Below are 288,358 nucleotides of genomic sequence, written 5' to 3'. Positions count from 1 at the left end.
GTGTATCAAGCCCCGCCCCTCATTATGATGTCACAATGGTTGCCATGGCGACGCTGATGTCATCATAGCTTGCAAGCCCCGCCGCTCATTATGATGTCATAATGGTTGACTATGGGATGGAGGATGTGTGATGGGTATATGGGCACGGGACTATGGGATCGAGGATATGTATGATGGGTATATGGGCACGGGCCTAGGGGATCGTGGATAAGTATGATGGGTATATGGGCATAGGACTATGGGATGGAGGATGTATGATGGGTATATGGGCACGGGACTATGGGATGGAGGATAATTATAATTTGCTATAACTAACCACAGTTAGTTACTATGCCTGAGCAGCGCCGGGCTCTTCAGCTAGTAACTAATAAATATCTACAGCCCAGAATACTTATGTGAAGACATCAGCTGCACTTACTGTGACATGTGATGAGCTTTACAGTAATCTGTATGATCTCCAAATTTAAAGGGATCCTGACCGGATGATTTTCGTACACATTCTAGTTGTATGACTATATAGTTTACAGCACAACAATAACGACGATACCGGTCTTGAAATAATCTGATGTGCCAGTGCTGAGAAATTAGGCTTTGGAGACACATGCAAATTAGCCTCGAAGTGTATTGGGGGGGTGTTAGTGTCATCACAGTGCAATACACGCCCCCAATGCACATCCACATTCATTTGCATGCAGCTTCAAACCTTAATTTCTCAGTGTTCGTACATCGGATCACTACAAGGCACAGGTATCTTTTTTATTGTCACATTGTGTTCTATGAAAACAGACCACTGGTTTCAGTAACGATATTATCCGGATATGTCCCACCTTTAAGAAAAAAATTATGGCTGCATTTATTTTTTATTAAGAACAATAGAGAAATATCCTGTATTTTTATGGACTCTCCAGCATTTTAGGGACAGTTGGCAACTTTGTGCTCCTTTCTACATTAATGTACTAGTTCTGTATCTTTATATATCGCCCCAGACCCCAATGTTCCGGCCACTCGGGCCTCGTTCCCTTTTCTTTCTCCGTTCCTCGCTCTTACGTTTTGGTTTCTCAGTTAATAGGAAACAGTCTCCATGATTGTGACTCCTTTATTGAAGAATGATGCTATTATTTAATTTCCCTCCTACAAATGAAAACTAATGAAGTGTGGAGATGTCAGAGAAGAAGGAGATCCTCCAGGAAAGTCCCCAGATCCTCCGCCGGCTCCTATACCCGAGCAGAAATGCTGTTTGTCATCAAGTCCATTTAGTCTCGGGGAGAATGAGTTTTACCAAAGAGAATTCCAGTTTTCTGTGCAGGATCTGTGCATCTTCCGAGCTGCTGCTATTATTGTTGCCCCTAGAGCACTGATATAATGTACTTACCCCTGTAACCCAGCCGGGGAGGGGGAGGAAAGCAGGGGCAAAAAATTAGAAAAAGGTGTCAAATAATAAACTTGAGTGGAAGAAAGATGATGATTGTCATTTATACCTGAGCATTGTATGGCCTATAAGTCTCCTTACACTGACATGTCACTTTCCATAACAAGAGACGTTATCTTAGATCCTTATTGGAGACCTCTCATACAACCATATTAAGTTTTTTGTTTAGGAGGGGCAACACCGTGAAACGCGTGTCTGCAAACCGAGTTTCGGAATTGCCTATTTTTTCTAATGGAAATGGAACGTTCATAATAGTATGCACCTGTTCACACCAGTTTTCTAATTAGAAGTGACGGTCAGTCTTTTGATATTTATATTGGCTTTTTACCTAAGTCAGAGGCAAGATTCTTTAAAGGGTCAACTGTTGTGAGTTCATTCTGTGGTTCACCAGTTGTGAGTTCTCCTTCCAGACTCCCTCTGGTGGTAACAGGAGGTAGTGAGGCTGATTTGATCGGTGGAGATCTGCCACCTGAGAATGAGGATGACGATTGGATCTCAGGAGTCTCAGATTGGATTTAAGACTGCCAATGCCCTATTCAGTTGCTGGTGATTCCTTCTGGCTTGTCAGCTCTTGGTTTTCAGCTCTGTTCGTCATCTAAAGCTAAGTTTTTCTGCTAATGTTCACACTTGATTTTGTTGGTCTATTTAGTTTTTTTGTGTGGTCAGCCAGCCCCGGCTGGGGCTGTGCTGAATTTCCCCTCTTATTTATCTGTATTTGCCAATTTGCTTTTTGTCCCTTATTAGATTGGCCTCTTTTTGCTCTGTCTCAGAATATTTCAGAGTGCTGATATAGTGGGAGAAGTCTAATGACTTCAGGGTTAATTTTGTTATCAGAAGTGTTGGACATTATTTTGTAGGGTTTGGGGCAGATTACAGACAGTGTATTTCCTTTCCTCTCCTTTCTAGTTAGTCTGGGCCCCATCGTTTGCTCAGCCTATTTTCCTACCTGTGTTTGTGTTTTCATCTTGTTTCACCGTCAATACATGTGTGGGGTCTGTCTATTCCTTTGGGGTCTGCTCTGGGGCAGTTAGTTTTCCCTTTTCTTGCTTTAGGCTTATTTAGTCCTCCGGCCGTGAAGAGGCATCTAGGTTCATCGTAGGCACGCTCCACGGCTGCTGCTAGTTGTGTGGTAGGATCAGGGATCTGCAACCTCTCTGGTTTTTCTGGGCTTAGCATGTTTAGGTTTTTTCCTCCTCGGTGACCCATTCATAACAGTCAACATTGACTTTTAGGATTGCTACTTCCAATAGGGGGCACTAGAGTTCAAGTCCGCTTACTCTCTGAAAAGGCAATTTGCATATTACATTTCCCAGAGGAGCATTGCATGGCCTATAAGTCTCCTTACACTGGCATATCACTCATCATTACCACTTGCATAACTGATCATACAAACAAACCTCATACATAGGGAAATACACCATCATAAAATGCAAACTAGAAAAATGGCACTTAAAGGGGCTAAAAAATAAAATCCAGAAACACCAAGGTATCTTCCCTCTGACCCTATCCAGGTCTGTTCCTCTCAATTCCAAAGAGAGAAAAGCGAATACAAAACGAAAAATAAAGTCTTCTGTGTTCAAACTGTGTCCAAGAAGGCATTTATTTTGTCTACTGCTTTGAGTGACGATGCATGAGAAACTGGTGCGGGGCTTTGGCTGAGAGGCAGCTTTCTGTACACTAAACTTCCATCTAAGATGAAGAATTTTCCAGCCGGTTTTCATATTAAAAATATCCGTAATCTTTATTTCAAAGGTAATAAAAATTATAATCCCGGTACATCCAGAGAATGTGTCATTTTTGCCTACGGGTTTCAGACTAAATCTATAAGGCCTTAGATTTAGTCTGAAAAGCGTAGGAAAAAAAAATTACACGTTCTTTGGATGTACCGGGATTATAATTTTTATTACCTTTGAAATAAAGTTTTCGGATATTTTTAATCTGAAAACCGGCTGGAAAATCCTTCATCTTTGATTACCGTTTTACCACATACTCTGCATACCTTCACTTTTCGGAGAAGTGTTTTAGGAGTAAATGTATCTATGACATGATACAAGCAGTGTGAATTGTATCCATTTTGGCATTTTTTAAATGGTTCAGCATGTGCCAACCTCCTGACCCTCATAGCTGGGTGCTAAGGTTAAAAAATGATCCCTTTTATTGTGGCAACCTATGATATGGAATTAGGGTCCCAAATATAGATCCCCAACCTGTCGAACTGAGGAAATGGTGGGAGGCGCATAATTCATTGGCTACAGCCGTGCTTTTCTTTATAAGGCGCCATCCACTTTTTGCAGATTTTTTTTATCTTTTAAATGCAACAAGAATGTTGAGGTTCTAACACGATTACAGCAGAAAAAAAAACCCAAGGTGGCTGCAACGTGCAAACATAAGTCAAACTAAAAATCCCAATGTGGCAGATTGGCGGCTTACCTTCTTGAAATCCGGCCAAAATTTGGAAGTCAATTAACATTTGCGGATTTTATTGCAGATTTAAAGTCAATGGGAAATTTCTTGTGACGATCGGCCAAAAATTCAAGAAAAAATTGGATATGATGCAGTTTAAAAAATCTGCCCAAATCTACAGGAAAAAAAAATCTGCCGCATGGATGAAGAAAACGCTATTCGTACGGTGCAAAGGAGTTGAAGGCGTCTGTACCGTAAATCCGCCACGTCTGGACCGGACCTGTCAGGCATCAGATGACATTTTCTTTTCTTTTTCAATTTTTTTTTAATTACCTGTAATTTACGGAAATGACAAAAAAAAATGATTGATTGTATGATATTTTTGGGTTGGATCCATGTGACTCCCGATAACATAAAGTATTGAGAAAAAAAGGAAGAAAATAAATTGAGTTCAGCGAAATGTTAAACTCTGCAAGCATTCAGCGTCTGTCATTAGTGCTGCCGCGCTGCCATAACTCACCGCCGACTCCAGGCTCTGCTGTTTGTCTTCCGCACGCTTTCTCCTTGGACCAGATTCAGTGTAATGCCTCATCGGATGTTAATTCGTGGCACTGAAACATCATTCCCTCTGAGAGAGTCCGGCGGATTCAGATTGTGCCGTGTACAGAGATGGAACAAGACCCCGGGGGACCCCATAGAAAAAAACGGAACCGAACCCTGACATGTTCTCCTCTGGCAGCTTCCACCATATTTATTGCAGCCGCTGTCCAATGCCCTCACCTCCAGTGGTCCTTATAGCGGTTGTCTGGGGAAAAGAAGTTATCACATATCATTTGGCTAGGTCATGACTTATTGATTGGTGGGGGTCTCATCGTTGGAACCCGCACCGATTGGCAGACTAGGGCATGCTCGATCACCGCTCCATTAATTCCCTATTGGGCTGCTCAAAGCTCAAAAAATAATAACGTTACACAGAGTGCCACCCCCAATTATAATGCTGCTAATAATAGTGCCATCACAAAATAAGCGTGCTATAATCAGTGCATCACAAAATAAGCGTGCTATAATCAGTGCATCACAAAATAAGCGTGCTATAATCAGTGCATCACAAAATAAGCGTGCTATAATCAGTGCATCACAAAATAAGCGTGCTATAATCAGTGCATCACAAAATAAGCGTGCTATAATCAGTGCCATCACAAAATAAGCGTGCTATAATCAGTGCATCACAAAATAAGCGTGCTATAATCAGTGCATCACAAAATAAGCGTGCTATAATCAGTGCATCACAAAATAAGCGTGCTATAATCAGTGCATCACAAAATAAGTGTGCTATAATCAGTGCCATCACAAAATAAGCATGCTATAATCAGTCCACTACAAAATAAGCGTGCTATAATCAGTCCACTACAAAATAAGTGTGCTATAATCAGTGCCATCACAAAATAAGCGTGCTATAATCAGTGCCATCACAAAATAAGCGTGCTATAATCAGTGCATCACAAAATAAGCGTGCTATAATCAGTGCATCACAAAATAAGCGTGCTATAATCAGTCCACTACAAAATAAGCGTGCTATAATCAGTCCACTACAAAATTAGTGTGCTATAATCAGTGCCATCACAAAATAAGTGTGCTATAATCAGTGTCATCACAAAATAAGCATGCTATAATCAGTGCATCACAAAATAAGCGTGCTATAATCAGTGCCATCACAAAATAAGCATGCTATAATCAGTCCACTACAAAATAAGCGTGCTATAATCAGTGCACCACAAAATAAGTGTGCTATAATCAGTGCATCACAAAATAAGCGTACTATAATCAGTGCATCACAAAATAAGTGTGCTATAATCAGTGTCATCACAAAATAAGCATGCTATAATCAGTGCATCACAAAATAAGCGTGCTATAATCAGTGCCATCACAAAATAAGCATGCTATAATCAGTCCACTACAAAATAAGCGTGCTATAATCAGTCCACTACAAAATAAGTGTGCTATAATCAGTGCCATCACAAAATAAGCGTGCTATAATCAGTGCCATCACAAAATAAGCGTGCTATAATCAGTGCATCACAAAATAAGCGTGCTATAATCAGTGCATCACAAAATAAGCGTGCTATAATCAGTCCACTACAAAATAAGCGTGCTATAATCAGTCCACTACAAAATTAGTGTGCTATAATCAGTGCCATCACAAAATAAGTGTGCTATAATCAGTGCACCACAAAATAAGCGTGCTATAATCAGTGCCATCACAAAATAAGCATGCTATAATCAGTCCACTACAAAATAAGCGTGCTACAATCAGTGCACCACAAAGTAAGCGTGCTATAATCAGTGCACCACAAAATAAGTGTGCTATAATCAGTGCACCACAAAATAAGCGTGCTATAATCAGTACCATCACAAAATACGCGTGCTATAATCAGTGCATCACAAAATAAGCATGCTACAATCAGTGCATCACAAAATAAGCGTGCTATAATCAGTGCACCACAAAATAAGCGTGCTATAATCAGTGCACCACAAAATAAGCGTGCTACAATCAGTGCATCACAAAATAAGTGTGCTATAATCAGTGCCATCACAAAATAAGCGTGCTATAATCAGTGCATCACAAAATAAGCGTGCTATAATCAGTGCATCACAAAATAAGTGTGCTATAATCAGTCCACTACAAAATAAGCGTGCTACAATCAGTGCACCACAAAGTAAGCGTGCTATAATCAGTGCACCACAAAATAAGTGTGCTATAATCAGTGCACCACAAAATAAGCGTGCTATAATCAGTGCATCACAAAATAAGCGTGCTATAATCAGTGCCATCACAAAATAAGCGTGCTATAATCAGTGCATCACAAAATAAGCGTGCTATAATCAGTGCATCACAAAATAAGTGTGCTATAATCAGTCCACTACAAAATAAGCGTGCTACAATCAGTGCACCACAAAGTAAGCGTGCTATAATCAGTGCACCACAAAATAAGTGTGCTATAATCAGTGCACCACAAAATAAGCGTGCTATAATCAGTACCATCACAAAATACGCGTGCTATAATCAGTGCATCACAAAATAAGCATGCTACAATCAGTGCATCACAAAATAAGCGTGCTATAATCAGTGCACCACAAAATAAGCGTGCTATAATCAGTGCACCACAAAATAAGCGTGCTACAATCAGTGCATCACAAAATAAGTGTGCTATAATCAGTGCCATCACAAAATAAGTGTGCTATAATCAGTGCCATCACAAAATTAGTGTGCTATAATCAGTGCATCACAAAATAAGCATGCTACAATCAGTGCATCACAAAATAAGCGTGCTATAATCAGTGCATCACAAAATAAGCGTGCTATAATCAGTGCACCACAAAATAAGCGTGCTATAATCAGTGCCATCACAAAATAAGCGTGCTATAATCAGTGCATCACAAAATAAGCGTGCTATAATCAGTGCACCACAAAATATTGTGCTATCATCAGTACCATCACAAAATAAGCGTGCTATAATCAGTGCACTACAAAATAAGCATGCTATAATCAGTGCACCACAAAATAAGCGTGCTATAATCAGTGCCATCACAAAATAAGCAGAATGGTTTTTAACAGGGAGAAATGCAAAGTACTACATCTGGGCAATAAAAATGAAAAAAGCATATACAGAATGGGAGGAATAGGGCTAAGCAACAGCACATGTGAAAAAGACTTGGGTATACTAATAGATCACAAACTGAATATGAGTCAACAGTGTGATGCAGCAGCAAAAAAGGCAAATGCAATTCTAGGATATATTAACAGAAGCATACAGTCTAGATCACGTGAAGTCATTATTTCCCTCTACTCCTCTTTGGTCAGACCTCATCTGGAATATTGTGTCCAGTTTTGGGCGCCACATTTTAAAAAAGACATCAACAAACTGGAGCAAGTTCAGAAAAGAGCGACCAGAATGGTGACCGGTCTGCAAACCCTGTCTTATGAGGAAAGGTTGCAGGATTTGGGAATGTTTAGTTTGCAAAAGAGAAGACTGAGAGGAGACTTAATAGCTGTCTACAAATATCTCAAGGGCTGTCACATTGTAGAAGGATCAACTTTATTCTCATTTGCACAAGGAAAGACTAGAAGCAACGGAATGAAACTGAATGGGAGGAGACACAGATTAGACATTAGAAAAAACTTTTTGACAGTTAGAGTGATCAATGAGTGGAACAGGCTGCCACGAGAAGTGGTGAGTTCTCCTTCAATAGAAGTCTTCAAGCAGAGGCTGGACAGACATCTGACTGGGATGATTTAACGAATCCTGCTTTGAGCAGGGGGTTGGACCAGATGGCCCAGGAGGTCCCTTCCAACTCTATGATTCTATGATTCTATGATTCTATAAGCGTGCTATAAGCAGTGCATCACAAAATAAGCGTGCTATAATCAGTGCACCACAAAATATTGTGCTATCATCAGTGCATCACAAAAGTGCAAAAAAAGTTGCATCCTGCACAGTTCTTCCCAATTTTGCATCCTTTAAGAATTCATGAAGTAGGAGGCGATTCCTGCACCCGTCTGCGTTGTGGGAGAGCACACTGAGCCAATAATGTCTGTAAATTGCTGGCCCATATTCTAATACAAGCATCTGAACCCAGCATTACTCTTGTCCACCATAAAATAAAAGTGCCAAAATCTGTTCCCCTAAAAAATAACAGCGCCGCGCTTAATAATTATACCGATATACTAAGCCTCCGACTCTGACACCAAGTACAGAGGTGGTCTGCTGCCGGCGGCGGACCTCTTATGGTCCATATGCCTGATTTTCTGTAGCCTGACGGATACTGGTGCAATAGTGTAATTACAGGGTGCCAGCTCGCACCAGTGCATTTTAGGTGAGGGTGGCCGGAGGGAGAGGTGGTAAGAACATTGGTCAATACTGTTACAGATGATCTCGCCATCTTATCAGAAGTGGACCTGTCCTCCGCTTCACAGCCCAACCCTCCCTCCTGTTACACCATTAGTTACTCCGATGGCCGTGTCTACATTCCATGCAGTATATTGCCAAAATTTATGCCAAATCCTTTGTGGGTTCAGTCAACAACAGGTGCCATCTACCCAGAATATCTGGTGTAATAGAGGGGACATCCAATTCAAGACCCAGATAGGAGGGTGGCTACAAAAAACATCCGGAGGACCCAACAGCCCATTAATGTCATTGGGAACAGTGTAATACTTCATTATTCCTGTGGTGGCGTTGCAGGATAATCGCACACTTTCTATCGATTCTGCAGATGATCACAGAGGGTCCAAAAATGTTTTTTCTAAAGTGAATAACCCCTTTAAATCACGGGTAATTTGTGAAAACTTTCATACACCGCACCTGCGCACTTTTACACCCCTGGCCGCTATTTTGTGTCTCAGATTTGACCGACCACTAAACTGTACACAGTTTATGTACGGACGCGTTAGTCATGTATGATCGATGTCTTGTTTATGAGTGTGTAAATAGCCGTTCAACAATTACCGAAGGCCAAAAACTGGTTACGGTTGATGTCGCAGGCTCATAAATCATAACATAATAGATGATATTTCAATAGAGAACCCTTTGTCAGGCCGCCAGGGCTTCTTGGCCCTCTTGTCTTCCAGAGATCCCCAGAGTAGATGCCAAGGATCCCCACAGTAGCAGAAGTCTATGAGCAGTGCCAAAGGGGCATCACCTATCAGGTTCAGCCTGTTCTGCTACAATGAAGATCCCGAGAAAGGCAGCCTTGAAGTTGAAGCCAATTTCTGTACCTTAAAGGGATTTTCCCACAAACAAAAGTTGATTTTAATCAATAGATCTTGGAATAATAATAACTTCCACAATTGGATGTGTTTAAATAAAATGTTCCTGTGCTGAGATAATCTTATAAATGTGCCCCTGCTGTGTACTGTGTAATGGCCGTGTCTGAACGTACAGGGACAGGGTCTGATCATACTACAGCTCCTGGGCAGGGGGGAGAAAAAGAGTATGCACATAGCACAGCATGGGATCGCAAACGATTATTTTTGCGAGGTAAAAAATGTCACTGCCTGTTTTTAAACAACGTTTTACTTCAGAGAAATAATCATTTATGGCCCCCTGCTGTAATGTCTGTATACTTTCTTTTGCTTCCTCCCCTGCCCAAGAGCTGTGGTATCATCAGACCATGTTCCTACACGGTCAGACACAGTCTAGCCCGTCTCCAGATCTAAACCCAATAGAAAATATTTGGAGGAAGCTGAAACTGAATGTTGCCCAACCACAGCCCCGAAACCGGAAAGATCTGGAGAAGATCTGTATGGAGGAGGGGGCCAAAATCCCTGCTGCAGTGTGTGCAGGGGGGGGCAGAGGGGGCGATGGCCCCGGGCCCCGCGCTCTGAGGGGGCCCACCGAGCTACGCTACTGTAACTGTATTGGCGTGCACAGCGCGCCCATACAGTTACATTCTGCAGCAGAGCAGGGAGAATCGATCTCCCTACTCTGCCGCCCAGCCGCTATGGGCCCCTGAGAAGGCAGTGGTGGGCCCCGGTGCCAGCAATGTCATCTTGGGCTATATTCTTTCTGTGCGCACAGGACCTGTGATGAGGTCACAGGAGGGGCGGAGTCAGGGGGTCACATGATCAGGGGCTTCAGTGGCTGCATGACTCTGCTGTGCTGGTTGTCATGGTGCAGGATGAGGTGAAGCAAGTTTCTGTGTGGGGTCAGGAAGGGTTTACAGGGTGGATGTAGCAGAGCTGTGTTTGTATGAGGTGTGCAGAGCGGAGCCGTGTGTGTATGAGGTGAGCAGAGCCGTTTGTACGGAGCGGAGCCGTGTGTGTACGGGGTGTATGGAGCAGAGCTGTGTGTGTACAGGCTGTACGGAGCAGAACCATGTGTGTGCGGCGTGTACGGAGCAGAGCTGTGTGTGCGGGGTGTACGGAGCGGAGCTGTGTGTGCAAGGTGTACGGAGCGGAGCCATATGTGTACGAGGTGTATGGAGCGGAGCCGCATGTGTACGGGGTGTGCGGAGCAGAGCTGTGTGTGTACAAGGTATACAGAGCGAAGCTGTGTGTGTACAAGGTGTACAGAGCGGAGCCAGGTGGGTACATCGTGTGCGGACAGAGCCGCATGTGTACGGGGTGTACGAAGCAGAGCGGCGTGTGTACAAGGTGTACGGAGCAGAAATGCATGTGTACAAGTGCACAGAGCGGAGCCAGGTGTGTACAAGGTGTACGGAGCGGAGCCGCGTGTGTACAGCGTATACGTAGCAGAGGTGCATGTGTACAAGGTGTACGGAGCAGAGCTGTGTGTGTATAGGGGTATCAGGTGCAGTAATAGGGACACATACAGCAGCAGCGGCTCAGTATTGGGGTATCAGGTTCAGTAATAGGGACACATACAGCAGCAGCAGCTCAGCATTGGGGTATCAGGTTCAGTAATAGGGACACATACGGCAGCAGCGGCTCCGCATTGGGGTATCAGGTGCAGTAATAGGGACACATACGGCAGCAGCAGCTCTGTATTGGGGTATCAGGTTCAGTAATAGGGACACATACAGCAGCAGCGGCTCCGCATTGGGGTATCAGGTGCAGTAATAGGGACACATACGGCAGCAGCGGCTCAGTATTGGGGTATCAAGTGCAGTAATAGGGACACATGCGGCAGCGGCTCAGTATTGGGGTATCAGGTGCAGTAATACGGACACATATGGCAGCAGCGGCTCCGCATTGGGGTATCGGGTGCAGTAATAGGGACACATACGGCAGCAGCGGTTCAGTATTGTGGTATCAGGTGCAGTAATAGGGACACATACAGCAGCAGCGGCTCAGCATTGGGGTATCAGGTGCAGTAATAGGGACACATATGGCAGCAGCGGCTCAGCATTGGGGTACCAGGTGCAGTAATAGGGACACATACGGCAGTAGCAGCTCAGCATTGGGGTATCAGGTGCAGTAATAGGGACACATACGGCAGCAGCGGCTCAGCATTGGGGTATCAGGTGCAGTAATAGGGACAGATACAGCAGTAGCGGCTCAGCATGGGGGTATCAGGTGCAGTAATAGGGACACATACGGCAGTAGCAGCTCAGCATTGGGGTATCAGGTGCAGTAATAGGGACACATACAGCAGCAGCGGCTCAGCATTGGGGTATCAGGTGCAGTAATAGGGACACATGCGACAGCAGCGGCTCAGCATTGGGGTATCAGGTGCAGTAATAGGGACACATGCGGCAGCAGCGGCTCAGCATTGGGGTATCAGGTGCAGTAATAGGGACACATACAGCAGCAGCGGCTCAGCATTGGGGTATCAGGTGCAGTAATAGGGACACATACAGCAGCAGCGGCTCAGCATTGGGGTATCAGGTGCAGTAATAGGGACACATATGGCAGCAGCGGCTCAGCATTGGGGTATCAGGTGCAGTAATAGGGACACATACAGCAGCAGCGGCTCAGCATTGGGGTATCAGGTGCAGTAATAGGGACACATACGGCAGCAGCGGCTCAGCATTGAGGTATCAGGTGCAGTAATAGGGACACATACAGCAGCAGCGGCTCAGCATTGGGGTATCAGGTGCAGTAATAGGGACACATATGGCAGCAGCGGCTCAGCATTGGGGTATCAGCAGGATGAGGGGTTTGTGCAGGTTGGGGATACATGGTGATGGGGCTGGAATATGAGACGTGAAACATGTCGTTGTTGTATTCTCTGTAGCAGAGTCCTGGCTGGAGGAGTTGTCATGTCGGTCTGGGCCAGATGGAAAAGACGTGAAAAGTGAATGATTCCATCAGAAAGAACGTCAGCGGTAAGTCACCAACTATAACTGTGCAGTAATCACTTATATGTTCTGTAGGACTGGTATTTACCACTGACCATATTGCGGTAATATTCATGTTGGTCTTTATATAGGGATTATTTTCAGTAACAGCGCAGTCATCTCCTACATCCACTATTAGCGTGCGTCACCGAGTTGTAATCACAGTTACCTAGTTAGGGGCCCACTCAGAGGTTTCGCCCCCCCTGAACCAAAACCCTAGCTACGCCTCTGGTCTGAGGTCTCTGTAACAAATATTAAGTTCTGCTTTTCTATTACTTATTTCATGCAATAAAATGCAAATTATTTATGTAAAAATCATACAATGTGATTTTCTGGATTTTTTTTAAGATCCTGTCTTTCGCAGTTGAAGTGTACCGATGATAAAAATTACAGATCTCTCCATTCTTTGTAGGAAAACCTGCAAAATTGGCAATGTATCATATACTGTATGGACAGAAGTAGTGTGCGCTCTCTTCCGCCTACAGGAGCCTTTCTGACCTCACATCCTATATCCAAAGACATTAACATAGAGCGCACGCTCTTCTGGGAAGACTTGCTATAAGATTTTTGAGACGTCTGTAGGAATTTTTGCCCCTTCATCCAGAAGAACATTTATGATGTCCAACACTGATGTTGGAGAGAGGTCAGGCTCACAATCTACAGTCTAGTTGTCGGATGGGGCCGAGGTCCATTCTCTGTGCGGTTGGTCATATTCTTCCGCCAAACTCCCCCTCCATGTCTTTATGGATCTTGTGCACTGATGATTTCCCTTTATGGGAACTAAGGGATCAAGGCTGACCCCTGAAAATAAGCCCTCCTCTACCAAACTGTAAATCTGGCACAATGCAGCCAGGGGGTAACGTTCTCCTGGAATTCATCAAACCCAGACTCCTCCATCAGACACCAGATAGAGAAGTGTGATCCGTCACTGCACAGAACACGTTTTCTCCAGAGTCCACTGGTGGCAGCTTTACACCACTCCATCCGACACTCGGCATGGTGCTTGGTGATGTACGGCTGCATGCGGCTGCTCAGTCATGACTCTCCCAGTGGGGGCGCAGTGTTTGTGCTGATGTTATACTAGAGGAGGTCTGGACCCTGCAGTAAGGGTCAGCAGAGCGTTAGTGACTTTTCTCTGTAACATTACGGGGTCTCCACTTCGTGGCCGAGTAGCTGCGGTTCCTTCCACTTCCCAATAATATCACTCACAGGTGATGGGGAAGATTCAGGAGGAAGAAATGTCATGAACGGACTTGTTACCCCGGTGGCTCCTGTTACAGGACCGCATTGGTATCAGGCTGCTCTGTCAATTTACTAAAGATAGATGCCATGTTATACACCAGGGGGTGAGGGTCCAGATGTTATATATGGGGGGACAACTCGGCAGGATGTCGTACCCCTGGATCAGTGAGGTTGGATGCAATACACCTGGGGAAATGGGGCCAGATGTTATACTCGGGAGCATTGGGGAGAGAGGGTCGGAGTTTATACATTGGGGGCAATGGGTTCGAATGTTATATTCCGGGGGCAATGTGGCTGAATTTTATACACTCAGGGGACAATATGGCCAGATGTTATACACACCTGGGCAATGGTGCAAATTGTTATATAGCGCAGAGGCAATGAGGTTGCATGTTATATACCAGGGGGGCAATAAGGTGAAATGTTATACGCCGGGGGGAGGCAATGAGATTGATGGGAAACACCTGAAATCATTGATTAAGATGTATGTCCCAACACTTTTCTCCACATATTGTAGTTACCGTCCCGGGTATAAAACTACTGTGAGAGTGATATCTGTGGTGATCTTATTGTAACAGATATTTAATCAGCTCTCATCCATCTTTTTTCTAGACTAAATAACACCAGTATGGAAAATGTTTCTGGGTTCTGTAGTTCACCCAAAACTGCACACACCATATTCCATGTGCAAAATGTCCATCAATGAGATCTTCTCACAGGCATCTTTAAGTTTATTTTGCTTAGATTTCCCCTTTAATCCTATAAGCACCAGGCAGGACAGCCATCTGGCCATCTGAGCCTTACTGCCGTTACTGGTGTATGGGGCCCGATGAGCAGAAGCAAAGAGGGGTCCTGACTGGGTGGTACACGCTGCACAGCCTGTGCTGAGGCATCACAGCCGAGTCACTATACAAATGGCCTGGCAGACTCTGTGGCATGCTGGGGCCTGGGGTAATTTCTTTAATTTGCTTTATTAAGCCCTGGCGCCCCAGTCACTCACAGCTGAAGCTACTTTCATTGTATGGCCGAAGCAGAAGGGGTGGCCGTGTTTGACATTAGTGACGTTAGACACTGCCATATCGCCATCTGTTCCTAAGCTGCCAGAGAGCCTCAGGGTCTTGCGGCACATTATATGCAGGAGTTGAGGGCCCAAAAGTGATGAGGTGCATGCACTCACTCGCCCGTCCAACCTCCCATTCCCCCTTCCAACCTCCCACTCCCCTTTACAACTTCCCATTCCCCCATCCCACCACCCATTCCCTCTTCCAACCTCCCATTCCTCCTTCCAACCTCCTATTCGCCCTTCCGACCTCCCTTTTGCCCTTCCAACCTCCCATTCGCTCTTTCGATGTCACTGTCCATTTTTGGATTTGTGGCAGCTCTGGTTTCGCTATAATTTAAATGTAGCTTTTTTCCTTTCAGGCCAGCAGGGGTTAATGTCAGTTTTCCTTGCTGGCAGCATGCTGCAGCTACTGAGTTTCTAGGTCAGCTGATGTGGGTGGTGACCAATCCCACCATCCTTTAAATAGTCACCTGATGCATCAGCTGCCTGTAGATGATAGATTTATTCTATGCAGACCAGCCCTGGAGTGTGCAGCTCTCTGGTGTCAGCGCCATATCAGCTACTTCTGGAGTTCGGGGTCCTGTTTCTGTGTCCTCTGCGGTGTGGAGCTTGGCAGCGGTGCCTGGAGCTAAGTTTTGTGCTTTTACCTTGTCTGTCTTGTACTTGTCACTACCCCCTGTGTTTGTACCATCTGCAGTGGTGATGCTAACACCCTTGCCGGCCAGTGCACTAGCCAGGGCAGTGTGAGGTGACAGTGAGGGACAAGGTTTGTGATGGCAGCGGGGGAAGGGCCCACTTAGTGTGTTAGGGAAGTGCAGGGACAGGCAGAGGGTGTCCCATCCCTCATTCCCTATTGTTAGGGCCTTCCTCTCCCCTTCACCATCCCATTCAGTGTATGTTGTGCCGCCCACTGACCGTCCCCCTGTGGGGTCGTGACATCCGACCTCCCATTCCCCCATCCCACCTTCCATTCCCCCATTTAACCTCTGATTTGCCCACCTGCTGGCCCACCCACCTGCCACTCTACTTGTGCCTCCCTCCCTGCTCATGTAGTGTCACGTTGGAGGCCGTCTCTGACTGCTTCCTGCAAACTATTAAGTAATACTAAGTCCAACCCTACTGCCTGCCTGTCTGCAATAAGCTACAGTTGCCTGGCGTACAGGGGATATTCTAGGAACCTAATACTTATCTCCTATAGACAACATATGGGGTAATTATTAGGGCTGGATCACATGGTTGATTTATGGAAATACGTATTTATTATTATTATTATTATTATTATTAGATCATGTGCCGTGCTGTTTGTTGTTTTTATATTATGTTTTTATGACCTCACTAACTGACCTTATTTTCTTTTAATTAATTGGTTACACCTGTTGCCTTTTCTTTTGGTTTGTTTTCTGTTTTGCTACTGACACAATAATTTAACACTTTACATGATTGACAAAAGGATTTAACTAAATGACTCATGAAAATGTTAGAGAAATGTTTAATGGGAATGTGCTCAAACATATTTTTCGAAGACACTCGATTATCACCCGAGCATGGCAGATAACATCTTATCCCAGCACGTTCACTCATCGCTAGTTACGAAGCTTTTATGTTTTGGGCATTGACCACTCTCTGGTTATTGTTAACCAATGTGTTTGTGAGATGTTTAAAAGGCGTTTAGTGCAGAAATTCAATACAGAAATACGGCTATTTCCCATATTTCATATTTAGTGCCGAAATTCAAGAAAGGCCGTATTAGTAAGTGCCTGATTGTCAATCTCAAACACATTGGTCAACTATGACCAGAAAATGGCCAATCCTTTTAATCATAGTTTTGGAAGAATTTACTTTAACCCCTTAAGAACCAAGCCACTTTGTAGGTTAAGGACCAGGCCTTAATTTTGAAATCAGACCACTGTCCCTTTATGAGGTTATAACTCTGGAACGCTTCAACGGATCCCGCTGGTTCTGACACTGTTTTCTCGTGACATATTGTGCTTCATGTTAGTGGTAAAGTTTCTTCCATATAACTTGCGTTTATTTATGAAAAAAAACGGAAATATGGCGAAAATTTTTTAAAATTTTGCAATTTTCAAACATTTAATTTTTATGCCCTTAAATCAGAGAGATCTGTCACAAAAGGTAGTTAATAATTAACATTTCCCACATGTCTACTTTACATCAGCACAATTTTGGAACCAAATTTTTTTTTGTTAGGAAGTTATAAGGGTTAAAAGTTGACCAGCGATTTCTCATTTTTCCAACAAAATTTACAAAAGCATTTTTTTTAGGGACCACCTCACGTTTGAAGTCACTTTGAGGGGTCAATATAACAGAAAATACCCATTCTAAAAACTGAACCCCTCAAGGTGTTCAAAACCACATTCAAGAAGTTTATTAACCCTTTAGGTGCTTCACAAGAATTGAAGCAATGTGGAAGGAAAAAATGAACATTTAACTTTTTTCTCCAAAATTTTACTTCGGACACAATTTTTTTTTTTTGTCAAGGCTTTCAGGAGAAAATGAACCACAATTTTAGTTGTGCAATTTCTCCTGAGTACACTGATACCCCATGTGTGGAGGAAGACCAATCCTTAGGCGCACGGCTGTGCTCAGAAGGGAAGGAGCGCCGTTTGAGATTTTGAATGTCAATTGGCTGGAATCGAGAGCTGATGCCATGTCACGTTTAGGGAGACCCTGATGTACCTAAACAGTGGAAACCCCCCACAAGTAACCCCATTTTGGAAACTATACCCCCCAAGGAACTTATCTAAATGTGTGGTGAGCTTGGGGGAAGTGCTTCACAGAAGTTTATAACATAGAGCCGTGAAAATAAAAAAAAATCATACTTTTTTTCACAAAAATGATCTTTAATGAGCTATAATTTTTCCATAATTCGGCTGACAGTCATGTGCAGACTTGTTTTTTGCAGGACGAGCTGATGTTTTTATTGGCACCATTTTTGTGCACATAACTTTTTTGATCGCCTTTTATTCCAATTTTTGTGGATGCAGAATGATCAAAAACCTCAATTCAGGAATTATTTTTTTTTCCCCTCCGTTCCGCGTGTGGTAAAATTAGTATGGCAGCTTTATTCTTGGGGTCACTATGATTACAACAATAACTCATTTATATTTTTTTTTTATGTTTTGGTGTTTTTTACACAATAAAAACTTTTATAGAAAAAATAATTATTTTTGCATCACTTTATTCTGAGAGCTATATGGCTCCTTTTTTGCGGGACAAGATGGCGTTTTCAGTGATACTATATGTACCACAGTTTGTTTTTTTATCACGTTTTATTACACTTTTTCCAAGCGGTATGATGATACCGCTTGGAAAAAGTATAATTTGCTACTTTTTTGTGTGTTTTTTTTTTATGGCGTTCACTGAAGGGGTTAACTAGGGTGACACTTTTACAGATGGGATTTTTACAGATGTGGTGATGCCAAACGTGTATTTTTTTGCTTATTTTATTTTTTTTTTTTACATAAAAATGTGCATTTTTTAGGGGAATTTTTAAAATTATTCTTATTATTTTTTAATATTTTTTTTTTTTTTTTTTACCTAGTCCCTTTATGAGACTTTCACTTTCACTTTTGTTGCAGGTATAATACATTGCAATGCTCCAGCATTGCAATGTATTATTCCCTAAGCAGAAAAATTCTTAGACCATGCTGTCAGCATGGTCTCAGCAGCTTTCCGTAGCTGGATGACCCGGGGGTTGTCATGACAATCCCCGGGTCATCATGGCTGAGATCGGGCCCCGCGATTATATCACGGGGATGCCGATCTGAGGCAGAGGGAGCCCCTGACCCTCTGCCTCCCACCGAACACTGCTCAATTGCAGCACTCAGGGGGATAACATCCAGGGGCGGCATGGACATCGCTCCTGGCTGTCAGTGCAGGAAGCTAAACCACTGGCAGCGCTGAGCTCCTGTACTTACAGGGCAGGAGATGCTGAAATTTCAGCATCTCCTGCCCGATCACGCTGTGTTTGGTCAGTCAGATTGACTGATCGATCGCAGCGTTCTGGGTGAAGGGACCGACTGCAAGGGTTCCTGCACCCCTTATCGCGCCTGTCAGTTGTCATAGACAGCTGTCGGCACTGAACTGTCACTGCGTGTTTACACACAGTGGTAGTTCAAAGGCAGGACGGGCATAACCCATCATGGTGCGGGAAGTTACATCCTGCCATGCCAGGCTATCCCTGTCAATGGACGTTAAGGGGTTAAAGCTTATGTCACCCCTTTTATCAAAAAATAATAAACAGAAGCTGTTTTTCTAGTAAACTGCCACATCCAGAAGAGATCAGTTTACAACAGCCTGTCATTATCATAACAAGCAGAATTAAAGATGAGAGATAACAGAATCCACCATTCACAGTAGATAGTGTCACAGCTCACCTCTTCCCCCTTCCTGCACAATGACATCGGCATGTCACTATACATGACACAACGAATTAGAACCCCGTATATTGTCTTGTGATTTATATACATGCATATGTCCATATCTCCAAACAGGCAAGAGTATGTGACACATTCCCTTAAAGAAAAATATACCTAAAAAGAATATTGAATATTTTAAGAAATGTTTAATAGATTACAGTAGAATCATAGAATCGTAGAGTTGGAAGGGACCTCCTGGGCCATCTGGTCCAACCCCCTGCTCAAAGCAGGATTCGCCAAATCATCCCAGTCAGATGTCTGTCCAGCCTCTGTTTGAAGACTTCCATTGAAGGAGAACTCACCACTTCTCGTGGCCGCCTGTTCCACTCATTGGAACTCAAAAAGTTTTTTCTAATATCTAATCTGTGTCTCCTCCCATTCAGTTTCATCCCATTGCTTCTAGTCTTTCCTTGTGCAAATGAGAATAAAGTTGATCCTTCTATAATGTGACAGCCCTTTAGATATTTGTAGACAGCTATTAAGTCTCCTCTAAGTCTTCTCTTTTGCAAACTAAACATTCCCAAATCCTGCAACCTTTCCTCATAAGACAGGGTTTGCAGACCGGTCACCATTCTGGTCGCTCTTTTCTGAACTTGCTCCAGTTTGTTGATGTCTTTTTTAAAATGCGGTGCCCAAAACTGGACACAATTTTCCAGATGAGGTCTGACCAAAGAGGAGTAGAGGGAAATAATGACTTCACGTGATCTAGACTGTATGCTTCTGTTAATACATCCTAGAATTGCATTTGCCTTTTTTGCTGCTGCATCACACTGTTGACTCATATTCAGTCTGTGATCTATTAGTATACCCAAGTCTTTTTCACATGTGCTGTTGCTTAGCCCTATTCCTCCCATTCTGTATATACTTTTTTTCATTTTTATTGCCCAGATGTAGTACTTTGCATTTTTCCCTGTTAAAAACCATTCTGTTATTTGCTGCCCACTTCTCCAGTTTATTTATTTCTTTTTGAATCCTCTCTCTTCTCTAGTATTAGCTATCCCTCCTAGCTTTGTGTCATCAGCAAATTTAATCAGTTTACCCTCAATTCCTTCATCTAAATCATTGATAAAGATGTTGAACAATACAGGGCCCAGGACAGAGCCCTGTGGTACCCCACTTGAGACATTCTTCCAACTGGATGTGCAGCCATTTACGACCACTCTTTGCGTCCGATCCCTAAGCCAGTTATGAATCCACCTAACAGTTGCCTTGTCCATTCCATACTTAGTCATTTTTTCAATAAGGATTGTATGAGATACTTTGTCAAATGCTTTGCTGAAGTCAAGATAAACTATATCTACAGCATTTCCCTGATCCACCCAATCAGTGATTCCGTCATAGAAGGAAATTAAGTTAGTCTGACATGACTTATTAGTTACAAACCCATGCTGACTCTGTTTAATCACTTCATTCTTATCCAGGTACTGACATACATGTTGTTTAATAATTTGTTCAAAGATCTTTCCTGGTATAGAAGTCAGACTCACCGGCCTATAGTTGCCTGGGTCCACCTTCTTCCCCTTTTTGAAGATAGGAACAACATTTGCTCTTCTCCAGTCTTCTGTGACTTCTCCTGTTCTCCAAGAATTTTCAAAGATTATGGAGAGGGGTTCAAAAATTTCTTCTGCTATCTCCTTCAGTACTCTGGGGTGTAATTCATCTGGACCTGGAGACTTGAATTCATTTAGGTTAGCTAAGTGTTTCCTCACTATCTTTCTGTTTATAGATATCCTGGATTCTTCTATTCCCTTAATAGGACAGTGAAGAACAGTTGATGTTACATTTCCTTTCTGAGAGAAAACAGATGCAAAATAGGAATTTAAAAGTTCGGCCTTCTCAACATCCTGTCTTACCATTTCATCATTTTCATCCTGTAAAAATCCTATAGCATCTTTGACTTTTCTTTTACTTTTGACATATCCCCAAAATCCTTTATTATTGCTTTTGACATCTCTTGCAAGCCTCAATTCATTGTCAGCTTTAGATAATCTGATTTGTGCCCTGCAGGTTCTGCAGACAGCATTATATTCTTCTTTTGATATGCCTCCCTCTTTCCATTTTATCAACATTTTTTTCTTCCTTTTTAGCATGTGCTTAAGTTCTGTGTTCATCCATCCTGGTTTCCTTAAGCGCTTCCTATTCTTCCCTTTTTTCGGAATTGTTAACGATTGTGCTTTGAGAATTTCATTTTTCAAGATTTCCCATCCTTCCTGGACATTTTTGTCTTTAAGGATATCCAGCCATTGGATCCCTCCAATTCTCTTTCTGAATCCCTTAAAATCTGCCTTTCTGAAATCTAACCTTGACGTCTGAGTCTTCACAGGTCTTCCTCCTCTAATTATCCAAAATTCTAAGATAGCATGGCCGCTACCTCCTAGGGTCCCAGCCACTTTTACCTCCTCAACCATTTCCTCCCTGTTTATAAGGATTAGATCCAAGGTAGCAGTTCCCCTTGTTTTCTCCCCTACCTTTTGGAAGATAAAGTTGTCAGCAAGAGAGGATTAGGCTACTTTCACACATCAGGTTTTCGGCGTCAGGCGCGATCCGGCGTCGTGCCGGAATGCCGGATCCGGCAAATGTTTTGTAAAACCTGATGTGCCGGATCCGGTTTTCTGCCGGATCCGTCTTGTTCTTGACAGACAAAACCGGATCCGTCTCATCCGGTTCATCCGTTTTTCTATCCGTTTTTCGACGGATTACGCCGGATCCGGTTTTTAAAATTGACCCTTGTGGCCTTCCGAACGGGATTGGCTACTGGAAAACTATATATAGCATGTTCCTACAGCCCTTCTTTGACAGGTTGTAGAGAAGAAAGTGCAGGTTGGAGAGAAGAGCAAGTTACTGGCGAAGATGGATGTTGTCATTGGAAATATTACCACTAGAAGTTCTGTGACGGTTTCAGTAATGAGGGACAATTTTGCACTATACTTTATGTCACCTCAAGGCAGAGTACACTGGGATGACAGAATGTGAAAGATTTGTGCCCTAAACTTGTGTACCTTCTGGACCAACAGTATATACCTTTGCCAACCAAAGTTGGCTATCTTGTCATGGTCTTACTATTTTTACCTTTAGGCCACAGGTGTGTACCTGTTGTGTTTTATGCAAAGTATTTCACCTTTTAACAAAAGTTGTGTACATTGGTAGGAAATCACCAACAATAAACACAACTTTTTAGGTGAAATACTTTGCTTCAAACACAACCAGGAACACAACTGTGGCAAAAAGCTAAAATTTACCCACAGTTATATACCTGGTTTTGAATACCTTTTTACCTTTGAAATACCCTGTATTTAACCTTTTTTTTAAACATAGTTCGCCGCAGAAAGAAATGACAGACAACCATTGTGAAACGATAATTTAACTTTTATTTAAAATTTTTTTTTTTTTTGTAAAATGTTTTTAAAGTGCAAAAAACTTTTTTAATAAAGGTTTTAAACCCAATGGGCATTTTTATTAAAAAACACACATTACAAATCTGTGTAGTGTGGGGTGGAAATACTGCTGGAGGGGCTGCGGGACACTTCGACACTGGGAGTGTGGAGAGAGGACTGGGATCGTGGTGGGGAAGGAACAGTTAGAGGTGAAGGTGTGGAAAAAGCTACAGAATGGGTGGACATGTGGGAGGCAGAAGAGGTGGTGGGTGGTGGAGTGGAGGGTTGGGCAGGGACTGTAGGAGCAGATGATGTTGATGGAAAGTTGTATGGGGAAGGAGTTTGGTACGGGGAAGGAGTTTGGTACGGGGAAGGAGTTTGGTACGGGGAAGGAGTTTGGTACGGGGCAGGTTGCTGGAAGTGGGGAGATGTCTGGTACTGGGGAGGTTGCTGGTACTGGTGAGGTTGCTGGTATGTAATAGGAGGGGGAGGATGGAAAGTGGCTGGAGGGGGTGCAGATGTAATAGGAGGGGGAGGATGGAAAGTGGCTGGAGGGGGTGCAGATGTAATAGGAGGGGGAGGATGGAAAGTGGCTGGAGGGGGTGCAGATGTAATAGGAGGGGGAGGATGGAAAGTGGCTGGAGGGGGTGCAGGTGGAGGAACTACAGTGGTGGGAGGTGGAGGTTGGGAGGTAACCTGCTGGAGAGCACCGTGGCATGAATGCATTACATGCATCTGCTGGGTAGGAGATAGCGTTTCCATGCGCTCCACAACAGACCTGAAAAAGGTGTGGTTTGGCGAAGATCTTGCTTCTCAATGCATGGTTTGCAGAAGTGTCTTCACCTCCAGAATGCTGGAGTTGATCTGCTGAAAGCCTGCGGAGATTTGCTCTGACAAGACTTTTAGACAGTTCTGGAAAGATGCATTCAGATGCAAGAACTCTGGCGCATAAGTCTTTTCCTGACCCCTCTGCCGCTGCCGACCAGTACCCGCAGGTGTACTAGAGGTGGCAGGGGCAGAAGGGTGGGGTAAAGGGAAAGCGATCTCCTCACCAGCAGCTTCATGTAATGTAGGCGGCCACGATGCTCTTGTGCTGGTGGATGGGACAGATGGGTCGAATGTGTGGGAAGGTGCAGATGTACCGGGACGGTCGAAGTGTCCCTCGGTGCCGGTCTCCTCAGGGATCGCCTCAGAAGGGTCCAATCGTGCAGGCTCCCGAGTGCTGCTCACCGTGCTGTGGAATAAAGAGAAAAAAAAACAATTAAAATACTGACATGGTATGGCCCTGGCTGAAAAAAAAAAGTTACATCTAACATTTTTTTTCACATGTGGTGTGTAATATTTACCTTCTGGTGAGCATTGTCTCCCGGAGGAACGACAGGGCTCGTGCGTACTTGTACTTGCTCCTGCGTCCTCCAGATCCACTCGGGGCCCGCATCTCTTTATTGAACTCCTTCTTGAAACGATCCCTCACAGACCGCCACCGATTCACAATTCTGTTCCCTGAAACGAGAAAGGACAAAGTGGTTAGTATACAACATCAGTGTTTCACAAACTCCAGTCCTCATGGTCCCCAGGGGTCATGTTTTCAGGATTTCCATAGTAAATAGAAATCCTGAACACATGATCCGTGGGGACCACGAGGACTGGAGTTCGGGAAACACTGGTTTACATCAAGCAACCGGTACTGTATATACTTACGCTCTTTAATCTGGGCCCGAGCTTCGAGGTCCTCCCAGCGGCCCACAAGGAGAGAACAGATTTCCTCCCAGAGTCGTCGGGTAACGATCAGGTCAGCGTGGCGGCGGTCAGCCATATTCCAGAGCGGCTCCCTTTCTCTGACGAGATCGATGAGGCGGTCCACATCAATCCCTCCATCCTCACCGTCAGAGTCGGGAGCACGCTGTGAAGGCTGTTAAAGAAAAAGACAAAAATAACATAATTAGCCTCCACAAAAGAAATGAAATAAAAAGTGCAAAAAAAACAAAGCAAAAATATTTATACTTACACGCTGGTGACCGCCGCGTTGCTGTCGCCGACGACCCTGGGAGGCACTGCGAGGACCTCTTGGCCGAGCACCAGATTGGGAAGACTAGAGAAGAAAACAAAAAATGTTATGTCTTTGGATGTAGGCATTTGTTTGCTGTGTGTGGTCTGCAGAACATTGTTTTCTATGTGTTGTGTGTAGTGTGATGTTGTGTTTCTGCGTTTGATGCCAAAAACTTACCAATTGTGAGCCCACTCCAAGTGTCTGTCCACCCCTTCCTTCTTCTTCTGGGAGCTCCTCTTCATCTTGTGATTCCTGTTTTGAAATAAAAGGCAATGAATAGACATATATTACAGAGATGATGGATTTTGGAAATAAAAACTTACCGTCAAACGCTGACGATGCGAGGGAGGGCTCCCAGAAGATGATGTGCTGTCCTGTTGATGGCCAGACTCCATGGCTGTGGGTATTGCTGCTGCTGTTGCTGCTGCCAGTGATGCCATTTCTGCTGCTGCTGCTGCTGCATCTCTTGGGCGGCTGTTGAATAAAGAGAAACAAAGGGCCAATGAATATCTTGATATTCCATAGCCCTAGTTTGGAGGAATGGGGGATTTGATAATTACCGTCTCTCATCTGCTGCTGGCCTCCCCTCCTCAGCATGTTCCATTTGCTGCTCCATTTGGGGTGGTGGTGGTGCTGATGGTGCTGCAGTGGTCTCCTGCCTTCTCCTGCTGCGCTTGGTTGCTTTCTTGGGTGGCATGTTGGGTGTGGCTGTGGGTCCCACTGTCTTGCTTTTATATATGTCTTGTGGGCAGAGCTACTGAGCATGCTCAGACCAAAAAAACCGGATCCGGCCACCGGATCCGGCTTTCGCCGGATCAGGCGCATTGCGGCGCTCATAGGCTTTCATTGTGTGAAAAAGCCGGACGCGCCGGATCCGGCGGGTCCGGCTTTTTCGCCGGAGACAAAAAACGTTACAGTAGCCGTTTTTCCCAGACGCCGGATCGCAACACATTGCCGGATCAGGCGAAAACCGGATGAAACGCATGGCCATCCGGCGCGATCCGGCGCAAATGCAAGTCAATGGGGGGGAAACCGGATCCGGCATTGCATTTCACCGGATCCGGTTTCTGTCAAAAGCGCCGGATCACGCCTGACGGCGAAAACCTGATGTGTGAAAGAGGCCTAAGAATTTCCTTGACCTGTTAATTTTGCCTGAGAGAGATTCCCAACAAATGTCTGGATAGTTGAAATCTCCCATGACAACTATGTCATATTTTTTGGAGAACTTGGCCATTTGATGGATAAAGAGTTCATCCATATCTTCAGCTTGCACAGGCGGCCTGTAGTAAATGCCTACAATGGTGTCCTTTCCATTGTTCTGTCCTTGTATTCTTACCCAAACAGTTTCCACAGAACTCCCAGTCTCTGAAGCTTCAATCTCTGTGCAGATATACGCGTTTCTAACATACAATGCGACACCTCCTCCTCGTTTATCAAGTCTGTTTCTTGCAAATAAGTTGTATCCTTCTAGTCTTGTATTCCAATCATGTGTATTGTCCCACCAAGTTTCAGTGATTCCAATGACATCATATTTCTTTTCCTGTGTTAGTAGTTCCAATTCTCCTTGTTTGTTGCCCATGCTTTGTGCATTAGTATAGAAACATTTTAGTTTGTGATTGGTTTCTCTTTCTCCAATATTTTTATTAATTAGATTCTTTGTCTTTGTTCTTCCTTTCCACTTCTAATAGCAGAGTTCTCAATAGCATTTGTCAGGTGTACGGCTTTTTCTGGCCTTTTGCTTCCCTTCCCATGTTGTTCTAGTTTAAAGCTCTCCTTACAAGTGTAGCAAGGAGACTTCCAAATACATATTTTCCAGTCTTCGTAAGGTGCACCTCATCTCTAGCAAGTAGTCCATCGTAAAGGTAATTCACTCCGTGATCTATAAATCCAAATCGTTGCTGACGGCACCATCGACGTAGCCAGTTGTTCACCTGCAGAATCTTATTCCACCTCCTTGTTCCATGGCCATCCACTGGGAGGATGGAAGAGAAGACCACCTGCGCTCCCAGTTCTTTCACTTTCTTACCTAAGTCTTCAAAGTCTCTGCAGATGGTTTCCAGGTCGTTTCTTGCGGTGTCATTTGTCCCCACATGTAGTAGCAGGAATGGGTAGTCATCTGTAGGTCAGTAGAGTAGGGCCCGGCCAGAAGAGTCTACCTTGTCGTGGTGGCGGCTTAAAAAAGTCTTTTGGCCAAAACAAAAGCTGCTGGCTATGTGTGTGATCTGGGAACTGTTCCTGTGTGATTGGTGAGGACGGGGTGCAGAAGTGGAGATTTTCCAAGAGTGGGCAGTGGGACTGTGGAAGGTTTGAGGGGTGGAAGTGGAGCTGTGGTGCAGCCTGGATGAAGTCTCAATGGGGCCTGAAAATTTGCCAGAAGTTGGGCCCTGAAATTCCTGGTGGACACCCTGACACCAGGATATCAATGGGTACAGTTTTCTTTTTCATCACAACAATTTGTTTTATACCTTTTTGTGCTTGCTCACACTGGCGAGTAGCCAGCGTATAACTCGGACGAGTGCTATCCGATGTTTCATCATGTATCACTAACTCCAAAGTTATACGTAGGAGCACTGCCACAAATCGGACGGTGAGCACCCATACAAGCAAAACATAGGACTGCAGTCGGATGTCATCCGAGTGCAGTCCGATAAGAGCCGACTCTTGCATGCGAGAATCGGATCACATGGATGGAGAAGATGGAGAAATTAAGTTCTCCATCTCTGCACCTGTGATCCGAATCTCGCATGCGAGAGAATCAGATCACAGTAAAATGACACTCGTCTAACGCTGGCAGCAGGATTTGAGCCGAGGGTCATTTGCATACAGCATCCAATGCTCTCACAAGAGACAATCATCGTATGCTATACGCTCATGGAAAATCGGCATTAAATAACACTTTTACCCCTAGGATAAATCTGGACTTAACGAAGGGGGTGCTTTGTTCAGGATCTTCAGCCATATACAAGCAGATTGGTGGCCATTTATTGCCTTCAGTATATTGGCCGAACAGAATTCAATGAGCTGAAATCGATCATTATTACTTGTCGTTATCGGCAGCACATCACCTGTTTACACGGGACGACATGCTGCCCTATGGGTGATTTTACAGAAGATGAATTTTGAAGACACGATAATTATTAATGAGCGAACAATCACCAAATGCTCCTTCTTTGGATCATTCGTGTCGGCTTTAAAGTCATTGTTCTCAGCAGCACATCGTCCCGTGTAAACAGGTGATCTGCTGATGACTGCAATGTCTCATGTGCACAGAATCGCAGAGACTGGCAGTAGCAGTGATGCACACTGTCATATGATGTAACCGCTGCTGCCAAAACACTTGCGCCTGCAGCAGGGATGGTGGGTATCTGCCCCATTTATTATTTTAGGTGTTAAAATACCATTTAGGGCTCCTTTACCTCAAAGTGGAAAACCCCTTTAAAGATGACCTGTCACTAGGTCAAAAAGGGGCCAGTTTTTGCTCTTATTAATTGAATGTTCTTTGTTCTTTTTTAAATCCACCATGTGGTTCCAGTATTATTGGACTTTGTATTGGGGCAAATGTTATTGGTCTTTATCAAGGGGCGTGGTTCACAGGATCCTCGGGGGCGTGTTCTTAATACCCTGTGAACCACACCCTTTTGGAAAAGACCATTAAAATTGGCACTAAATTGAACGGTCCATACATCTGGAACCATATGGCGTATTTAAAAAAAAAAAAAGAAAAAGCAAAAAATTCAGGGGAACAACGTGAACGTAATAAGAGCGAAAACGAAACACTTTTGACATAGTGATGGGTCCTCTTTAAATTGTGCATTTTTTTGTCTTTGTTCTGACTCTTTTACAAATGTGGATCAAATACGATCGATAATCGGAGCAAATATGGAAGTCGTTATTACAGATGTGAAGGTGGTCGATGACCATAAACTACATAACCGGTCAGAAAAGCCTGCGATGAAAGGATTAATCCGCACCTCTAGGTTATAGTCACGGTGTGACAGAGAGCTATGTGTGTATTTGTTAGTGTTGGCACATGCTCATTAACATGCGTGTATTTCAATGGCCGCTAATCGCTAATGAGACAACATTAGTAAATAACATTAATTACTTCGGACTGAAAAAAAAAAATATTGGATTTTGCAAGCGCAGTAATCTGCCAATGTGTGGCTTTTTTTTTACGTCTCTGCTTTTTACTATTTGGATAAGAGCGGTAAAAATATTTGACACCAAATGATGGACATGTCCTTAACTGACTTCACTCCTGCGGCGAGAGCGACACATGGCGGGCGTGGCCTGGCTGTTTATTCAGGGTGCATTGTGGGTATTCTGTCAGTATACATAGGGAGTTGATTACCCTTTTGTTAATAACACGGGTCCCTCACTGATTGGAATGGAGCGAAAGCCAAAATTCTGCCTCGTAGATTGGGATGAATCATGTTCCGCAAAGCAACATTCCTCCGCTGCAGGTTTACGGAAGATCTCAGGAAATTTGATGTTTCCCATATACAATACTGTGCAAAAGTTTTGGGCAGGTGGGGAAAAAAATACTGCAATGTAAGAATGCTTTAAAAATAGAGGCGTTAATAGTTTATGTAGAACTTGACAAAATGCAAAGTGACGGAAAAAAAAATAAAATCTATAGCAAATCAATATTTTGTGTGCCCTCCTTTTGCCTTCAGAACAGCATCAATTCTTTTAGTTATACTTGCAAAAAAGTCAGTTATAATTGGATTTAGGAGTAACCATTTATGCCAAACAGGTAATAATGATGATCATTTTCATATGTAGGTTGAAACACAGTCATTAACTGAAACAGAAAGAGCTGTGTAGGAGGCTTGACACTAGGTGAGGGAACAGCCAAATTATGCTACAAAAGTGAGGTTGCTCAAGACAGTTTCATGTCACAGGTCATATCAAAACTGAGCCCAGCACTAAGACACAAGGCACTTACACTGCATCAGCCAGGTTTCTCCCAGGCAAAGATTTCAAAGCAGATTACGTTTCAAGATGTGCTGTTTAAGCTCTTTTGAAAAATCACCAAGGGATGGCAACACAGAGGACAATAGATGAAGTGGTTGGCCAAAGAAACGTAGGGCAGAAGATGAAAGACACATCATGCTTATTTCCCCTGAAAATTGGAAGATGTCCATTAGTGCCATCAACTCAGAAGTGGCAGCAGCCAGTGGGCCCAGCTACACCCATTTACTGTTTGGAGAAGTCTGGCTAGAAGTGGTCTTTATGGAAGAACTGGAGGCAAAAACATACTAGATGAAATCATGGGCAAGGGACTCAACTATGCATGAAGATATAGGTACTGGAGTGCAGAAAGAATGGCAGCTGGTGCTCTGGACAGATGAGTCAAAGTGTGAACATTTGGCTATAACAGAAGTTAATAATAATTTGTTTGCCGAAGGGATGGAGAGCAGAACAGTAATTAGTGCCTGCAGGCAACAGTGAAGCCTGTTATGAATGGGTCACCGAGGAGGATGGCAAGAACAGGCTAAGCCACCAGGAAACCAGAGAGGTTGGTAACTGAGCGGATTGCAGACCCCTGATCCTATCAACACAACTAGCAGTAGCCGTGGAGCATTCCTACGAAGCCCCAGACGCCTAGGCACAGCCGGAGAACTAACTAAAGCCAGAAAGATGAAATCTAAACTGCCCCGGAGCAGATCCCCAAAGGAATAGATAGCCCCCAAACATATATTGTTGGTAAGTCAAGATGAAGCACAAACACAGGCAGAAAAATAGACTGAGCAAATGGTGGGGCCCAAGCTGTCTAGATAGGACAGGACAGAAAAGATACTGTCTGCAATCACGCAAAAACCCTGAAAAATCCAACACATCTGATATACAAAAAACCTGAGGCCACACGACCTCATCCCCACTATATCAGCATTCTGGTGTAAACTGGGAGCAAAGCAAAGAGATACAAATATAACAGGGGACTGAACAAACTGACTCAAGCTGCAACATATTGAGTGGCGCCCAGCGCAGGCCCCAGCAAGGAGCACGCTGAACCCTAGCAGCAAAGCAGAAAGCAAACAAAGGTACAACCAAATTAGATGCAAAGGATTAGCAAAAGAATCACTTAACTGAACATGCAGATCAGGCAGGAGACAGAAGAACTCCAAAAGCACAAGGAGAAAAAAAATCACCAGCAACCACCAAGGGCAGTCTGCTCAGTTATATGCTCCCAGCCATTAATCCCAGGTTCCCAAATATCATCGTCAGGTGGGGAACTTCCATCAACCTGGCCAGCTCCACAACTCCCAGTAACCACCAGAGGGAGCAGAGGAAACTCTGGCTCAGAATTCCGAGCCAGGGAATTCACAACAGAAGCCCAATGGAGGTTCAAGTTTTGGGCTGTATTTTAGCAAGTGGAGTTGAGGATTTGGTCAAAAATAATGGTTTCCTCAATACTGAGAAATCCAGGCAGATTCTTATCCACGGTGAAACGCATGAGGGAAACATAGTGGATCTTGGGAGTGCTGTGGGGTCGGACGGGAAATCTCTGGGGCTGACAGGAGGAGCAAGCATAGAGACTGTCCGAGGTGAACGTATAAGCCGAGGCTTGAAATGTGCTGTGTTGATGGAACTGGAGAGTGCTGTGATCGAAACTGCGTGATAAAGACTGTTGTACCTGAACTGTCCAGTTAAGTTGAATTTTTTTTAAACGAATCTTGTGTCCCCTGATGTGTGTGCAGCTGATCCTGGACCAAAAGACGTGGAGGCAGCAAAGGGAGTACTCTGCATTGTACACAGCACAACATTTATAGACTGGGACACTGTTTATTTGTGGGGTGCCAGGGCGTGGAGAAGCAGCAGCTCGCGCACACATATTGCCCAGAGCACGTTATAAGTTCTCCCTATGGTGTTAGAATCAGGAAAATGGAAGTTCTGATAGTCATTGACAATGGCAAAAAATTATGATGGCTAAATGATTGGGTCAGAACATCTCCAAACCTTCATGTCTTGTCAGGTAGGACTATAATTTAATAGTTAATACCTACCAAAAATAGTACAAGGAGTGACATGCAGTGAACAGGGACCTTGGCAGCCAAGGTCTCATTGATGACTTTGAGGGTCAAATTCTAGCCAATCTGGTCCAATGCAGCAGAAGAGCTAGTGTAGCATACATTTCTGAAAGGTTTCACCCAGCTGTGATACAGAGCATCGCAGCTTGTCATGTGTTGGAGCCTCAGACTGGTCATAGGGACCAGGTCCACTGCTGAATGCATCAACAATGGGCACATGAGAATTAGAAATGGGGCATCGAGGAACAGAAGAAGAAGGCGTCCTGGTTTGATTAATCTTGTCTTCCATCATGTGGTTGGGTGATTGTCCATCACTTACTTGTAGAAGAAGTGGCACCAGGATAAATATTGGGAAGAAGACAAGCAATGGTGGTGGGAGCAGAGTGATGCTTGGGGCAATGTTCTACTGGGAAAACCTTGAGTCTTGGCATCATGTGGATGTGACGCATATCAGCTGCCTAAACATTGTACAGACCAAGTACCCCTTTCCTGGAAGTGATGTCCCCTAATGGCAGTGCCTCTTTCAGTAGGATAATGCCCCCTGCCACACTGCAAAAACTGTTCAGGGATGATCCGAGGAACATCACGACGATCATTGTGATGACTTGTCTCCCTATTTACAAGATCTCAATCCGTTGGAGAATCTGTGATATGTGCTAGAATGCAAGGCCAATCAATGGAGGACGCACTAAGGAACTCACAGGACATAAAGAATCTGCTGCCAATGTCTTGGTGCCAGATACCACAGGACACCTTCAGATGTTTTGCGAGAGTCCATGCCTCAACGGCTCAGAGCTGTTTTTGGTCACACAAGAGAAACCTACACAGTATTAAACAGGAAGTTTTATTATTATGACTGATTAGTGTAAGTAAATGCTCAGTTTGGTGGGATAATTATTAACGGTGCCCAGAGGCTGTACTTTTCCTTTCCAAAGGTCAATAGAAGAGTTGGTCAAATCCCAAAACCTCCTGATAACCATAAGAACTGCACGCCATCATGTAGAGACCGTCTCTATAGAGGACTAGTAATATATATGTTCCACGTGCATTCACAAGATCTAGAAACAACGACAAAAGTCAATAGCACAATAGCCATGGGCAAATCAACAATGAAGTCACTGGACATGCTCTTCATATCAAGGAACGTTTCACTGGCGACGAAGACACCGTTAGTGTATAGTTTGGTCTTTTCTATTGTAACATACAGATGCCAAACCTAAAAGATCTCGAAACATGACAGAAGAAGAATTGACGCCTTTGAAATGCGGTGCTGGAGAAGGATGTTATCAATACCATAGATGGCAAGAAGAACAAACAAACCAATCTTGCCTACCTTGGACATATCATAAAAAGAGAGCAATCACTGGAGAAGGACATCATGGTCTCAAGAATAGAAAGAACAAAGTGAAGAGGAAGACCAGCAACCCAATGGTTTGATATAATCAAAATAATGTCAGAGAAGACCATGGTGGACCTATCAAGTTTTGCATAAGATCGAACTTCCTACAGATCATTCATCAATCAAGGTGCTATGGCTCCGGATCGAGCCGAAGGCTGTGAAATTGTAATAAATTATACATGCAGCCCGCTCTTCAGTATAATTATGCTAGACCAATAGTGGCAACGTTTGCCAAGCACAGGGCATGCCGATTGATGCCTATCTGTGCACCACTGAACAACTAAATGCTCACTGAAAAATAATTCTTTGGTGACATGTCCTGGCAAAGTCATCAGCTTCCCTTGTGTGTCAGGAGCCAGCATTATTTCCTACAAAGCGCAGTCTTTCTGTATGCCAAGGCACAGTCAAGCGCATAACCATGAGTAAGTCCAAGACTTCAACCATTAAATGTTTTGTAGGCAACTAAACTTGGTCCTTGATCTCACAAAAGATTCACCCACCTTTGAATTTAACATGAATCATCCATTTTTAGAGAGTTAACGTTGCTTGAGGATTCTCTGAATATATTCAATCACCTTTCCATAGTTTTAGAAAATGGAACACAGATCAGAAGATGCATGTTGGACATTTTTTCATTTCATTTGAAAAAAAAATAATATCTAATTTAGAAATTGATGGCAGCAGCACATCTTAAAAAAGTTGGTATACCATAAAGCTGGAAAAGTAAGTGGTACCAATGAAAAACAGCCGAAGGGTTCAATTTCAACTCAAAGTCAAAAAACTGAGTGTAAAAAGAGCATGTTAGAGAGGCAGAGTCTCTCAGAAACATAGATGGTCAGATATCACAGAACTGTGAACAATTGCATCTAAAAATTGTGAAATAATTTGAGGAAATTGTTCCTCAATGTAAAATTACAAACACAATGAATGTTCCATGACCTAAAGATATCATCATCAAAAGACTCAGAGATTCTGGAGAAATACATGTGCACAAAAGACAAGGACAATGGTCAATACTGGATGTTTGTGATCTATGGGCCCTCGGGCAGCACTGCATTAGAAATAGGCATGATCAGCCATGCAAATTGCTGTATGGACTCGAGAATACTTCCAGAAATCATTATTGCACTCAAGAGGAGAGGGACCATCCAGCTTATCAGCACAAAGTTCCTGCATCTCTGATGGTGTGGGGATACATTAAAGGGAATCTGTCACCGGAAGTTGCAGGCCTATGTAAATGGCCTGGGTCCGGTCCGATGGGCAGTGTTTCTTCTTTTTTCTCCACCTCATCCGTGGCCCCCGTCCGCGCTCTTCTCCTGTATTCTTCTCCATTGTTCGCGCATGCGCAAAGCAATCTTGCTTCGCGCACGCACAGTATGCTTTGCCCAACTGCAAAGTCGAAAATCATTACTGCGCATGCGCCGGTACACTATGTCCCAGAAGTATTTTGCTGTGTTTTGGGACATAGTGTACCTGCGCATACGCAGTAATGATTTTCGGCTTTGCCCGCAATTGGGCAAAGCATACTGCGTGTGCGCGAAGCAAGACTGCTTTGCCACGCATGAACGATGGAGAAGAATACTGGAGAAGAGCGCGGACGGGGGCCACGGATGGGGTGGAGAAAAAAGAAGAAACACCACCCATCGGACCGGACCCAGGCCATTTACATAGGCCTGTAACTTCCGGTGACCGATTCCCTTTAAGGTATTTGGCAGAGTCAGCGCACATAACTTGAACCAGAAACACACTAACAATGCTTAGCATTATATAAAACATTATTTAGAATAACATACTGTATGCTCCATCCAGAAAACATCTATTTCAGGGAAGGCCTTGCATATTTCAGCAAGATAAGGGTAAACCACATACTGCCTCCTTCATAACTGCACAGCTCTGCAGAACAAGAGTTTGAGTGATCCGAACCTTTCACCAATAGAAAAATTTGGACCATTTTGAAATGAAAAATTCGGCAAAGACCCCGAATTGTGGAGCAGAGAGAATTCTCCATCAGACAAGAATGGGACAATATTTATTACCTAAAACTCCAGCAATTGTCTCCTCACTTCCCAGATGTTTGCAGATGGTTGTAAAACGAAGAGGGGATGCTATACAATGATGGACACGACCCGGGAACAATACGCCAGTTTCTACATGGATTAATTTTTTCAATCAAAATGGAAAAATGTCCAATTTTCAACTTCTGATCTGTGATCTATTTTCTGCAGTGAATAAAATATGGTGATAAGCAATTTGAAGATTGTTGCATTTTAATTTTCTTCACATTTTCCACAGCGCCTCAACTTTTTTGGAATTGGGATTATAGAAGGGGGCAATTAAGGTGTTTTAGGAGAAGTCACCACAAAGCTGTTAGACCCAAAGCGTATGCCATTCTTTACAGAGAAAGAAGGCTCCTGTACACTTCTATCATTGTTATGAATGATCTGGTGTTATATCTATTGCATCTCAATATTTATTGCATATTAGGAGCAGAAGTCACTCCGGTTCAGATTTTGTTGAGCTAATGTACATGTACAGTATGTGGATACCCAAGATCACTGCCGTCATCAGAGCATTACTGCCCTTACTTATGTATTGGTCCCGGTGAGCCCAGTGATGCTGCTCATCGGGCCCCAGGGGCAGGATTCAGCTGATTCAGTAACTGAACGTGCGTCCTATGGTGCTTGGGGGCAGAATGGAGACACATGGGGCCAGGATGGAAGAACATATGGAGGCAGGATGGAGACACATAGGGCCAGGATGGGAGCCTGGGCGCAGGATGGAGACACATGGAACCAGGATGGGAGAACATATGGAGCCTTGGGGCAGGATGGAAACACATGGGTCCTGGGACACACAATGAGTTAAAATATATTGCTGTCCAGGCTGGAGACACATGGGGCCGGGATGCGAGATCATATGAGGCGTGGAGGCAGGATGCAGACACATAGGGCAAGCATGGGAGAAATTTTTGGGGCAGGATGGAGGCACATTGGGCCAGGATTGGAGGATATATGGCCCCATGTGTCTCCATCCTGCCTTCATATGTGCTCTCTTCCTGGCCCCATGTGTCTTGGGTCTGGGAGCAGGATGGAGACACATGGGCCAAGATCAGAGATCATATGGGGCCTTGAGGCAGAATGTAGACACATTGGGCTAGGATTAGAGAACATATGGGTCCTGGGGGCATGATGGAGACTCATGGGAACAGGATGCGAGAAGATATGGGGGCAGGATGGAGACACATTGGGCCAGGATTGGAGGATATACAGCCCCATGTGTCTCCATCCTGCCTCCATATGTTCTCCCATCCTGGCCCCATGTGTCTCAGGCCTGGGGCAGGATGGAGACACATGGGGCCAATACGAGAGATCATACGGAGCCTTGAGGCAGGATGGAGACACATGGGGCTAGTATTAGAGAACATAAGGGTCCTGGGGGCATGATGGAGACACATGGGAACAGGATGTGAGAACATATGGGGGCAGGATGGAGACACATGGGACCAGGATTGGAGGACATATGGAGCCTGTGGGCAGGATGGTGTCACATGTGGCCAAAATGGGAGAACATATGGGCCTTGGGGGCAGAATGGAGACACATAGTGCCAGGATGGGAGAATATATCGGGCCTGGTGGCAGAATGGAAACACATGGGGCCAGAATGGGAGATCACATGGGGCATGGGGGCAGGATGGAGACACATGGAGCCAGGAAGGGAGAACATATGGAGGCAGGATGGAGAGACATGCGTAAAGGATGGGAGGACATATGGGGCCTGGAGGCAGGATGGGGACACATGGCCAGGATGGGAGAACATGTGGGGGTAGGATGGAGACATATGGGACCACAATGGGACATTTGGCGATTGGGGGCAGAATGGAAGAACGTATGTGGCCTTGGGGCAGGATGGAGACACATGTTGCCAGTATGGGAACACATGGGGCCAGGATGAGTGAACATATAGGGCAGGATGGAGACACATGGGACCAGGATGGGAGATCATATGGTGTCTGGGGGCAGGATGGAGACACATGGAGCCAGGAGGGGAGGACACATGAGGCCTGGGGGCAGGATAGAGACACATGGGGCCAGGATGGGAGGACATATGGGGCCTGGGGGGAAAATGGTGACACATGGTGCCAGGATGGTAGAATAAATAGGTCCAGGATGGGCGAACATATGGCTGGAAAAAGTTATGTTGGTCTGCGCTGGATGAAGAAGAAAAGTAAAGATGAAGGACTTCAACTAGAGACGCCACCAATGAGTCAATGAGTTACCTGTACACTGACCCTATACACTGTATACTATGCACAGAGCGCTTGTGAATAATGTCACTGGTGATCCTTGTATTACCTGTACACTGACACTATATACAGAGTTCCTGTGTATAATATCACCGGTGATCCCTGTATTACCTGTACACTGACACTATATACAGAGCTCTTGTGTATAATATCTGGTGATCTTGTATTGCCTGTAAACTATAAACTATATACAGAGCTCCTGTGTATAATGCCAATGCTGATCCCTGTATTACCTGTACTCTGACACTATATACTGGGCTCCTGTGTATAATGTCACGTGTTACAAATGTTGGCAATTGATGCCAAATAACTGTCCTTGTAAACCTAGTTTAGATACTTTATACCGGCATAAAAATCACACTTATCGGAAGTACATCACCCGGTGAAAAAAAGACTGCCTATACAAGGATATTCTAGGGGGACAGAACAATCCTATCAGTGATCGTTCTGTCTCCATCATTGATTTTTGGCCTATGTAAACAGGACAGTAAATAAGTGTTGAAGGACTTGTATACAGTCGTTCTGCACTTGTATAACGGCCTGAATTCGGCCAGTGCCAATGCACCCGAGATACAGTTGTGGCCAAAAGTATTGACACCCCTGCAATTCTGTCAGATAATACTCAGTTTCTTCCTGAAAATGATTGCAAACACAAATTCTTTGGTATTATTATCTTCATTTAATTTGTCTTAAATGAAAAAACACAAAAGAGAATGAAGCAAAACGCAAAACATTGATCATTTCACACAAAACTCCAAAAATGGGCCAGACAAAAGTATTGGCACCCTCAGCCTAATACTTGGTTGCACAACCTTTAGCCAAAATAACTGCGACCAACCGCTTCCGGTAACCATCAATGAGTTTCTTACAATGCTCTGCTGGAATTTTAGACCATTCTTCTTTGGCAAACTGCTCCAGGTCCCTGATATTTGAAGGGTGCCTTCTCCAAACTGCCATTTTTAGATCTCTCCACAGGTGTTCTATGGGATTCATGTCTGGACTCATTGCTGGCCACCTTAGAAGTCTCCAGTGCTTTCTCTCAAACCATTTTCTAGTGCTTTTTGAAGTGTGTTTTGGGTCATTGTCCTGCTGGAAGACCCATGACCTCTGAGGGAGACCCATCTTTCTCACACTGGGCCCTACATTATGCTGCAAAATTTGTTGGTAGCCTTCTGACTTCATATTGCCATGCACACGGTCAAGCAGTCCAGTGCCAGAGGCAGCAAAGCAACCCAAAAACATCAGGGAACCTCCGTCATGTTTGACTGTAGGGACCGTGTTCTTTTCTTTGAATGCCTCTTTTTTTCTCCTGTAAACTCTATGTTGATGCCTTTGCCCAGAAAGCTCTACTTTTATCTCATCTGACCAGAGAACATTCTTCCAAAACGTTTTAGGCTTTTTCAGGTAAGTTTTGGCAAACTCTAGCCTGGCTTTTTTATGTCTCGGGGTAAGAAGTGGGATCTTCCTGGGTCTCCTACCATACAGTCCCTTTTCATTCAGACGCCGATGGATAGTACGGGTTGACACTGTTGTACCCTCGGACTGCAGGGCAGCTTGAACTTGTTTGGATGTTAGTCGATGTTCTTTATCCAACATCCGCACAATCTTGCGTTGAAATCTGTCAATTTTTCCTTTCCGACCACATCTAGGGAGGTTAGCCACAGTTCCATGGGCTTTAAACTTCTTGATGACACTGCGCACGGTAGACACAGGAACATTCAGGTCTTTGGAGATGGACTTGTAGCCTTGAGATTGCTCATGCTTCCTCACAATTTGGTTTCTCAAGTCCTCAGACAGTTCTTTGGTCTTCTTTCTTTTCTCCATGCTCAATGTGGTACACACAAGGACACAGGACAGAGGTTGAGTCAACTTTAATCCATGTCAACTGGCTGCAAGTGTGATTTAGTTATTGCCAACACCTGTTAGGTGCCACAGGTAAGTTACAGGTGCTGTTAATTACACAAATTACAGAAGCATCACATGATTTTTCGAACAGTGCCAATACTTTTGTCCACCCTCTTTTTTATGTTTGGTGTGGAATTATATCCAATTTGGCTTTAGGACAATTCTTTTTGTGTTTTTTCATTTAAGACAAATTAAATGAAGATAATAATACCAAAGAATTTATGTTTGCAATCATTTTCAGGAAGAAACTGAGTATTATCTGACAGAATTGCAGGGGTGTCAATACTTTTGGCCATGACTGTACATCTGTGTGATGGTGCAATATCTTAGCACATGGGGCTCAGCTTTTATAGTCCATTGGTAAATTTGGTAAATCTGCTAGAAACCTAAATGGCCTGGACCCAGGGTAAGAGGCACACATACTATTCTGGCACTTGGGATAGCCATAATTGGATTTCATGAAAAAATGTTGCACCGTTTGCCGTCTATAGCCGATTATCTACTGCTGTCTGCAGAATGAGCAAGCAGAAAATCCGCCAGTGAATTCCTTCTGACAGGAGAGTTTGTAACTCTTTTATTTGTATTTTCCTGAGCTCCTCTCTGCTGATTTATGACCACATCAAAGTTAAATGTGCTGAGAAACAAAGAACCTGTGAAAGCCAAATGGTGCAAAATATTTAATGAAATCCTATTTTCAAAATGATTTTAACCTGACAAACATTCATTTAAATAAATTTAAAAAAATGTCCCCCAAAGGTCGACAACCCCTTTAAGAGATGAGTTAAAATGTGTAGTAAATTCTAATTTTGGGACGTAATTATTAATTGAAGATTTCCACTTACCTGTAGAGAGGTGCGACCATGTCCTGATTGTGCACAAACACTAGATTAGGTTATAATGTTTGTACAGAGCATGAAGCCTTGAAATATATTCACTGGAGTGTGTGCTGAGGATGGGGCCCGGTGTGAAAACATCCTTAGGTTGTAATTCTTGGCCTTTTATGGTGCATGTAGCAATCATCCGTCATATGTCAGGTGTGATGGGCTGTAAGAAATCTGCAGTAGAACGCCGGTCCCATAAAACGTTCAGGGCGGTGGAATCTGTCTGCCCGCATACATGGGCATACATGTCAGGTACAGATAAACTGCTTGGTTCCTTTCTATCCTATATATTTTGCATGAAACTAGAGAAATCCATAATGTTAGCAATATTCATACAGCGTTAAGTGCTTTATCACACCCAGAGCACTTAAAGCGTTGTCTTCAGAGTTTATTACCATCCTTTCTATGTGACTGTGACGTCTGACGCCGACCATGAAATCTCGCGCCTGCACAGGTCACCGCTCTCCTCTCTTCTGCACAGTAAGGTGCCTACTGTCTTCAGAAGAGCACAAACAGTGCTCCAAAACCACCCGCCTAGTGTGGCCATTTACCTCATCTTCACTCAGCTAAAACGCAGGGGGGAAGAGAGCGATGACCTGCGCAAGTGCGAGATTTCATGGCAGGTGCCAAACTCATTGAGCTCTCACTCAACATACACAGGGATGTGCTAAGGATTAAAATATCCTCAGGAGGCTGAGTGTTGTTAAGTGCTTTATCATGCCCAGAGCACTTAATGCCTGATTTGCATAATGCTAAAATGCTGAATTTCTCCAGATTCGGGCACAGAATAATGGATATAGAGGTAGCAATATCTTTCACTGACCTGCAGATCCATATAAGCGGTTTACAAGAGTTGATATTACTGATAGATTCTCTTTAAGTTATCCATACACATTAGATGTTTTCCAGAATATGTTTTTCAATGATAAAAAGGACCCAGATGTGTCAGATTCAATGACACATTGGGTGGATCCATTGGGTCTGATGGCTCTGGAGAACCACCAGATATTCTATAGGTGCCAGCAACAATATCGATCATGGCTGTGCAATATACAAATGAAGCCAGACGATTCCATCCACTATATATAAAGACACATCTGCAGGTGTTTCTCAATATCTGACATGAAATCAGAATAAATCTTTCCCGTTTTAGGTCAATTAGGATTACCATAATTATTAAATATTTGCCAAATGCCGGAATAATGAGAGAGAGTGTTTTAAGTCATTTTTATTGCTTTATACTTATCACACCGTGCAATTTTTGGAATTCCAAATTCTTTTATGAACAGTTTATTTTGTATTTATGTAGCTGCAGAATTTGTTCCTTGCCGCTGATCTGAATTTTTTTTTATTTCATCTTGTTGATGATCCTCTGTTAGGACACATTCAGATGCAAAAAAAAATGGGCCAATTTTCGTTAAGGCTTTGAACAGAATTTCATCAGGGATGTCATCCGTGTGCTGTAGGTGACTTTCATGGACCCATAGATATTAATTTGTTATTTTAATCCATGAATTGGCTCAAAGAAAGAAAGACCTATCTCCATGTGAACAGCCCCATAAACTATAGTGGGTACATGGTCTATCCAAAGAAAATACTGATAAAAAACATCTGTGGAAAACAGACATCTGAATGAGGCCTTAGGCTGAGGTTCTCTATTGTTTTTATTTTTTTGGTAAGTCTGGAGAGAGAAAGCCCTAGTCCCCTGAAAAAAAGTTAAAGTCCTAAATAAGTTTAAAAAAAAGTTAAGTAACACGCCCAGCTCTGCTACATCTGCATATGAAGTCGGGTTGTGCCAGTCATTGTACCTGCTACGTGAAATTCAACTGTTAATACATGACTTGTTAATTAGCAAAATACTTAAGTAGTTTCCATTCGGGTCCAGCTAATTTACATGAGTAAAGGTCACATTCCTATGTAAGGAAAAATGAAAGAGACGGTATAAATTATAGTTTAGTCACAAGTTACTGACGTGGGTATGTGTTTGTCTCATCTGTCATTTAGGACTCTCTTTCTTTAAATGGCCACAGTCGTGCTCCCATAGACCATTTTATTAGGGAAATTCCTACATATCAATTCCCTAATATACTAATAAGAGAGCACTGATACTCTCAATATACAGACATTTTTAAATTTTGTTGTGGCAGCTGTTTTTGCATAAATGAGATGAAGAAGATCAGATCTATTGAATATCCCGAGGGACTGTTTTTTGCCTTAAATCCATATATTTTTTGACAAAAAAGCATTTTTTGCAAAAGGGTTTCATTATACAAACTGGATAGTTTAGTTTCTACAGCCTTTATGCATCACAGTACATAGCAGATTGCAGAATAAGCTACCAATTAATCCATCAGTGAGACTGTAACTCTTATCTTTCTTCTCCTGAACTCTGAACTTGGATGTGGTCATCAATAAGCTTAGAAGAGTTCAGTAGAAGAGACAAATTCACTATTAACTTATTCTGCAGTTTACTATGTACTGTGAAACAAAGAGGCTGCAGAAGCCAAACAGACCAAAACAGTCCCATAGGGTGTCCATATCCTTTAATATAATAGTACTAACAAATATGGCATTCAACATCTTAGGAAAACGGGGTGACAACTCGTTGAGAAGTTGTTTTGGCTTCTATACAGGTAGTTTCTTAACTTTTGCTAATGATAAAACCAAATCACTGAACATAATATATAATAATCTGACAATTAACCAGTAGTTTCATTAACCAATTATGCAAATTGTCTCTTCAGCGAGGAAGAGGACTAGAACTCTAGTGCCACCTATTGGAAGTAGCAATCCTAAAAGTCAATGTCGACCCTTTAACGAGCCTTGTTACATGACTTAGGATAAAAGCCAAGTAAGAATCTCAATTTGCAGACACTGTGTTTCGGAGTACTGCCCCTCATCAGTGCAAAGTGTGAGATCTGGTTTGGCTGTCAGACGCCTTTCATTAACCAATAACATTCCTTTAATTTGTCATCTCATAATATAAAAAAGACTGAAAACCCAGTTTATCTTTCAGATTTTAATTTTGAGACCAGAAGCCGAAAATGAAGCAGGGAATGTGTTGTGAGCATACTCTTTAATTACTGTGCAGGGAGGGGGAAGAGGGAGGTGAAGCTGCAACTATCACTTATCCTCAGTTGTGCCATTTAGTGTTTTCTGCTTCAGCTTTCTAATAGATGTGATAACTTTCATCATAATCCTGCTTTAATGATAATGAGATTACCTCTGCACCCAACACCCGAGTATACAGAAAAGCTGTAAAACTACAGTATCTCTACTTAGTGTTAAGACCCTCATTCATATCTGATAGCTTTTAGCAGAATCATTTGTTTGACAGCTATCAAGTCTAGCCTCCCTGTACTCAAGAATCAGACTCAGGGAGCACGCCTCTGTTCTCTATGAGCGAGCCACTGTCAGACTCCTCTGGCATTGGCCTATCTTCCGGAGAACAAAGTATAGGCTATTGGAAATCCAACAACAGCAGGATGGTGAGCGGACTGCAAACTATGTCCTACGCGGAACAGTTAAAGGATCTGGGAATGTTTAGCTTGCAAAAAAGAAGGCTAAGAGGAGACTTCATAACTCTCTACAAATATCTGAAGGTATGTCACAGTGTAGAGGGATCATCCTTATTCTCATTTACACATGGAAACACAAGAAGCAATGGGATGAAAGGGAGAATATTCAGATTAGATATTAGAAACAACTTTTTGGCAGTGAGGGTGATCAATGAGTGGAACAGGCTGCCACGAGAGGTGGCGAGTTCTCCTTCAATGGAAGTCTTCAAACAGATGTAAGGGGTGTACTGGGGCTAGCTTATGCCCTGTATTCCTTTGCATGCTTCCCTAATAAAGCGGGTACATTTTACGTGTAATGTAATGTGTCTTGTGATACTGTTTTACTGTGTATTAACCTGATAGACAATACTTATATTTATGTATTTATTGTTTATATATATATTTATGGGTTAGGGATAGAGATAGGGAGATATAATGATAGAGTAAGGTTAGTTTCACACTAGTGTTTGGCAGAGCTGCGGAGGGCTGCGTAGTTCCTGCGTGAAGCCCCGCCCACTGCCGCACCTCTTCCTTCAGCTCCGCCTACGTCTGCATGCGTCCTGTGTACCCTATCTTTAACAAAGGGTACGCAGGCCATACGGATGTATGCGGATGCCTCTGCATGCGTTGTTTTGACACGACGCCGACCGCAACAAAATGCAACATGTTACGTACAATGCAGCTTGGCGCAGCATCAAAACGATGCATGCGGAGGCATCCACATACATTCGCATGGCCTGTGTACCCAATGTTAAAGATAGGGCATGCAGACGTAGGCGGAGCTGAAGGAAGAGGTGCTGCAGTAGGCGGGGCTTCACGGAGGAACTACGCAGCCGTCCGCAGCTCTGCCGAATGCTAGTGTAAAACTAGCCTAAGGTTTAGTATTAATCATGGACCATTTAGGAGTTAGAACAGTGGGGGGCACTGTAGAGTAACAGATTAGATTGAGTTAAGATAGGAACTGGTTTCAGCCAGAATAGTGTCAGTTGAGAAAGAGGGTGAAGCCAGTGAAGTTGCGTGAAGAGTTTGTCCTGAGGTAAAGTTAGTTGTGTTTAGGAAGAGGAACAGTGAGGTGATTGACCGGAGCTGTGTTATGACAGAGGCTCATGAATCCAGGCACTACGGGAGGTCACACGGGCACGAGCAGATTTGGGCAGTATGAGAGAAACAGCGGCTAGGCTTATGGGAAACTTTCATGATGTCCAAGACCTACAGTCTGACAAGGATTGGCAGCGGCATCCTTTACTTTTGCGCAGGATGGGAAAACTGGACGGGGAGCACCAGGAACTAGCTAGTCCGGCTACTCAGGGAGCTGCGGTACCGAAGGATATGGTACAGAAACAAATGGTGACAGGAAGAACCAGGGACAGTTCAGGGAAAGGAATATTTGTCCTGTATGAAGATTGCTGTGCGGTGTCTGTATCTAAACTGGATAAGCTAAGTAAAGTTGTTATGTCTGAATTGAACTTGGACTCTGATGGTTATTGTGTGTTGCTGCAGAAGACCAGGAACCTGCAAGCTGAGGAGGACTCTGATTCCCAAGTGAGTGAAATACCTCACACACACACCACACCAGAGAAGTGACACTTTGTTAATGCAGCAGGATTCTGGGATGTGCCGCAACAGCAGCCCCTCGCCATGACTTTCACCTTGGCCCCCGTTACGCAGAGGCTGGACAACATCTGCCTGAGATGGTTTACTGAATCCTGCATTGAGCAGGGGGTTGGACTGTGGACACGACGACCATGGAGTTTCCTTCCAACTCTAGCATCCTAAGATTCAATACCTGGGGAAGAAGAGTTCGAAGGTCCCATAAATATTTGACTACCTGCTGATCCATCCCATGAATATGTAGCCTAATGTGCATGGGGAGCCTTTAGTCAACTCATAAAGTTTGAAAAAATAGTTCAAGTTTGTAGGACAATTCTGGAATTTGTGATCGGAAGCTGAAAACTAAGCGGATCATTGATGGGAGAGCGGTGTGGGCATGCTCAGTAATTAGAGTACAGAGAGGGGGTGCAGAAACTGCAAGTTTTCATCTGCTATCAGTGGAGTTAATTAGTGCTACCTGATTCCAGCTTTCTAATACTGTAGATGTGATAATCCTGCTTTAATGGTAATTAGATTACCTCTGCACCCGACCCCGGTGTACACAGAAAAGCTGAAAAGTGATCAATGGTTTGGCTGACAGCTACCTCCTCCTGTGTTCTCTATGAGACTCCTCTGGCATTTACCTATCTTCCAGAGAACAAAGAATAGATCGTTAAAAATCCAACAATATCTGTTGAGGGAGAATTGAAAGGCCCCCATAAACATCAGGCTACATGTCATGCCCGATCTCACTGATATTTAGTCTAATGTGTAATCAACTCATAAAGTCTGAAAAACGGGCTCAAGTTTCTGAAATTTGTGATCAGAAGCTGATCTGGAAAATTAAGCAGATCGTAGATGAAAGAGTATTGTGGGCATGCTCTGTAATTGCTGTGCAGGGAGAGGCAGGAGGGAGAAGGAGCTGCAACTATCTCCTATTGTCAATGGTGTAATTTAGTGTTACCTACCTCCAGCTTACTAATAATGTAGATATGATAACTTTCATTAAAATCCTGCATATTATAATGATAGCGAGATTACCTCTGCAACCGACCCCGGAGTACACAGCCAAACTGAAAAGTGATCTATAGCTCGATTGACAACTATCTCTTCCTGTGTTCTCTATTCTGGCATCGGTCTATCTTCCAGAAAACAAAAGATCAGTCTTTGGAAATCCAACAATATCTATATGGGGAAATTCAGGAGGCCCCTATAAACATTAGACTACCAGCCAATCCCACCGATTATTTAGTTTAATGTGTATGGAGGTCTTTAATCAATTGTGAGATGTTGCCAATGCAAAAAAAAATAAATAATTAAATAGCTTCCTTTTCGCATATTGATAGTCATGATGATAATTATATAAGAAAAAACTATAAAAAAAATTCTAAAAAAAAAATATTAAAAAAATATATGTATTATCCTGTGGTTACAGCTACAGTGGAAAAATATGCTGTAAATTTTCATGTTTTTCTTTCTTCCTGAAGGTCCCCTTCTTGTAAAATGGAGTATAAAATCCTCTTTCTATGACTTTCTAATAATCCAGGATATCTAATACTCAAGCTACTCCCTGGTCCCATTTATACTGCATCTAAAAAAAAAAAAAAGTACTCCGCCATATTGATTCATAAAACATAGAAAAAACTAGAACACAGCCGTCTTTCTTTGACTTTGGTTTATTATTAATATACACAAAGACTATTATTATTTTATTATTAAAAGGTTGCACATTAATAGCTGCATAGTCAGCCCTTCATAGCCCCAATACATCATCGCACCGGTTTAGGTCATGTCTACCCTGTTCAAATTTCTAAATATTCTGTAAGCAGATGGGGTTTAATGCCACAGAGGAGACCTGTCCCTAGAAATAATGTCTTTGGTACTTGTATTTTATTTCCTGCCAAGAAAAATTGTTATTATAAAGAGAACAGACAAATTCCCCTCCATCTGGCTTAAAAAAGAAGAAGAAAAAAAACAAATTACAAAATTTTGCCCTGCATTATTTACGGTAAGTTTGCACATCCCTACTTTTCCCTATATTTTGGGAATAGCTTAAAAAACTCAGACATTTCGTGCCAGCCTAATTTGGATTATTGCCTAATTTGTCTTTGAAAATAACTTTTATAACTTTGTGTCTCCCGAATTCCGCAGCTGTACAAAAATTTAAAGGTAAAAAAAAAATTGTCAAAACGCCCCAAATTCATTACAATGTGTCTGTCACGTCATGCACTCACATTCACTTTTTGGTATAGGGGATTAAAGAGGCTAGGTTGTTTGAGGGGAGGAAAAGAGAAAAAAAAAGTTTCCTTCATATAATTAAATTTGAAACTGTGCGTCTCGGCCGCTGCCCTTTTTTTTATTCATGGAGCGGTGGAGAAGAGGAAAATATGATCTGGCACATTACTTCTCAAATGGCGCAGTCTACACCAGAGATTAATCTGTAACAATGCTGCTCTAAAGCTGGTTGTATAATTCTGACCTTTTAGGATCTGTTACATACGGCTTGCCAAGAGAACATGAGGTGGTCTGTCCTTTCACGACCTTGAGCTCCTCTTGGTAAGTACTGGTCACCAGGGCTTTCTTATGCTTCTGTGCAAATAATTCCAATTTCGATCATAGAGCCCAAAACCCCATTGTCCATTGTCACCTTCCGTTGGTTATTATGACCGAAGTCCCAATATAATGGGGAAGTGCAGGTTCGCGGTGGCTTTCCGGAGAAGAAAGCGATGAGGGACTTTGGTTTTTGTAGATGTACGAGTTCGCTTCCTCTGAGGAATAGCCATAGTTTTCCATCCCATGTTCTCGTTCTGTGCATGATGATGGTTGACAAGGTCCGTGTTTGGATAGCACATGGTGGTAATTTAGAGGAACGTAGGGAACTTGGCCGCGGGGCTTGAAGTGCTCGTGTTCGGGGTTATGGTGAGGAAATTTTGCAGACATTCGATCAGAGTTCTCCAGTTCATGATAACCTGTTGGACGCAAATTGACTTGCCCGTATCTGGGCTCCTTCATACAGATCCTTCGTGTCTGCTCGTAGACCATTGGCCTTGGGAGCAGATGATTTAATTGTCCTACAGTCTTGGCATGAAGACATTCCGACTTTGGCAAAAAAGAACTGTTTAAGGAGTCAGAAAAGTGCTTCTCGTTTACAGTCATCTTCTCCTGCTGGTACCTGCCGAAGTCCATCTTGTTCTCTTCTTTCACTGTGTGATACGTTGGGGTTCCTCTGTTTTCCAGTTTACTACTTTTCATTGTTGAACCATAGTGCTCATCTTTATATCGGATGTTGGATCTTGATGATGTTGAGGAGCATCCTGTGTAGCCATCAGAAGAGTTGTCCCCTGTCATATACCTTTTGGATGCTGTTGGAGTTTTTGACAAGAGAAAAAAAAAGTTAGTTGAAGAGTATGAGCGTAACGTCAGATAAAATATGAATATGGACACTAAACGGGTTGTCAACCCCCTAAAAGCTTGTACTTAAACCGGTGCATTACTTCTTTCACCTCCAGGTAGAGCACTGTAATCGCTAGCGTAAACCATGTCTACATTACGTTCTAACCATTGAAATTAATGGCCAATCCATGCAGTTTCTGGCCCTTCAAAATGTTTTCTAACCACAGAGGGGCACTATGCAGGTGACCACCTTATATGTAAGTCCAGTTGTCAAAGACATACCTATTGTCTATATAATTTCTTTTAAAGGTGCCTACACACCTTAGAGAGTTATTGGCCAAAAGTTCTTCTGCCAAGGAGTATTTCTCTCAACTCCCCCATTCATGTGAATACACAGTTCAGCATTCATGTTTTTCAATGGGGAGAGGGGATTAAGCCACTTCCAGCCAGGCATATCCGGCAGTGGTTTATCTCCCAAGGTAAAAGAAAACCTCATCTGTGTTGAAATTGAAGCCTTTTTTTCTCCCACCATCAACTTTTAATAGGTACATTTTTTTAACTAATTAAATGTTTGTATTTGGGGCTAAAAAAAATATATTTTTCCATCATACAGTGTTACTAAGGGGACATCCATACAGAGTGAGGGCTACTAAGGGGGCCATCGTACAAAGTTGGGGCTATAGTTGAGGCCACATTACAATGTGGAGGCTACTGTGGGGTGCATCATACAGTTTGGGGGTATTATACTGTGAATAGGGGAGCTGTTGAAACAATACTGTGTATAGGGGAGCTGTGGGGGCTTCATACTTTGTATAGAGGAGCTGTGGGGGCTTCATACTTTGTAAAGAGGAGTTGTGGGGCCCGTCATACGGTGTAAAGAGGAGTTGTGGGGCCCGTCATATGGTGTAAAGAGGAGTTGTGGGCCCATCATAAGGTGTAAAGAGGAGTTGTGGGCCCATCATACTGTCAAAGGGGCACACAGGGCATTGTTACTTTCTAGCGGCATAGTGTGGACACTGTTTTCTAAAGCACCTGTACAGGTTCCTCTATTGAGAAATTGTGGGTATGTCTAACCTTGTGTAGTCTGATCCTACACTCCTACTTCCTGCCAAATAGAAAGATGTTGGGGCGTTATGACTGCAGGATCCGACCACACAGTGCCTTTTTGTAGTCTGTAACCATGGAAACACATAGGTTTACATTGGAGCTGTATACACAAAATGTTGGATATTGGTAATGTTTGAAAGTGTGAACAAGACTAAAGCAATTAATTAAGGGTGCGTGCAAGTTAATAATACACATTCTTGTGAAGCTTGTGAGCCCTTTCTGGAATATAAGCTCTACATGTTTACACCCAAGGAATCTGTCAAGGAAATGAACATTTAACATAAATATTAATCAGAACAAACTTGTCTGTTTGCTAAATCCATTTAATCTGCTTCTCGGAGTTTACTGATCCATCAAGCAGCAGAAACCACAACATCAGCTGCGGCGGCGGCTTCGTGTGACAGAACGCCGGCCCACATTTACATTTCACACATCAGTAATTACATCAGGAGAAGTTTGTGGAAGTCATAATATCAATTCAGGAGTTTGATGGATACTGAGTATTTTTTTCAACTAGGAAGAAAAAAAAAAAGCAGCTTTTGTCTCCAGGATCATTTGATGGACACTGAAGTAGTTGTAGTCAAATATTAACTTTTATCGGTCAATGTTTTCGTCACACGTCCATGAGTGAAGAACCTTAGGATACAGAACACTGCACCTCAGGAGAAGCCTACTCTAACTACCTTCCCTAATTATCCTTAACCCTGGCATTAGGGTTGAGCAAGAAAGGTTTGCGCTTAGTTGGTCCAACATCCAATCCAAGGCAGCTAGGTCAGGGCAGTCTCCACTCCTTCAGCTGCCATTATTGGCATGGCCTCCTGGCTGTGTCTTGCGCTTAGAAGGCCACGTGACGTCATGGCAACATGACACACATCACGACAACGAGGGTCCTAGTAGGCTCAAGAGGCGCCAAGCATGCCGAGAAGAGGAGTCCAGCCATAAAAGTAAAGACTGCCCTGATCCAGCTGCCAATGAGGGCCAGACTAGACCCTGGACTAGGGCACCGCGGATCATATTGATTAACTCTACCTGGCACCATACCAAGAAGAAAGACTAGTAATCCTACTTTTACTTAGATATGTCACCTTGGCTCAATGCATGGTCTTAAAAAGGCTTCCATGGACAGACTAGTGGCCAGAGGGGAGCAGGCTGGAAGAGGACAGTCAGAAAACCACCTCAATACCATGAGGTCAGGAGCAGAAACATCTCAAAGGGTTGACAAAATACAAGACGAGGTCAAAGGACAAGAATTAACTAAGCCGGGTAGAGGCCATAGATCTTGTAAAACCAGGTCTAGCAGAGCTGATAACTGGTAACTAGTGGTAGAAAGTCAGGGGATTAAATAGTGGGAGTCCCACACATGGCTAATAGAAGGGAGTAAATTAGAAAACACAGGAGTTAACTCCCAAGCTCCCTGTCTGGACAGCACCACTAGTCTCCAAATTACGATCCAAACCACTGCACTTTCACCTAGTAACACCTGCAACAAAGACGCTGCGAGGCCCTGCGGCAGTAGCAGAAGCAGAGGGACCAAACATAGAAGTGGATGTAACAATACCCTTCTCTAATAACGAAGTAAGAATAAGTTACTGATTGACTTCCTAAAGTTGGCCATATACATTAGACTTATGTAGACCGAATCCGCCGATGCTGAAGGGTTTCGCCAATGGTCCAATGTGTATAGGGGCACCTGCCAAATGAAGGTCTAGAGTGATATCGATCAGACATGTCCAATTTTGGGCTGCCGATTACATTGTTCTTCCGGAGATAAGTTGCCGGCCAATATGTCAGTCAGCGGCCTTCTCATAGAGAATACAAGAGTGCTCGGGCTAACGAGCGATCCTTTGTATGGGAGAGTCGGATCAGATGGCTGTTAGCCAAACAATCTATCGTCTGACAGCCATCTAATGTGTATATCCGGCCTAAGAGAGTTCGAGCACTACTGTATAACGAGTATAGGACAATCCTACATGGATTGAGAGAAGGGTTAACAATACCATGCAAAAGAAGAGGTAAGTTGGAACTCTAGGCACTGCAACCAGTCTGGTACTGTTGAGTTTACAGTGGGGTCAACATCATGCATCTTGCACTATGGAGCCAACATGAGGTGGCATAGTAGGCAGTAAAACAAGACTGGCACTAAGGGCAATAGAGCATGGTTTCCACTGTCCAGTCTACTGAGAAACCGACACTATGAGAATTATTATGGGACTGGCTCCATTGGAACTACAACAAATCTGGCACTCTGAAGACCCCTGTCAGAAAGTTACATGACAGCTACTGCTGGGCATTACTATAGGCTGGACAGTCACTATCAGTTTGGCACTACAATGTGTCCTGTGTGAGGATGACATTCTGGGCTTTACTACGTGGAGCAAAAAAATGAGTCTGGCATTGCGATCCTCCTCACTGTGAAGTAGACTACACCGGTATTACTGTGACGTGGCACTATGGGCACTACAATGTGTCTGGTACTGTCGACTCCACTGTGAGGAGGAGTAGATTGGTATTACAATGAGGTTGGTATTATGGGCACAACAATGTGTCTGGTACTGTTGAGTCCACTGTGACGTGGATTAGATCGGTGAAACTTTGAGGGCTCTATGACAAGAATTGACTAAGAAAAGTTTAGAATCTGTAACCATAGATTTTGCTGCAAAATTCACTTGTATCCTAATCCAAGTGGGTCCTCGAAACATGAGAAACGCCTTGACTCATGTGATTATTGTTTATTTTTTTTAAATCTGGGACCTAGTTAGGAGAACGAGGGGCCATTCATTTTTTTACAGGAATCTGTAACTTCAACTGCAGGTACAGTTGAAAGCAATGATGGGAGAAGAAGCCGTCACCTGATGCTCCCTCCTCTATCATTCTCCCAGTGTGTATGACATCTCAGTGCAGCGGCCGCGATGACGTCAGCCCATTGTGACAGCTGTGCCGAGCTGTGCAGACCACACTCTGCAGAGACTGGAGCGACGGGGGAACATGGAGAGGTGAGCATGTAGTTTTTAATCGAGTACCTTGGGGGAACATCACGCTATTTGGAGGACTATTTGTGGAGCCATCATATTAACCGAGTACTATGTGGGGCCATTATATTACTGGGGGGGGGCATCTTACTATTTGGGGACCGTCATACTATTTGGGGAGCTATTTCAGGGCCCACATGCTACTTGAGGGCGATCATGATATTTGAAGGGCTATATGGGAGGCCATCATACTATATAGTGCTATGTAAGGGCCATCATACTATTTGGGGAGGCATTATACTGTTTGGAGGACTATGTGGAGGCCAGTTATACTGTTTAGAGGGCTATGAAGGGCCAATTATACTGTGTGCAAGGTTGTATGAGGGCCATTATACTGTGTGGAGGGTTGTGTGGGGGTCATTATACTGTCTGGAGGGCTAGTGGGGACCATTATAATGTGTCCAGGCCACTATACAGTGTGGAGGGTTATGTGGGGGTCACTATACTGTATAGAGGGCCACTATACTGTATGGATGGTGACTATACTATATGGAGGTCTGTAGGGGGCATTATAATGTGTGCAAGCCATTATACACTGTGGAGAATTGTGTGGGGGCCACTATACTGTATAGAGGGCCAGTATAGCGTATGGAGGGCTATCATACTGTATGGGGCCATAATATGTGTAGACGCTGTGTCAGGGCCATCATGAGAAGGAATTCACTGTGGTGGTATCTTACTGTGTTTGAGGGGCACAGTTGTTGGCACTATATTTTAAGGAGGCCATAAAACAGGTATCTTAGTGTCTGGGAACATTAAGAGACTTCAATAGGGGCAAAATTACTTTGTAATGGCTACAACGTTGTGGGTTATGTTCTTATTTGACTCCCGCACATACTAATTAATTTTTTTTTTGGGGGGGGGACTCAATTAGGACTTCTGCTATGGGGCCCCATGATTTCTATGTACACCCTTGCACTGACTGGTATATACAGCTGACTCCCCTCTCTAACAGTCAAGATCAGAGAAAATTCCGATCCCGCCCCGCAGTGTGAATAAATCATAAGCTACTGTGGGGCGGGATCTCAGGCCGCGTGATATGAAGGCCGGGATGTGATCTGAGAGCATGGGCACGTCAGGCAGCGCAAACTGCGCATGCCCAATAAACTACAGTACAGCGCAGGCTCCAGGAATTCAAAAGAAAACTGAGGAGGCGGCGCCAATTGTGAGATGAGTGATGGATGCGAGGCGTCTGACAGAGGGGAAAAGACCTGCCCCCTGTCAAATATCAGGTATTTTTGAACAGTTTTATAATCGATTATTTCAGCGGTGGAACAGAGGCTAAGTAAAAGAGCCACCTTGACAGAATGCAGCATTAGTGCTGCACAAGGTGGCTCTTTTACTTAAAAACGCCTGGAGGGGGTGACAGGATCCCTTTAAGACAGACCTCAAAAGGGTCCAAAACCCTTATTAAATTTGATGCATACCATGTAATCCGATTTTCTGCACAATTTTCTTAGTAAAGCTTTCTCTTTTTAGGCTTTTAACAACTTACCATCGTAGCTCTGAGAAAGGTTATGACGCATCTGGTTTGGTTGATCGTGAGCTGTTTTTGGCGGTGAGTTTGGCACGACTGAGTTCGAGTAACGCCAGTGACATTCTCCGCCTGTCTGTAAAGTGCCAAAGAAAAATCTTGCGACTTCACAAGGCGAACCTTGAGACTGACCAAATCTCGTAGGCATGACTTGTTTCTTGGTACTTAACACATGAGAGTCCACCGAAAAGTGTCCGTAGTGGTAAGGGAACGGCAGGCTATAGGTCGGGGTATATAAGAGTTCACTAGTTTCTGTATGGCTGTTCGTTTCCTGGTTAACTGTGGAGTTTATTGCTGAGTTTCCTTTCCAACTTCCAAATTGGGCACAGTCCGACTTTTCACCATGGAAAGGACCATATTGCTGGAAGAAAAAAAAAAAATCATGAAAATTATGTCAAGAACTGGAACTTTCAAAACTATATAATTTTGGAACTAATGGGAGGAAGGGCCAGATCAGCCAATCACTGACTGCACTGTGGACCCAACTCCAGTACTATCATTTTTGGTGAATCATGATGGGACCAGAGATTAGAGACCAGTAGGGACCGAGTAGACATGGGAATAAGAGCTGCTTTAGTGGAGGGTAGGTGAGAGTGGGATTTGCTTTTTGTTTTCACTTTTTTTAAATCAGTCCTAATCCTTTTATAATTTTTTTTTGAACTTTACAACACCTTTAGATCCCCATATATTGCCTAAGTAATATACAACATCCATATGCCCATACTGAATGTCTAAATCTGAGACATAATACCCGGACCATCTACGACTCTACTTGGCTAAACTTAGACCCCTATAGATGATTATTCCATGACTTCTAAGGTCATGCAAGATGGGATTTACCTGTGGGTACGGGTTGGATCGTGCCTGCTTTGTCTTGACCTTTGCAGCTTTTAGCTTGGTGGGCTTCCGTGCCTCCTGTGAGGTAGTCATGGAACTCCGACAGGGAAATGTGGCTTTTGACACAGTCACCTGCTCCAAGGACAACTGCAGCTCTTTATATTCTATATCTCTGCACAAAAAAAGGACGAAAGACAGACATTTTGTAGAACATCATCACCAACACACACAATCGTAATATTAGAATCATAGAATCATAGAATCGTAGAGTTGGAAGGGACCTCCTGGGCCATCTGGTCCAACCCCCTGCTCAAAGCAGGATTCGCTAAATCATCCCAGTCAGATGTCTGTCCAGCCTCTGTTTGAAGACTTCCATTGAAGGAGAACTCACCACTTCTCGTGGCAGCCTGTTCCACTCATTGATCACTCTAACTGTCAAAAAGTTTTTTCTAATATCTAATCTGTGTCTCTTCCCATTCAGTTTCATCCCATTGCTTCTAGTCTTTCCTTGTGCAAATGAGAATAAAGTTGATCCTTCTACAATGTGACAGCCCTTTAGATATTTGTAGACAGCTATTAAGTCTCCTCTCAGTCTTCTCTTTTGCAAACTAAACATTCCCAAATCCTGCAACCTTTCCTCATAAGACAGGGTTTGCAGACCGGTCACCATTCTGGTCGCTCTTTTCTGAACTTGCTCCAGTTTGTTGATGTCTTTTTTAAAATGTGGTGCCCAAAACTGGACACAATATTCCAGATGAGGTCTGACCAAAGAGGAGTAGAGGGAAATAATAACTTCACGTGATCTAGACTGTATGCTTCTGTTAATACATCCTAGAATTGCATTTGCCTTTTTTGCTGCTGCATCACACTGTTGACTCATATTCAGTCTGTGATCTATTAGTATACCCAAGTCTTTTTCACATGTGCTGTCACTTAGCCCTATTCCTCCCATTCTATATATGCTTTTTTCATTTTTATTGCCCAGATGTAGTACTTTGCATTTCTCCCTGTTAAAAACCATTCTGTTAGTTGCTGCCCACTTCTCCAGTTTATTTAAATCTTTTTGAATCCTCTCTCTCTCTTCTCTAGTATTAGCTATCCCTCCTAGCTTTGTGTCATCAGCAAATTTAATCAGTTTACCCTCAATTCCTTCATCTAAATCGTTGATAAAGATGTTGAACAATACAGGGCCCAGGACAGAGCCCTGTGGTACCCCACTTGAGACATTCTTCCAACTGGATGTGCAGCCATTTACGACCACTCTTTGGGTCCGATCACTAAGCCAGTTATGAATCCACCTAACAGTTGCCTTGTCCATTCCATACTTAGTCATTTTTTCAATAAGGATTGTATGAGAGACTTTGTCAAATGCTTTGCTGAAGTCAAGATATACTATATCTACAGCATTTCCTTGATCCACCCAATCAGTGATACCGTCATAGAAGGAAATTAAGTTAGTCTGACATGACTTATTAGTTAGAAACCCATGCTGACTCTGTTTAATCACTTCATTCTTATCCAGGTATTGACATACATGTTGTTTAATAATTTGTTCAAAGATCTTTCCTGGTATAGAAGTCAGACTCACCGGCCTATAGTTGCCTGGGTCCACCTTCTTCCCCTTTTTGAAGATAGGAACAACATTTGCTCTTCTCCAGTCTTCTGGCACTTCTCCTGTTCTCCAAGAATTTTCAAAGATTATGGAGAGGGGTTCAAAAATTTCTTCTGCTATCTCCTTCAGTACTCTGGGGTGTAATTCATCTGGACCTGGAGACTTGAATTCATTTAGGTTAGCTAAGTGTTTCCTCACTATCTTTCTGTTTATAGATATCCTGGATTCTTCTATTCCCTTAATAGGACAGTGCATAACAGTTGATGTTGCATTTCCTTTCTGAGAGAAAACAGATGCAAAATAGGAATTTAAAAGTTCAGCCTTCTCAACATCCTGTCTTACCATTTCATCATTTTCATCCTGTAAAAATCCTATAGCATCTTTGACTTTTCTTTTACTTTTGACATATCCCCAAAATCCTTTATTATTGCTTTTGACATCTCTTGCAAGCCTCAGTTCATTTTCAGCTTTAGCTAATCTGATTTGTGCCCTGCAGGTTCTGCAGACAGCATTATATTCTTCTTTAGATATGCCTCCCTCTTTCCATTTTATAAACATTTTTTTCTTCCTTTTTAGCATGTGCTTAAGTTCTGTGTTCATCCATCCTGGTTTCCTTAAATGCTTCCTATTCTTCCCTCTTTTCGGAATTGTTAACAACTGTGCTTTGAGAATTTCATTTTTCAAGATTTCCCATCCTTCCTGGACATTTTTGTCTTTAAGGATATCCAGCCATTGGATCCCTCCAATTCTCTTTCTGAATCCCTTAAAATCTGCCTTTCTGAAATCTAACCTTGACGTCTGAGTCTTCACAGGTCTTCCACCTCTAGTTATCCAAAATTCTAAAATAGCATGGTCGCTACCTCCTAGGGTCCCAGCCACTTTTACCTCCTCAACCATTTCCTCCCTGTTTATAAGGATTAGATCCAAGGTAGCAGTTCCCCTTGTTTTCTCCCTTACCTTTTGGAAGATAAAGTTGTCAGCAAGAGAGGATAAGAATTTCCTTGACCTGTTAGTTTTGCCTGAGAGAGATTCCCAACAAATGTCTGGATAGTTGAAATCTCCCATGACAACTATGTCATATTTTTTGGAGAACTTGGCCATCTGATGCATAAAGAGTTCATCTATATCTTCGGCTTGCACAGGCGGCCTGTAGTAAATGCCTACAATGGTGTCCTTTCCATTGTTCTGTCCTTGTATTCTTACCCAAACAGTTTCCACAGAACTCCCAGTCTCTGAAGCTTCAATCTCTGTGCAGATATACGCGTTTCGAACATACAATGCGACACCCCCTCCTCGTTTATCAAGTCTGTTTCTTGCAAATAAGTTGTATCCTTCTAGTCTTGTATTCCAATCATGTGTATTGTCCCACCAAGTTTCAGTGATTCCAATTACATCATATTTCTTTTCCTGTGTTAGTAGTTCCAATTCTCCTTGTTTGTTGCCCATGCTTTGTGCATTAGTATAGAAACATTTTAGTTTGTGATTGGTTTCTCTTTCTCCAATATTTTTATTAATTAGATTCTTTTGTCTTTGTTCTTCCTTTCCACTTCTAATAGCAGAGTTCTCAGTAGCATTTGTCAGGTGTATGGCTTTTTCTGGTCTTTTGCTTCCCTTCCCAAGTTGTTCTAGTTTAAAGCTCTCCTTACAAGTGTAGCAAGGCGACTTCCAAATACATGCTTTCCAGTCTTCGTAAGGTGCACCCCATCTCTAGCAAGTAGTCCATCGTATAAGTAATTCACTCCGTGATCCAGAAATCCAAATCGTTGCAGACGGCACCATCGACGTAGCCAGTTGTTCACCTGCAGAATCTTATTCCACCTCCTTGTTCCATGGCCATCCACTGGGAGGATGGAAGAGAAGACCACCTGCGCTCCCAGTTCTTTCACTTTCTTGCCTAAGTCTTCAAAGTCTCTGCAGATGATTTCCAGGTCGTTTCTTGCGGTGTCATTTGTCCCCACATGTAGTAGCAGGAATGGGTAGTCATCTGTAGGTCTGAAGAGTCCTGATATCCTGTCAGACACATCTTTAATTTTTGCACCTGGAAGACAGCACATTTCTCTTGTAGTTATATCCGGTCTGCAGATAGCGGCCTCTGTTCCTCTCAGCAGGGAATCCCCCATGACCACCACTCTCCGTTTCTTCTTCACAACATTTTTCTTTCTCCATCCAGGAGGACTCTGAGGGCGTACAAGGTTGCTGTTTGTTGGCAAAGTCTTATCCTGATGTATTTCTTCATCGTTTTCCTGCGTGAGAGCCTGGTACTGGTTTCTGAGCAGTATGGGTGCTGACTGCCTCCTGATCCTCCTGCTTCTCTGGGTCACATGTCTCCATTCCTCTGTTTCTTCAGGTGCACTTCGAATTTCTTCTCTTTCTGTAACATGAAGAGATAATTCTGCTCTGTCCAAGAACTCTTCACCTTCCTTAATGATCTTCTACGTAGCTAACCTCTCTTCGAGATTTTGCAACTTTTCCTCCAACAGGGACACAAGCTTGCATTTGTGGCATGTGAAGTTTGGCTTTTCCACTGGTAAATCTGTGAACATGTAGCAAGAAATGCAGCTCACCAAATGGCTCCTGGCCTCTTCCATCTTGAGATTTCTTAAAAACGATGAAAGATGAGCCAAAATTCGGCGCGCGGTTTTTCCGATTTCCTCTTTTCAGCTGCAACGGCCAAAACCCAGTGATCGTTGAGCTCGCGTAGACTCTTCACTTATCCCAGAAGGCACTGGGAATATGCAAATGATCTCCTCAAGACTCTTCCCCTGGTTTTCCGATTTCCTCTTTTCAGCTGCAACGGCCAAAACCCAGTGATCGTTGAGCTCGCGGAGACTCTTCACTTATCCCAGAAGGCACTGGGAATATACAAATGATCTCCTCAAGACTCTTCCCCTGGTTTTCCGATTTCCTCTTTTCAGCTGCAACGGCCAAAACCCAGTGATCGTTGAGCTCGCGGAGACTCTTCACTTATCCCAGAAGGCACTGGGAATATGCAAATGATCTCCTCAAGACTCTTCCCCTGGTTTTCTGATTTCCTCTTTTCAGCTGCAACGGCCAAAACCCAGTGATCGTTGAGCTCGCGGAGACTCTTCACTTATCCCAGAAGGCACTGGGAATATACAAATGATCTCCTCAAGACTCTTCCCCTGGAAGAGTGCTGTTTTATTGTTCTTTTATTTATATTTATTTGCATTGTATCTGTCATTTCAGGTGACATTTCATACTACTTTTGGCAATTATACGACTTGAATTTGTAAGGATGGTTGAAAATGGCTGTCGCGTTCCTACCCATGAACACACAAATGACGCCATGTGTATTAGGCCCCCTTCACACGTCCATTTTTCAAGTCCGTATGCAGTCTGTTTTTTAAGGACCGCAAATATGGACACATGCACACACACTTTATTCTCTGATGGTGTGCACATGTCAGGTGTTTTACACGGACCGTGATTATTGCCGCCTGGTCACCCTGAGCTCAGTGCCACCAGGCGACAATTATGGGAGTGTATTCAGCACCCACTGTGTACATTGTGTATAAAATTATGAATTAAATAGAAAAAATTGGAGTGGGCTCACAACTAATTTTGAGAACCAGCAGAAGGAAAGCCCACAGCTGGGGGCTGATGTTATTAATCTGGGAAAGGGGACAATATCCCAAAAAGTTCCAACGCTATTAATAACAGCTAACAGATGTTTGCTTAACCTTTACTGGTTAGTTGACAGAGGACCCCAGAAAAAAAATGATGTAGGGGCACCCTATAAATTTTAACCAGCAAAGGCTTAACAGAAAGCTGTGAGCTGATATTAACCACTTTCCGACGTCGGACGTATTAATACCCCAATGTAGGAATCCCTCCTTTTGATGTGGGCTCCGGCGCTGAGCCCACATCTTTCCCGGCACATAGCTGTTTTAAAAACAGCTGACATGTGTCTCTAACAGCCGCGGGTAGAATCGCGATCCACCCGAGGCTGTTAACCTTTTAAATGCTGATGTCAATCTCTGACAGCGGCATTTAACTCGCACCTACCGGAAGCGCATCATAAATCCCGCCCATTGGTGACCAGTCTCGTGATCGCGGGTCACCAATGGGTCGGCATGACAACCAGAGGTCTTCAGCAGACCTCTATTGTTGTCATTGCTGGATTGCTATGAGCGCCACTTGGGAATCAATGCTCATAGCAAGTGAGAATTTCTGCTACTCACAGGCAATCTGATAATCAGCTGTCTGTAGCAGAGGCGATCAGACAACTTCAGCTTCTTGTCTCCCACGGAGACTATTGAAGCATGCAAAAGGTAAAAAAAAGTTTTAAAAATATAAAAGTTCAAATCACCCTCCTTCGCCCCATTCAAAATAAAACAATAAAAAAGGCACGTATTTGGTATTGACACATTCAGAACCGCCCGATCTATCAATATAAAAAAAGAATTATACTGATCGCTAAACGGTGTAATAAGAAAAAAATTTAAAACACCAGAATTAAATTTTTTTTGGTTGCTGATACATTGCAATGAAATGCAATGACGGACGATCAAAAGATCGTATCTACATCAAAATGGTATCAATAAAACCGTCAGTTCGGCGCGTAAAAGATAAGCCCTCATCCAGCCCAAGATCACAAAAAACGAAGATGCTACAAGGTCTCGGAAAATGGCGCCATTTTTTTTTTCTTTACCAAAGTTTGGATTGTTTTCACCACTAAAATAAAAAAGAACCTAGATATGTTTGGTGTCTATGAACTCGTAATGACCTGGAGAATCATAATGGCAGGTCAGTTTTAGCATTTAGTGAACATGGTAAAAAAAAAAAAATTGGAGAATTGCACTTTTTTGCACTGCACTTGGATTTTTTTTCCTGCTTTCCAGTACAAGATTTATCTTTATCAACGATTTAGATGAAGGAATTGAGGGTAAACTGATTAAATTTGCTGATGACACAAAGCTAGGAGGGATAGCTAATACTAGAGAAGAGAGAGAGAGGATTCAAAAAGATTTAAATAAACTGGAGAAGTGGGCAGCAACTAACAGAATGGTTTTTAACAGGGAGAAATGCAAAGTACTACATCTGGGCAATAAAAATGAAAAAAGCATATATAGAATGGGAGGAATAGGGCTAAGTGACAGCACATGTGAAAAAGACTTGGGTATACTAATAGATCACAGACTGAATATGAGTCAACAGTGTGATGCAGCAGCAAAAAAGGCAAATGCAATTCTAGGATGTATTAACAGAAGCATACAGTCTAGATCACGTGAAGTCATTATTTCCCTCTACTCCTCTTTGGTCAGACCTCATCTGGAATATTGTGTCCAGTTTTGGGCACCACATTTTAAAAAAGACATCAACAAACTGGAGCAAGTTCAGAAAAGAGCGACCAGAATGGTGACCGGTCTGCAAACCCTGTCTTATGAGGAAAGGTTGCAGGAATTGGGAATGTTTAGTTTGCAAAAGAGAAGACTGAGAGGAGACTGAATAGCTGTCTACAAATATCTAAAGGGCTGTCACATTGTAGAAGGATCAACTTTATTCTCATTTGCACAAGGAAAGACTAGAAGCAATGGGATGAAACTGAATGGGAGGAGACACAGATTAGATATTAGAAAAAACTTTTTGACAGTTAGAGTGATCAATGAGTGGAACAGGCTGCCACGAGAAGTGGTGAGTTCTCCTTCAATGGAAGCCTTCAAACAGAGGCTGGACAGACATCTGACTGGGATGATTTAGCGAATCCTGCTTTGAGCAGGGGGTTGGACCAGATGACCCAGGAGGTCCCTTCCAACTCTACGATTCTATGATTCTAAGATATGTTAAAACCACTGGTGTCGTTCAAAAGTACAACTTGTCCGGCAAAGAACCAGCCCTCACATGGCTATTTTGACAGAAAAGTAAAAAAGTTATGGCTCTGGGAAGAAGGGGAGCGAAAAATCAAAACGCTAAAACGAAAGGGGTTAATAGCCAGGGAAGGGGCCATGGATATTGGTCCCCCTTCCAGGCTAACAACATCAGCCCCAGAAATGGTGTATCCATAAGATGCGCCAAACCTGGAGCTTAGCTTCGCTTTTATTACTTGCCCTGGTACAATGGAAAGTGGGGTAATATTCTCTACAACTTTGTCCCTGACTGGTTTGGAGATCTCCTCGTTCAAGTTTCTCGCATCACACTCGCAAGTGTAACCCCGGCCTAAGCATGTGACTTATGAAAGGAACTGCTTGCACCAGAAATGTTTAGGGGCTTCATAGAAAAAGGGGTGAATACATATACACATGCCAATTTTTAGTTATTTCATCCAATAAATTTAATTTATGCCTATATTTTTCTCACTGCAATTCACCATCTCAGACTATTTAGCGCTGATGCATCACACACAAATCGGATTACAAAAATATTTTTGGTTGTATTGTAACAAAATAGGTAAAAAGCTAAGGAGGTGAATACTTTTGAAAGCCACTGTAGGTAGTATAAGATAGCTGACCTTAGTTTAGGTAGTGACGTTAAAGTAAGGTAAAAGCTAATGTTTGGGACTAATCCATAGTGGGAGGGGCTTAGTGTTAGGGCAAGTGACTGTTTCCTGTAGTTAAGGAATTGAAGTTTAGAGTGTAAAGTGAACAGTGCTGCCAAGGAGTGATCCCTAGCAAGAGGAGACTGAGGCGAGGGATAGTGAGATCCTGACTGAGTTACTGATAAGATAGAGTGGACTTCCGGAACAGGGTACTTGGATAGGAGGATGAGTCATGAGAAACCCTGAGCTTGAAAAATGCTGAAAAACAGGACTAAGTTTGTGGGACTAGTGGGGGTCCTGAGCGATAGATCCAAGGCGCCAGTTGTGGAAGAAATAGGAGGCGGAACCACTGAGTGAGCAGAGAGACTTACTGATCAGGAATGTGGCAACAAGCTGGCTTGGGACGAAGTAGGGCAAAACAGTGTGCGTCACCGGCCCTGGAGTTCACTACAGTGGAAGGAAACAGTGTGTGTAAAAATGTTTCACACTATGAAAGAAACAACCAAAAGACCAGCCTGTACATAACCCTTACCAAGATACTGTTCATTAAAGACTGTGTTTTGGAACGGGAGTCTCCTTTAATGAACTGTGGAACATCTGGTCTTGATCAGTCAACATCACTGGCTACAGGTCGCCTGCACAGGCGCAAAGCCCTCACAGCACCAACTCACACACCCAGCCAGGATCCATACTGTCGCCAAGCCGTAAAAGGAGAAGGTGGCTGCCACCCTGCGCCGCGCTACATATTCTGCAATTTCCCCCTCTATAGGCGCTCTCCCTCTTTTCAGTTGTCTCTGAGCTGGTGGGTAGAGACTGGCTGCTATGATGTCTCCCACACACAGCACACACAGACAAGAGGGACAGTGAGCTAGTGATCCGGATTGTCTTGAGCAAAACTGAATTGGGTTATTTTAAGAATGAATTATGAGTTTATGGGGCGGGGGGGGGGGGAGAAGAAGTGCCTCGTATGTAAAGAAAGAAGTGGGTTTCTCTGATAAGATATGTTACCAAGGATTCCTATATTCGCAACCAGGGTAAGAATGGCCAAGATCAGAGTTATCTCCGATCACAGGATTAACAAAGCTGGAAAAGTTGTACCATAACATATCATAATCTTCCAAAATCAGCAGGTAGATCAAGTGTAATGTCTCTAGATTCATCGTTCCACTAGAAATTGGGGATGTGGACTTGGCTTAAAATAAATTAATTTTGTAATTTTAACATTTTGTTACCCTTGTGCTTCTTCTGTTGCTCAAATCCATTTCTTCTCATTCTTATGTAGTTACTGTATTTAGCAGAGTTTCCAGCACTTGCACCAGGGTTTGGTTGGTTGGTCGGATGTTTTTGATTAATACTTGGTATAAACGCATTGAATACTTATTGCGTCATCTGTTTGCACATCATGAAAATTACATGGAAAGTGTCTGATTCAGCAATTACAGATTGATTGCACTGTTTATACGATAAATCCATCTCTGCTGAGGACACATTCTCTAAACGCTTACAGAACAGAACTGCGAGGGATTATTCATCTACCTTGATTATTATCATAATAAGTTACTACATCATATATAATAATATCCACCAACATATTCTACAGAACTGACACTCTACAGGGGAGAGGACCCTGCACATAAGAGCTGACACTCTACAGGAGAAAGGAACCTGCACATAAGAGCTGACACTCTACAGGAGAGAGGACCCTGCACATAAGAGCTGACACTCTACAGGAGAAAGGAACCTGCACATAAGAGCTGACACTCTACAGGAGAGAGGACCCTGCTCATAAGAGCTGACACTCTACAGGAGAAAGGAACCTGCACATAAGAGCTGACACTCTACAGGAGAGAGGACCCTGCACATAAGAGCTGACACTCTACAGGAGAAAGGAACCTGCACATAAGAGCTGACACTCTACAGGAGAGAGGACCCTGCACATAAGAGCTGACACTCTACAGGAGAAAGGAACCTGCACATAAGAGCTGACACTCTACAGGAGAAAGGACCCTGCACATAAGAGCTGACACTCTACAGGAGAAAGGAACCTGCACATAAGAGCTGACACTCTACAGGAGAGAGGACCCTGCACATAAGAGCTGACACTCTACAGGAGAAAGGAACCTGCACATAAGAGCTGACACTCTACAGGAGAGAGGACCCTGCACATAAGAGCTGACACTCTACAGGAGAAAGGAACCTGCACATAAGAACTGACACTCTACAGGGGAGAGGACCCTGCACATAAGAGCTGACACTCTACAGGAGAGATGTCCCTGCCCATAAGAGCTGACACTCTTCCGGAAAGAAGACCCTGCCCATAAGAGCTGACACTCTACATGAGAGAGGACTCTGCGCATAAGAGTTGACACTCTACCGGAAAGAAGACCCTGCCCATAAGAGCTGACACTCTACAGGAGAAAGGAACCTGCACATAAGAGCTGACACTCTACAGGAGAGAGGACCCTGCACATAAGAGCTGACACTCTACAGGAGAAAGGAACCTGCACATAAGAGCTGACACTCTACAGGAGAGAGGACCCTGCACATAAGAGCTGACACTCTACAGGAGAAAGGAACCTGCACATAAGAACTGACACTCTACAGGGGAGAGGAGCCTGCACATAAGAACTGACACTATACAGGAGAAAGGAACCTGCACATAAGAGCTGACACTCTACAGGAGAGAGGACCCTGCACATAAGAGCTGACACTCTACAGGAGAAAGGAACCTGCACATAAGAGCTGACACTCTACAGGAGAGAGGACCCTGCACATAAGAGCTGACACTCTACAGGAGAAAGGAACCTGCACATAAGAACTGACACTCTACAGGGGAGAGGACCCTGCACATAAGAGCTGACACTCTACAGGAGAGATGTCCCTGCCCATAAGAGCTGACACTCTTCCGGAAAGAAGACCCTGCCCATAAGAGCTGACACTCTACATGAGAGAGGACTCTGCGCATAAGAGTTGACACTCTACCGGAAAGAAGACCCTGCCCATAAGAGCTGACACTCTACAGGAGAGAGGATCCTGCACATAAGAGCTAGTGTGGCGCCCCTGAGGCTCGGTCGCCACAGAGGTACTGCACCTTCTCCTAATGGTGTAGTGCCCCACCATCCAGGTAAGGTGGGAACTCCCTGCCACACTCCAACACCTGCATCCCACACACAGGATAGTTCAGCAGGGACACCTAGCAGCTTCAGGCTGGGGGTAGCAGAGCACCCCTCGTGGAACCCTGCTTCGTAACACGAGATGTGCTGGGAGGTGGGTGGAGTTAATATAAAAAGAATGGGAAAGATAGAATTAGAATTCAGTCCCTTAGGGGGCCGTCAGAGAGAGTTAGTTCAGTCTCCCAGAGGGGGAGTCGAGGTCAGTCCCTGAGGAGGACAGGCTGACAGAAGGTCGGTCGGGACGGAAGCCACTCAGACAGGAGTGAGGGTCCCTGGAAGAGAAAGAGAGAGACGTAGAACTGTAACCTGCATTTCCATAAGAGAGAGAGAGACAAGTACGGAACGAAGTGGAAGGAGAACAGAGAGGAGGAGTGGGTTGGATAGGAACCCTGCCTATAGGTTCTCAGCGCACGGCCGGGGCCCGGTCCCCGAGGATGTATGGACACTTATGGTTCTGCAGCAGACACCGGTGGAGTAGTTGGCTGTAAATGCACTACTCCCATCCAAGACTTGGGACACAACAGCAAAACGGATAGAGAGCCGGGATTCAGGAGAAGGGAGTCCCCGAAGAAGGCTACAGCTGTCTGTCATACAAGTGAGAGAGTTGTTAGGAACATCTGACAGGAGGAACTTCAGAGAACCACGGTGCTTGAGCTCTTCACACCAATGGGCGCTATAGAGGAGTCGTTCAGCAAAGGCACATGTTGGAGGGGTGCTGGCGGGGAGAGCGCTATCTTGCCTGGAGGTTGGCTGGGCCTCTGTCCCGGAGGACACGGTACCGAAGCGGGCACCTGTGTGCACTACGAACAGTGAGTAAAGCTTTGAAACTGCAAGCCCTGGTGTCCTCCATTCATTCCCGCATCAGCACCGCCACATTGGGGGTATCAACATCTACACCATTCTGTGCCCCTACTCCTCCGTCGCACCTATACACTGCCCTGGGACTACAGCTCCACCTGTGGGGAGCTACACCATCTTAGCTGCATCAAACCATCAGTCCCAGTGGATCTGCAAGCAGCGTTGGCTTACCATCTTACTTGCCAAATATCACAGGTGGCGTCACGAACTTTACATTACAACCAAACACCACCGCCATTGATATTGGGGCCCAGGGCCACGGACCGGGTCACCGCTGCTGTGACACATCATCCCCCTGACACCGGCCCGTTACCGAGTACCCCACAGCCCTGGGTGAAGCCAGCAGAGGCGACCCACTGACACTCTACAGGAGAGCGGATCCTGCACATAAGAGCTGACACTCTACAGTAGAGAGGACTCTGCGCATAAGAGCTGGCACCACAGGAGAGAGGACCCTGCACATAAGAGCTGACACTCTACAGGAGAGAGGACCCTGCACATAAGAGCTGACACTCTACATAAGAGAGGATCCTGCACATAAGAGCTGACACTCTTCAGGACAGAGGATCCTGCACATAAGAGCTGACACTACAGGAGAGAGGACCCTGCACATAAGAGCTGACACTCTACATGAGAGATGACCCTGCCCATAAGAGCTGACACTCTACATGCAGCATTGCCTGATCCTGGATACTCACGTAAGGACATAGTTCACACTAACAATGCAGTGCGGTCTAGAAGAGCGACTGTTGTGGACGATTGTAGCGTAACTCTGTACCCAGACCCAGCCTCCGTGTTTGGAAAGCAGACGATAATATTTGGTGGTGACTTGGCCTTTTACCAGTACTGGAAGAAAAGTAGAAATTTATACATTAATTCAATTATATATTGCATCATTTTTGGATAAATAAGACACGATTACATAGAAAGTCAATGAAAACGTAAAGAAACATCCAAAATAATAAATAAATGATTTATAGAAATATTACATTTTGAGTTTTCTTGATATTTGTGTCTGTCATGGTAGTGAATGTGGTTGGAGTTAATCTGCAGGAGCACACATAGTCCATAGACAAAAAAAGGGGCCATTTCTAAAAAAAAAAAAAAAAAATCCCCTTAGGCTGCCGTGTTTTCCACTCTTGGCAACTTTTAGGCGTTAGGCGTTCCACCTAAAATAAGATTACGAGGTGTGCTGCTACAGGAAACATCAGTGATCTATGGGGGAACCTGGCAGGAAGTGTAACATTTCTCTGCAGTGCCTCCGCAGGGCAAATGAAGAATTACAGGGTTCCTATTGAAATTACTAGCCTGTGCGGTAGCAAAACTACAACTCCCAGCATGCCCTGAAACTATAAAGATATATTGAAAAATTAACGCACACAATATTTTACAACTAAGAAAGACAAAAATAATCCAAAACCAATAACACTTACAGAGGTGGTGAGCGTATCTCAGGTGGAACACATCACAGCCATGGACGTGGTGGTAAAGAGTTTTCTCTATGAGATCTTGAGGTTCATAACCGGTTAATTCAGCTACTCTGCACAGAAAAGAGGGGAATTGAGGGATTGGGATTTTTTTTTCACAACCTATTAATATATTTAAGAAAACTATGCAGCATCTGCAGACTCTGGAAGAAAAGAGTAAATTCTTGGATGTTCTGTGTTCTGTTGTTCCAAAGTCTCCAAACCTTGATATTAGTTTGAGAAGTTTGTGGCCAAGAGTTGATTATATTTATTGGCTGCGCTTTATTTGTGTTATTAGGGGGATTTTCCTGTCGACATTGCCCTATGAGGGCTCTTTTTTCCTGTCGACATTGCCCTATAGGGGCTCTTTTTTCTTGTCGACATTGCCCTATGAGGGCTCTTTTTTCCTGTCGACATTGCCCTATGAGGGCTCTTTTTTCCTGTCGACTTTGCCCTATGGGGGCTCTTTTTTCCTGTCGACATTGCCCTATGAGGGCTCTTTTTTCCTGACGACATTGCCCTATGAGGTCTCTTTTTTCCTGTCGACATTGCCCTATGAGGGCTCTTTTTTCCTGTCGACATTGCCCTATGGGGGTTCTTTTTTCCTGTCGACATTGCCCTATGAGGGCTTTTTTTTCCTGTCGACATTGCCCTATGGGGGTTCTTTTTTCCTGTCGACATTGCCCTACGAGGGCTTTTTTTTCCTGTCGACATTGCCCTATGGGGGCTCTTTTTTCCTGTCGACATTGCCCTATGAGGGCTCTTTTTTCCTGTCGACATTGCCCTATGAGGTCTCTTTTTTCCTGTCGACATTGCCCTATGAGGGCTCTTTTTTCCTGTCGACATTGCCCTATGAGGGCTCTTTTTTCCTGTCAACATTGCCCTATGGGGGCTCTTTTTTCCTGTCGACATTGCCCTATGGGGGCTCTTTTTTCCTGTCGACATTGCCCTATGGGGGCTCTTTTTTCCTGTCGACATTGCCCTATGAGGGCTCTTTTTTCCTGTCGACATTGCCCTATGGGGGCTCTTTTTTCCTGTCGACATTGCCCTATGAGGGCTTTTTTCCTGTCGACATTGCCCTATGGGGGCTCTTTTTTCCTGTCGACATTGCCCTATGAGGGCTCTTTTTTCCTGTCGACATTGCCCTATGGGGGCTCTTTTTTCCTGTCGACATTGCCCTATGAGGGCTCTTTTTTCCTGTCGACATTGCCCTATGAGGGCTCTTTTTTCCTGTCGACATTGCCCTATGAGGGCTCTTTTTTCCTGTCGACATTGCTCTATGGGGGCTCTTTTTTCCTGTCGACATTGCCCTATGGGGGCTCTTTTTTCCTGACGACATTGCCCTATGAGGTCTCTTTTTTCCTGTCGACATTGCCCTATGAGGGCTCTTTTTTCCTGTCGACATTGCCCTATGGGGGCTCTTTTTTCCTGTCGACATTGCCCTATGGGGGCTCTTTTTTCCTGTCGACATTGCCCTATGGGGGCTCTTTTTTCCTGTCGACATTGCCCTATGAGGGCTCTTTTTTTCTGTCGACATTGCACTATGAGGGCTCTTTTTTCCTGTCGACATTGCCCTATGGGGGCTCTTTTTTCCTGTCGACATTGCCCTATGGGGGCTCTTTTTTCCTGTCGACATTGCCCTATGAGGGCTCTTTTTTCCTGTCGACATTGCCCTATGAGGGCTCTTTTTTCCTGTCAACATTGCCCTATGGGGGCTCTTTTTTCCTGTCGACATTGCCCTATGGGGGCTTTTTTTTCCTGTCGACATTGCCCTATGAGGGCTCTTTTTTCCTGTCGACATTGCCCTATGAGGGCTCTTTTTTCCTGTCGACATTGCCCTATGAGGGCTCTTTTTTCCTGTCGACATTGCCCTATGAGGGCTCTTTTTTCCTGTCGACATTGCCCTATGAGGGCTCTTTTTTCCTGTCGACATTTCCCTATGGGGGCTCTTTTTTCCTGTTGACATTGCCCTATGAGGGCTTTTTTTTCCTGTCGACATTGCCCTATGGGGCTCTTTTTTCCTGTCGACATTGCCCTATGAGGGCTCTTTTTTCCTGTCGACATTGCCCTATGGGGGCTCTTTTTTCTTGTCGACATTGCCCTATGAGGGCTCTTTTTTCCTGTCGACATTACCCTATGAGGGCTCTTTTTTCCTGTCGACATTGCCCTATGGGGGCTCTTTTTTCCTGTCGACATTGCCCTAAGAGGACTCTTTTTTCCTGTCGACATTGCCCTATGAGGGCTCTTTTTTCCTGTTGACACTGCCCTATGAGGGCTCTTTTTTCCTGTCGACTTTGCCCTATGAGGGCTCTTTTTTCCTGTCGACATTGCCCTATGAGGGCTCTTTTTTCCTGACGACATTGCCCTATGAGGTCTCTTTTTTCCTGTCGACATTGCCCTATGAGGGCTCTTTTTTCCTGTCGACATTGCCCTATGGGGGCTCTTTTTTCCTGTCGACATTGCCCTATGAGGGCTCTTTTTTCCTGTCGACATTGCCCTATGAGGGCTCTTTTTTCCTGTCGACAATGCCCTATGAGGGCTCTTTTTTCCTTTCGACATTGCCCTATGAGGGCTCTTTTTTCCTGTCGACATTGCCCTATGAGGGCTCTTTTTTCCTGTCGACATTGCCCTATGAGGTCTCTTTTTTCCTGTCGACATTGCCCTATGAGGGCTCTCTTTTCCTGTCGACATTGCACTATGGGGGCTCTTTTTTCCTGTCGACATTGCCCTATGAGGGCTCTTTTTTCCTGTCGACATTGCCCTATGGGGGCTCTTTTTTCCTGTCGACATTGCCCTATGGGGGCTTTTTTTTCCTGTCGACATTGCCCTATGAGGGCTCTTTTTTCCTGTCGACATTGCCCTATGAGGGCTCTTTTTTCCTGTCGACATTGCCCTATGAGGGCTCTTTTTTCCTGTCGACATTGCCCTATGAGGTCTCTTTTTTCCTGTCGACATTGCCCTATGAGGGCTCTTTTTTCCTGTCGACATTGCCCTATGAGGGCTCTTTTTTCCTGTCGACATTGCCCTATGAGGGCTCTTTTTTCCTGTCGACATTTCCCTATGGGGGCTCTTTTTCCTGTTGACATTGCCCTATGAGGGCTTTTTTTACCTGTCGACATTGCCCTATGAGGGCTCTTTTTTCCTGTCGACATTGCCCTATGAGGGCTCTTTTTTCCTGTCAACATTGCCCTATGGGGGCTCTTTTTTCTTGTCGACATTGCCCTATGAGGGCTCTTTTTTCCTGTCGACATTACCCTATGAGGGCTCTTTTTTCCTGTCGACATTGCCCTATGGGGGCTCTTTTTTCCTGTCGACATTGCCCTATGAGGGCTCTTTTTTCCTGTCGACATTGCCCTAAGAGGACTCTTTTTTCCTGTCGACATTGCCCTATGAGGGCTTTTTCCTGTCGACATTGCCCTATGAGGGCTCTTTTTTCCTGTCGACATTGCCCTATGGGGGCTCTTTTTTCCTGTCGACATTGCCCTATGAGGGCTCTTTTTTCCTGTCGACATTGCCCTATGAGGGCTCTTTTTTCCTGTCGACATTGCCCTATGAGGGCTCTTTTTTCCTGTCGACATTGCCCTATGGGGGCTCTTTTTTCCTGTCGACATTGCCCTATGAGGGCTTTTTCCTGTCGACATTGCCCTATGAGGGCTCTTTTTTCCTGTCGACATTGCCCTATGGGGGCTCTTTTTTCCTGTCGACATTGCCCTATGAGGGCTCTTTTTTCCTGTCGACATTGCCCTATGAGGGCTCTTTTTTCCTGTCGACATTGCCCTATGAGGGCTCTTTTTTCCTGTCGACATTGCCCTATGAGGTCTCTTTTTTCCTGTCGACATTTCCCTATGAGGGCTCTTTTTTCCTGTCGACATTGCCCTATGAGGGCTCTTTTTTCCTGTCGACATTGCCCTATGAGGGCTCTTTTTTCCTGTCGACATTGCCCTATGAGGGCTCTTTTTTCCTGTCGACATTGCCCTATGGGGGCTCTTTTTTCCTGTCGACATTGCCCTATGAGGGCTCTTTTTTCCTGTCGACATTGCCCTATGGGGGCTCTTTTTTCCTGTCGACATTGCCCTATGGGGGCTTTTTTTTCCTGTCGACATTGCCCTATGAGGGCTCTTTTTTCCTGTCGACATTGCCCTATGGGGGCTCTTTTTTCCTGTCGACATTGCCCTATGAGGGCTCTTTTTTCCTGTCGACATTGCCCTATGAGGGCTCTTTTTTCCTGTCGACATTGCCCTATGAGGTCTCTTTTTTCCTGTCGACATTGCCCTATGAGGGCTCTTTTTTCCTGTCGACATTGCCCTATGAGGGCTCTTTTTTCCTGTCGACATTGCCCTATGAGGGCTCTTTTTTACTGTCGGCATTGCCCTATGAGGGCTCTTTTTTCCTGTCGACATTGCCCTATGAGGGCTCTTTTTTCCTGTCGACATTGCCCTATGAGGGCTCTTTTTTCCTGTCGACATTGCCCTATGGGGGCTCTTTTTTCCTGTCGACATTGCCCTATGAGGGTTTTTTTTCCTGCCGACATTGCCCTATGAGGGCTCTTTTTTCCTGTTGACATTGCCCTATGAGGGCTCTTTTTTCCTGTCGACATTGCCCTATGAGGGCTCTTTTTTCCTGTCGACATTGCCCTATGGGGGCTCTTTTTTCCTGTTGACATTGCCCTATGAGGGCTCTTTTTTCCTGTCGACATTGCCCTATGAGGGCTCTTTTTTCCTGTCGACATTGCCCTATGAGGGCTCTTTTTTCCTGTCGACATTGCCCTATGGGGGCTCTTTTTTCCTGTCGACATTGCCCTATGAGGGCTTTTTCCTGTCGACATTGCCCTATGAGGGCTTTTTCCTGTCGACATTGCCCTATGAGGGCTCTTTTTTCCTGTCGACATTGCCCTATGGGGGCTCTTTTTTCCTGTCGACATTGCCCTATGAGGGCTCTTTTTTCCTGTCGACATTGCCCTATGAGGGCTCTTTTTTCCTGTCGACATTGCCCTATGAGGGCTCTTTTTTCCTGTCGACATTGCCCTATGGGGGCTCTTTTTTCCTGTCGACATTGCCCTATGAGGGCTTTTTTTTCCTGTCGACATTGCCCTATGAGGGCTCTTTTTTCCTGTCGACATTGCCCTATGGGGGCTCTTTTTTCCTGTCGACATTTCCCTATGAGGGCTCTTTTTTCCTGTCGACATTGCCCTATGAGGGCTCTTTTTTCCTGTCGACATTGCCCTATGAGGGCTCTTTTTTCCTGTCGACATTGCCCTATGAGGGCTCTTTTTTACTGTCGACATTGCCCTATGAGGGCTCTTTTTTCCTGTTGACATTGCCCTATGAGGGCTCTTTTTTACTGTCGACATTGCCCTATGAGGGCTCTTTTTTACTGTCGACATTGCCCTATGAGGGCTCTTTTTTCCTGTCGACATTGCCCTATGAGGGCTCTTTTTTCCTGTCGACATTGCCCTATGGGGGCTCTTTTTTCCTGTCGACATTGCCCTATGAGGGCTCTTTTTTCCTGTCGACATTGCCCTATGAGGGCTCTTTTTTCCTGTCGACATTGCCCTATGAGGGCTCTTTTTTCCTGTCGACATTGCCCTAAGAGGACTCTTTTTTCCTGTCGACATTGCCCTACGAGGGCTCTTTTTTCCTGTCGACATTGCCCTATGGGGGCTCTTTTTTCCTGTCGACATTGCCCTATGGGGGCTCTTTTTTCCTGTCGACATTGCCATACGAGGGCTCTTTTTTCCTGTCGACATTGCCCTATGGGGGCTCTTTTTTCCTGTCGACATTGCCCTACGAGGGCTCTTTTTTCCTGTCGACATTGCCCTATGAGGGCTCTTTTTTCCTGTCGACATTGCCCTATGAGGGCTTTTTCATTTTTGCGGGATGACTTGTAGTTTTGAGTAACACCATTTAATTCATCATTAATGTACAGAAAAAGAGAGAGAAAAAAACAAAGTGGGGTGAAATGGTAAAAAAAAAGGAATTCTAGCTTTGTTTTTTGGGTTTTGTTTTTTACGCTTTTCAGTGTGGTTTAAAAATATCGTGGCAACATGATTTTTTAGGTCAGTGTAATTTTTTAACTTGAATATAATTTGTTTTATTTTTTTTTTAAATTCAGACATTTGTAGTAAACCTAGTTTGTGCCATTATTTTCTGAGACCTGTTACCCTTTTTTATTTTCCTATTGCTGGAGATGTTCTTATGCACAAAGCTGTAGTTTTTGTTAGCATCATTCTTAATTTTTATTACATTTTTGGGGGAAAGTGAAAAATAGCAACTTTGATGTTTCGATTTATTTTATCTTTACGGGATTTACTGTATAGGTTAAATAATATTAGACTTTCAGAGACTGAACATTTAAAAATGCAACAACGCTAAATATTTTTTTTGATGTATGTATATTATTAGAATCCGGTAAGAGGTGTTACTTAAAATTAATTTTTTAAAAAAAATAAATAAATGCACATACAGTCATGGCCAAAAGAGTTGTCACCCATGAAATTGTTCCAGAAATTGAAGTTTTTTCCCAAGAAATTCAAGCTGTCTTGCAGGCTCAGGGCGCATCAGTGTCGGCTCAAATTATCTGTCGACATTTGAATGAAATGAAACGCTATTGCAGGAAATCCAGGAAGACCCCACTGATGACACCGACATAAAAATCTAGACTGCAGTTTGCCAAAATGTACGTTAGCTTTTATCCTAAGTCATATTACAAGACTCGTTAAAAGGTTGATTGTGACTTGTAGGATTGCTACTACCAACAGGTGGCGCTATAGAGTTCAAGTCCTCTTTCTCGCTGAAGAAGCAATTTGCACGTTAGTAAACCAAAATTTTTTTGGGGGAAAGTGTCTTGTGGACAGATGAGACCAAGGTAGAGGCTTTTAGTAAAGCACATCATTCTACTGTTTACCAAAAATGGAATGAGGCCTACAAAGAAAAGAACATAGTGCCTACAGTCAAATATGATGGAGGTTCAAGATGTTTTGGGGTTGTTTTGCTGCCTCTGGCACTGGGTCCCTTAGCTGTGTGTAAGGCATCATGAAATCTGAATATTATTAAAGAATTTGAGGTCACAATGTAGTGCCCAGTGTCAGAAAGCTGAGTTTGCATCCTAGGTCATGGGTCTTCCAGCAGGACAATGACCCCAAACATACTTCAAGAAGCACCCAGAAATGGATAGAGAGTTATGATGTGGCAGCAATGAGTTCGGATCTAAATCCCATTGAACACCTGTGGAGAGAACTTAAAATTGCTGTTGGGAGAAGGCGCCTTCACATATGAGAGACCTGGAGCAGTTTACAAAAAAGAGTGATCCAAAATTCCAGCTGAGAGGTGTAAGAAGCTTGTTGATAGTTATAAGAAGCCATTGACTGCAGATATTTATTCCAAAGGGAGTGCAACCAAATAGAAGATGTTAAGGTATATGCTCAGCTTTAGATTGTCATGTGTCCGATGCAGACAGAGCTATGGAGGAAGATGTTAGCAACCAATAGGCTCATTCACGTGGTCGTATTCCAGACCCATGTTGTTTGGGAACATAACATAGTGACAGGTCCAGTCTTTGGGTTCATGAGTAAGAGTGGTCCTGCACGGGGCCCATTACATGCAGCATTGCCATGAACAAGTGTAAATTGACTGATATGACTGCAGTGATGATAGCAGATAAGTACATTTTGGTTTTATTGGACACACTGGTTTTACGTAGCCGCTTACCTGGAGTCCAGAAAAATGAGTTTGAGGTCCAGACTTGCTCTGAACATAAACATGTTACTGTGGAGTTTGATCTCCGTGATGGCGCTCGGGGGTAAGGATTGACCCACTGCCACTAGCCCTACAATTTGATAGCAGGAGTCATATAAAGAAATGTCCAGCATATACTGCCTTATTTTCAGATACCCACTGCAGTGAATCACCTGTCATGTAAAGATAAAACATATCACATATGTACTAAACAGACCGGCTATGCAGTATTACATATGCACTAGACCCCACGTTACTGTAATACACAGGCAAAGGTCAGTCAGGTCAAAGGTGTTCACTTTTCCTCTTATTTCATTCTTGATGCTCCCCTGAGTATTTCACTTTTTCTTTTTTTAAAATCTGACATACCGTTCCAGAGATTTGGGCCTTTTTATTTAGTGCTAATTTTTTATGGTTATTACCAAGGAGGTGTGGTTCTCAGGACTCCTTGGGGGTGTGTCCTTAGTGGGTGTGGCAGAGCAGGCTAAGGACACCCCCCCAAAGAATCCTGATAACCACACCTCCTTGGTAATAACCATAAAAACTAGCACTAAATAAAAAGGCCTAAATCTCTGGAACCGTATGGCGTATTTTGAAAAAAGAAAAAGCGGAATACTCAGGGGAGCAGCAGGGAAAAAAATAAGAGCAAAACCTGACTTGGTGACAGATCCTTTTTAAGCCCCAATGTATGAGCCAGACAGCCAGAGGTATTAAATTCTAGTAAATTTAAAGTGCAGGAGAAGTTAGCTACCGTACTTCCTACACATCCCTGATGTCCAAGAAAACTGTGAGTCAATAACACCAGATGATGTGGGGCTCGAATTCAGCTCTCACTGTGATTAACTACTAGGGGAACTGAGATTGGTTAAATTAGGACTGACTGATATTAGACCCCTAAAGGGTAATATGGCCAACTACAAGTAGTGAACAGCCAGCTAATTCCTATCCTAGAAACTGATGGCAAGAAAAGTCTGGAGCACAGCAACTGAGCTTAGGAGATGAAGCATAACAGCAACATTCATAGTCCAAGTACTGATTGTGATGTCTGACCGGCCTCTAGTCTCCTGACCAGAACTTGACAGCCTCACAAATGCCCATGAAGCTTTTGAGTTTGGGTCAGAAGACCCATTGCCAATCTGGACCTCAGTACTTGGACAACGAGTGTTGGACATGTGAAACAAGCCTAGAGTCAGTAGTTGCTTTCCTCCTATCTATGCAACTAATTCAGGTCTACTTAGGCTCAAAAAAAAAGACTTATATCTGGTTAAAGAATCAGGAATGGTGACTGGACTTTTCTAAAGTCACAATAACCTTGGAATAAAAAAAATGATCATTTCATTTATGCAAAAAATCTCTGCTGTAGATTAAATGTCTCGTGGAACTTCTGCTGTGTGACCATCCGTCACAGAAAACAGAGATCCGTACCTCAATCAATATGTATGTGTGTGTGCACACACATCTACAAGTTTTCTCATGAGCGGTTACACTTACCTTGTATCCACTACATGTGAGTCCTGCATTTCTTTTGGCCAAAACACATTTCATCCGTAGAAAAAAAGAGCGTTCAATTTCATATTCTGCAAGAAGAAGGAAGCTGTCATGAAATAATGTCACATCATAACAAGGCTCACATAAAACTGTGGATGTTAAGAGCTAGATTGATGCAGTCATGATCTTAGGTAAGTCATTCCAGTGAACAAGTGCAGCGCATGAGAAGTCTTAATTAAAAATAGAGTGAATGATAACCATGGGGTATTGTTGAACACTGAAGATTGGGTGTAGATAATAAAGGTACAGAATGATAAAATAGTAGCTGAGTCTTAAGCCTTATTATTGAAGAAACTGGCAGCCTGGTAAAGGAAGAGGTGGTAGTACAACCATCATACAAAAAGAATCAGCAGCTTGCAGTTTTCATTCCAGTCCACTTAATGAAATATAAATGAATAATTACTTTAATCAAAAAAAATTATAATTAGAGCCAGACTTTAAATTTTAAGTGTCTATGGGCAAAGTTCGATGGGTTGGAACCAATATAACGCCAAGAAAGTTGTCTTAGGATGCACAATGGATGGTAGAATTACATACAAACTTTCAGGATGGTAGAGGATGGAAGAAAATGAAGAACCTCACTTTTAAAGGTCTGGAGTTTTGATAATGTACCCCCGAATGTCCAGCAGACTCTGCAGTCAATTCTTGTGGAATGAGATATTACTGCAAACCAAATCATTGGTTAGTGATCCCAAAGAGGAACCAGAAGTGTGGCTCCTAGTGAACCAGTGTAAACCAGAAAATTCATTTTTACAGAGACTTGAGTTAGATGACTGAGGACGAGCAGCTTATTGCCAAAATCCCATGGAAACTGCCAATTTTGGGGGGTAGGTTGATATGGAAATGTAGTATTACATGGTGGCCCTTTAGATGATTGATTGTCCATGTAATTCATAGATAACTCAAGTCCATAGGAGCGAGAGTTAAGACATGGTCTTGATCATACAGTAGAGTAGGGTCATGAGTGGGAACCCAGTAATACATCCAAGTGATCTACTAGGATACACAAACAAGGTTTGTCCTGATGGTTTCTATTAGTCATTGAGTATCTTTGGCTACAAGATATTCTTCTCCAGGTTTCTTGGTCTATAAGATGTTCTTCTCTACGTCTTTCGGACTATAAGATATTCTTCTCCAGGTCTCTAGGGCTATAAGAAATTCTTCTCCAGGTCTCTTGGTCTATAAGATATTTTTCTCTACGTCTTTTGGGCTGTAAGATATTCTTCTTCAGGTCCCTTGGGCTATAAGATATTATGCTACAAAATATTACACTCTACAATGATGTCCTCAATGATAAGCATGGACCAAAAGTCAAGAAAACATGGCCAACATCTTCCACATTTCATCATTTTTAAGATTATTATATCCTATTTGTCCGGTTCAGAGCAGGTTCATGAGCATCACCCCACCATGATGTCCAGGTGACCTATAAGGTTATAGAAAGGGGTTGTCCCGATGGGAACAATCCTACTAGTCTTTGAGTAACTTTGGGAATAAGATATTCTTCTCTTGGTTTCTTAAGAAATATGATATTCTTCGTCCAGTCTTGTGGGCTATAAAATATTCTTCTCCAGGTCTCTTGGGCTATAACATATTCTTCTACAAAGTGATACACTCCACAATTATACCCTCACTAACAAGCGTGGACCCAAAAGTTAAGAAAACATAGACAATATCTTCCATTTTTCCATCATATTTGGGAACATAATGTGCCACGACGGTAAGCTGTGAGGTTACTACTTTATTCTCGTATGTGCAGACACCGATTTGTAGTTAGGTGTACCAGCTCTACAAAGCTTCAGAGGGTTTTAGGCTTTGAGATTAGGAATAATTTAGGAAATTACAGCCTCTTAGTAAATAACGGGGTATCCATTTACCCTGTCACGTCCAATATCCCTCAGTACGGAGGTTAATGTAGTAATAATAGTCGTATTGTACATAATTTCTCCCAAGCTTTACCGGCTTCTCTCTCATTAAAAAAAAATCTATCTTGGGAATTCGGAGAACCTCACACTGAGGGTCATGTACTAAATGCCTTTTCCAGGTTTCTCCAATGTTTTCTACATAACTTCTTTCTTTCAGTGAATTTATTTCTTCAATTTTTTTTTGTGTGTTTTGGACTAAGATGATAAAAATGTAGAAATTTGAAATTTGGTGCAAGTTCTTGTGTTTAACTAATAGAAACACATCTGGCCGATTTTATCTACCTGGTTTCCTTATTTTCCTTAAAGGGAACATGTCAGGATTATTTTACTACTGAAATTAGTGAATGCATCCACTTCCAGGCTAATTTACATTTAGCTTCTAAGTTTGATTTCTCACATTGTTCTAGGACCACAACATTTTCTGTAGGTAAAATATTTTTACCTGTTATAAATGCCGCTATTTTCCTGAATCCGACGATGGTTTTCTTTTATTTCTGCGCCTCTCCGTTCTTGAGATATGGCCCCATATTCCTTGTACGTAAATCTAGCCTTTTAGCCAAGTGGGAGTGGTCCTTGACTCTTTTTTTATGGGAGTCTACTTGAAGACCACACCCACCTGAATAACAGGAGTAGATCATATGCAGGGAATAAGGGGCCATATCTCAGGAACGGAGAGGCGCAGGAACAAAAGAAAAACAGCGCCGGATTCAGGAGAACAGCGGCATTTACACCGGATAAAAAAAAAATATATCTATGGCAAGTGACAGGTCGCCTTTAATTGCTCAGATAGGCACAACCCTTATAATTAAACAAATTAAACCGGTTACAATTAATCACAGATAGACAAGCACCTTCTCATTGCTCAGAAAGAGATAATAAATATTCTCTTTGGTCCATAGGTTCTAGTGTGAGAATTTTGCTGACTGTATGAATCTTGTTACACTTTACAGATCGGTTCTTTAAATATTAACAGAATTTGCTCCTTCGACATCTATGTTCTACCTCGTGCTCTGATCATATGGGAATTAAGCCGAGATTTCGACATAAAACCTCACTGCTGTATACCCAATACTACATTGTTTCCAGGAGTCGCCAATGTCTGTCTAAATATTCATCATCCAGAAGGAATATGGCCGGGGGTGGATGGAGGAGAACAGACTGCGGTGTGGAATATCACCTCCGCCAGACTTCTGCTATATTATGATGTTACATAGCAGGAAACATGAACTGCATTAAGTGCATTATGCCACTTATGGAAATTTCTACCAATCCTTTTATAAAACATTCTGCGGTGAGTTAATGGTACATGCACGATGAGCGTCAAAGATCCCCCTCCCATATAATAATAATAATAATAATCTTTATTTATATAGCGCCAACATATTCCGCAGCGCTTTACAGTTGAACAGTTTCAAACACAACAGTCATAAGTAACAACGTTAACAATACAATAATTAAAGCGAAATAAGACGACCCTGCTCGTGGAGCTTACAATCTACAATGAGGTGGGGGGGATACAAAGCACAGGTTTGTATTTACAATGATGTATTTACAATGACGGTCCAGCCATCTTCAGGGGGTGGGGGTTAGATGGAGATAGTGAATGGGCTACACACACACAAACATGACTTTGATTACTGAATGTGATAGGCCGCTCTGAACAAATGTGTTTTGAGCGAGCGCCTAAAACTATGCAAATTGTGGATGGTCCTAATATTTTGGGGTAGAGCATTCCAGAGGATTGGCGCAGCACGGGAGAAGTCTTGGAGTCGGGAGTGGGAGGTACGGATTAGGGCAGAGGTTAGTCGAAAGTCATTTGCAGAGCGCAGCGGTCGGTTAGGCCGATAGACAGAAATGAGGGAGGAGATGTAAGGGGGTGCCGCACTGTGGAGAGCTTTGTGGGTGAGAACAAGTACTTTGAATTGTACCCTGTAATGAATTGGCAGCCAGTGTAACGACTGGCGAAGAGCGGACGCGTCTGAGAAACGATTAGCCAGATGGACAACCCTGGCTGCTGCATTAAGGATAGACTGGAGAGGGGAGAGTCGAGTGAGAGGGAGGCCAATTAATAGAGCATTACAGTAGTCTAGGCGGGAGTGGATCAGGGCGACAGTGAGAGTTTTTGTTGTTTCCATGGTGAGAAAAGGGCGGATTCTAGAGATGTTCTTTAGGTGTAAGCGGCATGAGCGGGCAAGAGATTGTATATGGGAGGTGAAGGAGAGATCGGAGTCGAACATAACACCCAGACAGCGCACCTGCTGTCGGGGTGTTATTATGGTGCCACCCACAGAGAGGGAAATGTCAGATTTAGGGAGGTTAGTAGATGGTGGGAGCAGAAGAAGTTCAGTTTTGGAGAGGTTGAGTTTCAGATAGAGAGCAGACATGATGTTGGAGACTGCAGACAGACAGTCAGTGGCGTTCTGTAGTACAGCGGAGGTAAGGTCAGGGGATGATGTGTACAGTTGTGTGTCATCAGCATAAAGATGGTACTGAAAGCCAAATCTGCTGATGGTCTGTCCAATTGGGGCTGTATAGAGAGAGAAGAGAAGGGGGCCAAGGACTGAGCCCTGAGGTACCCCAACAGTGAGAGGAAGAGGAGATGAAGTGGAGCCAGAAAACAGAACACTGAAGGAGCGGTCGGAAAGATAGGAGGAGAACCAGGAAAGAGCAGTGTCCTTAATGCCTAGTGACTGGAGCCTAGAGAGTAGGAGAGGATGGTCAACAGTGTCGAAAGCTGCAGAAAGGTCGAGAAGAATGAGCAGAGAATGGTCACCATTACGTTTTGCTGTCAGAAGGTCATTGGTCACTTTGATGAGTGCAGCTTCTGTCGAATGTAGGGGGCGGAAACCGGACTGTGAAGGGTCTAGGAGGGAGTGAGTGGAGAGGTAACGGGTAAGGCGTGAGTATATCAGGCGCTCCAAGAGTTTAGAGATGAAGGGGAGATTGGAGACTGGTCTGTAGTTGTTTGTGCAGGATGGGTCAAGGGTGGGTTTCTTTAGTAATGGAGTAATGATAGAGTGTTTGAAGGAGGAGGGGAAAATGCCAGAGGAGAGGGAGAGATTAAAGATTGTAGTTAGGTGAGTTGTGACGACTGGGGAGAGAGACTGGAGGAGATGTGAGGGAATGGGGTCGGTTGTGCATGTAGTTGGACGAGAAGAGGAGAGGAGCCTGGAGACTTCTTCTTCTGTGATGGGAGCAAATGTGGAGAGTGAGTCAGGGGAAATGCAGGGAGGGATGGGAGTCACTGAACTTGGTGATTGGGAGCGGATTTCCTGACGGATATTGTCTATTTTCTCTATAAAGTGGGAGGCCAGGTCATCAGCGCAAATGTCTGTGATAGGGGCTTGTGCTTTTGGCCTGAGGAGGGAGTGAAAGGTGTCAAAAAGTTTCTTGGGGTTGTTGGATAGTGAGGAGATCAGGGTGGTGAAGTAGGTCTGTTTGGCGAGGTGAAGGGCAGAGTTATATGTCCTTAACATAAATTTGAAGTGTATGAAGTCTTCTGGTGTGTGTGTTTTCCTCCATAAGCGTTCAGCACACCTAGAGCATCGCTGGAGAAATCGGGTTTGCGATGTGAGCCAGGGCTGTTTCACTCTGTGTTTGGAGGTTCTGAGGGTGAGGGGAGCTACTTGGTCAAGGGTGCTTCTAAGAGTGTCATTGAAGTGATGTACAGCCAGATCAGGACAGGACAAAGAAGAGATTGGGGACAATGATGAGTGTAGGGAGTCTGAAAGTGTATGAGGGTTAATGGCTTGTAGATTTCTGACTGAATGGTAGGTAGGAGGGTGCTGGGGTGAGCGAGGATTTGTGAGTGTAAAGGAGAGAATGTTGTGGTCAGAGAGGGGAAGCGGTGAGTTATCTAGGTAGGAGATTGAGCAGAGCCGGGCGAAAACCAGGTCCAGGGTGTTACCGTCTTTGTGTGTTTCAGAGGTTGAGAGCTGAGAGAAGCCTAGAGAAGTGGTTAGTGATAGAAGCTGGGATGCAGATGTGGAAGTGGGGCTGTTAATGGGGATGTTGAAGTCTCCCAGGATAAGGGTTGGTAGTTCTGAGGACATGAAGTGCGGCAGCCAGGCAGAGAAATGGTCCAGGAAGTGGGTGGGTGAGCCTGGGGGCCGGTATATGACCGCTACTCTGAGGGAGAGGGGACGAAAGAGCCTGATGGTGTGGACTTCAAAAGAAGGGAATGAGAGTGATGGAACTGAGGGGATGACCTGGAAAGTGCATTGTGGGGACAGGAGTATGCCGACTCCACCACCAGGTCTATTTGTCGGTCTCGGGGAATGGGAGAATTGTAAGCCACCATGGGAAATGGCAGCAGGAGAGACAGTGTCAGAATCCTGAATCCAGGTTTCCGTGAGGGCCAACAGATTCAGAGAGTTTTTCAGAAAGTAATTGTGTAGGAAAGGAAGCTTGTTGCATACAGACCGTGGATTCCAAAGGGCACAATTTCTTAGTGTTAGAAAAAGCATCAGGGAGGAAAGGAGGTTGAACACGGATTTTTATTTTTTTACCGTGGAAAATATCTATAGTCTCAGGGAGGGCAGAAAAAACAGTCTGTAGAAAAGGAAGAAAGCACATGAACAGGAAGTGCAGGATAGAAGCTGTGCTGATGTATAAACTGCGTGCAGAATTATTAGGCAAGTTGTATTTGAGAGGATTCTTTTTATTATTGAACAACAACTATGTTCTCAATCAACCCAAAAGACTCATAGATATCAAAGCTTAATATTTTTGGAAGTTGGAGTGTTTTTTTTTTAGATTTGGCTATCTTAGGAGGATATCTGTTTTTTTTCCAGGTAACTATTAATGTGCAGAATTATTAGGCAACTTAATAAAAACCAAATATACACCCATCTCACTTGTTTATTTTTACCAGGTAAACCAATAGAGCAACACAAAATTTAGAAATAAACATTTCTGACATTCAAAAACAAAAACAAAAATCAGTGACCAATATAGCCGCCCTTCTTTACGATGACACTCAAAAGCCTTCCATCCATGGATTCTGTCAGTTGCTTGATCTGTTTACGATCCACATTGCGTGCAGCAGCCACCACAGCCTCCCTGACACTGTTCCGAGAGGTGTACTGTTTTCCCTCCCTGCAGATCTCACATTTTATGAGGGACCACAGGTTCTCTATGGGGTTCAGATCAGGTGAACAAGGGGGCCATGTCATTATTTTTTCTTCTTTTAGACCTTTACTGGCCAGCCACGTTGTGGAGTATTTGGATGCATGTGATGGAGCATTGTCCTGCATGAAAATCATGCTTTTCTTGAACGATACCGACATCTTCCTGTACCACTGCTTGAAGAAGGTGTCTTCCAGAAACTGGCAGTAGGTCTGGGAGTTGAGCTTCACTCCATCCTCAACCCGAAAAGGTCCCACAAGTTCATCTTTGATGATACCAGTGTCATGATCCAGGTTGGATCTGACAAGTTAAATGGACAATTGAACTTTTTTTCCTTTGGCTGTGTGCCAAAGTGTGGTGTGATTGCTCCCAGTGGCCATTAGAATTATTGCACTGTGGTGTCGCTTGTTCTAAGTTGCCCCGGTGGTGGTGAGTGATAGTGCACTTTAGTTTCTTTGGTTAAGTGCACATAATTATAAATCAGGTGTGATGCTCTATAAAAGAGTGTCAGGTGTATCAATCACAGTTGGTGATAGGTCTTCAGTCACAAGTAAGCCTGGGTGAAAGATGGAGTCTGCAGGGAGTGCTGGCATGGATTGGTGGAGTCCAACGATGGGGTCTGCAAGAAGGGCTGGCATGGCGTGGTGGAGTCGCAGTTTATGGTGTCAGCAGGAAGTGCTTGCATGGCTTGGTGGAGTGGCGACTATGGTGAGAGTTGCACTCAGCATGCTGGACTTGGTTGCTGAAAGCTGGACGCAAGCATGCTGGACTTATTGGCAAAAAAGTTGGACTCAAGCATGCTTGACTTTTTGGCACTCCAAATGAGCTGCACTCATCTTTGGGACTCTGTTTACTGGGCAGCTGCAACTGGTGGGGGACTCTGCTCCAAGGCTGCACTATGGTGATGGATCCAGTTATGGTGATGGATCCGGTTGAAGGAGAAGATGCACGCAGGTGGTGGGCTCTGTTGCGGGGCGCATAAGCAACAGAGCAAAGCTAAGCAGTATCTCCCTGTATTGTCATTTTTCCTTATGTGTGTTTAGTGCAGTGGTGGGATTAGTTTCCGCACCGACCAATTCCCTAGTGAGGGTTTAGGTGCAGGGTGAGTCAGGGTTTTGAGGTTCCTGTGCGTCGCCCGGTGCGGAACCGGCATAGGGAACGATAGGAGTGTAGAGACACTGACTCAGGGGAGTGCAGGAGGTCTCCACTTCCCCGTTTCCCTATCACAGGGCCCTCCATGGTTAATGTTACCCAGGTTTTCCCTTTATTATTTAAATTAGCCTTACTGGACGCTTGATTTTCCTCAATTCATGGGCAGTTATTTTGCGCCTTTTTTTATCAAGACGCTTCTTGCGATCCTGTTGGCTATTTGCCATGAAATGCTTGATTGTTCGGTGATCACGCTTCAAAAGTTTGGCAATTTCAAGACTGCTACATCCATCTGCAAGACATCTCACAATTTTTGACTTTTCAGAGTCCGTCAAATCTCTCTTCTGACCCATTTTGCCAAAGGAAAGGAAGTTGCCTAATAATTAAGCACACCTTATATAGGGTGTTGATGTCATTATACCACACCCCTCCTCATTACAGAGATGCAAATCACCTGATTTAGATAATTGGCAGTTGGCTTTCAAGCCTATACAGCTTGGAGTAGGACAACATGTATAAAAAGGATGATGTGATCAAAATACTCATTTGCCTAATAATTCTGCACACAGTGCAAGCTAAAAATAGCAGTATGCTGAATATAAACAGAGCTCACATTTAGCCTGTATTACTGGGAGAGAGACATGGTACTCACACCCAACATATAATACTGGGAAAAACACACAGACCTGGATGAGATATGGATCACACATCCAGCCTATATTACTGTGAGACACGCAGACCTGGATGAGACATTAATCACACATCTAGCTTATATTACTGGGAGAGATACCCAGACCTGGAAGAGATATGGCGCACACATCCAGCTTGTATTACTGTGAGAGACACACTGACTTGGTAGAGACATGAAGCACGCATCCAGCCTGTATTACCGGGAGAGACACAGATCTGGAAGAGGCATGCAGTTGACAACCAGCCTATATTACTGAGAGGGGCACACAGACCTGGAAGAGACATGGAGCTAAAAACCAGCCTATATTACTGGGAAAGACACATAGACCTATAAGAGACAAGGAGCACATATCCAGCCTATATTACTGTAAGAGACACACAGACCTGAAAGAAACATGAAGCTGACAACCAGCCTATATTAAAGGGAGTGACACACAAACCTGTAAGAGACATGGAGCATTCATCCAACCTATATTTCTGGGAGAGACACAAGGATCTGGAAGAGACATAGAGTTAACAACCTGCCTATATTACAGGGAGAGACACACAGATCTGGGAGAGACATGGAGCTTTCAGCTTATATTACTTGGACAAAGGACAGCACATGACTTATTCCTTCCAAAGACCGTACTCATACTAGGGACTAGGGGACACTCATTACGGGTGGAAGAAAGACGATTCCAGCAGGTAAGCAGGAAAGGGTTCTTTACAGTTAGAGCAGTGAAACTGTGGAATGCCGACCACAAGAGGTAGTAATGGCCAACACTATAACAGCTTTTATACAAGGGCCGGATGATTTCCTCAGTACACATAACATTGTGGGTTATAGATAATTTATTGACAAAATGTATAATTGGTGGAGAAAGGTTGAACTTGATGGATCGGGGGTTTTTCATCCTATGTAACTATATAAAATAAAATTAAAGACTGAAACAAAATATGTAAAAATAATTTCTTTGATGTCAAAGTGGCCCATAACCATGGAATGAAATAATCCTTGTATTGTTATCGTCAGTGAAGTTGATAAAATTGTTTTTTTTCCCCATTAATACTGAGCAGGGTGACTGATGCAGGTGAGCTGTATAAGGTCCATAGTGATGTCATCTAAGTCATGCCGCTTCCCCCTACAAATCACGCCAAGATCCCTTATCAGTCGTGTTCAAGAACATGCCAAAAACACATATTAAATATGACGCACCGAATGTAAAACAATTTTTGTTGCAAATTAAGCCAGAATTCTGCCCTTTAAAATATGTACCGTAACTTTCTGCAATTTTTTAAGGCATGAAATGCTACGACTGTGACCAGCCAACGTCCAAATTTTACTTTTATCGCAAAGTTTATTTCATGCTTTTGGTGCCCATACTGTATTTTTCATTTCAATTGCGGCATGATTTAGGTAAGGCTTTATTTTGTTAAAAAAAAATTTTAAACTTAAAAATAATGGAACTTATATAAAAACTTTTAAAAATAATGAAACTTATAAAAATGCTAAGCACAAATCTGCATGTGAATAGAAGCCTTCTACTGAGTTTTAGCTCCTATGGCGGAACAGGACAGGAACCCCGATATCTCTGAGCGCTCAGACAGCATTACATGAACTGGAACCACCAAGGACTTCTTGCTTCTTTCATGTGGTTGGAGTAAATTATGGGTAAAGGACGTCTGTCTGCTGGAAAATGAAGAGTGTGATACGAGGATGGAGAGATCAGAAGTAATTTCTATCTCCTTGTCCGCAAACACCAGCAGCTGGTTTTAATACTTCATCTGGGGAGCCAGAGCTTGTTGCGGCCCCTGATGCACAGAAAGCCTCACAGCGTCTGGCCCGATGTTTTATGTCCCCTCTGGTTTACACTATTCATAATGTTCATTTCTGCCACATAAAATACCTAAAGATGATGGATTGGGAATGCTGGATTTCTAGGATGATGTGGCCTGAAGTAACTGTGTAAGGAATAAATGGAGGCAGCCGCCTTGTAATACTCACAACTAACAACACTAAAGAACAGATTTTTTTTTTCCGACACAGATTTCCCAAAAACCCTCCCCCCAAAAAAATCAACATGTAGGTTTTATTGTAAATTTTACCTTATTTATAATTCTGGAATATGATGAGTATTAAGAAAACCTTCTGCTTACGTTCAGTAGTGCACGGGTTGTTTCTGTTTCATGTAATCAACTGTGGATTTCCCAGACGGAATCGGAATTAATAATCCACAAAAATTCTGCAAGGTATGAATGAAGCAGCTCTCTCCTCCTCTCTCATATCATAAACTTCCAGCAATCTTTCAAGAACTAACTAGTAGAGCTTAGAGATGAGTGAACCGGAACTGTAAAGTTCAGGGTTTCTACCGGAAACCTAGTTTCTGTTGCAGAACTCCGAGCATGGATGTCTCCCGAAAATCTGTTTGTGTTCGGAGTTCCGGGGGAAGAGAGTGAGACTCTGCTTCCTTTGGCAGCCCATACTACCACCATTTTACAGCACCAAAGATTAGATCCCTATTTACTTCTTTGGCGTTCTGGCTCAAGTTCAGGTACAGTTCTGAACTTGAACCAGAATCCCAAACCAGAACCCCGGTGATACAGTTCTGAATGTGAACCAGAACCCAGGTGGTAAAATTTTGACTAAAGTTCAGTCGAACCCGACAAACCCGAACATCCATGGTTTTGCTCATCCCTAGTAGAGATGAGCACATTTCTTTTTATTCAAAATTTTCCCAAAAATTTGTTTCCCAGTAATTTGATTCACCGTGAATTACAAGTACTGCAAAGCCACCAATTACCCTGAAAATGTCTGTAAAACTCTGAGGTCTCCTAGGACTGTATCTAACTTGTGAGGATCTGAGGTTGTGGGTTGTAATAATCACTTAAGAAAGTTAACGATGCAACTACTTTTATTCCTTATGTCCATGGTTTTACAGCAAATCCAGGTAGATGGCCAAAAATACATTGACTCCAGTCCATAAGATCCCCTCCCCGGGGTCGGTAGTCCCACTGCCCCTGTACCAAGCGATACTCACTGTCTCCCTACTTTTGGTTGGCCCAAGTATTTTGTATCTCCCGCCAGTATAGTCTGTAGTCAAAGTCCACGCTCCTTCAGATGACAGATAACACATCCGACGCCTATGTATCCAGGAGCAACAGTACTTAAGAAAGTTCATGAAATCCAGATGATAGATCCCTCAACCGTAGCAGGGAGATCCAGCCCATCTGACAACTGATCTCCAAAACTTCATAGGCCATCCATTCATGGATCCAGGACCTCAGTCTAGATCCTCTCCCTTCAATGTCACTCTCTTAGGCAAGGTTCACATTTGCGGCTGGGCGAGCTGCGGACGTCCTCCGTGAAGCTCCGCCCACGGCTACGCCTCCTCCGGTCAGCGCCGCCTTCGGCCGCATACTTCTGCATGCGCCCTGCGTACCCTATCTTTAGCATTGGGTACGCAGATCGTGCCGCAGTATGCGGATGCCTCCGCATACGTCGTTTTGACGATGTGACGAAAAAAGCAAATTCCAACATGGTGCATTTGACGCGGTTCGCCACATCGTCAAAATGACACATGCGGAGGCATCCGCATACTGTGGCACGACCTTTGCACCAGATGCTAAAGATAGGCTACACAGGAATGATGTAATAGATACTTTGGAGAGGATAATTGGAATACCGACTGAGTGTCGCCCGTAGTTGTGTGTTCTGGGTGTAGTAGATGAGGAAATGTGGACTCATTATGATAGAATATTTCTCCAGGAAGCTCTATTTATGGCCAGGAAGGCAATAGCATTGAGATGGATGGGGGGGAAATCTCCTTCAATTCGGCAGTGGAAGAAGTTAGTGAATGATGTGATTCCATATGAAAATATATTATACAGGCATAGAGGGTGCCCCCAGAAATTTTATAGGATTTGGGAAAGATGGTGTGACTCACCCTTGACACATCTAGCCCCTAATGCTATAACCTCATTAATTTCACGGTATAACCCCTGAAGTATATCTTCTTTAATGTATGAAAGTGATGACACGAGGGATTTTGGGAAAAAAAGTATTTATTATAATTTGAATAAATACAGACTCAAACTCTGACAAAGAACCTGTTGGTTTGATGGTGCAATGCTGAATAGAACTGTTACACTTTATTTGTTTTTGTCTGTTTACTCTATTATTGAAAGTAAGCTTTCCTATCTACGATGGATGGTGATTACACGGCTGATCCGCATTCTATACTGCAATGTTATATGTTTTGTTGTATTAATTTGTGGAATCTTTCAATAAAAAGAGTTTAAAAAAAAAAAGATAGGGTACGCAGGTTGCATGCAGAAGTATGCGGCCGTAGGCGGAGCTGACCGGAGGAGGCACGGCCATGGGCGGAGCTTCATGGAGGACATCCGCAGCTCGCCCAGCAACAAATGTGAACCTAGCCTTAACTCCTTGACTAAGCATGTGGCTTCTTTTCCTCCCTCCCCCTTAAACATTTGCTTTTAGTTTAAAGAATGAAGAATATTACAGAAGCCCATCACCTGGGACTGTATGTGAGACCCCCTGTAGTGACAGCTTCATTGGGTTTCCACACAATGGGACCAGTGGCTGGAAGAACAATGGAATGTTTGAGTTCCTTAATTACTAATCTTGGGTCTGGCCTTATGTATGCAGAAGATCTAGCCTGTACGTCTTCCTCTGCTTGCTGTCATTGAATGATAACATTGATTCCTGAGGCTGAACTGTTGAGCAAGCAAATCTAATATATAAAGCTCAAAGTGTGTATGTATGTGTGTGTGTATGTCCGGGATTGGCATCCGCACCGTCGCAGCTACAGCCACAAAATTTGGCACAGTCACACGTCTGGACCCCGAGAGCGTCCTAAGCTATGTTGTGAGGCGAAATTTTAACCCCGCGCGTTCCAATTCACCAAACAATTTTGCCCCTATCTACATACTGGGGAAAAAGCGTGTGTGTGTCAAGCCCCGCCCCTCATTATGATGTCACAATGGTTGACTATGGGATGGAGGATGTGTGATGGGTATATGGGCACTGGACTATGGGATGGCGGATATGTATGATGGGTATATGGGCACAGGACTATGGGATGGAGGATGTGTGATGGGTATATGGGCACGGGACTATGGGATGGCGGGTCTGTATATGGGCACGGGACTATGGGATGGAGGATGTGTGATGGGTATATGGGCACTGGACTATGGGATGGAGGATATGTATGATGGGTATATGGGCATGGGACTATGGGATGGAGGATGTGTGATGGGTATATGGGCACGGGACTATGGGATGGCGGATATGTATATGGGCACGGGACTATGGGATGGAGGATATGTATGACGAGTATATGGGCACGGGACTATGGGAGGGAGGATATGTATGATGGGTATATGGGCATGGGACTATGAGATGAAGGATGTGTGATGGGTATATGGGCACTCGACTATGGAATGGCGAATATGTATGATGGGTATATGGGCATGGGACTATGGGATGGCGGATATGTATGATGGGTATATGGGCACGGGACTATGGGAGGGAGGATATGTATGATGGGTATATGGGCATGGGACTATGAGATGAAGGATGTGTGATGGGTATATGGGCACTCGACTATGGGATGGCGAATATGTATGATGGGTATATGGGCATGGGACTATGGGATGGCGGATATGTATGATGGGTATATGGGCACGGGACTATAGGATAGAGGATATGTGTGATGAGTATATGGGCACGGGACTATGGGAGGGAGGATATGTATGATGGGTATATGGGCATGGGACTATGAGATGAAGGATGTGTGATGGGTATATGGGCACTCGACTATGGGATGGCGGATATGTATGATGGGTATATGGGCATGGGACTATGGGATGGAGAATATGTATGATGGGTATATGGGCACGGGACTATGAGATGAAGGATGTGTGATGGGTATATGGGCACTCGACTATGGGATGGCGGATATGTATGATGGGTATATGGGCATGGGACTATGGGATGGAGAATATGTATGATGGGTATATGGGTACGGGACTATGGGATGGAGAATATGTATGATGGGTATATGGGCATGGGACTATGGGATGGAGAATATGTATGATGGGTATATGGGCACGGGACTATGGGATGGAGGATAATTATAATTTGCTATAACTAACCACAGTTAGTTACTATGCCTGAGCAGCGCCGGGCTCTTCAGCTAGTCACTAATAAAACACAACAGGAAAATCTCTAATAAAACACAATAATAATACTGACGCTACCGATGCTCCGTGCTGGAAAAAGTCTACATCCCTTAGAGCCATGGACTCCGCTTTATGTCCATTCCTCCAATAGTCTTTAGTAAATGGCCAGCTCCCCCAAAACTCAACACGTATGGCTATGTGATAAAATGGAAGAAAAGCCATAAAATAACAAGAGAGTACTAATTTATTTTGTTATTTTATGGTATTAAGTCCATTTGGTCACAATTTTATTGATCTCGGTAAATCCCTTTGAAGCTTTATTCAGGACACAGCCTTTTTTATATGTCACTCATACATGAACAGTATACGTGAAAAAAAAACTCCAAAAAGACATTGTTAACCCTTCACCAGTAACATACTTTTTGTGGGCGTCAGTAGTAATTACAATAGAGACGACTCCTTCGACAATACAATTAAACTCAGGAGAAAAATTGGAGTCCAAAGCTATTTAAATAAAGTCAAATTTTTATTATATCCAAAATAGGCACATAGAAGAGAACACGACAGATTTTAAAATGTATTTAGATGAGGCATCTTGTAGCTAGGTAACCCCAAAGCCAATAGAAGAACAGGTCAGCACTTATTGGTAATGAAAAACATCCAAATAGACAGTCCTACTAAGAAATAAATAGATCAAAGACTATATTTTTATTTCTATACATAAGGGCAAACAATGCATATATAAATCCCAAATTGAATTCTTTATTAGAAAATATTGCACGTTGCCCAATATATTTTAGAGCAGCAATACCGTGCCGCAGCAATGTGAATAATATGGCACAAAAAAGGGGGCGAGAGCCACCGACAACGCACATGTGCTAAAAATACCTATATCGGTTCCATCATATAGCTGCAGTAGGATATTGCCGTAAGACTAAAGCTGCCACAAGAAGTGGTGAGTTCTCCTTCAATGGAAGTCTTCAAACAGAGGCTGGACAGACATCTGACTGGGATGATTTAGCGAATTCTGCTTTGAGCAGGGGGTTGGACCAGATGGCACAGGACGTCCCTTCCAACTCTACGATTCTATGATTCTATGATTAAAAGGACAGCCAATTCAGGGATGTATGAAACAGAACATATATATGTCTGTATATCAGAGCTTGTCATGCATCCATAGCTGGCAAGATTAGTCCTCCATTAATAATATTGTTTATTGTGCATTGCCCAAACTAAAAATGTCTCTTAATGCAGGAGAAAGTGTGGCTGATATCGGCATGATAGAATCCCGGCACAATGCATATGCAAAGTAACCTATATGGAAATCATCATGCCAAAAACAGCCACACAAAAAATATGACCGTTAGAGGGCAATGCACATAAAGAATAGAAGGTGACTATGCCTAAAGAGTAATAGATGTAAAACAGTCCTGGGTATGCATGAAAAACAGCTCAAGTAATCTGAAACAACGTACCCATCATGGCAGAGTATGACAAATGTGCCTATTTTGGATATAATAAAAAGTTGACTTTATTTAAATGAACAGTATACAGTATAGCAAATAGATGACTGGTTCTATATCTAACTACCCCCGATGAAACAATGCTCTCATCTATCAAGTGTCATTTATAGGGACATGACAGCCATCCGCCATGTCACCTAGACACGTGATCCTAAATTAATGTCTTTAGACCTGTCTATGGTCCTGCACTCACTTGTTTCTCAATTCCCTCTTCCTCCTCTTATAATTTCTGTAGGAAAGCATAAAAAGGCTATGAAAAGACATGGAAAAATCAGACTACACAGTGTTCGTTTGGTAGTCTGTTACCATGGATACGCACAGTTCTAAATGTTAAAAATATTATTTTAATCAAGACTATTTGAAAAGTTACTTTTTTTCACTGGTCTGTGTTTCCTAAGATTATATATTCTTAAATCTATGTAATTAACCGAGGTGGTTGGAATTACTTGTGCTAAATTTATTAAAAGTTCCACATCCTGTATATAAATCTGTTGCATTTAAGAAAAAATCTCTGTCATTTAGAAAAACAAATCTAGGAGTTCTATCAGCTCTCTTATAATTATGACAAAATCTGCATCATTTCCACCTAATTTTCTTAATAAATGTGGCCTAAACTTCATCTTAATGACCACAAAGGCTTTTCTCAATACTTTTTCACTTTGGCAAGTGACAAAAAAGTTTCAAATTTTACAGCAATTGCTTCACTTATCACCATTGGAAATTAAAAAGAAAAAAGAACTGAGGTGAACTGCTTTGGTTGCTTTGATGAACTGCTTTGATGGAAAATTGTGTTTTCTAAAACACCAACTTATGGATGTGATTAAAAAAAAATATTGTGATACTATAGGCTGCGTTCACATGTCGCGGTTTTTTCGCATTTCCGCGGCGGTTTTTAACGCGCGTTTTTGCCGCAAAAAACACAAAAAAACAGCATCCCATGCATTCCTATGGGATTCAGCAATGCTGTGCTAATGCTGCGGATTTTCCCGCGGCAGTATCGCATCGCGGAAAAATCCGCAGCATGCTCATTAATTTTGCGGAATCACGGGGATTCCACACACATAGGAATGCATTGTTCCGCTTACTTCCCGCATGTGGCTGTGCCCACCATGCGAAAACTAAGCAGAACATTTGCGGATGGTACCCAGGGGGTGGAGGAGAGAAGACTCTCTTCCAGGCTGTGGGTACCATATCCCTGTAAAAAATAGAATCAAAAATAAAAAATCGGGTTATATTCACCTTCCGGCGTCCCGCGCAGCCTTCCCGGGCCTCAGCGATGCTCCCGTTCCAACCCTTTGATGACGTTGCGGTATCGCGATACTGTAGCGGTCCCTATTCCTCGCAAGACCGCTACAGTATCGCAAGACCGCGACGTCATCAAAGGTCTCGCAAGGCATTACTGGGAACGGGAGCATCGCTGAGGCCCGGGAAGGCTGCACGGGACGCCGGAAGGTGAATATAACCCAATTTTTATTTTTTTTAATTATTTCTAACATTAGATCTTTTTACTACTCAGCCTCAATAGTAAAAAGTTGGTCACACTTGTCAAACACTATGTTTGACGAGTGTGACCAACCTGTCAATCAGTTCTCCAAGCGATGCTACAGATCGCTTGGAAAATGCTAGTGTTCAGCAAGCTAATTACGATTGCAAATCGCTAGTTTTTCCGCTGGAAAATCGCGGGAATTTAAAATGCGATTATCCCGCGGAATGGAATTCCGGAATTCCCGTGGAAGTTACCGCGGGTATTGCGCAACGTGTGCACATAGCGAAAGGTCATTACATATCTGTGCTGCTGCTCTATGCTAGAAAAAAAAAAAAGAGGCGATGATTAACACTGGTCATCAGCGGGCACCATAGCCCTGGCATTAATGATATAGTCTTATCTTGGATTTTTAAAGCTAGTAAATCTTACTAAAATGGGCTGCTAGTAGAGGTTGAGGGACAATAGTCTGTTTATAAAGTAGAAGGGCTTCCGTACAGATGTATATCACATTTGGCATGTTTTCTGCATCCCGTGCAGCTGCTTGCTACATACAATCTGTTTTTCTTGGTTATGGCTGGGCTTTCCAAAGATTGTCTTTAAACCATATCCTGAGCTGGAAAATCTCAGCCAAAATGTTGTCATATTGCGCTTGGAATTACAATGAGCTGTTTGACTAAGAATACAGTATCTCCATCGAAATAAAAACGATGGCCGATGATAAACATTCCAGTCTGACAATTACAAACACAATGCGGTTTATATTTCTAATCCCTGCGGACATCAAATGGTTAATGATCTAATATGTCTTTTATGAAAAAAAAACAAAACAATATTACACAGATGCAGAATTTTAAAAAAAAATCCATGAGGGATAATGGAGATGAGTACTATGATCCTGGAATAAAGAATATAGCCTTGAACCATGACATAACTGCTAGTGCGAGGATTTACAGTCTGAGAATACCGCCTTAAATTAAAGGCAAAGTATATTTGCAATTCCTTTTTATCCATGGTTTACCTCCAATTTTTGATGAAGTGTCCATGAGATCCACCATGACTGCATGTCTACTCTTTACAACCAGCAATCTGCATCTTCTGTCCCTAACCTAAAACTCATCCACCCAACAGCTATAGTATGACTTAAATATGATCCATCACATACTAAAAAAATTTGAGCTAAATACCTTGCAAAAATCTTTGACCTTCCACGATTCTGTCACTTTTTTCCATTTTGCTCTACGTCGCTCCACCACAGAAACATTCACATTTGTTTCTACCGGATTGCACTATGTGAAATCTCTACTTGCAGACCAACTGGATATTTATTCACAGTCTTCTCTTGGGAAGTGCTCTTTAACCCCTCTAACCAAATGTTATATCAGTGGCTGAGATGTGATTGGCAGCATCTGAAATGGAGGCATGGAAGTTCACACCCAAGAGAAGACTCTGAAGAAACATCCAGCTGGACTACAAGCAGAGATTTCACATACTGTGCTCCAAAAGCAGCAAATGTGAACATCTCTGCAATGGATTGAAGCAGTGCAAAAAAGGGAAAAAAAAAGCAGCAAACGCAGGGGAGTGCAGGAATTTTTACAAATTGAACTGATTTTCCAGTAAGTGAAAGGTCCTCTTTAAAGTAGTTCTCTAAAATGTGATAAAACTGTCTTAGTCATGTAATTAAAATGACAGCTCGCCTTAGTCACCTGTCAGGATGGATTGGAGTCTGAAGAAACACAACACCTAGGACTTGTGTCTCAATGACAGAGGAGCTGTATGGTAGGTTTATATATCAGAAGACAAAAATCTTCCCATCAGCTGACTTATTACAAAGGATTATTTTCTCCAGCCTCTGTTTGCGGTGTTCAGTCAGCCAAGGAGAAGATATATTTCTTCTGGTATGACAACTCTTCTCCTTGGCTGAAGGAGGTTCGAGTGCTCAAGATACAGCTCCTCTGACAGTTGAGACACAAGTCTCAGAAGTTGTGTTTCTTGAGACCGCAGTCTGATATGAGACTAGGAGAAGCTGTCATTTGAATGAATTAATGGGAGCAAATTTATTACATTCTTGGCAGACCCCTTTAAGGGGTGAAGCTGTAGAGTGCCAGTCAAACCCAAACCCTAATTCCTTCAGCCACATAAGAAAACACAAGTGTTAAAAATGGCACATGGTAGTAGAGGTGGAGGCCCTTTTATAGATTTTGCATTGGGCCCAAGATTTCAATCCAGAAATGAACATACTGTAGCAGCTAGGGGGCTTTATAGCAAAGAGAAGCCTAGTTTTGGTCTTGCCTAAAGTGGTAAAACCTGGCAGTAAGTTCTTAATTGCCCTGCAGTATATTTTCATAGAGTCACCTAAAGTCATTCTTGGCTCTGAATAACACAAAAATTTATGAATGAGTTGCCCCTTCCTCTGTAATACCTAAACGCCCAATAAACATTAGATGAAATTCAACCAAACTCCTCAATTTTGGTGGATCCGGAATGAATATTTGATGTGTATGGAGGCCTTCCTACTCTCCCCCAACAGATAATGGGACGGATGCAACTTCAACAGCTGATTTTTTATATTCAGGTTTCTGGCAGTGACTTCTCTTTCCAGGTTGAAAACACATGAATGGTCATCCAAGACGAGTGTTCAGATGTATGTGTTCGCATGAATTGGGAGAGATAGCTGTCGGCCAAATGTTCGGCTGACACGTGACATGCATGTGTATGGTCATCGTAACACTCCCAACAAATGGCTGTCCAAAATAAACAATTCCTGTGATGCAGACCTTCTAACTTGTTGAAGTTGATAAATGTCTTTCTCTATGGCTATATTCTACCATAATTTTGCTGGAGAATAAAGGTTCCTCTTTATTTAGCAGGTTTGATTATGGCTCGCTGAACTTGGACATGACCCAGAGTGTCCATTGACCTCGTTTTCTGACCCATATTTGTGGTCCTCAGCAGAAGTTCCCACTGGAGAATACTCCTGAAATATGACCTGTTCGTTGCCTGTGCTAAAGTCCGTACCTTAAAAAAATGTAGGATCTTTATCCTAACATCAGCTCTGGCCAGTTGTAGACTTGTCACCCTATAGTTTTCCACTAGAGGTGGCATGATTCTATTCTTACACCTCATACAATATTCCAGAGCAAGCTGTCTGGTTCCAGTTCTGAACGCTTGTACAACACCAAGATATAACACAAGTGTAAAACTGACGGTAATATGAGAGTTTCATTCCAGCACGTAATATAAATCTACCTTGTAATAAGTGCGGGTGAAGAGGCTGATGAGCTGTCAGTACGGCCGTCATCTCATCGTGATCTGATGGATGGATATATTCATAAATACTATTGCCGGTCAGTTCCACCTGACAAAAGAACAGAAACAGAGTAAGCAGACAATACCTGATCTGAATGTAATGTCTCAATTATTGTCTCGGAAGAACAATGTAATTTCATTACGGATGAGAGCTCGACAGGCAACGGCACTAAACCTTCCGCTACTCCGCAGAGTGAAGTAAATCCCGAGACATTAGAGAAAATCCCCTCTTCACACTTGTAATGAATTCATTAACTTAGAAGCCAATGTTTGCTTATCCTGGAGATTAGAGGATGCTGTTTGAGAATATAGGACATACATGGTTCCTGCCACCAGTTGTGTCTGACGATGGCTTCATACAGTCTTCTGAGGAAAAGGCAACACATGCTGTAAAGAAGGCAAAGTATACGAAAGGGTTGAAGTTGCCCACTTTAGTACTACAAAATACTTTGTTGGCTTCAAGCTCTGTTGTGTCCACATGTTCCAGCAGAAGACAACCCCATTTGAAGGGGAATTTGAAGCCAATCATTTAGTACTAAGGTCTATTTCTTAAGGGATGAGTCAAAAATAGCCTATTCGACTAGAATAGAGCTGCCTTGGTTAACCATCCAATCTGTTCCTCCATGGCAGTCTTCATTTCTGCAGCCAGCATCCTCAACTTGGCATCCTAAGCACCTGTGAAATTTACTAGGCCTCATGGGATATCATGATGTGTGTCACACTGCAGAATTTAGTACATGTCAGAGGAGCCCAAGATGCAGAGCTGAGGATAACCACTGGCAAAGTGTAGACTCGTCTACTCTGGCTGCCACAGACAATTGGACTGTACGCTGGACCAGGGCAATGCAAATCTCTATATTGGACCTTTCACAATACAAGATGAATATATTATTAAATAGATTTTTTTTTAGACCTGAGGAGGCTGTATTGTAATTTGAAAGCCCAAGTAATAATGGCTGTAGAATACTGATTTTAAAAAGAACTAGGTCAAATATGGCAAGTTTTTGCTCTTATTTTATTCCTTGTGTTTAATGATGGGCGAACCCAAATGGAAAAGTTTGTGTTCTGTACCAGACACCTAGTGTCCACGCACAACTCTGAACACAGAGTTCTCATGGAAGCACGTGTTACTATTTGGGTTCGGCAGCCCGAACAAAGCTTGTTGAAAGACTGCAGCGCAGCCAATCAACATGTTTTTCTGATGTGGGCACTTCCAGCCCCATCACAGCCATGCCAATTATTGGCATGGCTGTGATTAACCGGGACAGCATGTTAAAAAAATATAATATATTAAAAAGACGTAGGGTCGCTCTTATTTCTGATAACAAGCACAGGCAAAGCAGACAGCTGCTGACTGTAGCCCTAAGCTGTCTGCTGTATCTTGGTTGGTTATCAAAAATAGAGGGGCCGCCATGCCATTTTTTTAATTATTTAAATAAGTAATTTTAAAAAATGGTGTGTAGTCCTCCCATTAGATGAGCCAATTTTGGCGCTTTGCCCGGCTCTTCCCATTTGCCCTGGTGCGGTGGCAAGCAGGGTAATATTTTGGGGGTGATGTGACTGTGCATTGTCCGCTGAGATCAAGCACAGAGGTTAGTAATGAGGTGGCATCTATCAGACACCCCCATTACTACCCCAGTAAGTGAATAGTTAAAAAAAAAACACAGACCGAATGAAAAAAATACTTTCTTTGAATAAAAATTCCCTCACAGTCCCGCATTTACCCATTTATTAATTAAAAATAAATCCAGGAAATTCCAACGGTAATCCACTAGTGAAATGTTCCATGACGCCCATCGAAATCCTATGGAGTCTTGTTCTGAGAAAGTTCTCAGAACAAAACTTCATAGTTCACTCCCATTCAGTGGTAGGCACACAAATTCTCGCGCTTCTGCCTGCCGCTGACCGCGAGTTACCCTATGGAGTCACGTCCTCAGAATGAGGCTCAATAAGGTTACTCACGCTAAGTGGTTGATCAGGTGTTCGGGCCCCCATTCACTAGAATGGGGTTCAGGATCACGTTCGGGTACCATTCTGGTACCCAAACCGAACTTTTTTATAAAGGTTGGCTGAACCCAACGGACCCAACCATCTATGAGTCAGTGCATCATTACTCTTGCTTCCATGATTATTACATTTTATTATTATTATTATTTTCTTTTTCTTTTTTAAGTCACCAACATTTCATTATGTGCGTTCACACATTGCAGATGCGACAGAAACATTAAACAGTAGAAATGTAAGGCTGACAGATAGATTTCTCCTGCTCATGAGCAATATGAAGACACATATGAACAAAGATTAATCCCATTCAATGGGGATATTTTGTGCAGGGCTCATTCAGATAAATATGCCCCAGAAGATCAGCCATGTCCCCTCCTCTTTTCTCCTTGCCTTGCGCCTGGCTGTAAGACAACTGGCTGCAGCAGGTGCTTTCCTTTCTGCACTGTCTACAGATGGAGATGCTTAGCCTGGCCTCTTGTCTATGTTCTGGCCTCTTATCTATTCATCAGCAAAAAATAGACAACAGACCTGCAGGAAATTATCTTGTGTCCTCTGTAGAATTTTTACATGATGAACTGCAAAGAATTCTGAGAAACAATGAATCAGCTCTGTCCCCACCTCCTTCTCGCTGCCCTGCATCTGGCGGTATGACAACTGGCTGCAGCAGGAGCATGAGCCTCCTCTACTGCACTGTCTACAATAGGAGACCACAAAACCCGACCTCATCCTTGTATAAGTGCCAGCTTATGGTTTGACTTTTGTCCTAAGCCATGTGACAAGGCACATTAAAGGGCTGACATTGACTTTTAGGATTGATACTTTCAATACATGGCACTACTTTAGAGTTCAAGTCCTCTTCCTCTCTGAAGAGGCAATTTTATTATTTAATTTCCAAGAGGAGCATTGCAAGGCTTAAAAGTCTCCTCATCTTGGCATGGCAGGTTTGACATGTCACTCTCCGCAGCGAGAAACGATGCCCCTTGGATCCAACGCCTGTCACACAGCCAAATCAGATCTCACACTTTGCACTGATGAGAGGCAGTACCCCGAAACACAGGGTCTGCAAATTGAGATTATGGTTTGGCTTTTATCCTAAGTCATGCTGAAGGCTCGTTAAAGGGTTGACATTAACTGTTAGGATTGCTACTTCCAAAAGATGGCGCTAGAGTTCTAGTCCTCTTCTCTAAAGAGGCAATTTGTATAGCTTCTTATTTATTCACAAGCAAAAAAACAGACAACGCACCAGCAGGAAATTATCCCGTGTTTTCTGCAGGAAATTTACAAGATGAACTACAAAGAATCCTGAGAAAAAAATTAATCAGCCATGTCCCCTCCTCTTTCTCAAAGTCCTGCACCTGGCTGTAAGACAACTATTCTGCTACAGATGGATCTGGATAAGTTGGAAACTTGGGCTGAAAGGTGGCAGATGCAGTTTAACAATGATAAATGTAAGGTTATACACATGGGAAGAAGGAATCAATATCACGATTACACACTGAACAGAGAACCACTGGGTAAATCTGACATGGAGAAGGACTTGGGGATCCTAGTTAATGATAAACTTACCTGGAGCAGCCAGTGCCAGGCAGCGGCTGCCAAGGCAAACAGGATCATGGGGTGCATTAAAAGAGGTCTGGATACTCATGATGAGAGCATTATACTGCCTCTGTCCAAATCTCTGGTTAGACCGCACATGGAGTACTGTGTACAGTTTTGGGCATCGGTGCTCAGGAAGGATATAATGGAACTAGAGCGGGTACAAAGGAGGGCAACAAAATTAATAAAGGGGATGGGGGAACTACAATACCCAGAGAGATTAGCAAAATTAGGATTAGTTAATCTAGAAAAAAGACGACTGAGGGGCGATCTAATAACCATGTATAAGTATATAAGGGGACAATACAAATATCTCTCCGAGGATCTGTTTATACCATGGAAGGTGACGGTCACAAGGGGGCATTCTCTGCGTCTGGAGGAGAAGAGGTTTTTCCACCAACATAGAAGAGGATTCTTTACTGTTAGGGCAGTGAGAATCTGGAATTCCTTGCCTGAGGAGATGGTGATGGCGAACTCAGTCGAGGAGTTCAAGAGAGGCCTGGATGTCTTCCTGGAGCGTAACAATATTGTATCTTACAGATTAGGTTCTTTAGAAGGACGTAGATCTGGATATTTATTCTGACGGAACATATGCTGAACTGGATGGACAAATGTCTTTTTTCAGCCTTGCTAACTAGGTTACTATGTAACTAGCTGCAGCAGAAGTCTTCCTGTTCTGCACTGTCTACAGTAGGAGACTGCTAAGCCCTGCCCCCTTGTCTAAACTCCAGCCTCTTATCAACAGCCAAAAATAGACAACAGGCCAGCAGGAAATTATCCCATGTATTCTGCAGGGTTTTTATAATATGAGCTGCAAAGAATCCTGAGAAACAATGAATCATTCCTGTCCCTACCTCATTTTCACTGTCCTGCATCTGGCTGTATGACAACTGGCTGCAGCAGGAGCCTCCCCATTCTGCACTAGGACACTGCTAAGCCTGGCCTCTTTGTCTAAGCTCCAGCTTTTATCCATTCACCAGCCAAAAAAGACAACAGACCGCAAATAAATTATCCCATTTTCTCTGCAGGATTCTTATAATATGAGCTGCAAAGAATCCTGAGAAACAATGAATCAGCTATGTCCTTCCTTCTTCTCACTGCCCTGCATCTGGCTGTAAGACAACTGGCTGCAGCAGGAGACTCCCTGTTCTTTACACTGTACAATATGAGACTGCTAAGCCCTGCCTACTTGTCTAAGCTCCGGCTTCTCATCCATTTGTAAAGGGAAGAGATTCGTTGGATGCAGTGAAGAGCTGGAGGCAGAGGAGGGGTTAACAGGATTTACTGAACAGGTTATTATACAGGAAATACTCCTTGCAGGGAGACAAGATCAGTAACGGCAATGATGGGAATAGCACACAAACACAATGCTTGAGAAAAAGGTATACAAAAAAAGGTAACTTATCGCTTGCAGTTCTTGTAGGGGAAATGTTGGAGTATCTCATGACGGCACAACAAATTGTGGACAATGTCTCTGGCTCTGTTACTGAGGAACGAAAAGCACCATCTCCTGACGGTGCCAATGTATCCGGTCTCGCTTGGCTTGAGTGCGCTGGAACGTAGAAACAGTCCTTTGTGTGGATTCCTCTGGAGTGGCCCGAAAACAAGAACAGTGGGCATGCTCACAGACCGCAGCAGTGGGCGGTCCTCTGGAGTAGTATCTAAGAACGGAGCAAGTCAGCTTATCTGCAACTGCGGGCGGGAAGGAGCGGTCTAGTAAGGGTCAGAAGACAGCTCGGTTGTGACACAGTCAGAACACTGGGGGATGAATGACGTGGAGTTAGTAGTCGGAGCACAGGGGAGGGAGTCAACCTTCTCCTTGTTCTCCTGTGGCTTTCCCGCCAAGTCTGCCGGTTCCCACGCTTAGTCCTTTTTATCTCCCCTGCGCCCCCTGATGTCCAGCATAAAGGTCCTCCCCTCCCAGAAGAACCTTCCCCTGGCAACAGTGGTGACAGTCCCGATAATTCCGACCCCAGAGGGCTCCAGAAACCGCTTACTCTGTCTCGGCTCATCTTCTTACACATTCACCAGCCAAAAACAGAAAACAGATCAGCACGAAATTGATCTCATGTTCTCTGCAGGATTTTTACAAAATGAACTGCAAATAATCTTCATGGAAGATAATCATCTCCTGTATTTGTAATATTTATTTCTACTTTTACTGTTACTTTAAGGAAAGTGTGTACACTATTGCAATATATATGTAAGTTGCCCCCTTCCCACATAACACTGTAACCAGCACTTCTGCATTAATAATGTCCCATACTACTGCATGGCGGTTCCAGTTGAAAAAATTAGGGTAAATTCTGTAAATGTGGCGTCTAGTAATATCCTTCTCCAACCTCCCCAGTAATTCGGTGTATATCTCTGCCTCATTACAGCATGAAATACTTCTGGCTTTATTGGCAGAGATGATAGTAAAGTCCTGCACAGGTTCATACTATAAATTTATATGAGATTCCCTCAATCCCCCTGAGCTCGAAAAAAAAGTCAAATTCCTGCAATCGACTCTTGCTTTTCCTTATCTGGTTTTCAACCACACAAATGTAATTTTTCTCTGATGACAGGAGAAATGATTTACTATATCACAAAATAATTTTTGTAAAGACAGGAGGTTTTACCGAACATGACAAATCGCCAGACATATTAAATTCAGAGCAGTAAAGTCTGAATAGAAAGGAATATTCCAATCTCTGGTATTATCGGTGCTCCGGTGGGGTGCGCGGATTACCGTATACACGCACAATGTCTTCCAGATGTGTCAGCGCTGGACGTGATGCCGAGATCCATGCTTCACGTCACTTTACAACCTCTCTGTAATGTCTACCTCCAGTTCACAGAGGCCTCCTGCAGTCATTTATGTAGGATACCAACCACCAGACGGCTGATACCTAGCATCGATGTCTAATCCATCCTTAGAAGGGTTGTAGAGTTTATACAAATCCCTCCAAACACAGGCCGGACTTGTAAGAAATACTAAACAAATGTGTAATATAATCACAGTCAAAATACCGCCAAATACTCGGCGTCACAGCTTAGAAACTGTAAAGAGAGCGCCGCTATCCTTAAGGCTTCTACGCCACCTTGGAGATCTGCCAACTGGGTCTGGGAGGTCTCTTCTCTTTTGTTTGGAGCCTCTTGGATGTTCTGGGAGAGTTGGTGAACGTACAAAATACTTGGTGCCATTCTGGTCACTTTTGGGTCTGTGCGCAAAGGATTGAAAATCATTGCGCTATCCCACTTACATGTGTTTGTGATTTGTGTTAGTGCCATGGGTTTGCGCCATGTGTTAGTACCTTGTGCTTGTGTCTTGCGTTTGTTCTGTGCATTCATGCCTTGTGCTTTTGACTTACGTTAGTGCCATACGTTATTGCCATGTGTTAGCTTTTTTTGGCAGTGCCGTATGTTAGTGCTATGTGTTCATGCCTTGTGTTAATGCCATGTGTTTTTGCCTTATGTTAGTGACTTGTATTTGTGCCTTGTGTTTGTGCCGTGCATTCATGCCTTGTGTTTTTACCTTATGTTATTGCTATGCGTCAGTGTCTTTTGTTAGTGCTTTATGTTAGTACTATGTGTTCATGCCTTGTGTTAGTGCCGTGTGTGCATGCCTTGTGCTTGTGCCATGCATTTGCGCCTTGTTTTTGTGTCTTGTGTTTGTGCTGTGCATTTGTGCCTTGTGTTAGTGACATGCGTTAGTGTTTTTTGTTAGTGCCTTATGTTAGTGCTATGTGTCCATGCCTTGTGTAGCTTGTGTTAGTGCCGTGTGTTAGTGGTGAGGGCTCATTCCATATGTTAGTGCTATGGGTTCGTGCCTTGTGTTCATTTTAGTGTCATGTTAGCGACATCTTTTTCTAATTTGTGTTAGTGCTATGTGTTGGCCCAGGTCACCCCTTGCTATTCTTGTGCGCCATGTTGACTACACTTTTATTTGCACTTAAAGTTATTGATGTCTTGCAAAAAATTGATCAGGTGTCTACTTTGGGAAAAACATGCGGTGGGACTTGATGTGCAGGGAAGTTGCTCTTCATCAATATTGAAGTACAAAACATCAGACTTGATGAATCGGCTTCCAAAGTGTTACATTTTTAAATTTTTCATAATTGCTATTATATCTCTAGGAAAAAACAATCAGTCCTGGTCATGTGATGGACACACAGCTGCACTGCTCGATACCGTTCAGTTGTCAGCATTTTTATTAGTAATGAGCAGTACAGCTGTGAATCCATCACATGACCATGACAGATTGTTATCACCCTGGATGTAAGAAATAACCTTTAGTTGCAAAGACTATAACTAAAAGGCCTAGGTACAGTCAACCCAAAAATACAGAAAAAAAATTAGAGGAAAAAAATGATTGATATGAGTTTTTAGACCCATGAAAAACAAAATAAAAAATATCATATAAAATGAAAAAAACATTTCACAGAAATCAGTGCTCTAGCTGGAGGATTTACTAATCATGTTCCTTTCTGTGGCCGCACCAGCACTTCACCACGAGAGCGTGGAGATGTGCTATTGTCCTGCAGTGACCTGCATTCTCTGTTGCCAAGAAACGGCCTGAATATATTTGTGCCGCCATTTAGCAAACAGTACGGCGAAAAATGTTTAATTAGGGAGTCGAAAAGAGTATCTATAGAATAATTACAAGAAGGTTTAAAGAGGACATATTCTCAGCCTGCAAAATAATAGAGACAAGGAGATGGACATATATTGCAGCTCTTACGCACCAATTTTGCCCCTATTGAAGCCTTTAGTGTTCTCACCCACTACAATACCTTTTTCTTGGGTCCTACAGAGTATGATGCCCACAAAAATGCCCCCCCCCCACAGTATGTTACCCCAACTGTGAAATCCCCCAAATCCATAGTGTGATGTACCAACACCCCTGCACACAGTATGATGGCCTCTCGCAGACCCCCTACACAGCATCACACTCCCACAGCCTCTCATACAAAGTATGATGCACCCTCAAAAAGTATGATGCCTCCCAAACAGTATGATGTCCTCCACACAGTATGTTTCCCCCAAACTTTCTCCCAAACAGTATGATGCCCCCATAGCTATGCCACACAATATAGTGCCCCCATATTCCTCCCCCATAAAATGTGATGCCCCCATAGTCCCAACCACACTATTATGAGACCCTCACAGCCCACAAAAGGTTTGATGGCCCTAATAGCCCACATACATTATGATGCCACCACAGTCCCCTCACATATGACGGTCCTCACAACCCTCACAAAGTATGATGATCTGTACACCTCCCCGGCAATATGATGACGCCAACAGCCTCCCACACAGTATTATGCCGCCACAGTACTCCCATAGAGTATGATGGTTCTCACAGCCCCTCACACAGTATGATGACCCCCACAGCCTCTCACACAGTATGATGCCCTCACAGTCCCCCCACACAGTATGACGCCCTCACAGTCCCCCCACACAGTATGATGCCCTCACAGTCCCTCCACACAGTATGGTGCCCTCACAGTCCCCCCACACAGTATGGTGCCCTCACAGTCCCCCCACACAGTATGATGCCCTCACAGTCCCCCCACACAGTATGGTGCCCTCACAGTCCCCCCACACAGTATGGTGCCCTCACAGTCCTCCCACACAGTATGATGCCCTCACAGTCCCCCCATACAGTATGATGCCCTCACAATCCCCCCACACAGTATGGTGCCCTCACAGTCCCCCCACACAGTATGGTGCCCTCACAGTCCCCCCACACAGTATGATGCCCTCACAGTCCCCCCACACAGTATGGTGCCCTCACAGTCCCCCCACACAGTATGGTGCCCTCACAGTCCCCCCACACAGTATGGTTCCCTCACAGTCCCCCCACACAGTATGGTGCCCTCACAGTCCCCCCACACAGTATGGTGCCCTCACAGTCCCCCCACACAGTATGGTGCCCTCACAGTCCCCCCACACAGTATGATGCCCTCACAGTCCCCCCCCACACAGTATGGTGCCCTCACAGTCCCCCCACACAGTATGGTGCCCTCACAGTCCCCCCACACAGTATGGTGCCCTCACAGTCCCCCCCCACACAGTATGATGCCCTCACAGTCCCCCCACACAGTATGATAGCTGCCACAGTTAATCCACACAGTATGATACAGCCCATCTCCAATTCACAGTATGATGACCCCGCAGCCCACTAACATTAAAAAATAAAACCTATTCACCTAATCCCGTTCCCCCAAGTTGCTGCACATCTGGGATGCCATTGATCGGTGATTACACGGGAGCTGCCAGCAGAGGATCTTCATTATTTTCCCAAGTGCATTTAGTGGCAGAACCTTTCTCAGACGACCATTAATAACCTCATTGATAACAACCGATTCTGGAAGTGCCGGGATTTCTGTACGTGGCTCTCATGCTCAAGACTGAATAAATCGAGAAGTTTTCAACATTTTGTTTCCATCTTTCTCACCATTTGCAGATCAGTAACGCGTCTATCCTTCCTGTGATTGTAGTCATTACACAGTAGTTTCCCATCAGGGTGTTGCAATTTCAATGTAGCAATATTAATGAGACATCTTTTGTTTTAATTGACAGGATTATGAGTCACATCACCGACATAACAAAATGAAGATTCAAGAAATAAATAAAATAATACCTTAAAATCGGTAACCGCAGCTGATAAATTAACTCTCATCCATAAAATACTCTTCACACTAACTTCATTTTTAACTACCGGTATATAAAAATGCACTAAAGTATAAACTATTCATAAGAAATATGTAAACTCAACTATAAGCTAAAAAAAAGACAAGCAAGATAAAATCCTCTTACTACCAGAAATTGGGGGGAAAATTCCCGTCAAAACTTACCAAGGAAGCAGTCAGATTATGGCCACCTACCCTATTACCCAACCCTGATTGATCATAAGCCCTGGCTTAAAAAAAAACAATTATGAAATTCAATAAAATCATGAGCATTGTATAAATCAGATATATTTACCTGCGACAGTCCCAGATGCACGGAAGCAGTTTCAGAAATATACATTATTTTTCCATCCGATGCAACAACAAAAACAAATCCGTCCAACGTCTGAAAAACAGAAAAAAAATGTTCATGTCATTGATGTCATTACAGGAAAGGATAGAGCTGGAGGATCTACAATCGTGGGGGTAAAGGAATCGCCATAACGACGCTCAGTTTCCTTTAAAGGTTCCTTAAAATACATGGTGCTATCTGGGAAAATTTATTTTCTTATATGTATGTATTTTGGGCAAAAAATTGCAATTGGGTTTTATTAAATTTTTTTGCCTGGTTCAGCTTTTACAGGCTATTTTGCTGCAGAAAGAGTTGAGTATCCATCACTGATATTATATTAATGGAAAGTTTGTCACTCTTCACTCTTTGTTTTTCTGAGCTCCTCTCTGCTGATTTATGACCAAGGACCACATTAACCCCTTCACCCCCAAGGGTGGTTTGCACGTTCATGACCGGGCCAATTTTTACAATTCTGACCACTGTACCTTTATGAGGTCATAACTCTGGAACGCTTCCATGGATCCCGGTGATTCTGACATTGTTTTCTCGTGACATATTGTACTTCATGTTAGTGGTAAAATTTCATTCAAATAACTTGTGTTTATTTGTGAAAAAAATGGAAATTTGGCAAAAATTTTGAAAATTTTGCAATTTTCCAACTTTGAAGTTTTATGCCCTTAAATCACAGAGATACGGCACACAAAAAACTTGATAAGTAACATTTCCCACATGTTTACTTTACATCAGCACAATTTTGGAACCAACATTTTTTTTTGTTAGGAAGTTATAAGGGTTAAAAGTTGACCAGCGATTTCTCATTTTTACAACACCATTTTATTTTTAGGACCACATCACATTTGAAGCCACTTTGAGGGGTCTATATGATAGAAAATACCCAAAAGTGACACCATTCTAAAAACTGCACCCCTTAAGGTGCTCAAAACCACATTCAAGAAGTTTATTAACCCTTTAGGTGCGTCACAGGAATTTTTTTGAATATTTAAAAAAAATGAACATCTAACTTTTTTTCATAAAAAAAATAATTCAGGTTCAATTTTTTTTATTTTACCAAGGGTAACAGGAGAAATTGGACTGCAAAAGTTATTGTGCAATTTGTCCTGAGTACGCAGATACCTGATATGTGGGGGGGAACGACTGTTTCGGCGCATGGCAGAGCTCAGAATGGAAGGAGCGCCGTTTGACTTTTTCAATGCAAAATTGGCTGGAATTCAGATTGGACGCCATGTCACGTTTGGAGAGTCCCTGATGTACCTAAACAGTGGAAACCCCCTACAAGTGACCCCATTTTGGAAACTAGACCCCCTAAGGAACTTATCTAGATGTGTGGTGAGAACTTTGAACCCCCATGGGCTTCACAGAAGTTTATAACATAAAGCCATACAATTAAAAAATCATATTTTTTCCACAAAAATGATCTTTTCACCCTCAATTCTTATTTTTCCAAGGGTAACAGGACCCTAAAAGTTATTGTGCAATTTGTCCTGAGTACGATGATACCCCACATGTGGGGGTAAACCACTATTTGGGCGCATGGCAGAGCTCGGAAGGGAAGCAGCGCCATTTGACGTTTTGGGCTGGAATTGAGATCGGACTCCATGTCGCGTTTGGAAAACCCCTGATGTACCAAAACAGTGGAAACCCCCCACAAATGACACCATTTTGGAAACTAGACCCCCTAAGGAACTTATCTAGATGTGTGGTGAGAACTTTGAACCCCCATGGGCTTCACAGAAGTTTATAACATAAAGCCATACAATTAAAAAATCATATTTTTTCCACAAAAATGATCTTTTCACCCTCAATTCTTATTTTTCCAAGGGTAACAGGACCCTAAAAGTTATTGTGCAATTTGTCCTGAGTACGCTGATACCCCACATGTGGGGGTAAACCACTATTTGGGAGCATGGCAGAGCTCGGAAGGGAAGCAGCGCCATTTGACGTTTTGGGCTGGAATTGAGATCGGACACCATGTCGCGTTTGGAAAACCCCTGATGTACCAAAACAGTGGAAACCCCCCACAAATGACACCATTTTGGAAACTAGACCCCCTAAGGAACTTATCTAGATGTGTGGTGAGAAGTTTGAACCCCCATGGGCTTCACAGAAGTTTATAACATAAAGCCATACAATTAAAAAATCATATTTTTTCCACAAAAATGATCTTTTCACCCTCAATTCTTATTTTTCCAAGGGTAACAGGACCCTAAAAGTTATTGTGCAATTTGTCCTGAGTACGCTGATACCCCACATGTGGGGGTAAACCACTATTTGGGTGAATGGCAGAGCTCGGAAGGGAAGCAGCGCCATTTGACGTTTTTTGGGCTGGAATTGAGATCGGACACCATGTCGCGTTTGGAAAACCCCTAATGTACCAAAACAGTGGAAACCCCCCACAAATGACACCATTTTGGAAACTAGACCCCCCAAGGAACTTATCTAGATGTGTGGTGAGCACTTTGAACCCCCCAGTGCTTCACAGAAGTTTATAACGCCCGGGCGTGAAAATAAAAAATTCGTATTTTTTCCACAAACATGATCTTTTAGTCACCATTTTTTTATTTTCTCAAGGGTACCAGGAGAAATTGGACCTTAAAAGTTGTTGTCCAATTTGTCCTGAGTATGCTGATACCCCATATGTGGGAGAAAACTACTGTATGGGCACACGTCGGGGCTCGGAAGGGAAGTAGTGACGTTTTGGAATGCAGACTTTGATGGAATGGTCTGCGGGTGTCATGTTGCCTTTGGAGAGCCCCTAATGTACCTAAACAGTGGAAACCCCCCACAAATGACCCCATTTTGAAAACTAGACCCACTAAGGAACTTATCTAGATGTGAGGTGAGCACTTTGAACCCCCAAGGGCTTCACTGAAGTTTATAATGCCAGGGCATGAAAATAAAAAAATCGTATTTTTTCCAGAAACATGATCAATTAGTCCCCAATTTTTTCATTTTCCCAAGGGTAACAGGAGAAATTGGACCCCAAAAGTTGTTGTCCAATTTGGCCTGAGTACGCTGACACCCCATATGTGGGAGAAAACTACTGTATGGACACACGTCGGGGCTCGGAAGGGAAGCAGTGACATTTTGGAATGCAGACTTTGATGGAATGGTCTGCGGGTGTCATGTGCGTTTGGAGAGCCCCTGATGTACCTAAACTATTGAAACTCCCCACAAGTGACCCCATTTTGGACACTAGACCCCCCACGGAACTTATCTAGATGTGTGGTGAGCACTTTGAACCCCCAAGTGTTTCACAGAAGTTTATAATACTCGGACGTGAAAATAAAAAAATCATTTTTTTCCACAAAAATGATATTTTTGCCCCCAATTTTTTATTTTCCTAAGGGTAACAGGAGAAATTGGACCCCAAAAATTGTTTTGCAATTTGTCCTGAGTAGGCTGATACCCTACATGTGGGGGTAAAACACTGTTTGGGCGCATGGCAGAGCTTGGAAGGGAAGGCGCACCATTTGACTTTTTCAACTCAGAATTGGCTGGAATTGAGATCAGATGCCATGTTGCATTTGGAGAGCCCCTGATGTGCCCAAACAGTGGAAACCCCCAATTATAACTCCAACCCTAACCCCAACACACCCCTAACCCTAATCTGAGCCCTAACCCTAGCCCTAACCCTAGCCCTAACCCTAGCCCTAACCCTAGCCCTAACCCTAACCCTAGCCCTAACCCTAGCCCTTACCCTAGCCCTAACCCTAAGGCTGTGTGCACACGCTGCGGATTTTGCTGCGGTTCCGCAGCAGTTTTGGCCGCTGCGGACCAGCAGCAGTTTTTGCTGCGGTGTACAGTACCATGATTCCCTATGGGAATCAAAAACCGCAGTGCAGACGGTGCGGAATTTTCCGCGCGGATTATCTGCGGTTTTCAATCCGCAGAAAGAATTGACATGTCAATTCTTTCTGCGGATTCTCCTGCGGTTTGCCATCTCCTCTATTGAGGAGATGAAAAACCGCAGGACAAAACCGCAGAGCAATCCGCAGGTAAAACCGCAGGTCTTTTGACCTGCGGTTTCACCTGCGGATTTTACAAAATCCGCACCTAATCCGCAGCGTGTGCACACAGCCTTACCCTAACGGGAAAATGGAGATAAATACTTTTTTTTAGTTTTATTATTTTTCCCTAACTAAGGGGGTGATAACGGGGGGTTTGATTTACTATTTATGGCGGTTTTTATGTTTGGCGGCTGTCAGACGCTAAAAGACGCTTTTTATTGTAAAATAGTTTTTGCATCACCACATATTGAGAGCTATAATTTTTCCGTATTTTGACCCACTGAGTCATGTGAGGTCTTATTTTTTGCGGGATGAGTTGACGTTTTTTATTGGTACCATTTTCGGGCACGTGACATTTTTTGATCGCTTTTTATTCCTATTTTTGGGACGCAGAATGAACAAAAACCAGCGTTTCATGAATTTCTTTTGGGGGGGTGCGTTTACACCGTTCCGCGTGCGGTAAAATTGATAAAGCGGTTTTATTCTTTGGGTCAGTACGGTTACAGCGATACCTCATTTAGGTCATTTTTTTATGTTTTTGACGGTTTTATGCAATGAAAACTATTTTATATAAAAAATAATTATTTTTGCATCGCTTTATTCTGTGAGCTATAACTTTTTTATTTTTTCGCTGATGATGCTGTATCGTGGCTCGTTTTTTGCGGGACAGGATGACGTTTTCAGCGGTACCATGGATATTTATATGCGTCTTTTTGATCGCGCGTTATTACACTTTTTGTTTGGCGGTATGATAATAAATCATTATTTTTTGCTTCGTTTTTTATTTTTATTTTTTAAGGGGTTCGCTAAAAGGGTTAACTAATGGGACAGTTTTATAGGGCTGGTCATTACGGACGCGGCGATACCTAATATGTGTACTTTTATTGTTTTTTTTTTTTTATTATTTCCAAAAAATGGATTTATTGGGGGAATATTTTTTTTTTTTTTCTAATTTATTTGGCGATTTTTTTAAATTTATTTTTACATTTTTTTTTAATTTTTTTTTTACTTTATTACATAGTCCCAGGTGGGACATCACTGTCCTGTGACAGATCGCTGATCTGTCACATCACAGATCACTGTGACAGATCAGCAATCTGTCACAGGCATTGAAGAAGACTTCCTCTTGCCTGCGCTTTGCAGGCACTGAGGAAGCCTGCTTCCTCAGGTCCCCGAAGGCCCCCGTCGCCATCTTGGATTCGGGGGCCTGGAGGATAGGAGCCCCCCGCAGCAGCGCTGCACATTGCGCTGCCGTGGGGGGCTCAGGGAAGCACGGAGGGAGCCCCCTCCCTCCCGATGCTTCCCTTTAACTCCCGGTACACCGCGATCATGTTTGATCGCGGTGTGCAAGGGGTTAACGTGTCGGGGGCGGTCCGTGACCGCCCCTGACACATTGTGCCGGGTGTCAGCTGTGATAATCAGCTGACACCCGGCCGCGATCAGCGGCGCTCACCACGTGGGCGCCGCTGATCGCGGTAGACGTACTATCCCGTCCACGGTCATACGGGCCCGGGTACCGTGGACGGGATAGTACGTCGGATGTCAGGAAGGGGTTAAAGCTCAGCTGAACTTTGATGTGGTCACAAATCAGCACAGAGGAGCTCCAAAAAAACCAAAAGAGTTACAAACTCTTTGTCAGAATAAGTTCACTGGCAGATTTTCAGTGAACTCATCCAGTAGCCAGCAATGTGCAGGGAAAAAGTCTGTAAAAGCTAAACCTGGCATAATATTCGTTAAAACCCAATTCCAAAAATTATTTAAGCTGTTTTGTGCTAGAAATGTCATGATCCCAGTGCAGGTTTTGACCTGCACGTCAGGGGTTAATGTCTGGAGCCCAGTGCAGGCTTTGACCTGGGGTTAATTATTGTGGCCTCTCTTTGGTTCAGGGAGAGCTTCTTATACCCCTGAGAAACTCCCATCCCCATCAGTTATACTTTTGCCGTTGGCCGAGTGTGTTGACCCCTGTGTGCCTGTGCCTGTTCGTTGTCTTATAGCTTGCTTATAAGGTTCTGACCCGGTTCTGTTCCCCGTTGTGAGTTTGCCTGTTGATTCTGTACTGCGCTACCCTCTCTGTGTATGACTCATTGCCTGTGATCTGACTACTCTCTGCTCGCCCCTCTTGTACTTTGCAGCTATCTCTGTGTATGACTCATTGGCTTCGTCCTGACTATCCTTCCCTGTCTATGCCCCTTGGTAACTTTGTCTCGCAGTTACTCTGCTAGGAGTTTTCCTGCAGCTTCTAGCTCTCTGAGGTTTAGGCCACGCCCCCAGCAGTCACGTGCTTCAGGTCCTGCGGCTCTGAAGTACGCACCTACTCGGCTGCTGCCCGCTCCACAGGAATCTCTGAGCACAGTTTGTTTTACTCAGGACATGCGCACTGGCTCAGTGAGCAAGTTCAGTGCGGTGTTCCTGACAAGGAACACATGCATTTAAGAAAAAAAAATCATCAAAAAATGTCCATATGCTCTGAATATGACACATCTCAGCCTATGTCACCCCTAATGAGAAAATATAAAGGTGTGTCGTTGCTGTCAATAATGGGGGGAATGATCTGTTCCATTTACATGAGTTATTTCAGCCGGCCAATGCTTATTGTTTACAATTTCAGGAGTTTTACGAAGATAAATCTTGACTTTACTGAATATATTCCAATTTTTTAGCTAATCCACTATGTTGTAGGGGAAAAAGTTGTGTCTCATGTTCTTTAGAAGCAAATTCCACTTTAAAGGGTTGTTTTCCAGGATGAGGAAAAATTTATGCAGAATGGAGGGTGTATCATAAAATACAAAAGTTCCTATACTGATCTGATAATTATTTCCCCTGATGATGTTCCATGTACCATTGTGTCCAATCATTGCCTACAGAGGACTGGTGGGCAGACCTGTGGCCAGTTTGTGAGCATTTTCCCTTAAAGGCTTAAAGGAAATCTGTCGCCTCATTTTTGGCCTATGAGATGTGGCCACCGCCATCAGGGGCTTAGCTACAGCATTCTGTAATGCTGTAGATAAGCTCCCGTTATAACCTGAAAGATAAGAAAAACGAGTTAGGCTACTTTCACACATCCGTTTTCTGGAATCCGGCACGATGCGGCGAAAATGTAAAAAACCTGATCCGGCACCGGATGGCACCGGATCCGTTTTTTTCCTCATTGACTGTCATTATCGCCGCATCGTGCCGGATGGGCATGCGGCGTGTCAGGTTTCTGCCGGAGACGGCAAAAATGCGCCGTCCGGCGTCTGCAAAAAACGTTCCCTGTAACGTTTTTTGACAGCGCTGGAACGGTTTTCAGAACAGCGCATGCCCGGACACTTTGTGTTTTAACCCCATAAGTGACTGCCATCTATAGCTAAAATCTCTCTCTCTCGTCTCTCTCTCTCGTCTCTCTCTCGTCTCTCTCTCGTCTCTCTCTCTCGTCTCTCTCTCGTCCCCCTGATCATCATACCTGTCTGCTCGCCCTCTTTGCGCTCTGGCTCCTTTAAGTGTTCACGACACCATATCCAGCCGTACACATACATCCGGTGTCTGCGCTCCACGCCGCATCCGGCAGTACGGCTTTTCACCGCAAGGCGCCGGAACACTAAAGACGGATGTCTGAAAGAAGCCTTAGATAATATGTAGGAGGGGCCGTCCCCGCTGTGTGCCCGGGCAGGAACCAAGGGGGCTGTCACCAAGGTTCCTAGGAAAACTGTTTCCGGAGGACAGAGTTCAGGGACGGACCGTTGAGACTGACAGGTGGGCTGGGGGAGGAGCTGATATAAAAGGGGTGGAGGACGCTAGTCACAGTGAGTCAGCAGAATGGGCGAGAAGGAGCAGGATACCGTGGGAGCGCCTGAAAGCCAGAGCGACGCGCAGGAGCCAGAGAGGAGGACAGAGGCAGGAGGGGCACTCACGCTGGACAGCAGAGGGACGGCGCCGAGTCGACCATCAGAGAACCGCTGCTCTGCTCCAACCCGCGGCCGTTGCCGCCTCACTCCAGCCCACGGCTGCGGCCTGTCCGCGGTCATCTGCGGCCATCGCCGCCTCACTGCAGCCCGCGGCTGCGGCCTGTCTGCTGCTACCTGCGGCCGCTGCCGCTCCTCTTCAATCCGGGGTTGCAGCCTGCCCACTGCCACCCGTGGGAACCGCTATTTCACTCCAGTCCGTGGCTGTGGCCTGTCTGCTGCCGCCCGCGGGCCCCATTGCTCCACTCCAGCCCGTGGCCCATCCCCAGCCTGTGGCTGGGGTCTACACCACCCAGTCCCCGGGCTACACCATATCGCCTCCGACGGGAGGTGCTACGCAGAGGAACTCTGCAGGGGCCTGTTGTGCCCCCACCTCGCCTGGTTGTAGGAACGCCCGAAGACTTCATCAGATCCTCGCCGGTTGGGCGATTCTCGCCGGCTGGGCCCAGCGGCTGCAACACCGGAGCATCGCCGAACAGCACTCCGCCAGACAGATAAGTGACAAATGGGAACTAAGGACCCGTAGTCGGCCATACCGCGGCCCTATAGTGACCGGCCTTTGCCGGGTTAGTCGTGTTCGCATTATTAGTGTATTCTTGTGATTGGTCCCTGTGAGGACAATTATTGTTAACCTATTTCTTGATTGCTCAAGATAGCCCCAAAGGCATCTATAGATATAAAAGTTACACCTTAAAGTTCAAACCGTCTCACGCCTCGTCACTGCATCCCCCGTACCTGCGAGTACTACAAATACTCACCCGGGGATCCGGTCCGGTCCGATGGGTGTCGCTGTCCGGTCCGATGCCTCCCATCTTCGAGAGATGACGTCCTCCTTCTTACTTCTGCCGCGCTCCTGCACAGGCGCACTTTCTCTGCCCTGTTGAGGGCAGAGTAAAGTACTGCAGTGCACAGGCGCTGGACCTCTCTGACCTTTCCCGGCGCCTGCGCACTGCAGTACTTTACTCTGCCCTCAACAGGGCAGATAAAATACATCTGGGCAGGAGCCGTGGTAGAAGTAAGGAGGAGGACATCATCTCTAGAAGATGGGAGGCGCCGGACCGGACTGCGACACCCACCGCCCCCCGGTGAGTATAATCTAACTTGTTTTTGTTCTCTTTCAGGTTACATCGAGGGCTTATCTATAGCATTAAAGAATGCTGTAAATAAGCCCCTGATGGCGGTGGCCGCAGATAATAGGCCGAAAATGGGGTGACAGACTCCCTTTAATGTACCACTGTATGTGTGATTCCATACGGAGCATTTTTAAGGCAGCAAATTGCTCTACAGACTCTACAGGTTACAAAGGCAACAATTATAGTCAGGCCCCGTCCTAGAAGAGCCCTTAGGCCACCCTGAAAAATAAATAAACAAGATGAATCCTGAGTAAATTCACTGGGGAAATGCCTACTCAATGGATGTCGCTGCAAACAAGACACTACACCCAAAACTTAAACATACTTTATTGGGATATTATGTGATACACCAACACAAAGTAGCAAGTATTTGTGACAAGTAAAGGAAATTATGCAGTTTTCTAATTGTTTTAAAATATAAATCTGAAAATGTTGACGTGCCTTTGTATTCAGCCCTCTGTAGTCTAATGCCCCTAAATAAAAGTTTGAGTGACCAATTGTCTCCTGAAGTTACATAATTAGTAAATTGCGTCCACCAATGGATAATTTATTCTCAGTATAGCTACAGCTGTTCTGTGAAGGCCTCAGAGGTTTGAGAACATTAGAGATCAAACAGCATCATGAAACCAAGGAACTCACCAGACAGGCCAGGGATAAAGTTGTGGAGAAAAGTAAAGCAGGGTTAAGTTCTAAAAAAAATATAGCTCAAGCTCTGAACAACTCATGGAGCAAATGTTCAATCCATCATCCAAAAATGAGTATGGCACAACTGCAAACCTACCAAGACACGGCTGTCCACCTAAGCAAGAAGAGCACTAATTAGAGAAGTAGCTAAGAGGCCCATGATCACTTTGGGGGAACTGCAGAGATCCATCGGTTGTATATGTATAATCCACAAAGCTAGTCTTCATGGAAGAACATCTGAAAGAAGAAAGCCATTTTTTAAAGCAAGCCATAACAAGTCCTGCTTGCAGTTTACAAAAATCTATGCAAGGTACAGAGGCATACATAGAAATCATGGGGCCCCATAGCAAAAGTTCTGTTAGAGACACCCCCCAAAAAAAATATTCAGCAGGGTAACAGAAGAGCATACTTTACAACTTTGCAACCATTACAAAGTCACTATCCTCCTATATAGTCCTCCACAGTGGCGGATTAAGTGGACTATGGGCCCGGGGCTGTTCATAAAACCTGGGCCCCTGTACCCCCCTTCCCAGGAAAACATTTTCTGTCCAAATTTTGTGGCTCTTCTCACAAAAACACTGCATATGCTGATTTTTAGGTATACAAATTGTAACATTTATTAGACCATAAAAACAAAGAAAAATTACTTTTTTCTCACAAGAAATTGTATTGTATGGTCAAACAATATAAATAATATTAAATATTCCTCAAAATCAACAGTCAAAATATAATGATGGGCTATAAAACCGGGACACAAAGTGTAGGGAAGAACCCAGATGCGCACCCTGAGGAACAACCCCGTTATCCCATGCTAAAGTGCTTACCCATCATGTGCTCCAGGACAAGTGCAGCGCCGCCACCAGCGCAAGTGCAGCGTGGTTGGTGGCGCTGCACTTGTCCTGGAGCACATGATGGGTAAGCACTTTAGCACGGGATAACGGGGTTGTTCCTCAAATAAATTTCTTACGTTTCTAAAATATTTTGGACTTTCACTCCATTTTTTTGTGTTAACATATAAGTTACACTTAGGCTGTGTGCACACGCTACGGATTAGGTGCGGATTCATCCGCGCGGATTTTGTAAAATCCGCAGGTGAAACCGCAGGTCAAAATACCTGCGGTTTTACCTGCGGATGTCAAAAACCACTGCGGAACCGCAGCAAAATCCGCAGTGTGTGCACACAGCCTTACACAGGCTGCCTGCCTGCGGCTGCCTGGCTGCTGTGTGTGTGAGTGTGACTTAAGTTGTGAGTGACACTGAGTGGAAGGAAGCTGCCCGCAGGGAGAGCTCAGCAGCTGACTGAGCATGGAGGCAGCCGCATAATGCATTGGAGGGAGCAGCCAGGGAGGCTGGGGAGAGGCAGAGCATGGAGGCAGCCGCATAATGCATTGGAGCCGGGAGCAGCCAGGGAGGCTGGGGAGAGGCAGAGCATGGAGGCAGCCGCATAAATTGCATAATGCATTGGATTGGAGGGAGCAGCCAGGGAGGCTGGGGAGAGGCAGAGCATCCTCCTCCCAAATGGTGACGGTGAGTGACCCACCTGCGCTAGCCGCTGCCAAAATCTCCTGGGCTGAGCCTGATATACTCTCTCTTCTCTCCTCACTGTGCCTCGGCCGGCCGCCTCCACGCTTCTCTCCCGAGTCCCGGCCACAGCACAGAGAGAGGAGGAATTTCTGCTCCTGCCATGCTGCGCCGCCCCCACACACGTGCCGCCTGGGACTGCCCGCCCCCCTTCCAAGTTCCTACGCCACTGGGCGGCGGCGGGCGGCTCACACAGATGCCGACCGACCGGATTGTCCCCTGCCCTGGGCCCCCAAAAAACCTTGGGCCCGGGGCGACCGCCCCATCCGCCCCTATTAAGATCCGCCATTGGTCCTCCATACAGTAGTATTGGCACTATATAGTCAGTATTAAGGGCAACACATAGTCCTCAAGACTGTATTATAAGTACAACATAAGCCTCATATAGTATTTATTATGAGCAGCACATAGTCCTACAAACAGTATAATGGGCACCACATAGTCCTACATACAGTATTATGGGCACCACACAGTCCTTCATACAGTATTATAGGCATCACCAAGACCTCTAAACAGTATTATGGGCACCACATAGTCATCCATGCATTATTATTGGCACCACATAGTCCTACATACAGTATTATGGGAATCATACAATCATACAATATTGTGGGCATTACCGAGACCTCCATACAGTACTATGGGCACCACTTAGTCCTCCATACAGTATTATGGGCACCACATAGTCCTCCATACAGTAAAATAGGTCCCATATATTGCTCCATACAGTGTAATGGGCCCCATATAAGGCTCCATGCTGTTGTAACTTCATCATATCAGCCCTCTGTGCTGAGAAGTCACAGAGCTCGGACGCAGAGGAAAATGATAAAAGAGGGAGCGTCAGCTCATGTTCCCTTTTCCATCATTGTTTTCAACTGCGGTGTCACAGAAGAAAAAATCTCACAACTTTGCAGACCTTACAAAGTCATATTCCTCCTATATAGTCCTCCATACAGTATTATGGGCACCATATAGTTCTCCATACAGCATTATAAGTACCACATAGTCCTCCATATAGTATTATGAGCATCACATAGTGCTCCATGCAGTATAATGGGCACCACATAGTGCTCCATAAAGTATATAGGGCCCCATTGCTCCATTCAGAATAATGGGACCCACATAGTCCTCCATACAGTATTATGGGCACCACATAATCCTCCATACAATATTATGGCCACCACATAATCCTCCATACAGTATTATGGGCACCACATACGTAGTTCTCCATACAGTATTATGTGCACTGCCTAGTCCTACATAAAGTATTATGGGCATCACACAGTTCTCCATACAGTATTATGGACACCACATAGTCTTCCATACAATATAATGGGCACCACATAGTGCTACATACAGTATAATGGGCTCCATATAGTGCTCCATGCTGTAGTGATGTCATTGTGCCCTATGTGCTGAGACATCGCAGAGGTCAGACGTGGAATGATAGGAAAGGGAGAGTCAGCTCATGCTCTCTCTCCCATCATTGTTTTCAACTGCATCGACATACAGGATGCTTAAACAGTTGACAGTACGATGCAGGAGAGGGGCCCAATGCCGGAACCAGTAGCGCCCCCCCCGACTTATGGGTCCAATAGTGGCCATGTAGTAGTAAACCATTGGTAGGGGATACAGCGAGCATGTGGAAGAAGGGGCTCTGGTCAGATGAGACCAAAGTAGAACTTTTTGGGCTACATGCAAAACGCTATGTGTGGTAGAAAACTAACACTGCACATCACCCCGAAAACACCATCCCCACAGTCAAACATGGTGGTGACAGCATCATGCTGTGGGGAGACTTTTCTCAAGCAGGGACACGGAAGCTAGTCAGAGTTGATGGGAAGATGGATGGAGCTAACTACAGGGCAATCCTGAAGGAAAACCTGTTAGAGGCTGTAATAGATTTGATAATGGGGTGTAGGTTCACCTTCCAGCAGGACAACGACCCTAAACCTTCTTTGAGTGCTACAATGGATGGTTTAGATCAAAGCATATTCCCTTGTGTGAACGGCCCAGTCTCTGTCCAGACTAAAATCCCACTGAAGAAAAACAAAAAAACTGAACTGGAGTAGACTTGAATGACATGCAGTGTGAACTTGCTTTTACATCATGCATGTCATTCAAGTGAAATCCCACTGAGAATCGGTGACAAATAAGATTATATTTTAAGAATATTTATATTTCTAAAAGAATATTTTAGGTTTGTGTACGGTCTGCATGCAAAATAGAAGCCATACGGACAGTAACCAGACCAATAGTATTAACATGCGTTTTTTTCTCTTATCGAGTTTTCAATAAAAAAATGTGGCATGCACTGGTCTTAGGTTAGGTGCTGGCACCTGCATTTTTTAGGGTTCACTAGCTTTCATAGATTTGATATTTTGCCTTTGCTTTATATACAAGTATTAAGCAGTAAGAGCAATTCTGATGAAAAAAAAAAAAAGCTTTGAAATCCAGTATACAGTGCGTCTTTATGAAAAACATATTGCACTGGGTGAGATTGTGCAGAGTTTTGGAGAGATTATTGCCGCCTGTTCTGCATTTTCCTCAGATGAGAGTAACATTCTATATAAACCTGCAAGGCTTAAAGCCTCAAATGAAAAATTGCAGCAAATTAAATGATTTTGCACAGAGCACAACCACACATATACAGAAATGCTACCAAAATCCCTCTAAATACTCAGCCCGGGGGGAATATACTACACGGTGTGGAATACGGTCACTGCTGTCTGTGCTAACACCAGTGCAGGGCTACAAGAAGTGTGAACACAGACCAAATATTACTTCTAAGACGATCATATACGGAACTGAAAGAATTGATGAATTGATGTGCTGCAGATTTGGAAAAAGGCTTTGACGGTTTAAATCTACAAGGAAAAAATAAGAAGCGTGTGCATGAGATTTCAGAAATCTCATTCGCTTTGCTAGTACTGTAAAGCAAAAAGAATTTTTTATGATCAATAAAAGGAATAAGGAACTGTTTAGATCAGGTTTTTGTGTAAAATATACACAGTGGGTGAAGTAAATATTGAACACGTCACCAATTTTCTGAGTAAATATACTGGTGAAGGTGTTATTGACATGAAATTCTCACCAGATGTCGGTAATATCCCATCCAAGCCACACTGTAAAGGAATCAAACCATCAATGTCCATAAATTCTGTGTAATAATGAGCAATTACACAGGGAAAAAGTATTGAACACGTGAAGAAAGAGAGGTGCAAATAGCCATGGAAAGTCCCGACACCAGCAGAAATCTATCAGTAACTATAAAGCAACCCTACTACTTAGTGAAAAATAATATCAGCTGGTTCAACTGATGGCCTATAAAGAGGTGTCCCATTAATGAGGTGCCACGCAAGAAACATCTCATGATGGGTAAAACCAGCGAGCTGTCTCAAGACCTTCACAACCTTATTGTTGCAAAATATACTGATGGCATTGGGTAAAGAATTTCTAAACTACTGTAGGATCCAGGGAGCATTGTTGGGGCAATAATCCGTAAGGGGAAATAACATAATTTCACCATAAATCAGTCATGACCAGGTGCTCACCACAAGATTTCGGAACATCATGGTGTGGGGCTGTTTTTCAGCATACAGCACTGGCAAACTTCATGCAATTGAAGTTTGAATGGACAAATGTAGTGAGACATTCTTCATAAAAATCTGCTGCCATCTGCTAGGGTGATGAAGATGAAACAAGGGTGGACATTTCAGCAAGGCAATGATACCAAACACACAGCCAAGGAAACTCTCAATTGGTTTCAGAGAAAGAAAATAAAGCTGCTACATTGGCCCAGTCAATTACCGGACCTGAATCCAAGAGAAAATGTATGGAAGGAGCTAAAGCTCAGAGTTCAAAGAAGGTGCACACATAGCCTTCAGGATTTGAATAGTGTTTGTGTGGAAGAATGGGCCAAAATCACAGCTGAGCAATGCCTGCGACAAGTTTCCCCATACAGGAGGCTTCTTGAAGCTGTCATCAGTAACAAAGACTTTTGTATGAAGAGATAAATAAATTTAAATAAGCGTGTTCAATACTTTTTCCCTGTGTCAATTCTCATTATTATACATGACTTAATTTATGGACATCTATAGTTTGATTTATTTGCCTGTGTGCATTGGATGAGTCATTGCTGACATCTGGTGAGAATTTTAATAGCACCTTTAGAAATACATTTACTTAGAAAATTGGTGATGGTTTCAATATTTATTTCATCCTCTCTATATATATTTTTTAACATTTTTTGGCAATGTATTTTATTGCCATTTCTCCCATGAGGTTTCCATTTTTTGTATTTTTTAAATCCGCCATACGATTCTACAGATATTGGCCTTTTTATTTACTACCTAGTTCTCGTAAGGTTTTTCTAAGAGGGCGTGGCTCACATGGCAATAATGCAGAGTAGTCTAAATACACGCCCCCAGAGAATCATGTGAGCCCCGCCCATAAAATTAGCACTGAATAAAAAGTCCTGTATCTCTGGAACTGTATGGCAGATTTAAAAAAAATAAAAATCGGAATACTCAGTGGAACAATGGGATTAAAATAAGAGCAGAAACTAAACACTTTTTACCTAGTGATGTGTTCTCTTTAAAACATTTACTTATCTGACATTATCTTTATTAGGCTGCAGCTAGTTGATAAAAATGATCTATACAGAAGGAAACTCTACGGGACTTGGTGAAACTTGTGCTAACAAAAGAGAAAAGAGGCATACATTTCCAGTGCTGCCGTAGCCACAATCTGTCGACATTGCTTAGATATGTGGCTTACCGGTTGGCAAAAACTACCAATTTTTAAACTATTGGATTTGGAATCTGGTCTGGCCCTCTCGTGGGACATTTTGGCCTTACTACACAAACAGTATTCGATAATATCATCCAAATTAAGACAATTATTGCCTTTAAAAGATACAATTCCTTTGTGAAAGGAGATAAGACGCAAGTACAAACTCAGTTCAAATGTCTAAATATTTACTTTTATGGAACAATCATCTGTTATCTTCAGAACCACAAGAAAAAAAAGGGGGATACCTTATGTGTGAGGTCTACAACGTGAGGAAGACCGTAGATGGCAACTTTTCCAGGAGCTTTCGGCTAGTTTACCATTGCAATCAACCAAGGTTTTGCAATAGGCACAATTGAAATCTATTCTAAAAGACTTAGAGACATGAGACGGGAAGATGACACTTAATTCCTTTTGATAATTAAGTTAACTGGATACAGTCCGGAGGTTCAGGTCTTGACTTTATTTGAGATATACGCAATTGATATCTGAATAGAGGGCAAAGGCGCCGTTTCACATCTGGAGGAATATCAGATACTGAGATCTCTTCGAAGGATCTGGAAGGTACGCAGATGTCAAAAAAGCAGAAGTCTGTGAGCAATGGTGCAAAATTCTCTTTACTGTTATAACTGTATATATGCCTTTAATGCACCATCACTAAAAATTTGGACACTGTAGCCGCAGCAGGTGAGTTTTCCATTACATTATATATTGTGTAGAAAGGGAAAGAGTAGTTATAGGGTTAGCCCCTAGAAGAGGGCAGTGTAAGATAGGAATAGGAGCTTAGAATAGAATAGGAATTAGTTAATATAGGAAGGGCCAACTGTTAATAAGTCAGGAAGATTTCCTGTAGTTTAGGAAGTAGGGCCTGAGAGCACATACAGGGCAGGTGACCCTGTAACTTTAAGCTTTTAACTCAGTCATCTAAGGCCTGTGGGCCAGAAGTTACAGAGTGCGGGAATGCAGGGCAGCTCCAGGATGTGTCAGCTAACTACATGGGCAGATGCCCTTATGTCTGGGGCGAAATGGACTGGGGAACTCCTAATGGTAATTACGCTGGACAGAAGGAACGCTGCAGTACCGAAAGAGTCGGTACAGCCCGGGGACATTGCAGAAGAAGTAGGGACGAGCACAGGGAAAGAGAAGGATGCATTCTGTGCGAAACCCTATGTTGATGCTGTAACTGAATAGGACATGCTGAGAATAGATTCAAGTAAACTTGTTCATGTTAAGTTGGAATTGGACTCTGTCTCTTTGTGTGTGAATTCGTCTGGAGCGCATCCTCAGCAAACCAGAGAGGACCCTGAGGGATCGGAAAGCGAAGAGACAGGTACGCTGCAGAGAGGACATTATATGTCCGTCCCTTCCTCAGTCCTCAATCTACTAAAACTCTTGTACATGCCCTCATCATCTCCCGCCTTGACTACTGCAACACTCTCCTCTGTGGCCTCCCTGCTAACTCTCGCACCACTCCAGTCTGTCCTCAATTCTGCTGCCCGACTAATTCACCTCTCTCCTCGCTACTCCCCTGTCTCTGCCCTCTGCAAATCCCTCCACTGGCTCCCAATTCCCCAACGAATCCAGTTCAAAATACTAACACTGACCTACAAAGACATCCACAACCTTTCCCCTCCCTATATCTCTGAACTAATCTCCCAATATCTTCCCTCACGTAATCTTCGGTCCTCCCAAGACCTCCTACTCTCCTCCATACTTATTCGTTCCTCACACAACCGCCTCCAAGATTTCTCCCGAATATCCCCTATCCTCTGGAATGCCATGCCTCAACACGTCCGATTATCCACCACCCTCGGATCCTTCAAACGGAACCTGAAAACCCATCTTTTCAGGAAAGCTTACAGACTGCAATAACCATTCTGCCGCCTCACCACCACCTGAGCTGCCACCTCATTACCACCAGAGCTGCTGCACCCCTGACCTTCTGTCTATTCCCCACTATCCCGTAGAATGTAAGACCACAAGGACAGGGTCTTCTCCCCTCTGTACCAGTCTGTCATTGTAAATTTGTTTACTGCTAACGATATCTATAACTTTGTATGTAACCCCTTCTCATGTACAGCACCATGGAATTAATGGCGCTATATAAAGAAATAATAATATGTATGTGGCGGGAGACCAGGGCGCGTTTGAGCAAACACTCTCAGCCACAACTACGGCCCTGGCTCCCCTTACACGTGGATCGAATGAAAGCAATGAAGGATCATGGAAACACCATAAGGAGGCAGCCTGCGGTGTGTGTCAGGATACCAAGATCCTAGAAATTGTACTTGATCCCATGGAGGCAGAAGGTAAGAATACAGGGAGAAAATATATCCGATTAAAAAAAAATGTGCCAAAGGAACGACACATAGCCATAGTGAATGACCAGGGCTTCAATGGAATGGGCGTTAGGTGAGTATTATTGTTGTTTGTTATTTTCTTTTTTTTACAGGGGACAAGGGCTTCAATGAAATGGGTAAGTATAACTTTGTTTTTTACTTTTAAACAAAAAAGTAGAACGATGTGTATTTTTACTTTAAATAAAGGACTTTATTCTGGCTGTGTCTTTATTTACCATATAACTACAGGATTAGTAATGGAGAGGTGTCTTATAGACATCTCTATCCATTACTAAACCGTGGGCTTGATGTCAACTGACAATACAAAGGTTCTTTTCCTCTCTGATTAGGCAATTTGCACAGCTGAGATGAGGTGCTCAGAGCTTGAAGGAATTAACGCAATAAAATGTAATAACACCAAAACGAATCGTTTTATCAAAAAAGAGGAAGAGGAGATCTTGAAATGATTTTCTGATTTCTGATGTAGCTGCAGAGGGAAAAGTATAATATACAGGGCTCGGATTAACCACTTACACCCACAATATCAATTTAGAGAAACATGTTTATATCAGGTTTCTTTAACATTAGTGATATTTACCTGAGTCAAGAGAGAGGGGAAAGGTTTTGTAGAGGAGCATTATTGCTATAAATAACATGTACGGATATACTGCGCTTATATTTTATTCATGATAACAATGTCTCATCTGAGATCTGATCTTGATTTGTCTATAATGTATAAATATCACTGTTTTCTGGGGAGAAAAAAGACGCTCATGATAATAGCGCAGTGCAAGATCACCTGTGGAATTGCACTCCAACAAACTCATTTTCACTGCCCTTATTTTACTGAACCTAAACTTCCTGAGGATAAGCCCTAGATCCCCCATAACAGTGAGTGGTACATAAATCCCTTATAGCAGAGAGTCATCCAGAGTTCCCCATAAAAGAGCGTCATCCAGAGATCCCCATAACAGTGCATCACCCACAGGTCCCCATAACAGTGTATCACCCACAGATCCCAATAACAGAGCGTCTTCCAGAGATCCCCATAACAGTGTGTCATCCAGAGATCCCCATAACAGTGCGTCATTTAAAGATCCCCGGTAACATTGTCATCCAGAGATCCCTCATAATAGTGCGTCATCCACAGATCCCCATAACAGTGCGTCATCCACAGATCCCAACAACAGTGCATCACCCACAGATCCCAATAACAGTGCGTCATCCAGAGATCCCCCATAACAGTGTGTCATTTACAGATCCCCCATAACAATGTGTCATCTACAGATCCCTCATAACAGCGCATCACCCACAGGTCCCAATAACAGTGTGTCTTCCAGAGATCCCCCATAACAGCATGTCATCCAGAGATCCCTCATAACAGTGCGTCATCCACAGATCTCCATAATAGTGCATCATCTACAGATCCCCATAACAGCGTGTCATTCACAGATCCCCATAACAGCGTGTCATTCACAGATCCCCATAACAGAGTGTCATCCACAGAGCCCCCATAACATGTGCGATATCCACAGGCCCTCCATAATAGTGTCATCCATAGAACCCTGATAATAATGCATCATCCACAGATACCAATAAAAGTAAGTCATCCACAGATCCCCATAACAGTGCAACATCCACAGATCCCCATAATAGTGTGTCATCCACAGAGTTCCCATAACAGTGAGACATCCACAGGTCTCCCATAGCAGTATGTGATCCACGGAGCCCCATAAATGTGTCATCCACAGATCCTACACAGTAATTTGTCATGTAAAGATCCCACATAACAGTGTGTCATCCACTCCACAGATACTCTGAACTGATTTGCAGCAATCGACCCCCTAATGATGACCCTCAGGGCTTTCTTTTTCCTCTATTGCCACTGGATTCGTCCTGAAGTAGTTCTAATGCTGTCGGTCGTGTATGCTCAGAGGCACTTAATGACCCTGTACAATAAAACATCTGACAGCCGGCCTGCAGCACGCTATGCTGAAGGACCCATTGATACCAACAGCATGTGCACCTAATGACCCCGTCACATTCATGATAAACAGATGCACCCATAGCCCTATCCAATAAAACATCCCCCAGACCTTCTCATGGCATCCTCATTGCTCTCACAGCCGGGTTGTATCACAGCTCAGCTATGCTATCTCTGCCCCACTATTCATGCAGGTGAGAGTACGATCGTACTCTGAAGATACACATGAATTACAAATCGTAATGATTATCGGTCAAATAGCGGGTCACTGTTGCTACATTCACAAGTATCAATAATTCCCTCATCAATATAATTGAATATTGCTCATGATGAGAATTATCTATCTCTATAAGCAAAAAGACAGGCGAGTAGAGAGAGGGAGCCCGCAGCACTGAGAAGAAGCAGGGTGCTGCTGGGAAATGTAGTTTTAGCAGATAAGAATAGGATTCGGCTCTGTGAAGCTGAATGTGAAGAAGGAGATGGAAGAAGACATAGGGGAACAAGAAAGAACTTTATGTTTAGCTTGTGCTGAATATTAACAATAGTCATGGAGATCCTGTGCTTTGAAAAACTAATACCATTGTGGGGAAAAAAACCTCTAAAAACTCTATTATTTTCTAATTTTTTTAGAGAAATCCATTTTTTGTTTCTTATTTGCTGTGCATTGAAAGTGCAATACCTGTAGTAAATGAGATCCTAGTTCCTTTGCCACATTATCAAGCGGTCCTATTCTTGTTGGATGTCCCCAAGCATCTCCCAATCCTAAAAAAAAAAAGAAAATAATGAAAAGGTTACAGTCCGGCATCAATACAACTGTCAAAGGCCTTTTTATTTAGTGCTTTTATTATGGTCTGTATAAGAGGGTATGTTATATAGGATCCTCAGGGGCGTGTCTTTAGGCTGATTTGCATTATTACCATGTGAGCCACGCCCCCTCATAAAGATCATAGAACAAAAAAGGCCCTTATTTCTGGAACCATATGGCAGATTTTATAGTAACGAAAACTCAGAGAAGCAGTGGGAGAGACACTGCCCACGTCTGACCCGCTGACGGGTCCTCTTATACATGTAAAGGTATTTTATCCAGCTGAACAGCCCCTTTAATAAAATCTAAAAAGAAACCAGTAAAAACTGCAGCCACATAGAATGACGGATATACTGTATAGTTGTAAAGAATCTTTGGGAAGAGGAATTGAGGACTTTCACACTGGGATGATTTTTTTTTACTTTAGTAAGAAATCCCTCTCCATGTATGGGAATAGTAAGAATGTATTTTATGATAGAGTTACTAAAGTAGAAGTATTGAACCCTCCCGTAACCACGCTGTGCAGTAAAGCACTCTGAATGGAAGCCATTATATGCAGCATCTCTATAAAATATGGGCTCTAACTACTTGCACTAAAAAGTCAGCAGGGTTGTGCAAAAAGTTTACTTTGCAAAGTTTATTGGCAGCTGCACAGATGTTCACAGAGCCGGACCCTGAGCCTGACTCCTCACATCCATCACCGGAGAGGAAAGCCAGAATATCGAGAGGAGCAAATCCTGAACAGGAGGAACAGTGAACGGATAAATGGTGCAATAATATCCCTGCCTATCTATTTATCTATCTATTATCTATAATCTATTATCTATCTATTATTATCTATATATCTATCTATCTATCTATTATCTATCTATCTATCTATCTAACTAACTATCTATCTATTATCTATCTACAGTATTATCTATCTATCTATCTATTATCTATCATATATTATCTATCTATCTATCTATCTATTATCTATCTATCTATCTATCTATCTATCTATCTATCTAATATTTGTCTCCTATGTGTTGCAGGCTGGTGCAGGGATAATCCTATTCTCAGTGCAGTTTCCTACATGAACAGTAATGTGGCTCCCGGGGTTATGGCCTCTTTAACCCCTTTCCTACATTGGACGTAATATTCTGTCCATGTGACCTGGGACCTAAGTCCCAAGGATGGAATATTACGTCACAGGCGATCAGCGGCGCTCACGGGGGAGCGCCGCTGATTGCGGCCGGGTGTCAGCTGATTATAACAGCTGACACCCAGCACTATGTGTCAGGGGTGGTCACGGACCGCCCCCGGCACATTAACCCCTGGCACACTGCAATCAAACATGATCGCAGTGTACCGGGGGCATAGGAGAGAAGCACGCAGGGAGGGGGCTTCCCTGCGACCCCTGGAGCGACTCGATCTGCTGCGTCGCTCCAAGAGTCCTCCTCCCTGCAGGCCCCCGAATCCAATATGGCCGCGGGAGCCTTCGGGGTCCTGCAGGGAGGCGTCTTCCTCACTGCCTGCTGACAGCAGGCAGGAGGAAGCCTGCAGAGCGCCTGTCAGATCGCACAGACACAGCGCTGTTCTAAGTGTAAGATCGGCGACAGTGATGTCCTCCCTGGGACAATATTATAAAGTAAAAAAAAAAACACCTGTAAAAATAATTTTTTAAAAATCCCAAAATAAATAAAAAAATATATATATTCCCTAATAAATTCTGTTTTTTCTAAATAAAAAAAAATAAAAGTACACATATTTGGTATCGCCGCGTCCGTAACGACCCGCCCTATAAAACTGTCCCACTAGTTATCCCCTTTAGTGAACCCCTTAAAAAAAAAAAACAAAGCAAAAAACAATACTTTATTATCATACCACCGAACAAAAAGTGCAATAACGCGCGAACAAAAAGACGGATATAAATAACCATGGTACCGATGAAAACGTCACCTTGTCCCGCAAAAAACGAGCCGCCACACAGCATCATCAGCGAAAAAATAAAAGGTTATAGCTCGCAGAATAAAGCGATTCAAAAATAATTATTTTTTATATAAAATTGTTTTCATAGCATAAAAGCGACAAAACGTAAAAAAACGACATAAATGAGGCATCGCTGTAACTGTACTGACCCGAAGAATAAAAGCGCTTTATCAATTTTACTGCACGCAGAACGGTGTAAACGCACCCCCCAAAAGAAATTCATGAAACGCTGGTTTTTGTTCATTCTGCGTCCCAAAAATCGGTATAAAAAGCGATCAAAACATGTCACGTGCCCGAAAATGATACCAATAAAAACGCCAACTCGTCCCGCAAAAAATAAGACCTCACATGACTCGGTGGTTCAAAATACGGAAAAATTATAGCTCTCAATATGTGGTGATGCAAAAACTATTTTTACAATAAAAAGCGTCTTTTAGCGTGTGACAGCCGCCAAACATAAAAACCGCCATAAATAGTAAATCAAACCCCCCGTTATCACCCCCTTAGGTAGGGAAAAATAATAAAATTAATAGAAAATGTATTTATTTCCATTTTCCCATTAGGGTTAGGGCTAGGGGATAGGGCTGAGTTTAGGGTTAGGGTTAGAGTTATAATTGGGGGTTTCCACTGTTTAGGTACATCAGGGGTTTTCCAAGCGCAACATGGCGTCTGATCTCAATTCCAGCCAAAAAAGTAAAATGGCGCTGCTTCCCTTCCAAGCTCTGCCATGCGCCCAAATAGTGGTTTACCCCACATGTGGGGTATCAGCGTACTCAGGACAAATTGCACAATAACTTTTGCAGTCCTGTTTCCCTTGGAAAAATAAAAATTGAGGGTAAAAAGATCATTTTTGTGGAAAAAATATGATTTTTTAATTGTACGGCTGTACGTTATAAACTTCTGTGAAGCCCCTGGGGGTTCAAAGTTCTCACCATACATCTAGATAAGTTCTTTGGGGGGGTCTAGTTTCCAAAATGGGGTCACTTGTGGGGGGTTTCCACTGTTTAGGTACATCAGGGGCTCTCCAAACGTGACATGGCATCCGATCTGAATTCCAGCCAATTTTGCATTGAAAAAGTCAAACGGCGCTCCTTCCCTTCTGAGCTCTGCCATGCGCCAAAACAGTGGTTCCCCCCACATATCAGGTATCAACGTACTCAGGACAAATTGCACAATAACTTTTGCAGTCCAATTTCTCCTGTTACCCTTGGTAAAATAAAAAAAATTGGACCTTAAGTATTTTTTTTTGTGAAAAAAAGTTAAATGTTCATTTTGTTTAAACATTCAAAAAATTCCTGTGAAGCACCTGAAGGGTTAATAAACTTCTTGAATGTGGTTTTGAGCACCTTGAGGGGTGCAGTTTTTAGAATGGTGTCACTTGTGGGTATTTTCTATCATATAGACCCCTCAAATTGACTTCAAATATGATGTGGTCCTAAAAATAAAATGGTGTTGTAAAAATGAGAAATCGCTGGTCAACTTTTAACCCTTATAACTTCCTAATAAAAAAAAAATTTGGTTCCAAAATTGTGCTGATGTAAAGTAAACATGTGGGAAATATTATTTATTAAGTTTTTTGTGCGCTATATCTCTGTGATTTAAGGGCATAAAAATTCAAAGTTGGAAAATTGTGAAATTTTCAAAATTTTCGCCAAATTTCCATTTTTTTCAAAATTAAACGCAAGTTATATCAATGAAATGTTACCACTGACATGACAAAAAGGTAACAGTATCGATGAACATATTGAACAAATACGTGATTATAACAACGATGTGCAGAGTGTGGTAAAGTTTTCCTTATAAGTATACTAGGAAGTACTATTAAATAATCCAAAAAGGAAAGACACCAACACACCATAAGAATTATAAAGAGAAGTATTAAATGAGTCCTGCATGAATCATGATTACCTGAGAGTTGCGGTGCCACAGCCCCAACGCGCGTTTCGGCAATAGTGCCTTCTACTGGGGTAGTCAATTAGAGGCTTTTTCAGTATTGTAATTTGCTGCTAATTCATTTAACGCAGATCAAATTTTTGGGGAAAATTCAACCAAGACACTGAATTTGGATTTCAAAAGCTCCACTCATCTCTACAGTGGCCACTTTTTAACATTCTGGATAGCTTTCCTAGCATACGTTTGTCTCTTCGGCGGGAGGGCACAGCTCAGTGCGTGCACTGTATACGATTCAATACTGTCTTGTGCAATTCGTGTCATCTTGCTGGCTGCCTATGCAGAGTGCAGTAGCAAATGACAACTCATATTGACTGCTGCATGGGAACTTGCTGAAGTGACCAAGATGACAAAACACTCAGCATCTGCTTAACTTATTTAGCTTGCTGGCTATTGGGCGGGCGTAGATCTGCATGAAGAAGTAGTGCAGACAGTGGTTCGTCAATCCCCAATGATTACATCAATAAAACATATATTATTACTCCAGTCATAAATATGGCGTAGCAACTATAGCAATATATATGGGGTTGGTAATGGGTTGCAGGCAATTTTGGCCCTATTTGCGTTTCAGGTCCTTCCATCTCTTACATGCTGATTCCATTGATCTATATAACACAATGTTATAACTGCATTTATTTCTGGAAGTCTTTTCTTTTTCTTTTACAGGAGTCATAAATTCAAGTATTTTTCTGCATTGGACAATTCCTATTTGTTAAAGCGTCCCCTGACAATTGACAGGTCACAAAGCGTCAAAATGCCAGGACCTAAAGTAATCTGTGGGAAAAAAATCCAGCAGCAAGTGTTCAATTCCCTTGCAGCGCCACCACAGGTGAAATAAAGCATTGCACATAAATTAATAAAATCATTGGGTTTGCTGTTAGTAATGCAGTATATAGGTCCACCGGAGCGAGGAACACTCTATGCAGCTGCTCTTCACCTTGGCCAAAAAATCAGTTTCCTGAAAGATGGACTTCACTATTTTAACTCAGAACTCCATAATAGTATATGTGTGTTTTTTTCAACCAGACATCACTTATATTTGTAATATTGGGTGGAAGCTAATATTTCAAGGTCCTTTGGAAACTCCATCTGTTCCCCTAACACTATGACTGTCTTGATTTCACTTACATCGAAATTTAAAGGTGTTATTAACATTGAGGTTCTCCCATAACAGTTGGAGCGCCTGTCAGGGCCGTGGGGTACTCGGTACCGGGCTGCTTCCCAAATGGGCAGCGTCACAGCGGCGGTGACCCGGTGCGTGGCCCTGGGCGTCCAATAAAAGGGGAATATTTACAAGGGATGAAAAATAAAGAGTTTTCGTAATGAGTGTTCGTGACACCACCTGTGGTTTCTGGTCAGAAGCAGGGCCGGCCCGAACGTATAGGCGAACTAGGCGGCCGCCTAGGGCGCCGACCCAAAGGGGGCGCCAGAGAAAAAAATAGAAAAAATTTTAAAAAATCTTTTCAAAAGGCAAAAAGTTTTAGGTATGGAAAGAAAAGTGTACATTTTTAAGGGCAAATATGACGCAAGAGAGGTTGGTTGGGTTGGCAACAATTTCGATAGAATCTGAAGTTGCTAAACAAATTAATCTTGGTGACTTAGTGTCATCCTTTTAAAAAAAAAAGGCAAGGAAACAAACATTTTAATTACCTATGGTCATTTTTGTTTTGTGTTATTGATTACTTTGTATATATTTGTCCTATACAACTTCTCAGAAGATTAAAGAGTTTGGAGAGAGTTAATTAATCATTGTTGTTGTGGTTTATTTTGCTCCTAAATTTATATCCCAAGTTTTCATCTACTGCCAAGAATAGTAGGGGCGCAACAAAATAGTTTCGCCTAGGGCGCCGTAATCTCTCGGGCCGGCCCTGGTCAGAAGTAACCAGCGCCGCTGGGACTGATGATGATGCAGCAGAGTTGGAATAGCTATCCACAGGCAGAGCTGTTGTCCCAGGGCAGCAGTTGGTATCAAAGATGTTACGTTTGCTGATGGTAGATGTAGCAGTGCTGAGTGAGTGTTGAGGCAAGAATTCAGAGGACACTGTCGGGTGCAGTTCCAAAGCTTTACTCATTGTTCTAGTGCGCACAGATGCCCGCTTGGTGCCATGTTCTTCAGGTGAGGGGCTCAGTCAACTCTCAGGCAGATGAAGCACACGTTCCCAGCACTCCCTTCAGTATATGCCTTCCCTTGCCGTCTCACTGTGCTGCTTTCCTGCCTCTTCCTACACAACACCTCACAGCCAGTGTCCCAGGCAAGCAGCCACGGACCTTGCCGGATAACATGCTCAGTTCGTTTCCATGATCCTATCTGGCTGCCTTTCCGGCGAAGATAACTGTGGTTAGTGGCTGTGACCCCTAAAGTTGCAACAGCTGTCGGCTTTCTAGCTGAGTCCTGTTGTCCACTCCACTAGACTAGGGGCCGAGACCCTACTGCGACCTGATCCCTCACCTGACGGCCGTCAGCGTGGAACGAGCCTCACGGGTGGCCTACGCTCTGCCCGTGCCTCTGGAATCCCTTTCCTCTACAGGAAGCTTCCTTCAATATCTACTCCATGCAGCAGCTCCTCCCAACTAGGAGCTGCTCTTTCTACGTCCTTCCACTTCTCCCCCGAAGGGAGAACTGATCTTGACTTCCTACTGTTCTCCCGCTCTGAATCCTCAATCTCCACCCACCTCCCAACACCCTTTCCTAACCAGCAGGGATGAGATCATCCTCCCTTAGGATCCATCCAGGGTGCCCTGCTTCTATAAGTGAGTGTTGGATGCAGGTGTCAGAGCGCGGTCAGGTACCTCCACCTTACCTGGGAAGTGGGATACCACACCTCTGGTTGAGGAACAGTACCTCTGTGGCGACTGAACTCTCAGGGGCGCCACACTATTATGCTACCCTCATGTCCAAACAACATGTCACCAATCCTCCCTTCTGTAGGCAACACATGATGAAAAGTAGTAGAAGGGGCAAATTAACTTTTCCTTTCTAACAATAGAGTCAAAGGAAAGGGATAAACAAACACTGGTTCCTCCTGCAAAAAGAAAGTCTTATTGAGCAGGGGTGTGGCTATGGAACTAATCAGGGGTGTAAATTTGGAACTAAGCAGGGGCTGAGCAATAGGTGGTGCACAAGAAACATCTTCACCGGGTACTTGTGCCTGAGGGGGTCAAAAGCTCTGTACATGTTAGGTGGGTTGGACTGGTACCAAAATTTGCATTGGGGCACAGAAGCTTCACATTCTGCATTTGGCATTGAACAAAGATGTCTTTGCCTATTTTTGCCTCCCTTACTGTGTAAAGTAGGAAGGTTTGAAAAAATCCCCCACTGTCCTTACAGGGTTAAGAATAATAATAATTTTTTTTTTTAATCTTTATTTTTTAATCTTTATTTTTATATAGCGCTAACATATTCCGCAGCGCTTTACAGTTTGCACACATTTTCATCACTGTCCCCGATGGGGCTCACAATCTAAATTCCCTATCAGTATGTCTTTGGAGTGTGGGAGGAAACCGGAGTGCCCGGAGGAAACCCACGCAAACATGAGGAGAACATACAAACTCCTTGCAGATGTTGTCCTTGGTGGGATTTGAACCCAGGACCCCAGCGCTGCAAGGCTGCAGCGCTAACCACTGAGCCACCGTGCTGCCCTATAATAGAATAGAAGGCATTATAGAAGGCAATAGAATAGAGGCATTTTCACTCTACCCTGGCAAAGATTTCAAGGGGTTAATGTTACAGACCCCCCAATTCTACATATGACCCATTTGTTCAATATTGCAAGGGTTAATGGGCTACTGCCATACGGGGTTGTGCTTTAGATTTCTTCTCCCCCGCTGTTGCTAAAGAGCCAAGACGTGTTTTGCTCTCTCTTACTCAGATTAGCCTTTTAATACCTCCTTGCATGTCAGCAAATTTCTATTACTTGCAGGAACACCTTTATGTAACAGGATCCAGAACAATGGGAGGGAATGTGAGCAGAATGTGACCCGAGCCCTCTCCGGGCTTACCTCCGCACCAGCGCCGGGCACAGATATCAACCAACCTTAGAAAAAAGAGTAAAAGGAGCCGGATATGGCAGAAGTGGATTATACACAACATGAAAGACGCCAAGTGGAAGGATCACTTTGTAGCGGGAAGTAGATCATGTTTCTAAATAGTTTGCTTTACGCAAGGTGTGGCCAATTTTCCCCCCATTATTGTTCTCTTGCTTGTAGCTCCCTCCATAGGGCACCTATTCCACTTCAAGACTTCTTATCGACTTGTGTTATTGGGTGTCTTGCTCTACAAGATACAGGTCCCTTATGCAAAACCTGTAAAAGGGCCAGTGCTGGGGCAGAGGGGCATTCGACCCATTCCAGGTACCAGGATCCAGGTGCGAACATAAAGTCTGTACTCCTTCTATTATGTCTCGGCATCTTGACACCTGGACCATTATTACTCTATATAAAGCCCAGAACCTTTTCAATTGCCTTTATAACCTGAAAATCCAGGTCAGATTGCTGTTATGTAACACGTACAGGAATCAGAGATCCAGGGACCTGTTGTATTTGTGCTTGTTACGTGCAGGTCCCAACTAAATTTACTTTTTCCCTTAAAAAAAATATCTGAAAGCAAGGTCAAAAGTTTCAACGCAAAATTTTAATTCAGCAAAGCCAACATTATTTTTAAAGGAAAGGAAATGATGGGTGACCACAGTGCTCCCACGGGTAGGTACAGCCAAAGCCGCCTAGAGCAGAAGAAATGATGTCACCAAAATGAACATGACATCACTGTATTACCCATCGGCTTATCTTTCCTGCGATCCTTATTCCTTTTGTGCCTACAATTTTTTAATCTCCTATAAATATTGGACAAGGTGCCAGATCTCAAAACCAGGCAGGAGATTTTAGGTAGATATAAAATTTAAATAGCTGTTTTCTGTACCATGGCTACATAAGAATGACCTTCTTATACAAACTGCCCTTAAGATGAGTAAATGTACTTTTCAGAAAGACCATGATTTTATAAAAATCTGCAGTATAATACTACAACATGTACAAAAATATAACTACTATAATACAGCTCCCTATATACAAGAATATAACTACTACAATACTGCCCCGTATGTACAAGAATATAAATACTATAATACTGCTCCCTATATACAAGAATATAGCTACTATAATACTGCCCCTATGTAGAAGAATATAACTACTATAATACTGCTCCTATGTACAAGAATAAACCTACTATAATACTGCCACCTATGTACAATAATATAACTACTAAAATACTGCTCTTATGTACAAGAATATAACTACTATAATACTGCCCCCTATATACAAGAATATAACTACTATAATACTGCCTCTATGTACAAGAATATAACTACTATAATACTGCCCCTATGTACAAGAATATAACTACTAAAATACTGTCCCCTATGTACACGAATATAACTACTATAATACTGCTCCTACGTACAAGAATATAACTATTATAATACTGCCCCCTATGTAAAATAATATAACCACTATAATACTGCTCCCTATGTACAAGAATATAACTACTAAAATACTGTCCCCTATGTACAAGAATATAACTACTATAATACTGCTCCTATGTACAAGAATATAACTACTATAATACTGCTCCTATGTACAAGAATATAACTACTATAATACTGCTGCTATGTACAAGAATATAACTACAATAATACTGCCCCCTATGTACAAGAATATAACTACTATAATACGGCCCCCTATGTACAAGAATATAACTACTATAATACTGCTCCTGTGTACAAGAATATAACTACTATAATACTGCTCCTATGTACAAGAATATAACTACTATAATACTGCCTCTATGTACAAGAATATAACTACTATAATACTGCTCCTATGTACAAGAATATAACTATTATAATACTGCCCCTATGTACAATAATATAACCACTATAATACTGCCCCCTATGTACAAGAATATAACTACTATAATACTGCTCCTGTGTACAAGTATATAACTACTATAATGCTGCTCCCTATGTACAAGAATATAACTACTAAAATACTGTCCCCTATGTACAAGAATATAACTGCTATAATACTGCCCCCTATATAAAAGAATATAACTATTATAATACTGCCTCTATGTACAAGACTATAACTACTATAATACTGCTCCTGTGTACAAGAATATATCTACTATAATACTTCCCCTATGTACAAGAATATAACTATTATAATACTGCCACTATGTGCAAGAATATAACTACTTTAATACTGCTCCTCTGTACAAGAATATAACTACTATAATACTGCTCCTATGAACAAGAATATAACTACTATAATACTGCCTCTATGTACAAGAATATAACTACTATAATACTGCCCCCTATGTACAAGAATATAACTACTATAATACTGCCCCTATATATAAGAATATAACTACTATAATACTGCCCTCTATGTACAAGACTATAACTACTATAATACTGCTCCTATGTACAAGAATATATCTACTATAATACTGCCCCCTATGTACAAGAATATAACTACTATAATACTGCTCCTATGTACAAGAATATATCTACTATAATACTGCCCTCTATGTACAAGACTATAACTACTATAATACTGCCTCTATGTACAAGAATATAACCACCATAATACTGCTCTTGTGTACAAGAATATAACTACTATAATACTGTCCCTATGTACAAGAATACAATTATTATAATACTGCCCCTATGTACAAGAATATAACTACTTTAATACTGCTCCTGTGTGCAAGAATTTAACTACTATAATACTGCCCCTATGTACATGAATATAACTACTATAATACTGCCCCTATGTACATGAATATAACTACTATAATACTGCTCCTATGAACAAGAATATAACTACTATAATACTGCCTCTATGTACAAGAATATAACAACTATAATACTGCCCCTATATATAAGAATATAACTACTATAATAATGCTCCTGTGTACATGAATATAACTACCATAATACTGCCCCTATGTGCAAGAATATAACTACTTTAATACTGCTCCTGTGTACAAGAATATAACTACTATAATACTGCCCCTATGTACATGAATATAACTACTATAATACTGCTCCTATGTACAAGAATATAACTACTTTAATACAGCCCCCTATATACAAGAATATAACTACTATAATGCTGCCTCTATATACAAGAATATAACTACTATAATACTGCCCCTACATACAAGAATATAACTACTAAAATACTGCTCCTATGTACAAGAATATAATTATTATAATACTGCCCCTATGTACAAGAATATAACTACTTTAATACTGCTCCTGTGTACAAGAATATAACTACTATAATACTGCCCCTATGTACATGAATATAACTACTATAATACTGCCCCTATGTACATGAATATAACTACTATAATACTGCTCCTATGAACAAGAATATAACTACTATAATACTGCCCCTACATACAAGAATATAACTACTAAAATACTGCTCCTATGTACAAGAATATAACTACTATAATACTGCCCCTATATATAAGAATATAACTGTTATAATACTGCTCCTGTGTACATGAATATAACTACCATAATACTGTCCCTATGTACAAGAATATAACTACTATAATACTGCTCCTATGTACAAGAATATATCTACTATAATACTGCCCTCTATGTACAAGACTATAACTACTATAATACTGCCTCTATATACAAGAATATAACCACCATAATACTGCTCTTGTGTACAAGAATATAACTACTATAATACTGTCCCTATGAACAAGAATATAATTATTATAATACTGCCCCTATGTACAAGAATATAACTACCTTAATACTGCTCCTGTGTACAAGAATATAACTACTATAATACTGCCCCTATGTACATGAATATAACTACTATAATACTGCCCCTATGTACATGAATATAACTACTATAATACTGCTCCTATGAACAAGAATATAACTACTATAATACTGCTCCCTATGTACAAGAATATAACTACTATAATACTGCCTCTATGTACAAGAATATAACTACTATAATACTGCCCCTATATATAAGAAAATAACTACTATAATACTGCTCCCGTGTACAAGAATATAACTACTATAATACTGCCCCTATGTACAAGAATATAACTACTATAATACTGCCCCCTATATAAAAGAATATAACTATTATAATACTGCCCCTATGTACAAGAATATAACTACTTTAATACTGCTCCTGTGTATGTTCAAGAATATAACTACTATAATACTGCCCCTATGTACAAGAATATAACTACTATAATATTGCCCCTATGTACATGAATATAACTACTATAATACTGCCCCTATCTACATGAATATAACTACTATAATACTGCCCCTATGTACAAGAATATAACTACTATAATACTGCCCCTATGTACATGAATATAACTACTATAATACTGCTCCTATGAGCAAGAATATAACTACTATAATACTGCCCCTATGTACATGAATATAACTACTATACTACTGCCCCTATGTACATGAATATAACTACTATAATACTGCTCCTATGAACAAGAATATAACTACTATAATACTGCCTCCTAGCTGTGAGGTTGTGTGTCAGTGGTTCTCCTGATGTCTGGAGCAAGCCCAGGGAGGGGCCACCCTGGACGGGGAAGCTCCTTTGGCAAGGCCCAGGCTTCCCGGCCTACACTGGGACAAGCCTCCCAGGCTTCTACTAATGGGAATGTTAATCCCAAAGCCACTGTGAGACCAGTGAATGCAGCGAGTCAAAGCTGCAGCAGTTCGGTGAAGGAGGAAAAGGTTGTGACTAAAGTTTTGGGAGGAAAACCTTCTCCAGTTCCAGCAAAGAAGCCAGAAGGAAAAGTGTCCGTGAGTGATGGAAACCAGCAGAGTGTGAAGTCTTGTAGCTCCCCAGTCAGTAAGCAGCTCCTGCCTGGTGCACAGGTGAGATCGGCCCCAGCTGTGCAGATCACCTCTCCTGCTTCCAGGCAGAGACGGACGTCTTTGGAAAGACAGACAATGCAGGAAAACCTACAGCAACATGGCAGTATGGCGCGGTCAGGACGTACACGGTCACAGTCAGGTGGCAGCGATAAACCTGCTGCGGAGCCTGCATCCAGCCAAGGGGCCACAAAACCATCTATGGTGGACCCGCACAAGACGGTCTTCAAAACCCCTGTACCCGTGGTCAAGACTAAGCCTGTGGGGCCGGCGCGTGCACCCGAGCTGCAGCTAGCGGATGAGATACCGGGACTTGTCCGAAAACTGGGTGAGTTACAGCAGCAAAAAAAAGCGCTGCAAATGGAGGTAGACTTCATCTATAGTCTAAAGACCACTAATCCTGCCAGTAATGACGCCTATGACCTGAGACTGAACACACTGGGTGTACAGCTGGCGAGTGTTGTGCAGGACACTGAGTCTGTGCTGGAGAGCATGGGGCCCCTGGCAGAGACCTACAGGAACCGCGAGCGGTTCGCCTCCTATAAGCAGGACTGTGCTGTAGAGGCCAGGACCCCTGATGTTCAGGACGGGACCCCCCAGCAGCGGACACGGCCAGTGTTACAGGCTGCCCGCTTCTGCTTCCAGGAGGGAAAACAGCTGCAGCAGCAGGCAGCTCAGTGTGAACAGGAGCATACACTTCAGACTGCAGCAGAGGCACCACAGGTCCCAGAATGCCCCACACAGGAGCAGGACAGTGTATGTGAGACTGTTTGTGCTGATGAGGCTGAGGCAGCTCAGTGTGAACAGGAGCATACACTTCAGACTCCAGCAGAGGCACCACAGGTCCCAGAGTGCCCCACACAGGAGCAGGACAGTATTTGTGAGACTGTTTGTGCTGATGAGGCTGAGGCTGAAGCACAGACTGTGGCTGGGGATGCTGTGCCCATGGGGTCGGGGGTTGGAGGGGTTTCACATTCTGTATTGGACGTCGCACTGACTGATAATGATGCTGCTTATGATAATGTGCATGATATTTGTGATTATCCCCCTTTGCCATCTAGTCCACAAGGTGTGACAGACCCCCCTGCTGCAGACCCTCTCCCTGTCAGTCAGCCCAGTGTGACCCGGCAGGTGCCCCCCAGGAATGCCTGGAGCCGCGGCGCCCCATCCTTCACTTCCAGCGCCAGGTATACCGGCCAGACATTCAAACGCATTAATGTGGTGCGGTTTAAATACATAGGTGCCAAGGAGGATCTGCCACAACGCAGGTATGTGGTGAGAGAGCTGCTCTGCGGCCAGATGGGGTTTGTGGCAAATGAGATACTGGCAGTGTCTAATCTTCAGGACAGGCAGGGCTACGAGGTCAGCTTCAAGCTCATGTCTGACCTGGATAGATTCTGGGCCAATTACCCCAAGTTCAGAGATGCTGAGGGCTGGAATAAGTTTGTGTTGGTTCTTATCTCCAGGCCAGACACTGTCACAGTGAATATCACCTTCTGGAATGAGGCCGTTCCTCCACAGGACATCGAGGTGTGGCTCCGGAGACACTGTGACCTCATCTCTGGACTCACCAAGGTCTGAGATGAGGATGGTATCTGGACAATGGGGTGGCGGGTCTTGGTGAAACTGCGGCAATGTGATAACATCACTGCCCACTTACTCAACTCCTTCTTCATTGGGAGGGAGAAGGGAAGGTGTTATTATCCCGCGCAACCCAGAAAGTGTTTCAAATGTGGTGGGAAAGGTCATCTGGCTAACGCCTGTACTGTGGTGAAGTGCAGTCTGTGTGGGGCAATCGGCCATGTCGCTGCAGACTGCCGGGACGTCAGGTGCAACCTCTGTGGTAGGATGGGCCACCCTCACACGGACTGTCCAGGTGCCTGGCACAACATCTGCAGAGTGTTCCCTGATGAGTTAATGATGGCAGGGGCAGAGGCTCAGGAGGATGAGGATGTGGTGGCAGGGACATGTGAGGAGAAGGATCTAATGTCAGGAGAGATGTTAACCAGCTCAGATGCCCACCAGGAGTCCACTCAGGCAGTACCAGAGAAGCAGGGTGCAGAGGGGAACATGGAGGTCGTCCATCAGGTCCAGCAGCCTCAGATAGCCCCCCCTTCAGCATCGCTGTCTGTATCTGATGACTGGAACATTAATAATAATAAAAGGAAGAAAAAGAACACATCCTCCCGTAAACCTGAGGCAGAATATGACACTGGTCAGATTGCTAGTAAGAAGGTTCAGAATTCTGCAGGAGTGATGGTCATGTCCAACAAGTATGGAGTTTTATCTGACTCCAATGGTGACGATTATGAGGAAGAGTTGAGGAAAGTTGATACTGAGTGTGACAGGGACATAGAGGACCATCCCCCGCCAAAGCGGAAGCCCTTATCTGTGGACCCTCAGGTAGAGTCTGACATGGACACCAGTGGTGGACAGAACATCTCTGACTCATGATGATGGGTGTTACTTTGCTCCTACTATATTGTGTTGTGATGGCGGGGTTCTCATTGACAGTGACCTCGAGCAATGTGAATAGCATTAACTAGAGAGAGGAGAACTAGACACGCGGTGTAAGAACATCTCAAATATCTGGACACACACAGATGTCATCTTCCTGCAGGAGACACGACTGACATCTCTGGGGCTTATGAGAGAGGCTGAGAGGGAATGGCGGTCCGGTCCTTCTTTCTGGTCACTGGCTGTGGAGCCTTACGCCGGGGTCGCTGTCCTGTTTAACACCAAGGATGTGACTGTGCATAGGATGACGGAGGTGGTCATGGGAAGATGTCTGGTCCTGGAAGTCACTGTCCATGGGAGGCGACTCCGGTTTATTAACATCTATGGGCCACAGACAGTGACTGACAGGATCCAGCTGTTTAATGACGTCAAGCCTTACCTCTTCACTTCTCTTCCAGTGGTGATGGCAGGGGACTTTAATGCCATAATGACATCAGATGACAGCTCCTCAGGCAGGGCAGTGACCAGGGACGGTAAGGTCCTGCATAACGTCATAATGCAGGCAGGACTGACGTTTTCACACAGGGTGGGCGACAGCCAAATTTCACATATTCATGTTCCAACAGGAGCAGTAGAATAGATTTTGCTTTTGTCAGTCCTACTGAGGCTGTCGGCGCCCTGAGTGAGAAGGTCGTCCCTTACTCTGATCACCTCGCCTTGTGCTTCTCTTTGGGTTCCTCTAACCGTACGGGCATTGGTAGAGGGTTGTGGAAGCTCAATTCCAGTCTCCTGGATGATGCCTATGTTCAGAGCCGTGTTCACTCCCTTATCCAGCTTCATCTAGACAGGGTTGACTTCTATGACAACATGACCGACTGGTGGGAGGACGTCAAGGAGGATATCAGATCCCTCTTAAAGAGACTGTCAGTTAATAAAGGGAGGAATAAGTACAGCCAGTACCTAAAGCTGCGCAAAGAATTGGAGTCACTGTATTCGGCAGGCGGGGATGTCAAAGTGAAGATCGACCGGCTGAAATCTGAGATAAAGCAGTATCAGTATAGCAGGTATACCTCCCTGGTTCTTGAACGGGATTATGGGTCCTTAGGGGCCCCTGATCCCTTTGAGAATTGCAGGGAGAGGGTGGCCAAAAAAATGGTCACGGGTCTCGCCGACTCCCAGGGGTGTATTGCAGGATTCACGGGAGGGTATCCTGGAGGTGGTGAGATCTTACTATGCTGACTTGTTTCAGAGGAAAGTTTTGGATAAAGATAAGATGGCTCAATTCTTGGAGGCAACTCCAGTGCCTGATACTAATGATCTGGACTTTTCTCCTTTGACAGCAGAATTAACGGTGGAGGAAGTTAAGGAGGCTATTGATAAGTTACATCTGAAGAAGGCACCAGGTCCAGATGGTATAACAGCAGAATTTTATAAGAAATTCAGAGACCTCCTGGCTCCAATTCTCGTGGATGTGTATAGAAATTGTCTAGAAAATCACCTGATGCCTCCATCCATGAGAGGGTCCTCGTTAATTCTGCTGTCTAAAGGTAAGGAGCCAAGCGACATCAAGAACTGGAGGCCGATTGCCCTCTTGAATGTGGACAGGAAGGTTCTAGCAAAGATCCTATTTTCTAGATTAGACTGTTTGTCCCCGGCACTGTTGGCAGGCTCTCAGTTTGGCACAGTAAAAGGGCGGAACATCTCTGGAGCAGTCATCTCGATACAAGAGATGTTTGAGAGATGTAAAGCTCTGCGGTGTGGGAGATATGTTGTTAGTCTGGATCTGGCTAAAGCCTTTGCAGGGTTGATCATGACTATCTGTGGGCCACTTTGTCAAAGTATGGTATTCCGGGACAATTTGTGGATTGGCTGAAGACGTTGTACAGAGAGGCGGTGAGCTTTCCTCTGATTAATGGTTGGCAGGGTGACACTTTTGGAGTTGGGGCGGGGGTGAGACAGGGCTGCCCAATGAGTCCGCTCCTGTATGTTTTTGCCCTAGACCCATTTCTGAGGTCACTGCAGGAGTGCGATTTTCAGGGGGTGCCGGTCCCCCACTGCCCGCCTCTGAATGTTGTTGCCTATGCGGATGATGTGACGCTGGTGATCTCCAATCCTCGTGAGGTGCAGATGTTATCTGCGTCCATCAGAAGCTACTCAGAGGCTTCCGGGTCTCTTGTCAACCTTGAAAAGAGTCAAGCTCTGTGGACATTAGATACTGAGCCCAGCTTTGATCTGCCGCAGTTTTCCAAAGCCTCCACCCATATTAAGATCCTAGGGGTTAAATTTGGAAGGGATGATAATGCCACGCTAAATTGGGAGGAGAAATTGGAAACCGGAAATGCAAAGGTTCAGCGATGGAAGAACTGGATGCTGACCTACAGAGAAAGGGTCAAAATGTTGAAGACTTACCTGGTCCCCGTTTTCTTGTATGTCTCTGTCGCTTTCCCTTTGCCAGAATGTTTCTCAGCGAGGCTCTTCAGCCTGTTCTTCCAGCTCTTGTGGGGGAATAGGTTGAACCTAATAAAGAGGGGAATAACGTACCTACGGCGGAGAGAGGGTGGGCTGGATATGTTGAATCCAAGGGTTTTCTTTGACTCCTTGTTTCTTAAGGTGAATGTTGGGAACATGGACTCAAACAGTAGCTCCCTGTGGGTAAATAGTATCAGGTACTGGATATTGCCTTTTGCAGAATCTTGGGTGCGAGGCGGCAGTCTCAAGAGGAGGAGATGGACAGGTGACCACCTCCCCCAGTATCTGGACTATGGTCTGAAGTGTGTTAGGAGGTGGGGACTGGAGAAGTCTTACATTGAGAGCAGTACGAGAAGAGACCTGTATTCTCGTGTATGTAGGACTTTCTTCTACTCTCCACTGGGCCTGAGAGATTGTGTCACCACCACCCTGCAGGAAAGCCTTAGGTTCCTAAACGGGAAACAGCTACCTCCTAAACTGTTTGATGTCACTTAGCTTTCACTGCATAGTCGGCTCTTTGTCAGAGGGAACCTGAAACATCTGTGTGTCTCTGATCGGAAGTGTCCCCTTGGTTGTCAGCAGGAGGAAACTATGGAGCACTTTATATGTGATTGCTGGGGAGGGAGGAAGATCTGGGAGGAAGTGTCAGATAATCTAAAAATCCCCAGACTTCGGACCCTAAAGTACCCTGACATAATCTATGGTGTCCCCTCCACTGTTAGTAACATCAACAGAGAGACGATGTACATTATAATCAGTGTCATCAAATACTATCACTGGCACATGAGAACCCGGGTGTCACTACACAATGAGCTGTTCGATCACACCGCTGCCGCCAATCAAGTTATGTCAGAACTCCGGTGGATAAAATCACTGGAAGTTGCAAGGAGTCCAAGAAACACAACGTTATGGAGAAACGTAAAATTCAGTTAGAAAAACATGTGTTTTTTTTTTTTTGTTTTTTTTTTTCTTTCTCTCTTTCTTTTTCCATCGCCAGGTGTGGACACTTTAATTTATTTATGAATATGATCTGATTATTAGTGCTGTGTACATATTACCTAAGTGGTTAGTGTTTTTGTAATACTGTATGATTTTTGTTTTATTATATTTGTATTTATGTTTGGTTTATAATAAAAATTGCCCCTATGTACAAGAATATAACTATTATAATACTGCCCCTATGTACAAGAATATAACTACTTTAATACTGCTCCTGTGTACAAGAATATAACTACTATAATACTGCCCCTATGTACATGAATATAACTACTATAATACTGCCCCTATGTATATGAATATAACTACTATTATACTGCTCCTATGAACAAGAATATAACCACCATAATACTGCTCTTGTGTACAAGAATATAACTACTATAATACTGTCCCTATGTACAAGAATATAATTATTATAATACTGCCCCTATGTACAAGAATATAACTACTTTAATACTGCTCCTGTGTACAAGAATATAACTACTATAATACTGCCCCTATGTACATGAATATAACTACTATAATACTGCCCCTATGTACATGAATATAACTACTATAATACTGCTCCTATGAACAAGAATATAACTACTATAATACTGCTCCCTATGTACAAGAATATAACTACTATAATACTGCCTCTATGTACAAGAATATAACTACTATAATACTGCCCCTATATATAAGAAAATAACTACTATAATACTGCTCCCGTGTACAAGAATATAACTATTATAATACTGCCCCTATGTACAAGAATATAACTACTTTAATACTGCTCCTGTGTATGTTCAAGAATATAACTACTATAATACTGCCCCTATGTACAAGAATATAACTACTATAATATTGCCCCTATGTACATGAATATAACTACTATAAAACTGCCCCTATCTACATGAATATAACTACTATAATACTGCCCCTATGTACAAGAATATAACTACTATAATACTGCCCCTATGTACATGAATATAACTACTATACTACTGCCCCTATGTACATGAATATAACTACTATAATACTGCTCCTATGAACAAGAATATAACTACTATAATACTGACTCCTAGCTGTGAGGTTGTGTGTCAGTGGTTCTCATGATGTCTGGAGCAAGCCCAGGGAGGGGCCACCCTGGACGGGGAAGCTCCTTTGGCAAGGCCCAGGCTTCCCGGCCTACACTGGGACAAGCCTCCCAGGCTTCTACTAATGGGAATGTTAATCCCAAAGCCACTGTGAGACCAGTGAATGCAGCGAGTCAAAGCTGCAGCAGTTCGGTGAAGGAGGAAAAGGTTGTGACTAAAGTTTTGGGAGGAAAACCTTCTCCAGTTCCAGCAAAGAAGCCAGAAGGAAAAGTGTCCGTGAGTGATGGAAACCAGCAGAGTGTGAAGTCTTGTAGCTCCCCAGTCAGTAAGCAGCTCCTGCCTGGTGCACAGGTGAGATCGGCCCCAGCTGTGCAGATCACCTCTCCTGCTTCCAGGCAGAGACGGACGTCTTTGGAAAGACAGACAATGCAGGAAAACCTACAGCAACATGGCAGTATGGCGCGGTCAGGACGTACACGGTCACAGTCAGGTGGCAGCGATAAACCTGCTGCGGAGCCTGCATCCAGCCAAGGGGCCACAAAACCATCTATGGTGGACCCGCACAAGACGGTCTTCAAAACCCCTGTACCCGTGGTCAAGACTAAGCCTGTGGGGCCGGCGCGTGCACCCGAGCTGCAGCTAGCGGATGAGATACCGGGACTTGTCCGAAAACTGGGTGAGTTACAGCAGCAAAAAAAAGCGCTGCAAATGGAGGTAGACTTCATCTATAGTCTAAAGACCACTAATCCTGCCAGTAATGACGCCTATGACCTGAGACTGAACACACTGGGTGTACAGCTGGCGAGTGTTGTGCAGGACACTGAGTCTGTGCTGGAGAGCATGGGGCCCCTGGCAGAGACCTACAGGAACCGCGAGCGGTTCGCCTCCTATAAGCAGGACTGTGCTGTAGAGGCCAGGACCCCTGATGTTCAGGACGGGACCCCCCAGCAGCGGACACGGCCAGTGTTACAGGCTGCCCGCTTCTGCTTCCAGGAGGGAAAACAACTGCAGCAGCAGGCAGCTCAGTGTGAACAGGAGCATACACTTCAGACTGCAGCAGAGGCACCACAGGTCCCAGAATGCCCCACACAGGAGCAGGACAGTGTATGTGAGACTGTTTGTGCTGATGAGGCTGAGGCAGCTCAGTGTGAACAGGAGCATACACTGCAGACTCCAGCAGAGGCACCACAGGTCCCAGAATGCCCCACACAGGAGCAGGACAGTATTTGTGAGACTGTTTGTGCTGATGAGGCTGAGGCTGAAGCACAGACTGTGGCTGGGGATGCTGTGCCCATGGGGTCGGGGGTTGGAGGGGTTTCACATTCTGTATTGGACGTCGCACTGACTGATAATGATGCTGCTTATGATAATGTGCATGATATTTGTGATTATCCCCCTTTGCCATCTAGTCCACAAGGTGTGACAGCCCCCCTGCTGCAGACCCTCTCCCTGTCAGTCAGCCCAGTGTGACCCGGCAGGTGCCCCCCAGGAATGCCTGGAGCCGCGGCGCCCCATCCTTCACTTCCAGCGCCAGGTATACCGGCCAGACATTCAAACGCATTAATGTGGTGCGGTTTAAATACATAGGTGCCAAGGAGGATCTGCCACAACGCAGGTATGTGGTGAGAGAGCTGCTCTGCGGCCAGATGGGGTTTGTGGCAAATGAGATACTGGCAGTGTCTAATCTTCAGGACAGGCAGGGCTACGAGGTCAGCTTCAAGCTCATGTCTGACCTGGATAGATTCTGGGCCAATTACCCCAAGTTCAGAGATGCTGAGGGCTGGAATAAGTTTGTGTTGGTTCTTATCTCCAGGCCAGACACTGTCACAGTGAATATCACCTTCTGGAATGAGGCCGTTCCTCCACAGGACATCGAGGTGTGGCTCCGGAGACACTGTGACCTCATCTCTGGACTCACCAAGGTCTGAGATGAGGATGGTATCTGGACAATGGGGTGGCGGGTCTTGGTGAAACTGCGGCAATGTGATAACATCACTGCCCACTTACTCAACTCCTTCTTCATTGGGAGGGAGAAGGGAAGGTGTTATTATCCCGCGCAACCCAGAAAGTGTTTCAAATGTGGTGGGAAAGGTCATCTGGCTAACGCCTGTACTGTGGTGAAGTGCAGTCTGTGTGGGGCAATCGGCCATGTCGCTGCAGACTGCCGGGACGTCAGGTGCAACCTCTGTGGTAGGATGGGCCACCCTCACACGGACTGTCCAGGCGCCTGGCACAACATCTGCAGAGTGTTCCCTGATGAGTTAATGATGGCAGGGGCAGAGGCTCAGGAGGATGAGGATGTGGTGGCAGGGACATGTGAGGAGAAGGATCTAATGTCAGGAGAGATGTTAACCAGCTCAGATGCCCACCAGGAGTCCACTCAGGCAGTACCAGAGAAGCAGGGTGCAGAGGGGAACATGGAGGTCGTCCATCAGGTCCAGCAGCCTCAGATAGCCCCCCCTTCAGCATCGCTGTCTGTATCTGATGACTGGAACATTAATAATAATAAAAGGAAGAAAAAGAACACATCCTCCCGTAAACCTGAGGCAGAATATGACACTGGTCAGATTGCTAGTAAGAAGGTTCAGAATTCTGCAGGAGTGATGGTCATGTCCAACAAGTATGGAGTTTTATCTGACTCCAATGGTGACGATTATGAGGAAGAGTTGAGGAAAGTTGATACTGAGTGTGACAGGGACATAGAGGACCATCCCCCGCCAAAGCGGAAGCCCTTATCTGTGGACCCTCAGGTAGAGTCTGACATGGACACCAGTGGTGGACAGAACATCTCTGACTCATGATGATGGGTGTTACTTTGCTCCTACTATATTGTGTTGTGATGGCGGGGTTCTCATTGACAGTGACCTCGAGCAATGTGAATAGCATTAACTAGAGAGAGGAGAACTAGACACGCGGTGTAAGAACATCTCAAATATCTGGACACACACAGATGTCATCTTCCTGCAGGAGACACGACTGACATCTCTGGGGCTTATGAGAGAGGCTGAGAGGGAATGGCGGTCCGGTCCTTCTTTCTGGTCACTGGCTGTGGAGCCTTACGCCGGGGTCGCTGTCCTGTTTAACACCAAGGATGTGACTGTGCATAGGATGACGGAGGTGGTCATGGGAAGATGTCTGGTCCTGGAAGTCACTGTCCATGGGAGGCGACTCCGGTTTATTAACATCTATGGGCCACAGACAGTGACTGACAGGATCCAGCTGTTTAATGACGTCAAGCCTTACCTCTTCACTTCTCTTCCAGTGGTGATGGCAGGGGACTTTAATGCCATAATGACATCAGATGACAGCTCCTCAGGCAGGGCAGTGACCAGGGACGGTAAGGTCTTGCATAACGTCATAATGCAGGCAGGACTGACGTTTTCACACAGGGTGGGCGACAGCCAAATTTCACATATTCATGTTCCAACAGGAGCAGTAGAATAGATTTTGCTTTTGTCAGTCCTACTGAGGCTGTCGGCGCCCTGAGTGAGAAGGTCGTCCCTTACTCTGATCACCTCGCCTTGTGCTTCTCTTTGGGTTCCTCTAACCGTACGGGCATTGGTAGAGGGTTGTGGAAGCTCAATTCCAGTCTCCTGGATGATGCCTATGTTCAGAGCCGTGTTCACTCCCTTATCCAGCTTCATCTAGACAGGGTTGACTTCTATGACAACATGACCGACTGGTGGGAGGACGTCAAGGAGGATATCAGATCCCTCTTAAAGAGACTGTCAGTTAATAAAGGGAGGAATAAGTACAGCCAGTACCTAAAGCTGCGCAAAGAATTGGAGTCACTGTATTCGGCAGGCGGGGATGTCAAAGTGAAGATCGACCGGCTGAAATCTGAGATAAAGCAGTATCAGTATAGCAGGTATACCTCCCTGGTTCTTGAACGGGATTATGGGTCCTTAGGGGCCCCTGATCCCTTTGAGAATTGCAGGGAGAGGGTGGCCAAAAAAATGGTCACGGGTCTCGCCGACTCCCAGGGGTGTATTGCAGGATTCACGGGAGGGTATCCTGGAGGTGGTGAGATCTTACTATGCTGACTTGTTTCAGAGGAAAGTTTTGGATAAAGATAAGATGGCTCAATTCTTGGAGGCAACTCCAGTGCCTGATACTAATGATCTGGACTTTTCTCCTTTGACAGCAGAATTAACGGTGGAGGAAGTTAAGGAGGCTATTGATAAGTTACATCTGAAGAAGGCACCAGGTCCAGATGGTATAACAGCAGAATTTTATAAGAAATTCAGAGACCTCCTGGCTCCAATTCTCGTGGATGTGTATAGAAATTGTCTAGAAAATCACCTGATGCCTCCATCCATGAGAGGGTCCTCGTTAATTCTGCTGTCTAAAGGTAAGGAGCCAAGCGACATCAAGAACTGGAGGCCGATTGCCCTCTTGAATGTGGACAGGAAGGTTCTAGCAAAGATCCTATTTTCTAGATTAGACTGTTTGTCCCCGGCACTGTTGGCAGGCTCTCAGTTTGGCACAGTAAAAGGGCGGAACATCTCTGGAGCAGTCATCTCGATACAAGAGATGTTTGAGAGATGTAAAGCTCTGCGGTGTGGGAGATATGTTGTTAGTCTGGATCTGGCTAAAGCCTTTGCAGGGTTGATCATGACTATCTGTGGGCCACTTTGTCAAAGTATGGTATTCCGGGACAATTTGTGGATTGGCTGAAGACGTTGTACAGAGAGGCGGTGAGCTTTCCTCTGATTAATGGTTGGCAGGGTGACACTTTTGGAGTTGGGGCGGGGGTGAGACAGGGCTGCCCAATGAGTCCGCTCCTGTATGTTTTTGCCCTAGACCCATTTCTGAGGTCACTGCAGGAGTGCGATTTTCAGGGGGTGCCGGTTCCCCACTGCCCGCCTCTGAATGTTGTTGCCTATGCGGATGATGTGACGCTGGTGATCTCCAATCCTCGTGAGGTGCAGATGTTATCTGCGTCCATCAGAAGCTACTCAGAGGCTTCCGGGTCTCTTGTCAACCTTGAAAAGAGTCAAGCTCTGTGGACATTAGATACTGAGCCCAGCTTTGATCTGCCGCAGTTTTCCAAAGCCTCCACCCATATTAAGATCCTAGGGGTTAAATTTGGAAGGGATGATAATGCCACGCTAAATTGGGAGGAGAAATTGGAAACCGGAAATGCAAAGGTTCAGCGATGGAAGAACTGGATGCTGACCTACAGAGAAAGGGTCAAAATGTTGAAGACTTACCTGGTCCCCGTTTTCTTGTATGTCTCTGTCGCTTTCCCTTTGCCAGAATGTTTCTCAGCGAGGCTCTTCAGCCTGTTCTTCCAGCTCTTGTGGGGGAATAGGTTGAACCTAATAAAGAGGGGAATAACGTACCTACGGCGGAGAGAGGGTGGGCTGGATATGTTGAATCCAAGGGTTTTCTTTGACTCCTTGTTTCTTAAGGTGAATGTTGGGAACATGGACTCAAACAGTAGCTCCCTGTGGGTAAATAGTATCAGGTACTGGATATTGCCTTTTGCAGAATCTTGGGTGCGAGGCGGCAGTCTCAAGAGGAGGAGATGGACAGGTGACCACCTCCCCCAGTATCTGGACTATGGTCTGAAGTGTGTTAGGAGGTGGGGACTGGAGAAGTCTTACATTGAGAGCAGTACGAGAAGAGACCTGTATTCTCGTGTATGTAGGACTTTCTTCTACTCTCCACTGGGCCTGAGAGATTGTGTCACCACCACCCTGCAGGAAAGCCTTAGGTTCCTAAACGGGAAACAGCTACCTCCTAAACTGTTTGATGTCACTTAGCTTTCACTGCATAGTCGGCTCTTTGTCAGAGGGAACCTGAAACATCTGTGTGTCTCTGATCGGAAGTGTCCCCTTGGTTGTCAGCAGGAGGAAACTATGGAGCACTTTATATGTGATTGCTGGGGAGGGAGGAAGATCTGGGAGGAAGTGTCAGATAATCTAAAAATCCCCAGACTTCGGACCCTAAAGTACCCTGACATAATCTATGGTGTCCCCTCCACTGTTAGTAACATCAACAGAGAGACGATGTACATTATAATCAGTGTCATCAAATACTATCACTGGCACATGAGAACCCGGGTGTCACTACACAATGAGCTGTTCGATCACACCGCTGCCGCCAATCAAGTTATGTCAGAACTCCGGTGGATAAAATCACTGGAAGTTGCAAGGAGTCCAAGAAACACAACGTTATGGAGAAACGTAAAATTCAGTTAGAAAAACATGTGTTTTTTTTTTTTGTTTTTTTTTTTCTTTCTCTCTTTCTTTTTCCATCGCCAGGTGTGGACACTTTAATTTATTTATGAATATGATCTGATTATTAGTGCTGTGTACATATTACCTAAGTGGTTAGTGTTTTTGTAATACTGTATGATTTTTGTTTTATTATATTTGTATTTATGTTTGGTTTATAATAAAAATTGCCCCTATGTACAAGAATATAACTATTATAATACTGCCCCTATGTACAAGAATATAACTACTTTAATACTGCTCCTGTGTACAAGAATATAACTACTATAATACTGCCCCTATGTACATGAATATAACTACTATAATACTGCCCCTATGTATATGAATATAACTACTATTATACTGCTCCTATGAACAAGAATATAACTACTATAATACTGCTCCTATGTACAAGAATATAACTACTAAAATACTGCTCCTATGTACAAGAATATAACTACTATAATACAACCCCCTATATACAAGAATATAACTACTATAATACTGCCTCTATGTAAAATAATATAACTACTTTAATACTGCTCCTATGTACAAGAATATAACTACTATAATACAGCCCCCTATATACAAGAATATAACTACTATAATACTGCCTCTATGTACAAGAATATAACTACTATAATACTGCTCCTATGTACAAGAATATATCTACTATAATACTGCCCTCTATGTACAAGACTATAACTACTATAATACTGCCTCTATGTACAAGAATATAACCACCATAATACTGCTCTTGCGTACAAGAATAGAACTACTATAATACTGTCCCTATGTACAAGAATATAATTATTATAATACTGCTCCTATGTACAAGAATATAACTACTATAATACAACCCCCTATATACAAGAATATAACTACTATAATACTGCCTCTATGTAAAATAATATAACTACTATAATACTGCCCCTATGTACATGAATATAACTACTATAATACTGCTCCTATGAACAAGAATATAACTACTATAATACTGCCTCTATGTACAAGAATATAACTACTATAATACTGCTCCTATGTAGAAGAATTTGACTACTATAATACTGCCCCCTATATAAAAGAATATAACTATTATAATACTGCCTCTATGTACAAGAATATAACTACTATAATACTGCTCCTGTGTACAAGAATATAACTACTATAATACTGCCCCTATGTACAAGAATATAACTATTATAATACTGCCCCTATGTACAAGAATATAACTACTTTAATACTGCTCCTGTGTACAAGAATATAACTACTATAATACTGCCCCTATGTACATGAATATAACTACTATAATACTGCCCCTATGTACATGAATATAACTACTATAATACTGCTCCTATGAACAAGAATATAACTACTATAATACTGCCTCTATGTACAAGAATATAACTACTATAATACTGCTCCTATGTACAAGAATATAACTACTATAATACAGCCCCCTATATACAAGAATATAACTACTATAATACTGCCCCTATTACAAGAATATAACTACTATAATACTGCCCCTATATATAAGAATATAACTACTATAATACTGCTCCTGTGTACATGAATATAACTACTATAATACTGCCCCCTATATACAAAAATATAACTACTATAATACTGCCTCTATGTACAAGAATATAACTACTATAATACTGCTCCTGTGTACAAGAGTATATCTACTATAATACTGCCCCTATGTACAAGAATATAACTATTATAATAGTTCCCCTATGTACAAGAATATAACTACTTTAATACTGCTCCTGTGTACAAGAATATAACTACTATAATACTGCCCCTATGTACATGAATATAACTACTAAAATAATGTCCCCAATGTACAAGAATATAACTATTATAATACTGCCTCTATGTACAAGACTATAACTACTATAATACTGCTCCTGTGTACAAGAATATATCTACTATAATACTTCCCCTATGTGCAAGAATATAACTATTATAATACTGCCCCTATGTGCAAGAATATAACTACTTTAATACTGCTCCTGTGTACAAGAATATAACTACTATAATACTGCCCCTATGTACAAGAATATAACTACTATAATACTGCTCCTATGTACATGAATATAACTACTTTAATACAGCCCCCTATATACAAGAATATAACTACTATAATGCTGCCTCTATGTACAAGAATATAACTGCTATAATACTGCCCCTACGTACAAGAATATAACTACTATAATACTGCTCCTATGTACAAGAATATAACTACTATAATACTGCCCCTATATATAAGAATATAACTACTATAATACTGCTCCTGTGTACATGAATATAACTACCATAATACTGTCCCTATGTACAAGAATGTAACTACTATAATACTGCTCCTATGTACAAGAATATGTCTACAATAATACTGCCCTCTATGTACAAGACTATAACTACTATAATACTGCCTCTATGTACAAGAATATAACCACCATAATACTGCTCTTGTGTACAAGAATATAACTACTATAATACTGTCCTTATGTACAAGAATATAATTATTATAATACTGCCCCTATGTACAAGAATATAACTACTTTAATACTGCTCCTGTGTACAAGAATATAACTACTATAATACTGCCCCTATGTACATGAATATAACTACTATAATACTGCCCCTATGTACATGAATATAACTACTATAATACTGCCCCTATGTACATGAATATAACTACTATAATACTGCCCCCTATATAAAAGAATATAACTATTATAATACTGCCTCTATGTACAAGAATATAACTACTATAATACTGCTCCTGTGTACAAGAATATAACTACTATAATACTGCCCCTATGTACAAGAATATAACTATTATAATACTGCCCCTATGTACAAGAATATAACTACTATAACACTGCTTCTGTGTACAAGAATATAACTACTATAATACTGCTCCTATGTACAAGAATATAACTACTATAATACTGCCCCTATGTACAAGGATATAACTACTATAATACTGCCCCTATGTGCAAGAATATAACTACTATAATACTGCTCCTGTGTACAAGATATATCCAAAATTGTCCAATAATCACTTAATGGCACTTCCAAACACATTCATAATACATAGCATGGTCATATATACCAAAACTAATAGAAGAGAACCATTTATAAAATACCTATTTTTTATTTATTTCTTTAAAAAATTGACAATAAAAAATGCCACATCAATATGCTCAATACAATTATACCCCAAAATAAGGGGACACAAACCACAGAAAATATCAAAAATTATTCATGTATGCAAACACAAATCTATTAGTTTATATAGATAGCATATAATTAAATATAATTTTATGAGGATAGAGGGTATTTCATATCAATAAATAGTGCCAGAGGCATCTCATAAAATATCATGAATCTTCCCTATATCATCTCATATCATAATTTTTTCAATGCACAGAAGCCCAAATATAATGTTTATGCGCCTATAAAATTCCCCAAAAAATAATCCATGTGTTTTGCTAATTATATTACTTACAAGTCAATCTCTGACATGATGTAAACGGTGGCAGTGCTCCCCTGCGCCCCGACGCGCGTTTCACACGCTAGCTTCTTCCGGGGGCATCATAATTGTATTGAGCATATTGATGTGGCATTTTTTATTGTCAATTTTTAAAAGAAATAAATAAAAAATAGGTATTTTATAAATGGTTCTCTTCTATTAGTTTTGGTATATATGACTATGCTATGTATCCTGTGTACAAGAATATAACTACTATAATACTGCCCCTATGTACAAGAATATAACTACTATAATACTGCCCCTATGTACAAGAATATAACTACTATAATACTGCCCCTATATATAGGAATATAACTACTATAATACTGCCCCTATATATAGGAATATAACTACTATAAGGCTGAGTTCACACGTGGCGTTTTTTTCGCGTTTCCGTGGCGGTTTTAACCGCGCAATTTTGCCGGGAAAACGCGAAAAATAAGCATCCCATGCATTCCTATGGGATTCCGCAATGCTGTGCTAATGCTGCGGTTTTTACCGCGGCGGAATCGCTTCGCGGTAAAAACCGCAGCATGCTCATTAATTTGCAGAATCGCGGCGATCCCGCACCCATAGGAATGCATTGTTCCGCTTGCTTCCCGCATGTGGCTGTGCACACCATGCGGAAAGTAAGCAGAACATTTGCGGATGGTACCCACGGTCCGGAGGAGAGGAGGAGACTGTCCTCCGGGCTTTGGGTACCATATCCCTGTAAAAAATAGAATTTAAAAATAAAAAATATTGTATTCTCACCCTCCGACGTCCCGCGCAGTCTTCCCGCTTCTCTTCACGCTTTCGTTCCCAGTAATCCTTTGCGAAAATGCCCGCGATGGCGTCCGTTCTCGCGGGATCGCAAAGTCTCGCGGTCATTCGCACGACGTCATCGCGAATTACCGCGAGACGTCGCGATCCCACGAGAACTGACGTCATCGCGTGCATTTTCGCAAAGGATTACTGGGAACGGATGCGCGGGACGTCGGAGGGTGAGAATTAGGCTGAGTGCAGACGGAGTTTTGAGCCCTGCGGATTTTTCCGTGCAGAATGGAAGAAAACCGCAGGTCAAATGACCTGCATTTTTCCTGCGGATTTCTTCCATTTTTCACGCGGTTTTCATGCGGATTTTGTGCGGTTTTCCATTGCGGTCTTCCCCCTGCGGATTTGGTAACAGGGGAGATAGAAAACCGCACAAAAGAAGCAACATGCTGCGGATTTTGTACCGCAGGAAAACCGCGCGGAAAAATCCGCAGCGTCTGCACAGCGTTTTTTTTTTTTCATTCATTTTAAAGGTACTGTACATCACAATGCGGATATGCAACGTTTCTGCGCGGTAAAATCCGCTGCGGAAACGCTGCAAATCTGCATCGTGTGCACATGGCCTAACACCATTTTTTTTTTTTTTTTTTACATTTTATCTTTTACTACTGATGCTGCATAGGCGGCCTCAGTAGTAAAAAGTTGGTCACACTTGTCAAACACTATGTTTGACGAGTGTGACCAACCTGTCAATCAGTTCTCCAAGTGATGCTACAGATCGCTTGGAAAACGCTAGCATTTTGCAAGCTAAATACGCTTGCAAAATGCTAGTTTTTCCGCGGGAAAATCGCGGGAATTTAAAATGCGATTTTCCCGTGGACTGGAATTCCGGAATTCTCGCGGTAATTTCCGCGAGAGTTCCGGTACGTGTGCACTTAGCCTAATACTGCTCCTGTGTACATGAATATAACTAATATAATACTGCCCCAATGTACAAGAATATAACTACTATAATACTGCCCCTATGTACAAGGATATAACTACTATAATACTGCCCCTATGTGCAAGAATATAACTACTATAATACTGCTCCTGTGTACAAGATATATCCAAAATTGTCCAATAATCACTTAATGGCACTTCCAAACACATTCATAGTACATAGCATGGTCATATATACCAAAACTAATAGAAGAGAACCATTTATAAAATACCTATTTTTTATTTATTTCTTTTAAAAATTGACAATAAAAAATGCCACATCAATATGCTCAATACAATTATACCCCAAAATAAGGGGACACAAACCACAGAAAATATCAAAAATTATTCATGTATGCAAACACAAATCTATTAGTTTATATAGATAGCATATAATTAAATATAATTTTATGAGGATAGAGGGTATTTCATATCAATAAATAGTGCCAGAGGCATCTCATAAAATATCATGAATCTTCCCTATATCATCTCATATCATACTTTTTTCAATGCACAGAAGCCCAAATATAATGTTTATGCGCCTATAAGATTCCCCAAAAAATAATCCATGTGTTTTGCTAATTATATTACTTACAAGTCAATCTCTGACAAGATGTAAACGGTGGCAGTGCTCCCCTGCGTCCCGACGCGCGTTTCGCCCGCTAGCTTCTTCCGGGGGCATCATAATTGTATTGAGCATATTGATGTGGCATTTTTTATTGTCAATTTTTAAAAGAAATAAATAAAAAATAGGTATTTTATAAATGGTTCTCTTCTATTAGTTTTGGTATATATGACTATGCTATGTATCCTGTGTACAAGAATATAGCTACTATAATACTGCCCCTATGTACAAGAATATAACTACTATAATACTGCCCCTATATATAAGAATATAACTACTATAATACTGCTCCTATGTACAAGAATATAACTACTATAATACTGCCCCTATGTACAAGAATATAACTACTATAATACTGCCCCTATATATAGGAATATAACTACTATAATACTGCTCCTGTGTACATGAATATAACTACTATAATACTGCCCCTATGTGCAAGAATATAGCTACTATAATACTGCCCCTATGTACAAGAATATAACTACTATAATACTGCTCCTATGTACAAGAATATAACTACTATAATACTGCCCCTATGTGCAAGAATATAACTGCTTTAATACTGCCCTTATATACAAGAATATAACTACTATAATACTGCTCCTGTGTACATGAATATAGCTACTATAATACTGCTCCTATGTACAAGAATATAACTGCTATAATACTGCTCCTATGTACAAGAATACAACTGCTATAATACTGCCCCTATGTATAAGAATATGACTGCTTTAATACTGCCCTTATATACAAGAATATAACTATTATAATACTGCCCCTATCTACAAGAATATAACTACTATAATGCTGCCCCCTATGTACAAGAATATAACTACTATAATACTGCCCTTATATACAAGAATATAACTACTATAATACTGCCCCTATCTACAAGAATATAACTACTATAATACTGCCCCCTATGTACAAGAATATAACTACTATAATACTGCCCTTATATACAAGAATATAACTACTATAATACTGCCCCTATCTACAAGAATATAACTACTATAATGCTGCCCCCTATGTACAAGAATATAACTACTATAATACTGCCCTTATATACAAGAATATAACTACTATAATACTGCCCCTATCTACAAGAATATAACTACTATAATACTGCTCCTTTGTACAAGAATATAACTACTATAATACTGCTCCTATGTACAGGAATATAACTACTATAATACTTCCCCTATCTACAAGAATATAACTACTATAATACTGCTCCTATGTACAAGAATATAACTACTATAATGCTGCCCCCTATGTACAAGAATATAACTACTATAATACTGCCCCTATCTACAACAATATAACTACTATAATACTGCTCCTATATACAAGAATATAACTACTATAATACTGCCCCTATCTACAAGAATATAACTACTATAACACTGCCCCTATCTACAAGAATATAACTACTATAATACTTCCCCCTATGTACAAGAATATAACTACTATAATACTGTCCCTATGTACAAGAATATAACTACTATAATACTGTCCCTATGTACAAGAATATAACTACTATAATACTGTCCCTATGTACAAGAATATAACTACTATAATACTGCTCCTATGTACAAGAATATAACTACTATAATGCTGCCCCCTATGTACAAGAATATAACTACTATAATACTGCCCCTATCTACAACAATATAACTACTATAATACTGCTCCTATATACAAGAATATAACTACTATAATACTGCCCCTATCTACAAGAATATAACTACTATAATACTGCCCCTATCTACAACAATATAACTACTATAATACTGCTCCTATATACAAGAATATAACTACTATAATACTGCCCCTATCTACAAGAATATAACTACTATAATACTGCCCCTATGTGCAAGAATATAGCTACTATAATACTGCCCCTATGTACAAGAATATAACTACTATAATACTGCCCCTATCTACAAGAATATAACTACTATAATACTTCCCCCTATGTACAAGAATATAACTACTATAATACTGTCCCTATGTACAAGAATATAACTACTATAATACTGTCCCTATGTACAAGAATATAACTACTATAATACTGCCCCATGTACAAGAATATAACTAAAATTACGCTAATAAAAAAGCCTTGTACAGGATTCAGATGTTCACAAGCAAATGCAGGTGGTCACCTCGTGGCCACCAACACACACAATGCAAAAAACAAAAGTAGTCAGCACCTCCAAAGTACAATGTACAAGCTGTGCAATGTGGAATAAATGTGTAAGAGTATATGCACACGTTGCGGATTGTCCAGCGGATTTTTCCGCGCGGATTTGGCTTAATCCGCAGGTAAAATGACTTGCATTTTACCTGCGGATTTAGTGCGGATTAGCCTGCGGATTTCCCCTGTGGTTTGACACTTGCAGATTTCTATAATGGAGCAGGTGTCAAACCGCTGCGGATTCCGCACAAAGAGTTGACATGCTGCGGATTTCAATCTGCAGTTAATCCGCGCTGAAAAATCCACAGCATGTGCACTGCGGTTTTCATTTTCCATAGAAAATAAAAGTACTGTACAACGCAGCAGAATCCGCAACGTGTGCACATAGCCTAAATCTGCTTTGAACTGAATGTAAAAGCAAAAAATACAACGATGCAGCAGAACCTTGTAGGTATAAACTTATATACCCTAAATCTTCCCTCCATCAACGCCTTCAGCAGCTTTAATCCCTTCAGGACCTTGGGATTTTCTGGTTTTGCATTTTTTTAATTTTTCCATTAATATGGCAATGTAAGGGCTTGTTTTTGCTGGATGAGTTATACTTTTGAATGACACCATTGATTTTACCATATAATGAAGTGGAAAGTAAGAAAAAAATCAAATTGTGGTGAAACTGCAAAAAAATGCAATTCCACAAATTGTTTTTTTTTTTTTTTTTTTACCATGTTCACTAGAGTTGAGCGAAACGGGTCGGTCAATTTCAAAAGTCGCCGACTTTTGGCAAAGTCGGGTTTCATGAAACGAATCCCGACCCTAGGATGAGGTCGGCCACGAGGTCGGCGACTTACGTGCCAAAGTCGCGTTTCAAAAGTTTGTTTTGCGCTCTTTTTCAGCCAATCAGGATCCACGGACACTGTGGGCAACGTGATGACATAGGCACGGGTCACCACCATCTTTCAGAAGGGCATGCAAGTGATTGGCTTGCTTTGGTGGGCGTCACAGGGGGTATAAAAGGGCGTGCACGCCGACCACCATCTTACTTCTGCCGATCGTAGCATAGGGAGAGGTTGCTGCTGATTCTGTAGGCAGAGCGTTAGGCAGGGAAGAAGAAAAAAAAACTGCTTCTGCTGCTAGCGATTGTGCCTGTACAACACACCAGTCACTGTGTGTGCAGTGCAAGGGGAGGCTATATTGTGGTGTATCAGTGGTGTTGGTTGTTGGGCTGCCTTCTAAGGCTTCCTGACAGCTGCATTGCTGTTTACCCACTGCTCTGCAAACTGCTTTTTTAAAAGCAATCCCAATTTTTTTTTTTTGTCCTGCTGAGGTACTGAGCGTGCATTTTTTCACACCATACAGAGGTGTACGCTCCTCACACAGTACCGTGTAACAGCTATTATCACAGCCACAGTGAAGCTATCTGTGTCACTCTGTGAGAATAAGTCGAGGACATGTTCCGTTCTTACAGACCTGCACTCTAGGGAGATTCCTATTCTGCCCAATTCTACATACACCTTGTAGTTTGTGATACACTAGCCAATTTCTGCCTGTGACATAGAGCTCAGATATTCAGTGGGCCTCACACAATCCAAAAGTGTCCAGTGTCCACAAGTGTCTGACTCTGCAGAAATTCAAAATCTCACTTATCCTCTAGTCACTTTGGTCACAGCTGTGCCATCGAGCCTGTGACATAGCGCTCAGATATTCAGTGGGCCTCACACAATCCAAAAGTGTCCAGTGTCTGCAGAAATTCAAAATCTCACTTATTCTCTAGTCACTTTGGTCACAGCTGTGCCATCGAGCCTGTGACATAGCGCTCAGATATTCAGTGGGCCTCACACAATCCAAAAGTGTCCAGTGTCCACAAGTGTCTGCAGAAATTCAAAATCTCACTTATCCTCTAGTCACTTTGGTCACAGCTGTGCCATTGAGCCTGTGACATAGCGCTCAGATATTCAGTGGGCCTCACACAATCCAAAAGTGTCCAGTGTCCAGTAGTGTGAGCAGAAATTCAAAATCTCCCCTGTCCTATAGACACCTTGTACCTTGTTTTACATTACTATATAGTTTGTTGGATTTTGTCTACATTTCTACCAAAAATGAGGAAGGCTGGTGGAAGAGGCCGTGGAATTGGGCGGGGGTTGGCAGCTGGTAATGATGGTGTTGGTGGTGGATCTGATGGTAGTGGCAAGAGCAAAATAGGACCGAATGCAGGAGGTGTTGAGCCTGCGTCATCGTCTGGCTCCATAAGGCTTCGAAGGCTTACTTTTCTAGGAGTTGGCAAACCGCTTTTAAAGCCAGAGCATCAGGAAAAAGTTTTGTCTTACATTGCTGACTCAGCCTCCAGCTCTATCGCCTCCTCTTCTTCAGTTGTAAAAAGTAAAAGCACTGAGTCGTCATTGGAGGCTCATGTTCATGAACCACACCTTTCCTTGTGTCCTTCACCCCAACCAAGATTGAAGGATGACGCAGGCCATACTACTGATTACTCCATGGAGCTGTTTTCACATACCATGCCTGGATTATCAAGTCAAATGGTGAATTACCCAGGCCAAGATGAATCTGACATGGAGTGCACTGATGCACAGCCGCTGATGGATGATTCTGCTGGTACATTCACTCAGAGCACTACATTGTCCTCGCAGTGTACAGAGCCAGATTCTGACCCTGATGAGACTCAGGTGCCCCTTCCCGCACACTATACCACCATACACGGTGACACAGAGGAAGGTGCACATGACATTGAAGAGGAGGTGATGGATGACCCAGTTGTTGACCCAGATTGGCATCCATTGGGGGAAGAGGGTGCTGCTTCCAATAGCTCAGATGAGGAGCATCCACAGCAGACATCGACATCGCAACAGCTGTTATCTGGCAGGCCCGGAGCACTCCAAAGACAGGTTCCAAAAATCAAAAGAGTTGCTGGACAGCTTGTCCAGAGGGTCAAAACATCACAGCGTGCTAGGCCGCAAAATGTCTGCCAAAGTAGGAAGAGTGCAGTGTGGCACTTTTTTGAACAAAATCCTCATGATCAGGCCAAGGTTATCTGTAAGAAGTGCGCAAAGACCTTTAGCCGAGGGAAAAATCTGAAAAATTTAAATACCAGTTGCATGCTTAGACATTTAACCACCATGCACTTGCAAGCGTGGACACAACACCAAACCTCAAGTGCCACATGTGCAACTGATCACAACGAAGGTAGTCAGCAACGCTACATTGTTTCCCCCACTGTAAGCCCACCGGTTAGCACAGCAGCAAATGTTGAGGTGTCGTTGCAAGGCCACAGCAGTCAGGGAATCCCACTGTTATATCAACGAAAGACTGATTCTAGGCCATCAGAAAGAACACCAACTCCATCACCATATGCAGCTCTCAAGTCCAGCTCACCCTCCCAGACACTATGAGTAGGTCAAGAAAGTACTCTCATCCGCGTACACTGGGTTTGAACGCCCACATTGCCAAACTAATCTCGTTTGAGATGATGCCCTTTCGGTTGGTGGAAAGCGCAGCTTTCCGGGAACTCATGGCCTATGCAGTACCATGCTATGACCTACCCAGTCGCCACTTCTTCTCTCGCAAAGCCATCTCAGCCCTCCACCATCATGTGAAAGACCGCATTGTCCATGCACTCAAGCAGTCAGTGAGCGGAAAGGTGCACCTCACAACTGATGCATGGTCCAGTCGGCATGGCCAGGGCCGTTACGTGTCCATCACTGCGCACTGGGTTAATGTGGTGGATGCAGGGTCCACAGGGGACAGCGGTGGTGGGACAGTGCTGCCTAGCCCACGGTATAGGAAACAGTTGGCTGTAGGCGTTCGACCCTCCTCCTCCTCCTCCTCCAGAAGCGAAAGCTCGTCCTCAGAGCGCAGTCGTACGAGCACTTCATCTGCAGCTGCCACTGTTGCACATGAGGTGTCCCCCTATTGAGCAGCTAGTGGAAAGCGTCAGCAGGCTGTGTTGCAGATGATGTGTTTGGGTGACAGACACACCGCCGAGGTGCTGGCCGAGTACTTGAAGCGACAAACTGAGTCATGGCTGGGCAGTGTACATCTTGAGGCAGGCAAGGTAGTTAGTGATAACGGCCGTAATTTTGTGGCAGCCATAGCCCTTTCAAAACTCAGCCACATACCTTGCTTGGCTCACACCTTGAACCTGGTGGTGCAGTGCTTCCTCAAAAATTATCCGGAGTTAACAGCCCTGCTCCAGAAGGTGCGAAGACTGTGCGTGCACATCCGCCGGTCGCCTGTACACTCCGTTCGTATGCAGAAGCTGCAGCGATTGCTCCACCTTCCCAACCACCGCCTCATTATCGACATTGCAACAAGGTGGAACTCCACCCTGCACATGGTGGAGCGGCTGTGCGAGCAGAGGCAGGCCATAATGCATTTGTGGGAGGATACACGGCCAGGCACTTTGAGAGCAGACATGGAGTTGACAGGTGTGCAGTGGTCGAAGCTGAAAGACCTCTGTAAAGTCCTTCAGTGTTTTGAGGAATGCACACGGCTGGTAAGCGCAGACGACGCCATCCTAAGCATGAGCATCCCACTTATGCGTCTGCTCATGCAAACTTTGACGCACCTTAAGGAGCAGGCTTCTGCAGCCAATGTTGATGAGGAGGAAGAGGAGGAGGGAATCCTTGATGACATTCAGCCATTGTCTGCTCAGGGACCTCTCCTGGACGAGGTGGAGGAAGAAGAGGAGGAGGAGGAGGATGATGGGGATGATTACTTAGGGGAGGAGGATGCATCTCGTGGGGCAAGTGAAAATGTTGGCGTGGCAAGGTCTGGTACAGGGTTTGTGCGTGACTGGAGAGATGTGGATTTGCCAGAAAGTGCTCCTCCAACCAGCACTCGCAGTGCATCATTGACACCAGGAACATTGGCCCACATGTCAGATTATGCCTTGCAGATCCTAAAAAGGGACCCCCGCATTGCCAAAATGATGAACGATGACGACTACTGGTTGGTCAGCATCCTGGATCCACGCTATAAAGGCAAATTACAAAACATCATGCCACAGGAGAACCTTGACCTAATATTGGCTAATAAACAAGCAACTCTGGTAAATCGGTTGCTTGAGGCATTCCCAGCACACAGCAGCGGTGATGGTTCTCACACGAGCCGTACGGGCCGGGGGCAGCTTGGCAGAGGTGTTCATGGTGCACACAGCAGAAGTGGCGTTGGAGACAGGGGTTTCATGACAATGTTGTGGACTGATTTTTCAAGTACCGCTCACACAACTGGTAATACTGCATCGATGGAAAGTGACAGGAGACAGCAGTTGTCAACTATGGTTACAAACTACTTTTCCTCCCATATCGATGTTCTCCCACACAGGTCATTCCCCTTTGACTATTGGGCCGCTAAACTGGACACCTGGCCTGAATTGGCACAATATGCCTTACAGGAGCTCGCTTGCCCAGCTGCAAGTGTGCTATCGGAAAGAGTCTTCAGTGCAGCTGGATCAATCCTGACAGAAAAAAGGACCCGTCTGTCAACCCAAAATGTGGATGATCTAACCTTCATTAAAATGAACCATGCATGGGTTTCCAAGGATTTTGTCCCACCTTCCCCTGATGACACATAGGGTGACAGAAAAATGGCTTGCTTTGGTCCACCTCTTCCTGGGACTTGACCTATTTCGCCTTTTGCATCAGCTGAATGTCCAACATCAACATATGCCACTTTCAAAAACTCCCTAACTGTGCTGCCTCCCCCCCCCATGGCCGGGGTCACCACCTAGCGCAGGACACCGTGCGAGTGCCGTTGCCCTGGACAGGTGGGTAGGCCGACTCTTGGGCGCGGGCACTGGCGCAGGGTCCCTCATAGTGCAATCAAGTGTCTCTGACGGTGGTGGTGCACACCCGCCGTCAGACACACCGCCGTACTATGAGGGGCCCAGTGCCAGTACCGACGCCCATGAGTGGGCCCCCCTTGCTTGGGCAGGGCCCCAGCATTTGCAATATTTACCTCTCCCTGCTCCTCCGCTGTGTAGTCTGGGTCGTCAAATCCATACTGTGCCTGACACCATTTGAGCCTGCCTCCTGATGTATAGACATATATTTTGAATGTGTACGCTATCCATACATGTTATCTGGGGATAAGGTACCCTTTCTAACCTTTGTGCAATCACGTGCAATCCATACTGGGCCTAACACCGTCTGAGCCTGCCTCCTGATGTATAGACATATATTTTGAATGTGTACGCTATCCATACATGTTATCTGGGCATAAGGTACCCTTTCTAACCTTTGTGCAATCACGTGCAATCCATACTGGGCCTAACACCGTCTGAGCCTGCCTCCTGATGTATAGACATATCTTTTGAATGTGTACGCTATCCATACATGTTATCCGGGGATACGGTACCCTTTCTAACCTTTGTGCAATCACATGCAATCCATACTGGGCCTAACACCATCTGAGCCTGCCTCCTGATGTATAGACATATATTTTGAATGTGTACGCTATCCATACATGTTATCCGGGGATACGGTACCTTTTCTCACCTTTGTGCAATCACGTGCAATCCATACTGGGCCTAACACCATCTGAGCCTGCCTCCTGATGTCTAGACATATATTTTGAATGTGTACGCTATCCATACATGTTATCCGGGGATACGGTACCCTTTCTCACCTTTGTGCAATCACGTGTAATCCATACTGGGCCTGACACCGTCTGAGCCTGCCTCCTGATGTATAGACATATATTTTGAATGTGTACGCTATCCATACATGTTATCTGGGGATACGGTACCCTTTCTCACCTTTGTGCAATCACGTGTAATCCATACTGGGCGTGAGAACGGCTGGCGAGCTGTTAAGCAAGCTACAGCACCTGTGGTTTGCACACGTAAGTTTTTCATTTTTTCAGGAATGACGGTTAGGCCTAATTCCGGAACTGCGGTTGACCTGCACTTACTGGGAAATCATTGTGCGCGGGTAATAATTGTAATCAGTGATCCCCATCACTAACGTTGTTCAGCGGGTTATCTGCACCTGTAAGCGACAAACGCTGGCCTTTTCAGTGTAGCGCACATGCAGCCACGGACATGTAAGGGCATGACACACCAGTTATTGGCCAATCTCATGTGCCAGAGCCTCACGTGTCCCTCTAGTAAGCCGGACTCGGACCGCGGGGCATGACGGAGTCTCGTTCGTTAACGGAATTAAGCTTGCAATGTGTGCATCTGTTCTGTAGCTGGCATGCTTGAGGTTTCCCAGGTGGAGTCGAATTTAACCGTAGGCTCCACTCCTGGTGGTGCCCTTCTGGACATTCCTTTAAGGTTCAGCTTTGCAACCATACTGCCCACGTAAAACAAACACTTTGCCTTCATGAACGCTGTTTGGAGGGTCATGACTCGTGGGAATAACGCCGCCCAATCAGTTAACCTGCTAGAGAGATCGTTCGTGGCTCCCAAGCATGACATCACACTCCCTAGGAAGAAGGTAATGCCACTGTGGCGACCGTACTCCTGGGGGAGACACAAGTGCACTGATGCCCAGCCACTGCTCGATGAATCTGCTGGTACATTGACCCAGACCACTACATTCCCCTCGCACGCTACATGGCCTGAATCTGACCCTGATGAAACTCAGGTTACCCTTCCCATATACAGTTCCATCTTACACGGTGACAAAGAGGAAGCTGCAGATGAAAGTGCAGGTTCGGCCCATCCGCCATCAGACACACCACCGTACTATCAGGGGCCCTCTGCCAGTGCCGTCCCAACGAGTGGGCCCCCCCTGCTTGCTCAGGATCACAGCACTTGCAATGTTGAAATACTGTGCAGTGAGATGGAAGATGGGGACGACGAGGAGTCCAGACAAGTACAGGAATTCCCTAGCGAGGAGACTTATTTGATTGTTTTCAATGTTGGGACAGCAATTTTTGGGGAGCACTATACTCTGGAGAATGATAGATGGGGCCCACCATACACTGGAACATTCCAAAGGTGGACATCAGACACTGGAGCAGCATTTACAGGGCCCATTATACACTAGAGCATTAGAAATGGGTCCCATTATGTTTGGAGCATTATTTGGGCCCATAAGACAGTGGAGCTTCATCCATGGGGACCAACATATACTGTAGCATTATGTGGAGCTCATCATATACTGTTTCAAACATTATATGGGACCAATGATTCTGTATGGAGAAATAGATGGGCCTCGTCATGAGATGTAAAAAGTGAAGTATTTTTCATTGTACTATACCGCTATTTCTCTGCCGTATCGGAGCATGATGAGTTGTGGTATTATGTGTTAAAGGGGCGCTCTTTCGCCCAGGGCACATGAAAACCTGGAGCCAACCCTCCCCCCCCACAACTGTAGCCAAATAACCCCCATTTTTCAGTGCCTAACTTGTATTATGAAGTTAATTAAGGTTGACAAGCTTAAGTAAGAAGAATTGATGCTTTTGGCATTCAAATGGGCACTGTAGGTGTGTTTCCTGTCCTCCTCTCACTGCCGACTTTTATTCCCCATTGACTTACATTGGGTTTTGTGTTTCGGGACGACCCCGACTTTTCCCTATAATCGGACGATCTTGCTCGACCCGACTTTTGGAAAAGTCGGGTTTCACGAAACGAAATGCGACCCTAAAAAACCAAAAGTCGCTCAACTCTAATGTTCACTAAATGCTAAAATTCTCCAGGTCATTAGGAGTTCATAGACACCAAACATGTATAGGTTCTTTTTCATTTAAGAGGAGAAAAAAATTCCAAAGTTTGTAAAAGAAATGGCGCCATTTTCCGAGACCTGTAGCGTCTCCACTTTTGGGGATCTGGGGCTAGGTGAGGGCTCATTTCTTGCACTTCAAGCTGATGTATTTATTTATACTATTTTCTTGTAGATACAATGTTGTAATCACCTGTTATTGCATAGTATTGCACTGTTGAGGCTACCAAAAAAAAATTTCTGGTGGTTTGTTTTTTTTCCTGTTACGCCATTTACCGATCAGATTAATTTTTTAAAATATTTCGATAGATCGGGCGTTTCTGGACGCATCTATACCAACCATGTGTATTTTTTTATTATTATTTTATTTTGAATGGGGTAAAAAGGGGGGTGATTTGAACGTTTATATTTTTTTAAAATTTTAATATCTCTGAAAGCATTATTTTTTTTACTTTTCACATGCTTCAATAGTCTCCTTAGGAGACAGGTAGCTGCGATCTTCTGGTCGCTTCACATCACTGTAGACACTGGGCTGGGACATATAAATCATGGAGACATTGAGGGGCATATACGGTACATCACTGCAGACACTAGGCTGGGGCATATACATCATGGAAACACCGAGCTTGCGCATATACATCATGGAGACAATGGGCTGGGGCATATACATCATGGAGACACTGGACTAGGGCATGTACATCATGGAGACACTGGGCTAGGGCATACATATGGCAGTATATGGTGCTGCCGTCTTCTTATTTGGACAGGAGAGCATTACACGCTAACATCGCCCACAGAGAATGTCCTGACCGGCGTAATCTTCCATTGCATGAGCTGCAGCATCCTCTAGTGAACGCTGTGCAGCATAATAAGAAAATAAAGGGCTGGCAGATGTCAAAATGTAGCTGTCAGCCAGAGCACTTCGGTCCATGGTACCAGAGGTTCCTCACCGCTGCCCTAGACCTTTAAGTTTGGTGTGCTTCACCTTCTGTGCACACCGTGCTTCAACTTGCTTCCATCCATGCTAGTTTCCAATGCATCTATCCTGCTGCTGCCAAGATCCCTGAGTGTGGCAAGTCCTCGACTCCCTTGTGCCTTCCTGCTTGCAGCGCCGACGCCTTGAGACTGTGTACCCTCCTAGACCCGAGGCTTAGAGGATCCAGCTCACCAAGTGAGCCTCTGATCGGTATTTAGATTCCTACAGAACCCTAAAGTGATCCAACTTCACGGGGTTCATTCTTCCTCATTCAGAAAACAGAGTCGGAAGACAATTTGCATGGAACCAATTAATTTTACCCAAAGCTTTTAAAGTATTTCCACAGCAAAGTACTGTTACTTAAAGGTTTCGTCAACTTAAGAAGATGAATGGCCAATGCTTTGATTGCACTGGCTTTCCCTCTGCATGATGCTCAAGTAACGGGTCACCTTTACTCAGGTCTTCTCCCCACTACACTGCCTCTGTTTCTCTGCAGTTTGCAGTCTCTTTATCTCAGTTCTTTCCTTAGGTGGTACCTGATACAACCGATATGGCTTTGCCCTAGAGCACTAGAGTCAATCTTCACTTCTCTTTGTCTCAGACCTCAGTATCAAGGGCCCTTTATGGCCCCTATTGGGGTTGGTTCTTTCCCTAACCAAGTCACACCTTCCTCCCCAATTATTGCGGAGCACTCTTCTCTTGACAAAGGCATGCACCCAACAGGCTCATGGCACTATTTACATGCCTTTTATGTGCTCCCGTTACTCCTCCCACAACATCAGAGGGTAGTGTCTCCATGCATCTGCATTTCTCCAGTGGATCACAGGGTTCCCATGTGGTGTAACCCCACACTGGAAGATCAATTTTCCCACAGACTGGGACCAACTATGAGTATTTTGGAAGCATATTGGATCAACCATGATAATTTAAAAAACCACCATATATAGCCATAGACAGTAGATTTAAAATGTCAACACACCCCTGTTAAATACCAAGTCAGTGCACAGCTGCCATGATTTACAGTGATGCTGATTAGCCCCATTTAAAGTTTTACTATTCTAGTAGGATTTTCCAGATATTTTCTTAGTTGCAGTTTACATGAAAAGCCATAAACAGCATACAACACAGCAAAGGCATCTCATTATTGAAAGTTATCAGTCATGAGAAGGGTTCACTTTTTTTTTCCAAGGCATTTAAGATACCATGAAGCACTACGAAGATGTTATTAAGAAATGGGTTACATTTGGCACAACAGTGACATTACGTAAAACCAGACGTTCCTCAAAAACTGATGGCAAGAAGAAAATTGGTCCCAAAGGCTGCCAACAGACCTACAGCAACATTAAAGGAGCTGCAGTGCATGTACTGGTTGTGTACTGCATCTGACAATAATCTTCTGTATTCTTCATATGTCCGGCCTGTGGTGTAGGGTGGCAAAATGGATGCCTTTTCTTGCAAAAAACAAACATCCAAGCCCAGCTATGTTATGCTAAACTCTACATGCAGTCTGGAAAAAGCATGTGGGAAAATGTGTTATGGTCTAATGAGACCAAGTTTGAACTTTTTGGCCATAATTCTATTAAGCATATTTTAGCAAAACATGTGAATCATTAAAATATCACCATCCCCACAGAGAGGCATGGTGAAGGCAGCATTTTACTTTGGAGCTCTTTTTCGGCAGCTGAAACTGGGGCTTTTGTCAAGGTGGAGGGAATGATGAACAGTTCCAAATATCAGTCAATTCGTCAACAAAACAAAAAGATGAAAAAGGCATTTCACCTTTCAGCACAACAATGACTCTAAGCAACCTCAAATCAAAGAGAGAATAGCTATACCAGAAGAAGATCAGAGTTTTGGAATGGACCAGCCAGAGAACCGACCTCAATCCAATTAAAGATATGTGGGTGACCTCAAGAGGGCCCCACACACGGGGGATGCCCCCACAATCTGACATGTGGAGCTACTGTAAGGAAAAGTGGGCAAAGATCGCCAATTCTAGACATGCCATGCTGATAGACTCCGACCCCAAAAGACTGCTCTCATCAATACAAAGAAGACGTCAACTAAGTATTATTTTAGTTCTTTATGTTGTATATTTTTCCCTCCGAAATTACTTCAGTTTATTTTTCAATGGATTTGTACAGATTATGGGGAACGTAAAGGTGGAAAAACTTCAGAAATTAGGACTTTTTTTTTTACATGAAAAAATATGGCAATTTAACCGGGTTGTGAAGACTTTTTATAACTACTCTCCCAATCACCACAATGTATATTAAACATTACAACAATCATACAAATTAGACTCTAAAACGAGTCCGTACTTCAGTTATGTATAAGAGCCCTCAGTTTTTCCCATTTCAATAGGAACACTTCTTTGGGTTCAAATCCATAAAATCTGAAAACTGACTGACATCGTGTTCTGCATAAGTGGTCCATTCAGTTTAGAGTGAATGCAAAAAAAAATTTAAAAAAAAATAAAAAAAATTGGGAAAGATCCCTGATTTCCACATCTACAGAACAACGCTCCTTTACGGAACTGTGGAAAAGACACCATTAATGTTTTCTACTACTTTCTTTTTTTTTTTCTTTAAGAAATGAGAATATTTGCCAAAGGATTTTGTAGAGAATTTGAAGACGTAAAGAATGTTATTTTAATACTTTCGAGCTAAGGTATAAATTAAAATTACGTCTAAAATTTCGAAGCAGAACTTTGCCGCATCAGCATACTTCCTCGGGGCGTAATAACAGGCTTACGAAAGGATCGGAACATTAATACAAACATGTAGAAGTTAACCACTTGAAAAATTGGACGCTAAGTGATAAATTCATGGCGTGTTTTAGGTCGAGGAGAAATTATCGTAAAAAAAAAAGTTGTTTGCCTGCGGTAAAGCGCTTCGGTTTGGACATTTTCTTTTCAACTAAAAGGATGTTATTCATTTAAAGAGGTTGAAAAAAAAAAAAGAGCGTAAACCAAGAAGAGAAATCTCTAAAAATCATTCTCGAGACGTTCATAAAAAGAGACAAATCGTAATATATTTTTAGATTTTACAAATCATCATTTTATTTTACTATTTTTAATTTAACGATAATTTTTTTTGCCAAAAAGAAAAATAAGTTCAAAATAGTCGGGAACAAAAATTTTTGAAAATCAGGAAAGCAAAAATGTTTACAATTTGCATTAAATAATCAATTTAGAGATCGGTTTTAACAAAAAGAAAAATACCGTAAGTTGAAAATAGTCGGGAACAAATATTTTGAAAATTAGGAAAGCAAAAATATATTTAGGAATGTTTACATTTATTAGTACAATATATTAACCCTATTTTCACCAAGTTTTATTTATTCAAATTTAGGAACAATATTTTTATGACTTTTTATGAACTTTTGAGTTTAATCGCCCGAGGTTCAGCTATAGGAGGATGGAAGAAAAATGTGAAAATTGTCGTCACTTTCTATTTTTTTCGCACGTAGATGTTTTAGTTCTATTTATTACACTCATTATTTTTTAATTACGGCATATTAATTTGAAACAAAAACTTGCATAAATGTAAGTATGCAATCAATAAATTACTTTTTTCTTTTATATAAATAATCTAAGACTCACAAATGCCTTTTCTTGGGGAAATTTTATAATCATGTCTAAATGAGCAACTTTTTTTGTACAATTTTTTCACATCTGTTGTAAAACTATAATGTTCCCCATTAATAGTTCTTTTTAACAAATATTAGCTGATAATCCGTTAGGAGATCTAATCTTTGCTCCAAAAGAGTTTTTAGTTTGAGATTTTTTTTGCTGTTTTTTTCTTTTTTTTTTCTGTTTTACTTTATGTTCAATAAATGCAGAGAAACTAAAGAGAAGTCTGACGTCTTCCTTCAGCGTATCGGAAATCAGCACCGTGTATAAATTCATCCATGTGTCGTCATATTGGAAATGTACCAAGCTAAAACCTAGAATAACATGCTGGGAAATGACCACCATTTTTTTAATGTTTTTTTCCCTTAATTTTTGGGTTTTATGATGATTTACATATGTATTAGGCATATAAAAGCAAAGTCAACTAATAAACTTTCATGAAAAAGACTCATCTGATGTGGTTTAGGTATGTTAATATATATATGTATATATGTATATTTCTTAAATACATATATATTATAAAATAATATTTAAATATAAAATAATAATAACGTAATAAAAATATTTAAGAATTCCCAATAATATCCTAGTATTTATCACTATTATATATATATACACAAAACTATACAACCTGTACATATATATGTATCTAAGAAAAGAAAACAAAAAAAAATATATATATGTGTATATATATATATATGTATATATATATTTATATTTACATAATAACTAATATGCTAGTATTTATTGGTCCAAACCATCCAAGTTGTCTTATCTTTTTACTTTATTTTTGAGTTTTATAACACTTCATATATGAAGAAGTAAAAATGCCTGAGAATAATAATAGTAATAATAATAATAATAATAATGATAATAATAATACATAAATAAGCCTGATCTGATGCAGACTGAATACTTCACTTTTTTGGGGTTTTATGACCCTTAATACATTATGCTGCTTACATATGATTCAACGACCTTAACAATTTTTCCAAAAAAATATCATTTTGAAAATAAATCTCCGTGTAGGCCGATGATTGGATTTTAATCAGACAGAAAAATTTGGCAAATTTAGCACAGATGGAACATATGCCCTTCTAGTGATGACCATTGCGTCTATGGTAGTACAAGAACACTAGATTAGGAAAATATATCAAACACGTTCATTTTGTCATTTATTGTAATTGTGATGTGTGTTTAAAAATAGGACAATAATTTCTTGCATTGTACATTACATTGGATACTAAGGAACCGGCGTTGTTACAAAGGAAAATTTTTTTTTAATTTTTTGGTATATATATATATGTATACATATTTTTTCTTTTTACAATATACTCTTGACAATCCTTTTTGACACAAGTAACACACCTGCCTCAGTTGAAAAATTCGGGGCTATATACGAGGTTTTTTTTAAGTTAAGCAAAGTCTCAGTCTAGAATTACAGTATATATACTCAGCCCTGCAGGACGACTGAAGAAAAAACTAAGTATATATATATATTTTTTTTTTTTTATACAGTACCTTTTCATTCACTGTTGTCAACAGCATTCAGTGAAAAAAATCTATACAAAAAATATATTATAATAATAAAATAGATATATACTGGTGCATGTTTTATATACAAAAAAGTAAAAAAAAAAAAAAGGTAAAAAAATGAAAAAAATATATATTTTATTTATTTTTTGGAATTATTTTCTTAACTTTATATATATATATATATATATATATATATATATATATATATATAGTTTCAGTTATTTATTTATTTTTTTTTGTGTATATTTTTTTTTTATTCAGTATTGTAAACTCCTGCAGATAACACTTAGTAAAAATTTACGAGCGATTATTGACATCAATCTTAGCTGGAGCTTCTGTGATAAAGGTCCCCGATCGGTTTAACAGAGCAGAGATTATTTTTCAACTCTGTGTTCGATATAAAAAGATAATTCCAGCAATCAAAGATAATTCCAGTAATCTCTGGACAGTAATGTTCAGTCTTCCGCTCGTTCTTATAAAGCTCAGACACCTAATCTCCACCATAGAGGTTAATGGGAGCACGAGATTAATCACTTTTCCTAAGAGATTCCGGATGGCGGAATGTTCTATTCCTGCAATCAACTGAGTTTTGTTTTGTTTTTGTTTTGTTTTTTTTTTTGGGGGGGACAGTAATCTTTTAAGAGTGCGTGCATATAATCTGGTAGGATTAGACACAGACTAAAGATAATATATGTAATATAAATTGTGTGTGACGCTATGCTCGCACCAAACTAATGATGGATAATGCAGCATCAGGTTTCATTACGGGGAAGACAAGGGTCTGAAACGTTTGTTGGTTTTTTTTACAAAACTGAGGAATTAGAGAAATTAGATCCCTAATTTCACAGATCACCTGAGATAAAAGAGGAGAAAAGACAGTTATCTCATTAATTACCCATATAATACTACTAATAATAAACACATACTTCAGTTATATTCTGTTCAATGCTTTATTATTATTATTATTATTATTATTATTATTTTGTATTATTATTATTATATATTGTATTATTATTATTATTTTGCTAGAATTCATTCTATCAAACTTTTTGCTTTGTTAGATCTATTTCCTTTCCTAAAAATTCACAATAATCCAATCCGTCTGATATAATGTCATTTTTACCCTGATTTTCCCTAAATGTACCATTTTTCATCATATGTCAATGTAAATATTAACCATCTTCACCATACAGAGATAGAAATAATCCACAGATCAGATTAATTGATTTTTTATACTTTCAAATATTTTTTTTTTTCAATTTAGAACAAAACATTCTAAAAAAAAAAAAAAGGAATCTAGAAACTATACAAATTTTCTTAAACATTGGTCTCGGTCGATCTGTCTCGGCCGGTGGCAGCGACGTTATGAATGTTTTTTATTTTTTTTATTAAAATGATTTAAGATTCTAATTCATTGACTTCGGTTTGACGACAGAGCTCCCCGAACCCAACAGAAAACATATGACCGGCTTGCTCCGATTTGCGATTTATTCCAAAAATTTGTTGAAAACTATTTGTAGAAAAGCTATTGCCCTGGGGAGAACATCACTATTGACGAAATGCTCCCAGGTTTTCACGGTAGATGTGAATTTCGTCAAGACATTCCATCAAAGCCTAGCAAATACGGATTTAAATTTTATGCCCTTGTTGATGCCAGGAAGACCTACACATACAACCTTGAAATTTATGCAGGAAATCAGCCAGAAGGTTCAAACCGTGTCAGCATCAAACCCAGTGATGTTGGTACCACCTGCACCATGGAAAGCGGATACCACCTCCCAAAAGAAGGAGATGCACCAACCATGCAAAGGTGACACCACTTCCCAAAAGAAGGAGATGCACCACCTGCACCATGGAAAGCGGACACCAACTCCCAAAAGATGGAGATGCACCACCTGCACCATGGAAAGTGACACCAACTCCCAAAAGAAGGAGATGCACCATCTACGCCATGGAAAGCAGACAGCAACTCCCAAAGAAGGAGATGCACCACCTGCAACATGGAAAGCGGCACCGTGTCTCAAAAGAAGGAGATGCACCACCTGCACCAAGGAAAGCGGACACCACCTCCCAAAAGAAGGAGATGCACCAACCATGGAATGCTGACACCACCTCCCAAAAGAAGGAGATGCACCACCTACACCATGGAAAGCAGACACCACCTCCCAAAAGAAGGAGATGCACCACCTGCACCATGGAAAGCGGACACCACATGCCAAAAGAAGGAGATGCACCATCTGTACCATGGAAAGTGGACACGACCTCCCAAAAGAAGGAGATGCACCACCTGCCCCATGGAAAGCGGACACGACCTCCCAAAAGAAGGAGATGCACCATCTGCACAAAGGAAAGCGGACACCACCTCCCAAAAGAAGGAGATGCACCACCTGCACCATGGAAAGCGGACAGCACCTCCCAAAAGAAGGAGATGCACCAACCATGGAAAGCTGACACCACCTCCCAAAAGAAGGAGATGCACCACCTGCACCATGGAAAGCTGACACCACCTCCCAAAAGAAGGAGATGCACCACCTGCACCATGGAAAGCAGACACCACCTCCCAAAAGAAGGAGATGCACCATCTACGCCATGGAAAGCGGACAGCAACTCCCAAAGAAGGAGATGCACCACCTGCACCATGGAAAGTGGACACCATGTCTCAAAAGAAGGAGATGCACCACCTGCACCAAGGAAAGCGGACACCACCTCCCAAAAGAAGGAGATGCACCAACCATGGAATGCTGACCCCACCTCCCAAAAGAAGGAGATGCACCACCTACACCATGGAAAGCAGACACCACCTCCCAAAAGAAGGAGATGCACCACCTGCACCATGGAAAGCGGACACCACATGCCAAAAGAAGGAGATGCACCATCTGTACCATGGAAAGTGGACACAACCTCCCAAAAGAAGGAGATGCACCACCTGCCCCATGGAAAGCGGACACGACCTCCCAAAAGAAGGAGATGCACCATCTGCACAAAGGAAAGCGGACACCACCTCCCAAAAGAAGGAGATGCACCACCTGCACCATGGAAAGCGGACAGCACCTCCCAAAAGAAGGAGATGCACCAACCATGGAAAGCTGACACCACCTCCCAAAAGAAGGAGATGCACCACCTGCACCATGGAAAGCTGACACCACCTCCCAAAAGAAGGCGATGCACCACCTGCACCATGGAAAGCAGACACCACCTCCCAAAAGAAGGAGATGCACCATCTATGCCATGGAAAGCGGACAGCAACTCCCAAAGAAGGAGATGCACCACCTGCACCATGGAAAGTGGACACCATGTCTCAAAAGAAGGAGATGCACCACCTGCACCAAGGAAAGTGGACACCACCTCCCAAAAGAAGGAGATGCACCAACCATGGAATGCTGACCCCACCTCCCAAAAGAAGGAGATGCACCACCTGCAACATGGAAAGCGGACACCACATGCCAAAAGAAGGAGATGCACCATCTGTACCATGGAAAGTGGACACGACCTCCCAAAAGAAGGAGATGCACCATCTGCACCATGGAAAGCGGACAGCACCTCCCAAAAGAAGGAGATGCACCAACCATGGAAAGCTGACACCACCTCCCAAAAGAAGGAGATACACCACCTGCACCATGGAAAGCTGACACCACCTCCCAAAAGAAGGAGATGCACCACTGCACCATGGAAAGCAGACACCACCTCCCAAAAGAAGGAGATGCACCACCTGCACCATGGAAAGCGGACACCACCTCCCAAAAGAAGGAGATGCACCACCTGCACCATGGAAAGCGGACAGCACCTCCCAAAAGAAGGAGATGCACCAACCATGGAAAGCTGACACCACCTCCCAAAAGAAGGAGATGCACCACATGAACCATGGAAAGCTGACACCACCTCCCAAAAGAAGGAGATGCACCACCTGCACCATGGAAAGCGGACACCACCTCCCAACAGAAGGAGATGCACCACCTGCACCATGGAAAGCGGAGACCACCTCCCAAAAGAAGGAGACGCACCATCTGCACCATGGAAAGTGGGCACCACCTCCCAAAAGAAGGAGATGCACCACCTCTGCACCATGGAAAGTGGAGACCACCTCCCAAAAGAAGGAGACGCATCATCTGCACCATGGAAAGTGGACACCACCTCCCAAAAGAAGGAGACGCACCATCTGCACCATGGAAAGCGGAGACCACCTCCCAAAAGAAGGAGATGCACCACCTGCACCATGGAAAGTGGACACCACCTCCCAAAAGAAGGAGATGCACCACCTGCACCATGGAAAGCGGAGACCACCTCCCAAAAGAAGGAGATGCACCACCTGCACCATGGAAAGTGGACACCACCTCCCAAAAGAAGGAGACGTACCATCTGCACCATGGAAAGCGGAGACCACCTCCCAAAAGAAGGTGATGCACCACCTGCACCATGGAAAGTGGACACAGCAGGCTTTCTAATTCTGAATGTCACAAATGTCATAATGTAATCTGCCTGACAAATGCAAAAATGAGAATTCTTGCTTATTGCTCTGCAAATGTGTTTTTTTCTGGTGAACCTTTAACATCTAATTCTGAATGAATATGTATCTAATACCATTTTAGGTACCTTAAAATAAAGCTTTTTCCCCTATATTTACTTTTTAATAATGATTATGCTCGGAAAGCTGGGGGCTACTTGGCAGGAGTTGTGAAATGTGTGTACTTTTAGAGTTATTACCTTTATGGTAAGTAAATGTTTGCTTTTTTTTGCACCTGAGTATGTGCACTCTCTTTTATTACATCCCTATGAAGGTCACGGATCACTTGCAGAGCACTGAAATTGAGAAAATTAGATATTATAGGCTTTTTTCTAGCCTGCGCCTGACAGGCTCATTGTACCTGAACTCGTTAGTGAAGGCATTGTTCCTGACAGAGGGTTAATAAGGGACCAAAAACACAGCTACCAATTTTAATAAAATTAATAACACAAATGGTTAGTTTTTACTTTCAAGCTTTGTTTTCATGTTTTTTTGGGGGGGGAATGTTTTTTGGCTGAAATCATCAACTATGAAAAGATTTGTGGATTTTCCATGTGACTCCTACATTAGTAATGATTAAATTGGGTTTAATTATTTTATGCTCATCCGGATTTTTTTTTTGTGCCTTATTTGATCAAAACTGTTGTCAAAAGCGCCTCAGTTGTCAGACGGCTTTTATACAAATTTCTACTGGCAAACTGGTGACCTGGATGGGAAAACGCCACACGACGCAATTTCTGATCCAGTTCCTTGAAGTGTCTAACGCCATGACTAATCCAAGCGGTGAATGGAGAGGACCATCAAGTGGCGGATAAAAGTCTCCATACACCTTAGTCTCCATTCACACGTCATTTTTTTTTATTTGCTTTGTATTGTGGATGGAACAGATACCCCCCAAAAAAATGCCACAAAAAGTCACCTAAAAAAAACAGCTTCCTATTAGTGATGAGCGAACGTGCTCGGATAAGGTGTTATTCGAGAATGCTCGGGTGTTAACCGATTGTCTTCGGTGCGCTCGAAAAATATGTTTGAGTCTCTACACTTGCATGTCTCGCGGCTGTTCGACAGCCACAACACATGGAGGGATTTCCTGTTCGTTAGGTAATCCCTGCAAGTGTTGCAGCTGTCAAACAACCGCGAGACATGCAGGCTCCGGGACTCCAACATATTTTTCGAGAACGTTGAAGTCACTCGATTAGCACCCGAGCATGCTCGGATAGCACCTTATTGGAGTGCCATCATGGTTTTTTTTCCTGACGAAGGGGTCTGTAGTACTTCAAAACGCGTCGACTAATTAAAGAGAGTGTCAGGAGTTTCTTCAATCATACAGTCGCATGAGTTCAACCTGTTTGAGAAAATTATTACAAGTTCCAGTAGATAGCTAGAATGCCCCTATAAATAAGAAATATAAAAATAACTGGAAGGGTTACATTGTCTCTTACCTTTAATTTTTTTTTTTTTTTGCAATATTTTATACTGACTGCCACCTTGTTTGAATACACAAGAATACTGATAAGAAACCAGATTAATATTATTACCAGGTATTAATCATCAATCCGGTAGAATGGGTTGTAGAGTAAACAGTGAACTATATTCGGGTGACGGCGAACTGTGTGCACAGTGTACCTATTAGATTACAGAAGCAATGTGATCAGATTACAGGCATAATGTCCCATCAAATACCCATATTACTGTTAAAAATTGCCACCAGATCACACATTGTGTTACCATTTAATTCTTAGTGTGTGCAGATTGCCATATCAAGTCACCGAATCATTAATAGAGTGCACAGAGTGCCATACCAAGTTTCCATATTATCGTTAGAGCACGTAGAGTGCCACATCAAGTCCCTAGATTATCATTAAAGTGCACAAAGTGGCACATCAAATTTGCATATTATTATTAAAGTGTGCCGAGTGCCACATTAAATCTCCAGATTGTCATTAGAATGTGAAGAGTACCACAGTCCACAAATTAATCATTAAAGAGTGCAGAGTGCCATGGCAAATCCCCAAATTATCATTAGGCTGTGCAGATTACATGACAAGACCCAAGATTATCATTAAAGTGCGCCGAGTGCCACATTAAATTTTCAGATTATCATTAGAGTGTGAAGAGTGCAACATTAAGTCACCAAATCATCAATAGAGTGCTCAGTGTGCCAGATCAAGTGCCCAGATTATTATTAGGCAGTGCAGATTGCACATCAGGACCAAAGATTATCATCAAAGTGCACAGAGTGCCACATCAAGTGTCCAGATTATCAATATAGCATGAAGAGTGCTGCATCAAGTCCCCAGATTATCATTTGAGTCAACCGAATGGCACATCAAGTAACTATTTCATCATTAAAGTGCACAGAGTGCCACATCAAGCCCACACATTATCATTAGAGTGTGCAGAGTGCAGCATTAAGCCAACAAATCATCATTAGAGCGCACAGTGTGCAACATCAAGTGCCCAGAGCATTCAGAGAGCTACATTAAATCCCCAGATTATCATTGGAGCATGTAGAGCACCACATAAAGTCCAGAGATTAACATTACAGTACGCCGGGTGCCCCACCAAATCCTCAGATTATTATTAGAGTGCATTGAGGGAAGCATCCAGTCATCAAATCACCATTGAAGAATTCAAAGTGATAAAGAATGCATGTGATAAAGTCCACAGATTATCATTAGAGAGCACAGAGTGCCACATCAAGCCATCAGATTAACATTAGAGTGTGCAGAGTGCCAAATTAATCCTCAGATTATTACTAGAGTGTGCTTAAAGTCAACAGACTGTTGTTAGAGCATACAGAATGCCACATCAAGCCCCCATATTATCATTAGAGTGTGCAAAGTGCCACATCAAGGCACAAGATTATCATTAAAATACATAGCCACCGCATACAGTCTTCAGATTAACATTAAAGCGCACGGTCACTAAATAACATTCCAAGATTATCGTTAGAGTGTGCAGTGTGCGCCAAATCAAGTCACCAAATAATCAGAATGCTCAGAGTGCCACATTAAGTCACCAAATCATCATTGGAGAGTGCAGAGTGCCACATCAAGTCACAAATCATCATTAGAGTGTGCAGAGTGCCATATCAATTCAGCAAATCATCATTACAGTGTGTAGAGTACCAGATTAAGTCACCAAATCAACATTAGAGTGTGCAGAGTGCCAGATTAAGTCACCAAATCAACATTAGAGTGCGCAGAGTGCCACATCAAGTCACAAATCATCATTAGAGTGCGCAGAGTGCCACATCAAATCAACAAATCATCATTAGAGCACGTATAGTGCCACATCAGGTCACCAAATCATCATTAGAGCATGTAGAGTGCCACATCAAGTTACCAAATCATCATTAGAGTGCATAGAGTGCCATATCAAGTCACCAAATCATCAATGGAGTGTGCAGAGTGCCACAGCAAGTCACCAAATCATCTTTAGAGTGCGCAGAGTGCCACATCAAGTCAACAAATCATCATTAGAATGTGCAGAGTGCCATATCAAGTCACCAAATCATCAATAGAGTGCGCAGAGTGCCACATTAAGTCACCAAATCATCTTTAGTGTGTGCAGAGTGCCACATCAAGTCAACAAATCATCATTAGAGTGTGCAGAGTGTCATATCAAGTCATCAAATCATCAATAGAGTGCACAGAGTGCCACATTAAGTCACTAAATCATCTTTAGAGTGTGCAGAGTGCCACATCAAGTCAACAAATCATCATTAGAGTGTGCAGAGTGCGATATCAAGTCATCAAATCATCAATAGAGTGCGCATAGTGCCACATTAAGTAACAAATCATCATTAGAGTTCACAGAGTGCCACATCAAGTTACCAAATCATCACTAGAGTGCATAGAGTGCCACATCAAGTCACCAAATCATCATTAGAGTGCACAGAGTGCCACATCAAGTCACAAATCATCATTAGAGTGCATAGAGTGCCACACCAAGACACCAAATCATCATTACAGTGTGCAGAGTGACATATCAAGTCACAAAATCATCATTAGAGTGCACAGAGTGCCACATCAAGTCACCAAATCATCATTAGAGTGCACAGAGTGCCATATCAAGTCATAAATCATCATTAGAGTGTGCAGAGTGCCACATCAAGTCACAAATCATCATTAGAGTGCACAGAGTGCCACATCAATTCACCAAATCATCATTAGAGTGCACAGAGTGCCATATCAAGTGACAAATCATCATTAGAGTGTGCAGAGTGCCACATCAAGTCACAAATCATCATTAGATTGCACAGAGTGCCACATGAAGTCACAAATCATCATTGGAGTGTGCAAAGTGCCAGATTAAGTCACCAAATCAACATTAGAGTGTGCAGAGTGCCACATCAAGTCAGAAATCATCATTAGAGTGCACAGAGTGCCACATCAAGTCACAAAATCAACATTAGAGTTTGCAGCGTTCAACATCAAGTCATAAATCATCATTAGAGTGCACAGAGTGCCACATCAAGTCACAAATCATCATTAGAGTAGACAAAGTGCCACATCAAGTCACCAAATCATCATTAGAGTGCCATATCAAGTCACAAATCATTAGAGTGAAGTGGAAGCTTTGCTGCAAAACTATTTGCCGCATGTACAGGGTACCCTCAGAGCGTGCAGTATGTATGGGGTGTATGTGCAGCAGATACAAGGATGGATAATTTGCTGCGTTAGTAGAGAAAACTTGCAAACTCACAATGCAAAGAAACACGTATTGTGGATTTGAAATCCTCAGTATTCTGCCAATATTTGTCATGTATTTCACCTTTTTCCAATGCAAGAGGAGGAGGTGGGAGGAAACTGGCGAAAGACACAGTGACGTCCTAATAATTTAATGCAGATGTCGACAATGCAAATTTAGTGTGAAATTTCTTCTGCAGAAGCTCCACAGCCAATCCGGCTCGTGTGAACGCTCCCAATCATTGTAGAACCATAACGACTCGCAGATTACACCGTGTACAGAAATCATCACACACTTTAATGTCAGGGTTTTGAAACACACTGAAAGACAGGAGGCATTACAGGGGTCTTTAGTGATGCTTTAAAAGTTTGCAACATTTAAAGTATGCAGGTTTTTTTTTAAGTCCTATTAGGGCTTTTTGACACTACAGGTTTTTTATTTATACCTGTTCTATCAGTTTATGTAACCAACAGAACACGCACCCATTAGGTTCTGTTCACACTTTGCGTTTTTGCAGCGTTTTTTTTAATACAAATTTTAAGCTGTGTTTAAGCTGCTTTAAAAAAAAGCAGGTTTTAATGAGTTTTTGTTGCATTTTTGCTGCATTATAGCTGTCTCTTGTGCACGTTGATAAAGTTTAGTGCCCCCCCCCCCATAAAAAATAAATAAATAAATAAATAAAAGCCTGACTTAGCTTCCTTCCTTTGGTTTTTGCAGCAAAAACTAATACCTGCATTTTTTTTTTATTTTGCACTAACCCATTGTTTCCTATGGGTGAAAAATAAAAAAAAAAAACACTGCACGTCCGCTGAAAGAAGTGATGCAAATACGCTGAAAGAAGTGACGTGCTGCAGTTTTTTTTTTCCAAATCAGTCAGGGCAAAAAAAAACAAAACAAATGTGTGTGCATGAGATTTCTGAAATCTCACTGCTTTCGCTGGTACTGTAATACGCAGCTTTTAATTTGCATTAAAAATAAATAAATTAAAAAAAAGCAGCAAAAACGCAACGTGTGAACACAGTCTTAAGTTCAGTAGGAAAAATTGTCCATTTTTCACCCAGAAAAAAAAAATTAATGCGTTAATGAAACAAATATAAAAGGACAAATCCAAATAGGTTAAAATTGCACCGGATCTGTTAAAAAAAATGATGGGTGTCTATATTGCGTCTGTTTTTCTTGCGCGTCCACTGAAAGCTATAAAAAAAAAACGGATGAGTCTGGCGTCTGCTGCGATGCTTTTCTTAGCTTCTCCTATTCATTCCCCGCTGCCCCTGATTATCACACACCCCATGGACTTTTATGGCTTCTTTCAGATGACTGTATTTTTGGTCCGAGTGCCGTCCGTGCAAAAAAAAAAACGGACCGATGTTATTCAATGGGGATGACCAAATGTCGGCGTAGAAAAAAGTCATCATGTGCGTGTTCTCTTATGTGTGTCGCCTATGGTGCATTTATCTGGAAAATTTTATTCGCTGAAAAATGAAAAAAGAAAATTAAAAACATGTTTTTGGTCTGAGGGCTGTCCGTAAAAAAAAACCAGACAGCGCTCAGACCGATGTTATTCAATGGGGCAGTGCGGATGAGATTTTTTCATGGAGTGAACTGACAGTGTGCAGTGGTCTCTTCTGTATGTCGGGTCAGACTTGTCCATTCAAGTCTATGGGTGCGCAGAAAAACAAAGGATCCATATATCAACCGTAATTTTACGGATATATTACTAATTAATAACTGCTGTAAAAAAAATGGATTGTGTACAGATGAGAAAAAAAAATTGAAATTTTTGGGATGAAGCTTTTGACGATTTTTTACGCTCGTGTGAACCTGACCTAATGGTAATTCTGATCTAATACGGATGAAAAATGGACGCGTCTCCGACTCTCCACGTTGTGTTTGAGGACAAACGATCTGCAGAAAAATAAGGACATCTGACCATCCCCATAGAATATACTGGCTAATGGGAAAATCACTGAGAAAAATGGTCGTGTGAACAGGCTCTAACGCAGGTCGCTGGGCTTGCCCTGGTGTGGCGCTTCATCCACACAGAAAACACATGGAGGGAAAAAAAAACGTTTTGTTTATGTGCCATAGTGAAGATGATAATAAGAAAAATAATTAAAAAACATATTCAGATGGGCATCATTTAGGAAAAAAAAAAAGACAAAACTTGTCTTTAGATTTATTTTTCTTACTAAATTAAATTAACAAAATAAATAAAATAATAAATAAACACATAAACAAAATGAAATAAGCCATGAAAAATGCTGAAAAAGATTCTGAGTCCAGTCGAGTTTGTCCCAAAGAGGAAGAACACAAGAACAAGGCGACCTGCACTGAATGAGGATTATGTAGAGGCCACTGGGCAGAAACCACTGGATTAACACCGCTGGGCAGACATCATTGGACAGACACCACTGGGCAGACAACACTAGGCAGATATCACAGGGCAGAAATCACAGGGCAGAAATCACAGGGCAGATATCACAGGGCAGAACATCACTAGGCAGAAATCACTAGGCAGAAATCACAGGGCAGACATCACTAGGAAGATGTCACAGGGCAGAAATCACAGGGCAGACATCACTAGGCAGAAATCACAGGGCAGAAATCACAGGGCAGACATCATTAGGTAGATATCACAGGGCAGAAATCACAAGGCAGAAATCACAGGGCAGAAATCACAAGGCAGAAATCACTAGGCAGATATCACAGGGCAGAAATCACAGGGCAGATATCACAGGGCAGACATCACTAGGCAGACATCACTGGGCAGAAATCACAGGGCAGACATCACTAGGAAGATGTCACAGGGCAGAAATCACAGGGCAGACATCACTAGGCAGAAATCACAGGGCAGAAATCACAGGGCAGACATCATTAGGTAGATATCATAGGGCAGACATCACTAGGCAGACATCACTGGGCAGAAATCACAGGGCAGACATCACTAGGAAGATGTCACAGGGCAGAAATCACAGGGCAGACATCACTAGGCAGAAATCACTAGGCAGATATCACAGGGCAGAAATCACAGGGCAGATATCACAGGGCAGACATCACTAGGCAGACATCACTGGGCAGAAATCACAAGGCAGAAATCACAGGTCAGAAATCACAGGTCAGAAATCACAGGGCAGAAATCACAAGGCAGAAATCACTAGGCAGATATCACAGGGCAGAAATCACAGGGCAGAAATCACAGGGCAGAAATCACAGGGCAGACATCATTAGGCAGAAATCACAGGGCAGAAATCACAAGGCAGAAATCACAGGTCAGAAATCACAGGGCAGACATCACTAGGAAGATGTCACAGGGCAGAAATCACAGGGCAGACATCACTAGGCAGAAATCACTAGGCAGATATCACAGGGCAGAAATCACAGGGCAGAAATCACAGGGCAGATATCACAGGGCAGACATCACTAGGCAGACATCACTGGGCAGAAATCACAAGGCAGAAATCACAGGTCTGAAATCACAGGTCAGAAATCACAGGGCAGAAATCACAAGGCAGAAATCACTAGGCAGATATCACAGGGCAGAAATCACAGGGCAGAAATCACAGGGCAGACATCATTAGGCAGAAATCACAGGGCAGAAATCACAAGGCAGAAATCACAGGTCAGAAATCACAGGGCAGACATCACTAGGCAGACATCACTGGGCAGAAATCACGGCAGAAATCACAGGGCAGACATTGGGCAGACAACACTGGGCAGACTCCATTGGGCAGACACCACTAGGTAGACACCACTGGGCAGAGATCAGTGGGCACCACTGGGTAAATACTAGGCAGACACCACTGGGCACACACTGGTCAGACATCACTAGACATCACTGGGCAGACACCAATGGGTAGATACTGGGCAGGCAGACACCACTGGGCACCGCGTGCAGCATTCAGGTAAACAGGCAGATGCAGAGAAATCCTCCTGCGACCTTCTGCGATCACTGACTGACCCCTCTATACACACAGGCTCCCCGGGAATGAGGACATTACCGATAACTGAGGAGACTGAGAACGTTTCATTGCTCTGATTTATGGACAGTTCTGTATCTCTGCGACACTCCAGAGTATTGTCCTGGATGACTCCAGAGATTTCCCGGCGACCAATGACCCCTGAGCTCTTCATCTGCTGCCGGAGGAAGAGAAGTCACAGAGGCGGGTCCGGGGTCTGGAGCAGCCATTGTGCTGCCTCATCCAGCCGGTCAGGGTGGGACTTGTAGTCCTACAACAACTAGAAAATGATAGGTTGCAGGTAAAGTAGCCGAAGCAGAGAGGCTGCCAGAAGGCGCAGAGCCTTGACCGAGACCTGCTGCCCTCTGTATATGCTTTGCCGCCTCCAGTATTGTGTGGACCATACATATATACATATATATATATATATATATATATATATATATATATATATATTATATTTTATTTCTATAACAGTAATCTAGCCAATTACTTTGCAAATAATTCAGCATTAACACAAGAGTAATTTGTGATGAAAATGGGGGAATTATATTCATGGAATTTCTGCAAATATGGTGGAAGCCGCGTGTGTGTGTGTGTGTGTGTGTGTGTGTGTGTGTGTGTGTGTGTGTGTGTGTGTGTGTGTGTGTGTGTGTGTGTGTGTGTGTGTGTGTGTGTGTGTGTGTGTGTTATGTACATTAATACATATAACATGACCACTATGTATATTCACTTATATACACCTTATGCCCTCATAGATGGTGTGATAAACCTCCACCAAAGTCCAACAAAGGAAATATTACAGAATGAGAAAAAAAAATAGAACTGAATGAATAATTGAAATTAGATAAACTATTATTAATATTATAATTTATCAATATTATTTTTAAGTTAAATTTCATTGCTACTGTCATTATTTTTATTGATATAGTTATTATTATTATAAAAATAAATATCATTATTATTGTAATTGCGACAGTTCATTACTTTATTATAAGGATTATTATTATTATTATTATTATTATTATTATTATTATTTCTGTTATTCCTAATTTTACACTTTTTTTCCTCCATGATTCCCATTGTCCTGGAAGCTTTGGCCACATTGCACCAAGCAGGAGTTCAGAGATCCTGATGTCATGGTGTCTCGCACTGCTGTGACTTGTAGTTCTCCACCTAGAGGTGTATCTCCAGGAGGTGTATAATGAGATAATAATGATCTGTGACATTAATGGGCAGCAAGTGGCGCTAATTACTCTCAATCACGGGGATTATTGAGATGATTCGGATTAAGTGATGACTCTGGGACAATGGAGAGATCGCCATAATAAGGAGCAGAGAGATCAGGAGTGAAGAGGAGGAGGAGGAGGAAGGTGCAGCACAGCTCTGCTCATATACAGCCATCACTATCACTCATCATCACATCACTGATACTCCTCACATTTATCTTTCTTCCTATTATCACTAGTTTATTTTTTTAATAGTTTTTGTATTACTATTAATATTCTTATTAGTAGTGGAAAAAATAGTGGCAGTGGTGGTGGAAGAAGAAAAAAAAGAGGAGGAAGAAGAAGACTAAAAAGAAGAATATATAGTTGTAGTAATGGAAAAGAGGAAGAAGAAGAAGAAGAAGAAGAAGAAGAAGAAGTAGAAGAAGAAGAAGAAGACGAACAATATCTAATGGAAGCAGTTTTATGTTCTAGATATTAATAAAATAAATCATGACTACAAATATATCACAATAAAATTATACTACTACTGGTAATAATGAGGATAACTAGTGCACATTATCTATTAATAATATTAAAAATACTACAAGTAATAATAATAATAATAGGATAGTTGTAGTAATTTTTATTATATATTACACTTAATTTATTAATAATAATATTACTACTGATTAAAGTAATAAATAAATTGCAATAATAATAACTACTAATAATAACAATAATATTAGCTAATAATAATGCATAATAGCAATATTAAATAATACTACTAATAATGATAATAATATTAAATAATAATAGTAGTAATAATAATAATTACTACTACTAATATAAATAATAATATTAAATAATAATAATGCAAATAATATTAAATAATAATAAATAATAATGATGATAATATTAAATAATAATAATAATAACAACAACACCACATTTATTCTTAATAGCTTGGAAAATTTGTGTCTTTTTGTAGTATAAAAGTATTTGCATAGATTATTAATCCCTATCATTATTATTATTATTATTAGTAGTAGTAGCAGCAGAATCACTTGTATCTTTGCAGCCATCATAGGTCACATCTTTATCCACAGCCTGAATCCTGGGGAGAGTCCTGGTAACAACAATTGAAATGAAGTAATAATAAATAGAAGAGAAGAAGAAGCTGAGAAATGAAGGCTCTCCTGATGCTTCTCTCCATGTATATTGTAGGGTTTCTGGGGGGATCTGTCAGGGGGCATCATGTGCTGTAATCACAGTCCTGGGGGCTATTACTGGGGATACTGGTGATACTGGTGCAGATCTTCCTGGTGTTGGTGGATTCTTGTCTCTGGTATATGGGGGTCGCAGGGGATATATAGGGGGCATTTGTTGAGGGGACATCATATTCATTGTCTTATAGTTATTTAATAGGTTTCTCTTTTTTATTGGTTTTATTTTTTTCATCGGATCTGGACTTTGTGACTGATACAAAGAAAAAAAAAATATTACAGTGAATTGTGGATTTGCATTTTGGTGTTTTGGGCTGAGGTCACACAGAGAAAGAAGGGAAACGAAACAATTCACCAGAAAAAAAAATTTTAAAAATAAAACTAAAGTCAAATAAACTGGAAAAACATAATCTTACTGCATCAAAACAGATTCAGGGAAAAAAAACTCTTCTAAACTGTAATCCCATTCACAGCTGTGTCATTGCTCTACACTCAGGGCTATGTTCACACACACATTTAATACAGAACATTACTGTAATTATTCAATAGGTCTGAATGGGATTTGGGAAAGGACGAGCTGCCCATATCCAGCCATGTGCTGAGCTCAGCCCCTGTTCAGACCTGCACGCACGGATGCGGCTCCGGAGAAAGGCGCAGTGATGGGAAACCTCCAGGAGCCTATTATATCAGAATGACCGACACCCTCTGGACCCCTCATATAATCGATCCAGCCAAGCTCAGTGCCTCCCATAGAAAACTAATCCGTATAGTACAATCTGTATATATATATATATACATTTATGAGAGCTGATCTGATCAAACATAATAACATAATGGAGTTCGTATCCCCCAGAGCATAATAGTATCAGTCCTAAATTGTCTCCTATAGGTCCCAGACACAATGGTGCAGGTTTAGAAATTTATTTTTCTGTTTTTGCTCGTGTTTATTTATTTATTTTTTTTGTAAAGAAAGAAATAAAATGGCACGTCAATACGAAACGTAATAAGAATATTTGTTTTAATGATGATGATAATAATAATAATAATAATAATAATAATAATAATAATAATAATAATAATAACTACATCTTGGGCCCTTTAAAAATTACTTCAGACAGAACAGATGGATTGGAAAAAAAATAGGGCAAAGAGGGAAATCAAATACCATAAGTGTATTATGAAGCAGCACAAATACTAAATGCTATAAAGTGAGGCAAGCACACCCATGTATAGAAACGTACAAACACCCACACAGTCATATACATATACATATATATATATACATACACACATATGTACACAGACCCATATACACACGCACACATACATGTATACCTATATCCATATACACACATAAATATATATACATATACACACACACACACACTAGTTATTGACTATCTAATACTCTTGTTACATTTTGCAGCTGATAATAATAATACAACATAATAAAATAAAATAAATATAAACATACAAAGGAAAAAGGTGACAAATAATCAGATAGAACCGGAGTAAAATCAGAGGCTGGAACAACAGCCCCGGGCTCCTCACCTCCATATACAAGCCCCGGGCTCCTCACCTCCATATACAAGCCCCGGGCTCCTCACCTCCATATACCAACCCCGGGCTCCTCACCTCCATATACCAGCCCCGGGCTCCTCACCTCCATATACCAACCCCGGGCTCCTCACCTCCATATACAAGCCCCGGGCTCCTCACCTCCATATACAAGCCCCGGGCTCCTCACCTCCATATACAAGCCCCGGGCTCCTCACCTCCATATACCAGCCCCGGGCTCCTCACCTCCATATACCAACCCCGGGCTCCTCACCTCCATAAAACAGCCCCGGGCTCCTCACCTCCATATACCAGCCCCGGGCTCCTCACCTCCATATACCAGCCCCGGGCTCCTCACCTCCATATAACAGCCCCGGGCTCCTCACCTCCATATACCAACCCCGGGCTCCTCACCTCCATATACCAACCCCGGGCTCCTCACCTCCATATAACAGCCCCGGGCTCCTCACCTCCATATACCAACCCCGGGCTCCTCACCTCCATATAACAGCCACGGCTCCTCACCTCCATAGAACAGCCCCGGGCTCCTCACCTCCATAGAACAGCCCCGGGCTCCTCACCTCCATAGAACAGCCCCGGGCTCCTCACCTCCATAGAACAGCCCCGGGCTCCTCACCTCCATATACAAGCCCCGGGCTCCTCACCTCCATATACAAGCCCCGGGCTCCTCACCTCCATATACAAGCCCCGGGCTCCTCACCTCCATATACCAGCCCCGGGCTCCTCACCTCCATATACCAACCCCGGGCTCCTCACCTCCATAAAACAGCCCCGGGCTCCTCACCTCCATATACCAGCCCCGGGCTCCTCACCTCCATATACCAGCCCCGGGCTCCTCACCTCCATATAACAGCCCCGGGCTCCTCACCTCCATATACCAACCCCGGGCTCCTCACCTCCATATACCAACCCCGGGCTCCTCACCTCCATATAACAGCCCCGGGCTCCTCACCTCCATATACCAACCCCGGGCTCCTCACCTCCATATAACAGCCACGGCTCCTCACCTCCATAGAACAGCCCCGGGCTCCTCACCTCCATAGAACAGCCCCGGGCTCCTCACCTCCATAGAACAGCCCCGGGCTCCTCACCTCCATAGAACAGCCCCGGGCTCCTCACCTCCATATACCAGCCCCGGGCTCCTCACCTCCATATAACAGCCCCGGGCTCCTCACCTCCATATACCAGCCCCGGGCTCCTCACCTCCATAGAACAGCCCCGGGCTCCTCACCTCCATATACCAACCCCGGGCTCCTCACCTCCATATACCAACCCCGGGCTCCTCACCTCCATATAACAGCCACGGCTCCTCACCTCCATATAACAGCCCCGGGCTCCTCACCTCCATATACCAGCCCCGGGCTCCTCACCTCCATAGAACAGCCCCGGGCTCCTCACCTCCATAGAACAGCCCCGGGCTCCTCACCTCCATAGAACAGCCCCGGGCTCCTCACCTCCATATACCAGCCCCGGGCTCCTCACCTCCATAGAACAGCCCCGGGCTCCTCACCTCCATAGAACAGCCCCGGGCTCCTCACCTCCATATAACAGCCCCGGGCTCCTCACCTCCATATAACAGCCCCGGGCTCCCCACCTCCATATACCAGCCCCGGGCTCCTCACCTCCATATAACAGCCCCGGGCTCCTCACCTCCATAGAACAGCCCCGGGCTCCTCACCTCCATAGAACAGCCCCGGGCTCCTCACCTCCATAGAACAGCCCCGGGCTCCTCACCTCCATAGAACAGCCCCGGGCTCCTCACCTCCATAGAACAGCCCCGGGCTCCTCACCTCCATATACCAGCCCCGGGCTCCTCACCTCCATATAACAGCCCCGGGCTCCCCACCTCCATATACCAGCCCCGGGCTCCTCACCTCCATAGAACAGCCCCGGGCTCCTCACCTCCATATACCAACCCCGGGCTCCTCACCTCCATATACCAACCCCGGGCTCCTCACCTCCATATAACAGCCACGGCTCCTCACCTCCATATAACAGCCCCGGGCTCCTCACCTCCATATACCAGCCCCGGGCTCCTCACCTCCATATACCAGCCCCGGGCTCCTCACCTCCATAGAACAGCCCCGGGCTCCTCACCTCCATAGAACAGCCCCGGGCTCCTCACCTCCATATAACAGCCCCGGGCTCCTCACCTCCATATAACAGCCCCGGGCTCCCCACCTCCATATACCAGCCCCGGGCTCCTCACCTCCATATAACAGCCCCGGGCTCCTCACCTCCATAGAACAGCCCCGGGCTCCTCACCTCCATAGAACAGCCCCGGGCTCCTCACCTCCATAGAACAGCCCCGGGCTCCTCACCTCCATAGAACAGCCCCGGGCTCCTCACCTCCATAGAACAGCCCCGGGCTCCTCACCTCCATATACCAGCCCCGGGCTCCTCACCTCCATATAACAGCCCCGGGCTCCCCACCTCCATATACCAGCCCCGGGCTCCTCACCTCCATAGAACAGCCCCGGGCTCCTCACCTCCATATACCAACCCCGGGCTCCTCACCTCCATATACCAACCCCGGGCTCCTCACCTCCATATAACAGCCACGGCTCCTCACCTCCATATAACAGCCCCGGGCTCCTCACCTCCATATACCAGCCCCGGGCTCCTCACCTCCATAGAACAGCCCCGGGCTCCTCACCTCCATAGAACAGCCCCGGGCTCCTCACCTCCATAGAACAGCCCCGGGCTCCTCACCTCCATATACCAGCCCCGGGCTCCTCACCTCCATAGAACAGCCCCGGGCTCCTCACCTCCATAGAACAGCCCCGGGCTCCTCACCTCCATATAACAGCCCCGGGCTCCTCACCTCCATATAACAGCCCCGGGCTCCCCACCTCCATATACCAGCCCCGGGCTCCTCACCTCCATATAACAGCCCCGGGCTCCTCACCTCCATAGAACAGCCCCGGGCTCCTCACCTCCATATACAAGCCCCGGGCTCCTCACCTCCATAGAACAGCCCCGGGCTCCTCACCTCCATAGAACAGCCCCGGGCTCCTCACCTCCATAGAACAGCCCCGGGCTCCTCACCTCAATATACAAGCCCCGGGCTCCTCACCTCCATATAACAGCCCCGGGCTCCTCACCTCCATAGAACAGCCCCGGGCTCCTCACCTCCATAGAACAGCCCAGGGCTCCTCACCTCCATATACCAGCCCCGGGCTCCTCACCTCCATATACCAGCCCCGGGCTCCTCACCTCCATAGAACAGCCCCGGGCTCCTCACCTCCATAGAACAGCCCCGGGCTCCTCACCTCCATAGAACAGCCCCGGGCTCCTCACCTCCATAGAACAGCCCCGGGCTCCTCACCTCCATAGAACAGCCCCGGACTCCTCACCTCCATAGAACAGCCCCGGGCTCCTCACCTCCATAGAACAGCCCCGGGCTCCTCACCTCCATAGAACAGCCCCGGGCTCCTCACCTCCATATACCAGCCCCGGGCTCCTCACCTCCATATAACAGCCCCGGGCTCCTCACCTCCATAGAACAGCCCCGGGCTCCTCACCTCCATAGAACAGCCCCGGGCTCCTCACCTCCATATAACAGCCCCGGGCTCCTCACCTCCATAGAACAGCCCCGGGCTCCTCACCTCCATAGAACAGCCCCGGGCTCCTCACCTCCATAGAACAGCCCCGGGCTCCTCACCTCCATATACCAGCCCCGGGCTCCTCACCTCCATAGAACAGCCCCGGGCTCCTCACCTCCATAGAACAGCCCCGGGCTCCTCACCTCCATATAACAGCCCCGGGCTCCTCACCTCCATAGAACAGCCCCGGGCTCCTCACCTCCATATAACAGCCCCGGGCTCCTCACCTCCATAGAACAGCCCCGGGCTCCTCACCTCCATAGAACAGCCCCGGGCTCCTCACCTCCATATAACAGCCCCGGGCTCCTCACCTCCATAGAACAGCCCCGGGCTCCTCACCTCCATATACAAGCCCCGGGCTCCTCACCTCCATATACAAGCCCCGGGCTCCTCACCTCCATAGAACAGCCCCGGGCTCCTCACCTCCATATACCAGCCCCGGGCTCCTCACCTCCATATACAAGCCCCGGGCTCCTCACCTCCATATACAAGCCCCGGGCTCCTCACCTCCATATAACAGCCCCGGGCTCCTCACCTCCATATAACAGCCCCGGGCTCCTCACCTCCATAGAACAGCCCCGGGCTCCTCACCTCCATAGAACAGCCCCGGGCTCCTCACCTCCATATACCAGCCCCGGGCTCCTCACCTCCATATACCAGCCCCGGGCTCCTCACCTCCATATACCAGCCCCGGGCTCCTCACCTCCATAGAACAGCCCCGGGCTCCTCACCTCCATATAACAGCCCCGGGCTCCTCACCTCCATAGAACAGCCCCGGGCTCCTCACCTCCATATAACAGCCCCGGGCTCCTCACCTCCATAGAACAGCCCCGGGCTCCTCACCTCCATAGAACAGCCCCGGGCTCCTCACCTCCATAGAACAGCCCCGGGCTCCTCACCTCCATAGAACAGCCCCGGGCTCCTCACCTCCATATAACAGCCCCGGGCTCCTCACCTCCATATAACAGCCCCGGGCTCCTCACCTCCATATACAAGCCCCGGGCTCCTCACCTCCATAGAACAGCCCCGGGCTCCTCACCTCCATATACCAGCCCCGGGCTCCTCACCTCCATATACCAGCCCCGGGCTCCTCACCTCCATATACAAGCCCCGGGCTCCTCACCTCCATATACCAGTCCCGGGCTCCTCACCTCCATATACCAGCCCCGGGCTCCTCACCTCCATATACAAGCCCCGGGCTCCTCACCTCCATATACCAGCCCCGGGCTCCTCACCTCCATATACAAGCCCCGGGCTCCTCACCTCCATATACCAGCCCCGGGCTCCTCACCTCCATATACAAGCCCCGGGCTCCTCACCTCCATATACAAGCCCCGGGCTCCTCACCTCCATATACAAGCCCCGGGCTCCTCACCTCCATATACAAGCCCCGGGCTCCTCACCTCCATATACAAGCCCCGGGCTCCTCACCTCCATATACAAGCCCCGGGCTCCTCACCTCCATATACCAGCCCCGGGCTCCTCACCTCCATAGAACAGCCCCGGGCTCCTCACCTCCATATAACAGCAGGCAGGGCCCCCCACATCCTCTGATCACCCCTCAGAGTCACTTTGCTCTTGTGTAAATGTATATATCATTATTTTTCTACACCCGCATGATAGATTTATATTTTGTATGGAACAAGCAGATTTATAAAATTCTAAAACATCAGAGGACTTGTGTAAATGATCTAAAATAAAAAATAATCTACAAAAAACAGGACCTAAAAGGTGGTGGACGTTTGACATGTATCACATATTGTTTCTAATACTCTATTATATATATATATATATATATATATATATATATATCCAACAATGTAGACCAGCTCACTCCTGTGAACCCCCTGGAACCTCAGCTGACCTGGTTAACCCCGTTGTGCCCGGATCGGGATGTAGGAGTCCATCCATAGAAATGTGAACAACGACAAAGCAAAGTCCAGCAATAACGTGAGCAATCCAGGATGCTGTTAAAATTTTTTTTTCTTTTTATTCATAAATCCATTAAAATGCAATGGTCCAAGCAGTTCAAAACAGCAATAACGCAGGAAAGTCGTCCTATCTGCACGACTTTCCTGCGTTATTGCTGTTTTGAACTGCTTGGACCATTGCATTTTAATGGATTTATGAATAAAAAGAAAATTTTTTTTAACAGCATCCTGGATTGCTCACGTTATTGCTGGACTTTGCTTTGTCGTTGTTCACACATATATATATATATATATATATATATATATATATATATATATATAGTAACTGAGCACACATAATTTAACATAATTTATAAATGCCTATCTATCATAGATGTATATATATATATATGTGTGTGTGTATACACAGATAGATAGATAGATAATAGATAGATAGGCATTTATAAATGATGCGGGCTCAGTCACACTATATACATACATTATTTATATAAGTACAGTATGTATACATATTATATATATATATGTATCTAGCTATTTATTAATTGGTCATCTATGAATGTGTCTGTATATATATATATATATTCGAACGGATAGATAGATAACTGTTCTACATTATATGTGTCCAGTTACATGATTTCCAGCATGCTAAGAATATACAAGATACATAAAAAAAATAGCATAATTATTAACAAAGAAGCCTTGCTCCATTACTGCAGGATAAATAAAGGAAATAAAGGCAATTTAATAGTAGTAATAACATTAATATAATATTAGCGAAAAGATAAAAAGAAGGAAATATACTAATTCTACTGCTAAGAAAAAAAGAGAAATACAAATGATAAAATAGAAAGCCTGAAATACTGACACTAATAACAGTAACAACAAACATAAACATAAAATAATTCCTAAAATATTTCCAGAATGGAGTTTATTGATGTTAAAATAAGTAAAATAAATGTCCTGAAGAAATTATTATTATGGACGTACAATTAGTAGAATAATAAGAATAATATTTGTGTATATATATATATATATATATATATATATATATATATGTAATTTTTTTGGGGGGATGTAGTTAAGAAAGTCAGTTTTATTAACTCTTTTTGCATTTGACATTTTTTCATTCCTAAACTCTGATCACATATTACATCGGATTTTCTGTATCACAATCACTTCTTGTCTCATTCTTACAGACTGTTTTTGGGCTGATTTATTTGTTGATGTCCCCTCTCTGTGCCTCCTACTTATCACTTCTGTAGCTGCAGCTTTTCTGGTGACATGGGTACAGACACAGGTACAGATACAAGTACAGACACAGATACAGACACAGATACAGATACAGGTACAGGTACAGACACATACACAGGTACAGATACAGACACAGGTACAGATACAGACACAGGTACAGACACAGATACACATACAGGTACAGATACAAGTACAGACACAGATACAGACACAGATACAGACACAGGTACAGACACATACACAGGTACAGATACAGACACAGGTACAGACACAGATACACATACAGGTACAGATACAAGTACAGACACAGATACAGACACAGATACAGACACAGGTACAGACACATACACAGGTACAGACACAGGTACAGATACAGACACATACACAGGTACAGACACAGGTACAGATACAGACACATACACAGGTACAGACACAGGTACAGACACAGGTACAGATACAGACACAGGTACAGACACAGATACAGACACAGGTACAGACACAGATACACATACAGGTACAGATACAAGTACAGACACAGATACAGACATAGGTACAGATACAGACACAGGTACAGACACATACACAGGTACAGATACAGACACAGGTACAGACACAGATACAGATACAGGTACAGATACAGATACAGACACAGATACAGACACAGGTACAGATACAGACACAGGTACAGACACATACACAGGTACAGACACAGGTACAGATACAGACACATACACAGGTACAGACACAGATACAGATACAAGTACAGACACAGGTACAGACACAGGTATATATAGTGGTATGCAGGGATACCTGGGCTGTCACTCACCGTCTGGGAAGACTGCTCTCATCTTCAGGTAGCTGGTGGTCAGCCTGATGATGGAGGCTTTGTCCAGCTGGGAGGTGATGGCGGAGGGCAGGGGCAGCAGCTTGGCCAGCTCATAGAACTCCCCATTCTCCTTCTCCCTGCGGGTCTTGGCTGCGTTCTTAGACTTTTCCTTCATACTGATGATGATGATGATGGTGATCAGTGTAGGTGACTGCTGGTAATAATAACACTGACATAATAATCAGCTGGGGTCATCAGAGCAGAGGGCACAGCACTGACTGCTCTCACTCCTCTGAGGGGCTGAGTGCTGAGGATGAGGAGGGTGATGGCCGCGCAGCTCTCTGGGTCATCTTCCTCGTGGGCTGTTGGTGGTCACCAGTGTCCCCCAATGTGACTCCTCCAGGCCCTAGTCCAGGAGTCCAGACATCAGGGAGAGCTCCATGTCCTAATGAGAAGTCACCCAAAATCCTCCAAGAGGCAATGAAAGCAATCCGCACAGGGCAGCACTGCTGCAGGTGTGCACAGGGGCCTGCGGTTAGCCGGCGGTTAGCAGCAGGGCAGGACCCCCCGGGGTGCAGAGCTCCTCTCTGTCTTCTTGCACTGATCCCCTCTGTCCATGGGATAATAATAATGTGTCAGGCAATGGAGACTTGTGGAGTTCCTTCTCTCCCAGAGTCCAGGCACAGGAGGTGCAGACAGAGGATAGGCCCTGAGCTCAGTGACGTCTCCACACACACAGCCAGGGAGGCGCAGGGCAGCGCGCAGGGGGTTAACAGCTGGCCAGCCTAGATGTCACTCTGCACTGCAGGAGCAGGCGGCGCAGCACTGAAGAGGTTAAATGCAACCAGTATATACCCCTGCACTACCTGAATGGGGAGCACAGTCTCAGCACTGAAGAGGTTAAATGCTCCGCATTCTCCATGTGGTGCCCATTAAGGAGCTGGGCTTTATTAGCAGAGAGCTACTTTCCAGCCCTGGCACACAGAGGGTTAATGACCCCATAATGCCAGATTATGTAGGGGGTGAAGCCTATGGGGCAGCGATGACCTGACAGCGGTTATGGGGTTGTGTGCGGAGCCCTGTAACGATACCGAGCTTAGAGCAAAAACAGCACGCGGGGGGTTAAGGCTGTGCACACGCTGAGGATTCACCTGCGCATTTTTCTGTGCGGATCCGCAGGTAAAACCGCAGGTAAAGTGACCTGCGGTTTTCCTGCGGTTTTCCCCTGCGGTTTTCCCCTGCGGTTTGACACCTGGACAATGGAATAGATGTCAAACTGCAGCAGAATCAGAAAGAACTGACATGCTGCGGATTTTTCCGTGCGGAAAAGCTGTGGTTTTAAATCCGCAGCATGTCAGTTCTTTCTGATTCTGCTGCAGTTTGACATCTATTCCATTGTCCAGGTGTCAAACCGCAGGGGAAAACCGCAGGGGAAAACCGCAGGAAAACCGCAGGTCACTTTACCTGCGGTTTTACCTGCGGATCCGCACAGAAAAATGCGCAGGTGAATCCTCAGCGTGTGCACATAGCCTTACCCCCCCCGCGTGCTGTTTTTGCTCTAAACATGTGCACTGCGGATTTGAAATCCCATAGGATAACATTATACTGTACACTGTCTGCAGAACTGCTGCGGATCCTCAGCGTGTGCACACAGCCTAACAGTCCTGAGATTTTGGAGGCTTCTATATAAGAAGTGGGGAGCTCCTGGAACTTACTGTCTATGGGAAGAGGGGTGAACCCCACATTTCCCGCACGGCGGCCCTGTGACTAGCGCCCTTATGCCGAGGCCTGATTCCGACGTTCGGGGTATTTCTTTTTTTGCATGCGAGAAGAAACAGAGCATTGGGATCAGATTTTCATCCGTTTTTGGCTGGTGTTTCCGATTTTACCATCAGTGCCTCCATCTTCTTCTCATATGAATAAAAGCAGACAATTATTATTTTATTATTATAGCGCCATTTATTCCATGGTGCTTTACATGTGAGGAGGGGTATCTATATATATAAAATTGAGTGTATGTGCTGTATGTGTGTGTATATCAAGCCCCACCGACTCCACACGCAAAGCCCCGCATAATCAATATCTAATATATATATATTTCATAGGCACATCTTCTTGACCACAACAGGTTACACTGCCTGTGTTGACCATAGCAACCAATCACTAAGCATCTTTCATTTCACCAGAGCTGCTTAAAAGATGAAAGCTGAGCTGTGATTGGTTGCTATGAGCAACAGTTTTCCTTGTAGACCAGACCTGGGCAAAGTGCGGCTCGCAGACCGAGACAGCCGAGGGACTGGAAAATCTTGGGCCACAGGCCGCACCGTGCCCGCCCGCTCGCTGTCTCCATAGGCACCGCTGACTGCATTGGTGGAAGAGGGGCCTCAAGGGCACTTCCTCCACCAATCAGCGTGTGAAACAGCTGACGCGATGACATCATATCATCAGGTCAGCTGTGTGCTGCGGTGCAGAGAGCCAGCGCACCAGAGGCAGGGAGACAAACAGAGCGCCAGGGAACAGGGCCGAGGTATGTGGTGTTTATTTTTTTTCATGTGTACGGGATGTTTGAGTAGGCATGGGTAGACTATGGAGGTGTTGAGCTTTACAAGGGGAAGTTATGGGGGCCTCGTGCCGCACATTAGGAGGCTGTGTGGGGGACTTGTGCAATATATGGGGAGGCTATGTAGGGCTCGTGCTGTAAATAGGGAGGCTGTGTGGGGCTCATGCAGTATATATGTACAGTTGTGGCCAAAAGTATTGACACCCCTGCAATTCTGTCAGATAATACTCAGTTTCTTCCTGAAAATGATTGCAGACACAAATTCTTTGGTATTATTATCTTCATTTAATTTGTCTTAAATGAAAAAACACAAAAGAGAGTGAAGCAAAAAGCAAAACATTGATCATTTCACACAAAACTCCAAAAATGGGCCAGACAAAAGTATTGGCACCCTCAGCCTAATACTTGGTTGCACAAACTTTAGCCAAAATAACTGCGACCAACCGCTTCCAGTAACCATCAATGAGCTTCTTACAATGCTCTGCTGGAATTTTAGACCATTCTTCTTTGGCAAACTGCTCCAGGTCCCTGATATTTGAAGGGTGCCTTCTCCAAACTGCCATTTTTAGATCTCTCCACAGGTGTTCTATGGGATTCAGGTCTGGACTCATTGCTGGCCACCTTAGAAGTCTCCAGTGCTTTCTCTCAAACCATTTTCTAGTGCTTTTTGAAGTGTGTTTTGGGTCATTGTCCTGCTGGAAGACCCATGACCTCTGAGGGAGACCCAGCTTTCTCACACTGGGCCTTACATTATGCGGCAAAATTTGTTGGTAGTCTTCAGACTTCATAATGCCATGCACACGGTCAAGCAGTCCAGTGCCAGAGGCAGCAAAGCAACCCCAAAACATCAGGGAACCTCTGCCATGTTTGACTGTAGGGACCGTGTTCTTTTCTTTGAATGACTCTTTTTTCTCTTGTAAACTCTATGTTGATGCCTTTGCCCAAAAAGCTCTACTTTTGTCTCATCTGACCAGAGAACATTCTTCCAAAACATTTTAGGCTTTTTCAGGTAAGTTTTGGCAAACTCCAGCCTGGCTTTTTTATGTCTCGGGGTAAGAAGTGGGGTCTTCCTGGGTCTCCTACCATACAGTCCCTTTTCATTCAAACACCGACGGATAGTACGGGTTGACACTGTTGTACCCTCGGACTGCAGGGCAGCTTGAACTTGTTTGGATGTTAGTCGAGGTTCTTTATCCAACATCCGCACAATCTTGCGTTGAAATCTCTTGTCAATTTTTCTTTTCCGTCCACATCTAGGGAGGTTAGCCACAGTGCCATGGGCTTTAAACTTCTTGATGACACTGCGCACGGTAGACACAGGAACATTCAGGTCTTTGGAGATGGACTTGTAGCCTTGAGATTGCTCATGCTTCCTCACAATTTGGTTTCTCAAGTCCTCAGACAGTTCTTTGGTCTTCTTTCTTTTCTCCATGCTCAATGTGGTACACACCAGGACACAGGACAGAGGTTGAGTCAACTTTAATCCATGTCAACTGGCTGCAAGTGTGATTTAGTTATTGCCAACACCTGTTAGGTGCCACAGGTAAGTTACAGGTGCTGTTAGTTACACAAATTAGAGAAGCATCACATGATTTTTCGAACAGTGCCAATACTTTTGTCCACCCTCTTTTTTATGTTTGGTGTGGAATTATATCCAATTTGGCTTTAGGACAATTCTTTTTGTGTTTTTTCATTTAAGACAAATTAAATGAAGATAATAATCACAAAGAATTTGTGTTTGCAATCATTTTCAGGAAGAAACTGAGTATTATCTGACAGAATTGCAGGGGTGTCAATACTTTTGGCAACAACTGTAGGGAGGCTGTGTGGGGCTCATGCAGTATATATAGAGAAGCTGTGTGGGACTCATGCAGTATATAGGGAGGCTGTGCGGGGCTCATGCAGTATATATAGAGAAGCTGTGTGGGACTCATGCAGTATATAGGGAGGCTGTGCGGGGCTCATGCAGTATATAGGGAGGCTGTGTGGGGGCTCTTACAGTATATAAGGGGGGGCTCATATGATATACAGAAGGGGTTATACTTGGGTTCAAACAATATTTAGGAGGATATCTGCATACTTAATTCTGTTCAATATTAAGTGCAACAATTAATAATATAATTATAAATAATATAATTATAATATACTAGCTGAAGAGCCCGGCGCTGCCCGGGCATAGTAACCAACTGTGGTTAGTTATAAGAAATTATAATTATCCTCCATCCCATAGTCCCATGCCCATATACCTATCATACATATCCTCCATCCCATAGGCCCGTGCCCATATACCCATCACACATCCTCCATCCCATAGGCCCGTGCCCATATACCCATCATACATATCCTCCATCCCATAGTCAAGTGCCCATATACCCATCACACATCCTCCATCCCATAGTCCCATGCCCATATACCCATCACACAGCCTCCATCCCATAGTCCTGTGCCCATATACCCATCATACATATCTGCCATCCCATAGTCCCGTGCCCATATACCCGTCATACATATCCTCCATCCCATAGTCCAGTGCCCATATACCCATCACACAACCTCCATCCCATAGTCCCGTGCCCATATACCCATCATACATATCCTCCATCCCATAGGCCCGTGACAATATACCCATCACACATCCTCCATCCCATAGGCCCGTGCCAACATACCCATCATACATATCCTCCATCCCATAGTCGAGTGCCCATATACCCATCATACATCCTCCATCCCATAGTCCCATGCCCATATACCCATGCTGCCCGGGCATAGTAACTAACTGTGGTTAGTTATAGCAAATTATAATTATCCTCCATCCCATAGTCCCGTGCCCATATACCCATCATACATATTCTCCATCCCATAGTCCCATGCCCATATACCCATCATACATATTCACCATCCCATAGTCGAGTGCCCATATACCCATCACACATCCTTCATCTCGTAGTCCCTTGCCCATATACCCATCATACATATCCTCCATCCCATAGTCCCATGCCCATATACCCATCATACATATCCGCCATCCCATAGTCCAGTGCCCATATACCCATCACACATCCTCCATCCCATAGTCCCGTGCCCATATACCCGTAATACATATTCTCCATCCCACAGTCCAGTGCCCATATACCCATCACACATCCTCCATCCCATAGTCAACCATTGTGACATCATAATGAGGGGCGGGGCTTGATACACACACACTTTTTCCCCAGTATGTAGACAGGGGCAAAATTGTTTGGTGAATTGGAAAGCGCGGGGTTAAAATTTCGCCTCACAACATAGCCTAGGACGCTCTCGGGGTCCAGACGTGTGACTGTGCCAAATTTTGTGGCTGTAGCTGCGACGGTGCGGATGGCAATCCCAGACATACACACACACACACACACACATACATACACACACACATACATACATACATACATACATACACACACTTGAGCTTTATATATTAGATTGAGGCCTATTATTCTTATCAGTTCTATGGTGTTATCATTCTTCTGTAAAGCTGGAAATAACACAATTTATTACCGTGCCAACACAGACCACCCTCTGACACAGACAGCAGGGGGAGCCCAGAATCAGGAACTTCTGTTTGTCTGGCATGAAGCATCTGATTAACTTAAAAATTCAAACACAGTTTAAAAAACGAAACACAAGACGGATTTCTCCCACCCAGGTATCATTTTAATCAGTGTAACAGCGCCAACCTAACAATGTTGGCTCTGACAGGATGATGTAGGATATTAGGGGTAGTAGTCCGGTGGCTCTGATGGGATGATGTTGGATATTATGGGTAATAGTCCGGAGGTTGTGACGGTTTGATGTGGGATATTAGAGGTAGTAGTCCGGTGGCTCTGGCTGACGGGATGATGTGGGATATTAGGGGTAGTAGTCCAGTAGCTCTGGCTGACAGGATGATGTGGGATATTAGGGGTAGTAGTCCGGTGGCTATGGCTGACGGGATCATGTGGGATATTAGGGGTAGTAGTCCAGTGGCTCTGGCTGACGGGATGATGTGGGATATTAGGGGTAGTAGTCTGGTGGCTCTGGCTGACGGGATGATGTGGGATATTAGGGTTAGTAGTCCGGTGGCTCTGACGGGATGATGTCGGATATTAGTGGTAGTAGTCTGGTGGCTCTGGCTGACGGGATGATGTGGGATATTAGGGGTAGTAGTCCGGTAGATCTGGCTGATGCGATAATGTGGGATATTAGTGGTAGCAGTCCGGTAGCTCTGGCTGATGGGATGATGTGGGATATTAGGGGTAGTAGTCCGGTAGATCTGGCTGATGCGATAATGTGGGATATTAGTGGTAGTAGTCTGGTGGCTCTGGCTGATGGGATGATGTGGGATATTAGGGGTAGTAGTCCGGTAGATCTGGCTGATGCGATAATGTGGGATATTAGTGGTAGTAGTCTGGTGGCTCTGGCTGATGGGATGATGTGGGATATTAGGGGTAGTAGTCCGGTAGATCTGGCTGATGCGATAATGTGGGATATTAGTGGTAGTAGTCTGGTGGCTCTGGCTGATGGGATGATGTGGGATATTAGGGGTAGTAGTCCGGTAGATCTGGCTGATGCGATAATGTGGGATATTAGTGGTAGCAGTCCGGTAGCTCTGGCTGACGGGATGATGTGGGATATTAGGGGTAGAAGTCCGTGGCTCTGGCTGACGGGATGATGTGGGATATTAGGGGTAGTAGTCCGGTAGCTCTGGCTGACGGGATGATGTGGGATATTAGGAGTAGTAGTCCGGTGGCTCTGGCTGACGGGATGATGTGGGATATTAGGGGCAGTAGTCTGGTGGCTCTGACGGGATGATGTGGGATATTAGGGGTAGTAGTCCGGTGGCTCTGGCTGATGGGATGATGTGGGATATTAGTGGTAGTAGTCCGGTGGCTCTGGCTGACGGGATGATGTGGGATATTAGGGGCAGTAGTCTGGTGGCTCTGACGGGATGATGTGGGATATTAGGGGTAGTAGTCCGGTGGCTCTGGCTGATGGGATGATGTGGGATATTAGGGGTAGTAGTCCGGTAGCTCTGGCTGGCGGGATGATGTGGGATATTAGGGGTAGTAGTCCGTGGCTCTGGCTGACGGGATGATGTGGGATATTAGGGGTAGTAGTCCGGTGGCTCTGACGGGATGATGTGGGATATTAGGGGTAGTAGTCCGGTAGCTCTGGTTGACAGGATGATGTGGGATATTAGGAGTAGTAGTCCGGTGGTTCTGGCTGACGGGATGATGTGGGATATTAGGAGTAGTAGTCCGGTGGTTCTGGCTGACGGGATGATGTGGGATATTAGGGGTAGTAGTCCGTGGCTCTGGCTGATGGGATGATGTGGGATATTAGTAGAAGTAGTCCGGTGGCTCTGGCTGACGGGATGATGTGGGATATTAGGGGTAGTAGTCCGTGGCTCTGGCTGACGGGATGATGTGGGATATTAGTGGTAGTAGTCCATGGCACTGGCTGACGGGATGATGTGGGATATTAGGGGGAGTAGTCCTGTGGCTCTGGCTGATGGGATGATGTGGGATATTAGTGGAAGTAGTTCGGTGGCTCTGACGGGATGATGTTGGATATTAGGGGTAGTAGTTCGGTGGCTTCGGCTGACGGAATTATGTGGTATATTACGGGTAGTAGTCTGGTGACTCTGGTTGATGGGATGATGTGGAATATTAGAGTGAGTGTGGCTATGCGGAGTGGGTGGGGCTATACACTCAGCTTTATATATATAGATATAATCATAATTTGCTATCAGCTAGTACATAATGAAAAGCAAGTACAATAATCTTGAACAAAATGCGTCACTGACTGGTACAAGAGGAGAGAGGACCCTGCCCGCGAGGGCTCACAATCTACAAGAGATGGGTGAGGATACAGTAGGCGAGGGTAGAGCTGGTTATGTAGCAGTTTGGTGGATCGGTGGTTACCGCAGGTTGTAGGCTTGTCAGAAGAGGTAGGTCTTCAGGTTCATTTTGAAGGTCTCCATGGTAGGTGAGAGTCTAATATGTTGTGGTTCCAGAGTAGAGGTGATGCGCAGGAGAAATCTTGTATGCGATTGTGGGAAGAGGAGATAAGAGGGGAGTAGAGAAGGAGATCTTGTGAGGATCAGAGGTTGCATGCAGGTTAGTATCGGGGGACAAGGTCACAGATGTATGGAAGGCAATGGTTGTGGATGGCTTTGTATGTCATGGCTAGGGTTTTGAACTGGAGTCTTTGGGTAATGGGGAGCCAGAGAAAGGATTGACAGAGGGGAGAGGCCAGGGATTAGCAGGGGGAAAGGTGGATTAGTTGGGCAGCAGAGTTTAGGACAGAATGAAGGGGTGCAGGAGTGTTAGAGGGGAGACCATAAAGCAGGAGGTTGCAGTAGTTGAGGCGAGAGATGATGATGGCATGCACTAGCATTTTTGCAGATTTTTGATTGAGGAACGTACGGATCTGGGCAACATTTTTGAGTTGGAGTTGGCAGGAAAGGGCTTGGATGTGTGGTTTGAAGGAGAGATCAGAGTCAAGGGTTACCCTGAGGCAGCGAGCTTGCAGGACTGGGGAGAATGGGTAGCCATTGACTTTTATGGATAGGTTTGTTGGGGGGGATCAGTGAGATGGGGAAAGATGATGAATTCTGTTCCATCTATGTTACGTTTTAGCACAGAAGACAGATAAAATAGCAGACAGACATTGTGGGATTCTGGTTAGTAGGAAGGTGACATCGGATCCAGAGAGGTAGATCTGTGTGTCATCAGCATAGAAGTTATACAGAAAGCCGTGAGATTCTATTAGCTGTCCCAGGCCAAAAGAGTAGCTGGAGAAGAGCATGGGCCCTAGGACTGAACTTTGAGGGACATCAACAGATAGGGGGCAAGGTGAGGAGGTGATGTGTGAGTGGAAGACACTGAATGTCCGGTCTGTTAGGTATAAAGAGATCCAAGATAGGGCCAAGTTAGTGATGCCAATAATGCCAAGGGATGAGTGAATCTGTAGTAAAAGGGAATGGTCCACTGTGTCACATGCAGATGACAGGTCCAGGAGGAGGATGACAGAGTAGTGTCGTTTGGATTTGGCAGTTAGTAGGTTGTTGGTGACTTTAGTCAGCAGTTTCAGTGGAGTGATGCGGCCGGAAGCCAGATTGTAAGCGGTCAAAGAGGGAGCTGGAGGAGAGGTGGGAGGACAGTTCAAAACGGATGTGTTGTTACAGCAGTTTTGAGGCATAGGGGAGAAGTGATATTGGGAAATAGCTAGACAGAGAGGATGGGTCAAGGGGTCAAGGGAGGGCTTTTAGACCAAGGGTGGGATTGAGGCATGTTTGATGCATAAGGGGAAGACATCAGTTTGTATTGACAGGTTAAAGAGATGGGTTAGAGTTGGGATGAAGACTGTGGTGAAGTTTAAATGAAGTGGGACAGGATTGGGTTAAATTCACAGGTGGTAAGAGGCGATTTGAAAAGTAAAGAGGAAATTTGACCTTCTGTAATGGCGGAGAAGCTGATTTTGGAGGAGGAGGAGGATTAAGTAGTTAAGAGGAGGGCTGTGGGGACATTAGGCAAAAGCTTTGCCTGATGTTGGATATCTGCCGCTTCAAAATGAGGCAAAGTCTTCAGCTGAGAAGAGAGGGAAGAGGAGCTGGGGGACAAAGGAGAGAATTGAAAGTGTTGAAAAGCTATTTAGGGTAGTGAGACAGAGAGGATATGAGAGATTAGAAGTATATTTGTTTTGCTACAGTGAGAGCAAACTTGAAAGTAGTGAGGGACTGCTTGAATGCGATGAAGTGTTTGTTGGAATGGGACCTCTTACATCTTGGCTCAGCAGCCCTGGAAGTCAGCCTTATTTCTTTAGTCAGGCTGGTGTGCCAGGGTTGTCTGTTGATTGTACGAGGTTTGGTATGTGTGAGGGGGTAAACCGGTTCAAAAGCTGCAGCTTGTATGGTGTTATATAAAGCAGCAGCATCTGCATTGTGTGAGGAATCTATGACTGTAAAAGGGAGAAGGGATTCAGAGAGTGAGTGTAGGTCAATGTGTTTGAGGTTTCTGCAAGGGTGTGCAAGTTTGTGGAGAGGTTAGATGAGGAACAGAGGCAGGTGAAGAGGAGGTACAGAGTGTGGCCATCTTTGTTGACTGGCTACAGAAGACGATAGAGCGAGGCCAAAGGAAGAAGTGAGAGATAGAAGATTAGAGACAGCTGAATGGGAAGTGTAAATGGGGATTTTGAAGTCACACATGACGATAGTGGGGATGTCAGCGGAAAGGAAAACCATATGAATAGCCAGGTGGTGAAATGGTCGAAAAAGGTGGTGGCTGGCCCTGCCGGGAAAGGTCAGAGAGGCCCAGCGCCTGTGCACTCCAGTACTTTGGTCTCCCCTAAACAGGGCAGATCAGTACTCCCTGATCGCAATGCCAGAGAGCCATGAAGCAAGCAGGAGGGCGGCGATCATAAGAAGATGGGAGGCGCCGGACCCAGACCTGAGACACCCATTGTACCGGACCACACCGCAGGTGAGTATAATAAAACTTATTTTTCTTATCTTTCAGGTCAGATCGGGGGCTTATCTACAGCATTATAGAATGCTGTATATAAACCCTGAAAGGCGGTGGCCGTATCTTATGTCAGCCAAACCTGGTGACAGGTTTGCTTTAAAATATTGACCTACTGAAATGTATGTTCAGTAAATGCACTCAATACTTGGTCGGGCTCCTACTGCATCAATTACTGCATCAATGCAGTGTGGCGTGGAGGCGATTAGCCTGTGACACTGCTGAGGTGTTATGGAAGCCCAGGTTGCTTTGATAGCAGCCTTCAACTCGTCTGCATTGTTGGGTCTGGAGTCTCTCATCTTCCTCTTGACAATACCCCATAGATTCTCTATGGAGTTAAGGTCAGGCGAGTTTGCTGCCAATCAAGCACAGTGATACTGTTGTTTGTAAACCAAGTATTGGTAATTTTGGCAGTGTGGACAGGTACCAAGTCCTGCTGGAGAATGAAATTTCCATCTCCAAAAAAGCTTGTCAGCAGAGGGAAGCATGACCTGTTGAAGTGCAATGTAAGCGCGAAACGATTGTTGTCTATACTTGCTCCATAATTTTATCTGCCTGCTGTTGGTAACTTGATGCCACAATAAAGTATATTCTTTGCACGGGACGGATTGTGCCTATCCACTTTCTTCTCTATGGATATACTGACTATTTTCCTTGGAAGTGGCACCCATATTCCCTGATGTGTGTGCAGCATCATTAACCCGAGGTCATACAGCTGTGCCTTTGTCCTGCTTTTTTTTCTTCTATGGTATGTGAGCGGTAAGCATGAAGTGCTCTAAAATTTCCTGGTAGACGACTGCGATGACTTTGGTCTTGATAAAACACAGTGGACCTACACCAGCAGAAGACATGGCTCCCCAAACCATCACTGATTGTGGAAACTTCACACTGGATCTCCAGCAGCTTGGATTGTGTCCTCTCCACTCTTCCTCCAGACTCTGGGACCTTGATTTCCAAATGAAATGCAAAATTTACTTTAATCTGAAAACAACAGCTTAGACCACTGACAACAGTCCAGTTCTTTTTCTCCTTGACCCAGGTAAGATGCAACACTTGTAGCCCATGTCTTGGATACGTCTGTGTTATGATTGAGTCACCGAAGAGGAAAGCAAGACCAAGCTAAGCCACAGAAAACCAGAGAGGTTGGTAACTAAGTGGATTGCAGACCCCTGATCCTATCCACACAACCAGCAGTAGCCGTGGAGCGTACCTACGATGATCCTAGATGCCTCGACACAGCCGGAGAACTAAATAAGCCTAAAGCAAGAAAGGGGAAATCTAAACTGCCCCAGAGCAGACCCCAAAGGAATAGATAGCCCCCAAACATATATTGTTGATGAGACAAGATGAAAACACAAACGCAGGTAGGAAAATAGACTGAGCAAACGATGGGGCCCACACTACCTAGACAGGACAGGAAAGGAAAGACTGTCTGCAATCACGCAAAAAACCCTGCAAAAAATGCCCAACACGTCTGATAGAAAATTACTGAAGTCACTAGACTTCGCCCACTATATCAGCACTCTAGTATATTCTGAAAGCAGAGCAAAAAGAGGCCAATCTAATAAGGGACAAAAACAAACTGGCACAAGCAGTAACATAAGAATGGAAATTCAGCACAGCCCCAGCCGGAGCTGGCTGAACACGCAAAATTGAAATAGACAAAACCAGATCAAATGTGAGCAATAGCAAAATAACACTTAGCTGAGCATGCAGGGACTGAGCTGGAAACTAAGACCTCAGGAGGCAGGAAAAAATCACCACCAGTAATAGAGGGAGTCGGCTGTCTTAAATCCATTCAGAAACTCCAGATCTCCAGTCATCCTCCTCATTATCAGGTGACAGGCCTCTGTTAATTAAATCAGCTCCATTACCTCCAGTAACCACCAGAGGGAGCCCGGAAAGAGAACTTGTGACCCATCTGTCAATATAGCGAGCTCCACTACCTTCACTAGTAACCAGAGGTAGGCCAGAAAGCGAATTCACAACAGTACCCCCCCCTTGAGGAGGGGTCACCAAACCCTCATCCACGCCACCGGGCTGATCAGGATGGGCCCGGTGAAAAGCACGAACCAATCTATCGGCATGAATGTCAGAAGCAGAGACCCAAGAATTATCCTTCTGGCCATAACCCTTCCATTTGACCAAGTACTGGAGAGGGACAACTTATCCACCACTTGGTCCCAAATCTGCTGCATTCTCTCTACCACAGTGTCCACACTTGGGCAGGTCGAAGATTCCACCTGCCCTGAAGAAAATCGTGGATGAAACCCAAAGTTACAGATAAAGGGTGACATCAAAGTGGCAGAACTAGCTCTATTGTTTTGCGCGAATTCGGCCAAGGGCAAAAATGAGACCCAGTCATTCTGATCAGCAGATATAAAACATCTCAAGTAGTACTCCAAAGTCTGGTTTGCTCTCTCAGTCTGCCCATTGGTCTGAGGATGAAATGCAGAGGAGAAAGATAACTGAATTCCCAGTTTGGAAAAAAAAGCTCTCCAAAATCTGGAAACAAACTGGACTCCTCTGTCCGACACATTGTTCTCAGGAATCCCATGCAACCAAACCACCTGTTGTAAAAACAAGGGCACCAACTCTGAAGAAGATGGAAACTTTGGGAGTGGTACAAGATGGTTCATCTTAGAAAATCTATCACAACTCTGTCATTCTCTGAGAGACAGGAAGATCAGAAATGAAATCCATTGAGATGTGGGTCCATGGCCTCTTGGACACCGGCAGGGGCATCAACAACCCACTAGAACGAGAACAGGGTTTAGACTGAAAACAAGTCCCACAGGACTGCACAAAATTCCTGACATCACGAGATAAGGCAGGCCACCAAAAAGACCGACTCACCAAATCTCTGGTACCAAAAATACCTGGATGACCAGCCAACGCGGAGCAATGAATTTCAGACATTACTCTCATCCTCCACTGATCAGGAACATACGATTTTCCCATAGGGCAACGTTCAGGCTTGTCCTCCTGAAATTCCTCCAGGGCACGTCTCAAATCGGGTGAGATGGCGGAAAGAACTACCCCCTCATTTAGAATGGTAGTAGGCTCGGTCACAATAAGAGAATCCGCAAAGAAACTCCTAGAAAGGGCGTCCGCCTTGACATTCTCAGTGCCCGGAAGAAAAGAGACCACAAAATTAAAACGCGTGAAAAATAAGGCCCACCTAGCCTGTCTAGGATTCAAGCGTTTGGCTGATTCAAGATAAATCAAATTCTTGTGGTCGGTGAGGACCACAACTTGATGTCTAGCTCCCTCCAACCAATGTCTCCACTCAATGCCCATTTCATGGCCAACAATTCCCGATTCCCCACGTCATAGTTACGTTCAGATGGGGAGAATTTTCGAGAAAAGAAGAGACAGGGATTCATTTTAGAAGTCACCGGATCTTTTTGGATCAAAACGGCTCCTGCACCAATCTCAGAAGCATCTACCTCCACCTGAAATGGGAGTGAGAGAGCAGAAGTGAATCTCCGCTTAAGTTCCTGAAATGCAGAGACTGCTTCTGGAGACCAATTCACCACATCAGCGCCCTTTTTGGTCAGATCAGTCAGTGGTTTGACAATACCAGAAAAATTACTTATAAATTTACAATAGAATTTAGCAAAACCCAAAAACTTCTGGAGAGCCTTCCAAGAAGTGGGCTGAACTCAATCATAAATGGCCTGTACCTTGGCCGGGTCCATTTCAATAGCCGACGGGGACAAAATAAATCCCAAAAATGAAATCCTCTGTACAGCAAAGAGGCACTTCGATCCCTTAACTTACAGGGAATTTTCCCTCAAAATCCGGAACACAGTCTGGACATGTTCCACATGAGAATCCCAATCACTGGAAAAGATCAAAATAGCATCTAGTTATATGATCAAAAACTTATCTACAAAGTCCCGGAAAATATTGTTCATAAAAGATTGGAAGACAGAAGGGGCATTAGTGAGCCCAAAAGGCATCACCAGGTACTCAAAATGTCCCTCCGGAGTATTAAACGCCGTCTTCCATTCACCCCCGTGCTTGATGCGAATAAGATTATACGCCCCCCTGAGGTCAAGCTTGGTAAACCAGCAGGCACTTTTAACTCTGGAATATAAATCAGAAATCAGGGGTAACGGGTACTGATATTTAACAGTGATTTTGTTAAGGGAACGATAGTCAATACAAGGCCTTAATGAGCCATCTTTCTTGGCCACAAAAAAACCCCCAGCACCTAAAGGTGAAGAGGATGGTCTAATATGACCCTTCTCCAACGACTCCTTGATATAAGATCGCATAGCATCATGTTCGGGTACCGATAAGTTGAAAAGCCAACCCTTGGGAAATTTACACTCGGGCATTAACTCAATTGCACAGTCATAACTCCTATGAGGAGGCAAAGACGCAGACTTACTCTCACTAAATACATCAGAAAAATTAGCCAAATAATCAGGAATATCATGAGACTGGGGAGAGGTGGAGGAAACAGGAGCGTCACTAAGAACACACTGACAACCCCAACTCACCACAGACACAGATTTCCAATCCAAAACAGGATTATGAGCTTGCAACCAGGGAAAACCCAGAACAATAGTATCATGCAAATTGTGCAACACCAAAAATTTACAATTTTCTTGGTGGTCCGGGGTGACTCGCATTATCACCTGGGTCCAAAACTGTTGTTTATTCTCCCTCAAAGGAGTAGCATCAATACCCCTCAAAGGGATAGGAGTCTGCAGGGGTATCATGGGAAAACCACAATGTTTAGCAAAGTCTAAATCCATCAGACTCAAAGCTGCTCCTGAATCTATAAAGGCCTTAGCGGAAAATGTAGACAACGAGCAGATCAGAGTAATTGCCAAAAGGAACTTAGGCTGTACACTGCCCACGGCAAATGTGTATGCAAAACGTTTTTCTAGCTTATTGCAGACAGAAATAGTATGAGAGGCATCTCCAAAGAAAAAACACAGCTTATTATGCCTTCTAAACTCCTCACGTTGCGCCCTAGACAAAACCCCCTCACATTGCATGGGTTCAGACGTTCATTCAAAAGGCGGCAATGCCTCTCGTGTAGTTTTACACTCACGTAAACGCCGATCAACTTGAATGGCTAATGACATAGAATCATCAAGACCAGAGGGAACAGGAAATCCCACCATAACATCTTTTACGGTTTCTGCCAAACCCTTCCGAAAGAGTGCTGCTAAGGCACCATCATTCCATGTAGTAAGGACCACCCACTTTCGGAATTTTTGACAGTATAACTCTGCAGAATCCTGACCCTGGTTCAATGCCAATAAGGTTTTCTCAGCATGATCAATAGCGTTAGGTTCATCATACAACAACCCCAACCCACATTCGTCAGAATAGGGTCTCCATGTATCAGAGAAAAAGCTCAATCCTGGGGATCGCTGCGCAGCAAGGAGATGACAATTTTACCCTGCTGCACAGAGCTCCCCGATTTGTTAGGCTTCAAGGCAAGAAATAGTTTAAAATTATTCTTAAAATTCAAAAATTTACACCAATCCCGAGAAAACACATCAGGAGTAGGGATTTTTGGTTCAACAGCAGATGATTGAGCGAGATAGGCGGAAATTTCCCGCACTTCAGCAGCGAGCTGCTCAACACAATCAGACAATTGCTTAATCTCCACTAAAGAAAAAAATCCTCCTATGGCCCCAGAGAAAAAGAGGAAAAAATATATATATATATATATAAAAAATTCTGACACTTGTTTTTTTTTTTTTTTTTTTTTTACAATTCTCTCCTGCTTTTGAGTACCCTACAATCTGCAGTTTTGGCTGGTGATTCTGTTATGATTGGGTCACTGAAGAGGAAAGCAAGACCAAGCTAAGCCACAGAAAACCAGAGAGGTTGGTAACTAAGTGGATTGCAGACCCCTGATCCTATCCACACAACTAGCAGTAGCCGTAGAGCATACCTACGATGATCCTAGATGTCTCGACACAGCCGGAGAACTAAATAAGCCTAAAGCAAGAAAGGGGAAATCTAAACTGCCCCAGAGCAGACCCCAAAGGAATAGATAGCCCCCAAACATATATTGTCGATGAGACAAGATGAAAACACAAACGCAGGTAGGAAAATAGACTGAGCAAACGATGGGGCCCACACTAACTAGACAGGACAGGAAAGGAAAGACTCTGTCTGCAATCACGCAAAAAACCCTGCAAAAAATGCCCAACACATCTGATAGAAAAATACTGAAGTCACTAGACTTCGCCCACTATATCAGCACTCTAGTATATTCTGAAAGCAGAGCAAAAAGAGGCCAATCTAATAAGGGACAAAAACAAACTGGCACAAGCAGTAACATAAGGATGGAAATTCAGCACAGCCCCAGCTGGGGCTGGATAACCACACAAAACTGAAATAGACAAAACCAAATCAAATGTGAACAATAGCAAAAGAACACTTAGCTGAGCATGCAGGGACTGAGCTGGAAACTAAGACCTCAGGAGGCAGGAAAAAATCACCAGCAGGGATAGAGGGAGTCGGCTGTCTTAAATCCATTCAGAAACTCCAGATCTCCAGTCATCCTCCTCATTATCAGGTGACAGGCCTCTGTTAATTAGATCAGCTCCATTACCTCCAGTAACCACCAGAGGGAGCCTGGAAAGAGAACTCGCGACCCCTCTGTCAATATAACCAGCTGCACTACCTTCACTAGTAACCAGAGGTAGGCCAGAAAGCCAATTCATAACACGTCTGCGTGTGGTGTGAAGCAATGACTCCAGCAGCAGTCCACTCCTTATGAATCTCCCCCAAATTTTTGAATGGCCTTTTCTTAACAGTCCTTTCAAGGCTGCTGTTATCACAGTTGCTTGGGCACCTTTTTCTACCACACTTTTTCCTTCCACTCAACTTTCCATTAATATGCTTGGATACAGCACTCTGTGAACAGCCAGCTTCTCTAGCAATGACCTTTTGTGGCTTCCCCTCCTTGTGGAGTATGTCACAGTGACTGCCTTCTGGATGTGTGTCAAATCAGCAGTCTTCCCCATGATTGTGGAGCCTACTGAAACAGACTAAAAGACCTCTTTACATGCTTAGGAATCTTTTTGCAGGTGTTTTTGTTAATTATTCTAATTTACTAAGATAATGACTTTTGGGTTTTCATTGGCTGTAAGCCATAATCATCAACATTAACAGAAATAAACACGTGAAATAGATCACTCCGTGTGTAATGACTCTATATAATATATGAGTTTCACTTTTTGTATTGAAGAACTGAAATAAATCAACTTTTTGATGATATTCTAATTTAGTGAGAAGCACTTGTATCTATCTATCTATCTATCTATCTATCTATCTATCTATCTATCTATTTTCGGTTCATTTACAGATGAAAAACCAGGCTATTCCAGGTTACTTATGGACAGAAATAGGTACAAATTCATTGTGTCTTTTTTTTTTGTAATAAAAATGCCCTATATTATTGTCTTTAACTTTCTTTGCAACTTTTTAGCCCCCCAAAAAAGGAAAATAAATACATAATTCAGACGCACATAAAATCACTCTGGGGAAATGATTTCCGCATACATTTTGCCACTTTTGAAAAAGAATGAATAAGACAAAAAACATCTGAAAACCCCAAACCTCGCCACAATGGCAACAGGCGAATACATAAAAAAATAGACTTTAACAATGGTTCAAGTTAAAAGAATAAGGTGCAAATGAAAAACAGGCAAAAAAGACCAAAAACTAAACGAAAATAAGAAAATAATGCTCAACTGAAATCATAAATCTGGACTTGTGAGAACTTGTTTCTATCTATCAGGAGCAATTTTTCCTTGCCGGATGAAAACTTGTGTAAGAACGGATCCCATAGGATCCCGGAATTGCAAGAGCCAAACAACCTCTTGACGTGTGGAGCGGAACTGGTCCTACACCTGTTTGTCACACGATCACTGAACTATTTATGTGGCACTTATCCACAAAACTCCCTTTATGCTTTGCTCTGCATACTTTGGGTAAAATATGACATCACAGATCTGCAGAGTCTGTTCTTTCCTCCGCAGATCTAATAGCGTCCGATCTTCTGCGAAGGATTTTGGAGGCATCTGTGAGAATTATTGCCCCTTCATCCAGAAGAGCATTCGTGAGGTGAGACCGTGATGTTGGGGGGAGGCCAGACTCACAATCTCTTGACCAGTTCATCCCATAGTTATTGGATGGGGCTGAGGTCTGGGATCTGAGCGGCCGGTCATGTTCTTCCCGCCAAACTCACCCAACCGTTCCTTTATGGATCTTATGCACTGGGCACAGAGACAGGATACAAAAAAAGGACCTTCCCCAAACTGTTCAAACAAATCCAGAAGCTCCAATTTTCTACCATGTCTTATGCTGAAGCATTACAGGAAATCTTATTTGCGCATGTAATTCTTTTAAAGATAAGTCCAGCAATTCCTTTTTATGGCGAGCCCATTCCTCTGTTTTTCAGAAATCAGTGTCTGAATTGATATGCAAATGAGGTTGGAGAGCTATGGTAGATCGAAAGCCTCTGTCACTCCAGATCTAGTCCCTTCTGCTTCACTAATTGCTTCTTTGCCTGAAGTTTTACAGCATGGAGGCTGTCTGTCCAGTAGAAGGGGGATATGCTAGGCATGAAATAGACCTAGAGTGACAGAGGCTTCAGATCTACCATAGATCTTCAGCCTCAATTGTTAAGAATTAAAACTCTGATTTCTCAGAGAAGACCGGTCGTGGAAAGGCATTGCTAGACTTGTTTTGTAAATACATTTTTGGGTGAAAACCTGCTGACAGAGTCCCTTTAAGATTTATCTTCACTGGAACTAAGTGGCAGAGGCCGACCCCTGATAACAAGTCCTTAGTATTATCCTCCACCATCTGTATGTAAGAGGGAACGACCAGACCGCGGGAACCTGCGTGTCGGTTTCGGAACTGTTAAGGCTGCATCCCTTGTTTCCTGGGGCAAGGCAAAAAGGACCAGATTGGGGCTCTGACCCGGCAGCTGGGGGGCGCAGTTATAAGGAAAAGAGCGCGCAGTGTCGGTGAGTTTTCCACCAGCGGTGACAGACTGATGATGCGTGCACAGCGGGCTCTGAGGGGTGCGCAGTTAGGCCACAGCGACACACAGACGATCCGATGCCAGGACGCTGCCGGGGTCCACCACAGTAAGAAGTAAGGAGCCGGGGGCCCTGTTTAGCTAAGCGCCGCACGCCAGCCTAAGAGCAGGGCAGAGTTCAGGACTGTTCGTTGCTGCCCTTGTCGCCGGACTGTGGTCTGCAGGACCTCGCTGGAGAAGCATCGCGTCAGCTGTTCTTGGCACTTCAGTCTTGGTGGGAACAGGCAGCGCGCAGCATAGAGAGGTGCAGTGCGCCCCATAGCTGACAGATCAAGGTGCCGTGTGCTTCACGACTGTGAGTACAGCGCACGTGTCGCAGAGAGAACTGAGTACTGGACAGACGTTTTCAGCCCACCTTACCAGCATATACAGTACCTCCCTGCCCACGGGAGACCCTGATTGTGCTGCGGCCTTGTTTGCTCCGGTCACATATGTTCATGGACTAGGGGCTCAGTGGAAGGTATCGGAGACCGACCGCTGCCACCAGAAGACAGACCAACGTTACCAACTGAATCTTCTTGTACCAGCACCACACCAGCCGTTGTTGGCGCTATTGAATTCCCAGCAGGAGTCAGAGTCTGTGGAACTTCTGACACGTTAAGTGGTTCACAAGAACTGCCGTTACCTGACTCATTGTTCCTTAACTCTGCATATCCAGTGCAATTGGACTGTTTATTCCCGCATTTACTGTTCTTGTCCTCCCTTTAACTGTTTGCCTCCCTGCGTGGAGTATTCCCCTGTTAAGTAAAACTGTTAACCCTTGCTCTGTCTCCTGTCCGTCACTGTATTCTGTAACTTGCTCACACAGTGGGCACAATGCAATCAGGGGGTAAAATTCTCCTGGAATCATCAAACCCCAGACTCCTCCCATCAGAGAAGTATGATCCATCACTGCACAGAACACGTCTCCTCCAGAGTCCAGTGGTGGCAACTTTACACCACTCCATCTGACGCTCAGCATTGTGCTTGGTGATGTACGGCTGCATGCAGCTGCTCGGCCATAATGCTCCTGGCGGGGACGCAGTGTTTGGGCTGATGTTAATAAAAGAAATTGGAGCACAGTGGATAAAATGCTGTAATGCCTTGTGACTTCCAGACCTGAACAAAACTCTGCAGAACTGATCCGAAGGAGAGAAGTTGCAATTGGGACGGAATTAGCCAGTGGTTCGTGTCAGGTGACGGTGACGAAGTCAGCCTTGGATACAAAGGAGAGAATATTTGGCGCCAAGGGAAGTGAGAGTTGCTCCTGCTGCTCCCGCAGCCATGACAGTTGACCTCAGCTGTGTGTACCAGCAAAGCCCAGACTCAGACGACAGTCAAGCACCGAAGACCAGATCCACGCCAGTCAAGGTCCAGACTTCACCCGTCGATGGTCAAGCACCAAAGACCTGAACGACGCCGGTCAACAGCTAAGGACCAGCCCCCATCGATACGGACCAAGGAGACATTCATATGCAGTCAAATACCAAAGAAGCCCTGAATACATCCAGCCAGAGACACATCTGGAATCACTGCATCGCATACATAGACCAGGTTATTTACCTTGCGGAGACTGAGTGGCCTTAGTGACTGCTCCTGCCAATATAGTGCTTGTCACCTCCATGCCAGACAGAAGTTGACCCATAAATCCTGAACTGCCATTGAAGACATATTTCATGTTGTGCATTAACTAATATGTATATATATAAGTGATTGTGAATAGTATTGTGAATGAGGAGGTTTGGAGTCTGCACTTATAGAGTCAGCAGAGCATTGGTGACTTTTCTGCTCTTTGCTCCTCAGCACTCGGTGATCCTGCTCTGTAACGTTACAGGGTCTCCTCTTAGAGGCTGAGTTGCTGCGGTTCCTTCCACTTTTCAATAATATCACTCACATGTGATTGAGCAAGATTCCAGATTAAGAAATGTCATGGACGTACCCCGGTGGCTCCTATTATAGGACCGCTGTTCTGCCCATTCTGGGCAGCAAAATATTTTTTAAGTGCTGTTCCAGCTATGGCCATTAGGTGTCATAGTTGCCCTTCTATTTCTTATACATGTGTATGGAATCTTCTGTTTCCCTAAATGGTTTACTGTTCAACACCGCCCTTCTTCCACCTGGGCTTGCAGCATGTAACTATTCCTGCTGGACTTCTGAGAGCTCACATGTGCTCAGCTTTCTGCAAAACCACTGCTTATAACAAGAGGATTCCGGTAAGGTTAATGCAATTATGTGCTATGCATCTATGTTAGCAGCCATAATGCAGGCCCCCATGACGTTTGCAATGCATGTTCAGCTCCTGTAATGTTATTATAGTTATATGCTTCCTCTGGTCAGTGAATGCAAGGCCGGCAGCCCTGTGGTGCATGTTGTATTGCTCATCTTCTATATAATGCATGCTCTGTGATATTGTCTTCCAGTACTGACATGCTGCATTATCTGTTTCTTATAGTTTTTACCTGAATCATCCATAATTGTGTTCAACAATCTCTGATATCATCTACAACTTTGTACAAAAACCCCTGATCTCATCTACTACTGTGTTCACCATTTTCATCTACTATACCATCTGTTATCATCTCCCATTGTTGTCCATATCATCCCAATAAATAATAGACTTAACCACCCATACAGTCTTGTTACTGGGAGTGGATGAAAGGTTTAGCCATATGCTGGAATCCACACAGCGTCATACGTGGAAGAAAGCAAAACAACCGCGCTGGTATCAATGAGCTCTGCACCACCGGCCGATCTGTCATTGGTAGTAAAGGCAAACAGCATGGCGGTGGGGTGGATGTTATAAACAGAGGGGTTATATACACTGGGGTCAATGGTGGCGGACGTTATACACTGAGGGCAATAGGATTGAAATTAAAACCTAAATTCAATGCTTAAAATGTGCGTCCCAATACTGTTCTCCATACGATGCACTGGGCTTTTTAGAATATATTTCAGAGACATGAAAGGGGTCGTAAAGAATTTAAAAAAGCCATATCTGCTTTCTTCTAAAAACAGCATCGCCTTTTTCTACCTGGTGTGGTGCAGTGACCACTGTGTCCGCTGGGGGGCGCTGTGTGGGTGTCCCAGGAGAGAGGATGAGTGGCAGGATGCTGAATGATCGTTATGTATCCCAAGGTAGGTGGCCTTGGGATGGAAGCTTGAACATGTGTGTTGATCAGCAGAGGTACTGCTGAGCTTTCGATACCTTGTGTCAGGGAGAGCTTTCCAGGTAGCTGGTGTGACGGGTGGGACTAGCTACCTACAAACCCACCTAGGGGCGGTGTCGAGAACGCCATAGTAAAGTGTATGAATGCTTGTAGGACCTGTGATGAGGTCATAGCCATGTGATCCAGTGGACGTGGCTACGGACCATATAGGGTGGCCAGGGTAGGTCACATGAGTGAATGCTTGGACCCGGTTGGTCCGTATGGAAGGTCTGGTCTGGCTGACGTGGCTGCCTAACTGACAGAACGTGGTGAGGCTGTGTATAATGGCTGCATATGTCTGAGAGTTCCCAGGGAGAGGGAATGAACATCTGCACGGAGAAGCAGCCATGAGGTAACCCGAACAGGGGGATATAACTGTGAGGCTAGACAGCCTGATTGCTGGACATTGCACAACCTGTGTGACCACAGGATTAACAGAGTGAAGCTCTGTCATTGACGCTATGCTGATTTGATATGAACTTTCTGTTGCGGTTGATGGTTTATGCTGCATAATAAACCGAATGGACTGAGTTATATTGAGAAACCTGTGCCGGACGTGATTTATTGGCTGCCTAGCGAGTATCTCCTACCTGAATGACAAGCGCTACCTTACACTGGAGATTGGTCGATGTGAGCTGATCAGTAGCAGTATCAGGTCTCAGACCCCCAATGAGCTCATCTTGATGCAAAAACAAGATGTAAGGCTAGTTTCAGACTAGCGTTTTTTGCCAGCAGCACACGCCGCCGCTAAGCCCTGCCCCCTGCCTGCCCCCTCCGGGTCATCTCTGCCTAGTATCGCACACGGCTGCATGCGATCTGCACACCCTATCTTTAGCATAGGGCGCGCAGACCGTGCGCTGACATGCGCTAGTAGAATTTTGCGTGCGCTGAGCCCTTTTGACGGTGCTTCGAGTGCACCAAAATGCAACATGGTGCGTTCGGCACACACAGGCGCACCGTCAAAAGGGCGCAGTGCACGCAGAATTCTACTAGCGCACGGTCTGCTCACCCTATGCTAAAGAGAGGGTGTGCAGATCGCATGCAGCCGTGTGCGATACTAGGCGGAGATGACCCGAGGGGGCGGGGCTTAGCGGCGGCGTGCGCTGCTGGCAAAAAACGCTAGTGTGAAACTAGCCTTAATCACCTGTTCTCTGCATTCACTGTGTTCAAGTAATTGACAAAGTCGGAAAATTTATTTTCTGTCCCATCCCATATCATAAAAATGTCATCCACATTTAATTTCAAGCATAGTCCACTTGAGAAAATGATCCTCGCAACAATTCAAAAACACTGGCATATATTAAAAACTGATAAGGATCTCCAAACAATTAGCTCTGTGACCCCAATGTTTTCATATCGAAGATCTCAGAATATGGGTGATATTCTTGTTCACAATCGTTTAGCACCCAGAGAAAATAATTGGTTAAAAAGAAATATGCGAAAAGGGAATTTTAAATGTGGGAATTGCGCCAGTTGCCATCTGCATATTACTTCCAACCAATGACACATAATATAACAGATTTTATATCCTGCAAGACCCAATACATAGTGTATATTCTTTATTGTCCATGTTCCTTTTTTTATATGGGTAAAACAATAAGACCTCTGACAACTAGATTTCGTGAACATTATCGGTCCATTACATCAGGAAAGGGCTCTTTACGCCTTATACATCACATGAAAGAAAAGCACAATGCAAGTACAGAACTATTAAGATTCACAGGTCTTGAAGTAACGCAATATCCACCACAAGGTGGTAATCACGACAAAAATCTGCTAAAATGTGAAGCCCAATGGATCCTAAAGACAAATGCACAGGGTCCATTATTCTTGAATGACAGAATAGATTTATCTGTCTTTTTGTAAAGAAATTCTTATTTGTTCTTTGCATCTCTGTATTTTAGTGTTAATAGTGAGTATATGTTTTGTACTTCATATTAATATTGATAAATTTCACATGTGATATTCTTGTCTATACCTTAAAAAGGAAATGACCTCACACACCCGGACCTGTTGAAGCGATCACACGCGAAATGGCCGTCGTCCACCCCTTCATTCCCGCATGCCTCCCTAGCCTACATATCCAGTTCAATGTCTTTACCGCACAGGTGAAATAAAAGGACTTTGAACTTACTTCAACATGGTGAGTGCCGCAATTCTTTCTTCTTTTTTACTTATATTAGTAATGGATAGGCGTCTTATAGACCCCTCTCCTTTACTAAGCCGTGGGCTTGATGTCACCGGACAAAGGACAATACAAATATTAAACCCACTTGCCACCGCTACAGGGCAAGTGGGCAGAGCTGGGCAAAGTGCCAGAATTGGCGCATCAAATAGATGTGACTTTTCTGGGTGGTTGCTGACTGCTATTTTTAGGCTGGGGGTGCAATATCCATGACCCCTTACAGCCTGAGAATACCAGCCCCCAGCTGTGAGCTTTAGCAAGGCTGGTTGTCAAAAATGGGGGGACCCCATTTTGTTTTTTTAAATTATTTAATTAAAAAATATGGCATGGGGACCCCCTCTATTCTTCATACCCAGCCTTGCTGAAGCTGACAGCAGAGGGTTGCAGCTCCCAGCTGTGAGTTTTGCCTGGCTGGTTATCAAAAATACATGGGGACCCATGCCATTGTTTTTTAGTATTATTTATTTACAGCACAGGAGTGGCTGATTAATACTCCCATCCACCGCTCCTACTCTCACTGTTATTAGCGGCAGCAGGTGTCAGATGATGGGAGCTGTTGTGCATATGACAGCGCGACAAACACCCGGTGTTCGGGCAGCCGATCCCAAACAGTAACACGGACTTCATGGTGACGTCCGTGTTTGGTATCTGTGCCAGAACAGTAAGTGTTTGATACGGACGCCGAACTTTACTGTCCGGGTTCGCCCATCTCTAATTCTGAATGCAAAAACGTCTAATCACATAGAAAATCAGATAAATATATAATAATAATAACAAAACAGACAGATAGGTAACAGATACATATATAACAAGAAAGATACAGATTAGATAAAATGATATATTTAACAGAATGATATGAGATAAAAATACAGTATAGATAAATAATGAAAAATAAATATATAAGATAGACCGATACGTTTAACAGACACATGGGATACACAGACATGACATAAATACTAGATAACATGGAGATCATGTGGGTGGGGTGGTACAGGGCTCAGCATTCAGAGAACTGCTAGATCTGCAGCAGAGAAAACAGTGATTGTATCAAAATGAAAGCAAGCAGCTCAGTAAGTGATACATCACTGGTATCAGGGTCACTGCTTGTACATCATACTGCTCTCAGATTACACAGCAAAAACCTGGTGACAGATTCCCTCTAAAGGCTGCCACCTGGGTTGCTAGTCAAAGAGATATATCCCTGGCAGCCTCTTCCCATCCGGCTTCACGTGAGTGACAGGTCTCTCCCTATACACGCACATTCCAGCTTGGGCAGCATGTATCAGATATAAGCCACCGCTGCCAGTGTGAGTTACTGTAGCCACCTGCTTTAATTTACATTGCAAATTATTAATAAGACTGATTGTGCTGGCATCAGTAACCACCAAGGTCTGGGCTTCTACTTTGCAGTATAACCACCAAGTTCTGTGCTTCTTCTCTGCAGTGTAATCACCAAGGTCTGTGCCTCTACTCTACAGTATAACCAGCAAGGTCTGTGCTTCTGCTCTGCAGTGTAACCACCAAGGTCTGTGCTTCTGCTCTGCAGTATAACCACCAAGGTCTGTGCTTCTTCTCTGGAGTGTAACCACCAAGGTCTGTGCTTCTTCTCTGCAGTGTAACCACCAAGGTCTGTGCCTCTACTCTACAGTATAACCAGCAAGGTCTGTGCCTCTACTCTGCAGTGTAACCACCAAGGTCTGTGCTTCTACTCTGCAGTGTAACCACCAAGGTCTGTGCTTCTACTCTGCAGTGTAACCACCAAGGTCTGTGCTTCTTCTCTGCAGTGTAACCACCAAGGTCTGGGCTTCTTCTCTGCAGTGTAATCACCAAGGTCTGTGCTTCTTCTCTGCAGTATAACCAGCAAGCTCTGTGCTTCTGCTCTGCAGTATAACCACCAAGGTCTGTGCTTCTTCTCTGCAGTATAACCAGCAAGGTCTGTGCTTCTACTCTGCAGTATAACCACCAAGGTCTGTGCTTCTACTCTGCAGTATAACCACCAAGGTCTGTGCTTCTACTCTGCAGTATAACCACCAAGCTCTGTGCTTCTTCTCTGCAGTATAACCAGCAAGGTCTGTGCTTCTACTCTGCAGTGTAATCACCAAGGTATGTGCTTCTTCTCTGCAGTATAACCAGCAAGGTCTGTGCTTCTTCTCTGCAGTGTAACCACCAAGGTCTGTGCTTCTACTCTGCAGTATAACCACCAAGCTCTGTGCTTCTTCTCTGCAGTATAACCAGCAAGGTCTGTGCTTCTACTCTGCAGTGTAATCACCAAGGTCTGTGCTTCTTCTCTGCAGTGTAACCACCAAGGTCTGTGCCTCTACTCTGCAGTGTAACCACCAAGGTCTGTGCCTCTGCTCTGCAGTGTAACCACCAAGGTCTGTGCTTCTACTCTGCAGTATAACCACCAAGCTCTGTGCTTCTTCTCTGCAGTGTAACCACCAAGGTCTGGGCTTCTTCTCTGCAGTGTAATCACCAAGGTCTGGGCTTCTTCTCTGCAGTATAACCACCATGGTCTGTGCCTCTGCTCTGCAGTATAACCACCAAGGTCTGTGCTTCTTCTCTGCAGTATAACCAGCAAGGTCTGTGCTTCTACTCTGCAGTATAACCACCAAGCTCTGTGCTTCTTCTCTGCAGTGTAACCACCAAGGTCTGTGCTTCTTCTCTGCAGTGTAACCACCAAGGTCTGTGCTTCTTCTCTGCAGTGTAACCACCAAGGTCTGTGCTTCTTCTCTGCAGTGTAATCACCAAGGTCTGTGCTTCTTCTCTGCAGTGTAACCACCAAGGTTTGTGCCTCTACAGTATAACCAGCAAGCTCTGTGCTTCTTCTCTGCAGTGTAACCACCAAGGTCTGTGCTTCTACTCTGCAGTGTAACCACCAAGGTCTGTACCTCTACTCTGCAGTATAACCACCAAGGTCTGTGCCTCTGCTCTGCAGTGTAACCACCAAGGTCTGTGCCTCTACTCTGCAGCGTAACCACCAAGGTTTGTGCCTCTACAGTATAACCTCCAAGGTCTGTGCCTCTAATCTGCAGTATAACCACCAAGGTCTGTGCTTCTACTCTGCAATGTAACCACCAAATCCAGTATCTGGTCTGCCAGAGACATCTTTAGGCTTTGTCAGCATGTACGTATAATATATACACTGCACGGATGCAGGGACTTAGCCTGAGATATCAGAGGTTAATATGGTGGTATCGGTATCTCTGAAACCCACATGCGGAAATGTTGGACCTTCAGCAATAGCTGGATCTCACATCCCACTCATCTTGGAAAACAGCTCCAGAAATTAATCTCTGTTATTCAAAAGCATTTATTGAACGCACAAGATTCCATTGAATATGCACAGTAAAAGCAATATCTAAAACACGATATAAAGGTGTGTTTGCTGCACACTTGTCCAACTACAGTTTTGCCTCCTCGGATTTGTCCGGGGTGTGTCAGAGTTTGTCAAAATTTTCCCTGGACAAGAAATAATGCTGTGGAATACTAATTGCCCAGTTGAAATCAGAACCTCCATTGCATCCATCATCTTTAAAAGGTGAAAAAAACCACAGTGGTTTATCTCAGTGGACTCCATGAGAAGTCATTGGGCTCCTCCGAATGTCACTGGTGTCCAGGAGTGTCATTTTATGAAGAGAAGCCACAGCGCTTGTAAGGATTCAGCCTCAGCGCCCCAACCTTTATGTGAGCAACCAAATGACTGCTGCTTCAAGTCCCCTATAGCAGGGCTCTTAAACATGCAGCCGGAGGGCCGCATATGGCCCCTCAGGCTGTTGCATGTGGTCCGCAGGCACGTGAGCTCCTATAAAGATGTGTCCAGGTCCAGGGGTCCGCCGACGCCATCGCTTCTCTTCAATTGAATGTGCTTCCTGGGACCCACATTCATTTGAAATGTATCTAGGCGCAGACACCAATAACAGCCGCTGTCCAATTAGAGGCCAGCAGGTCACATCGGCATGCTGGCTGTGTATGACGTCAATTCCATGCGCTGTCCCGGCTGTGGAAGAAGAGGACATTGCTCGCTGATGGAGCGGAAGACAGGTTAGAACGATTTTTTAATGGATAATGTGAAGAGTGGCACAAAGGGGATCATGGGTTCTATATGGAAACCAGGCCGGGGGACATGACTGCTATATGGGGACCAGGCTGGGGGGGGGGGACATGACTGCTGTATGAGGACCAGGCTGGGAGGGGACATGACTGCTATGTGAGGACCAGGCTGGGAGGACATGACTGCTATATAGGGAGCAGGATGGGGGACATGACTGCTATATGGGAACCAGGCCGGGGGACATAACTGCTATATAGGGACCAGGCCGGGGGACATGGCTGCTATATGGGGACAAGGCAGAGGGTCATGGCAGCTATATGGAGACCAGGTTGGGGGACATGACTGCTACATGGAGATCAGACTGGGGGACATGGCTGCTATATGGAGACCAGGCCGGGGGACATGGCTGCTATATGGAGACCAGGCCAGGGGACATGGCTGCTATATGAGGACCGGGCTGGGGAACATAGCTGCTATATGGGGACCAGGCCGGGGGGACATGATTGCTATATGGGGACCAGGCCAGGGGACATGGCTGCTATATGGAGACCAGGCTGGGGGACATGGCTGCTATATGGAGACCAGGCCGGGGGACATGGCTGCTATATGGAGACCAGGCCAGGGGACATGGCTGCTATATGAGGACCGGGCTGGGGAACATAGCTGCTATATGGGGACCAGGCCGGGGGGACATGATTGCTTTATGGGGACCAGGCCAGGGGACATGGCTGCTATATGGAGACCAGGCTGGGGGACATGTCTGCTATATGGAGACCAGGCTTGCGGACTTGGCTGCTATATGGAGACCAGGCTGGGGGACATGGCTGCTATATGGGGACCAGGATGGAGGACATGGCTGCTCTATGGAGAACAGACTGGGTAACATGGCTGTTATATGGGGGCCAGGCTGGGGGACATGGCTGCTATATGGAGATTAGGCTGGGGGACATGGCTGCTATATGGAGACCAGGCCGGGGGACATGGCTGCTATATGGGGACCAGGCTGAGGGTCATGGCTGCTATAAGGAGACCAGGCTGGGGGACATGGCTGCTATATGGAGACCAGGCTGGGGGACATGATTGCTATATGGGGACCAGGCCGTGGGACATGGCTGCTATATGGAGATCAGGTTGGGGGACATGGCTGCCAAATGGGGACCAGGCTGGGGGACATGGCTGCTATATGGGGACTAGGCTGGGGGACATGGCTGCTATATGGGGACTAGGCTGGGGGGCATCACTGCTATATGGGGAGCAGGATGGAGGATATTTTTGCAATATGAGGACTAAAAATGCTGTTTTATGTACAAATTAAAGTAAACACAAAAAATGCACATTTGTTTTCACCGCATCCTGCAAGGAACGTGTCCCGTTAAGTTACATTTTTTTCTATGTGTGGTCTATATATCCTGACACATTAGAGAGACAAATAAAATGTAAAAATAATTTTAATAACCCCCTCAAAAATAGATAAAACAATATTTTTTCAGAAAAAAAATCTTTAAAAAATAGTTATAAAAAAAAATATTTGTACTGACGCAATCATAACGAACAATTTGGGGAACATAAAACCTAATAACTAACAATAATTAACTCTTTATGGCAATTTTAGTTTGCATTCTGAATATAAACTGGAATAAAATAAGATTATTTATACGTTAGATAAAAAAACACTAACAATTTAGTTTTTTTTCATTATAATGATATATTTGGATTTCTTAGGATATGAGGTTTATTATCATAGTGATAACATTTATACCTACAAATACATAGATATGCTTTATGCAAAACATAGACATTCGTATTAACCCTGAAAATCTTAAAATTGAGTCCAAAATATTAAAAATAATCACCAAAGAAAAATCACTCAATTTTTTTTTTTAATTGAAACGAATAAAACAGCATTAATGAAGTGAATAAAGGCAAATAAATTTTCACTTAACCTTTAATTTAATGCGGTCATTTAGATAAAACAATAATTTATTTAAATTTCAAAATATAAAAAAATGAATACGATGAAACTATAAAAATATATTTACGATTTGAAATTTAAAAAGATCAATAAGGTAACTTAAAAATGTAGTTTTGACTAAAATACAATGCAAAAATAAATAAATAAAATTGCAAAAAATTAGTTGCACATTTTGTTCAAAGTCAATTAATATATAATTATAGAAATGTAGAAAAATACACAAATTGACATAAAAAGTGACCGGAATAATTGCGCTAACGTGATATGTAGATCTAAGAAATGGCAAAATATAATAGAAGCTTCAAACCAATCAATCCTCGCGATAGTTTGCATAATAAAAAAATAAGATAAACTATAGCCAAAAAATGTGTAATAAATGATAAAATAAATGATATATTCACACAGATTAGTGAGACTCATTTTTCATCCTGTCGTTCCAGTTCCCACAAAAAGACATGTATGGAAACTTCACAGCTTTTATATCAAAGCGGTACAATAGATTTTTAAGACAGGGACCTGTAGTATAATATTACCTAAAACTTATGGTCAACTCATCAAAAGGCTTTGATAATGTGCCGTAGTTCTCCAAAACCTGCCGTCTCCCGGGAAGCTAAACATTTGTTTCTGTCTCTAACTCTTATATATATATAAAAAAAAATTAATAGGGGGGTATAACTTTTTTTTTGTTCTGTGGAATTTGTAGGGTGTTTGAAGTTAGTGTAACAAATGTGAACTTCATTGGGAAATTAAATTCTAAAATTCAAAAATCCCGAGAGATTTTTTATATTTTTGATCTTTATTATGGGAGCCCTTTCTGAATTTTTGAACTATTAAAAACATCAAAGCTTCTTTTTTTAAATTCTTGATGATTAGATTTTCTTTTATATGTATTTTTTTTACACCTTTATATTATTTTTTTCCCACAATATTTTTTATTCCATACAATGAACAATATAGTCTAATATCAAATAGAGAATATAATTGTATGACCTGATGGCGAAGTGGAAAGTACGGCCGAACCAACTTTCTGCTATTTAAACTCATTTGTAGACTGGAATTGTCTTCTTTTTCTAAACCACGAAATGGGGAACTCATCACAAGGAAGACTTTATAGAAAGTACTAAAAATTTATGGATTGTATATTGTGTTTTTTTTTCTTCTGTATGTTTGGCTCGAAGATTACCCACGCATAATATTAACGGCTTCTAGAAACCAGATGAAAAATATTCAAACACTTATGAAAAATGAAAATTAGCATCCAATATATAATTTTTTTAAATTTAGCAAATTTAATTTTTAGAGTATCTCACATGTCTACAAGGACCCCCATAAGTGGTATTTTTCTGTTATGTGGCATCCAGACTATGAACGCTCCATCTGAAGATCGGAGGCCACGGTATCAATCACTCCATCCACAGTATGTTTATGATAACAGTTGTTGGAAAGTGTTATCAGATATTCATAACAGGTCTTCTAAATGTCATTTGAGGTCATATTTTTTGTATTCCCTAAATACCAGTGACCATTTTTGGTTAGAAGAACTATTTTTAAAAATGATCCCATTTAAGGCATCACAGCGTTCAGTGCACACCAACAAAAAGTTTCTTCAATACCAGAAGTTTTCTCTATAAAAATATCATTTCTTGAGTTGCTCTTGCTTTGAGTTCTTGTCTTCTGATAATCTTAGAAATATTCTTTCCAATCAATATCACAACCATTATTGCTCTTGTAACATTCTTTAAAGGGAACCTGTGAGCAGGAATTTCTACTTCAAACTAATGGCATTTAAGAAAAGCCTCTAAAAGGGCACATTTATACAAATATATGAAGCTGTCACGCTCGGCTCGGGATACCTGCGGCCAGTCCGTGGATTGCGGTCCGGTCTCGAACCAATTTGCACAGACTTCTGAATGAGCTTAAAAGGGGATTAAATTCATACCTTTTGTAGTAGAAAAGCGATTTCCTAATTTATGGAAATCACGTGTACAATTTTTTATGCTAATGAACTGCAAGTGCAATGGGGCTGGGGATGCACTTGCAGCTCTCTGGCCTTTCTCAGTATTTCCCCCCTCCCCCTCCACTAGCCTCCTGTTTATGACAGGTTGCTCTGATAAAGAAGACTGTCATTCTGGCACGCGCCAGACAATGACAGTCTTAATTCCTGTTGTTCCTTCACAATGACAGTCGTTTTAGTGAAGAGGATTGTCAGTGTCTGATGCAGTATATATATTGGGAGTGATAGTACACGCTCTAGACGCTAGACCTCAGTGTCATGCTTGTGTAGCAACTCACTCGGGAAAATAGGTAATATACTAAAAAACTGCAACTGATTCTTCTGGTTCCTCTACAGACTAGAGATCCTGAGCCCGTAGTCCCTAGTGGTTCCTGCATGAGCAGAGATAGCCCTAACCACATGCTAGAAGCTGGCAATTCAGACCTAAACTGCCTGAAAGGCCGTCAAATTGCTTCATGTTCATCCTGAAGAATTGAAGGGCAGAACAGAGTGTGAATACCTAGAAAAGGGAACGCGTGCTGAATAAAGGAGAGGTCACAAAGTGAGATATATATACCATGAAATACAAAACAAGGTACAAAATAATACGTAGCCTACTTCACAGAAAGCAACAGAAGATAGATGCAGAGTAGAGTAAAGAAACAGCAAAGAGATAACCTTTAGCTGGAATTTCACAGACTCACGTTAAACAAAAGAATGTCAGAACATTCAAACGAGACTATCACCAACAGGAAATGCCAGAAAGGGGTAAGAATATAAAGCCGCACCCGAAGGGTAATAGACAGAGAAGCCGACAACCAAATTCAGGCTCAAAGGTTTGAACCCAGTAGTATGATACTCAGGCATGGAAGGCAGCACACACAGACAAGAGAGACCAATCAGTCACTGACAGGAGCCTGGCGGCAGGTAGAGAAATTGGGAGAGAGGGCACAGACCTGTAAGTGCCCGCCTCACTGCCCTTGTGGCTCATTAGAATAAAAATTGTACAAGGAATTTCTAAAAACAATACATAAATAATTATGTAGTAGAATTTGGTCTGTGCATTTTCATATTTTTTTTACTGTAAATCTTAGTCTGGGTTCCCATATATCAGTTGTTTCCAGGTAGTTGTTTCATACCTATGGTGGACACTGGACACAGTTAAAGACAAAGTGCTGCAGCAACTGGTGTGTGGACACAGACAGCGATCTAATGGAAAATTATGAGACCAGTTACTCTCAGAGATTTAAAAACATTTCCAAAAGGAAAAATAGGCAGATGGCCAGATAGATTGGAACCAAAAAAGAAGAAATTCTCGGGATGGTTAATTGGTCAAATATGATATTACCAACTAAAACAATTTTGTTATCCCCTGGCTTACCATCCAATATTCTTCTTTGGGACAGAATGCCAAACTCTTTGGTGGGCAGGTCGTCGGGAATCGGCAGAGACAGATTAATAATGAGGCTCTGTCTGAGAGCCTATGGATATGGGACACATGGATTTTTGAAACACTGAGGGAACCTGTCACCACGTTTGACCGATATGAGATACGGCCACCACCTTTCAGCCCTAATATACAGCATTCTATAATGCTGTATATCTGCCCCCATTCCTCCAGTCAAGCACAGCACTCTGTCTAGCCAGACACACGGCGCTCTGCACACACTGTCTCTCTGGAGCGCTCTTTAAATCTCTACCTCGGCTCGTCTCCACGCTGTCTGTCACCCTGTGGAGCGCGCCGCACGCCTGCCTCTGCACTCGCTGCCAGAAGGAAACTAACTGTTTCTTCGAGCGCTTTCTCCTCGCTGCCTGGCTTAGTCACGCCCCCTCATCCTGAGTCATGGGGCCTGTCCTGTCCCCTATTCTTTTCCCTGAGCAACATGGGACGCAGCCTCAGCAGTTCTGGACCAAGATCAATACAGGTACTCGCAGCCCAATCTTCCTTCTTACAACTGCACCAGACTTCTGTTCAACATGGCAGCTGACCTTGGAGCATGTGACCAGTCCTGTCCACGGCTTCCTCTAATGGCTTTCTCATGTGAAGTATTATTCAATTGGAGGAAGCCATGGACAGGTCTGGTCACATGCACCTCAACCATTTTATGGATAAGTACAAGTGAAAAAAAGAAAGTTTGTAATATATCATATTAGAGAAATCCGTCTCTTTGGCCTTTCACATCTCAATTGAATAAAATCATTTTTTAATGAATACAAACTTTCACCTTACTGAGAGAGGAGATGACTATTGGTGTTCATAAGCTTTCAGGAGAACTTGCAGTAGAATGTCTGTGTTCCTCTATCTCCTCCCTAGAATGTCTGTGTTCCTCTAGCTCCTCCCTAGAATGTCTGTGTATTCCTCTAGCTCCTCCCTAGGATGTCTGTGTTCCTCTAGCTCCTCCCTAGAATGTCTGTGTATTCCTCTAGCTCCTCTCTAGAATGTCTGTGCTCCTCTAGCTCTTCCCTAGAATGTCTGTGTGTTCCACCAGCTCCTCCCTAGAATGTCTGTGTATTCCTCTAGCACCGCCCTAAAATGTCTTTGTGTTCCTCTAGCTCCTTTCTAGAATGTCTGAGTTCCTCGAGATCCTCCCTAGAATGTCTGTGTATTCCTTTAGCTCCTCCCTAGAATGCCTGTGTAACGATAATGTAAAAAATATCCTGTATGACTTTTCCAGAACATTCTAGAATCTTCCATACACTACACTGACCAGAATGATCCATGGCTGTCACACGCTGCAGATGTGACCCCCCTCGCATCCCCCCTGCCCAGGGGAGATTTTTGCCTGTCAGCCCTGCAAATGTCTGCTCACTCACAGGCTGTAACCCTACACCCTTTCCTCACTCACCCTTCCTGCTCTTCCCCCCTCCCCAGCTAAGGAATGCTCTTTGTCTGAGCCATGTGGTGAGGCATATGAATGGGAGATATTAGACAAGCCATAGCTCTGGCGCCGTCAGCAACAGAAATATGAAAATTACATGTTTGCGACATGCGCCGACCCAGCTTCCTGGCCCATGTTTTTCACGGTCCCAGAACCCACGGAACCAGAGAAATGGATTTCTCCTGAACGGTGAGAAATAACTAGTTTGCGTTTGGTCTTGAATTAATGCCCGCGACGAGCTGGAAAAGATGATACTATGTGTTTTTCTACGAGGTACCCTGTTGTGAACTCATTTTCTGGTCTACTAGTTGTGAGTTTTCCTTCCAGGCTCCCTCTGGTGGTAACAGGAGGTAGTGAGGTTGATCTAATTAGTAGAGATCTGCCACCTGATGATGAGGATAACGATTGGATCCCTAGAATCTCAGACTGGATTTAAGACAGCCGACGCCCTATTCTGGTGCTGGTGATTCCTTCTGGCTTTTCAGGTCTTGGTTTTCAGCTTTGTTCCAGTCATCTCAAGCTAAGTGTTTCTGCTAATGTTCACACTTGATTTTGTTGGTCTATTCAGTTTTTGTGTGGTTAGCCAGCCCCGGCTGGGGCTGTGCTGAATTTCCACTCATATTTATCTGTATTTGCCAATTTGCTTTTTGTCCCTTATTAGATTGGCCTCTTTTTTGCTCTGTCTCAGAATATTTCAGAGTACTGATATAGTGGTAGAAGTCTAGTAACTTCAGGGTTAATTTTGTTATCAGAAGTGTTGGACATTATTTTTGTAGGGTTTTTTGGGCAGATTGCAGACAGTGTCTTTCCTTTCCTGTCCTTTCTAGTTAGTTTGGGCCCCATCGTTTGCTCAGCCTATTTTCCTGCCTGTGTTTGTGTTTTCATCTTGTTTCACCGTCAATACATGTGTGGGGGCTGTCTATTCCTTTGGGGTCTGCTCTGGGGCAGTTAGTTTTCCCCTTTTCTTGCTTTAGGCTTATTTAGTCCTCCGGCTGTGATGAGGCGTCTAGATTCATCGTAGGAACGCTCCACAGCTGCTGCTAGTTGTGTGGTTGGTTAGGATCAGGGGTCTGCAATCTGCATAGTAACCAACCTCTCTGGTTTTCTGTGACTTAGCTTGTTTAGTTTTCCTCCTCGGTGACCCATTCATAACAGTACCCCCTGCGAACTATGGTTATTGTAAGTTTTTCAACCAGATTCTAACTCCAAGAGTAGGGGGAGTACCCAGGTAACTCAGCCCCTTCAGTGATGTCACTAGCCCAAAGCTATAAGGTATTGTCCTGTAAACCTTCATTCATTCTAGCCTGAGATGCCATGCCAGTAAGATCTCAAATGAGTGGTGACGTGTGGCTCCTCCTCCCCGCATGGTTCTGCCTGAAATGATCTAAGCAATATGTAAGTTATCTCTGCTTTTAAATCCCTTTTATTTGCAATCGTATTGTACATATTTTAATTGTCTCAGATTGTTATATCTTTTTTTGTTATACCTTATAAACACTGCCCATTTTTGGGAATAAACTATAAAATTTATTAGTTCTGCCTCTTTGCTCTGTGACGAATCCATGCGCCTATAAGCTACTTACGCTACTGATTCGGGTTTGCTTTGAACCCCTCTATTAGTTTTAAATATTAATCAGAGAAATCTGAAGCTGGTGGCAGCAAAGTGTGTTTTGGCTGGGTGGGCTAGCTGGCAGTGACGGAAGGGGTTTTATAAGCTGATTGTGTGGCTGTGGCCAAAGCATTTATAATTCCCTCACTGCAGCGGCCTAATCACCCGTGCACAACAAACAGGCCGTCCGGCGACTAATTTTCCAAGGTGTAGTTCTCTGACTGACCTGAGGGTAAGGGGGCGCAGGAGAGCTGCAAGTTCTAAAGGGGAACAGGAAAGTGGGATATACATAAATCCCGGCAGCTTGTAACATATTGTGGCAGTGGTGGGATAACCAAAATAAACCCCCCTGCGGTAAATTGTTAGGGCAAGACTAGCTTGCTGTTTTTTTATCACATGGTGCCAGCGGTGGGATAACTAAGATAAGCCCCCTGCGCCTGTGATAGCCATGTGCATCCAAAGGTCACATCCCCTGGTCTGTGACATATTGGTGGTACCAGGCGGGATCCTGACATAATGGTGGCAGAGCAGTGGGATCATAGAGCATTAGTGATATGGTTTGAGCAATCATTCCTCTCACTAAAGACATGCACTGTGCTTCCGAGGACCCTGCAGCAAAAGTTTTGGAGACCGAAACTCAGTGTTTATTAGTTTTGAGACAATTGTGTGTACTTGCGATTACCCCCTCCCTTCTCTTTGTTTTTCTATCCTATCTTTTATTTTGCAACCATGGCTATGCGGGGAGAGTCTTATTATAAGCAGCTTAAGAAGGACGCCCTTAGGGCCCTGTGCAGGGCAAACCAGAACGACACCGACAAGACCAAAGCCCAGTTGTTCGCGGCTCTGGTGCAATGGGATGAGAGCCAGGGCGCAGAAGGTTGCTCCAGTGCCGATGGTGCAGCCGCAGAGGTCCAGCTGGTGCAGGCCGGCCTGACCGGCAGCCAGGAAGTCATGGACCGCTATCTGCAAATGGCCCTACAGCAACTCCCTGCCGAAGACCATATTGGACGACTGCAGCTGATACAGCAAGCTCAAGAAGAGCAGAGAGCCGAGCGGGAGGCCCAAGCTCAGAGAGCCCTGAACTGCAGCTGGCCAGGCTGAGGGAAACACCCTCCACAGCAGTGAGCTCAGCAGTGCTCAAGTCCGAAACCCCGGCCAGAGCATTTTCCCGTGATGGAAAAGGATGGAGACCTGGACACTTTTCAGCGGGCTTTTGAGAAAGCCTGCAGACAGTACCAACCTGCCTACGAACCAATGGGCCAGGTACTTGACCCCAGGGCTAAAGGGCAAAACCCTGGAGGCATTTGCTTCTCTCCTGCAAGCGCTCGATGATGACTATGACGCCATAAAGCAGGCCCTGATAGCCAAATATCGGCTAACACCTGAGGTTTACCGTAGAAAGTTCCAGAACCTCCAACGTGCCCACACGACAGCTATATCAATGTGGTGCAAGGACTCAGGACCCACTTTGACCAGTGGATCCATGGACTGTCAGTGGACACCTTTGACCTGCTGTAGGACCTGATGATCAAAGACCAGTTCCTGCATCTTTGCCCAGCTGAGGTCCGACAGTTCATCCTGGACTGAGAACCAACGAATGTGGACAAAGCAGCGCAGATCGCCGACAACTATGAGGCCAACCGGAGACTGGAGACTCGGAAGCCAGTCACCGCCTGCTGGAGAGGGGGTAAGCCTGCAACCAACCCCAGTGCCCCTGCCAGCCATCCCTCCAGAGGCCCTGTCTCGTTTGTCAAACCCAGGCCTACTTCAGACACTCGCAAGTGTTTCATCTGCAATCGGACTGGTCATATCAGTGCCACCTGTCCGGAGAGGCAGATGAACCCCCCCAGCCAAGGCCTCCAGGCCCAACGCATCTGTTCTTTTGGTGGGTGGTGTGTTTGGGAGGATTGATGACAATGTGCAGCACGTCCGGGTGGGGGCCCGACTTGCTACAGGCCTCAAGGACAACAGAGCTGAACGAACCCTTATCCGACCTGGACTGGCGACCAGTGAAGAGATGATTGAGGGAAAAACCCTAACTGTCCCTGGGATTTAGGGCACCCGCTGTCCCTTGCCAGTGGCCCGGGTTTTTCTTGATTGGGGTGCCGGGAGCGGGGTGAGGGAAGTGGGGGTGTCTGATAACCTGCCCACTGATGCTTTATTGGGGACAGATTTGGGGAGGATGGTTGCATACTATGTCCCTGACACCCCACCCAATCTGATAATAACGGTAACGTTAACCCTGATGTTGATGATGATGGGAAAGTGAATGTGTTACCTGCCAATGCTTTGATGAGTAATGATGCAACTAATAACCATTCTTTTCCTAGGAATGATGCTGATGATGATGTGTCTGTGCCAACTGAACCGGTTAACCATTTTTCTGCAAAGGTTAATGTGTCCACATGTACAGGACTGCTCAACCCCCGTCGCTCTGCGGAGTAAGACGGCTGAGGAACCCCTAGCAAGGGCAAGCGTCGGTGCTACAGGAAATGGGGAGGTGCATTGGAAACATGAGGGAGGTGATGCCATGCAAGGGACCAGTGCCACTGAGGAAAGTAACTGACCCATGAGTAGCACTGCTCCTGAAGTGTTGGGGGTGGATGGGGAGGTAGAACCCATAGCAGCGCCGGCTGATGGGTCTATGAAAACTCCGGGGAGACAGAGTCAGAGTGCCCGGAACGCAGGTAGCGCCCTGCCTTTTGGACCCTCCTCCACTACTGGAGAGACTGAACCAGAGGTGAACCCAGAGCAGGTTCCACAGGGTCCCAGTGAGGAAGGGACCTTGACTTCGCTTCTGGCTGCCTCCAGCCAGGAGTTCCAGGCCGCTCAGCACTCAGATGTGAGCCTGGAGAAATTGAGAGGCCTCGCCAAGACTCCCAACTCTGGGATTGATAAGGAGAGGGTGTTCTGGGAACAAGGAAGGTTGTATCGGTAGACAGTACCCGGAGAAACGAAAAAGGAGTGGTTGAGTTAAAGACAGCTGGTAGTCCCCTATCAGTTTAGGGCTGAATTGTTATGGATTGCCCATGAGATTCCACTCGCTGGACACTTGGGGATCAGCAAAACTAAGGCCCGTCTGTCTCAACACTTCTATTGGCCCAAGATGGGGACAGACGTAACTAACTACTGCCGCTCCTGTGTCACCTGTCAAAGAGTGGGGAAGGCGGGGCCTGCACTTAAGGCTCCCCTGATCCCTTTGCCAGTGATAGAGGAGCCTTTCCAGAGAATCGCGGTGGACATTGTAGGCCCGCTGGCCGTTTCCAGCAGCTCTGGAAAGCGAGACATTCTCACCGTGGTAGACTACGCTACCGATACCCAAAGGCAGTAGCTCTGTCCTCAACCAGGGCGGATAAGGTGGTGGATGCACTGGTGACCATCTTTTCAAGGGTAGGATTTCCCAGGGAGATGCTTACCGATCAGGGGACCCAATTCATGTCTCGCCAATGAAGGCTCTCTGTAAGAAAATGCAGGTGACGCAGCTGGTTTGGAGTGCGTATCACCCACAGACCAATGGCTTGTGTGAATGCTTCAATGGTACCCTCAAACAGATGCTCAGCATGCTGGTTGAGACCCAAGAGCATGACTGGGAGTGGTACCTCCCACACCTGCTGTTTGCTTACAGAGAAGTTCTGCAGGCCTCAACGGGGTTCTCCCCCTTCAAGCTCCTGTATGGCAGGCGAGTCCGGGGACCCCTTGGGTTGATAAGAGAATCCTGTGAAGATGAGCCAACCCCCACAGAAGCGTCCATTGTGGATTATGTCATGCGCTTCCGTGACAAGATGCAGACCTTGACGCAGTTGGTACATGACAACATGGTGCAGGCCCAGGCTGACCAGAAGCACTGGTATGACCAGAACGCCAGAGAGTGGACCTACCAGGTGGGTCAAAAGGTGTGGGTGCTGGTCCCTGTACCAACGGCTAAGCTTCAGGCAGCCTGGGAAGACCCATACGTCGTCCATCAACAGCTCAACCCGGTCACCTACGTGGTCACGCTTGACCACGCTCGGGGTAGGTGCAAGGCCTTTCACGTCAACATGCTGAGGGCTCATCACGAATGTGAAGCCTGCGTCCTACCGGTCTGCAACCTGCCCGAGGATGGGGAGGAAGACCCCCTCCTTGACATACTGGCCCAAACCAAGGCCAATGGGTCCATTGAGGACATGGAGGTAAGTGCCTCACTGTCCGAATCCCAGCGGACGCAGTTGTTGGCCACCCTGGAACTCTTCTGGGCTGTGTTCTCCAACCGACCCGGACGGACTGAGTTAGCGGTACAGGAGGTGGATACCGGGAATCACGTCCCACTACCGCGAACACCTTATCAGATCTCTGAGGAGGTGCAGCAAGTTATGCGCCAAGTGATCAATGAGATGTTACAGCTGGGGGTGATTCAACAGTCCAAGAGCGCGTGGGCCTCACCTGTAGTTCTCGTGCCTAAAAAGGATCGGACTACCCGGTTCTGCGTGAACTACATGGGGCTCAACGCCCTCTGATGCACACCCGATGCCGCGCATCAAGGATCTGTTTGAGCGGTTGGCGAACGCAAAATACATATCCATCATGGATTTGAGTCGGGGACACTGGCAGATTCCCCTGAGCCCTGCGGCGCAGGAGAGATCCGTCTTTATCACCCCCTATGGACTGTACGAGTCCATGGTCATGCCCTTCGGCATGAAAATGCCCCTGCCACTTTCCAGCGGATGGTCAACCACCTGTTTCAGGGACTGGAGAAGTACGCCGTGGCATACCTGGATGACATTGCCATCTTCAGTTCCACCTGGGAGGAACACCTTCAGCATCTCCAGGAGGTGCTCAAGCATATTGACCAGGCAGGTCTGACCATCAAGCCGGGAAAGTGCCAAATGGGCATGCGCAAGGTCCACTACCTGGGGAACCAGGTCGGTGGGGGTTCCATGAGTCCAGAACCAGATAAAGTGGATGCAATCGAGTCCTGGCCCACCCCCAGGACCAAGAAACAGGTGATGTCCTTCTTGAGCACTGCAGGGTACTATAGGCGGTAGTACCGCTCCCGGTACTTTAACCCCTGGAACACTGCGACCAAACATGATCGCAGCGTTCCGAGAGCAGGCAGAGGGGCTGTCAGCTGCCTTTGGATCACCACGGGGTCCCGATCACTGCCATGGAGACCTGGAGTCGTCATGACGACATCTAGACCTCCAGGCTTGAGAGACTTCCTGTCATGCCCAGTGCATTTCAGGAAGTCTCACAGGTCAGTGCACAGAAGCTGCAGCACTGACAGCTTCTATAGCATGCAGCTCTGCATGCTATAGAAGCTATCAGGCTGCACAAAATGAGTGTGCCATAGTGGGACAAGGTGTAAAAGTAAGAATTAAATAAAGAAAAAAAATTAAAATAATTGTAAAAATATTTTAAAAAATAATAAAAAATAGTAAGTAAAAAAATCAATATTTATTCCAGCAATAAATAAATATTTAAATAAAAAAAATCTAAACAATAAAAGTACACATATTTAGTTAGTATCGTCGCGTCCGTAACTACTCGATCTATAAAACTGTCCCGCTAGTTAACCCCTTTAGTGAACACCATTAAAAAAAGGCAAAAAAAAATGCTTTATCATCATACTGCCGAACAAAAAGTGGAATAACACGCGATCAAAAAGATGGATATAAATAAACGTGGTACCGCTGAAAACGTCATCTTGTCCCGCAAAACACAAGCCATCATACAGCTCCATCACCGGAAAAATAAAAAAGTTATAGCTCTTTGAATAAAATGATGCAAAAATAATTATTTTTTATATAAAATAGTTTTTATTGTATAAATGTGGCAAAACATAAAAAAGATATGAATTACGTATCACTGTCATCGTACTGACCCGAAGAATAAGACTGCTTTATCAATTTTTCCACACGCGGAGCAGTTTAAATCCCCCCCCCTAAAAAAAAGAAATTCATGAATTACTGGTTTTTGTTCATTCTGCCTCCCAAAAATCAAAATAAAAAGCGATCAAAAAAGTCATGTGCCCGAAAATGGTACCAATAAAAACGTCAACTCATCCCGCAAAAAACAAGACCTCACATGACTGTGTGGCCAAAATATGGAAAAATTATAGCTCTCAAAATGTGGTGATGCTAAAACTATTTTTTGCAATAAAGTGTTTTTTAGCGTGTGACAGCTGCCAAACATAAAACCCCGCTATAAATAGTAAATTAAACCCCCCTTTCTCACCCCCTTAGTTAGGGAAAAATAATAAAATTAAAACAATGTATTTATTTCTATTTTTTCATTAGGATTGGGGTTAGGGTTGGGGCTAAAGTTAGGGTTAGGTTTGGGTCTAAAGTTAGGGTGTTATGATTGAGTCACCGTAGGAGGCAAAAATAGTAATGCTAGCTAAGTCTAGAAAACCAGAGAAGTTGGCAGCTATCAGATTGCAGACGCCTGAACCTATCAACACAACTAGCAGTAGCCGTGGGGGGCTCCTACGATGCCCTAGGCCCCTCGATCACAGCCGGAGGACTACATAGCCTAAAGACAGAAAGGGAAATCTAAACTGCCCCAGAGCAGACCCCAAAGTAAAAGGCAGCCCCCCACATATAATGACGGTGAAGCAAGAAGAAAGAACAAAACACAGACAGAAAGATAGACTGAGCAAAGATGGGGCCCACGCTAGCTTAGATAGGAAAGGACAGGAAGGCTGCTGTCTGCAATCCGTGAAAAACCCTATGAAAATAAGAGCCAACAAACTGACAGTAAAAAAGGCCCTGAAGACGCTAGGCTTCAAAAAAGCTATGTCAGTACTCAGGAATATTCTGAAGACAGAGCACCAGGCAAAAGGAGATTCAGCTAACCCCAGCAGGGAATGGCAGAATCCAGAAAAGCAAGGAAAACAAAACACTAATGCAAAAAGGCAAAGCAGAAATCTTAGCTTTAGATGAGCAGGAATCAGACTGGTTTCCTAGAAGTCCACAGAGAATTCACCCGCAGGCCAGAAGGGCGTCGGCAGCCTTATATCCAGTCATTAACTCCACTCAACCAGTCATCATCATCAGCCCCAGGTGTTTGACAATCAGGCTCACTACCTTTCTTCACCAGAAGAGGGAGTTCCTCGGGCCTCAGTAGTGAAGGGGAAAATGAACTCACAACAGTACCTCCCCCTTGAGGAGGGGTCACCGAACCCTCAACCACGCCACCAGGGCGATCAGGGTGAGCCCGATGAAAGGCACGCACCAATCTTTTGGCATGAATATCAGAGGCAGAGACCCAGGAATTATCCTCCTGACCATAACCCTTCCACTTAACCAAATACTGGAGTCTCCGTCTAGCCAGACGGGAATCCAGTACTTTCTCTACCTCATATTCCATGTTACCTTCAACCAATACAGGGTCTGGAGGTGCAACCTCCGGAACAACAGGTTCAACAAACCTCTTCAACAAAGATTCATGGAACACATTATGGATTTTAAATGTGACAGGAAGAGCCAAACGAAAAGAGACCGGATTAATAATCTCCAAAATCTTGTAAGGTCCAATAAATCTAGGCTTAAACTTAGGAGAAGCCACCTTCATAGCAATATTTTTTGATGATAACCACACCATATCACCAACCTTAAATTGGGGACCAATGGTCCTATGTCAGTTGGAAAACCGCTGGGCCTTTTCCTGGGAGAGAGATAACTTATCCACCACTTGGTCCCAGATCTGGTGCATTCTCTCCACCACAGTGTCAACCCCTGGGCAGGCAGAGGGCTCCACCTGCCCTGAAGAAAATCGAGGATGAAACCCAAAGTTACAAAAAAAAGGAGACATCAAAGTGGCAGAACTAGCTCTATTATTTAAAGCAAATTCGGCCAAGGGCAAAAATGAAACCCAATCATCCTGATCAGCAGAAATAAAACATCTCAAATATGACTCCAAGGTCTGGTTTGTTCTCTCTGTCTGCCCATTGGTCTGAGGGTGAAAAGCAGAGGAGAAGGACAACTGAATTCCCAGCTTGGAACAGAAAGTTCTCCAAAATCTAGACACAAACTGGACTCCTCTGTCAGATACAATGTTCTCAGGAATCCCGTGCAAGCGAACCACCTGTTGTAAAAACAGGGGCACCAACTCAGAGGAAGACGGCAACTTAGGGAGTGGTACAAGATGAACCATCTTAGAGAACCTATCACAAATCACCCAAATAAGTCATCCTTTGAGAGACAGGCATATCAGAGATGAAATCCATTGAAATATGGGTCCATGGCCTCTTGGGGACAGGCAAAGGCATCAACAACCCACTAGAGCGAGAACACGATTTAGACCGGGAGCACGTCCCACAGGACTGCACAAAATTCCTGACATCACGAGACAAGGAGGGCCACCAAAAAGACCGACTCACCAGATCTCTAGTACCAAAAATACCTGGATGACCAGCCAAAGCAGAGCAATGAACTTCAGACATCACTCTCTTCTTCCACTGGTCAGGAACATACAACTTTCCACTGGGACAACGCTCAGGTTTGTCCTCCTGGAACTCTTCCAGAGCACGTCTCAAATCGGGCGAGATGGCAGAAAGAACTACCCCTTCGCCTAAGATGGTAGCAGGCTTGGTCACCACAGGAGAATCAGCAAAGAAGCTCCTAGAGAGGGCGTCAGCCTTGACATTCTTAGTTCCAGGAAGAAAAGAAACCACAAAATCAAAACGTGTAAAAAACAAGGCCCACCTAGCCTGTCTAGGGTTCAAGCGCTTAGCCGACTCTAGGTAAAACAAATTCTTGTGGTCAGTGAGGACCACGTCTTGATGCTTAGCTCCCTCCAACCAATGTCTCCACTCCTCAAATGCCCATTTCATGGCTAACAGTTCCCGATTCCCCACATCATAGTTACGTTCAGATGGAGAGAACTTTCGGGAAAAGAAAGCACAGGGATTCATTTTAGATGTTACAGGATCCTTTTGGGACAAAACAGCTCCTGCACCAATCTCAGAAGCATCCACCTCTACCTGGAACGGAAGTGAGATATCAGGTTGCCGCAAAACCGGGGCGGAGGTGAATCTTCGCTTCAGCTCCTGAAAGGAAGAAACAGCCTCCAGAGACCAATTTAACACATCAGCACCCTTCTTAGTCAAATCAGTCAATGGCTTGGCAATACTAGAAAATTTTGCTATAAATTTCCGATAAAAATTAGCAAAACCCAAAAACTTCTGGAGGGCCTTCAAAGAAGTGGGCTGAACCCAATTGTATATGGCCTGTACCTTGGCCGGGTCCATTTCAATAGTTGACGGGGACAAAATAAATCCCAAAAAAGAAATCCTCTGTACTCCAAAAAGGCATTTAGATCCTTTGACATACAGGGTATTCTCCCTCAAGATCCGGAACACAGTCCGAATATGTTCCACATGAGAATCCCAATCCTTGGAGAAGATCAAAATATCATCCAGATAGATAATCAAAAATTTATCAACAAAATCTCGGAAAATATCGTTCATGAAGCACTGGAAGACAGAAGGGGCATTAGTGAGCCCAAAAGGCATCACCAGGTACTCAAAATGTCCCTCCGGAGTATTAAACGCCGTCTTCCATTCATCCCCATGCTTAATGCGAATAAGATTATACGCCCCCCTGAGGTCAAGCTTGGTAAACCAGCAAGCACCTTTAACTCTGGAGAATAGATCAGAAATCAGGGGTAACGGATACTGATATTTAACAGTAATTTTGTTGAGAGCACGATAATCCATACAAGGTCTTAATGATCCATCCTTTTTGGCTACAAAAAAAAACCGGCACCTAAGGGTGACGAGGATGGTCTAATATGACCCTTCTCCAACGCCTCCTTAATATAGGATCGCATAGCCTCGTGCTCGGGTACAGATAAATTGAAGAGCCGACCCTTGGGAAATTTACACCCCGGGCTCAGTTCAATAGCACAGTCATAACTCCTATGAGGAGGCAGAGACGCAGACGCATTCTCACTAAATACATCATAAAAGTCCGCCAAATAATCAGGAACATCATGCGACTGAGGAGAGGTGGAAAACACCGGAGCCTCACTAAAGGCACACCGACAACCCCAACTCACCACAGACACAGATTTCCAATCCAAAACTGGATTATGAATTTGTAACCAGGGAAACCCCAGAACAATAGTATCATGCAGATTATGTAACACTAGTGTTGAGCATTCCGATACCGCAAGTATCGGGTATCGGCCGATACTTGCTGTATCGGAATTCCGATACCGACTTCCGATATTTTTTCAATATCGGAATTCGGCATCGGAATCGGAAGTTCAAAGTTGATTGACAGCCTGACGTCATCATGATGCGCGGTGTGTGCGCATCATGATGCGCCGTCATTTCGGGCCTTCCGGGGGTCTCTGCCGGCCTGCCGGGGGGCTGTGTGGACTGCCCGAGGTCTGTACCGGCCTGCCGGGGGGCTGTGCCGGCCTGCCGGTGGTCTGTGCACCCTGTGGGGGTCTGTACCGGCCTGCCGGGGGGCTGTGCTGGCCTGCCGGTGGTCTGTGCACCCTGTGGGGGTCTGTACCGGCCTGCCGGGGGGCTGTGCCGGCCTGCCGGGGGGCTGTGCTGATGTCCGGGGGTCTGTGCAAGCATCGTCCGATGGGACTACAAGTCCCATCTGGCGATGCCTGCTACCATGACAGTGATTGACACATTAGCCAATGATGGGACAGTAGTAGTCCCATCATCCGGCTAATGTGTTAAATGTTAAAAAAAAAAAAAAAATACTACATACATACTACATGCATGCTACATACATACTACATGCTACATACATACTACATGCTACATACATACTACATATATACTACATGCATGCTACATACATACTACATGCTACATACATACATATATACTACATGCATGCTACATACATACTACATGCTACATACATACTACATATATACTACATACATACTACATACATGCTACATACATGCTACATACATACTGCATGCTACATACATACTACATACATACTACATGCATGCTACATACATACTACATACATACTACATACATACTACATGCATGCTACATACATACTACATGCTACATACATACCACATACATACTACATACATACTACATACATACATACTACATGCTACATACATACTACATATATACTACATGCATGCTACATACATACTACATGCTACATACATACCACATACATACTACATACATGCTACATGCTACATACATACTACATATATACTACATGCATGCTACATACATACTACATATATACTACATGCATGCTACATACATACTGCATGCTACATGCATGCTACATACATACTACATACATACTACATGCTACATACATACCACATATATACTACATACATACAATACATTCATACAATACATACATAGACATACAGTACATATAACATAGAGTAACATACTTACCAATACTTGTCACATTGTTCCCCGAAGCCATTGTCTTTTCCGGAATAAATATTAACATAACAAACCACAAAAATACTCACCCACGATCCGAAGCAGTCCACGAGTGTGTCCCACGACGATCTTGGGTAGAGAACTGCAGCATCAGATGATGCTGCCGTTCTCTACGGGCTGCAGGAATCCAATGACGGAAGGTAGGTATCCTTCCGCACTGTATTCCTCCGCCACTTAAAAAAAAAAAAGTCCCTAGTCTCACTTTATGCCATTGCTGCGTGGGAAATTCCCACACAGCAATGGCATAAAGTGAGACTAGGGACTTTTTTTTTTTTTAAGTGGCGGAGGAATACAGTGCGGAAGGATACCTACCTTCCGTCATTGGATTCCTGCAGCCCGTAGAGAACGGCAGCATCAGCTGATGCTGCAGTTCTCTACCCAAGATCGTCGTGGGACACACTCGTGGACTGCTTCGGATCGTGGGTGAGTATTTTTGTGGTTTGTTATGTTAATATTTATTCCGGAAAAGACAATGGCTTCGAGGAACAATGTGACAAGTATTGGTAAGTATGTTACTCTATGTTATATGTACTGTATGTCTATGTATGTATTGTATGAATGTATTGTATGTATGTAGTATATATGTGGTATGTATGTAGCATGTAGTATGTATGTAGTATGTATGTAGCATGCATGTAGCATGCAGTATGTATGTAGCATGCATGTAGTATATATGTAGTACGTATGTGGTATGTATGTAGCATGTAGTATGTATGTAGCATGCATGTAGTATATATGTAGTATGTATGTAGCATGTAGTATGTATGTAGCATGCATGTAGTATATATGTAGTATGTATGTAGTATATATGTAGTATGTATGTTGCATGTAGTATTTATGTAGTATGAATGTAGCATGTATGTAGTATGTAGTATGAATGTAGCATGTATGTAGTATGCATGTTGTATGTATGTAGCATGTATGTAGCATGTAATTTTTTTTTTTTTTTTTTACATTCAACACATTAGCCGGATGATGGGACTACTACTGTCCCATCATTGGCTAATGTGTCAATCACTGTCATGGTAGCAGGCATCGCCCGGTGGGACTTGTAGTCCCATCGGACAATGCCTGCACAGACCCCCGAAGCCTGCACAGACCACCGGCAGGCCGGCACAGCCCCCCGGAGCCTGCACAGACCACCGGCAGGCCGGCACAGCCCCCCGGCAGGCCGGCACAGCCCCCCGGCAGGCCGGCACAGCCCCCCGGAGCCTGCACAGCCCCCCGGCAGGCCGGCACAGCCCCCCGGCAGGCCGGCACAGACCACCGGAGCCTGCACAGACCCCCTGGCAGGCCGGCACAGCCCCCCGAAAGGCCCGTACAGACCCCAGAGAGGCTGTACAAGGCAAAAACAGGGTTTTTCTTATTCCGATACCGGAAGTCCCATAGACTTGAATGGGACTTCCGGTATCGGAATCAGCGATACCGATACTTTTTTTAAAGATCGGCCGATCCATTCCGATCCGATACTTTGAAGTATCGGACGGTATCGCTCAACTCTATGTAACACCAAAAACCTGCAATTTTCTTGATGGTCTGGGGCGACCCGCATTACCACCTGGGTCCAAAACTGAGGTTTATTTTTAGCCAAAGGAGTAGCATCAATCCCCCTCAAAGGGAAAGGCGTCTGCAGAGGTGTCATCGGAAATCCACAACGTTTAGCAAAATCCAAGTCCATTAGGTTTAGAGCTGCTCCCGAATCCACAAAAGCCTTGGCGGAAAATGTGGACAGGGAGCAGATCAGAGTAATAGCCAGAAGAAACTTAGGTTGAACACCACCAACAGACCAACAGAATACGTGTGTGCAAAGCGTTTCTCGCGTTTAGGACAGACAGAAATAATATGCGAGGCATCTCCACAGAAAAAACACAACTTATTACGCCTTCTGAACTCCTGACGCTGCTCTCTGGAAAAAACTCTATCACATTGCATAGGTTCAGACATCTGTTCAACAGGTGGCAACACCTCTCGTGCAGCTCTGCGTTCGCGTAAACGCCGATCAACCTGAATGGCTAAACACATAGAATCGTCAAGACCAGAGGGAACAGGAAATCCCACCATAGTATCTTTTACGGCTTCTGACAACCCCTTCCGAAAGAGAGCAGCCAAGGCACTATCATTCCAGGTAGTAAGTACCGCCCACTTTCGGAACTTTTGACAGTACAACTCTGCAGAACCACGACCCTGGTTCAATGCCAGGAGGGTCTTTTCAGCCTGATCAATGGCATTAGGTTCGTCATACAACAACCCCAAGGCCTGAAAAAATGCGTTCACATTAGTCAGAATAGGATCATCTGGTTTCAAAGAAAACGCCCAATCCTGGGGATTGCCACGCAGCAAAGAGATGACAATTTTAACCTGCTGCGCGGAGCTCCCTGATGAGTTAGGCTTCAAGGCAAAAAATAATTTACAATTATTTTTGAAATTCAAAAATTTAGACCGATCCCCAAAAAATACCTCAGGTGTAGGAATCTTTGGTTCAGCAGCATGTGAATGAGCAAGGTAGGCGGAAATTCCCCACACTTCCGCAGCGAGCTGCTCCACACGATCAGACAATTGCTTTATCTCCATTGAGAGAAAAAAAGAAATTCCCCCTACGGCCTCAGAGATATAGAGGAAAAAATATACACACTTTTTTTTTTTTTTTATACAATTCTTTCCTGCTATTGAGTACCCTAGAATCTGCGGTATGGTGGGTGATTCTGTTATGATTGAGTCACAGTAGGAGGCAAAAATAGTAATGCTAGCTAAGTCCAGAAAACCAGAGAAGTTGGCAGCTATCGGAATGCAGACCCCTGAACCTATCAACACATCTAGCAGTAGCCGTGGGCTCCTCGATCACAGCCAGAGGACTAAATAGCCTAAAGACAGAAAGGGAAATCTAAACTGCCCCAGAGCAGACCCCAAAGTAAAAGGCAGCCCCCCACATATAATGACGGTGAAGCAAGAAGAAAGAACAAAACACAGACAGAAAGATAGACTGAGCAAAGATGGGGCCCACTCTAGCTTAGATAGGAAAGGACAGGAAGGCTGCTGTCTGCAATCTGTGAAAAACCCTATGAAAATAAGAGCCAACAAACTGACAGTAAAAAAGGCCCTGAAGACACTAGGCTTCAAAAAAGCTATGTCAGTACTCAGGAATATTCTGAAGACAGAGCACCAGGCAAAAGGAGATTCAGCTAACCCCAGCAGGGAATGGCAGAATCCAGAAAAGCAAGGAAAACAAAACACTAATGCAAAAAGGCAAAGCAGAAATCTTAGCTTTAGATGAGCAGGAATCAGACTGGTTTCCTAGAAGTCCACAGAGAAATCACCCGCAGGCCAGAAGGGCGTCGGCAGCCTTATATCCAGTCATTAACTCCACTCAGCCAGTCATCATCATCAGCCCCAGGTGTTTTACAATCAGGCTCACTACCTTTCTTCACCAGAAGAGGGAGTTCCTCGGGCCTCAGTAGTGAAGGGGAAAATGAACTCACAACATAGGGTTAGGGTTAGGGCTAAAGTTAGGGTTGGGGCTAAAGTTAGGGTTTGAATTAGGGTTAGGTTTGTGGTTAGGGTTATGGTTAGGGTTGGGATTAGGGTTAGGGGTGTGTTGGGGTTAGGGTTGGAGTTAGAATTGGGGGGTTTCCACTGTTTAGGCACATCAGGGGCTCTCCAAACGCGACATGGCGTCTGATCTCAATTCCAGCCAATTTTGCATTGAAAAGTTAAACGGCGCTCCTTCCCTTCTGAGCTCTGCCATGTGCCCAAACAGTGGTTTACCCCCACATATAAATAATTGCAAAATTTTCCAAATTTTCGCCAAATATCCATTTTTTACACAAATAAACGCAAGTTATATCGAACAATTTTTACCACTGACATGAAGTACAATATGTCACGAAAAAACATTCTCAGAATCGCCAAGATCCGTTGAAGTGTTCCAGAGTTATTACCTCATAAAGGGACAGTGCTCAGAATTGTAAAAATTGGCCTGGTCATTAACATGCAAACCACCCTTGGGGTAAGGGGTTAAAAGGAATATGTCACCAGGTTTTTGTTACATAATCTGAGAACAGCATTAAGTAGGGGAAGAGACCCTGATTCCAGGGATGTGTCACTTACTGGGCTGCTTGATGCAGTTTTCATAGAATCTCTGTTTTCTCTGCTGTAGATGTAAGGAGAGACTTCATTGAATGCAGTGGAGAGGTGGGGCAGAGAAGGGGTCAACAAAGGTTTTCTGAACAGGAAGTTAGGCAAGGAATACTCCACGCAGGGAGAACATATTAACTACATCAACTACAGTTATTAAGCACAATCACAATGCAGGATAGAAATATATGCAAACAATGGGGTATCTTATCGCTTGCAGTCCTTGCAGGGGAAAAGCTGGAAAATCTCCTGACGTTGTTGCAAATCATGAACAAAGTCTCTGGCTCTATTACGGAGGAACGAGAAGCACTGTCTTCCAACGTTGCGGATGGATCCGGTCCTGGCTGGCTTGAGTACAGTGGGTTGAGGAAACAGCCCTTTGTGTGGATTCCTCAGTGATGGCGCCGAACGCGAGCCTTGTGCTTGCTCACAGACGGCGGTAGTGGGCGGTTTCTCTTGGATAGTCTCTAGGAACACAGCAAGTCAGCTTATCAATCACCACAGGCAGGACTGGACTGTCCTAAAGAACAGGGTCAGATGATAACTCAATAGTGTCAAAGTCAATTGTGGGGTCAGCACTCTGTGGGAAGGGTGGCGTGGAGTTTTCAGCTTCTATCAGATGGGACAGCAAAAACCTGGTGACAGATTCCCTTTAATAACTTTAGAAAGAACGTTTTGTACTTATAGTAACCTTAGAATGGACATAAATGAAAAATAAAATTAGATAAATCAAAATCATCAAAGTTTTCTTTCTCCAAAGTAATTTTTTTGCATTAAAAATCTAGATGAAAATGTCTTAATGTGAATATAATTGATGCAAGATAGATTGTGCCATATTTCTGCTGTTGGAAGTTCTCAACGGACTCATTGGAAATCTTATGTTGTATATATACAAGTGTCCGCATATATTTAGATATAGATGTATAGATTCTATTTTAGCGCTTGTTTATTTTTGTGTATCGGAAAGGAACAGCGGATTATTTATTTGTTTTCCATTTATTTCATTCGCGCCAAGTAAACATTTTCCAATTTTTTGTTTTTAATGCCAAGGAATCAGGATGGAAACGCAGAAAGACGGTGAATAGTATTCTGTTCCCCGTCTTGGTGTGAAGTGATTGCTACACACAGCGATCCGAGACACGGAACCAGGGGGATTCTGGAACAACTAATAAAGATATTAAAGTCAGAAGATTAAGATCCAAGTCTGCGGTTTCCTGAAATCGGCTCCAAGTGTTGAACGGAGAGGAAATGAAGAAATAATGATTGAATCGCGGAGTTTATTAAAACTTTATTACTTTGAAAAACTTTCTCCCCTTTTTTTTTTAGTCCTGGGTTAAGATTTTTTTTCTAATTATATTAGGGGTAAGGAATTAGAGGCAAAAAGAGACTTAATGTTCTAGGTTTTAAACATGGCTGGATGGGGAAGAGGGGACTGATACAGAATCAACGCAGGACTTCATACTGTGGTTCTTCTGCTGCCCCCAAAAAACTCTTCACATACCCTACTGGGTAAAATAAATGAAGAAATATGTTTATTGTAAAATAAAATACCTAAAAGTAAAAAAGAATAATGTATAACACATGCCCTACAGGCATGCCCAAAATAGGTTGTGTTCTTAAGCACATTTTCTTTTTTGCATCCTTTTGGCTTTTATAGTCTTCGATTCCTTGCACCTTCAAGCTTGATGTGGTCCGTGGTCATAAACCAGCTGAGAGGAGCTAAAAACAAAAAAAAAATAGATAAAAGAATTACGAACTTTCCCGTTACAATGAGCTCACTGACAGATTCTCACTTAACTCATTCTGCAGCCAGCAATTCACAATGCAACACCGAAGCTATAAAAGATAAGACGTGAACAATCTTTTATCAAGACACAATACCGTAATATAAATAGATGCAGTTATGAAAAAAATTGTCCCCAAAGGCAGATGTCCCCTTTAACTCCCTGAGTCGTGCTCCGCCAATCTATACCTGTAAAATACAATGCACCAGGAATGTTCCATCACGTTAAATTCATCCAGTTTTGAGTCCCATGTTTTATTTTTTATGCTGAAGGAAATGATTCTTCATCACATTTAATGAGACTGAAAAACAGAGTTGGACTCCTCGCAGTTCTCGTATGGATCACTTACTCCCTTTTACCTCTCTGGCGGCACAGGCTTACAAGAAGATTCCCCCAAAGACGTAAATAAATGATAATAATGTGTGTTTACATCTTCCAGGTGGGTTTTTCTTGGCTCAATGTAATTTCGTGTAAATAAGAGTCTTCTGCATAATTTCTGCTATAACAAGTTTATTGTAGCTGACACCAGCCGGCCTCCCTACTGACTCTGAGCTGAAACAAAACTCCAGGATTTGGTTAAATCATCCAATCACTTCTGTCAATGTTACTTCCTTTGTTTGGCACCGTGAGTATTTCCAGGCCCACCAGGGAATGACATTTCTTTGAACGATACCTGCAGTAATCACACAGTTGCCAAGTTTGAAGAAAGTTCATCTAGATCATTTATGGTCGCAGCCATCCTCGTAGATGGCAGATGGCAACCACTCAGCTCCTCCTTGACAATAACTATCCTGACACTATTTTTTAATCAAGATATGACCAAAGTTATTGTTCAAAGTTTTCGAGAGCTCAGTGGCTCTGAGTGGGATGTTTTGTCTACCCTGGCAGAGTCGCTGAGCTTACCAATTAGCCACCGCGCTACCGACTTGACGTAGTCACTGCAGCCAATGCCAGGCATCGGGAGCAGCGGCGGAGACTCGCCAGTGTGTAACAAGGGGACACGGGATGGTAGTCATGGATGAGTTTACTAAGACACAATCAGTGAGCACCCCGGCCCCTTGTACATATAAAGACAAGTGAAATCCCAGTACTGGGGTACAGTCAGTTATCTTTATTACACACTCACTTCAGCCGCTGGGGTTGAGCACTCAGGAAAACACCACAGGCACAGTTCTGTTCCAAGGGGAAAACTTTACAGTATATAACATGGTGCTTCTGTGGCACCCCAGGAGTCCGGTTGCCACTGTGGCATTGCCTTCCTCACAGGGGGTGAGGTCATGCCTGGAAGCAAGGAGGAGTTCCCTGGTGAGGTAACATCAGCATTCAACACTTTTTCCGGCTCCAGACCAGAAGGGGGAGCTCAAAACTCGGTTTTAGGGAAGCTTCCCTATTAGTTCTGGCCTGGAGGTGGGGTTAGGTAGACAGTGGTGGGGACTGGAAGAGTGAGGAGCTCGTCCCCAGACTAGAGCTGTAGTCTGAGTCAGAGTTATAGAGGAAGAGAGAAGTCTAGGAAAAGCTGAGGAGTGGAGATGTGACCAAGCTCACCCCAGAACAGAGCGCTAGAACCGGACGCTGGAGTCCTTGGCTGCATGGGTATGACAGTCCCAGCAGCTAAATGCGAAGGGCAGGGAACTGCAGGTCCCCTGGCCCATCAGACACTCGGGGCACAGCAGCATATCAGAGCCTGGAGCCGCCACAAAGGAGTGACATCTGCAATAGGCTCAAGCTTCCTGCCATACGGGCAAGTACTAGGACCATAAGGGACAGAGGCTCAAGCATAGCTTTAAGCAGCAAGGACCTCAGAGGACAGCACAGCAAGGAGGCCTCCAACACCATCTGGCTTAGGGGACCCTAGATTGCTTCCAGGCTGTCTGGAACTCCATTTCCATCTGTTAGCAGTGCTCCGGTCTGCATTCCAAACCATCAAGTAAAGGTAAAGGAAACTACAGTTCATGTGTCTGCAGTTATTCATTATTCCCTCAGTCCTGCATCCCAACGCCACTATCCCTTATAAGAACTATAACTGCCCTGGGGCTAAGCTCTACCCGTGGAGAGCTGTAACAACTCTGCTGCATCACCAACGGCCCCAGCGATCTCCTTAGGCAGCGTCAGCCATCCCCTTATTGCCGAACACCACGGGTGGCGTCACGAATTAATACTCTAAAAACTTTCTTCCTCATTTATTTTAATGGATACCCAGGGCCATGGACCGGGTCATTGCCGCCGCGACATTCCCTGAAGGATCGGCCCGGTACCGAGTACCCCATGGCCCTGTGGGAGCGACACTTCCTGCTCTGTCCCTGAAACTTCATGAGCCTGTCCAGCATCACTAGCTCCCATCCAGGTTTGAGAGTCCTTCTGGGGACGGTCCCATAACTGCCCGGCAGTCCTTGGCAGCTTGTATTCCTCCGACTGGGGTAACCTTTGCTCCGAGTGGTGGAGGGCATCCTTCCCTGGGCAAGCCATCTAACAGGCTGCCATGAGAGATGATGAGTTTTCCTTCAATAGAAGTCTTCAAACAGAGGCTGGACAGACATCTGTCTGGGATGATTTAACGAATCCTGCTTTGAGCAGGGGGTTGGACCAGATGGCCCAGGAGGTCCCTTCCAACTCTACGATTCTATGATTCTAAGCCTGCCCGGGCTCTGCTGCAGGAACAGGAAATTCTTGCCTTGCCTGCTGGACTGGCCCCTTTCTTAACGCCTTCTATCCCTGAGCTAACTTAATACAGTTGCAGTGACATAGAATATACAATACATTACACATTACACATAACACATAAATACATCACAGGACAATACCAAAATGAGGGAACCATTGAGGTCCCACATGGGCTCAGTGTGTAGGAGAGAGGAGGCAACTGAGGGCCCCCGCCACCTCCTTACAAGTGGACCCAAGGACGGTGAATGTGTGGGAGGAACGGCCCCCGTCGAGTATCTGGGCCGGAACCAGAGGAGCCGTCATCTGGATTCCGGGGGAAACTGTTCCCGGGGGACAGGGTTCGGGGATGGACCGTTGTGACTGACAGGTGGGCTGGGGGAGGGACCGGTATAAAGGAGGCGGGGAATCCCCCAGACAATGAGTCAGCGGACCAGGACAGGGAGAGCAGGAGAGCGTGGGAGCGTCTGCCAGCTAGAGCAACTGTCCAGCGCCAGGGAGGACGCCGACTGAAGACTCCAGGGGGACGGTATCCAGAGAGCCGTCCAAGACTTGTTGCCCTTGCCCAGACCGCGGCCACTGCGGCCCCAGCACAGCTAGCGGCCGCTGTCGCCACCCCTCTGCCCGCGGCTGCGGCCTACCTACGGTCGCCCGCGGCCTCCTCCCCTGAGCTCGTGGCCGCAGCCTGTTCCCTGCCACCCGCGGCCGCCCCGCTCTCATCAGTGGCCGCGGCCAGCACCGCACCGTCGGCGGCCACGACTGCCACGCTCCGTTCCGCAGAAGGAGCTGGGCCTCTCTTGATCGCGGACTCCCCATCGCAGCCGTTAGCTGCGCAAGTGGCCTGTCACACACCACTATACACCGCTGCCGCTTGCCCAGGTCCGGGCACTGCGGCCCATCCATCTATGGACTCTGCTGGGGCCTGTGGGGCTCCCGTGTCCTCAGCGCACCGGAGAGTGCGAAGACTACGTCACCGTCTCGGCAACTGGGCCCAGCAACTATTTCGCCAAAAGACCACCAGCTCGAACGGCGAGGGACATCTGGACGGCTAAGTAGACTCTAGACTTAAGGACCCGTAGTCGGCCAAACCGCGGCCCTATAGTGACCGGCCGTTGCCGGGAGTAGTCGTGTGCTGCGTTATTGTGTTTTCTTGTTTAGAGCCCCTGCGTGGGCAACCTGTGTTACCCCTGTTTTGGTGATCAGGCAGTGACTGAGGAAAGTCCCCTCAAGTTCCATAAACGTATTCTTAAAAAAAGGCACCGTAGTTGTCTTGTGACTCGACACTGCTTCATGCGCACCTGCCGGTACTACATTTTGGCGTAGTCGTCAGGATGCAGTCTCTGAGTGCAGACGGCAGTGCGCCTGATCAGAGTGGGATTGCGGGCGCTGTGGATGACGGGGGTCCCCGCTCCAGCATCTCCCTGGGGGCTATGCTAAGCAACCTGCCCCGGTTCTCTGGCTCCGATACGCTGTTGTGGAGCTGGACAGAACGGATGCAGGGCCTTTTCCGTATGCACCCCATGACCCCCGATTTAGAGGCTGAGGTAGCCCTTATGGCGCTAGATGGAGAAGCTCAGAAGTCGGTAATGTTGAGACCCCCGGGGCGCCGTAACACCTTCGCCAGGGTCTTGCAAATCCTGGAAGAGACCCACGGGGATCCAACAGACATGGGGGAGCTAAGAACCCGGTTGTTTAGTCGGATGCAGGGGGAGGGGGAGACCATCACCCAGTATATGAATGCCCTCCAGGAGTTACACACCGCCATAGAGAGGAAGGACAGAATGGGGGTGGGGCACATTGACATTACTCTGCGTCACCTGCTAGTGACTGGACTCCGGGACCCGTTAATCAAACAGGCATTGCGGGAGCAGATCCGGGTGAACCCACGTTTAGCTTTCTCCGAAGTGGGGAGTCAGGCCCGGGTGCGTGAGCAGGAGCAGGAGATGACAGCTCCGGTGGGGAAGGCCAGGAGCATGGAGGCTTTTGTAAGTGTTGTAGAAGAACCTCAATGGACTGCGGATTCGGGGCGAGCTGGCCGAAGTAAAGAAGAGAACGGAGTCCGAGCCTGGCCGGCCTAGCAACAATACTGGGCCCTGGGGGCCTCGCAATGCCCGGGGTGGCGGAGCCTTGCCACCCCGATGTTATGAGTGTGGAGAGCTGGGCCACTTCGCCTGGGAGTGTCCACGGCGTGGGAAGTGCCCACCCCGGCGGACCTTAAACTAAAGGGCTCCGGGCATGGGGGACGCTGCTCGGAGCCGGAAGCCACAAGAAGGGGTGGTGGAAGCCCCAAAGAACTGGTTGCTGAATGCCCAATGGTGTGGGCTGAAGTTGAGGGCCGTGCGGTATGGTGCTTCATAGATACAGGGTCGCAGGTGATGACCATGCCGGCAACATACTTCTGGAAACATTTCCCAGATGCGGCAAGGCCCCAGTGGGGGGCCATGATACGATTAGTGGCCACGAACCAACTGCCGGTACCTGTCGTCGGAGTGGTGTGGCTTCAGATGACATTGTGTGGAAAAGCCCTCGGCCACCGGGGAGTGGTCAGGACCCAAGGAGAGACTAGCGACCGCCACCCGGTCATCTTGGGCATGAATATACTGCGGGAGTTCGGCAATCTACTCCTTAACGATTCCACACAGGCGACCCTAAGTCAGTGGGGTTCCTGCACGGCCCAGGGGCAGTTCTTCCAGCGGTTGGTGCGGGAGGCGTGAGTGCTCCAGGAGTGTCAGGATGGTGAGGCGCTGGGCAAGGTCATCGCGCCGGCGGGTCCCCCGCTTGTGCTCCCTCCGGGGCAGACGGTGGTGGCTCTGCCACTCCGCGCCCAGATACCACTGGAGGGCGTGGAGGTGCAGGTGGAACCTTGTTACTCGGAACGCCTGCACCCTGGCATCCTGGTGGCCTGCTCCCTGGCCACAGTGCAGGGAGGGACCGTCTTGGTACGGTGCGTCAACCTGGAAGATCAAAACATCGCCCTGAAGCCCCGGGCCGAAGTGGCCAAGCTAGTCCGGCCATTGGATGAGATGTTGCCGGACCCCGCAGTACAGTTGCGGGTGCAACCCGAAGATCCCTGGGCCGTCACGGTGCGAACCCAATAAGCCGCAGCCCCTGCGGCCCAGGAAAAAGGTCGAGTCATCTTGGAGAAAATGCGGGCTGAACTCTCCGGTCTGGCGCCGGCCCAGCTTCTCCAAGTGGAGATACTTCTTGGACAATTTTATAGTGTCTTCGCCAGCCACGAGGATGACTTCGGATGTACCACGGCCATCACACATGGAATCCCCACGGCAGCGGCAGCCCCCATCCGGGAGCGATATCGGCAAATACCACCGCAGCTATATCAGGAAGTAAAAACTCTACTAGCCCAAATGCTCCGAAAGGGGGTTATACGAGAAAGTCAAAGCCCTTGGGCGGCCCCTATCGTCCTGGTGCGGAAGAAAGATGGTACTTTACGTTTCTGCGTGGATTATCGGAAGTTGAACGCCTGCACCATCAAGGATTCGTATCCGCTGCCCCGTATAGAAGAGTCTCTGTCCGCCCTGGGGAACGCAACGTACTTTTCCACTCTTGACCTGGCCAGTGGGTACTGGCAGGTACCGATGTCGGAGGAGGACAGAGCCAAGACGGCATTCATCCTCCCCATGGGACTGTTCGAGTTCAATCGGATGCCGTTTGGGCTAGCCAACACCTCTGGAACTTTTCAGCGGTTGATGGAGCGGTGTCTGGGAGACCTCAACTTTGAAGCCACGTTGATATACCTGGACGACATTATCATCTATTCTACCACCTTCGAGGACCACCTTAGGCGGTTAGGGCAGGTGCTCGGCCGGCTGCAGAAGTACGGGTTGAAGGTGAAGCCCCAGAAATGCCATCTATTCCGCACCCAGATCGAGTACCTGGGGCATACCGTCTCGGCAGAGGGCGTATGACCGTCCCTGGAAAAGGTCGCTGCCATCCAGGGGTGGCCTACCCCCGAGACGGTGAAGGATGTGCGGGCCTTCCTGGGGTTGGCCGGCTACTACCGTTGGTTCGTGAAGAATTTTGCACGCCAAGCTCGAGCCCTGCAAGACCTGCTGAAGGGGGATCCCGCCGGGACGAATGGACGAAAGATACAGTGGCAGCAACCGCAAGAGGATGCGTTTCAAGACCTCAAAGCTGCTCTCTCAGACACCCGGTATTGGCATATGCGGATTTTTCGCAACTGTTTCTCCTACATACAGTGGGGAAAAAAAGTATTTAGTCAGTCAGCAATAGTGCAAGTTCCACCACTTAAAAAGATGAGAGGCGTCTGTAATTTACATCATAGGTAGACCTCAACTATGGGAGACAAACTGAGAAAAAAAAAATCCAGAAAATCACATTGTCTGTTTTTTTTTCATTTTATTTGCATATTATGGTGGAAAATAAGTATTTGGTCAGAAACAAGCAATCAAGATTTCTGGCTCTCACAGACCTGTAACTTCTTCTTTAAGAGTCTCCTCTTTCCTCCACTCATTACCTGTAGTAATGGCACCTGTTTAAACTTGTTATCAGTATAAAAAGACACCTGTGCACACCCTCAAACAGTCTGACTCCAAACTCCACTATGGTGAAGACCAAAGAGCTGTCAAAGGACACCAGAAACAAAATTGTAGCCCTGCACCAGGCTGGGAAGACTGAATCTGCAATAGCCAACCAGCTTGGAGTGAAGAAATCAACTGTGGGAGCAATAATTAGAAAATGGAAGACATACAAGACCACTGATAATCTCCCTCGATCTGGTGCTCCACGCAAAATCCCACCCCGTGGGGTCAGAATGATCACAAGAGCGGTGAGCAAAAATCCCAGAACCACGCGGGGGGACCTAGTGAATGAACTGCAGAGAGCTGGGACCAATGTAACAAGGCCTACCATAAGTAACACACTACGCCACCATGGACTCAGATCCTGCAGTGCCAGACGTGTCCCACTTCTTAAGCCTGTACATGTCCGGGCCCGTCTGAAGCTTGCTAGAGAGCATTTGGATGATCCAGAGGAGTTTTGGGAGAATGTCCTATGGTCTGATGAAACCAAACTGGAACTGTTTGGTAGAAACACAACTTGTCGTGTTTGGAGGAAAAAGAATACTGAGTTGCATCCTTCAAACACCATACCTACTGTAAAGCATGGTGGTGGAAACATCATGCTTTGGGGCTGTTTCTCTGCAAAGGGGCCAGGACGACTGATCCGGGTACATGAAAGAATGAATGGGGCCATGTATCGTGAGATTTTGAGTGCAAACCTCCTTCCATCAGCAAGGGCATTGAAGATGAAACGTGGCTGGGTCTTTCAACATGACAATGATCCAAAGCACACCGCCAGGGCAACGAAGGAGTGGCTTCGTAAGAAGCATTTCAAGGTCCTGGAGTGGCCTAGCCAGTCTCCAGATCTCAACCCTATAGAAAACCTTTGGAGGGAGTTGAAAGTCCGTGTTGCCAAGCGAAAAGCCAAAAACATCACTGCTCTAGAGGAGATCTGCATGGAGGAATGGGCTAACATACCAACAACAGTGTGTGGCAACCTTGTGAAGACTTACAGAAAACGTTTGACCTCTGTCATTGCCAACAAAGGATATATCACAAAGTATTGAGATGAAATTTTGTTTCTGACCAAATACTTATTTTCCACCATAATATGCAAATAAAATGAAAAAAAAAACAGACAATGTGATTTTCTGGATTTTTTTTTCTCAGTTTGTCTCCCATAGTTGAGGTCTACCTATGATGTAAATTACAGACGCCTCTCATCTTTTTAAGTGGTGGAACTTGCACTATTGCTGACTGACTAAATACTTTTTTCCCCACTGTACCGACGGGAGCCTTCTGGGACTAGGCGCTCTCTTGTCACAGGTGCAGGATGGTCGGGAGAAAGTGATCGCCTATGGTAGCCAGTCGCTGCACGACTCGGAACGCAACCCGGACAATTACAGCTCCTTTAAGCTCGAGCTCCTCGCGGTAGTGTGGGCAATGATGGAGCGATTCTCAGAGTACCTGGCGGGCTCCCAAGTGGTAGTGCGGACCGATAACAACCTGTTAGCCCATGTGGAGAATGCCAAGCTGGGAGCCCTCGCGCAGCGGTGGGTAGCACAGATGGTCAAATTTAATTATAAGATCATCTACAAATGGGGAGCTGAAAACGTGCACGCCGACGCGCTCTCCAGAATCCGACACACCACCCCAGGGAAAAACCGAGACGACGTATTAGAAGCAGATGAGACGCCGTTCGCCCTCACTACCGCCGCGCTTGCAGTCAGCAGGCAGGAAGTGCCTAGTCCGGGACTCCCAAAGGGGATGCTGGAACAGCCCCGCGACCAATGGATCCAGCAGCAACAAGAAGATGCAGAAATTGGACTCCTGCGCCGATGGGTGGCCACCGGTAAATTGCCTACGGGCTCACAGAGGCAGGCTTTGACCCACGATATGTTACTGATGCTGCACCAGTGGGAAAAACTGGTCATCAAAAAAGGACTCTTATATCGTAAAGCCGTGTCACGAGCCATGTCAGCTACGATATGGCAGGTGATCGTGCCCGAAGACCATCTCAGCCAACTGGCCCGGGAAGCCCATGAAAGAGGGGCTCACTTTGGTGCTCAAAAGACACCACAGTGGTTACAGCAGATAGTGTACCACCCACGTTTACACACGGCTGTAGAAGAAGTTTGTCGAACCTGCCGCCCGTGCGAGCTTGCTAAACCCCCTGCGCAACGAGCCACGGTGCAGACTATTGTAACATCAGCCCCCCTGGAGCCTCTGACGGTGGACTACCTGACCATCGGTCTTGCCTGTCAGGGGTATGAACATTGTCTCGTAATGGTGGACCATTTCACCAAGTTCGCCGTAGTCACCCCCACCCGAGACCAAACAGCGGAGTCGGCCGCTTACGCGATTTGTAAGAACTTTATTCAAGTATACAGCTGTCCACAACGAATACATTCGGATCAAGGAGCGTGCTTCCTGGGAAGAGTCATGGAGGAGCTTCACCATCTGTACGGAATCGATAAATCATGGACTACACCATACCATCTGCAGGGAAACGGAGCCTGCAAGCGATTCAATCGTACGTTGATCCAAATGCTGCACACCCTGGAGAGCGACTGCAAGGCCCGCTGGCCAGAATATGTCCCCGAGCTGATGTGGGTGTATAACAACCGAGTGCATCGAGTAACGGGCTACACCCCCTATTCATTGCTGTTCGGGCGAGAAGGCAAAGGAATTACGGAAGTGGAGTTAAACCCGGAAGAGCCACAACCCTAGACCAGGGTATCCTCATGGGTCCGAAATCATCTGCATCAGCTGCAGACCCTCCACCGGATTGTACATACGAAACTCTGGGAATTAGAACACCAAGGGGGAGCACTACCCCCACCGATTGACTTTCAGGCTGGGAATCGGGTATTTGTGCTTGATCAACGTCCCCAAAACAAGTTGGAGTCACGGTGGGAGGCAAACCCGTACCGAGTGTTGCGTCGAATAAGCCCCGATGGACCTGTATACGAGATACAGTCTGAAGGAGATAACATGCCTCCCACTCGGGTTGTGCACCGTAACAAGCTACGACCTTGTACGTCTACTGATCCTCCGCGGCCCGAACCGACCCTCCAGGTCCCCGACCCGCGGCCCACGGTCTGGGACCTGGATGACGAAGAGGACTTCCCCGTCACACCTACGGGGCGTCTCAGTAGAGGCACTACAGCCGACCCGGACACCCCACCGGAACCCACTATTCGATCACCCTCCACCACCCCAGAAGACTCCACTACACCCGAGCGTCGACGCTCCGAGCGGTCAACAGCTGGCAAACCCCCTGAATGCTACGAACAGGACCAGTTTGTATGGCGACAAGGACTATCATCCCAAGCAACCAACACGAGTCTACAGAAACCCTCGCCCGAGGACTGGCGAGCATAAAGGGCGGGAGAGTGTGGGAGGAACGGCCTTCGTTGTGTGTCCGGGCCGGAACCAGAGGAGCCGTCCTCTGGGTTCCGGGGGGAAATTGTTCCCGGGGGACAGGATTTGAGGACGGACCGTTGTGACTGACAGGTGGGCTGGGGGAGGGACCGGTATAAAGGAGACGGGGAATCCCCCAGACGATGAGTCAGCGGACCAGGACAGGGAGAGCAGGAGAGCGTGGGAGCGTCTGCCAGCTAGAGCAACTGACCAGCGCCAGGGAGGACGCTGCCTGAAGACTCCAGGGGGACGGTATCCAGAGAGCCGTCCGAGACTTGTTGCCCCTGCCCAGACCGCGGCCGCCTCCCCTGAGCCCGTGACCGGAGCCTGTTCCCTGCCACCCGCGGCCGCCCCGGTCTCACCAGTGGCCGCGGCCAGCACCGCACCGTCGGCGGCCACGACTGCTACGCTCCGGTCCGCAGCAGGAGCTGGACCTCTCTTGATCGCGGACTCCCCATCGCAGCCGTTAGCTGCGCAAGTGGCCTGTCACACGCCACTATACACTGCTGCCGCCTGCCCAGGTCCGGGCACTGCGGCCCATCCGTCTAAGGACTCTGCCGGGGCCTGTGGGGCTCCCGTGTCCTCAGCACACCGGAGAGAGCGAAGACTATGTCACCGTCTCAGCAACTGGGCCCAGCAACTAATTTGTCAAAAGACCACCTGCTCGAGCGGCGAGGGACATCTGGACCGCTAAGTAGACTCTAGACTTAAGGACCCGTAGTCGGCCAAACCGCGGCCCTATAGTGACCGGCCGTTGCCGGGAGTAGTCGTGTGCTGCGTTATTGTGTTTGCTTGTTTAGATCCCCTGCGTGGGCAACCTGTGTTACCCCTGTTTTGGTGATCAGGCCGTGACTGAGGAAAGTCCCCTCAAGTCCCATAAACATATTCTTAAAAAAAGGCACCGTAGTTGTCTCGTGACTCGACACTGCATCCTGCGCACCTGCCGGTACTACAAATACAGCTCTTTTTTTTTATACCAAACTGAGCCCCAGGATGAAGAATACCCGAAAGAAGACAATTCCTTTAAGGTCTGAAATCATGATAAAATCCGAAACCGTGTGCCACCACCGGACGCCAGGTAGGCAAGTCCGCCACTGACTTCATTAACCCTCCATATAATAACTGCTCCACAGCTGTGACTTGTGAATTCAGAAATTAGAATCAAATGAAAGAAAAACAAAAAAATAATATGTGAATTATAAAACATATTCAGGTCAAGAAACACAATATTGAGGTGGGGAAATCCCAGTAGTAGGTTGTCGGAATGAGGAGGAACTGCCCAGGGGAACTTGTATATATTAGGTGAAAGGAACTGTGCAACCACTTAGAAAAACCTCACAAAATACTTAAAAATAATTAGTATTTACCCTTCCATTTCCCCCGTTTTCCTGCTTTGACGCTTTCCAGGTCATTCTACAATGTCTGCACTTCCTGTTTCGTACAGATAGACATAGGACTGCTGCAGACAATCGCTGGCCATAGTGGTACCCAACACTTCACTGTTTCAGAAGTGATTGGCTACAGTGGAAAAATGACTGACGGGGAACCCAGGAATCATAAGGCCAAAAATCAATAAGAGGATTATTTATTTTCCTGTTTTACAGCATTCTTACAGGATTTTTATTTTAAATGTCCGTATCATTGTTTCACTCCTTATGCCCGCAGCCCTTTTTGCTTTCAAGTGATTCTTCTCATTTCAAAAATCCAAGTGTCAGAACCTGCCCAATCCTGAATGAATGGGCTTAAAGGGAATCTTTCACCAGGATGTTGCTACGCAATCATAGAGCAGCATGATATAGAGGCAGAGACCTCGATTCCAGCGATGTATCAGTTACTGGGTTGCTTGCTGCAGTTTTAATTAAATCACAGTTTTATCTGCTGTGGATCAAGAAGTTCTCGGAATGCTGAGCTCTGTATAACCCCGCCCACACCTCTGATTGGCAGCTTTCTGAGTACACTGCACATAAGCAGAAAGAAGCCAATCGCTGGTGTGGGCGGGGTTTTACAAAGCTTAGCATTCAAATCTACAGCATAAAAAATTGTGATTTTTATCAAAACTGCAGCAAGCAGCCTGGTAAGTGACACATCGCTGGAATCAGGGTCTCTGTCTCTAAATCATGCTGCTCTGCAAAAACCTGCTGACAGATTCCCTTTAAGTTACAATTTACACCCGTGGTCAGGAGTATCGCTGTGCACAGAAAATCTTTGAGGGGTGACAGCTCTAAATCACTCTTCAAACTTCATTCTCAGAATCGGTGGGCATTTGATAAAATGGACTGTCTTTTCACAGTATGACAAAGTCCAGAAATAGAAGGCGAGCACCATCACAATAGTCCACACATCCGAACCATCATACGTGTGTAAAAGATACGCAGCCGGCAATACAACTGTTTTACCCTTAGGTGCACATTCATGGAAAATAAGCTAATCGACATAGCAAAAAATAGTAGAAAAGAGCGGCACTCACCGGGTAGTGTAGTCAAGGCTTTATTATAAAAGCATATCAGCGAGAGAACGGGAGCAAAAAGGAGATAGCAACGACGATCGTTTCGCGCTGCAAAGGCGCTTCCCTTCAGAGCGGTCCCTAACTGATGTATTTAAAACCTGACCATGTGAACAGTGCCTATATGAGCAGGATTCAGAAAGGCAATGTCCGATGTGGACACTCTGTGTGAGAGGGCTTTATATGTGCATGGCCCACAAGAGAGGGGTGGAGACCTCCCTAATCTTGCAGAAGCAAGAAACCAATTGAATACAAATGCATGGGCCAAGCACACAGCGAATAAGTCCATAGGGCTTAAAAATACTCTGTTGTAAAAAAAATTTGTATATCCTGCTCATATACTGTAGGTACTATTCACATGGTCAGGTTTTAACTACATCGGTTAGGGACTGCTCTGATATGGGTTACCTTGACGTTTGGTAGAACGGCTTAGTATACATTTTTTGCAAAAAACGCATCAACTAAATACCCTGTTTTGTTATCTTTTTACTAGCACTTGCTGTTTATTGTTAGATATTTTTTTACAGCCGAGTATTTTTTCACGTTTGTTATACTGTGTTTCTCTGTGTTTCAGTCTTTTGGTGGTGTGAACACTGTCCTATGGATTTGGTCGCCGTGTGCATGGCCTATGCTTTTGTGGATAAAATATGGCACAAAAAAAACTTTTAAAAAGATTCGAAAACCATTGTATTTTTCACAAGCCAGGAAAAAATCAACACACATATGAAGAAAGAATAAGAAGTCTGAAAGAAGAGACAGATAAATAGATATGAGATCACGTAGATATGCATTAAGATAAATAATAGATTAACAGATAATAGATAGATCATAGATAGATGGATAATAGATAGATGATAGATGGACATGTAATAGATAATAGATAGATAGATAGATAATAGATAGATAATAGATAGATAAATAATAGATAGATGGATAATAGATAGATGATAGATGGATATACAGTGGGGCAAAAAAGTATTTAGTCAGTCAGCAATAGTGCAAGTTCCACCACTTAAAAAGATGAGAGGCGTCTGTAATTTACATCATAGGTAGACCTCAACTATGGGAGACAAACTGAGAAAAAAAAATCCAGAAAATCACATTGTCTGTTTTTTTTTCATTTTATTTGCATATTATGGTGGAAAATAAGTATTTGGTCAGAAACAAAATTTCATCTCAATACTTTGTGATATATCCTTTGTTGGCAATGACAGAGGTCAAACGTTTTCTGTAAGTCTTCACAAGGTTGCCACACACTGTTGTTGGTATGTTGGCCCATTCCTCCATGCAGATCTCCTCTAGAGCAGTGATGTTTTTGGCTTTTCGCTTGGCAACACGGACTTTCAACTCCCTCCAAAGGTTTTCTATAGGGTTGAGATCTGGAGACTGGCTAGGCCACTCCAGGACCTTGAAATGCTTCTTACGAAGCCACTCCTTCGTTGCCCTGGCGGTGTGCTTTGGATCATTGTCATGTTGAAAGACCCAGCCACGTTTCATCTTCAATGCCCTTGCTGATGGAAGGAGGTTTGCACTCAAAATCTCACGATACATGGCCCCATTCATTCTTTCATGTACCCGGATCAGTCGTCCTGGCCCCTTTGCAGAGAAACAGCCCCAAAGCATGATGTTTCCACCACCATGCTTTACAGTAGGTATGGTGTTTGATGGATGCAACTCAGTATTCTTTTTCCTCCAAACACGACAAGTTGTGTTTCTACCAAACAGTTCCAGTTTGGTTTCATCAGACCATAGGACATTCTCCCAAAACTCCTCTGGATCATCCAAATGCTCTCTAGCAAACTTCAGACGGGCCCGGACATGTACAGGCTTAAGCAGTGGGACACGTCTGGCACTGCAGGATCTGAGTCCATGGTGGCGTAGTGTGTTACTTATGGTAGGCCTTGTTACATTGGTCCCAGCTCTCTGCAGTTCATTCACTAGGTCCCCCCGCGTGGTTCTGGGATTTTTGCTCACCGTTCTTGTGATCATTCTGACCCCATGGGGTGGGATTTTGCGTGGAGCACCAGATCGAGGGAGATTATCAGTGGTCTTGTATGTCTTCCATTTTCTAATTATTGCTCCCACAGTTGATTTCTTCACTCCAAGCTGGTTGGCTATTGCAGATTCAGTCTTCCCAGCCTGGTGCAGGGCTACAATTTTGTTTCTGGTGTCCTTTGACAGCTCTTTGGTCTTCACCATAGTGGAGTTTGGAGTCAGACTGTTTGAGGGTGTGCACAGGTGTCTTTTTATACTGATAACAAGTTTAAACAGGTGCCATTACTACAGGTAATGAGTGGAGGAAAGAGGAGACTCTTAAAGAAGAAGTTACAGGTCTGTGAGAGCCAGAAATATTGATTGCTTGTTTCTGACCAAATACTTATTTTCCACCATAATATGCAAATAAAATGAAAAAAAAAACAGACAATGTGATTTTCTGGATTTTTTTTTCTCAGTTTGTCTCCCATAGTTGAGGTCTACCTATGATGTAAATTACAGACGCCTCTCATCTTTTTAAGTGGTGGAACTTGCACTATTGCTGACTGACTAAATACTTTTTTGCCCCACTGTATAATAGATAATAGATAGATATGAGATAGATAATAGATAATAGATGATAGATATATGATAGGTATTTGGAAACAGACATGAGAACATAGACACGTATTAGATAAACAGGTATCGGATACATAGATCTGATATGAAATAGATTTCTTTACTTCAACACTGAACCTTTAATTTGAAGAAAAAATCACGTTTCTATCTTAGTTTCTATTTTTTTTACAGTTGACATCAATGGGAAAGAGACTGAGCTTTGATTTACACATAATATTTTTCATATCTGTCGTTCTCCTTACAAAAATGTTTCTTTTACTCGCCCCAGTAAAAAAAAAATAACAGTGTGCCGGCAGTGGAGGGTAGAATGAGGATTCCGTCATCGGTACAATGAGATCCTTACACTTGTCCCTTTGAGCGTTTTGATACAATTATTCTCCACTGACTGGACTCACCTCGATAGTAGATCTGTCCGTTTACGTGTCAGTGACTGCTCCGGTTTCCCTACGGTATCGGTGTCCGGGGCTGTTGGCAGCAGACGGGGGATTCTGCGTCTATAATTCGCCATTGCTGACATCACAAGGCTTGTATATATAAACTGATAGACTTGTACAATTAACTCATTACTGCACGTGTGCCAAGACAAATCTCACCGCCGAGTCTTCCCAGGAGCGGGTCAGTCCAGGCCAAGGTAAGCTGCCCGAGCGGAGTCCAGATGGCTGCAGGTAAGGCGCGCTCCTCCGTCCCTTCCTTTCATCCCTCCTCCAGTTAATCTATTTGCCATCCCTTCATACTGTACATCAACCTCTCCGAACAAAAGGCCGTCCTGTCTCGCCGTGGCTGAAGATTTTCCAAGTTGCTTCCTACAAAGCCCTTGTGGTAAAATAAATCAAACGTCAAAGAAATGTCTTTTATGTGGAATAAAAAAATGTGCAAAAAAAATTAATTCCACATTCCATTCCATGGCTGCAGTTACATTGTGTCATTGAAGTTACATTTATCCTACATCATATGTAAAGATGTACATCTGTTAGATGAAGAAAGGTGTGAAATGTTAAGGAAAGAATGTGTGCTTTATTCACCCTCCCCAGGTCCAACTCTGAGTCTCCGCTGTGTGTGCACTGCAGCCAATCAGTGAGCTCAGCAGCTCTGCCCGCGTTGATGGCACAAGATCATTTACTGCCTTCAGCACTGTTGAGCATTGGCGGAGACACAGTGCTGGACCTGGGGAGGGTGATTACCATTCTTTAAAATTAAAAAAAAAAAACTGTAGTCGGGAGAAAGAGGTTTAGGAAACCAGAAAATAAAGAGGCATACAGTCTACATAAATGATTACTATCCACTGAAAAAGCGATCACTATGGGTCCCATCATGGCTAACAAAGGGGACTTGTATAGTCTTGTGGACTTGTACAGCACTGCACTCAGACATCTTTGATCATTTGTATCTTTTCATTGTGACAGATATAAAATTTATACTGGCCACGGTCTTGTAGATTGATCCATGTGTCATGTTTTTCTCTTGTGATGGTGTCTCTCCCAGTAATATCTGCTGGATATGAGGTTTGTGTGTCTCTCCCAGTAATACAGGCAGGATGTGAGGTCTTTGTCTCTCCCAGTAATATAGGCTGGATGTGAGGTCTGTGTGTCTCTCCCAGTAATATAGGCTGGATGTGAGGTCTGTGTGTCTCTCCCAGTAATATAGGCTGGATGTGAGGTATGTGTGTCTCTCCTGGTAATATAGGCTGGATGTGAGGTATGTGTGTCTCTCCCAGTAATATAGGCTGGATGTGAGGTATGTGTGTCTCTCCCAGTAATATAGGCTGGATGTGAGGTCTGTGTGTCTCTCCCAGTAATATAGGCTGGATGTGAGGTATGTGTGTCTCTCCCAGTAATATAGGCTGGATGTGAGGTCTGTGTGTCTCTCCCAGTAATATAGGCTGGATGTGAGGTCTGTGTGTCTCTCCCAGTAATATAGGCTGGATGCCAGCTCTGAGGGTCTCTCCCAGTAAAATAGGCAGGATATGGGGTATGTGTGTCTCTCCCAGTAATATAGGCTGGATGTGAGCTCTGTGTGTCTCCCAGTAATACAGGCGGGATGTGAGGTCTTTGTCTCTCCCAGTAATATAGGCTGGAGGCGGTCTGTGTGTGTCCAGGGCATTACTGACTTCATTACTTCATATAGAGTATAAACACAACTTCTATCCTGCACTAATTTCCCCATCATAATTTCCTCTTATCTACAGCCTGGATTTTTTGCCCCTCTTGACACTATACTTTCTTTCTCCCCTCTCCACACTGTGAAGATTTGTGTATAACCCCCTGCAGCTCTCTCCAGCACAGTGAAAAAGGAGGGAGAGAACAGTGAGAGCGATGTCCAAACCAGGAGATCACTCAGCTAGATAGAAGAATTACAGACTCTATGCAGCAGCAGCAGCATGATAGAAACTGTTTAATAAAGACTGTTTAAAAGGTTGCATATATATATATATATATATATATATATATATATATATATACATACAGTGGGGAAATAAGTATTTGATCCCTTGCTGATTTTGTAAGTTTGCCCAATGACAAAGACATGAACAGTCTATAATTTTAAGGGTAGGATAATTTTAACATTGAGAGATAGAATATCAAAAATAAAATCAAGAAAATCACATTGTATAAATTATATAAATTTATTTGCATTTTGCAGTGAGAAATAAGTATTTGATCCCCTACCAACCATTAGGCCGGGGTGACACTGGCGAGGAATACGGGAGAGTGAGAGGCGCTAAAAGCACGCATTAGACACGGACAAATGATTCTCTATGGGGTCACTCGCGCCAGGCGTATATTTCTCCTCCATATCCTACGCTCCGTGCCACTCGCAGCATGCTGCGATTGTCAGCGTACTACGCCCGTAATACGCCAATGCAAGTCTATGGGTGCGCAAAAAATACGGATTACACACGGACCAGAAGTGTGACCTGCGAGCAATACTCAGGTCTTTTGGCTGGTGACAGGAAATGGGCCAATCCATCATCAGGAAGCCTAGACATGCAAATGAGCTCAAAAAGCGCTCCAGACATCCAGGAAGTACGCCTCCACGGAGTACAGCAGCAGCATGGCGTCCCCTTACATAAATGTGGAGATGCTCATTGTCCTGGTGCAGGAGCGTCCCGAAATCTGGGACCAACGCGATGCCAATTATTCCAACCGGGCAAGAAAGGAGGCGTCATGGAGGCGCATCTGTCGCCAGATGTACCATGACTTTGGTGATCGACCACGTGATGAGCAGCATAAAATTCGTAAGTACAAGCCAAAACATGAGTAACCTTAGCGCACAACAAAAAAGGAATATAGAATCAGCACCCCCCTTCCTGTGCTTGTACTTTTTTCCTCATGAGGCCGTTAGATTTGGATGTGACACGTGGATTCACACAGCCATAATTTGGGTTTAGGCCACAAGCTCCTCATCCTCCTAGACAAACCAATTATTAAGTGTAGCTAAAGAGACCCTGTGTATCTGCCCAATTACATATGCCACCATGGGTAGAACGCACACCCCAGAAGGCCACATGCCTAGACGACTGGTAGCAAATGTGACCTATCAAATATGTGAATTTGACAATATTTCCTGTCACATTGCAGTGTAAGATGTGATGAGACGCTGGCGAAGCATCCGGGACCAGTACCGCCGGGAACGCCAGCAGCGGCCCAGGAGTGGGGATGCGGGATACGTGAAAAGAAAATATATCTATTACGACCGCCTCTCCTTCCTCGCCCCAATTCTGGATCTCAGACCGTAAGTAGATACCTCATACCACATTACACAGATACTTTACAGGGCCAAAAATATTGATGTATTTTTGCCTCTGTTCTATTTCATAACAGAACTCAATCCAACCTTACGGATCGAGGAAGGGGCTCAGAGACAGAGCCCATAATTGATCCTGTAGGGGATGAGGTGGCTGGCCCATCTTCTCCCCATCTTCTCCCCCTACAAGAAGCATGGGTGAAGATGAGTCATCACAGGAGAACCCATTGGCTGCCCAACAAACCACACCACCAGGACGGTCTGCTGCTGCCCCATCACCCATCCTGGAAGAGCCGGGCAACTTGAGCAGCAGCCCAACTGGCCAGATCAGGGGATCCCCACAGGCTGCTGTTACATCCCGGCGAGGCCGAAGAAGGCGCCAGGTAGCTGTTCAAGAGAGCAGGACCAATGTGGACACCGGGGTGCTAAATTATTTATCTAGAGTCACTACAGATGATGGGGAGGAGGCCTACTCACGTAGCCTGACCCTTTATCTCCGTGCCCTTTCCCGTGAGGTCAGGCTCCGTATTAGGGGATGTTTTCAGATCCTGCTTGATGCAAGCACCCCCCCAATACCCCATATGAGCTTTTCGAATATCTGGAGAGGTGGCAGCTTTCCCCCGGAAATCTAATGCGCATGAGACCACCCACACAGATGCTTGCTCAAGCAGGGTCTGAACATCCTCTAATACGTGGGCCTACACCTCACCCCCTTCTTCCCCCTACCCAACCTTCCCAAAAGCAGCAACAGATTTCTGTCTCTAGCCAACCCCACCAATATGGCCACTTATTCCCACCCAGTGTTGGAGGCTGGTCCCAACCTGGTTGGGGACGACATGGCTATATTGGTGGGTATGAGACACGGGCCTACCCGCCCCAACAAGATGCCCCTCAGCAGTATTACTATGGCCACTACCCCCCAACAATCACAGGAGAAAGGTCAGTGCCAACAGCATGGGCAACAGTATGCACCCACACAGGGCGATGTTGCTCAAAGTAGTCAGCAGCAACCACAGGCTGCTCCTCCGCCTTCTCCTTCCCCAACATTCCACAATTTATAAGTGGCTTAAAACATGGAAATTGTAAACCCATACTGTACATGAGTGTTCTTAATCGGTCTGATGAGAGGAGATGTCCAGTGTGTTTGAACTGGTGGTTAAAATCGTAAGGCAAAGTTAAAAAAGAGGTTTTATCCAGCAGCAACATGAGCTAAAACAGATAATACTAACATTTCTTATGACGGTTTGCAAATCATATGATTAAGACACCATGACAGGCAAGGCTACCTTATGCGTTTCTGAGACATATTACATGTCTGTAAAAAATACAATATTTCACGGGGCTATACTGGCAAAGTCAAAGGATCAAAATAGAGTACTCACTTGATAATGCATAGAAAAGGCGTGCTGTCCATATTCACTTAGTCCAATTTAGGCCAGCTAACTATATTCCAAACTCAAGGCAAACAGCCTCAAGACCATCACGCTCTCTCTATGTATTATCAAGTCAGTCTTCTAATTTGATCCTTTGACTTTACCAGTATAGTGCGGTGAAATATTGTGTTTATTACAGACATGTAATATGTGTCAGAAACGCGTAAGCTAGCCTTGCCTGTCATGGTGGCTTATTAATATGATTTGAAAACCTTCAGAATAAATGTTAGTATTATCTTGTGTAGCTCATTTTGATGATGGATAACTCCTCTTTTTTACTTTGGATTCCAAATGTGTACAGTTGCAATGTTGTTATTGCACTATGTATGTTGTAGGATATGTTTGTAATTTTGTTTGAACAACAAATGTTGAAATATGCCAAAAGCCCAATTTGGGCCATTGCCCAAGTTTTTCATAGGGCAAGAATATGTTTGCCTTACAAACTAAAAAAAAAACAACAAAAAAGCCAAAAGTAAAAATTGGCCAACTACACTTTACGTCTCTGTCTTAATTGTCTAAACCCATATCAAAATCCGCTTACCAAATCAAATCAACAGTCATAGATTCAGAAGGGGTAGAAATATATATATATATTTTGACACACATCAAACCAACATTGCCAACATAGATCCAGCATGCTCTTGCCAAGAAGGTTCCCCCTGAGGTGCCATAAAGTAATTAGTGAAAAGATCACGCACTTTGAGGCCAGAGATCGGTCTACGTTGAGGGTTGATAGGTGGTCTCACCCTGCGCACATTGTCCGGCCTATGCACAACACCAGCAGAGGAGGAACAATCATGTATCCTGGTGAAGTTATGAAGTACCACACAGGCTTTCACTACTTCATTAACATTTTGTTCACTCAGCTGAATGGCAGACTGGAGTACCCGCCATTTGGCACAAAGAATGCCAAAGGAACACTCCACCAGTCGCCGAGCACGTGATAGGCGCAAGTTAAATATCCTGCGCCTGTGGTGAAGGTTGCGCCGGGGATATGGCCTCATGACATTGCGCGTTAACTGAAAGGCCTCATCTGCCACAAGAACATAAGGGACAGATTCTTGAGTGGAGCCTGGTAGCTGGCGTGGTGGTGGTAGATCCAACTGGTTGGTGCGTAGCCGCCGAGCCATAATGGAAGTATTGAAGACTCTAGAGTCTCCCGTCCTTCCATAGGCCCCAATGTCAACAATTATAAACTTGTATTGAGGGTCTACCAGAGCCAACAATACAACAGAAAAGTATTGTTTATAATAGAAGAATTGGGAGCCAGAGTTCGGCGCTTAAGCACCCGGATATGTTTGCCATCCAGGGCCCCAATACAATTTGGAAACTGGCAGTCCTCCTCAAAGTCCCTTGATATCCTCAACCAGTCTTCCATCCTGGCCTCTTGTCCATATTTCAATACATGTTGACCTGACTTTGCCAGATATGGTAGATCTTCCAATCAGAAACTCATGGTGCAGGGCAGCATAAGACAGGCCAGTGGCCAGGAAGCTGAAGAACAACTGAAAAGGAAGATTGTCGAATGCACATATTTCCAAAACAAACAGGTCCATACATACCAAACTTGGTAAGATTTCAGAGCAAATAACACACACATCTTGCTTTGCACAATGAGTAAGTGATATTCAGTACATATTCCACACAACATTCGGGTCTGTAAGTTGAAACATATGTGGACTAAGATGAGGGCCTAAAACTTACTCCAAGAAGGGAAAAAATTCAAACTTTGCCCAACACATCATGAACATAGAGAATGTGGTTGTGTAGTACATACCGTAATGTGAGTAGAAGTCGCTCCTCTGCAGATATAGCTTTGCGCATCCTTGTATCCTGAAAGGTTATCCCAGGGTGCACTGTCTCCAAGAGTGTAGCAAATGTTGCAAAGCTCATGCGACAGTATTGGTAGAATTTGACAGGATGCTCCCTCAGAGAAGAATAGAGGCGGTGAAAATGACCTCTTGTGAGTCGTTGCCTCAAAAGTGGATGTACCCACATGCGTCTCCTCCTCCGCGGATCCACTATCACTGGGTATGGTTGGCCAAAGCACCGTGACAAAAGCCAGTTGAAGAGAACCTGCTCAGTTGTGTTGCAAGTAAGACTGTCTGCCATGTTGCACATACCACAGCAACACACCTAGTGAAGGCAAGGTGACAAATGGACAGAATGGAGGCTGCCACCTGTTCCTGAGCCAATAAATACAGTGCAGGCTAATGATTTAAATAGTTTGCAAGCCTCAAAACCGTTAAATGTCCATTTTGCAAGGCTGCGAGAAAATCTCGCCATACGGATTGCATACGGATGCTGACATGCGCAAAATACGCGACCTCACCTTGCTTACGGATAACCTACGGAGCACTATTTAGGGGTCATTCAACCATATTACACCTGTAAACTACGGACCGTATTTTGCGCAGGTTAGTGTGACCCCGGCCTAAGAAAGACACTGGGTGAGAAGGAGACTGTTGGTGCAATAGTAAGAAAATGGAAGAAATACAAAATAACTGTCAATCAACATTGATCTGGGGCACCATGCAAAATCTCACCTCGTGGGGGTATCCTTGATCCTGAGGAAGTTGAGAGGTCAGCCTAAAACTACACGGGGGGAACTTGTTAATGATCTCAAAGCAGCTGGGACCACAGTCACCAAGAAAACCATTGGTAACACATTACGCTGTAAAGGTTTAAAATCCTGCAGTGCCTGAAAGGTCCCCCTGCTCAAGAAGGCACATGTGCAGGCCCGTCTGAAGTTCGCCAATGAACACCTGGATGATCCTGTGAGTGATTGGAAGAAGGTGCTGTGGTCAGATGAGACAAAAATTGAGGTCTTTGGCATTAGCTCAACTCGCCGTGTTTGGAGCAAGAGAAATGCTGCCTATGACCCAAAGAACACCATCCCCACTGTCAAGCATGGAGGTGGAAACATTATGTTTTGGGGGTGTTTCTCTGCTAAGGGCACAGGACTCCGCATCAATGAGACAATGGATGGAGCCATGTACCGTAAAATCCTGAGTGACAACCTCCTTCCCTCCGCCAGGAAATTAAAAATGGGTCGTGGCTGGGTCTTCCGGCAAGACAATGACCCAAAACATACAGCCAAGACACCTCAAAAAGAAGCACATTAAGGTCATGGAGTGGCCTAGCCAGTCTCCAGACCTTAATCCCATGGAAAACTTATGGAGGGAGCTGAAGCTCCGAGTTGCCAAGTGACAGCCTCAAAATCTTAATGATTTAGAGATGATCTGCAAAGAGGAGTGGACCAAAATTCCTCCTGACATGTGCGCAAACGTCATCATCAACTACAAAAAAAGTCTGACTGCTGTGCTTGCCAACAAGGGTTTTGCCACCAAGTATTAAGTCTTGCTTGCCAGAGGGATCAAATACTTATTTCTCACTGCAAAATGCAAATAAATTTATATAATTTATACAATGTGATTTTCTGATTTTGTTTTTGATATTCTATCTCTCAATATTAAAATTATCCTATCCTTAAAATTATAGACTGTTCATGTCTTTGTCAGTGGGCAAACTTACAAAATCAGCAAGGGATCAAATACTTATTTCCCCCACTGTATATGTGCACAAGGTCGTACATAACCTTTAAATGGCAGCACTCAAAACTTCAACTCACACTGCAGAAAAATAGGGGGTGCAGCGAGAAGAACCTTTCTATATGTGATTAATTACCTCTCCTGTTTATCTGTTCTTTAACTTCCAGGAGCAATGGAGGCTGCGCGGGCAGATCACCATCCGGGAACACTCAGCATGTTGACATTCTGGGTGAAATTAAAAAAAAAAAGAAAAAAAAACCTTTGATTCAACTGAATCATCAGCTCCGAGGTTATGAAGAGAAGGACGAGAGCGGTATTGATGCGAAAACACAGATCTGCCAAAATAAATCCACCACTGAGCCATGAATATGTTATGTTACAAGTCTGTCTGCACAATCGCAGCTAAGAACAATCTTGAACCGGCGCCAAAAATACTTATTCTGAGGTTTTTCGCCGGCTTTTAGGTGGGAGCTCTTAAACACCTTCTCCTGTGTGTCAACACAGCGCGGTATTATTTATGCATACAAACCTTGTGAGATATGTCTGGATGCAGATATGTGTCTATTGTACGTCGCTTCATAGCCAGGAGAGATATTGGCCCAAATGGCCGACATATTGGTTATCTCCAGTTTTGGAAAACCCTTATCTCCCAGCTGCAGTCTGTTTTAAATGTCCCTACCTGCCACACTAACTCCCCTCTACTCCCCCTCCCCAGGTCCAGCTCTGAGTCTCCAATACTGCTCGCGGTGTCTTTTACTGTCAAGCCCACGGAGCTGCAGCCAATAATTGAGCTCAGCGGCTCTGCCTGCATTGGCGGCACGAGCTGTTCTGACCCGCTGAGCTTCCTGATTGGCTGCAGCACTGTTGACATGACATCAGCACTGCAGTCAATAAATGACACCATGAGCGGCTGCGGAGACTAAGGGAGGGTGAATAAAGCATGTTTGTTTTAAACAAATATCATGAAATAGCGCTGGAAAGGAGACCCTGATTCCAGGGATGTATCACTCGCTCAGCTGTAGTTTCAAATACATTCAGTGTTTTATCAACAGGAGATTATCACTGCAGGACTAGATGTCACGTGCAGATCAGTCCAGCTAATGTCACGGGGTTAACGTGACAGTGTGGAGCCAGAAGACTGCAGTGTCTCATTGCTCCTACTCCGGCGCTGACAAGAAACACTTCTCCTTCATTTTAAATGTATTTATTTTTTCCGGCAGAACAGGGGTTAATCGGCCATGTTGTTAATCACTGTGCTCAGCTGTGCTCGGTCAGCCACTCCTTTCCCCTTTATATTCTGGGCTCTGTTACTAATCCTTGTCAGAGCTAGCATTTGCTGCATGGCTAACGGTGGGAGAGGAGTTCATATGAGAAGGAGAGTTGGAGGAGTTATCTGTGACTGTTGTTTGGTTTGCATGCGTGGTAATTCCTTATCCTTCTCTATTTTGGTTTATTCCCCTACCTCCACACTCCGGTGCATTCCTCTGTTACATGTGAGTGAATATTTTGTATGCCTGGAGTTTTCTGTTAACTCTTGTCTGTGTTGCCCTGTTTGTCGGGTTGGTGTACTATGGTGCACAATAGCGTCCCTCTTCCCTTGGTGAGGGAAGAGAACAGATGGAGTGCTAACTCAGAAGATAAGGCAAGGGCGGAGGCCCTGGCATCTTCACCTTCAAAAGTATCCCGGGGAGTAGGGAAAGCTAGGACGCCCCCTAGTGTTAGGGACAGGAAAGGAGCCCCTGGTCCTGGGTCACCCAAAAGCTGTGTCATGACAGCTAATCTGTGTAACCACTCCCCCACCACTGATTGGCAGCTCTCTGACAATGCACGGGAAGCAGCCAATCAGGGGTGTGGGCGGGGTTAGCATTCTGATCACTGCTACTGCTACAGCAGAAAAAAAGGGATTCTACCGAATTTTCACCAAGCAGCCCAGTAGGTGACACATCACTGGAATCAGGGTTTCTGCCCCTACATCATGCTGCTCTCAGATTACATAGCAAAATCTTGCTGACACATTCCCTTTAAAGGAGTTGTCCAATCAGCAACATTTATCTCCTAGCTACAGGATTGGTGGTGGTATGACAGCTTCATTCACTCTGTAGAAGAGTGAATGAAGAGTGAATGAGTGTAGAAGAGTGAATGAAGCAGTACTACTCTTGACATATCCATGTAAGTAGATGAAGTAGTGGTTATACATGAACTTCTCCCACTCAATTCACATTGTTCCACCCTTTCCATAATTGAAGAAATCAGCGTTTGAATTTATATGCAATTGAGGGCAAAGAGCTATGGTAGATCCAAAGCCACTGTCACACCAGCTCTATTCTCTGCCTCCTCCTGCTTGACTGACAGTTCCATTGCCTGAAGTTGCATAACATAGAGACTGTATGTGAAGCAGGAAGCGGCACTGAGTGGTGAATAGAGCTGGAGTGACAATTGCTTCAGATCTACCATAGCTCTTCAGCCTCATTTGCATATCAATTTAAACACTTATATTTCAACAACAGAGGAATGGACCGGCCATGTAAAGGTATTGCTGGACTTGTCTTTGAAAGAGCTACATGCACATATAAATATTATGGAGGGTGAAATGCTGACAGATTCCCTTTAAGTGGCATGTGCCATTTAAAGAATTTGACACATCTTATTCCTGCATGTCCCTCATTAAGCCTGACAAATAAAACGCCAGCCTTAGTAAATAGGGGCCAGGGAGTGGTCTACTGGGGAAATAGCAAAAACAAGCATACAAATACACAGACATGTACATACAGACTTAAGTCCTCTTTACATTTAGCGATGCACCAGCGATCCCGACAACGATACGAACCGGTCAGGGTCGCTGGTGCATCGCTAAATGGTCGCTAGTGAGCTGCCACACAGGCAGATCTCACAGCGATGTAGCGACGCAGCAGCGGTCGTTACTTACCTTTCAGATGCGGCGATCCTGACGTCCTCCCGCGTCCACACGTCGCTCGTCGGCGCCAGCAGGAAGCTCCTGACGAGAAATGGAGCTACACGATCTCGCGCGATCAGCGACAGACAGCGGGGGAGCCGGTCGGAGGTAAGTATCACACATAGCGATATCGCTAGCAATATCGCTGCTGTGTCACAAAATCGGTGACGCGCTAGTGATATCGCTA

At 44.3% G+C, this 288,358-nt stretch overlaps 1 protein-coding gene across 1 annotated transcript; it reads right to left on the bottom strand.

Annotated features, from left to right (window-relative positions):
• Positions 1-47,128: 47,128 nt before the first annotated feature.
• Positions 47,129-205,935, bottom strand: SIM2 (SIM bHLH transcription factor 2). Its single transcript, XM_073584655.1, has 11 exons — positions 205,336-205,935; positions 131,412-131,494; positions 110,216-110,305; positions 99,584-99,692; positions 78,198-78,283; positions 76,680-76,879; positions 68,941-69,047; positions 68,206-68,353; positions 55,372-55,540; positions 54,493-54,892; positions 47,129-48,830 (listed from the first exon to the last, which is right to left on the bottom strand). The coding sequence occupies exons 1-11, from the start codon at positions 205,508-205,510 to the stop codon at positions 48,112-48,114; spliced, it is 2,286 nt and encodes a 761-aa protein (XP_073440756.1). The 5' UTR covers positions 205,511-205,935; the 3' UTR covers positions 47,129-48,111.
• Between the last annotated feature and the right edge of the window lie 82,423 nt (positions 205,936-288,358).

The sequence above is a fragment of the Dendrobates tinctorius genome, unplaced genomic scaffold (genome assembly GCF_039654945.1).
Source record: "Dendrobates tinctorius isolate UK_male_01 unplaced genomic scaffold, ASM3965494v1 ptg000084l, whole genome shotgun sequence".
NCBI classification, from domain to species: Eukaryota; Metazoa; Chordata; class Amphibia; order Anura; family Dendrobatidae; genus Dendrobates; species Dendrobates tinctorius.
This window is presented reverse-complemented; position numbering and strand designations above follow the sequence as displayed.

Excerpts from the sequence above, each read along its gene's own strand:
- SIM2 (XM_073584655.1), bottom strand. The coding sequence starts at position 205,510 with ATGAAGGAAAAGTCTAAGAACGCAGCCAAGACCCGCAGGGAGAAGGAG. Across the intron at positions 131,495-205,335 it reads GAGAGCAGTCTTCCCAGACG|GATTGGGAGATGCTTGGGGA; the intron begins GTGAGTGACAGC and ends TTTTTTTTTTAG. Across the intron at positions 78,284-99,583 it reads TCACCCGCACTTATTACAAG|AATATGAAATTGAACGCTCT; the intron begins GTAGATTTATAT and ends TTCTTCTTGCAG.